Source organism: Rhopalosiphum maidis, chromosome 2 (genome assembly GCF_003676215.2).
Source record: "Rhopalosiphum maidis isolate BTI-1 chromosome 2, ASM367621v3, whole genome shotgun sequence".
NCBI classification, from domain to species: Eukaryota; Metazoa; Arthropoda; class Insecta; order Hemiptera; family Aphididae; genus Rhopalosiphum; species Rhopalosiphum maidis.
Genome location: NC_040878.1, coordinates 54,163,427 through 54,437,545, shown reverse-complemented (window position 1 = coordinate 54,437,545; position 274,119 = coordinate 54,163,427). Strand labels below are relative to the sequence as shown.

The following is a 274,119-nucleotide window of genomic DNA, read 5'->3' as shown; positions in this document are numbered from 1 at the left end:
TTAAGAACATTACTTTATCGCGGTGGTTCTCAAACTTTTTTTTTTACGTACCACTAAGGTATATTATCAATCAGTCGCGAACCACTAATCACTAAAAATAGAACGATCCAAATTCCAAATTGTACAGTTAATAATTTATTTTAAATAATAAGGCAGTAAAATACTACAACTACAGTAGGTATAATTAATTTTTATTTATTAGTTTTTTTTAAATAACATGAATTAAATAATTTAACGGGTTTATTATCCAAAAACGGCACTCCGCGTACCACTAGTGGTACGCGTAACATAGTTTGTGAACTACTGCTTTATCGTAAGATTAATCTTGTACTCGTATAATATTTTAGTATTTTATAAAAAGCATACCACAAAATTAAAATAAAATCTTATAATAATAGTATATGTAGTAAATATTTTTTATTATTTTTTTTTGCATACATATTTTTATTATTATTCTTATAGAATCATTAAAATGTAATTTTATTAAAACGTAATGTTAATCATTTTTTAATATTCTATAATATTTTTAATATTATTATAGTGATAATGTGGAATTTATCCATGTCTCATTTGCCGAAAAAGAGTATTACCGAAAAGGCTGACATTGAATGGAGTCCCGCAAATACTTTTGCGTTATCAGAGTTGATCCCGACCAATATTGTTAGGTTGTTCGAGTTGATTCCCTTCAGCCTATTATTGATATATATTGATTACTCATTACTTAACTTACTTGATTAAGTATTGTTTTTAATAATAATAATAATAATAATGTTTTTAAAGTAATAATAATTATGTGTAGGTAATATAATAATGTTAATAATTAAATAGTGGCTGGTAAAAATTTAAATGATACAGATATCAAAAAATCTCCAAATTTGCTTATTTATATATTTGTTTGTCTGCTCCCGTAAAAAATTTTTTTCTTCTAATATATCTTAACATGGTCTTATTTACTTTGCTTTTTAATTTTATATATGTATCAGACTGTATCCTCAGAAGAGTGTCCACAAGAAAAAAAATATTTGGATGTCCCGAATGGAATGAAAAAAAGCATTTAATTTTGAGTGACTTTTACTGTCTAGGTAGTTATGACATTTTATCTATTTGACTCAATTCAAAGATATTAAGATAATAAGCTGGACTCAATTCAAACAGATAAAAGTAGCATGGACTCAATTTAATATCACCGATTGAAAAAGTGCAAGGAGTAATTTTGGTGATAACTGGTATTGACGGAAAAGAGAAAACTGAAAAGTACACTTCTGTGGAATTGTGTTACTCTTCCATAAAATACTTGACTATGGTGTGTTCAAGTGTGTATTTAGGCGGGGTAATATGGGTGTTAGAACACCCCCCCCCCCATCGGCCGTATTTTGTTATATTTTACCAAACTCCAAACTTACAGTGTAATTTGCTCAATACGAGTACAAGAAATAATCATTCATAATAAATTGTAGTTATATTATTTTTCCTAACGATCCTTGTCACTACATCTGAGAGTGTACACTCCTTTTCAACACATCGTAGACTTAAAAGTTATTTAAGAAATACCGTTGGAGAAAACAGCCGAATGGCTTAGAATTAATAAATATCCATAGAGATATACCTATATCTAGGGTAGAGGTTATTGATGAACTTGCCCCCTCCCACCTACCATAAGTCTATTAAATTTTAAAACACCCCCGTAAAATGAATCCTGGATACGCTACTGGGTGTGTTTAATTCGTTTTTAGAAATAACGATTGTTAAATAATTTATGAATAAATAATAATTATACCATTTTTAAGTTATTGAATAATGCATATGTTTTAAACAGAAAACAAATTTACAGTAGTAAATATGATAATAAACTCATTAAAAATAATGATACATCCTAATAATTACTTTGTTATTATTTCTTATTAAAATAGACAGCTACTTGGTCATCACTTGATTCTCAATCTATCGCAAGGTTTCAAATAAATGCTACATTTTTATAAATGTATTTGTGTAAAACATTAAAATATTTTATTTTAGCGATAATGTGTAATTTTATTAATACATTTTACGACAATATCGACCTAGTGATTTCCACAATAATAGTGTTATCGTGTGTCTATAGCTATATAAATTCTACATATTATATGTGTAAACTAAATAATTGCAACACCTCAAAATCTACGATTATGATATCTATGTTTCCTCGAGCAATTTCTATCGTATGTATGCTATCTCAATTAACGGTTATGTACAAATATTTAAACTATATTGTTAAGTACGAAAAGAATATCAAAAGGTACGAAATGTACTATCCGATGGATGTTTATAAAGCAAATTTTCGCATTTTTGTTTTTGTAGTGGCGTCTCTATGTGTTATTTTAATACTGCCAACTAATGCGCTAAGAATTTATTTACTTTATGATCAATTTCGAGATAATGCAATGGTTCTGTTTTTTTCATTTATGTATATACAAAATGCAAGTGTGTGTATTACCGAACTACAGTTTATTACTTATTGTTTCGGATTATATCTAAAATATCAATCTATCAACGAGGACATGGCTGTTTTGAAGTCCAGAACGGTTGTCATAAACAGATACCCGTCAGCATTAAATCCTGGAAAATGTAACAGAATTCGTAGTAATTTGGATTCTAATGACAATTTTTGTCAAAAAATCAAAGAGTGCCAGTTGGTGAATAGTATCGAATCACTTAAGATGAGACATCGATTTGTCAGTGACTCTGTTAATGATCTGAACGATATATACAGCTTCCAATTGGTGCTGTCTCTATTTCTTTTGCTTGTAATGACATTGTTTGATATTTACGAAGTCGTATTAACAGATTATAACATGTTACAAACACATTGGATGCTATATATGTGGTTGTTGCAATATGCATTTAGATTTTGTATGATTGTATTGACAACACATATTACTACAAAACAGGTAATTATTGACAATTTTTTTTAATTACGAATATACTATAATATGTTATTTAATAAAAAAAAAAAATTGATCTAGATCATATAAACATCTTTAAAAACATATTTTAAGTATTTAATTTTTATAATTATTTTTTATTATATAGGTATATATGATAAGGATTGACAAACAATTATCGCGTAGGAAATATAAAAACTAAAATGTCTATGGTATATAATATTATATATCAATCAACATGTGTTTAAAAGATAATTTTTTAAAGCTATACTAAATAGTATATTATTAAGTCGGTATAAATGTTACTATTAATAACCTAAACCTATGGCAATAACCTAAATGCCTAGTCAATATCATAAATTCCTAACATTAATAGACGATATCGTCAATGGCTTAAGATTTAGCTGACAATGACCTTTTAACATATATGGCATTATAGGCAATATTTTAAAAATCTAATATTTTGTTAACACATTTGCAACTATGATTAGGAAATTACTCGGTAATTTTCGGTAGACGATATTGATAATTTTGTTCGCAAATTATTTTAAGTGGGCCATAAATATTAAAATATAAGATTATTTATTTTCACAATATTATGTATTATGACACTTTGAATTGAATAAAAATCACTTTTTTTTTAACTAATCTATTACCTTTGCATAAATCATTATGCAATACTTGGTTTAACATTTTTATTAATTATGTCTGAAAAAGCCAGGAATTATATCAGTCATTGCATGTGAAATATTTCTAAATGAATGATTGTCTGAAAATAATGGACATAAACGTTATTTCCTAATCAATGTAGTATATTGTTTAATTTGATAGAAAATATCGTTATTGACTGCAGTTCATCAATGTTAATTCCTTAATTTACTTTTTTGCCGGTAACATATGTATATGTGTGTAGTTGTGTAAAGGTATTGCACAAAATGCAATTACAATAATTAAAATAAACTAACACGTGATCTTAGACATTAAATTTACTTTTATTAATACAAGTATACAACCCTCATATTAGATTTCATTTTCATCCATTTCGTGATACGTATTTTATATTATATATCTTATTCTATTTTAGGCTATACGCTTTATAATCGTTTTTTTTTTCAAGGCAAACAAATCAAAAACGATTTTAACTGATATAAATAATCGGTATACAGACAACAATACAAAAGAAGAGGTGAGTAATGGCAGTAAACATTTTAGGGAGGTGACTTCCTAGATTGACTCTCCCTCCCTCACGGTACTTAGTTAAGAATAAAACGTAAATATACCAGACATCTAGAAATTTAATGAAATAAATATTATTTTGTTTATCTATATTTTAATATTTTATACCATGTATAAATTCATTCTACCTTCATTCTTGCAGTTTTGACAAAACTGATACTGAATAATTTAGTAGTTATCTGTACTTCTGTACCTACTTACGATTTAACGTAAACATTAACACGAATAAAACATGTAATATAAACATTAATAGTATATACTATTATACTATAATATATACACTTGTAATAAACAATTTTTAAATTCTTTTTTTAGTTACAATTGTTTTTGAAGGAATTATGTAGTCGCACCGTGGAGTTTACAACATATGATTTGTTTATACTAAACACACGAATAATTACATCTGTAAGTTTATATATAATTATATAATACATATAAAGTCGTATTTATTAAAATATATAAAATAATTTGTAATGTGTATTCTGTATACCTAATATAAAATATAAAAGTAAGTGGGTACCAAATAAGTCTTGGACATTCAACTCAGTTATTATAAAAAAAAAGACTTTTCTTATTTAATACACCGAGTTGCTGAATGTAATAGCAAAATCAAAACTATTGATAACTATTAGTATTAAGATTTGTTCTCGAAATTATCGAAATATGAAATTCATAGACTCCTTATAAAATATTATCTCAATTTCGAGACACATTCTAAATTCATAAAAGAAATTTTAAAAACTTTCTCGTGGAAGTCGAGATAGTTATTCATAATTTTCTTTTCTTTGTGTTTGTGTAGCGCTGAGTATCAAATACTATAATTATTATATGATTTGATGTCTAGGACGTTATGCATTGCTTTAAGATTAAAATATTGTGCTAATCATATAACGTTAATAAAACGCCTGAAGTTTTCAATATTATACATTATTCTCTATTTGATTTTATACTCATAATTAACAAAAATATTATTATAACGAGTATTTATAATACGCTAAAGTGTATAACTTACTTTATCATAATATTAAATTGCTAAATTAATCGAATGTAGCTATTATAACTTCTGCAGATTAAATATTATAATATATAATTGTTCGTTATAGGTTTTCTAAAATTCTGCTTTTACGTATTGTGTTTTTGTTTTAACACATTATGCTAAATAACATAAATTAATAATACTATCACTTATTAATTGTTATTACTTATTTTATTATATAAAGAATTATTTTACACTCTAATATATGTATATTATAATTATTTCAGGCCATAGTCGCGGGTACAACGTATCTTGTTATATTATTACAGTTTCGTTAGATAACAAACAAAACTAATGCAACATTACTATTTAAGACTAGAAAATATATTTAATTTTAATTAAAAATTAAACTATGGACATTATAGTAAGTCACAAATTTTTAATAATTATTATTTTATACGTATAATTTATTAATTAACTTGTATGAAGAGATAGTGTTTTAAAAATGTGATTTTAAATTGTTTAGATAAATTAATAAAAAATATAAAGTGCAATCTCTAGATATTATTTAAGAACAATCTTGGAAGGATTTTGTAGGACATTTAAACATATTTAATATGTAATATATGTACCACTGTATGATAAACATTTTAAATATAGTATACGCGTACAACTTTCTATGCGAGTTTAATAAAAATATTTTTTTATACTATAATTGTTTTTATACTATTTTTGTCTAAATAAAAATTGCACTCAAACTGACTTATTAAGTCTTAATGAATTTTAAAATTTTCAAAAATAACAAAATAAAGTTTCTAATTAATTATTAGTTTATCATTTAATACATTGTAATCAAAGAACATATTTTATTCATGCAAGTGCATTTATAATATTAAAAATTAATTTATGAATAAACAACACTATTTTTTAATAAAAAGGAAGAAAATAATGAAAATAAACTTTATTAAATATTTAGAAACATTCTGCTTAAAATTAACTTTTCCAGGTAGTAAACTTGTAATGTACATATAATATAAGTATGAATAAATAAACTTAAGTACCTACATTATAATATTTTTCTGCAACACGTACAGTTTTTAATGTTTTTGTACATACATTTCCTTGCTCGTATAATTGTTTTGTTTTATTCCATTACGGTTTTTGTTTCATTATTTAACAATGTTTAAGTTCTATTTAAATAAACTAAAATTCTATCTTGAAATAATAATTTCTATAATTTTGGGTATGACATGTGTGTATAACTATCTAAATTCGCCTTCATATATTTGTTTTATGATCACTTGCAATGACGCATTGGCAACATCTATAAAATCTGCGTTCCCTCGATTAATTGCCATCGCATGTTTAGTCTCTAAAATTACGGATATATTCAAAAATTTAACTTATTATCCCGAGTATAATAAAAAAATCGAAGAATATGAACAATATTTTCCAATAATTGCTTCCAAAAAATCATCTCGGAATATTTTCATTATATTTATTGGATTTGGATATATTAGTATTATACTGCCATTAAATATAATGAGACTTTATTTAATTTACTACAATGTGCAGTACATTAACACTTTCATTTTTTTTATGATGATGTACATACAAAATTTGAGCATTTGCCTGATTGAAATATATTTTATTGCACGTTGTTTTGGGTTGTATCAAAAATTTCAAATTATCAATGAAGAGTTAGCCTTGTTGAAGTCAGAAATTATATCTAAAAACAAATATCCAGTCGTATTGCGAAATGAAGTACAGAGTAAAATTATTAATGATTCACAACTGCATACGTTAGCCAACAGTATTGAATTACTTAGAATGAAGCATCAGTTTGTTAGAAGTGCTTTACGAGACCTTAATAAGTTGTCTGGAACTCAAATGGGTTCGTCTTTAGTTTACTTATTTATTATGGTTTTATTCGATATCTATGGAGAAGTAACCACTAAAAATTCAAAAACAAGATCTAAAATATTGATTTACGGATGGCTATTGCAATACGCATTCCGATGTCTTGCAATTATTATTACAACACATTTTACCACAAAACAAGTAAGTTAGCTTCTATATTATTATTATTATTATTTGATTTTTATTATTAATATATTGACCTTAAATCGAATACATTGATAATTTGTATATTATTTACGGTTAGAATACATTTTTTACTAATAACTTATTAGTAATAAGTATAAAACTATAAAGATATATATAAAACTAGCTGTCCCCGTGCACTTCGTTGCCCGTATAAAATGCATCCGTGTTAAGTTTGGTTGCTTAATGCTAGATGATATTTCTGAGATTTTAACTTAACATAATTGTCACCACCATTGCATTTTTCTGTACATAAAATAGTAGAGCGAATTAAATAAACACGCACCATCTCCTATAATAGGTACAATGATGTATGATACCATTTCCACATTCACATTTAAATATTCTAATATTATATTAAAAATTTTTAATGATGAATATGTCAAGTATGCACTTAAGTATGCCTGTTTATTTTTATTTTTTGATATTTTTAGTATCCTAGCAACCGCTTAGAAAAAATAACAAACAATTATTAAACAATTAAAAATATTTGAAATCTTGTACAGAGGTTTCTTAAGCAATATAGGGGTGCATTAATAATTAACTTTATCAGGCTGATTTGTAAATCTAAACCATCCAAGGTGTCACTCAAACGCATACAAAAACATTCATTCAAATCGGTCCAGCCGTTTAGGAGGAGTTTAGTGATCGTATTGCCGTTTGGGCTACGCCCGTTTTATAATAAATGATGTATTGATGTCAATTGTCATTTATAACTTTATAAGTCGAAATACTTTTAACAAACTCAAGTCCATTAAATCTTTAAGTACATATTAAAAAATAAATCTGTACCTATATTAAATAGACATTATAGATAATAAAGCACAAATAATATCAGATACGTTGAAATTTATAATACTATAATCTATTATCTATATTATATTTTTTTTCAAATAGGAATCAATCTTTTTTTTGATTAATTCTCATTTGAAAAAAAATGTATTACCATAGAATACTTCTTAAATAGTATAAAAATCTAAGTATTCACGAGTAATTAAAAGTATATATTATAATATACTGAAAAATTCTAAAATCAGAATTTAAATAAATTATTATTTATTATTAATAGGAAAATGAGTCTAATCATACTTAATGAATCATCTTGTATCGCGACGTACCGATTGGCCGACACCCGATTTTCTGACACACTATTTTATGATGAATTATACTTACTAATTAAACTATATAATTTTTTATTGTTTTAAATTATTTGTACAAATCACGAACATTGTTCAAGTCAACAATTAATACTATAACTTAACTTTATAAGCTTCTGTTTTTTAAATGAAAATGAAACATTATCGCATCCAAGTATTCCAAAATACAAATTGTATCATCTTAAAATGATTCCACATATTTCTATTAAATAGAAAAATATCTGGATCCAAGGATGTTTCGGTAAAATAATTTAATAATTTTAGCACACCAAAAATAATAATAGTAAAATAATTAAGTTTTGTTAAGTTCTAACAAATTACGTAAAAAGTTATATTTACTTTCTGACTGCAGTGGTTCTTCACTATGAATTTCTGTCCAACAATTATCAATTTGTTCGATCGGAACTAAAGTTAATGAACAAAGACGACGAATAAGTTTTTGAACGATTACTAACTGTCAACAGACAAATGCCAATAATATCATAGTATAGTTTTATCAACATTTTGATTGTAGATTGTAATATTCTAGATTTCCACATAAAAATCATTTTTACATTTTACGAAACTACGTTTTGTCGGTGAATTGGAACTTTTTTTCATTTTTACCGGAAACCAGTTTCCGCGTCGGCGAAACGAGTAGTCTGCGAATTGGGTGTCTGCTATTCGGGCATGAATCTCTTGTATATGTGTTTATTTTATTATATTATATAAACGCCAATCAATATAATATAACAAAACTATTACTTACTACTATATTATATGACTTTTTTTTTTTAATTTGAATCATCCATTACACTTTTTAATTTTGCTTTTTATTAAAATATTTCTACAAAATTTTCATTTTTAGGCTTACAGTACAAAAATGCTTATAGCTGATATAAATAATCGATATTTAGATAAAACCACAAAGGAAGAGGTAAAACAATATATTTTTTAACAACTGTAATTATTGAATCACTTAATAATTTTACAAATGTTTAATTTTTTTAGTTATACTTATTTTTTAATCAAATATATCATCATTCAGTGGAATTTACTTCATGCGATTTGTTCACAATACACCCTCATATTATAACTACAGTAAGTTATTCAATGGTTCAATTAATAAGTTTATTTTAATTAATTTGTTGTCATTTATTGTTATGAATTCACATATTAATAATATATACGACGTACATTATGTATTCAATACTATCATCATTACTAAATAAACAAATTTGATTTTAAAATAGATAACAAATATGCATTTAATATTTTAATACGAAATATGTTTCATAGGATTCCAAGACATTTTAGCATAAACAAATTTATTACCTATATTCGTATATATTAACAATTTTTGACAAATATACAGAAAATATTAAAATTTATATTTATTCATTTATTTTATATTTATATAAATTAGGTATAATAATTTCACATATAAAAAATGTATTCTGCAATCTATATATTGTATAGGTATGTACCTATGTCCCATAAGACACCAAAATTCCAATATAAAACGATTAAACATATAAAGTATGTGATATACGTCTATAAAGTGTAAATTAGTTAACTTGAAGCTTAAATAAATTAAAAAAACAGTGATAATTTCTTTACAGGTGTAACGTATCATGCATTTAATAAGTCACTAATACAATATAATAGCCAATAGTTACATAAGTAATAGTATTAATTAATTTAATTAAAACAACTATGTTTAAATGATTTATTGTAAATAGTTTTTAAAATATAATCATCATATTATTGTTTTATTTTAAGTATAAAATGTACGAATATTATAAAAATGAAAGTTGATGTTGAATTAAAATATTATATGAACTGTGTTTATTTGATTTATTTATATGCACAAGTATTGATTAGACAAAATAAAAAATAATTTTTTTTTTTTTTAGGCTTTTGCTACGGGAACAACGTATCTTGTTGTATTATTACAAATTCATTAAACAATATAGATTGAAAATAATTAACATTAGTTACTTTGTTTCTAAACAAAAATTGTGTAGCAGTACGCCGACGAAACGCAAATAACTAATTAAAATATTAAAATATTAAATTGTTTTGTATATTTATTTAACATGTGAATTATGAAGGTGAACATAAATTAATAAGTTAACGATATAGATTACCATGGAAGAGTACTTAATTTTGAGAATATATCAGGGCAAATACCGAGAATAAAATTAAACTGTTTCTTTTCCAGTGTAATCATAATTTAAAAAACATATTTTAAAAGTAATTACTAATTAACATTTAAAAACGATAAAAAATATTATTAATTTATAATTATTATTGTTGTAACATAAATAGTATCATTATCAGTAGTATTATTATTAATTATTATACATTTTTTTTATGAAAGTTTTTGTAGTAAATAATAAATTAACAAACAACGTAAGTTAAAAAACAAAATTTAGTTATTATAGTATGAACAAAACATACCTATACTGAATAAAGAGTAAACAGAATTGTTGTTTTTATTTTACCTCGGTGACTAGAAACCATTCATATTTTAGGCCATTAGTGTGGATTTTACTTTTAAATACAAAATGATATAATTTTATAAAAGTGGTTAAACATAGGCAGTCAGATAGTTTACAGACTATAATGTTTCATTTAATGAATAAATGGTCTACTTTGTTTTGGAACATTTTTAGTGTAATTTCTATCGATTTAAGTTACAATAAATGGCAAATCGTTTTTTCTACGTCATTAATAATAACATCTATTTATAACTTCTACATTACACCTAATGTTGTATGTGCGCTGGACGGGAAATGCGATGGTTCTTTATCTACTGTAATAAAAGGACTGTTTATAAGGGTGGTATCAAGTACTTGTGTGATATCAAGACTAGTTATATTTCTCAAGGGTAATAGTATTTTAATACAGTACAAGAAAAATATAGAAAAGTTTCACCTATTCACACCAATGACTCAATTTGAAACGGCAGTATTAAAAAAAGTATCATCTCGAATTGTATTATTATGTTTACTACTAACTGTACCGGTAAATTCTTTTAGATTGTGGAAGATGTTATATAGATCGGATTTTACAATATTCGTTTTTATCTCTATGTATATTCAGAACATGAGTATGTATTGTATTGAAACTCATTTTACCATCTTGTGTTTTATCCTCTACCAAAAATTCGTTGGGATCAACAAAGATTTAATGGCACTTAAGATCGATACTGTCGTACGAAACAAATACCCATTCATGCTACGGGCAAGAGAAAAATACGGGAAAAACTTTAATACCGTTGATTACAACAGAGATGTTCTACAAACGCTGGCTGCCGGTCACTCGATAGTTAATTTTGTCGAACAATTAAAAGTTAAACACAGATTGGCTCGCGAAGCAGTGAACAACTTAAACGATTTATTTGGCGTCCAATTGGGATTGTCAATGTGTTCGCTATGTCTGTTCTCCATGTTCGATCTGTATTATCATATCCGGGGGATAATGAATCCAACTAAATCTAATATACTGATATACGGTTGGATTTTACAATACTCCGTTCGATTTGGATCTGTTACAATTTTAGCACACCTAACATCAAAACAGGTAAATTAAATAATAAATACTATATTATTATGAAAGATTTATACGTGATAAAAAATTTTAGGCTTATTAAATTATTCATAATGCTATTGTAATAAATATTATATTCAAATCGAACACAATTTTCTAAAAACTCGATTTACAAACTTATAGTAATAATTTCATCATCTCATGACAATAAAAAATGAATTTTTATAACCACATCTGGACCTAAATATTGAGTGTACTAAAATTTTAGATAGCTGATTTATGTAAGTAGTATATATTATAAAATTGTGTTTATAATTATGTAGTATTTTATACGTCATAATACGTTTTATTATATTACACCAATATATGACATACGATTTTTGATTATACTCTTTCAACTTACTTAGATATCCTCAATAATATGATATTTACCTTTTTAAATTTGGTTTTAATATCGGATTAAAACCATTAAATTAATTTTTTTTGTATCACACAATAATGATTATTATTTTGAAAAAAGTATAATATTATTTTAATAGTAAAATTACGATCACGCGGCGATTTAGGTAGACAATTTAGCTACACCACTGTTATAGGTACTTTTTTCCGGTATCTCAAAGTAAAATTTTAATATTAAAAAAAAAAAATTAAAAATTTCAATAATACAATTATAATGATCACACAGCATTGTTGATGGGTAATATTACTTAGACTCAAAATTTTCATTTTTTATTATACACAAAAAACACAATATGTCTGCAGTATGGTGAAGTGTATTTCGTGAAACAATTTACCGAGTACAATCCATCCACGTTAAAATGAGTTTAGCAAAATTATTATAGGGTGTAGCAGTGGCGGCTATCCTTAAAAGTATAGGTGTAGCGGAACATAAGAAATAGCGACCCACCCGCAATAATATTCATCCATTAAAACATCCTATCTACTGAATAGTTTATTCAACATGTTAAAAAAAATAGTTGCTAATTTACTATTATACTATTAAAATATTTCAAGTATTATTCTGTATAATTTGCTTATGAAAAATTAAATAGATAACCTACCTCACCCTCCTCTAATCATTAAAGATGTAACAGGCGCTACTTCTCTATTATAGGATAGCCGCCACTGAGGTGTAGATACCATTTTGGGTGTACAGCGTAACTACTTGATAGAAAAGTTGGCTAATGTAGATGTAATAATAATACATAGATTATTTATATTTAAAAGATTTTAATATAATAAATTATATTTTGAAAATCGTCCATGAATAAAAATAATGTATAATGTATATAGTGCATAAACTAATGACGCATGCAATATGCGCATTTAGTATATTTTATAATACTAGACGATTAGATATATAAAATTATATTATTTAAATATTAATAATTAGTCTTAATGTTCATATAATATTAGTATATTAGACACGGGACGAACTATGTATAATACTTGTATGTATACATTTTAGTAAATCGCATAATTAACAGTCACTAATCAGTTTAAAAAACAACGATTTAATATTGTAAAAACATCATTAAATATAATAAGTTAGAAAAATTTAAATAATCAGTAACCTTAATACAAAAAACAATGAAACATTTTTATTCGTTATTTTATTTGTCTTTAGTCTTACGGACTATTATTAGAAGATAGAAAAATGTTATAGTGAAAAAATATTATCATTTCACATTAAATTTAACATATAAGTTTTACCATTAAAACGTTTAATATTTTTTATAGGCACTAAAATCAAAGATACTCATAACGGACATACATAATCGTTATTTAGACAAGAATTCAAAAGAAGAGGTATGCAAATATGTTTTTATTCAATATAAACTTTTAAATTTAATCGATTGATATTTAAACACTTTAAACACTATATTTTTACTCAACAGATACAATTGTTCCTGAATCAAATGTGCAGTTGTGCGATTGAATTTACTGCTTGCGATTTCTTCACTTTAAATACTCATCTAATCACATCTGTATGTTTAAATATAATATTACATATTATATTGTAAAATAAACTTATAAATACTCCAGAAAAAAATATAATATGCTATTTAATTCAATGATTGATGGAGGAGGCATATACGAAAGAAGGGTAACTTTTCATTAAAAAAAGCATTTGTGACCTTTCAAATGTTTAAGGTCATTAAATTATTAAATTATATAATATTTGGTTATTGGTAATTAACTTAAGTATAATTAATTTCAATTCACAGGCCTATTCAAATTTTACATAATCAAAATAGAGAAGTTTTTATGTGTTATTATACATTATAATAGGTTATTACTATTCTTATAACCACCATAACTAAATAGATTAAATATATCTGTACCATAGTGTTATTTAATCTATGATACTAGGTATAATGTTTTTATGTTCATTAAATTATTTTAAAAGAGTTATTAATAGCATTTATTTTATTTATATTGTTCACAGGCAATTGCTGCTGCTACAACATATCTTGTTATATTATTACAATTCAATTAGGTAAACAATTTTTAAATTAAATATAAATTGTCAAATATTACAATAATAATAATTAATGTAATAATTATACTAAAACATTCATTGTAAATTTTACAACTAAAAATATCTATGCTCGAAGTTCCTCTACTGGAGGCTGAAATACATTTTTTTCTTTCATCACATTCACTTATAGTTTTACTTATTTGAACACATTGTGTAATTAAAAATATAAAAAATTAAAATTAAAAATAAAATATCTATGAAACCTATAAATGTTTATACAATAAATAATTTTATTGATATGTATTGTACCACGTAAAACTTTAATAGAAATATTATAACATATTTTATTGTCTTCATTATATTTTATATCATATATATAATTATAAATATACAACACCTATACAATTAAATACGATTTAAGTTTCAAATTATTTTAAACGTGTTAAGGTGTTAAGTACTCCTTCGATTGGTAAACAATATTACTAGTACTTATAAAACATAAGACATAACGATACCTAACAAAAGTTAGTAATTAAAAACAAACAGCTGTCCATTAATTTATTCACAGTCCACAGTTGCGGCAATAACTGAATCATTTACGGAAAAGGTTTATGCGTTTCTGTAAAAAAATTGTTTTTTCCCCGAATAGATAATGTTCAATTTTCTTCATAATAAACTGTACTACAACATTGGATTAGTGATTTCTATATTAGTTGTGTTATCGTGTGTTTATAATTACATAGAAGCTCCAAAAATGATGTGTCTAATTAACATTTGTAAAAATTCTACGTTTATAACCATGGTGTCTATGTTTCCGCGAACTGTAGCTATCACATGCCTGATATCTAGAATTACGGTTATGTACAAAAACATAAGTGCGATTGCTAGTTACAAGAAGAAAATCAAGGAATATGAAGTTTACTATCCGATGTCAGTAGGCAAAGAAAATTTTCGCCGTTTTTTTATAATTGTCGTCGTGTTTTTGTACTCTTTATTAGTACTACCGTTTAACGCATACAGATTGTATTTGATATATTATTATTTTAAAAATATAATAATAAATATATTTATTTTATTAATGTACATACAAAATGTGAGCATGTCTGTGACGGAAATACAGTTTATGGTGCATTGTTTCGGATTGTATGTGAAATTTCAATCAATCAATGAAGATATGTTCATGATGAAGTCGAAAGCGATTTTATTAAATAGATACCCATTTGTATTAAAATCTGAAGAACGCAAAAGTATTGAATTGGATCCATCAGCTCGTAATGTTGAACTACTTAAGATGAGACATCAATTTGTCTGCGAGTCAGTTAGTGATCTGAATGAAATATACAGCATCCAACTAGGAATGTCTGTTTCTGTTTTGTTTATAATGTTATTGTTTGATGTTTACGAAGTCGTAACCACTGAATTTGCCAATACGAAAACTCCTTTACTATTTTATGGATGGCTTACACAGTATATATTCAGATTTATTATAGTTATACTGACTTCACATATAACCACGAAAGAGGTAATAATTGTTGATTTAAAATAAATATAACAAATTTTAATGTTGACGTGAGTTATACAAATAGGTTTCAATATATTAACGAACGATAGAATAACGTATCTTTAAATGTGAAACATCTTCTTATATAATACGTGGTATAATTGTGTGTAATAGGTACTTGATGTACCTAATTAAGAGTATTAAGTATATTATACTATTTTGCCAGAATTTTCATAAAATAATAAGCTTAATATAAAGCATACATTTTATTCTGGTATAAAAAGTAGGGTACGGCTTGTAGACAATGTTTTACTTACTTTTGTAGAATCAAGAGTATTCATCTTTAAATACCTTCATTTGAATAATTTTATTTAATTTTAAAAAATAAATAATAATAATAATTTTTTTTTTTTTTAAATTTTTTTTTTAATTTTAGGGACATAGAACAAAAACGCTTATTACTGATATACATAATCGTAACTTAGATAGCAGAACAAAAGAAGAGGTAACATTGTTATGTAATAAATATAATTTTTTATTTCTAAGTTTTATTATTTTTTTAGTTACGACTGTTTTTGAGTCAAGTATGTAATCATTCAATGGAGTTTACAACCTTTGATTTTTTGACTCTAAATACACACCTCATCACTTCTGTAAGTTTACTTATGTTAAACTTTTTTAATTAAAGTATTGACTTAATAATTTTCTGATTTGAAAAATATACAATTTTTTACATAACATTTTTGTTTGGTAAAGAATAATCTGATATTTAAAAATGTATATTGATTACAGTGATAGTATCTTGATTGAATACATATATACACGTATATATGTATTTAAAGTAATGCCATATAAATATTATAAATTATTTACACGTTACATTTTTAAGTATAATAATACCGTGTGATGTAATGTTACACCCGACGAATATATATATATATATATATTGACAATTTAAAGTGTCTAATTTAATTCAAATTACTAATAAATACATAACTATTTTTTCAGGCTATAGTTGCGGGTACAACTTATATTGTTATATTGTTGCAGTTCCGTTAAATAAAGAAAAATGAAAACAATACCACACTAACAATAATATATAAGATTATTTAAACATAGTTTATCATATTTTTATAATATTTTATAGCAGTATAAAAGTATAAAAAAAAAACATTTCAAAATAAATGCTAGTATGCTGTTAAATATTTAGAATAATACACCAAAAAGTTAACTTTTTATGGTAAATATTTATAATGTGTATGTATAAATTATGACACGCTACTTTTTAAAATAATTATGTGTAAACAAATGTGATAGACATTTAAAAATATGATAGATATTTTCTATATAATTGGATCAGCAATTATATTTTATAAAATACACGATTTCTTGATCACATTATTGTTTTTTATAATCTAGTTAGTCAGTAATGTTGCGATATTTATCTTAGTATAATGTTTAAGTTCTATTTCAATAAACGGAAATTCTGTCTAAAATTAGTATACTTTTTAATTTTAGCAATTACATGTGTAATGAATTGTTTAAATGCACCTGCCATCATTTGTTCATTGTCTGAATGTAAAAGTCCAGTAAAAATAGATATATTAGCTATGTTTTCTCGATCTATTGCCATCACATGCCTCTTATCTAAAATTACAAATATATTTAAAAGTAAGAATGATTTTCCAAACTACATGAAAAAAGTTGAAGAGTATGAACTTACTTTCCAGAAAGCATTCCCCCAAAAAAATATCGTTTTTTCATTTCTGTAACTATAATATTTACGTACATAATTATCATAGGATTTATTTGATTTATTCTAACTTTGGGAAAATAAATATTTTGTTTTTTTTATACGATAATGTACATACATAATTAGAGCTTTTGTTTCACAGAAATACATTTTGTAGTACGTTGTATTGGATTGTTCCAAAAATTTCAATCAATCAATAAAAAATGGTTACTAAAGATAAAAACTATATTAAAAAACAAATATCCAGTTGTATTACAAAGTGAAGGGTTCAATAATAATAACACTTTTATTGATTTGGAAACCCATAGTGGTTCACCATCTTCAATACTCATTGTAGTCCATCAACTAGCTAACTACGTCGAACTAATCAAGATGAAGCATCAATTTGTCCGAGATATCGTTGTTGAACTCAACGAATTATATGGCATACAATTATAATTACCTATATGTCTAATATTTATAATGGCGTTATTTGATATTTACGGTGCATTATCTGTTGAATCTAACGTAACCAAAACGAATTTTCTACTTTATGGATGGCTTCTACAATATTCGTTCAGATTTTACGTAATTGTATTGACATCAAATATTACTACAACACATTTAATATTTTATAATATAATTATAAGTATATTAAGGTGTAGTTTTTAGTTAAACATAAACACTATGCCTTAAACATTAATTAAAAATTTAGTATTGGAAACATTCTATCAGAGCGAGTAAACTGTATTCTATAATACGTACTAGTTTTCAAACTATACAAAAGTAATAGGTATTGAATCTATTTAAAATTGTATTATAATTAAAAACTTGACATTTATTACTGTAATGCTTTGTTTAGGAATTAAAAAGACAAAAGGTAACTAATGTTTTCAGTAAGAAATAAAAATAAAATAAAATAAAGCTACTCTATAAGACTTCACAATAATCATAGTTCATAGTATAAAAATGTAGACGTTAGTATTATATAACAATAGTGGTACATCTTGAAATTGAAATCTCCATTTTGTGTTATCTACCAAAAAATGTATAATAAGTATTTACTATTTAGATTTTATTTAACTAGTACCAATCTAGTACCTTCCACTTATACTAATACGTTTTAAATGATCGGATCTTAAAATGCATACATAATAATTATGTTTTAATTAGTTTTTATTATCTTTTAGATTAAAAAAAAAAACACTTTATTTAGCATCCATTGATGAAAAAATGTAATACAAAATTGACATTTTTTATCAAATTTAAATAATATGTATAATTATAAATAGGTACACATTTATTTTATAGTTATCAATATCTTAAATGTTTAATATAAATTTAATAATATACTATAGTTAAATTATTAAATTTAAATGAACTAATTTTTGTTTGATTTCTAGTAAATTATGTTTTTATACAATACATAGAACATTTAAATACTTATATCTAGTATAAATAAACATAAATAAATATAAATATTGATAAATTAGTTACATAATTTATACATAACATATTATTTATATTGAATAATAATTTTTTTTCATATATGTATTATATTTAATATTTTATTCAAATATTACTATTCAATGAAAGTCGATGGATAAAGTAAACAATTAGCCAAGATTGGTTGATAGAATTATTAGATATTTTAATCATATTAAATTTAAAGTTCATAGCTATTTCGTCCATCATTTTGTGTTATAAAAATTGAAGTTGACCCAACTTTGGGAATTTTCTGGTAAATAATGGTTAGTCAACAATACCATTATAATAACCACAACCAATAAAATAACGATAAAAACTACACAACACGACAGACGGAATAACCACGAATCCGATTTTTAATTATTAATATGATAAGTGATAACATAATTTTTTTTTATTACCAGAAAAATATGAAAATCCAATGCGTTCTAAGAAAGTATTTTTACTAATTCATTTAACTATTTGATTAATATTTAGGTACTATATTGTATGTAATAATTGACTAATACAAAATAAACAAAAAAAAATTTTTAATATATCTGTTATTTTATTTTCAGGCTTTTATTGCTGGTATAACTTTTCTAATTTTACTATTGCAATTACATTGAACAAATAAGAACACATAGCACGACATCATAAATATATAATATTATAAAAATATTTATTTAATAAATACATTTAAGTTAACATATTTAAAATATCTATAGTTAAATTCCTTAGATACTTAAATTAAATTTGACCAAAAAAAATCAATATAAAAATATAAAACAAAAATTAATAGTATTACTTAAGTTATAAAAGTATTTCATCTTGTCTATTACTGGTTATTTATTTGTAAGAGATAAATGTTAATATTATTTATCGGGTAAACTAATAGGTACATCATTATAATTTTATTTTATCCGATCTGTACAGTTTATATTATTATGAATTGTAACAATTGTGCATGTATTAAACTATGTGTGGTGAGTACACTTGTAAAAACCTATCTAGAATTGCTGAATCGAAATGATTGTACGCGTTTTCAATTTTTCGATGTATCTTTTTATTATTATCAGGTGTATTTTGAGATCTTATAGATGATAATCTTCTACCTTCATTTTGGATTTTATGAAATTTATGTTCATCGTCGTCATGTACATTATTTTTAATTGTATCAGTACCATTATGTTTGTACGAACATTGACCATTGTTGATTATTTGAATTATATGTATGGGTACAGAATTTTCGTTTTCTCGAATCGCTTCTAAAATCTTCGGCAGGATCGGATTAACTGGCTCTTTACTCTCATAGTCCGTTGAAGTACGCGTTGAACTCAATGTTGAATCTATTTTTGACGTAGGCTTTATAACTGAAAGACGTTCTACCCCAGGCTCATTTAATAATTTAAAATCACCAGTTAATAATTTTGTAAGGGATATAGCTGAGTGCTTGCCGTTGGGTTTTTCAATTGGTATAAAAATTTCGGATACATACTCGGAACCATTATTATCAACACTTGTTTGACTTACTAATGGTATCTTAAATACGCCATCGGCTATTTTCACTTGCGAAAGTACTCCAAATTTATTTGGATTTGAAGATTCGTCATTGGGATTACTTACATTATATTTATCATTGTCCAATGTAACGGTATTAATAGGAAAATTGTTTGATTTATTCAAATTTGGCTGATTTTTATATTTTTTGACATTAGCTACAAATTTATTTTTTTTCTGGTTATCATAATTTTCATCATATTCTAGTTGGTTGTTTGGCACTGATTGTAACAATTTTACGTCTAATTTATTACGTCTTTGGTTTTCATTTGGAAATTGTCTATTGTTTGCGGATTGTATAATAAATTGAGAATTTTTATTTGATATGTTAGCTTTTTTCGTTAATTTATCAAATAAAATTGGCTCTAGATCTTCGTTTGTGTATGGTGCATGTTCATGATCATATAGATCTTCAACTTGAATTTTTTCTGGTGATTAGATTTCAACAAAACATTCAAATTAGCATCGTCATACTTTAATTTTAAATTTTGGTTTGTATCAGTTTTTTTAATAAAAACCTGCTCTGTAGGAGATTGGTCGTTAAGAATATTTTTATTTATTAAAGGTAAAGTAAGTGTTTTGTCAAAAAAATTGTATTTGGTTTTATCTATTTTGTCTAAAAATAATGGTTCTGAATTTGATTTTGTTTTTGCGTTATTTAACGATTTATTTAATTTTAATTGTGGAATATTTTCGTTATTTTTCATTTGCTTTGTAGTGTTTGAAGAACTAAATGTTTTTGGACTTAGGTTCAATAGAACCGGTTTAGAAATTTTTGATTTTAAAATATATTTATTTTTAATAGTACTTATATCACCACTCTTAATATATGTGGGAATTTTTGTTGAATAAGTATTTAAAATTTTATTTTTTGGTGTTATTTGAATTTTAGTTTTTTCAATATTTTTAACAAAGCTCGATGGTCTTTGTAATTGAACAGGGTCTAAATGATTAGTATTTATACTATCTTTTTGAGAAATTATGTTTTTATTATTATTTTCATTGAGATTTTTAAATTTACGACTATTTGGATTAAATGAATTATATTTAACCGATTCTGTAATAAATTTTCTTGGACTATTTTTTGTTGCATTAAAGTCATAATTTGTTATTAGTTTTTCTAAATTTCTTGGTGTAGACTGGGGCGAATGCTTATTAATTTTTTGTGGTACCGGTAACAAAATTCTGGGAGAAGTAAATATTTTTTTAGATGAAGTAATATAATTAGTATTATTATCACTTTCTATATGTGTTTTCCCATTTATTAGAATATTATTTTTCACTTTTTTAATAAGTTTTCTCGGAGACTGTTTAGTAATATTTTCTATTTGTTTACTTGATATAGTTTGAAGTGGAGTAAGACTAATCTTATTAGGCATTTGAACAGAATTCTTAGTAAAAATGTTATTATTTTCTGTGATTTTACCAATATTATTGTCATCATTTTGTGGAAAACGTTTTAATTGTGCAATAAATTGCCTCGTCTTCTTCTCCGGTAAAGTTTTGGAGATTAAAAGCTTTCTATAATTATTAATTTCTTCCACGTTGTTTATATTTTCGTGGTTATTTCTTTTTATTTGACCCTTTAGTTTCAATTCTGGAATTATAGATTTAAATGAAGAATTTTTTGGATCAATTTTTATATTTTTATTCGTTCTACTATTGTATGTATCTTGAGACTGATTATTATCAATATTTAATATTGGTCCTTCTAACGAGTTTACATTTGATTCTTTAAGATTATTTTCACCTGTGGTTTCATAAATTACTTGTTTTTTTCGTAAAAAATCAGAATTTAAATCCTTTTTATTCTTCATTAAATTGTCTTCATTTTTATTATTTTTAGCCTGATTTATTTCACTATTTTTTTTGAGTAATTGATTTGAACGTTTATTACTATTCGTTTTTAAACTATTTGGTGATGTATACAGATCAGTTTTTATTTCAGTGATATTTGTCACCATCGTAGAACTTAAAATATTCTTGATTATTTTTTTATTGCAAGAACAATTCATATTATCATCCGGGGAATTATTTTCTTTTTCCTCTAAATTTGAATTTTCTACAATTGTTTCTTCGTCCGAAAAATTCGTTTTTGGATTATTATCATTAGACTCCATGATTTTATCTGAGTTTTTTATTTTAGATGCTTCATTTAAATTTGATGTTAGTTCTTCACTTGATTCAAATATTGCCACTGTCGTTGGAAAATTATTTACAGTTGGTGCATATTGATTTTTATTATTCTTTTCATGATTCGAAACATTTTCTTCCTTATTAAATTGATCTGTATAATCTTTAGTTGTAAATTTTAATTTATAATAATCGTCAGTTAGGTCAGAATTAGAATCTGGTTTATATTTTGATGTAGATGATACAACAAAAGGCATACTGGTCTCTCTAGAAAATAAAAGGTGTTTATTTTCGTTCGTAAGTGGAGATGTTGAAATGTATTTATTTTCTTCAGTTACTACTGATAAATCGTTAAGCTTATTTGAGATATTGTCATCAGTCTCAATAACTTGATTTTTAGAATCTTTTAAATTTAATTGTTTCATTCCATTATTTGAAATTGATTCATTTTTATCATTTAACTCATTCCTGCGATTATTTACTATTGGTTTACAATCATTAACTTTATTTTCTATTATTTTATTTCTTACCCAATTACCATTTACAAAAATATTTTCGGGACTAGATTCAAGTTTATGTACTATACGGTTTCCTTTTATTTTTTCTAATTTAACTATCATTTCTTCACCAGAAGAACTATTTGTATTTTGATTTTCGACTAAACTATTTTCCAATATAGTTGGTTCAGTACTTGTCTGTATTGGTAGATTTTTAAATAAATTAGATTTTACATTTTTTGGTTTATTTATTTTATCAATTAATTGGTTTAAAACTTTAATAAAGTAATCATCGTCTCTTTCTTCTAATTGTAAATCACTATCATAATTATTATTAAGTTCCTTAGAATTTATATTTGATTTTAAAAGTTCACAATCCGTACATTTAATAGTTGGTTCTATTCCATCCTCGATATTTCTTAAAAAAAGTTTTTGAGGTTGCTGATGATTTGTAGAACCTAAATTTTGTGTAATTTTCTTAGTACATCTTTTTCTTTCTCGTGATTCATTTAAATTTCTTGTTATTGGTTGAGAATTTTGTTCTATTTCCCTATGTAAAATTAATTCATCAGTTAGACCATTGATTTTTTTCCCTCGATTGTCATTATATTTTCCATCATCATAATAATCATACATATCTTCATATTTATCAGGTTTTAAATCTAATATTACTTTTATATATTGCTTATATTCTGTCTCTTCGTTATTACTTTTATTAGAATCTTGTTGCACATTTCTCGGAAAACGATTGATTTGAGAAGAAGTTACTACAGACGTAATAGGTAAATTATTGTTCAACCATGTGGAGTTAAGTATATTTAAAATCTTTGTTCGGTTAAAATTAGTAAAATTTCTGAAAAAATATAAATCATAATATGTAAAAGTAGTAAAATGATATATTTAAATCGTCATTTTTTTTTAATAAATTATAAGTCTAATAGTTAAATGCTTACTTATTATCTTAAATTATAAAAATTTAAGTAAATAACTACAACCAAATAGTTGCAATTTATAAAAATACACAATTTTTTTTTTGTGAGTCAAAAAGATTAAAAATGTTTTACAAAGTTTTTACAACAATAAAAATATATTTAATAACATACAAGTTGTTTTATGTTAACATTCATAAGCACAATTTTAAGTTCTGAGGGCACCAATATATTTATTGATTTAACAATTATGTATGTTTTATTTGCCTGATGATATTATTTCTATTTTAAATAATGCTTCGATCATCAATTTCATACAAGGGAATTTCTGATTTTAAATTGGACCTAGTTTGTACTTTGATGGGTCAAATTAGACATATCTTAGTATTTTTTTTAAATAATTGAAGAAAAAAATTACGAACATAAGTTAAAATTGAAATATTATTATTAAAATAATTGTTTTACAGGTAACTTTGATTAAAAAAAATTAGACCGTTTATGCTAGAAATCTTTTTTCACCAAATCATCGTGTACAATGATTTATCGTTGAATTTAAATTAACACATCTATTAAAGTGACTTAACCTATGATGGGGATTTAATCGACACTGTACAACAAAGTGATTACTACTTTGCCAAATTTTTTTTTATTTATAAATAATTTTTTTATAGATATTTGAAGTTTAAAAGTTAACGAAATAAAATAGCTACTTAAACAAAAAATAACGATTTATGTCAACGATTTTATTAATCGTGTGATTATAATATTATGTTGTAATTACTAAGGAAATATTGATAGTAGGGATTTTAAATTTTCTTTTAAGGTCTATATTATTTTTTATACATAGTAATATTTTCAAAATATTTTAACTAATTTTAAGCTTTATACCACGGAAGACGGAACATATTTATACCATTATACACGATATTGATTAGTTGAGTACTATTTAAGATAAATAAATTCCTGATATCAATTAGAAAATATGATTAGAATTAGAAAATAAAATGTCTTCGCTCAGAATTATTTTTTGTATATTATGCAATAATTTATTATTAAATTCAAATTTTACACATATATTACAGTGACCTACTTAATGACGTGGTAGATTAGCTATATTCGAAACTTACTATGCTGTAGAGTGAATTTCTTGGTTGCTTAACTATTAAATATATAAAAATTAAAAAAAACATATTTACCTATTAAAAAGCATTGTTTTCATCTTTATTGTTGAATGATTGTTTTCAATGTTCTTCGGATTACTTTGCAATACATTATTTAATACTGTTGTTGAATTTTCAGCCAAAATCAAAATAGAAAATAAAAAACCTAGCACTGGAAATTGCTGATTCATTGCTTCACCTATAAAAAATTTAAATAAACAATATTTTTACTTGGTTTAATTTGAAAATATTTAAAAACACTGTCTATTAGATTTGTAATTGCAGATGTTATATTTACGTATTACAAGAACATAAATATAACCATTTATTATAACATCTCAATTTATAATTTATAATATAATATTATTATACGTAATCTTATCTTTAAGTTTTCTATTTTCATTTTACATCCGTTTTTTTAAGTTTTAACATTGTGTAATGATGTAATGAAAAAAATATAAATACAAATTTTAATTGCATAAAATATTTGTTACAATAATATAATATGTTTCATACAATTTCAATTAATTTCAAATAAACAATAAAATCCACTTTTATTTTTATAAAATTATAAACGAATTTATAGCTTTTCACTAGAAAGGTTCAAAACATATTTTTATTCAGTATTATATAGGTAAGTGGAAAGATAAAATGTATGATTTATACCACGAATTTAATCAGTCACGAGTAGCATATTGTACAACGTATAGATGCCACGGATTAAATAGGTAATTTCAACATTTTTAGTGGTGACAAGTTCAGTTTTACTATTACCTACTAATGTATTAGCCAATAAATTCTAAAAAGTATAAGTAAATTAAACAATAGAAATAGGCATACCAATTTAATTTCAGTTAATATTTAATTCAATATTTTAATCTACTCGCAGTTCATATTATATAATACCAAATTATAAAATAAGTAAATAAGTAAGTAGGTAACAAATTTTGCATAAAAGTTTGATTTTAAATAGATGAACATCGTTTTTTATTAAATTTATAAAGACTGAGTAAAATAAAATTAATAAATATTATTAAATACAATATGTATACTTACTATTAATTATATTATTAATAATATATATATAGCTTTGTTTTACATAATTTAATTTGATTTTCAAGGAGAAACACAGAATGAGTATACAGGCTGTAATCAAATTAATATTGATTATATTATTATAGTTTCTGTTATGAAAACGAATAATTTTGGTAAAAATGGTAACAGATAAATCATAAATAATAAATATAAAAAAATTGCTTTATTTTTTTATTATATTATATAAGTGGGCGATAACCGTTTCCACCAAAAGTGGACCTTTCCGTTTTCCACCAAATAAGATAGTGACAATGTTTTCATCGAAACAATTGTATTCTACGTTTATATTATAATATATAACACGTTTTATTTTAACACACATAGTTGTAATGCACAATTTAAACTGTGCAACCTTTTCACTTGTTCATAAAATATATTCCCGTTATATATTATCTTGGTTAGTCGACATAAAAGGTAAATACGATACTACAATAACAGTTTAACATACAATCAAATACGAAAACGTATATAATACATTGATTATATGTGTATATTATATATATATATATACATTTTACATCAATCCGAAAAACCCACGAAAAGTATATTCTACAATATATATTATATATACATGTATATGAGTACAATACACATAACTAAAGTATACCATAATATATAATTTTTTCAACCCAGCATATGTAAAATAAAATAATCACTGCATTAAAGGTTTTAATATGAACGTAGTACCTATACAAATTGTTTTGATAAAATCGTGGTTAAGTTTAGTGGATCTCATTTGGTGGAAAAGGGAAAAATACATTTTTGGTGGAGACGGGTACCTTTGTGGAAAAGGGAAAGGTCTACTTGTGGTGGAAACGTGTTACGCCCTTATGAGTTTAAAGCGTCAAATTGCTATTAACAAACATGTATTTTAATGTCACCCACTCACCCTAATAATCTTTAATAAAGGAATTTTCTCAATGTTAAATATATATATCTTATTTTACTATTTATATACCAGCTGTATCATATCTATACCATAATAATAATAACACCATTGTTGTGTAATTTATAGATACATTCTTGAGTCATTAAACTTGTTCGTGACAACTACAAATACTGTGTAGGTAAAATAACTGAATTACAAAACAATGAACTAAGGAAGTTATTTTAGATTATAAACAACAACACTTGCTAAACAAACATTTCACTCTACATCATAATTGATAACAAGTACCCTATTACCGTTTAATTTGAGAAAAAATTGAGTTAAAACGTATAGGTAACACAAATAAGCACATTAAACGATGCTAACACATTATTGAAATTTATATAACGAACTTATCACATTGAAATATTTATTATTTAATTATTTAATTTATTAAAATAAACCCATTTAGCATTTAATTCTGTATTGAAATTCACTTAAATCTTAATACAAAAGTTTTAAAAAATGTCCAAACATTAAAAGATAAGAACATTTTGATAATGCTTAAGGTAAGTATTAGAAATTTAAATACAAATTATTATTGTACACATTGGAGTATGTATTATGTAACAAACCCCCTATCTACACACGCAGTAATTTGTTACTAATGACAGTAATAACTATTAAGCGATACTTAATATTACTAATAATAAGTAACTTATAAAATATAAATACTAGGACTATGAAAGTAAAAAAAAAACATAATTTATAATTTATAAAATCTTCATGTAATTAAATAATAATATGTAAAATATAACTTTTAATATTACTGGAATAATTATAAATCACATACAATTCAGAAATGTATAGGCAAAGCACGTAGTATCTATGATGTAGAATTTTGAACAAAAATCTCTCAACTTTGTCACATCTAGTAACTATAACATCGATTAGGTTAAATTAAAGTGTATATAAATTTTAAAACTTCAAAGTACATGTACAATGTTTTTTAATTTAAATTTTTCAGTTAACAAGGTACCAAATAATGAAAATTATACTATAAACATTTTGTGAAAATTGAAATTACCTATCTACCTACGGGTATTCGTTTTAAAATTTATACAATATCATTTGCAAAGAAATAATTACCTATATTGGCTATTATACTGGTAAATACTTAGCTAAAATATTGTTTAAATATTTCAAAAATTTGATCGTAAACAAAATAAAATAATTATGAACATTTAATAAAAATTTGAAGTATTTATTCTATGGTTATTCGTTTTAGAGTTATACCCAAAAAAGTTAATCTTTTTTGTCAAAAATCGGACTTGAGTAAAAATTTCCGTTTTTCTTTAATTGTTGGTTTTTAACCTATTATAAAAAAAAAAATACTAAATTATTTTCATTTTTACCTATTTAAAATACAAACTAAATTCAATTTTCCACCGAAAACCACACTTAATGATAAAAGTAGAATCATTTTATTGACAATTTATCATGTACTCATATAAAAATTAAAACCATCATTGTAAAATTAATACATTTGTCTTTCCATTCAAAATCTAAAATATGAACGTTTGTACAAATTTAAGTATTTTAAAATTAGGTTTTTACTTTTTATACTTTAGTTTATTTAAGAATTTCAAAGATCAAAATTTGGAATAATATTATTTATTAAAGGTTCTTAATTATGAAAGATTTAAACTACATTTTTCAATTTTTATACAGATTGATTGAAAATTTTATGAAATAGACAATTTCACCCAAATAAATAGTTGTAATACATAGTATATATGTATTTCATTAACAGAACATTTATCTAATTAATTTAATAATATGAAATAAATTAAACTTTAAAATAAAAAAAATAAAATAATTAAGCATATTAAAATACCAATAATAGTGATATGTTGATACCTAAAGTATTATTAGGTAATAATACTCATTCGTATTATGTCTTTCTTTGGTTAGATAAGCTGATAAATTAAAATTTTAATATTTTTACCTAACTCTAAATTAATGTGTATCCAAGTTTATGAACTAATACGTGTTGCATATCTTATAACTTATAAGCATAAACAATAAAATATTGTTTTACAAAATTGTATATTAATAAGATCTTACCGTGTTTTACGGATCGACGGAACAATATTCTCCACAGTTACGACGCGGTGTGAGATGGCTTCAGCGAATACCATTGACTACAAGTCATTGAAATTTCATAACTTGTACATAATAACAATTTGGCGCATAGTGTCGCGAAGAGATACGACGTAACCACGTCTAGTGAAGTTTTATTGCAAACATAACAATATACAAGACGTCTTTGCTCACATCTTAGACAATTTTTCTAGTGCTATGATTGTTTTGCAAACACTAGATATTCATATTTGTTACTAGTTAGCAGTTATAAGCAGAAAAAAATGATATTCTACATACGGATCGGAACGAGATATATATAGTATTATGGTGTATTAAGTATGTTGTATGTATATATGTAAATCTAAGAATTTGCGTAAAAATGTCTGCGTTTGATGTTTTTTTTTTTAATAGTCTATTAGTTCATGGCATTTTCTCGAAAATTATTATTGACACTTTAAATATAATTTATCAATCCAGTATTTCATTTAAAATCCGATAATCAAAATAACAATTTAATACCAATATTACCAATGTTTATTACTTATTACATTTTTTATAGTAAAGTAAAGTATACATTTCTAATTTTTTTTAAATATCCTAAAATATGCAATAAAAATAATGTAATAAAATGCACAAAAGATTTTCCAATAATTTCCAAATTATCGTATATGAAGTGAAACAGAACTACAGAAGTATGTTAATTTAAAAATAAATTGAATTAAGTTACTTTATGCGTGCGTTTCTTTTCTTACTCTTAAATGTTATACATTTACACATTTTTAATTTGTTTTCGTTAAAAACAAAAATCACTAATTTTACAAACTTGAAATTTGGAGTGATAATTGAGATAGACAGAGCCTTTTACATTACTTTCAACTAAGTGTAATATAAAACATAAGTTTTTCATGTTTACATAATTAAATTATGCATCTTATACTTAAAATATACAAAAATATGTAGAATAGAAAATAAATTATTTGTATTAATACATCTAGGGAATTTGTGTCTTGTTACATTAATTAATAAATAAGTAGGTACTAATAACATTTTTAAAAGGATATTGCAAAAAACACATACAATAACAATACATATAACTATATAAGTCCTAGCTATTTTCATTAATATAAATAGTTATATATTATGTAATAATTATAACACAACAAATATTTTAGTAACACTTTTAATTAAACGAATTTTAGAAAAAAATTAAATAATATAGATTTATATATAATGATTTTTATGAAGCTTGCTATCATCAAATACTTTCAAATATTTCACAATATTTTATCTTTTAAACTATTTTCCCACACATTTTAAAACTTCCATAATACTTAATATAGCTATAAGTATACAAGTAGTATATTATACATCATAATTGTATAAAATGTTGGTGTATATATGGACCTGTATACGTAATTAATATTCGTATAATATACGTCAATAATACGTGTATTATTGGGGTATTAGTATTTGGTCGAACTCAAATCGTTTTACGTGTAAGAATAGACGAATATATTAGGTTTAAAATACGTTAAATGTATATCTTTTGGATTTTAAATGAATATAGATAGCAAGATAGCTATAATAGTAGTATATATAAAATAATATAACATATTCATCCTCAATAATAAATAGCTACCTACTGTATTAAGTTACTAATAACTTTTTTTTTTCTTTTTTTTTTTTACAATTGTGTTTAATAAGCTACCTAATACCTATATCAATGTGTGCATTGAACACAATAACAATATGATTGATACAAATATAAAACTAATAAATATAGTTATAGGTACTAATGATTCTGTTGTAAGTTTTTAATGTATAATAAAATGTCTTTTTTTAATTTAATTAATCACAAATCCCTATAATTATAATATTTTAGTTATCCTCACTATTTTAATTTAAAATTATATTATACAAATTTTATCATATTATAATTTATATCTTGCTATTACAGGTTGACATTGATTTTCAGTGCCTCCATAAGGAAGCTTAAAATATAATGTAGAAACCAAACCATCTACCACCAATTACACCATACCAAATATTTGTTTTTCAAACAATCATTTAGGTTATTGATTAATAATGAATAATTAAATAAACTTATAACTTAAATAAGAATTTAATTTGTTATTAGTTATATTATCGATGGTTATAAATTTTAATGATTATTTATATGTTTAAAAATTCTAATTTAATATTCAATTTCTTATATTAAATACTTAAATATCTATTGTTTTCAAGCTAATTGTACTTATCCGGTATGGTCTAGTGGCTAGGATACCTGGCTTTCACCCAGGAGGCTCGGGTTCGATTCCCGGTACCGGAATGAATCTTTTTGATGTATTTTTTTATGATATACTAGCTATCCCACCTGGCGTTGTCCGCGCAAAGTCACCTCAAACGAAAAACGAGATTTTTTTTACATAATATTAATAATAGCTGACCCAGCAAACGTTGTTTTGCCATATTGATTAAAGAATCTGCCCGCAACTTCATTTGCATAGAATTCGAATCATATATTATTAATTTTTTTGGGTTAGAGCTTCTCTGTAAACTTTATCAAAAAGTTTAGCCACCACTGGACTCTATAAAGTATTTATTTACTTTTTTTTTTTTTTATCTATTTAGTAATTTACTCATTAACGCTCAGACCGAACCGCTGGGTCTATAGAGATTTGAAATTTTGTACAAAGGTTCCTTAAGCAATGTAGGACAGCACTAAGAAAAGATTTTTCAAAATTCAACCTCTAAGGGAGTAAAAGCTATAGATATATATCTATTTTTTAATTATTTAATAATGTTTGTTATTTCTTCTAAGCGGTTGCTAGGATACTAAAAATATGTCTAATTACTTCTTTTTTTTTTCAATTTTTTTTAATTATTTTGTTATAATACATACCATCCCCTATTTCAACCCCTTACCAAAGCCCTTTTTTAGTATTAAAAAGTAGCATATGTCCTTTCTCAGTGTTTAAACTATCTATGTACCAAATTTCATTTAAATCGGTTCAGACGTTCAGTAGTTTAGTTTCGGAGCCTATTCAATAAACAAACAAATCTTTCCTCTTCATAATATTATATATTATCTATATTATATTAAGCTATGATTATTTTAATTCCTTGGTAAATATAATTTTCACCCAATAATAATTATTCAATAAAAAAAAACACTCTCTAACATTTAGTATTTATTTTAAAAATAATAAATATAAACAAACCATTGAAATAATATTGATTTAAAATAATCGATATTTTTATAATAACTATTGACTATTTTTGTAAAATATAATAGTTATTATACCTAACCACTTAGGTCCTAGGTACTTATTTTTCATTACTAATTAATCATCATTTATAATAATAAGATTATGTGCCTTGGCAACGACAACCTGCACCAGTGGTGTGCTCAGTTTTTTTAAAAAAGGGGGGATATTCAGACACAGACACTAAATTTTTTTTATGTAGAATGTAGATAATATAACATTACAGAAAAATCCAAAGGGGAGGGGGGATATGACACCCTGACACCCTCCCCATGAGCACGCCACTGACCTGCACAGCTGATATTGTTGTTAATTTTTAGAACGTATTATCATTGATTATAAATATTTATAATCAATGGTATTATATAGTTTATTATAATTAGCTGTATCTCATAAATTATGATATTTATATTAACTTCGCTGTTTTGCAACGAAACGACTAAAAATTGTAAGGTTAGGTATGTGTGTAACACCCATTTAAGTCTATTAATATCTCTTAAAATTATATTGGGCTTCCGGCCCATGAATAAATTATAATAGTAGTAAATTTCCAGCTGAGACAGAATTACGTAAATAGTCATGATAAGTGAAAATAAGTGTAAGGTGTACGTTTTTATGAAAGTGTTACTCTCATAGCTTTAGTACCCTTATAACTTATAAGTTTATAACATTATACTTCATTATTCAATTCTTCAATGTTTTTCAATATAATTAAAAACCAGCTTCGGAGTTTGCTAATAATAAATAAAAATACATTTTTTGAGATATGATTATATGGGTATATGACCAATCACTTATAAGCTGTGGTTAAAATTCGAAGGTGTGAGAAGTTCGATTGCGATCATGTTATAATATATTGTATTGATGACCGATGTTTTGTGTGATTAAATGACAAGCGTTAGTTCATCAAATAAACGGACTGTTGAAATTTTTATGGACATTACTTTTTACCCAGTTTAAAAGGAAAACACTATATGATAATATAATATTGAGTCACTCCATAAGACCATAACACACTACTATGTATAAATATTCACCAGTAGATTAGGTCTGCTGCCAGTGCTGGCAGTGCTGCCCTCAATTCATATTTTAGTATCGTTAAAATTTACATAATTGCTCACAAGATAAGTAATATACTTATCATATTTAGACTTGAATAATTTTATTTGTATTGTTTACCTAATTACGTACACATATCTCTAGTTATATTATCATTTCTGTAGTTATTTATACAATATTTGATTTAAATCATTGAAGAATTGGCTTTAAATCTCATCTTTTTTACAATTTTTTTCTTTATCTTAAATAATACTAATGACGTACATTGATTTTTGTTCGTCTAAATTAGACGGTCTAATTATTTTTACTTTATACTTATCGTGCGCACAAATATTACAGCTATTTTATTTAGTAAAAAATATACTATTTGCCATTTTAAGAACTTAATTTTTTTTTTTTTTTTTTTTTTTTTATTATACAAACTATACTTAATTAATGATTTCAAAATCTGGTGCATACTACTTCCGTTAAGATCATTGTCATTAAGTGATTTGCGTCCCACCAAAATAGATTCAAACTTCAAAAAGGGCCATAGCCTATTAATCTATTTACGTCCAAGAATAACTTTTTAGATAGCCTAGTTATGTCCAGCATAATTAAATAATAATCATAACATAAATTAATTTTTACAAAACTATTATATAACAGAATATTTCAATTGCATATTATGACATTGAATTCTATTACATTTGATTATATTATACATTAAATTATCATATTACATTTAAATAAATAAAATTATACAAATTATTTACAGACTATGTAAAAAAACATACTAAAACAATTATACATAGCTAAAAATTTGAATTGTCTATGTTAATAGCAGCACAGAATATATTATTATAGTCATTCTGTGGTCGCAGACTTAACACAGACTTAATATTTATGGACGAAACTCGGTCAGGACAATTATTATGGCAATAAGGCAGGTAAAAAGAATAATAGGTAGAGTTGCATCTCCAAAATGGGGCTGTTACCTAAGATAGTACTATCGTAAATCGTGTTTGAAACGCAAGTAATACGCAGCCTCAAAATCGTATACCTACAACCTACTATATATTAATAATAAATAATAACTTTAGCCATATAATATATTTTAATGTTTATAATATTAGATTAGGTATTATTTAAAAATTATAATATGTAAATTACAGCCTTTGTAAGCGATATAAGTATAACCTATATATTATGTAATTAATTAATTCTTAATTTACAATTTTTTAATATAACTTTGTCTGATTTAATATACATTACCTACCCAAAATTGAATCAAAACATTATACAAACTAATATTGTATTGCATATAGTATAAAAGTGGCTATTTAAAATATTTACAATGAAGTATAATAATAAAAGTATTAGGTATTTTTATAAAAAAAAAATAAGTATTGTCATTTGTATGCCTACTCAATAATTCTATAAATAAATGTATAAAAAATTAAATAATTATTAATTAATACATATTTATACAAATCCAATAAAAAAAAAATTAAACAAATTAAATTATATTATATTTTTAAGTTAAGTAGTAGGTACATTAAAAATTCCTAACATTATACTTAAATTATATTATTGTTTTGACATAGGTTTAAAATTGGAAAGTTTTTTTTAAATATTTCCAAAATGTCTGCATATGGCCAATCAATTTATTAACCATATTAATAGTTGTTTTACTATAATCGTCCTCATCTATATCCTCAAAAATAGATTTACGTTTTAATTTAATGTTTATATTATCAAGCCCACTGTCTTCTGACAAAATATTCATTTCGTTTTTATTTTTCCAGTCCATCAAGCTGTCTTCTGTGACTTCATTGATTTTTGGATCTATAGTATGCTTTATTTTGTCAACATATGTATTCACTTCATTCAGCTTAACTGTAAAGTCAGCCACCGACCGGGGATACCTAATAATTTCGTGTTTCAACGCTGGCTCAATATTTATGTCAAGTTCATTGGATCTATCGGAATTCAAAATATCATTAATATCCATTATGTCATTTTCAATTATGTTGTTTTTCAATGACCGTTTAACCTTGTGAATTTTTTGGTGAATTTTTTGTTCTATTTCCATTCTACGATTTTTTAATTTTTCTTCTAACGCTTTAATTTTAACAGCTGCTGATGTTTTACTTTCAAGTTTACTATCTTCATTTTTATCTATTGGGCTGACAATATGTTCGGATTGTAATATTTTTTTTCCATCCCTAAGATTTTCGACTAATCTTTCCGTGATTTTTTCGTTAGTCACAATTTGATCCATATCGACATTTGGTGGAGTCTTTACTTTTCCTAAAGGATGTATAGCTGGTTTGATTTTCAATTTTTGTAATGGTTGTTGTGTTGTTTCACGACTTTCTCTTATTATTGATTTGCCATTTTTTATTTCTGCTATATCAATAACTCGAGGCTTAGTTAAATTTAAAGTTTTTGGTTTAAATGTAAAAGTCCTCAACTTTGTGGTCTTTTTGGTAGACATTTCTGTAGTGCTAGGTTCAAAATAAGTTATTTCGGTTATTGGAGAAGGACTTATTGGAGTAGTCTTGGCATTTTCCAAGTCTAAAAGGTTGATATATTTTTTCGATTTCAAATTGATTCGAGGTCTTCCTATTTTCAAATTTCCATCAGTAGTTGTACTATTTGTTTGACGATTATATCTTAATTTTTCAGCCAAGTTAGTTATGTTCTCGTTACTCGGCAACTCTGTATTGGTAGGTCATTGATTGTGTACTTGTCATAAGAGACGACTTTCCAGCTATTGATTTTGTACTTGCTATCATTGAATTTTCAGTGATCGACTTTGTACTTTTAACAACCGGCTTTTCGCTTATTGAGTCTTGTAGAGTAGGATCTTTGACTTCATCTTTAAATTTATCTTGCTGTCTTCTCCCTTTAATTTTTTGAGAAGTTTTTTCATTTGCTTTAGCTAAAGCTTGTTCTGCCCTGGTTTTAATTTTTTGAACATGGCTTTCGTGTTTTGCATGTTTATCTACAACTGCAGTTGACATTGAAGGAGTTGATGTAATCGTAATTTGTTGTGCTGTGTGTGAAGTAAGTTCCGATTTTTTCACATCAGGAAGTTCAGTGTTTATTACTGTGTATTCGTTTTTAATACGGTCATGTGCATTAAAACGATCTTCGTTAGATTTAAAAGATATTTCAGAAGAGGATTGATCAGTTTTTAAAAATGGGTCCAATGGCAGTATTTCTTTGTTTGTAAATTCTTTAATAATTGCATCTAATTCTCTTGAACTAAAATCTGTGTCATCTGCTGATCTTTTTATTAATTTTAACTTCTGAGAAGGTTTAAGAGACAATAAAGCAGAATCTAAATTAGAATATAAATCTGATCTGAAGTTTTTCTCTGGATATCTTTTACCAGCAACTGCTTGTGCAAGAATGTGATATTTTTCTCTTCTACTTTGAGGAGGTAGTGGACTTTTTTCTGTTTGTATTTCTACTGTGGCAGTTTCAGTTGAAGAAAATGTCAAAGGCTCCTCAGAATATTCTCGATTATTTAGTGTTTTGGGGAATTTTGAAAGCCAATTATTATTAGAAAAAGTGACATATTTTATCAATGGTTCAGATTGTTGTAAGTTTTCAATATTAGAAGAGCCTTCATTGTTTTGTTGAGAATTTTGGATATTATTGACTTCTTGCCTTTCAACCATAGAATCATCATTAGTTTTGATATATTTAGGTCGGAATGCAACATACATTTGTTTTTCGTTTGATACCGATTCGTCTTCTTGATCTAATACTGGTGTATTGTAATCGGTTTCGTCAAACTCTTCTTGATCTAAAACCTTGACACCGTTTTTATAAGACTCTTTCGATTCTTCGATCTGAACCGCCATACACGCCTTTGATTTACTGTCCGGTAATACTAAAAAAAATACGCATTGACTAGGAATAGTAATCAATTGGTTGGATATTCGAACTTTTGGTGATATAATTGGAACATCACCGTCAGGTGATAAAATCAACTTTTGTCCATTAAGCATAGTAGATCTAAATAAAAAATATGAATGCTATTAAATATTCTACGATTTACATAATTAAAAATACAAGGTATATTCAATTGTTTTATATTCCACTTACGAAGACTTAAATGCTCTTTTGGTTCGCCTGTTGTTAGCAGTCAAGAAATATTGGTGTAATGGTAAACTTTGTACTTGTCCTGTTTTTAATGATATTTTTACTGTTTCTGATCCCATATTTACACCAAAAATTACAACTGCACCCCTATTATATCGGTATTCAGGAGCTAATATTCCTTCGTTGGGATCGTACGGTGACATTTTTGTACAATGAGCAACTGTTTCTACACGTGTTTTGTTTACAGCCGAAATCTTAATGTCTAAAACTTCTGGTCCAACCAAAGCTTTGTGAAGAACTGATACCCAATAATCCTACACAAATAATAATTTGAATTAAAAAATGTAATTTCTAATTATTAAGTTTTAAATTTAATTGTAATTTATCATTTATTTTATAACGATGTATGTTTTTTTTGTGTGTCATCACGTTTTGAAGTAGAAATAATGGTTTGATTGTTTGACATCAGCCCCTCTTCGAAAAGGAAAATTCATCTAGTTGGTATTCTGGGGGGGGGGTCAAAAGTAAAAAATTTCCAGTAGTTTTCAAAAGCGTTAGAAAAAACCCTAAAAATGTGACGAATAACGGGAATTTTAAGCATATTAGCATATAAGCATAATCAGTTTTCGACAAATTCGATTTTTTTATTTTACTGTAACTCAAAAACATATCATTGTAAATACTTGAAATTTTCACCAAATGTTTATATTAACGTTATCTATTTACGATAAAATTTTCAAATATCTTGACTTTTTTTAAGCTATTTATAGACAATTTAAATTTTCGATTTTTCTACGTTTTATTTTTTGAAATGCTTATAAAAAAAATTTGGCACACCAAAAAATCTTCAAATTTTAATACAAGGTTCATTATATGTTATACTTATCGTAGTAAAAAAACATCAAAAATCTTTAGTCACAATTTTTGTTGATAAGCATTTAAAATTCAAATGTTTACGAAATATGTTAAAATCGCGAAAATTTGCAAGGAATTTTGAAAATGAAAATTACCTATAATATGTTTAAGAGAACCAAATATACCATAATCTATAGTATTAAACTACCTATGTCTATGTTTTTTACGGTTAAATTCACCGAAAACAATTGGCTGTACGTTTCCATGGAAATAATAATAAATAATATAATATATATATTATAATCATATAAGTTTTATTTGTTTTTGAAATTTAAAACACCTAAATAATCTAATTATTGCACTAAACCTAAATAATATTAAATTGCTTTATGTAGAATTTAAATTTGGTTTTAAAGTTTCTATAGATATATTTTATACAGTTTTCTTAAGGTCATTCAAATTTTGATTACCCTTACCTAACATTATCGAAACATAAATAATAATATTTAATTAAATGTATTTTATTCAAGTGTAATTACCGGAGTCGGTTCACTAAGCGATAATAACGATGGTTTTCTCATAATGGTATTTATTCCAACTCGAGCACCTGCACATAATCTTTGTGCCCAAACCAATCCATCTATGAAATCTCCTCTTCTATCTTTATTTCCTGATTCTACAATCCATAATGGTTTCTTCGTGGTTATTTTTCCTAAATATTTGTTTGTCAAATCTTTTTGCCACACTCGAGCTTCCATTTGATTTTGTATATAACTGAATATTTCGGCGGGATTTTCAACATTTTTCTCACTTGAAAAGGGTCTAAAAAAATGTATTATTAAACTTCATTATTCATTTTATTATAATACAATTTTGGTAAAAAATAACAATTAATATTAATTGATAACATTAAATAATTTTGAATTTTATATTATTAAGGTACTTTTAAACGATACTGGTAAGTAAATCTAAACATGAGTTATAATAAAAAAAAAGGTATTAAAATTGTTCTTTAATACACTGCAAACTGTCATACACTCATATTTATTCCCATAATACCTATTCAAAATTTAAAAAAAATCTTTATTTCATTTTTTTTTTTTTTTTTGTGGTGTTAAAGGCCTTCTAACTTCTATCTAATATATTATAATATATTGTGTATACAAATACAATATAATATACCTTAGTTTGTGATGGTAAATATATGATATCGTCGAAGTTTTGAGAATATATAATTTATATAATTTATAAAACAACTGATGAATTTTGTTCGAAATACCTATATTTATTTTAATTGTATGCCATAATTATATTTATTTTTCAATATGCCTATCATATTAAGTGAATATATAAGTATAATATAATAAAATATGTGATTACAGTCTTACAGATTAGGTACTTATTAGTATACAGTTATCGCCCCCTCCCCCAAATATCGTATTGTAGTAATTAATAATTAATAAAAAAAGCTATTTTAAGCATCAACTATTCTGAAAAAGGTGATTCCTCCCCCTCCCCAAAAAAAAAAAAAAAAATAAGCACATATTCACGTACCTGATAGGAAAGGGGTGGCTTATACGATTATGATACTAGTATAATTCCTCGTAACAATACTGCCAAGTACATAATTTAACAGATCTGAGATTCTTAGTCATTGTTAAAGGAACTAATGCATTATTATCGTCGAAACTTAAAAGGCATTCTTTAGATAACTTTTTTTATATTTTTAAACATTTAAATCTAAGCCTATTATCAAGGTTTGTATGTTCTAGCAATCAATTGTATATTATATACAAATTTTTACTTATTTTTGCATATTTACGATTTTAAAAATTATTTTACTTATTTAGAACTGTAAATGCTATTTTTAGACATATTTTCGTGTATTGAGATTTCAGATTTGAATATCAAACACATTTTGTTGAATTTTTTCTTATTCACTAATCGAAAATGTTTTTAATTAGAATTTGACTCAATGTAAATTTAAATTTAACAAACAAGATCGTGTATTAAAGTTCTTCTGCAGTAGCCGATGATAGGTATACCTATTGCTACTTATCAATAAATAAAAGTTAACAAAAATTAAAATTAAAAATTTTATTGTATAATATATTGTTATTTATTATATTATTTTCCAATTTGAAATGCTGTTTATAGACTTATAGCTCATATGTTGGTATTTATAAATGCGTAATAAAGGGCTAAATAGTAATTTTATGTACAATTTAATTAGTAACTCCTATTTAATAGCATATGAAGAACTTCAATATATCGATTAAATGTGAAGTCATTAATCTTAAAAATATTTTTAGACATAAGGTAGTCATTTATATTATAATTTATGATTTATGAGTTATGTATAATTCAGATTTAAAAATATTTGTATTACTTACACTTGATATGATATTGCAGAAAGCGAAGGACTAGATTCTATAATAAAATTCTTCAAATACCGAGCTTCTTCTTGAGTTTCACACGATCTAATATCAGGGCCCATAATTGGTGAATTCAAGTACCTAGGGAACGCTTCAAGTACTTTACGTAATCTGTTTGCATCCTTACCAAGTGATAAACCATCGATACGCGATCCAATTGTTTGAATATCTGAATAATATTATTTAGTTTATTATATTTTTATGATAGGTACATTGTACATTTAACATAGAATTGTTTAATTTTCGTCTCATACTTTTATTAATAAAAATATCTATAGCTACCATTGCCAATTTGAAACGCCATATCGTAACCATGTTTATCCGAATATGATATAAGATCTAAGGTATTACTAAGATCCCACGACCCGTGTTGTCTATTCATAACATTTAAACCGACAATTAAATCCAATCCAGTTTTGGCTATAAATTCATTTAACTGTGACCAGTGCCAGCCAGTAATTGTTATATTGTTTCTTTCTTGTCTTACGGGATGGATTTGTGAAACTTTCAAAATGTCTTCACCTCCTTGAAACTTAAAAAAATTGCATTCCGGACCAGATATTCTTATGTACGCTGGATTTAAGCTTTTAGCCATGTTAATGGTGGTTGGCCTATAATACATAAATTAATTTAATTTATAAGGAAAGATTACACAAAAATTATAAATACAAACCCAAGGTTTTTTTGCAATGCCGAAAATATAATTGACGGTTCAAGTGCGATACTTAAGAAATGATCGCTAACGGTATGAATACATTTTTTAGTATTGATATTTATAGATAAAACGTTAGACGAATAACCTCCAGGCTGCACTAGAATACTTGGATTTTGTTGGTTTGCTAAACAGGTGCCAAACAAGAGCAATGCTCCAAACCAAATAATGTTAAACATTATATTATCTGCAACAAAATATTTTCCATTAATTCTATTATTACGACTTACTTTATTCATACAGAAAATGATAGTATAATAAATTTGAAAAATTTTATCACTCATGTCTTAGTAACAAAAGTATAGTCCGTATTTCAATGGAATCTGACAATCAATATTATCCATATAATATAATGTGTACACTATTTATACATATATTATATTATATAAAAAAAATATAAATTCCAAATGCGAATCACTTACCAAGAACGTAGGTCGGTGTTCTAGACGAATTTGTGTTTTTTGAAAACATAAAGAAACAAATTAAAAATAGCAAGCACTGCACTAGTGACCACTTAATTTGTCTATAACATTATGTTCTGAAAACGGCGTGATTTGTGAGACATATTGCACATTTGCTTGTATATATAACGCGATGATATTTTCTGTAATGAAACATAAACAATTGAGTTTGTTGTTATTTTAATTGGAGATGTATACACTCGTATACATAGTCGTGACATTTTTTAAATAACATTAATTCGGTCGGAATCTTCAACACACAATCCCTCTTGTTTTAAAAAATACTTGTGAATTTATGTGTTTCAAAATAAAAACAATTTTAATTCGTGTTTTTTGTACTATTTTATTTTTTTGTTGTTACTCAGGTGCTGTTCACCCGTGTAGTAATTTGACATAAGAATGCGGAACAATATTATATTTTTGTTTGGAAAAATCATTCACATTTAACATGACGTAATTTTCGTTATAAATTCAATGAAAAAACATATTTAATTAACATATATATTTTTAAATTTGTATATTTAAGTATAAGTATAATACACGATATGTCAAGTTGCATAAACAATTAATTAATAGTGGTTCAATAAAATTAAATAGATCAATTACGGATCTCTATTAATTTATTAAATGTTTATATTGTTTATACCTAATAATTGTTGTGTGTAATAATTTACAAATGAATTAATGAATATAATTTATTTTGATGCACTGCACATAATGAATTCAAATGTAAGAGGTATTCGACGTTGTCATTGTATTTTCGTTCTTAATCTTGATCATAATACTATAAAAAAAAAGGTATTGAATGTAAACATTTTTGGAAAGAAAAGTATTTTATTTTATTTTTAATTGTAAATAATTATAACTTTCTATTCAGTAAAACTATATTTCCAGTAGTTAGATAATTAAATAATAGTGTAAATATTATACTTAATTCAATAATCAAATAATTATTTATTTTTAATTTATATAGAATTATAATTTTGCAATCTAAAATATGAACACAACAAATCATCTTATTAAAAGAGTGTATATTTATTTACTCTGACCCACTTGCATTATAGACAAAACGTAATCATACAAAATCAATTTTTTATGTTTTTGAATAATCTTATATGTGACAATTACCCATTACAAAAATAATAGAGAATAAAATATTTTATAGGTTTGTCATATATTTTTTAAAAACAATTTAATATCATCATTATTATCAACAATTATTTTTCATTTTTGAAGTCATATAATAGATAACAATAAAATATAAAACCAATATGTCAAATTCTCAAAAATATTATTCTTTATAACTTTTGTTCTAGATCATTATAATTTTACTGTAAGATTACTCAAAAATCATAAATAATGATTTTACGTTAATGCATTTATTGTTAATATTACACGTGGGTCTGAAAATGAAAATAAAAATTGCGTTTTCCTCTTAAAAAAAATAATAATACAATTCTCAAATATTATACTGTAAAATATTTTTTCTCGCACAAAAAAATAATGAAATTTCGAACTTAGTATAAAATATACTTACACTTAAAGAGAAGTATATATTTCCCTTTTAAACAACTTGCTTATTTTTATTTATTTACATTACACTCAATTTACAATAGGTACCTACTATATGATACTTATTACAAACAAATGGTCCAATAGTCATATTTCATACTAAGAAAAGAAAACAATTTCAGTTGATTTTATAACCATTTAGTGTTTTGAAGTTTTTGGATTTTAGCTTATTGTTTTTCAAGAAATGTCATGTGATAGTTATTATTTGAATCTGATGCGTAAAATGTTTTTAAAGGAATAATGAAAACAATTTTAAATTCATGAATAATTTATAGCAGTAAACATAATATATCTCATTACAATATTTATACATTATTAATTATTATTATATAAATTGAATACTGATATTTAAGTTTCAGTGCTCTTTGAAATCGTGTTATTAGTGTTATTACGATTATCTACAATCAAAAAAACTTTTAATCACTAGAATAATAATTTGTTTAGTAAACACAATCAAATTTATGTTATAATTACATTATTTTTATGACATAATATTATTTTATCTTCATTTTATTAACTTTGACTCATATTTATCTTATTATTTACTCAAGTGATTTTTTAATAATGTATTTTGTAGCACTTGTGACCTACATACTACATAGTAAGTAAAACGAAATTATTTCTACGTGAACGATTGTATTCCTGCAGAAACAATAGTAAAAAGAAATTATAATCATAATAAACTTAAGGCTGAATTAATATAAAAACATATTTAAACACTATGAGTAAAAAAAAACATTGTGAATTACGATCGCTTGTTATGTATCGATAAATATATAAGTTGTTAAATAAACACCCATACACTAAGGACTCGGCGGCCTAAATGTGGTGGGAAATGATGGACAAGGTAAGCACTTGCTCCTCTCTTAATTTTTCACTGAACAACTAAACAAATATTAGAACCTTCCAAAATATTCAAATAATACACAAAACATGTAAAATACAAAGTTGAAAAACAGTTATTATTAACTATTATTATTATTATTTTTATCGATTAAAATCGATATCTTGTGTCTTTATTAATAATTGTATAATATTATTAAAAAAGTTCATACAATGAGATTAATTTTAAGAATTTTTTTTTTTTTTATCGACTACTAAACAATTCATCCAACATTTTGTCACAGGAATATCAAATCGTTGATTTTAACATGAAAAGAACGTGTTTTTTTATCGTAATTTTAAACGCACGCTTGTTTGGCGCTCTCGTACCGCTTGTAGACAGTACAGTCGTCGGAACCACCGAGTAGCCGGCTCGTTGTCGCCGCCATACGGTCACACTGTTGATAATCAACGGAATGATGACAAACGCGACCGCGTTCAGGAGCTACGTTGTCGTTTGTTTTGTTTGGGGTTGTGTTTGTGAAATTCATTGATTGCTGCTTTATAAAATTAATCTTTTACCACCAAGTTTTGTTGGTACTTTATACTTGTTTCCCGGTAAATTTGTAAATTTCAATTTACGATCCCGCTGGTCTGGTCACTGGTGGCGGCGGAAGACTTGCTGGTCTGGACGGTTAATACACCGGTTCGCGCACTTGGGCGTCACAACACGTAAACGTAAGTGCGTCGAACAAAATTTATTGCTGCATTAAATACCGTCGGCGGTGAACGTAGCGTACACACGCACAACGATGTGGACCGAGACGATGCACTGACGACTTGCCGTTTCTTGTGAAGCTCGTACAGTAGTCATCGTCGCAGCCGCCGCCGCTGCCCTGCCGTCTTGTCGTTAGCCAAACCGATATCGTTGTATCTACTGTGAATCTACTTCTAACCGTTGTTTACTTGTGTGTAATAGGACGATGGGTGATTATATACACACAAACATTGCCCAGGACAATGTGGCGATGGTGCGGCTTGAGCTGGCACAGAACGATCAGATCCCACTGCGACGACCTTTCGACCCGCTCATCCACGACCTGGACCCGCATTTTAAGCTAACCAGGTTTGCCGACCTCAAAGGACGTGGTTGCAAAGTGCCCCAAGAAGTGCTCAACAAGCTCCTGGAGGGCTTCCAACAGGATGAAAATGGCCATGGTGAACAGTCGCACTTCATGCACATGACCATGACCAAAATTGGTATTGGGATGGATGCTGCCGTCGTACCCATTAGGCACGGCGGTCTGTCGCTAGTACAGACAACCGATTATTTTTATCCTCTTGTTGATGATCCATTTGTCATGGGCAAAATTGCCTGCTCCAACGTATTGAGCGACTTGTATGCAATGGGTGTTACCGAATGTGACAATATGCTCATGTTACTATCCGTATCCACTAAAATGACTGAAAAGGAACGAGATGTTGTGATACCATTAATAATGAAAGGTTTTAAAGAAACTGCTTTTGAAGCTGGTACTACAGTGACGGGTGGGCAAACTGTTGTAAATCCATGGTGTACCATTGGAGGTGTTGCTACCACTGTTTGTCAACCTAACGAATTTATCATACCAGACAATGCTGTCGTTGGTGATGTTCTTGTACTGACCAAACCTCTTGGAACACAGGTAGCTGTAAATGCTCATCAATGGGTAGACCAACAAGATAAATGGAATAGAATAAAACTAATTGTTTCAGAAGAGGATGTGAGAAAAGCTTATCAGCGTTCTATGGACTCAATGGCTCGCTTGAATAAAACAGCAGCCAAATTGATGCACAAATACAATGCTCATGGTGCAACAGATGTCACTGGTTTTGGTTTATTGGGTCATGCCCAAACATTAGCAAAGCATCAAAAAAATGAAGTATCATTTGTCATTCACAATCTTCCAGTAATTGCCAAAATGGCATCAGTAGCAAAGGCATGTGGCAATATGTTCCAATTGTTACAAGGTCATTCAGCAGAGACATCAGGTGGACTTTTAATTTGCTTACCAAGAGAGCAAGCTGCAGCGTATTGTAAGGATATTGAAAAAGTAGAAGGGTATCAAGCATGGATTATAGGTATTGTGGAAAAAGGCAATCGCACTGCACGAATAATAGATAAACCTAGAGTAATAGAAGTTCCAGCTAAAGAAAAAGATGGAGAACTGTGGTAGGACTGTAATTAAATTAGTGCCATTGACTCGAGAAGTTGTAAGGAATATACATTTTTTATTTTATTTAATATCTAGCTTTCCATTATTTCAAGATTTAATTTATACAAAATCTTATTTTTTTTTTTTTTTTTGTAGTTTTATTCTATTTTTTTGTGTATTTTTCACCACAGCTAGATTTATTAAAAAGATACATGTATATATTTCTTACAAATACTTCAAATTACATTTGACCATTCATTAAAGTCTATATTTTTGTTTTATGTAGTTTTAATCAAATAAAAATATTTGTATGTACTGGTTACGTAAATTGGTTTATAGTCTTTACAAACCTAAAAAAATTTAAACAATCTATTGTACAATATATAGAAATTATGGAATACAATTTGTAAATTTGCTATTAGTTTTTATGTTTTTGAATTAGGACCGAATATAATATGTATTTATAAATCCAATAAATGGTTTACCATTATTTTAATAGATTGATATCAATGTTAATATTAACTAATATTATGCGATTAACATAATGATTTCTGAGCAATAAGCGCCAATTAATGATATTTAAACTAAAATAAATATTGTGTTAAGTCTATTATGTATTTATGTATAAATATACATATATATAATAGAATTTAAAAAGTTCAAAAATATTTTATTTTGTACACAAAATAATATTATGTGCACAAAGTATATTATATTGTTTCTATTTTAATAATTCTTTACAATAAAGTTTATAATAAATTGTTTGTTGTTTGGAATTAATTTATTTAAACTTAAAATAATTGACATCTTTTATCAAATGTATTCTTAATAATATTTTTAAACTAAATTAAAAAATACTATAATAATTCACCGTTATATATGCCTTACACTAACTTATACATTGTTGTCTCTATTCTAAACAGATTAAAGCAAATGTTAATATTCATATAAGCAAATCTGTAAATTGTAAGCTTTTCAATTTTCATTTATGTAATTTTAAATAGTTCCACTAATTAATGTTTTATTATTCTAAATCTTGAATTTTGTTTTTATAAGATATCTCGAAAAATTAAAAAAATATCATAAATAAAATTTGTCTAATAATTTTTTAAATTATTACAATAGATGAAAATTGTATGTGTATTTAATTATTATTTCTAAATACTCCTATAAATTAAATATCAATATACAATTTGTTTAATTGAATAAGATTGACCAAAGTAGTTTATGTTCAAGTAACTATTTCAAGTTTGACTAAGATATTTTTAGAACTATGCACTAGTTCCAATATCTGTTGTTAAATAGCTCTATACAGTGAAATTCTACTAAATCAGATATAGTCAATAATGTTATGATCACATTTTAATACTTAATACCTGGGGGTTACCATTAGTTAATTTTGAGTAAAACAGACTTCCAACTATATGAACTTTCATATACTTCCAAAGTATTTCCTAATATTTGTATACCTTCATGGTTACCCCCCCCCCCAATTAATTCCTTATAGTCATTCTTTTATCTTATCTAACGTAGGTTAGATTTGTCTGTTTTTATTCAATTAAACACTTGTACCTGTTTAAGACATTTCGGATGACTACATGATAATTATGTACATTAAAATATATTTTCAAACTAAATTTATGGATACTTGTCAGTAAAAAAAGAAAAAGAAATTTAAAATGAAAATATGCAGTGATGTTGTATAAAACTAACTTTTATTGATACCTACTTCTAACAATGATGATTAATTATTTATGCCGTTCTTAACATTTTTGCTTCTTTCAGTTCTTGTAATTCTCGTCTTCGTTCTTCCAACACAATTTTTCGTTCTTCTAAGAATTTTTGATACTCCTCTGCATTTAGTTCTTTGACTACTTTGATACCCAAAGACCTAGCAGTAGAAATTAACATATTGCATATCTCTTCTAGGTCTCTAAATTCTAGGTTTTCGTCAGTCTGCTTTATCAATGCTATTTCGTACACGTGTTTAAGCGTAATCATCCCAGCTGTTTCCTTCAGAGGGTTCATGGCTCCTTTTTGTATGCCTGCAGCTTGTTTCAGATAATACATAGATGGAGGTTTTGTTATTGATATCTGATAACTTCGGTCAGGATTGACATGTACTCGAGTTGGCAGAGGTATGCCTTCTCTTATGTCTTTGGTCTTCTCGTTAAAATCCTTACAGAACGTCGTAATGTTGATACCTCTGCAGCCCAACATAGGTCCGAGAGGAGGGCCTGGTGTGGCCATGCCGGCCGGTATGTTTGTCCTCAACTTACCATGTTGAATTTTCTCAACGCCTTGTTTCATTTGTCGCAACTTACTGGCATTGTACTTCGACATGGTTTGAAACAGTTGGACTCTATGTCTTAGTTCTTGACACTACTTGGTCAGTAATTATTTTTACATCCAAAACACTGAACTAAGCTTTAAAATATGATTGATTTATTTGATTTTGAAAATATAATATATAAATATGAAACCGTGATTATAGATAATGTTATCTGTAATTTTGGTCTTTATGGTTTTGCCATGTGATCTAAGTAATAATATTGATAAGGTATAAACTATAAAACCACGAGATACTTATACTCGCGATGTGCTTATACTTATATTATATCTAATTATCAATAATCATGTATAAAACACAGACTTCTATACTATAGTATAGAAATCTGTGCTATAAAAACAACCACTATATAAGTGTGATAAAAATAACAAACAAGCCCACTTTTTGATTAGTGATTTCGGTTTTGTAAATTTGTATTGTATAATGTATATAATTAATAACTATATAAACACGGATGTGGACGTCTCTGATTACAAATATTATATGAAGCATAAACTCAATAACAATAATAACTAAGTTTATACTTTATAGCTTTAAAGCCTTAACGCAGAAGTGGTCAAACTTTTTTCGGTCACGATCTACTAAAAATATACTTCACCTTTGAGGATCGACTTCCATAGAAAATTATACAGATAAAACTTATCGACATTCGACAATTTGTTCACTATAACCTCGATTAATTTTCATGGGAGTGGCCCTAAAAATAAATTCTAACATGATCGACTTTGAAATTGTTTGACTGCCACTGCGGCAGTGCGGATTAATGGTCTACATAGTAACAACATATGTTGTAAATTCTAAGTAGTAGGTACGATGAATGTGTTAGTTTTACAATAATTTTTTTATATATATATTATGTATATGAATGTAATACGTTATATAGATAGTAGTAATAAGATGTTTAGATCTTTAATCTTGAGGGTGGTATTTACTATTTAGTAGAAAATTAGATAATGGATTTACTGGATAAAGTACTTTAAATTCATATAAAATTTAAAGTAATATTTAATTCAAAACTTTATATAGAAGTTAGAAATACATGCTGTCATAAAGCGGACAACTTGTCTACACACAACCGTTTTTTGTATAGGTAGGTAAGTACCTACAAAAATTGAAATAATAATAAAATTGTTTAAGATTGAATTCAAATTTTAATAATTCCCATTACAGTAGTCAGTAGGTTATACCACAAGATAGATTAAATTTAATTGAATCTATATCTATTCTATATGGCAATACATTCATTTAATATTAACTTAATGATGAGTATAGTAATACCTGCGTCCTATACTCATCACTAGGGCTGGAATTTGTATGTAAATACATATTTTCACTAAAACATGATAATTAAAACTATTGCAAATGATAAATTAATTTCAAGTGATATGCAATAAAATAAAACATATTTATTTTACATGTTTTTACATATTTCGTATATGTTGACAATTTTGGTAGTTTAGTAATATTCTAAATTTATACTTCGATAATAGTACTCGTAAAAATTGTAAATTAATAATACATATAGGAAATAAGTAAGTATATGAAAGTATTAGTTAAATATTAGTAACTTGATTATAGTTTATCTTATTTGTTTTTGTTCGATAACTATACATTAGACAAAATATATTTAAAAATTAAAAACAATTAATTGTATATTGTATATTATTCAAAAATGATTAAGAATTTAATTTTAATTTTATACGATAACATAATTTTACATTTTTCTTATTACATATTATGTATATATTTTTGGTTTTTTATTACATATAAATCCCAGCCCCACTCATCACCTATATCAAAGAGAACAGGCAATTGTTTAATTTCATTACTATCTAGTTTTTTATTAAAATTTTAAATATCTAAAAATTAAAACAATATATTAGTAAGATGCTGACTGTTGGATAAACTAGTTATTAGAAAACAATAAATATAAAATTAAAATTAATTTCTACCTGTATTTATACAGATACATCATTGTTTATGATACTCGTAAATGTATTAAACAACAAGAACACTTGACAGAACCGATAAAGAACTAACGAAGTATTAATAATTTAAAACTACTTTGACTAAATGTAAAATTTAATTATTATTTAGGTAGTTACCTATTTATGTTGAATACTTGCATGTATTGCAGCTTAAAAGGCTAATAATAGGTTATTAGTTATTACCTAAATAATATCATTTATATACATGATTACACAAACACTATTTAAGTAATTATTTCAAAACATTTTCAACATACAAAATATTTAAATTGCTGTTTACTAAGCTAGGACAGTAAAACATATATTTTACTATTTGACTATTTTTAATTCATTAGATACTATAATAATATATATAAAACATATTCTATCTTATGAGGCTATATGAATACGTTTAACAAACAATGCGTTAGCTTTGGTAACTCCATAATATCTTATTTATATTTTATATACTTGAGTAGGTAATTTAAAAAAATGTTAATTTAAACATTATATTTTCAAAGTCTTTTTATTTTAATAGTTAATCTATTACTTATAAAATATATATTATATATATACTATAGTAATATATACTAGTGGATGCTAGAGTTGTATTTCTATTTCTATTTCAATTAAAAATAATATGATGCATCATGAGACTTTTAACATAAACTATTAAACCGGGTTTTGGTACGTATGTTAAATTTAAAAAACAACCTCTGGGCTCTGATAAAATATGAATCATCTGTAATTAGCCATCTAACTAGAAATAAAAAAAATATTTAACAATGGACTATGACCTGCGATACAGTTATAATATTATTATAATTGTTCAATCCATACAACAGATTAGATAGATAAAAGATAGAAAACTAACATTATTTTAATTTTCAATATTCAATTATCTAAGAAATTGCTTATACAGGATCTTTTTAAGGAGGATGTCTAGTCAATAATTAATGTAATGTTATTTCAAACAAGTCACGAAAAAAATATGTCATGAGTCGATTTCCTAAAGGTACTGTCTCCCTGAAGCGTCCAGACGCGACGTCTATAGCGTCAACTACCGGTCTGGACATAGATTAGAGTTTGTAGAAAAAATTTAAGAAATGCATCATAATATATGCGACCAGAGCCATGCCGTTAAGATTTGGCGCCAAGGGCAATATTAAAAATATTCACCCCCTATTTTATTATGATTTTTTATTATTATACATTTCAATTTTTTAGGTGCCCCTTTAAACCATGCGCCCGGGGCGCAGCACCATAGGCCCCCCCACGGCACAGCTCTGTATGCGACAGACGTACACTCTTTTACAGATTTCTAATTTTTTATTCCAGTTTTTTTAAATAAATATTAAGGTACAATGAGAATGGTATAAGTTTTAAATATGAATATCTAGTTTTTGATAATCGGTTCAATTTTTTTTTTGAAAAGAGCATACATAAACAATTTATCCAAGAGGCAAGAATTTAAAAAAATCAAACAACTTTTAATACGTACATATTAGTATATAAAATATAATATATATAGATTTGTGATGTAACCGTTGCAATGCTAAATGCAGACGTAAATAATATTATTTTTAATTCTGTGATTGATGGCGCGTTGAAGGTGAAAATGTGGAATAATATGTCGATATATAGTAATACGGTACTTCGTACCTACGAATGATATACCTTATAATATAACAGTAGACAGTACTTGCCCACCCGTCTCACTCCACATTATTTTATCAAATTTGAATAATATAAAATCTAAAAAGTAAAAAAGAGTCAAAAATAAAGTTCCCGGGCAATGAAGCACATTAAGATTATTCTAGAATTTGGTTAATATCTATACAAAAAAATAACACAGTTAATCATACGTATACGTTATCCTGTACGTAACCTGTATGTTATCGAGTGTAGAATAAACTACACTTATGAGTATAATATACAATAATAAAAAATATATATTATGATTCTATTCATTTCATAATTTTAAGTCATTTAAAAACAATATTTTTCTAAAAATGTATGTTTTAACTACTTTTTATCGTCATAGTTTTTTTTGAATTGTGTTAATGACAACATTTATTTTTAATTACATATTCCGAAGTAGAAATAGTAGAATATGAAATAAAAAATGTATGTTGTCATTCTAAAAAATAAAAAAACTTAAAAATTATAATGATAAAAAAAATTGTGAAAATTGTAATTTTTTTTCAAGAAAATTATTTTGTAATGACTTAAAATTATGTAAAAAACATTCAATACAAAAACGTATAAGTGGTTTTATTAAATAATAAGTTTATTACATTAAATATATTACTCAGTATAATATATTGTAGAAATGTATAGTGGATTAAAAGTTATAATAAATATATTTATTTCATTATTTGTATTTTAACCTTATAAGGTTAATAACTTCATGGATTGTTTAACATTAACAATATCTAGATAGGAACTAATAACAACTATCTTACTAAGAACCTTATTATATTAAATTGTTAATAATTTTAATTTAAAAACGCGACAATACTTTTTCGGTTAATATTTAGATAAATCTAATGAAGTATATAGTTCAGGAAGGAGATCACTAAATGGCGGTTCGCTGGACGTATACGACCCGTGAACAAATTTTATCCAGCCCGCAGACAAAGAATAAATAACACGCACTACGACAACATTATATTTGTCATTATATGTACTTAGAATTTTGATGGCCCAAGAAAAATGTTCAGATTTCTAATGTGGCCCAGTGGCCCTTAAAAAATATTATTTGGTGACCTATGATATATATATCTATAGCCTATATAGGCTATATAGGTAATAAAATTGCATAAGACCGCATGTTCGCATAGTATAATCATAAGTTGTTACTAGTAATTATTAGTTTGAAATATGTTTGGTTTGTATTAATTTTAAATACGAATAACAAATGTAAATAATATCTACATATTTTGTGTATCTAGATATTTTTATTTTTTTAATACCTAGACTAAAGCAGACAAGCAGTTACTCTACGCTACGTAATTTTTAAATGTAAGAGATTATATTATACCTATACCTATAACATATTATTTACATTATGTTCCACATTTCTTTATTTTTCCATTCAGTGTGTATAACCTAACTTAACCTAAGCTTTAGATTGTATTATTACATTATTTAAAATCATCTAGTTTTCTTATGCAGTAGAAGTCATTATAACATTTATATTTTATTCTATATTAGGTATTTAGGTATTTAAGTATACAACCTGATGGCTAGACTGGCAGGTAAATTACTATAGGTAGATACATCTCGATATATGTTATGTATACATTTCATACTTAATCGTATTAGATACATAATTTATTCTTAAATGTTACAGGTGAATCATTACAGGTTGGTTCTTCAACACAAGTAATAATACTGTATGTAATACTCCATACGCTATATTGTATATACTATACAGTATATTTTATATACGTATATACTAATATAGGTACTATGTATATATTATGTTTATGTGTGTGTGTGTGTGTGTAAATCATGTATAAATGTATACATGGAACTGTCATTAAATATAGCGCATACTCAAATTCGTTAAATTTGCATTAGTATTGGTTAAATTATATTTTCATAAGGAGCTTATTAAAATAATATATATTAAATTATCACTACACGTGCAATGTGTTTCATGCCATTAATAAATAATATCTAATCGGTACTTCAGACCTCAGAGACGTGTGTAAACGGCATTATAGTTTAATGTTATTACGAAGTGAATCATAGATAATATAATATAGTTATATAGGTACATTACAATAGTACCTATAGCCTATAGACATTAAGCAGGTTGAATTATATTATTATTGTATAATAATTATTATTTATATTACTATATTATAGTAATTTTACGTTAATTAATGTTTAATAATTTATAATATACTTCCTTAGTAGGTATTTACATATTATTCCATTTTTAATTATTATGTTGTACATTAATTGTACTATATTATATAAAAAAAAATGAAAACTAAATAATGTATATTTATTTTGCTTAGTGTATATTAGAGCAACCAATAAAAGATTTTTTAATAATTTTAAGATATAGATAAAAAAAGGCTTCAGATATCAAATGAATTAATCGCGTGTTATGAAAAAGAACAGTACTGTTAGAGTGTCAGTACTAAAAACATCTGCAGAGAAAAGAAACGAAAACTAGTAGAGTATCACGCCTAAGGAATAAAAAAAAATGTTAGAGAGAACAAATCAACAAACAGATGTGCATGAATATTTATAGATATCGGTAGTAATGGCAGTATGATAGAAAAAAATATAAGTATTATAATACTTCGTCTTTTAAAAATTAAAATTAAAAGAAGATATTTCAACATATAATGTCATCACGGAAAATTAAATTCCCTAAACGATGCGTATTTAATAAAATTTAAAGTCACAGTATAGTGATTATGAAACTAATGAAAATTTTATGTAGACAAAATATCTGTTTATAATTTATTTTCACTTATTTTTTTTTAATGCTCATAAATCATAATACTAATATAAACTGAGTTGGTACATGTCATCCATCATAAGAATTGTTGACAAAGTCAAAGTTGAGGTTACATAGGAGTAAAGGAGTTATAGCATCGGAAAAATCAAAATGTTGTGATTAAAATCACCTTATACTTTCATGTGGAAAAAATAACATTTCAAATTTGTATTTTCCATGCCAATTAATAAGTATCAAGAAACAAAGTCCCTAAATCCCTAAAGTAATACATGGTAATATATACCTATGTTTATTGTTTATATCATTTTTGACCATTGGAAATAATTGTCTAAAATATTCACCGAATTTATAGGTCATGGTGACGCATTGCGACAAATATTACGTAAATTTGTTCAGTAGTAAAATGTATTCTGTTAATTTTAAAATTTTAAATCAAAAATCACTTGAATGTTTTATTAATAATCAGTATATATCATATTATAGGTATTACTGAATGCAATTATAGGTACTAGAGTTTTAAGACCATATTGTATTAATATTATAATACATTTTTGATGTACACTGTATACGCTTAATATATTCTATATTTTGGTATAAATAGCTGCTACGTATTATTCATGTTCAATTAAACTATTAAACTAATATTATATTTGGTGAATTCGTTTTTAAAACTGACGTAGGTATATTATATATTTATATATTCCCATTATTCGTGTAATTATTATAAAAATATATAGTGTGTCACCGACATATATACGAATATATAGAATATTTTATATTTATATAATATGTACGTATGTACCTATATATACTTTATGCAGGTATTTAGTAGAAGGTTATGGCCGTTCCAGACCACTGCGGTGAAACAGTGACCTTTCCTTATTTTTATTATATTTCGTGGTTCGTACATAATAATAATATATAAAATGAATATAGAACGCGTTTAATAAATAATATAACTCTATTAGAATTTAGAACACAATAATATTATATGTACATTGTACATACCTACCTATACCATCGCGCCGCAGCAGTTGGTTAGACTTAGAAAAGCGCAGTCATATTATACTCATATTATGTATTATATATTTTTATCCATCACGAATCTAAATTTTCTATTTAATTATCATTCTTGCAGTGAATAATAATATTAGTATAATAGCATTGTTGTTATCTTTCACTTCGTAACCTTGACATAACCGTTGAATCGAGTGACATTGTTAAAAAATTAAGGTTCATATTTATATATAAGAATACATAAAAAAACGAACGTATTATATGTTATATACTACAATAAATATAAGATATATTAAACAAACCCGTGTTTATATCGCAGTTTTTAATATATTATAGATTGTAGACACTTCGGTGGAATAAAATGTATGTTCAAATGTTCAAACTCTGTAAACGCTAAAGACGCAAACAGTGACGACTATACTATATCGTCTATATCTCAAGTATATTGATATATTCGTAGATACACATACGTTTTCAACTTTTATATCCTTGAGCACCGGATGGGTTGGAATTGAAAAAAAAATGAAAAAAGTTCGAAACACATATTACATATTATAGTAAATGGATAAAAACCACTAATGGACGCAAATATCCAAAGCCATCAAGGTAGGTGGTGAACCGTGGACACATAGGCCTAGCAAAACATTAACAAAATATATTATAGAAAATAATAAATAAAACATAATTACAACAAAGAATATTAATTGCCGTGTTGTAACTTGAAAGGTACATTTTATATATTCGACACGGAGACGAATATTTTTAGAGGACCAAGTCTTCGATGCAATAGTAACTACTCCTTCCTATTTTCACCAATTTGTTCACATATATCTAGGTAATGAAACCTGTATTATTATAATATTAATATTACATATTTATATGTATATCTTATGTAAATATCTACGTATTTATAAACATATTATTACCTATTATGGGGATGTAAGCATGATGCACGTCCGGTATGTCCCGTTCCGCTCGTGGAGTCTGGAAACCGGATATTAAAGAATTTTTGCACGACCATTTTTGGAAAAAAAACAATAACATCGTCGACTATGGTGGACCGGATGACGCTAAAAAATAATATTATATTATAATAACATCCATTAACATGTGCCACACGTAATAATAATATTGTATTGGTTATACTATACCCAATATTTTATTCAATCACCGTCTTTACGATCGTGTATATATATATATACCTGTATTCATTTTATTAATACTAATCTATTATGAAATAACCCAGAACATGTTGAGTTTTGACACACCAAGTAAATCCTTGAAGCTACCCCAATTACTTCACCCTTAAAATAATAATCATCGGTAATTGTTTAGCTACAAGAAAATTGCAAGAATACACACTGTTCAAAATTTAATAACTAGGCATATTTCAATTAAATCACTTAAATCTTCAGGTTTCTTCGTCATAAGACAATATTGTCTAATTTAAGAACAGAGAGACATTTTTATTTTTTGCTAATTTTCTTAAGTTATACCACTTTTTTTATTATGCTATTGTTTTTAAAATATTGAAAAATTATCGAATTGTATTAACCAAAGGCAAAATTCTAAAACAGTACAAATTATAACGAAATAATATAAACTTATAAACCGCATAAACCACAATGAAATTGAAAGTAAGATTTAAGAATGAAATACTATGGAATAACTCAATTATAAGTTCTTAGGACTCTTGTATCTAGAATGTTTATTTGATTTATTAACAAGAAAATCACTAAAATCTAAAATAAAACCAAGTATAATAACTATAATATGATAGGCATAAACGCGTAACTCAGGCTAATTTTTTTGGAAGAAGATGAGGGCTTTATCTTCATATTTTTTCTTTCTATGTAAAAAGTTTCACACCAGCTACTTATGTAATTTCGTCTATTTCTAATTGGTGCTTAAAAAAAGATAAATTCACATTAATATTTATAAGTACTTTAATCAATGAATTTAAATTTTTATTTAATACAATTATTTTGTCTTTTAAATAATACATATGGTAAGGTGATATTTTGTTCCGCGGGATAATTTGTTCCCTTTTGAGACATTTTGCTACCAAAAAACTGCGCTATGAAAGATTCAATGTAATCGAATTTCTTCTATAGTTCTATATACGAATCAATCGAAGTATACTACCTCAAATTTTGGTATGGATCGACCAACCAACAATAGCTTTGGTAAGATTAATTATTTATATTTTAATAAATTAAATATTGTTTGTATGTGTATTTTTATATATAAATTATTTATAGAACAAATTGCAGAACCAATATAAACTAACATAATCATTCGTGTTATTCATAGCCTAAATGCTTAACTGCCTACATCATCACTGTTAATTAATTCTTTAAAATTATCACTGGGCTGGAGAGGGTTAAGTCAAGAATATTTATACCGGTTCTCTAGCACAATTAACAATTAAGATAAATGTATAGTGGCAGGGAAACAATAAAAATTAGCAATGATAAGTATATACCTAATATATGAGTATCCAGGATCGAAAGATTATCCATTGATATAACTTGACTTTTTAAAATTATTATTAACTATTAAACTTCCTATAATCTGTACACATATATATATATATATTATAAAATTAATTTATAAATTGTTATAATATATTAATTAGGAATAAAATGATCTGTAGGGTAGTCAGTCACTATTCGGTACCTGCGTAATGCATTCACCGTTATTTCTCACGATCCTCACGGTTATCTAGCAAACACCTGTTACTATCTAGTACCTACATTGATAATCACGATTACGTCGGGAGTGGACGATACACATAATAGCACCGAACAAGTCACAAAACTATTAACTGGGTCTGTATCAAAAGCGAACGAAATATAATGCGTGAAACTGTGAAAGTCTCCCCCTCCCAATCGCCGCTATAAGCAACCGCTGTCGACCTTACGCGCTTTCGCCGTTGTAATATCGTATAGGTACGCACAACTAGTATATACCTTATACGCGGCGTAATATGCATAATATACCTAATAATACGACCTGCACATTGTCCGCACCAATAACTCTAATACGTCGGCGGTTTTCGATTTAATTAATAGTAACGAGTATCGATGAAGAACGACTAACGACAAATGAGTAAACAATTTTGAAATATAATAGGTAACGATAACATAAATATTTAAACAGTAAACACCGTCCAATATTTTCGTACCAGAATCCCATCAAATTCCAAAGTATAAAATTAAATACTAAAGTGCCGGAATGGCAATGCCGCCGCCCGCCAGTAATATAATTCAATTTGAAAGATGAAAATCACGAGTCGCGAGGGATTGAATTTTCCGTCGACTCCTCAACGGTGGCGCTACCTAGCGTCGGCGGCGACGTCCCGCGCTTCGACAACACAACAATAATAATATCACTTTTATACACCATACACTATACATATTCATTATTATTGAAGCAGTTGATATTGGTGGCAAGGAACGCGTATAATAGCAATAGTTTAATAGTGATTAGTGATTACGACGGCGACCTGCTACTCTGCTAGTGTGTTGTTATACCACAGCGTTCTGAGCACCGTCTTTTGTACGTTCTCTCTCCACCGCCGCTTAGAGTTCCACGACTTGTGCCGTACAGGTAGGCACTGACGTCGTGGCCCACCCGTTGAAACGATACAAAATCATCGACCGTCGTCAAACTCGATAGTCCGAGAAAGGGCCTACAAAAGAATTTTTCAACGGGTTCGGTCAGAACATCGTCATCACCTCCGCCCGCCGTCGTCCGTTCTTCACTACTTGTCGTCGTCACTGTCGGTGTCGTACGTCTGGTTTTTAATTGATAATAAATAATAATAATATTATATTATTATTGTTGTAACACAACTGCTGTATACGACGCCCTCTCCGCCACTGCCGCATGAACACCTTCGCGAGTGTCACGTACAGTCAGCAATTATAATTCAACGACGGCGATGTGTCGTCGATAGCCGCGTATGGTAGTTGGCAGCGGACAGGTTTTTGTTTATTGGTTTTTCGTTGTTTTCCTCTACCGAATAGTCGAACTCTGCAGGTACAACCGCGTCATTACCACAGTCGCCACAAACACAATATGTGGAAAGTTCGAGAACTCGCCGATAAAGTGTGAGTATTGAATACAAACTATAACTTTCCTTGATTTATCCTTTACCATCCACTGATTGGTTACTGCTGTTAGTAATTACTATTGAATTAAAATGGACTTTTTATATTTTTAGGACCAATGTAGTCCTCAACTATACTGAAATTGAAGCTAAAGTTAGAGAAGCCACTAATGATGAAGCTTGGGGTCCAACAGGTAAAATAGTTCTTCATTATACATTTTGTTCTTTTGTGCATTTGTTGAGATTTTTGGTGTTTTTTATTCTTCTATAGTATCTAAAATAAATAATCATAATTAAATCATTACACTCAGATAAGAATATGGATCTATTTTTTATAGATGGGAAATAATAACACACCTATAAGGTTTTATTCTACAGACAATTAATTGTTACTTTTCTGTTGTTTTTTTTTCATTATACTCATAAATTTAATACACACTCAGTTTCTCCGTTTAAATATAATGTTTAAGCTGAGTTTAATTTTAAAATTACCATTAGTATAATTTTTGTCTTACTATACTGTGTATTTGATATATTGGTCTTTATAATCTCTGTATTTTCAATTTACAGGTAACTTAATGCAAGAAGTAGCACAAGCAACATTTATGTTTGAGCATTTCCCCGAAGTTATGGGAATGTTATGGAAAAGAATGTTACACGAGAACAAGAAAAACTGGCGAAGGACTTATAAGGTGAGTGATATTATAAAATAGCCAAATAAAATATGTATGTATAAGAGAAATTAATTTTTACATATTTTTTTTATATTCATTTATCATTTTATTGAACTTTTTGATGTCTATTGCAATTAAATTAATTTATGTTATTAACTTTATAATTAGGTATAACATAATTACACATTATTATACCTCATTTTTAACTTCATTATCAAAAAAACTCATTATTAAATTCATTATACTGGTTCAATATAAATTATCTATGATTATTTTTTATAGAATATATAGTATAAAATATATTTAAAATTAAATTTATCTATTGGTAATATTTTATGGTCTTATAATAACTGTAAAACAATCTTAATATGCATTATCTTCATATCCAATTTAAGTTATTTAATATTTATTAAATAATGTAATAATTATTTATGATATATAATAATTTGTAATATTTTTTTCAGAGTTTATTATTGCTAAATTATTTAGTTAAAAACGGATCTGAAAGAGTGGTTACATCAGCACGTGAACATATTTATGATTTAAGAGGATTAGAAAACTATTCTTTTGTTGATGAATTTGGTAAAGATCAAGGAATAAATATAAGGTATAAATGTTGTATTATAATTTAGATTACCTAAACAAAATTAAATTTAAATATATTGTAATTAATTATCTATAGGCATAAAGTGAGGGAGCTGATTGATTTTGTACAAGATGATGATAAATTGCGAGAAGAAAGGAAAAAAGCTAAAAAAAATAAAGACAAATATATTGGACTATCCAGTGAAGCTATGGGTTACAAAGGATCAGGTAATGTGAAATTTGATAAGCTGTGAACTAATTTTTACAATGAATATTTTATTTATTAGGAGTTGAAAAATGGGATGATGCACCTAGGTGGAAAAAGGACAGTACTAATGAATTTAGTGACAAAAAAAGTGGTAGTACACTAGGTTTTGAAGAATCACCTAATAATAGGTAAATATATATAAATATCTACATTAAGGTAGGTATATTGTATTTTATTCACATTATGAAGGAACCTCGGCAGCATCCAGTTTATGTAGAAATAATCAGCCATCTGTCCTTAACTTTGTGTCAACTATTTGTTAGTACGCAATGTATAAAAGCTATACCCGGTATAAAATGCTTGAGGTTCCTCACTAACTTTTATAGAATGTATAGGCATTTAAGGTTATTATTAGATTAACTTTTGGTGAATGATTAATATTTTAATTACCAATATTCATTAACTTATGCATTATTGTATGATGTTTTTATAGTGATGAAAATGATATAGTGGATTCAGAACCAGAACTTGATTTGCCACATAAACCACCTGCAGAAGCTTATAAAGATCGTAGTATGTCACCTACCAAAATTCAAAGTCCAGCTAAACATAGAACACCTATTAAACGCATTGATTTGGGTGCTGCTGCACATTATGGCAAAACACAAACTGTGATCAACTCTCCAGTATCTACCAATAATCCTTTAGATATAGAAACAAGCTCTGTTGATTTGTTGAATATTGTAGGCAACAGCAATAAGCAATCAAATGATTTTGGAGATTTTAATGCTGCTCCTAATATTAACACTGCAGTAGAAAATAATAGGTAATTGGATATTTATAATTTATTAAATAAAATTGTTAAAAAAAATGTTATTACAGTGGAATCTCGATTATCCGGGGTAATTGTGGGGAGGGGGTCACACGGATAAATGAAAACCACGGTTAATCGAGACTTTTTATAATAATGTAATTTTTATTTCATTATAATTAGAAATACATACAAACATACTTACAATTTTATAACGAAGCAATTTTGAAATTTTTTATTTAATTATAATTAGATATACAATAATGTTATACGTCTACAGTCCATACTTATTTTTAAATTTGCGGAAGAGTGAGCACGAATAATCAAGGTTCTACTGCATTTTTTTCATTTTTTCTGTACCAATGGCATCTTCATTATAAAAAAATACGAATTCCTAAGTAATTTTAAAATAAATTTTATTCCAACATGTAGTTATATTGAAAACATAAGATATAAATATGCAATAAAGGTGAATAAGTTGGAAACCGATTTTACTAATTTTAAAAGAATATGTCAAAATAACAATAAAATACTTTTTTTCTTCAAAATTTACTTTTTTATTGAAATTAAATATATCATGTTCACGATACTTTATCGATGCTAATAGCTACAGTTATCAATAGTGCTGCCTCCAATACACGCGCGACAGTTTATAATTGTAAAGCAATTTTAACAGTGACAATAAACAATCATTCCCAATCAATTAACTAAGGAAATCAGGCAACATTCAATGATTATTTATGTATGCGCAAGTTGGTGTATCCTAAAGTTGATTAGAGTGTAGTTAGATATAATAATATTATATAACATTAAAAACTAGCAAAATAACATTACCATTCATTGTAAAAAAGCAAAAATAGTATTTGATTTTATGATACTAAAATTGTAGTAAGGTAGTAAGATTGTAATTTTTATGCTTAAATTATTCTAAGATAACTAAAATTAATCATGCATATACTTACTACTAAGTATTCAAAGTCTGTTATAGAACATAATATTCATAAAATATCATTTTTTCTTGTTTCAGTACCACTAATGATGAATTTGCTGATTTTAGTTCAGCATTTACTCAATCTATGTCTTTAAACAGCAATTCAACTAATTTATGTAAGATTTTTTCTCATTCAATTTCTAATTAATATCAGTTATAATATAAACTAAATTATTGTTTTTTTAGTTAACCAAAAAATTATTTCTAATTCTGATCTCCTAACATCGTTACCACAGACATCTACAAATGGAACAAGCCGTAACTTGTTAGATTTGAACTTTGACGCTTTAGATAACACAGGTAATATGCTTATCATCTATTTTTAACAGATATGATATTAGCCATTTCAATTAATTAATTATATTGGAACAGTTGAATTGCGCTTTCTAATTTTTGTAGAAGTTGGTTTCTTTAATATTTTATACAGATGAGGTTAGAAAACTGGATTTTTTTATTATAACTTTTCAGCAACTGGAATGATATTGAAGACACTTCTAGAATCCATTCACCAACGTTCAGATTCAAATATTAAAAGAATTTTGCAAGAATTTATTGAATATTTGCCAGGTCCAATGACTCCACAAAAATTTACAAAACTCGATTGTTACCCAAATTATTCTCAAGTTATCAAAGTATACAGCCAAATACTTGAAATAATTTTAGAACAAATTAATTTTGTTGATTACATTGATTTGATTTCACCAATATTTGCTCCGGATGGTGGTACTTTAGAAATGTTAGACATATCACTACATATTTTGTTGAACTATGTCACTTCAAATGTATTATCTTTTAAAACTGATAATGCCATAGAATTAATCGGCTTAATATTAACAAGTGATTTTATAAAATCTTCATTAATCACTGAAACTTTAAATTCTAACCATAATCGTTTTATGGTCGTTATTGAATTTGTTTTGTCGTTGCCACTTAGACTAGCCAATAAAGTTGGCAAGAATATACCTAAATTGTTTACACCTATAGAATTTTCTAATAGAATAATGTATCATATATTGTTTGTCATCGATCAATTGAGCCAATTTTATATTTTGGAAAACAAAAAACCTAATACAAAGCCACTTTCAATAATTTTTGGCAAAACTATTGCTTCTTATCTTCAAAATGATTTTGCTACTTCTTTGAAAATTTTAGAATGTTGGTGTTTAAATGAAAACTATGCTGTAATTATAAGGAATATTCTCTCAGAAGTTGACCGACGAGCAATCGATAGACTTGGTTATTTGTTTTGTCGTAAATTATCAACATCTAATTCATTATATAATCTTATTTCAAATGCAGTGAGTGATGTGCCTAATTGGAATTACACTTTGTGCAAAAAAATGATATTTCTTTTTTATCATGAAGACGACAATATAGTATTAAATCTAATGAATTATTTATACTTGGTTCAAAAACATTCTAATTCTAATATATTAAGTACCATAATCTTAGACCTTGTTCAAATTTGGGGGGATAAAAGTGCTTTATCTCATACACCTTTTGAACAACATTTCTACTTATCAAAACTTATTATTATTGGTTCAGTATGTCTATCAAATATAGCATTGGATGATGAGTTTAAAAGAAATCTTGAGATTAAACTCTTTGAAGGTGTTCCAATTCATCTAGAGAGTTCAGAAGAAAAAGTTCGAACCATAGGAATGATAGTGGCAGAAATTATTATTGGTATTGTAAAGCGGAATGAAAAAAAAGGGGCACCAACTTTAAATTTTGAGTACGACAAATTACAGGAAGAATCTAAATTGATAGTAAAATCATTGAATGAATTAAAAGATTTTAAAAATAGTAATGAATTAGTATTTAATGATGCTTTTAAAATGTTAAAAAACTTTTTTAAAGACTTAAAGATTATCAAAACTCAATGTTCCAATACAAAAAGTACATGTCATGAAAAAATTGTGGAAAACACAAACAATACAATCGAAAATATTTTAGATAGCGATGATGATGAATTTGAGCCTTATGATTTATCTAATGATGTTGAAATGGATGTAAAAAATAGACCTAAATATGTACGTGATCTTATTGATGGTTTTAATGAACAAAAAGATAGTAAGGTGTGGCTTGGTAGTTTAGAAGCATCTGAAAGTCTTATTAAATCACAATTGCCCAATGATGACATTTTATTTGCCATTGAGCTGTTGACATTATTAATCAGTATGGAACAACAATTTTACAAAGATAATTTTGAGAGCCTGAGATATCAATCTGCTGTTGCTGTAGTAACTACTTTTCCTTATGATTGTGCTAAACACCTTTGCCACCTTTTTTATGATTCTATCGGTAAATATGCAGTATCTCATCGCATTTTGATACTAAATGTATTGACTGGTTCTGCTAAAGAATTATCAGGCTTTCAAAAGGTTGAAGAGAAACAAGAAGAACAAATCACAGAAGTGAATACTTCAAAGTATTGGGAAGATATTATCAAAAAAAGAGTTCAGTTAAAGACCAGAATAATTTCCAATCCTAGAAAACCTATAAAATGTCAAAGTAACCGTTTTGTATCTATAGCTGATGCATTTTTCTTCCCTCTTATTCGTGGGAATTTAATTGAACCAATTGTTTCTCAACAAATTGATAATGCTAAACAGTTAAACATTCTTGGTGTACATTTATTAAATTCTTTATCAGTTATCCTATGCTGTGCAGTTAATTCTACGCATGTAACCCGTATGGGTGTAGAGCTTTTAGAATGGACATGGTCATTAAGATTTCATAAAGACGTTAAGATAAGAATTGCTGTTATGGGCTGTCTAGCTGCCGTCTTGTTGTCTGTGCCTAAATCTAGATTAGTGGATTTGGGAAGCTCATTAGTTGAATTTGTAATGTGGTTGGAAAATGTTGTCACATCTGAAGGAGTAATGAATAAAGTTGATAATGAAGTCAATCAAGAAGCAAGACAATTTGCCATTCAAGTTTTGTTACTTTATAGAAATGTTGTTGGTGATCAAAACATGTTCTCATAATATTAATATTTTAATTCCATAAAATTTGTATATTCTGATTTAAGAAAAAATATTGTTAGTTTTTAATTTAATATAAATTAAAAATAATAATTTATTTTAATTCTCATTTTGCATTATTTATTTATTTTTTTATTCCTTTATTATGTTAGTAATTGTGTGTATAAACAAGACCTTTGCAATTTACAGGGTCTTCATTGCCATTGAATCAAATGATTCAACCGGTAACATTTGCTCAGAATAGTAACACAGAAAATCAATCTTCAGGAAGCTTAAATAAATTACAGGTAATTTAGGTTATTGTTATAGTAACTAATAAAATCTAAAAATAGTCTATTAAAATCAATTTTACAAATAATGGTTCAATTGTCTGTGGAATTTTTTAAGATTAGAAAAATAATAGTAGTCTTAAATGCAATTTTGTTCATGTGATTTTTAAATATTTATTTTATTCAAATTTATTCAAATTAAACAAAATATTTTTCCTTGAATTTAAACTTTAGTTACAAAAATAATTTAATCGTGTGTTTTATGTCAATTTTTATTTTGTAGCTGGGCAGCACATGGAGTGGAGTAAAGGGCCTAAATATAGACTTGGATAATTTATTATCGCCTGGTAGTAAATCTCCGAATTCAATTTCAATGTCTATGAACCAAATGGCTAATAACAACAATAGTCTTGGTAAATACAATTGATGAAATACTATTCAGTTAAATTTATGTTAATATTAATTAGTAACTAATCATTACATAGTAAATATCTCTATTGAACATAAATAAATTATTGTTTTGAAAATCAGTATTTTCATCAGCACTATCAGTAATTTCATTAATACGATAGGAAATAGGTATCAGACATTATTCCAATTAGTATGCTATTTGTTTAATTTATTATGTATTTTAGGTGGAAAACAGAATGCCTTCTTTGATTCTAATGATGTACTAATGCCTACTCAACAAGCATTCTCTGCTAGCTTCAAGTGATATATATTATACTAACTTTAAAAGTTACAATATTATTCTTTATTATCGTGCAAGAAAAGATTTCAAAACTTGTGGGAAAGTATATCCTATTTATATATTTTTTTTTCTTAAAAGGTTGTGGGACTCTTATTAACCAAACTAAGATCATAGTATAGTGATATAATAATATCACCGAAAAATAATAACCATAATTAATGAAATCAACCAAATTATTATTATGGTTCGTTTCTATAAGTCTGGAAAATTGTTACAAAATTTTAAAATATCCTTTTACACTTCTCCTTTGTGTAAAAATATATTTTAATAAGCTCAAATATGAATATTAATATAATATTCATTCATGCTTTTCATTTAAAATTCTAAATGTTCATTTATTTTCAGTGTTTTTATTTTTATTTTTACTCACAGATATTAATCTGTTGGAGTTTAAAAAATGAGTTCTTTTAAATTTATGTGTTATTTTTCATGTTTAATAATCATTAAAGTATCGAATACTCGGTTTAAATGTATATAATAAATATTTAAAAATGAAAACTTCATCATTAACATCAGATAATATTTTAATAACATATCACATCAACATGTACGTGTCAATGGTCATATCATTTGTTTGTTTGTTATTTCTTAAGCCAAATTTGTACCTGATTTAATGATGAACATTTTAGTTTGAGTTTGGTGCTTATATTTTAGGACGTCAACCTTATAAAATATGTTTCTTGCATGGCTCAAATGAACCATATCCAACAGTATTTTTTTTTCAAACCACATTATTTGTTGCAATTTGTTAATTTTTGGGTTATTTGAATACAGTTAATTTTAAATACCTAATATTTACAATTTTATTAAGTTTATGTATCTAATCTATGTTTTATTTTAGTTATTTGTTAATTTTTAAGTCAACCTTTTTAATTTAATTCCAATATTATTTCCTTTCAAATTTTAATTAGAATATTAATATTTACCTATTGTGTTATTAATAAAAATATTTTGTTGATTAAAATGTTGTCTTAATTTGCATTGATACTACTTTATGTTACTAATTTTTATTTTGTGATTTAACTTTTTCTTGTTTTATTCAATACCCATAGGTATCAATAATTTGTTTCATTAATCTCTGAACTCTGAAGAATGAATAAAATCTATCATCTGTAGATAGTTTAAAAGAGCGCAATCCCTCTTCCTGTAGTCTGGTTTCAAATATTATGTTAGTTGACGTACTTTGATGTTATAGGTATTGATGTGTCTCCAGAGTGTTAGTATCATTTTTTTTTTTTTTTGACACCAGCTAATGATGATCAATAAATATAATATGATTTTTACTCATAAGCATAACTAAAGCATGTTATGTAGCAATATAATGTACTGGGAATTGGGGGATTGCCATCCTTATACAGCTATAATAATTTTTGTTAGTTTATATTATCCATGAGAAATTAGCTACTGTTAATATAACATTCGTCTTATGATTCACAATTGCTTAAGCATTATTATACAACGAATTATTGTCTGTACTCTGTATAATCGACCAATAATAAATGTGGCGTTATGGATTTTGACTTGACTATGAGTCATGCGATTTATTATGCGCTGAAAGTCGACTGACAAGACTCTACCTCTTGATGCCGAACATTTTAAATCGATGACGCTTGAATTCGAAATCCGATTGCGGTCGCCACAACTGTCTCAACCATAGACATTAGACGTCCCAATGGAGTTGAAAAATATGTCCAAAATAGTAGTGCTAGTCGTTGGTGTAGAATGATTAACACGAATCAAACGTATACGCCGATCATCATAGAACCGTACTAAAAATTCTTCAAACGCCATGTTGTGTTGCGGTCTGCGCCTTGCCGAACGATTGGGAAAGAGAAAAAGTCTCCGGAAAAAAAATACAAATTGGAATATTTTAAATTAACCTTATATAATCACTCTGTAAAACTTCAAATGTTTTCTAAAAAAAACCTAGTACATTTATAATAATAGCTAATAAATATATTAAACAAACATTCAAAAAAATTAGTAGCCAAAAATTATAAAAAATATATTATGTCAGGAAAACTTTATACGTTTCAAACTAACATATTATGCAGTGATTAAATATAAGTTTATATCATGAAAGATCATACAGAGGGACTATATAAGTTTTATTTAAAATATTCTAATTTGTACTTCCCCCCCAAGACTTTTTCCTACCATCGAACGATTGACTCTGCTGCATAGTTTATAATGTTTATACACAGTTAAGGTATACAATCTACAAACAATTTTTGTAGATTGAATGATTTTTAAGTTTAAATAAAATTTAAATAGGGAACCTACTGTAAATTTTATTGATTAATATATTATATACCCAATAAATATTTAATTTCCGTTTACCGAAACAAAATCTTTGCGTGAGCCCATCTATTTAAAATTACATTTTTTAAAAATCCTTTCTTAATGCACTATACTATTTGCACCCCTCTCACTATTACATTTGTACCAATGAGGTACTCCCACTTAGTTTATGCAGAATATGGACAAAATACACTCGCAAGAAATGATTTTCTGTTTTTAAATAATTGTAAAGGTAACTCCTTAATATTTTAAAACTAACTAAAAAACGTATTCAAATTTGTGTTTACTGTTTTTATGATAGCGTTAAAAAGAGAGTTAAAAATCATCTTGTTTTAGAAAAAAATATATTAAAATCTTATATGATCCTATCATAATAAATAATTGGGAGCACAATCAGTCTTTAATCTAAAATCTATAATTTAAAAATATACTTATCTATATCTTTAGTCGTGATCGGGAGACACGTAAACACAGATAATATATAATATAGATAATATAGATATTATCTATGCACGTAAGCAACTTTTTCTGTCTTAATTCGTGGTAAACACTAAACTAACATGTAACCGTCGCGATCCTAGCGGTAAATTCATCTAATGTGTTCTCGAACCTCTAACAGTACACACAAATACTATATATCTATAGTATTTGGTACACATGTCATGCACCCGTGCAAAGGACGCCACAAGTTGAGAACCATTACCTACAGTGAATGTGCGGGTAGCAACACAACGGCAATAGGATGCCAGTTTTGAGTTTTAGTGTTCGTGTCCCCGACTATAGGTATTAGGACTTATGAGTTTCATAATCAGATTAATATTATCAAAAGAGAACCTTATGGTTTTAGTAACTCGAAATATAAACATTATTTTGTCAATATTAAAAAGTTTTGTTGATACAATGATTTTATATATAAAATTAAATATTAATCATGAATAGCCACGAAGATTAATTTCTGTTAGTCTATATAACCCAGATTCCCAACCAGGGCGCGAAATTATTTGAAATATAGTTTTAGTTCATAGGCCATCCGGATTTTTAAGAAAATGACTAAGGGTGCCGTGAGTCAAAAAAGGTTGGGAACTTCTGATATAACCTAACAGAAATTATACATGAGAAGCAGCGAGAATGTATGTTCGACAAAAGCAAACATTATATTATGACATTTATAACATTAAACTAGAGTACTTGTCTACTACTCATACAGTCATCGTAATTTCCATTGATGACTAACAATTTTTTATATCACGTATTTTGCACATGCACAACACAATTTAATTTTTTTAAGTAATTTTGACAATCTTAAAATAGGTATTACTTTTTTTATGGGGACATTTGAAAAATGTTGTGTATGTCTCGCCAATTCTTAAATATGCAAAATTTGAAGAATAAAAATTATACAGATATAACCTTGAACAATTTAAATTAAAAATTTTTTCAATTATCAAAATAATAAAAAGTATATTGTTAAAAAACAAAATTAAAAAATTAGAATTATGTTTTCTGATAGCAAAAATACATGTTTTTAATCAGGTACTTAATGAGTAACAGTGGCGGCTCGTGGGTTTTTAATGAAGTAGTGCACATCCAAAAAAAATATAACCAATATAATATATATATATATATATATATTATAAATTGTATTAAATAATATTGTTTACAAATTTTAGTTATTTACAAATTACTTTTTCTTTTGCTTATACCTATTTTTACAAGTGTCAAGTACCTATAATAATAGTAAATACATAATAATAATAATAGTAATAATACATTTTCAAGTAAAAAACTATGACAAAGTAGATACAAATTATTATATTTCAGGTACATATTTATATGTTAAATCGATTCTCCTCTCTTTTTTTTCTGCAAATCTGTTTATTACTTCTTCGTTGAAGTTTGGAATGTTGTTGATCATCCGTTTTTCGATCGATAACATAGCTAGTGCTGTAAGTCGATCTTCTGTCATTGAATTTCTCAAAAATGTTTTAATACGTTTCAATGTAGAAAACGACCTTTCGGCTTCAGCTGTAGTCATTGGAATAGTTGAAATTATTTTTAAAAGTTTGTAGCTTTCAGAAAATATATGTATTAAATTATTTTCAATTATAAATTTCAATAAATGAACTAATGAATTGATATCACGGAAATCGGTTCTTTTGTAGAACAGTTGTAGTTCAGTTTTAAGTTTAGTAACATCCAAAAAAGGATATGCTTCAATTGTTTTATTAAAATGGTCACCTGGGAAGTTATTTTCGTACATAAGAAATTTGGTAGATAAAAATAGGTGCGAAGCATTTAAGTGGTTTTTATAATCAAACCGTTCTTTAACGTTGACAATAAAAATGTCACATACTTCTTTTGCAGCGATTTTTCTTGTTTCAATAGTATCATCATGTTTTCGTTTTTTCGTTGGATGATTTTGAGAAGTTTCAAAGATGTTATCAATATTCTGTCTTTCTTTTAATATATTTTCTTCGAACCGAAAAATTGCCTTTGAAAGTTCTACAGGATCCATAGTTGGTTTTTGTAGTTGATTATATAAAATATCAACATGAGGCATTAAAGAATGAAACACTCTTAACCAAAATATAAATCTATCGTCAATTAACATCCGATGCAAAGCTCCAGCTTGATTAATTGCTATGGTTTGATTGAATGTTGATTCAATTTCTTTCATACATTCAATTAACGACTCAAGATTCTCATACACAGTATTTACTATTCGACTTTTAAAATTCCATCTAGTATTAGATGATCGAGGAACTCTGTGTTTAACAATTTTATCTAAAACCGTAACCCGCTGCGGACTGTTGGAAAAAAAATTGGTTATATCAGTTAGGTTTGAAAAAAAAATTCTTATCTCACGATTTTGTGAAGTTGCTTGAATTAAAATTAAATTAAGCTGATGAGCATAACAATGTATGAAATGTGCATTTTTATAGCTATTGTTTATTATTTTTTGTACACCATTGAGACGTCCACTCATCACGTTTGCGCCGTCGTAACTCTGACAAATTAACATATCTGGTGACTCTAGGACTTTTTCCAAATTAAATATTATACATTCAGACAACGATTTCGCATCGTGTCCAGTAGGATTGAAAAATCCCCAAAATCTTTCTACTGGTGTTCCATCCGATAGTAAATATCTAAATATTATTGACAATTGAAACTGAGCAGATACGTCAGTTGTTTCGTCAGCCATTACAGAAATATATTCTGCTTGTTTTATTTCATTTTTAATTCTTTGTTGACATACAGCTAAACAACATTCTAGTAAATCATTTTGGATTGATTTGGATAAACCTTTAAATACCGAAGAGTTCTCAATATGACATTTTAGTACCGAATCTAACTCTGAACTAAAGTTTATAAGACCTCGAAATACGCCGGGATTCTCTGAATTTGATTTTTCATCGTGACCTCGGAGTGCAAGCTCAAATGCTCCACAAAATTTAATACAATTTATGATTTTATTCAATATATAACGATTATGACTTATTTTTTCATTGTATTGTTTGATATTCAACCGATATGCACTAGAAAGTTGTTGTCTTATGTCTTGTTTCCCTAATAGTTTTAAATTTAATTGAGAATTTATGTGTGTCATTGATTTTTCGTGTGTTTTGATTTTAGAAGTTAAATGAATTAAATCGTTTATTCCATTCTTTACCCAAGCGGCATCATTAGATTTTTGACCAAAAAGTAGACAGGGAAAACAATACAAACGATTTGTTTCTGAACAACCACAAATCCAGTCATTAGTTTTATATATATCATTTTTAAATTGTCTTACATAATCTCTCGTTTTACATTTAGTAATTTGTTTAATATTTAAATCTGGAGTAGGCCTACCTTTATTTTTTATTTCCATCTTTTTCTCCAACGAGATTGATGAAAAATTACATTGCAGTATTAATTGCTGTACTGAGTTCATTTTAAAAATTGAAAACAAATACACGAGTAATAATATATTAATATACGTTAATGTCGGTCGTCGATAATAAACAGAAACACGATGGTCACGATTAATAATGTTTTGAATTTCCGATAATGATCGACTAGCTAATATTATCAGCTGATAATCGAAATAATATAATAAATTAATGAGAGTAAAAATAAACTATAATAACATAATAATGCCGATGCCGACGCTCAGCGACGCGGCGACGTCGAAAATAATTCGCTGAAAATAATTTAATTGGTTATGTGCACACAAACAAATGTGCACACCAACTCCATTACAACGCGGGCTGCGTGTATCGACTTGCTTCAATTTTTACACTGTACAAATGTGCACAATGATTGTGTGCACAACTGCACTACTATAATAATACACGCCGATACCGTTCCGTCGCGGACAGCCATTTAGCAGTCGAAATAACCCAATCCAAATATTAAACATAAATACATAATATTATAATATTATTATTTTCATAATACTCTGAATTTATATTTTTATATTTTGAAAATAATTCTTATTACATTACAGGTACTTAGTTGTATTATTATGATTTGTTTTCAATTTTTCTTGAGTTTAGGTAGGTAGTGCACGTGCACTTGTGCACATACACACGAGCCGCCACTGATGAGTAATAATAATTTACAAAATTAAAATGTAATACTGGTATGATACTATGATAGTAATTTTTTAATGAAAAATGTGATTTCAGTACTAAAATTATTACTGCAATACTAGCAATGAAAAATGGCGTTTTAAAGATGGTTTTGTTGAAAAATAATAAAGTTGTCCATAAAACTTGTTAATTAAGTAATTTATAATAATTTTGATTACATCATGATGTTTAAAAAGAAAAAAAAATTATATATTTAATAATATTTTTTTTAAATTACAGTTTTCATTTATCCAATTTCGGATTTAGAATTCAAGTTGATAGATCAAAATAAATAACACGTAAGCAATAAACAAAAGTTAAAAAAAATTAATCAATCAAATCTAATATTTATGATTCAAGCCTGGTCTAATATCCCCACAAACAGAATTATGTTATATCTTATATATATATAGAGTACTGAATAATTTCAGAAAGTTAAGAATGTTTTTTAGAATGTTAAGCAATTAAATCATAAAAATTACAAAAAGTTTTGTTGGTAAAAATTTAAAAGAATGTTATTTTTTTAGGAGGGAATTTGTAACAGAATACAAAACAGTACCAAATATGTATTTATGAAATCAAAACACGTAGTTAGATTTTTTCCCCATTAAACGCTTATATAAAATAAAGGCAAGTAATAGTTTTAAATACTTGTTTTTCGAGTTAATTTTCATTTATTATTAATTATATTTGTCTAATCAAAGTTTAATAGAGTAGTCTTCTTATGTCATTTTAAACCAGATGACTACATATAAACAGATATTAAGGTTTATTCAACGATTATACATAGAATTTTGAAATAGATTAGGTATATAAAGCAAATCTTATTGAATACTCTGTATACAATGAAATATGTATTTGGCTTTAAACATTTTGTAGTTTTAAATGAATACTTACTTTTCTACATTTACACCTTAGATTAGACTGCAACCATAATTTGTACATGTCATGTATAATTTATTTGATTAAAAAAGTTACAAATAATTATATATTTTTTTAAGAGGACGCCATACCCCCATGTGTTGTACATCCTAACAAATTTTTGTTCGGTAAAATAGATTTTGTGATGTTAGCTTTAATATTAGAGTAAATTTACCTATTATCAAATTTAAAGGTAAGAATATTATCTAGATAATGACATATGCTTTTAAAGATATTATTATAACAAAGTTGTTTTAAATGGAAGCAATAATATCTAGTACAGTGTTTCTCAACCTTTGTATTATGGCGACATACTATTAAAAATGTTCATACTTTGTGACAAAAAAAAAAAAATTAAGAGTAATACCTATTAATTTTTATAAATATAGTATCAACAAGGTTTGTATATTTAATATTAGTACATCCCGTCACACGTTTGAACTTACCCGGCGACACACCGGTTGAGTAACACTAATTTAGTAAATACCATAATAAAAACTTTTTTTGATATTTTGATAAATTTGGATTTATTAATAACAGGAAACATTAAAAAAGAAAATATGGAAATAGGACTACTAGTAAAATAATAAATACATATTTATATTTTAGCGTATAAGGTTTATTTATTGTAAAGTCTAATGATCGCAAAACTTTTGTAAGTTAAATCCATGATATAATTAAATTTAAAAATTACACAATTGTATTTATTTGTTTTTATGGTTTTAATTTTTTTTTTTTTTTTTTAAGTATATTAGTAGTGTAATAATCCTGCCAAAAATTGAAACATTATAATCTAATGTTAATTCAACCTTCTTCAAATGCACAGTAATAAATATAAACTGTCCACAAAAAGTGTAAGGAAGGAAAAAACATGTGCACACCCTATTGAAAATATATGTCTATGGACTTATTTTGTATTAAAAAAAAGTACAAAATATAAATAAATAAAAAAAATTACACAAAAAAAAAAATTGAGATATACATCAAGTTGTAGGCATTCTATTATGTACATACAATACATACACATCATTATATGTTAGACCCTGATAGACGTTAAGCCCAAGTATTTATACACTTTAGCCAAAGGATCCAATTTTTATAATTTTTTTTTTTTTATTTAACTTTTTATTTATATATTATTGTACATAAGCAAAACGAAATCAACAATACTGCTCACGCAAAACAGTATGGCATACGATGACTGTGTAAATGGCTCAGCAATAGGTGTTTAAGCTGACGTCTTGACGGGTTTCCTTTGAGGAAAATCTAGTGAAATCCAATAACCATATTCTTATTATCAAATACAAACAATATCTCTAACACATGTAAAATATCTTTAAAAAATTGAACTAAAACATATCTTCACATTCTATTAAATCTATGGTCAATAGATATAATTATAAAATTTAAAAACTGAGATAACTTAGCATTTTACTCATTTCCAAGTTTAACTTCGATAGACCTTTAATTAGTACGGGATTTTATCTTGTTAGAATAATATTTATTTTTAGTAATTATGTTTTTTAATTTTTTAAAGTAATTAAGAATCAATATAGATTCCATTAGATTTAATTATTACTTCAAATAACTTATTTGAATTTTGTCATGGACCAATTTTAGTACATCAAGATGCCTAAATTATTAATTATTTATGTCTGCATAGATTTACCTCAAAATATTTAGCACAAATTTAAGAGCAATTGTGTCAACAGGATTATGATTTTTCTTTGTTCAACAGAAACATATCGCAATATAGCAAATTACCATACATTAATGACAGGTTTGTTGTAATTGAAGTGAGAGCCTATGCATACTATATTAGTTGTACAATAACTTGATATTATAGTTAAAATAATTTTCAGTCAAAATGTCATTTGTTATGTTAAACATATTATATTGAACAAAAGTAAATAATTTTTACTTCACAAATGTTATTTCATATTTTTGAAGTCATCCCAAGTAATTCCCCACTCCCTGTTAATATAAATATGTATTTATAATCTTAAAATATAATAGCTCAATTATTCAAAAAATAACTCTAATTAAATAAATAAAATAAATTGTATTTTGAATGAAATAAATACAGGGAGTGGATAATTGTAAAATAAGAATTACTAGTAATAAAAATAACAAAACAAATGTCAAAATAAAATTATTAATTCAAAAAGGAAATATAATACTTTTATTTTACACTATGTTCAATTATTTTGGAATGCAATCAAAATTTAGGGTTTACCTTTTCCTCCGCGATTTCCATGGACACCACGTGGTGCAGGTGGTTCATAGCCTCCATACTGGTAATCTAAAATAAATAATTATAAAATACATAATAATAAACAAAAATAATAATAATAATACTAACCTGCTCCAGCACCAGCGCCATAACTTGGATAACCATAACTATAACTGTAATCAGGACTGTATCCTGTATATTGATTGAAATAATCATATCCTAAAAGAATGAACATAAAATAAAAAATTTACATATGGTCGATATTTAAAATTTAAAATAACAGTAGAAAGTGGCTATAATGATTTTTAATAACTGGGAAAATTTTCTATAACCAATGGGTCATAAAAAAATATACAGTATACAATTTACTTGTTAAATTGCTATGTATATTTATATATTTAAAATAAATTAGAAGTTATATTGGTTAAGTAAATAGCGTATTGCATGCTTTGGCCTAGTGGATCGCCCCCGATAACATCATTTTAGTCATTTCTTGCTTTATTAAGACACTATAAGAAAATGAACATTGTGTTAGTTGCACAAGTTAATGTTAGAAAAATATATATGAACATTTGATCAGTAGCGATTTAATAAATAGTGTCGATATAATTGAATTTCTACTGTATACTGTTGACAGAAAATACATTTACCTCCATAGCCGTAACCAGGAGCACCGGGGGCGTATCCAGATTGAGGTAGAAAACCTGTTAAAAATATTTAATGTAATATATAACAATAAAATATTATTATATACATGTTAATAGTATAAAACATTAAATAATATATAATTACCTCCTCTACCTCCTCGACCCCTAACATTCCCTCGCATTCCTCTCATAGGTCCTGAAGCACCAGGCATCATTCCATAAGGCTCTACTTTTAATGCTGCTTTTTTAACATCAACCTAATACAAATTTATAAAGAATAAAATAGTCTTGCGTATTATATATACTAATTTATTACTTGTTTGCCATTAATCACATGTTTTGGCGTTTTTAATATTTCTGTAACTGCCTGCATGCAATCAAACGTAACAAAGCAGAAACCTTTTCGTTGGTTTTTAACTTTATCAAATGGCATCTCCGCATTCACCAGAGGTGCATAACGTTTGAAATAATCTTTGATGTCATCATCAGTTAAATCTGGAGACAATCCTCCAACAAATAATTTAACATGTCGTGCTTTAGCTTTTTTAGGGTCAATTTTCTTGTCATTGATTACATGATTAGTGCACGCCAATGCCTTTTATAAAATAAATAAAAAAAAGCACTATAAAAATTATCTTAAAAGAAACTAAAATTTAAATATTACTTATATAAAATGTTAAGTAATTTTTATTAAGAGTATTTGTAGTTTTACCTTTTCAGTATAGTAGATATAAATATTAACATTCTTATGGCATTATAAAATAATGTTTAGTATCAATTTTTAAATAATATTTATGTATCAAAGTATCTTTGACTCGTGTAGTTAACTAACTGATATTGTAAAATTGTATTGATTACTTAACCCACTTAAACATTTTGATAAAAAATAATTGTTGACTTATAACTGTATATTAAACCTGCATTAAGACCTTGTACTTAACAATATATTTAAGGAAGTTGAATTAATTTACTATCAAATAAACGTAAATTGAAAAACTATACATACTACAATAACTGATAAAAATTACCAACAATAGATAAAATTTAACAAGATTGTAATTATTTCCTATTTTTTATAATAAAAACCTATTTTTCTTATTAATTTATTTGGATAAGGAAACAGAAAAATTATTTATAAAAAAGTGAGAAAATAAAACTTATTTGAATGTGAATCATTAACATGATACATTTGATTTTTAAATCTTTATCATACTGAATTATTAATTCATCTATATGTATGCTATGTGAAAAGTAAGTAAATATTTTGATATTTTGGTCATGCACAAAAGAATAGATGAATATATGCCAACTTACACATTTTAGTGTTTTACATTCATACATGAACAATAAAATTACTTTTCACACAAGTACATACTGAACATGAAATTGCCTACAATGCCCCTTAACAAATGACATCACCTAATTTATTGCCCTTATATATTACAAGAATGTATCACAAAATGTATGTTAAAGCTTAAAATATAAGAATTAAAATGGTAAAACAGAACAGTATACTTACATTATCTAGGCCTTCCATTGTCTTGTATACTATGAAAGCGAACCCTCTCGCTCGACCAGTGGCAGCATCTACTTTAACATTAATATTTTCAATTTCACCAAATTGACCAAAATGTTCACTTAAATCTTCTAAAACATAAAAAAAACAATCAAATGATTTTTGGAACTACCAACAAGTGTTTGCTACAAACTTACTGTCGGTAGTTTCTCCTTTGAGTCCTCCAACAAATATTTTTCTGAAACATAATAACAGCATTACATTTTTATAACGTTTGAAATAATTAACGCGATAAATAACAATGTTAGTTTAACAAAAAAGCAAAGCAATTAGTTTGAAATGCAATAAAAACCAACGGGGGCATGGCAAAACGTTCAAACTCAGAAACGCATTTTAAATCCTAACCTAATATTGGTAGCTATCAAAAATACCGAGAAAGAATCGAGTCAAAGCCGATTAAAATCAGATTTAAAACAAACAGCTATCACAAAACGATGGGACGTGTACAATTATCAGACTGAAAAAACGTATCAAGATCATGGTACCCGACGGTTCCGCGTTGGCGGCCGCCCGCACACGCCGAGTGTTTTCTTTTAAGATTCAGAGACCAATTTGAACGGCGATTTCGTCTTACCTGTCATCGTCTCTGACGCATTCAAATTGTCCAGAGTCATTGTTTGTTGTGGAATTTTCGGAGGTGCCATTTAGGTGCTGTTGTTGCTGCTGCGCGTCAGCGGCGTTTTCAAACTGTTGCGAGCCGTTTTGTTGCTGGTTGTCAGCCATTCCTGATGCGTGCGATACGTTCGCTTACAAAAAATATTAATACTACACGCCAAAATATTTGTAAAACGATGAAACGACACTATATAACAATACAAAATAATTATTTAAGTAAAAATGTACGCGTCTAAAAATAGGAACGAGAACGGAGTTGAAGGATGAGAACTGAGAAGACGCTACAGACATGGGTCGAGATAGCGTCTCGTAAACAAAAAAAATGGCCGCTGGAATATCCGCAGCAGTAGCGGCGCACACCGGCGAACCACGATACCGTTTAGTCGGCAACACGTTGCTACCGCGGTAACTAGAAATACATTCTCTTTGATAAAAGTAATTGGCGGCAATTCAACCCCGTTTCAAAAATATTCGCATCTCAATATTACCCGTTTTATTTTAAGAAGACGGCATTCATTTCTGGACAGTTAAAAAACAACTGGATAATTTACAGAAATGCTGTGTATATATATATTATATACATACGATAATACACTGAATTTGTCAAAATATATAGATTTGTAGTTCTCAAAAAAGATTAATACTACAGATAGTCCATCTATAACTTGTGGTTAAATAACACAACTTTATAGTAGTATTAAACACGACAATTCTTTATCATAAAACACTCATTATTTCAAAAAGTATTCATGTTTTTGAAAACTTTTTTTACATAGTTTCAAGTTGTTAAAAATACTACGTTTTTATTAAAAAAAAATTATATTTTTTAAGTTTTTTTATTTTTTTGATACATAAGTTTTAATTTCATATTCCGTAATAAAATAATTTTCTGAGTACATTATTTTAATGCGTAAAAATCGAATTTAGGACGAGTAGTTTGAGTTATACATATTAAAGTATAGACAAGCGGAGTTGTACGGGGTTACCCCCAAAATGTTTGTCCACTACACACATCAAAACTTTAAATACGTACTCATAGATTACTCGCCCTAAATTCGATTTTTAAGCATTAAAATATTCAGAAAATTATTTTTCTGCAGAATATGGAATTAAAACTTAAGAAAATATAATTTTTTTTTTAATAAAAATGTAGTATTTTTAATAACTTGAAATTATTAGACAAAATGTCTTCAAAAACCTGAATACTTTTAGATATTGTCTCATGATAAAAGAATCATCCTGTATACTGTTGTTTCCTCTTTCCATCAGTGTAGCCAATTTTTAAAAAATAAGTTCATAATTGTTGCATTAAAACAAATTATTGCATTATAGTATTTAATAGCATGACCTTAATTGTACAAGTCACACTGTAAATCAAAAAATTCCGTCAAATTCAATATTTAGAATATTGTTTAATATATGTGATTAAACCACGTATGACGATTAAAAAACAAATGCAGCAAGTACAATTTTAGTAATTTGCATAGTTAAAATAAGATTATCCAAATCAATTTCCTATTTCTGTAATTCAATACGTATTGTTATTTCATGTGATTTATTTATTAAAGAAAATATTGTATGGATTCAAGTTTATTTGTTTCTAATTTATATAAATAAATACATATTTTTTTTTCAGTAGAACAATAATTTTTCATTTGTCCAATATATCAGATATCTATTGCAAAAGCCCTAAAATATTTTATTATATGATATATATTTAATATTATACAAAAAAAAAAAAAAAATTCAAACATATTAAATTATCATATAAAAATCACACAAGTAAACCAAATTAACTAGTATAATAATATATGCACAAGGAGTGCAAGTCTTTAAAAATGTCTAATTAATTTTTATTTAATGGAAATAAAAATACATACTAACCCTAAAAAGTAAAAAAAAGTAAATTTATATTATAATTTACCATATGGTTTGTGCTTAATTAAAATAATATTAATTTTAGATATTTTATTTGTACATTTCATTGATTATATGTTTTAGACATATACCACTAATTAGGGAAGGGAGCTCTACTATTTTCACAAGTCATTATTGTCATCAAGAAAAATGATTTGTTTATATATAAAAAAAATTATGTCATTTTAAAGTGTACACACTCGCACATACAAACACACACAAAAATAGGGAGAAATGGTATTTAAAATTTAATATGGAGCGTGTCTTGCACCAGATCCTCGAGATGCTCCTCTTGTTTTTCCAGCCCCATTGAATGCAGCTGTAAAAACATACAAATCTCATTTAAGTATAAATCCTCAGTTTTATTAATTGCATTTATCATTACCTCGACCCCTTGTAGCAGAAACAGGTGCCGGCGGTGCTTCATAACCATAACCATAATCTGAATTAATATTAATACTCAAGTGTTATAAATTATTACAATTACAAGTGTTTATTCCATAAACATTGAAATTTAGTACTAATTAATAAAAATCTTACCATATCCTGCATAGCCATAGCTACCATAATAATCAGCTTCATAACCTGGGTATGTTGCTCCTCCATAATAGTCATAGCCTTGAGGAGGATAAGCTGTGAACAATTATTTATACATGAAAAATCAATAAAATAAAAAAATTTCAAACTTTCATTCTTTATAAAATATTAAAATTTAATACTTCTATTTTAAAGTATCAATATCACGCAAATAACATTAATGTTTAAGATACTAGGTTATTAATTATGGTTCAAAAAATACTGTAAATTGACTATATGACATGTATGATGGAGACAGATGCCAACACTTCATCTGTATTTCAGAATATGATTTATTATCCTCAATACATTCAGTAGCAGAACTGACTAAATTATTATTCATCACTAATACTTTTACTAAATAACAGCAGCAATTATTATCTTATTAAATTTAATTTTTTCAGAAATTTAATCTCTTCAATTATATTCAGTAGCAGAACTGACTTAAAAAATACTCATCATCAATATGCTATCTACTTACATCTATTAAAATTTATAATTTCAGAAAACTACTATCTTCAATTATATTCATAAAAGAATTGAGTTAATAAATACTTATAATTAAAGTTACATTAAACTACGGTACCTATAACAATTTTATAAATTTGTATTTATTCAGATATTTAATCTCTTCAAATTGTATTCAGTAGCAGAACTGACTTAATAAATACTCATCACTAATACTTTTACTAAATAACAGAAGCAATTATTATCTTATTAAATTAATTTTTTTCAGAAATGTATTCTCTTCAATTATATTCAGTAGCAGAACTGACTTAAAAAATACTCATCATCAATATGCTATTAACCTACATCTATAAAAATTTATTATTTCGAAAAAAATTAGTTTCTTCAATTATATATTTATTACAGTTCTGACTTAATTCATAATTATATTAAACTATGGTACTAACAACAATTTTATTAATATGTATTTATTCAGAAATTTAATCTCTTCAAATTGTATTCAGTAGCAGAACTGACTTAAGAAATACTCATCACTAATACCTTTACTAAATAACAGAAGCAATTATTATCTTATTAAATTTAATTTTTTCAGAAATTTAATCTCTTCAATTATATTCAGTAGCAGAACTGACTTAATAAATACTCATCATCAATATGCTATCTACTTACATCTATTAAAATTTATAATTTCAGAAAACTACTTTCTTCAATTAAATTCATAAAATAATTGACTTAATAAATACTTATAATTATAGTTATATTGAACTACGGTACCTATAACAATTTTATAAATTTGTATTTATTCAGAAATTTAATCTCTTCAAATTGTATTCAGTAGCAGAACTGACTTAATAAATACTCATCACTAATACTTTTACTAAATAACAGAAGCAATTATTATCTTATTAAATTAATTTTTTTCAGAAATGTATTCTCTTCAATTATATTCAGTAGCAGAACTGACATAAAAAATACTCATCATCAACATGCCATTAACCTACATCTATAAAAATTTATTATTTCAAAAAATTACTTTCTTCAATTATATTTATTACAATTCTAACTTAATTAATAATTATATTAAACTATGGTACTAACAACAATTTTATTAATGTTTTTATTCAGAAATTTAATCTCTTCAAATTGTATTTAGCAGCAAAACTGCTTTGAAAAAAGGTTAAAAATTAAAATTTTTCTAACTTTTGACTTATATTGTACGAGCGTAGTGAAAATAATTATAAGGTCTGGATGAAATCAGTTTATTGATCAGAACGAGCAACAACTATAATTAATATTATTAGACTAATAAAAATTAGTAATTTTCTTTTCAATGGGAATGTTTAGGAGTATAGTACTAGTAGTTAAAAGAATTACAACTACTTTTTTTTTTATGATAACTCAACTAAAACTAGTAATACTAATCTTAACCAGCTTTGTAAAAATGTAATAAAATTACAAATATAAAATTAGCTATACCAGAAAACAATTTTTTGCAATTGTATTCAGTAATATAATTAACTCAATAAATACTACTAAATTGCAATATAAATAAGTTATTTAAAATAACCAATGCATTAAACATATATTTTCAGAAATGTATTCTCTTCAATTACTTTCAGTAGCAGAACTGACTTAATAAATACTCATCATTAATATATTCAAATGTAGGTGTATATTTTCAAACCATTGAAAAAATCACAAACAGATGAGTCAAGTTAATACTAACAAAAAATATTCTAGAGATGATACCCAAGCTTATGATCAATATTAAACAGATGTGTTATAGAAGAAATATGAATTTAACAGTTGTTAAATCAAATTAAACTGCATTCAATTGCAACTCTAAAAATTATATAATTTTCTTCTAATTTGTGTTTTTTGAATTGTGTTAATTTAGTTTAAAAAAAAACAATTTTAAATTTTCAAAAGAAAAACAGTCTTACCTCCATATGTCCCGTATGGTGCAGCATACGGCCCATATGCTGAAACAAAAAAGTTAAAAAAATAATTTTATTTTAAAATATTAAGTAATTAATTTTTTAAATAAAAAGTTAAAATCCCATTAATATTTCAAATCCAAAAATAAACTTTAAAAAAACTTTTTTTCCCAAACAATATTGATTCAAACCTTTTGTTTCAGCATAACTTAGTAATACCATAAATTTGAAATTAAAATTATCCCATCTTCTAAAATGTGTTTACAAAACTAAAAATGATGCATAGTAATTACTTGTTTCAGTTTTTGTTGAAGTCTTCATCAATCAATACTTAATTACAAGCTGAAGCATAAATAAAAAGACGCTGTAAAATTGCGTCTATAAGAACTTAAAAAGACTCGAAAATAATTGCAATACATAAAGTTTTGATATGAAGTATTGCGACCCAGATAATTTAAGTTCAAATTTTCAAAACTAGTGAACACAGTTTTAACACAAAACAACTTTCAAATTTAAAAAAAATATAATAAAAGAAGAAATTAAGTATGCATGGAAAAACTAATAAGCATATACCAATAATAAAGAAGCTAATACCAATAATACTGTTGACTTAATTGGGTGTATTTTTTTTTTTGAAAAGGGATCCCATCAACACTCACCTTTCACCTCTGGAATAAGGATTTCTACTGAAAATTATTTTATAAAAAACTAAAATGATTTACATCAATGCTTAACGGCATATAAATTAGAACAAATAGTAAATACATATTATGTACAAAAAAAACCTGGGACGCAATACAAATAATTATTATTGATCACAAATTCAACTAACACACAATTTATATATTCAGACATTCTGTTTTAGATTTAATTGAATACAATTTAAATAACATTTAATACCATCAAATTGTAACACAAAATCAAATATTATATTCTTGTTTTGATATAAAATAACTTATAAAATCTATATTTCACTTAGTTTTCTTATCATTACTTAATAAAAATCCATAATTATTCATTTTATATGATAATATTGATCATTAGCTCAGATATCAAACTGCCTAAAAGTTAATTATTTCCAAACATAAATAAAGAAGCAAATTGCATTGTATATCTGAAGCTGATTTAGATAAATATTTGGTTTAACTGATAAATAATTATTTTTGAAACTAATTGAAAATATAAATACAGAGGACACATCATAATTAATTTTAAGGAGAACAAAATGATAATTATTAAAGATTAGTAACAATTAAAATAAAATTTCTAAAAGAGCAATTAAATATTAATCTGAAATAGATTCACTACTAAATTAAATAAAAAGAAACACATGCTTTCTTTTATATCCAGCTCAATTCATGAAATTAATTAATGGTTTTGCTCGAACTATTAAATTTTAAATAGCTAAATATAAATTATTATATAAAAATTAAATTTACCTCCACGGGCTGCTCCTCGTCCTCTCATTGCTTTGGGATTAGCATAAGGATTAGCAGGTTTGGGTGCTGCTTTTTTAACATCCACCTATGAAAATATCAAAATAAAATATCCAAAAAATCAATAAATAATTAAATATTTGGTACATACTTCTTTGCCTTTAATAGTTTGTTTGGCAGTTTTAAAAAGATCTTGAACTTTATCACTAGATTCATAAGTGATAAAACAATAACCTTTACGTTGATTTTTCATTTTATCAAAGGGCACTTCTAAGTTTACAATAACACCCCATTTTCCAAAAAATTCTTTAATTTCATCATTTGTAACATCGGACGGTAAACCACCAACAAATACCTTTTCTTGTTTTGCTTTTGCCTTTTTAGGATCAATTTTCTTTCCATTGATAACATGGTCACCCGCTGCAAATGCCTATTCGAAGAAAATTGTTTTTTTAAAAATTTAAACAAAAATATATAATTTAAATGTAACTTTACATTATTTAATCCATCGACAGACTTAAAAATAATAAAAGCAAATCCTCTAGAACGTCCAGTTGCAGGATCAGTCTTTAGACTAATGTTAGTGATTTCTCCATATTGAACAAAATGTTCTTTTAATTCCTCTGCAAAAAAAAATATATTCATTACTAAGATGGGCATGTGGTAGTCGTAGAAATATCTGGTATGAGTTTGAATGCAGGTTTAACACTTTCAACTCTGATTACACGTATATGCGTCAATAGAGTTTATTCCATTGGGCCAGTGACACATTCATGTGTCAGTAACATGTATGTTTGTATCCGCCATAATTTTATTGATTTTACACCGACTGTAGACAATAAACTCTAAATTTAAATCTATAATTGGTTTGAGTTTTTGTTATTTTTAGATTTGCGTTATCTAATCATCGCATCATGGTATGAAAAATGTGGCATCGCGGTATAAACTATGAAATCATGAGCGGCGTTGAAAGTGTTAATTGTCAAATTAAACAATTGAAGAGGATAAGATTATTGATAAGTAAAAATACATTTTTAATTGCAAATATACCTAAATATTTTAACATTCACACAATTGTCATAGAATTATTGAGGAAAACAACATAAATATTAAAAAACATAAGCATAGAAATATCAAAATTATTTTACATTTATAGAGCTCATACTCAACCTTATTATATAAAAGAAAAATATTACTCACTTTCTGTTGTTTCCCAGCTTAAACCGCCAACAAATAATTTCCTAAAATTAAATAAATCAAATTAGATATAATATTGTTATATCGTTTTTAAATAAGTTAAAATTGGATATAATCAAGACAAGGAATTTTAGATAAAATATTTTTAAGATTTTGCTGTTCATAAAAAAAAAATAGATTAAGACCCATACAAGATAATAAATTACACGTTTATTTTCCCCAATATAAGATATTATAAATCATAGTAACTTTTTATAAGTAATAATCATAATTATAATAATAATAGTAATGTATAAATATTAGAAAAAAAAAACAAGTACTAGGTAATTTATATCAAAAAATTTATTTTCCAAGTTTCTGATTAAATATATTATATAAAACACTGCTTTTGCACCTTAAATGATTAAATTCGATTTCCCATGAAATGTATTTAATAAATTAACAATGTACATAAAATAAATTATATAAACAACCTACAACCTAGCCATAAAATATATTTGTAGTAATTATATAGTAAAAAAAAAAACAAAATTTATACTCGATGTAATATTGAAGGACTTGGATTGGAAAAAAAGATAAGGATATTTATGATAGACAAACTTTCAAATATATTTCAATTACTATCATGAATTGTATTTGAAAGTTCTGCATATTTATATTTCTCATAGCTGAATTTTTATAAAAAAAAAAAAAAAAATTGGTAACAATACAATTAATTATAAAATAGATGATTAATAAAATTTGCTTTATAAATATTTGAAATTATAAAAATAAAATACATAATTTATAATTTAAGCCTCAATAACAAAAAATTACAGCTAATCGAAATTCTAAAACTAAAAAGTAAAAAATCCATATGCAAAATTGAGTATTTATTTATTTAAAAATGTAATTAAAAAAAAAAACTTATTTCTTTCCACTATTTCATACAAATATCATATTTATTGTCATTAAATCATCATTATGTATATGTAATATATATTACACCTAACTAAAAATAATTATCAAGTTGATTAACCATTTACAGTTTTGAGTGGATTTTTTACTTAATTATACTAATATATACCACAACCACACATTTATTGTCTACTTATTTTTGAAGCAGACAATTAATGTTTTTTTTTCAATCAGGAGAATGAGGAAAATTTACCCCTACCAAAAAAAAATAAATAAATAAAAAAAGAAAGAAAAGAAATTATATATATACATATAAATATATATATATATATATATTAACTTAATCATAATATCAGAATACAAAGTATTAGAATTACATTAAAACAAAATATTTGTATTATTTTTTTTTTTTATACTACACAAGCAGGCCACAAATTGTAGTTCAAAACAGAATATCTTAGGCCAACAAATTCTGCAATGAATATCATGTGTAAATTTTAGTGACGAGAACTGTAACATAATAAATTGCATAATTGTTTTTTTCTTGAACTTCGATATAATATTTACTCTAAAACAGTTTTTACTGAAACTCGATGCATAATTAATTATTTTAATTCATACTAAGTTATTAATACAGTTCATTCTCCATTTATTTATTGTTTAATACTTAATGATTCCTACCATTTGGTAGGTGATGATACTGCCAGTTCGCCGCAATAAAATCAGTCAGCCATTGTCAAACGTATACCTGTTGTACAATGTGTCCATAATTTAAACATCCGTTCTTCAATGAATGACATGATCGTCACCTGCGCATATTTATACACCACGTTGAAAGGTAATCGATACATAGGCCTATACGGTCCTGAAGAGACGCAGATTATCATGGAAAATAATTTACATGAACTTTTCTGCTCGTTCAAATTGTGTTATAATAGTTAAAATATTTTGTATGCATCCAAGTTAAGGATCTTGAAGCCCATTGAGAAGAATTTGTAACCCTTGAGAAGTAGGCAAGCCAACTTGTAGATCTTCATTAAGTTAACACAATTATTAATATAAACATTATACGTTAACATGATTAATAATAATAAAATCAAACAAAAAATTTACAAATTAATCTAACTTAAGTTACATGATAAATAATTGATTTAGCCTAACCAATTTATTGTAAGTTACAAATTAAGTTAAGACTTAAAACTGTTATAAATCAATATTAAAGGCTTTATGCTTTAAAATTAATACCAAACAATAATTTATTTAATAGTAGTAGCGTCTCTTTATGACCAATACAGAAATACTTACTTAGGATTTGTCAGTAACAGAAGTAATATAATTATTTTTAATATAAGTGTACACAATATCATTAATATATCACTATATCGGATAACTTATAATACAGATCTAAATAAAAACTTTGGTAGGAAATTAAAATTAATACTTGCATGGAAAATTTGGAAAGAATAAATACGCTAATACCCTTTAATACCTATCTAAGTAATAGAAGTAAAACTTAGATATGTATATAAAAGGTTATGGCAGATAGAAAAATGTAATATAAGCTCATGGCGTTTGTGCATATTTAATTTAAATAATATTAAGAAAATCTAAAGGACAATTAATATGGTACTGGCCGTTTTTTATAAATAAGTTTATAACAAAATAGTTAAAAAGTTAAACAATCCTGGTAATCATAAAAACAATTAGTAATATGTATAAAATTTTATATTAAAAGGAGAAGATAAGAGAAATAACCAAAAAATCATAACAATCAATAAACATGTACATTGCATGCACAAATAAAACAAAACATAAATTTATAAATTAACTATACCTAGGGCAAATGTATAAAAATACACTGTATAATACTATATTGTGTATTGGAGAATAAGACTACAATATTATGGATGAAACAAAGTTTAAAAATTTAGTGTTATTATTTATTACTAAAGTTATAAACAATACATTTTTAATCAAATTAACTAATTGAAATGACCTGATTAAAAGTTATGATAAATATACTTAATTCTGAAAATTTATGATTATTAAAAGATTAAGTTGATTAATTAAGTGTATTAATTTCAAATGTAGCACGATTTAGAATGGCTTAAAAATGTGAATGTTTAGTATAAGAGATATGATCTAACAATTTAGTTAGTTTAAATATCTAGATATTATAATTTTCTTGCTTTATTTAATTTTTCACAATTCACTTAATTCCATAGGCATGTGATAGTTTTTGGTAAAGAAAGAGATATGCTTAGCTAAATTAATTTTTTTAAGTATTTAATGACAAGACTATTTTAATATAAACAAATTAGTAAAAAGATACAATAGTGCCAAAAAAAAAAAAAACACCTAAGTAAATCTGAAACATTAGTAAAATATTTTAAGAAATAAAAAATAAATCCACACACTACACAAATGTCATAAAATTATGAATGAGAATATAATACATATTACCTTTAGTTAATACTTAATATTATTTAACTTTTGAGTATGTAATATGATGGTTTTGAATTAGAATATGGAAATATACACATTGAAGGTACATTTAAAAAATATTGTCTTAATGTCAATAAAATAGATAGATATAAATCAGCTTAATATTATGACACTATTGGTAAGGCATCAAATACCCTAGAACTATAAAGATGTAACGTCATTGACAAAAAAATTACTAGTACTACCATTAATGAATCACTGAGAATATAAATGGAAAAAAAACCAACAAACTTTAAAAGGGTAATGCTATTAAATATCTAAGGTGAAAAACTGAGCAATATATGTACAGTTTTCAACAAAATGCTATGCGCAAATTATGGCATTTTGTATACATGATTGTGTCTAGGCCGGCAACTCAAATGTATTTAAAATCAATTATCATACGACGATTGCCATTGACCGTTATGAAAGTAGTTGAAAACATCACGCGCAAAGGAAATTGGAGTAGAAGGATGTCCACGTTTGACAATCTTGGATGAGAAACGTTTATGGTTGTTGGAATTGGTTATAATGTATTATACATTTAAATAACAACATCCGCTTAAAAACGGAAAACCATTAATAGTTACGGCCGGTGCAAAATATTACCTGTCATCCTCCTTGACTTGTTCCTCTAAGCCGGATTGATCGACGCCATTGTTGTCGTTGGTGCCGTTGGTCTGTTCTTTCGGTTGTTCGTCCGACATGTTAGCGGTGATCTGTCGTTGGATTTAGGATGGACTGTGTGTTTACTGTCACGCGTAGTCGGCGGGGACGAGCGATGTGGCGGGTGACAGCAGCGAAAGGAAAGAATTGATGGCAACGAGAGACGGATTATTGTGCTAAAAAGTTTTCTGAACGTAGGTAGGTACCGGACAGCAGGACGGACGTATGAGTAGGATAGCTATAGAAAATGGCCGCGGGCGTCGATCGGAGTGTCGTAGTCAGACGCGGTCACGGGGTAACGCCGACCGTTTACAGTGTGACCATCCCATTCCGATAAATGTTCCATGTCATTCGACCGGCGACCGTACTCCCTCCCAACCAAACCATCCAAAATGATCCAACAAAAACGACTTCTTACGGTTTTTAATTTTTACCGCCATGAAACGTCATACATCATACAATACTGTATTAAAATTTAAAAATTTGCATCTGTGCAGTGTGCATCATCGATTTTTATTGCGCATGAGCATTGAGCACCATGTTACGATACATTATGCCGTGTATTGCGTATTTGTGTATGGTGTATCTTACTATATACACATTGTTCACAGTGAATAATGATCACATACAATAGTTACAATGTATACTATATAGACATACAGTTAATCTCGTATATTAACATTATTATTTAAGGGTATATTAATATAATGTTACAAATAAAACGCCGAGCAATGAGTATAGAAAAAAGATAATATTCCAAAAATACGAAAAATGAATTGAGATACCATTTATAAGTATCGTATATTTATATATATATACATACGTATAGCCATATAAGTAAACTTATAAAAAAAAAAAAGATCTAATATTTTAGGATGTTGAAGGTTATTACTTTATTAGATACCTACTAAATAGTAAATAGTACGTCGTGTGTGTTGTATAGATAAGAATGATAAAATTAATACCTATTCAAATAAAAATTAATGGAATAAAAAGTTTTTTTTAATTTTCCGAATGTGCGGTGTTGAGGAATATATTACCTATCCTTATTCAACTAATCTGTTTTTTTTTTTACATTCTTCACTCCGTTTAGAATGTATTGATTTTACTTTGATGTATGTGTTTTTTTTTATTATTATTATTTTTTTTATCTCATCACGTTTTGGAGTAGAAATAATGCTTTGATTTTTTTACTTCAGCCCCTTTTTGAAAAAGAAAATTCATCTAGTTGTTACTTGGGGTGGGTGTGGGGGGTAAAAGTAAGTTACTAAACTAAACTAGTAGTTTTTAAAGGCGTTAATATGATATATCCTACTAATTATCCTAGACTGACAAATCATCTCCGTTCAGAATCGTTTCTCGTATACAATGACACCTGTCATTGCATTCAAATTTAACACATCCATTATAGTGACCTACTCCTCATCTCTACTATACAGCAGAGCGATACCCACTTGCCCACCTTTTTTAATTATATAAATAATAATTATTTAGATATACAATTTAATATTTAGTACCGTAATGTAATATGTATTATGTATGTATTTCATTGGTATGATTTCACATTTCTTTTGAGTAGTTCTTATAACTTATAAATAAGTTTAGTATGTAAGTTGGAAATGTTAAATACATAATAGGTAAACAGTCACACAGATTATTTAAAGTTTCATTTAATCTGTTGTAACTTGTAATCAAAGCAAGAGGATAGCTAATGGGCTTTAGCCCCCCCCCCTCAACCCAAACAAAATGGCTAGCCACAAACATTTTGATAATTTGATGAGGTGTATTGACTTTAAATTATTAAATAAAAAATTATCAACGAAATTTAAACATTAGGTATAACATAATATTATATGTTTATACCTGTCATTCCGGGCCCTCTGTTTATATTATTATAAATATTAATTATTATAAATACTATTAATATTTAAAAATGATTTGAATTTAGCCCCCCCAAAAAAATTTCTTGGGTGCGCCCTGAATCAAAGAAATGTATAGATAATACATTAATAGACAACTCAACAACTGTTTTTATTGGGTTCAATAAAAAAAAGCTATAATCGGTGTTGAATCTGGTAATCTCGGGTCCAATCATAATTTATACCAAAATACTTAAATGTTCAACTTAGTGTCAATTTCTTGTAGATAATTGGATTTAGTTGTTACTTCGAGAAATCAAAAGTAATAAATTTATTTTGCTTTTCAAAATAATTGGCAAATCCTAAAAAAACTAGAATCTTTATTTCGATACCTTTTAAAATTTTTTTTTTATAATTTAAATATTTATTACTGTAGAGACTAGGGACAATTGACTGAATTTTTTTTAGTTTAATATGTAAAAATATGGTAGAAGGTAGAATATTTATTTTTGAGTAAAAAAGCTAGAAAATTCAATACAAAGTTTTTCAGTTATTTTTATTTTCGTAATATTAATAACAAAAATATATTTGTCAAAATGTTTTTATTTCTTACAGCCTTACAAGTTACAAGTGTTTAAAGTAAAAATTTACATTTGTCAAAATCACGATCGTTTATAAATTATTTTGTTATTAAAAACACATTAAAATTTTTATCTTAAATTACCTACCTAATCCTTGAAAAACAGAAGTTTCAAAAAACAGTTTTACAAATAGATAATGATTTTGTGGGTATCTGAAGTTCAAATTTTGACAACATGGGATATTTTTCAACCTATAGCAGGTAGGTTTTAGTAGTTATATTGTATATGTATGTCCAATCCCTAATTTGTGTGTAGTAGCAAATGTTAAATGATAAACAAAAAAAGTTTATGTTTACTAGTTACAGCCCTTAAAAGATGTTAGTTTGGCTTTGACCTTTGAGAGAAGGCGGCTCTCGTATTAAATTCAGCCTTATTGTATACACTATAAAAAAAAAGCAGCAGTGGCCTTATATTTTTGATATAGATATATAGTCATACAGATATACATAAATATTCCTATTCGCCCTTCCCTTAAACAAGCTTTAGATCCGCCCCTGGTATACAGTATACACTTTAATAAAATTACAATACCTATACTTACTAAATTTAAAAATAAAATATGAGAAAATACATAGTCGGTCATATTTGGATTAAGAAACCAGATGTGCGTACCTATCTAATATTTATTTTTATTTTTTTAGCATAATAAATTGTACACTATATTAAAGGTGAATTTAACAGGTTTATTATATTATTTGTGTGTGTGTGCACTGCTCTAAATCTTAGAATTTTAACATCTATGGATATAAATAATAATAATAATAAAATACGTCTATTTTCATTGAAATAACTGAAATGTTTATAAATAAATATTTTATTATACATAATATTAGAATTAGATACATTTTTATAAGTGGCTCGTGGCTAGATACCTATAAAAGAAAGAAAATTATTTAATAATACATTTTCAAAGAGATGTATAGATTACTATTACTTCGCCTATAGGCCATTACTTATTTTTATAGTATAACAAGTATAAAATTTTGTCATTTTACACATTAGTACACTACATAATACCTATATTAGTGTTAAGACACACAGACATAAGACATAGTACTATTTAAAGTGCACTGTATTTGTTAAGCCAATAGAATACGATGAACGGATATTGTGTATATTATTAGATCTTTGGAAAATAATTGTTTCACAAAATTGCATTTAAATTTGGCCAATAATAACATTTAGCTGCGTACATTTTGCATTATGTTCATATTTATTACTTATAAACATACTATATTATAATTGCTAATAGTTATTATAGTTTGTTTATTATTTTAATTTTTATTGAATTTATTTATTAACATAATTCTAAATCACTGAACATTTACAATTACTCATTACAAAATTAAAATGAAGGTAATTTATTAATTTATTAATTTTAAAATACAACATATTATTTCTCATTTTTAGCAGTTTATAATAACCTATTTTTATTTTTATATTATAAAATATGTAATTTCTTATTAAAATATTTGAACAATGACTAAATAATATAAATCTATACCTATACAAATAAAATATTAGTGAAAGTATCTAACGATTAATATCAATGCTTCTTTTAATTATTTTGTATAGGTATACTATAATAATATAATATATTTTACTGTCATACCCTCATACCCAAATAAGCATAGGTTTATAAAGGCTATACAAAGCGATTACATCTAATATATCGGTAAAACCTAATTTAAATGTCTTTTATTTTTAGCATACTTATAAAGTTAAACGGGATTTATGGAGTATATGTAAGAAAATTCGAGAGGTAGTCAATTTCATCAAATTTAATTTTTGGGACTATTACTCAATTTATGATATAAAAAACACTGGATTTGTAACCGGTAATAATAATTAAGTATATTTTTTTTTCAATTGAATGCTTGAATATGTCTTGTAGTAATACAATTAATAAGTATTTTTTTTTATATTTTTACTTGAGTTTTCAAATTCAAAAATGCATTATCTGGACCATTAAAATCTATTATTGATTTAAATGATGAGGAAATACAATTTTTAGTCAGCTATTTTGAAAATTCCAATGGACAAGTACCGTATGGACAATTTTGCGAAATTATACATGAATCAGGCCTACCAAAAAATAAAGGTATCAATATAATATTTTGTAGATAACTATTATTATCAATTAGTGATATTGTATAAGTAGGCATATCACATTTTTTATGTTTTCAATGTAATAATTTACATGTACATTGTAAGTACAACTTTAAAGTTGCATAAATATAGTTTATTTATTGTATACCTACCTACTTATATGATGTGTGTGGTTTTGTGTAATTGTGAACTTAAGGTTATATTCTACATTTTTAAGATAATATAATTGGTTAAATAAATATGCATCAGAATATTGAAAAGGCATTTAATTTATTTTTAATGTTTGAATGAATAACACTAATGACAAATATATGTATAAAATATGTACATTCAGATAGTCAGATATAAATAACAATAATAAAATTGTCTACCTATTATAGAATTACCTTCCAATATAATAAATGACGGAAATGTCTACTATACAATACAAGACTCACCCCGTTTAAAAATAATGAAAAAAATTTCTAATTATTTAAATGCATCAAGCATTCTCTTGGAATCTCATTTTGAAGACTACGAAAAGGTATTCACTCTTACATTTTGATTGTCAATTAAATATTATTTTATTTTATTCTGTATTAGCTGACCAATAATAATGGACTGATGACTATAAAACAGTTTAAGAATATGTTCTACACTTTAAAAATAAAAATTTCTCCACCAGAAATGGATCTTATTATTGATAAATTTATTGCATATGGTTATATGATCGATAAAAAACAATTTTTAGATGAATTGAACTGGGTGAAAAATAATGACCCACAATCAATTTTTATTGATGTAAGTATTATAATCATATCTGGCAATTTCCATTGTTTTGTTACTATTTCAGTTACCTATATAGGTAAAGGTAACATAAATTAAATATACCATTGTAACTCATTATATAATATGCCAATAGCCAGCAATAACAAATATACACATTTTTAACCATAAACATTTTATAAATATAATTATAAATAACTGTTATAAAGTTTAATATACTAATATAAGAAACTCCTGAATATATTATTTTATTGACATAAGTAAAGTACTAATTAAACTCATTTCGACATCTCTGTATTTAGTAGTTGTTAATAAATAATAATACAATAAATAACATTTATGAGAATTAATAACTATTCATATTCTATTGTAATACTTTTTTTATTATTTAACTGTAATACCTTATTATAATTATTTGTATTGATAATAAATAGTTTAATAGTAGGTACCAATTAGTAGTTTATAAGTGTTTACAATCAATAGTAATAAACAATAATATACCTACATAATTACTTTTATCAAATATATTTAAATAATATATATTATATAATATGTCTATTATAATTTTTTTTTTACATTTTTAATATTAATTTATTTTGTTGTAGGCCTTTAAATTAAGGATAAACTAAATACCTATCAAAATAATATATTATAGTTAAATACATTGTTATTCTCAATTAAAATTATTCATAAAATTACAATATTTTACATAATTATCTAACATAGACATTATATAAACTAGGTATTTATTACCTAATGAATTATGGAAGACTAATTTTTGCTAAATAATTCATTGATTGAATAATATTTATCTTTAATACAAAATTATAAATAGAAGTATTAAATTGAAGTCACAATTATCTGTTTGGCCATTTCCAGTTGGTTGTTGTTTGTTCATTAGGCTTAAGTAAATGTGGAATTTCTTTTAAACAATTTTTTGCCCATTCAGGTAGTAGATGTCTATCTTTTTGATCATATACCATAACTACTCCTTGAGTTGTCTCACATTTCACTTTACCGGTAGTTGTATCAAGTTTTACAAGCGATCCATCTCCATAATTTATACAAATTTCACCAGATTTAATTAAAAATGAACTCTTTAATTTACAATTTGTTGGTATATCAGATTTACCTTTTGTTTCTTTTGCTATAGGTCTCCTTCCTAATGTCACCGGAAATACAATAACACCACTATTAGCACTTGTATCAAGAGTACATAAAGTTTTTTCAACTAAGCAACAATGTTCATAGTATTTTTTGAATTGAATGTAAATTATTTTATCTGATTCATCTAAACATTCTGGTCGACTAAAAGATTTTGATTTTCCATTTACAACTATTTTTATGTCTCCATTTCCAAGACTTGATACCATAGATCCATTGTAAAAATGTGCTTCAAATGCTTTACCATCTTCCATAAGAAGACATTTTGCCTCATCACTATAAAAAACAACTTTGGCTGTCTTAGAAGCAATAAGTTTTACAAATTGAGCAGCATATGCATATTTTTTCCAATGATGCTGAGGAAGTGACTCATAACTATATACTTCATCAGCTCCTTTAATTGGTATAGGTGGAGGTTCGTCATTCAATGTCACTCCTCTATCTTTATTTGGTCTATATATAACCATATGTTGACCATCGGAAGAAATACGTATTACTTCTACAACTCGTTCTTCTTTGGATTTTGATTTCATTTTAATAAACTCTACACAAACATCTCCATTATTTAGAATACTTAACACTTTATTTTTTGTTTTATGTCTGTGTTTTTGCAAGCGTACTGTGCTTAAGCAATCAGCCATTCTATTTGATGAACTTGTTTCAGGAAAGGTTTTAAATGACTGAAGAAATTTATCATCAAAAACAGTAAATTGTCTATTTTCTGAATGCTGTGATGGAGTTACATGGTACATATTTTGGAAATTATTGCTATGTTTATGAAAACTTCTTATTACATTTGATGTGTAGCATTCTTCTTTTTGGGCTTCTGTATTTAAATGAAAATCTCTACAACTTGATAATGCGTTTAAGTTTGAATTTCCAGTGTGATGATTAATTTCAATACTAGGATTATGAATTGAACGTACATAATTTAAGCCGGTTGAAGAACTACATTTTTCTTTATTAAATGAAATTGTATTGAAACCACTATCTTCAGTGAAATGTGATTGATGAAACCATATAGAAGGCCCATCACAAATAATTTTTTCTTGCATAAAATCATGATTTAACACACCGTGCAAATCTATACGATCTCTCGGATTTTTTCTAAGTAAACAATTTATTAAATCTTTAGCTTTGTTCGATAAATAATTTGGCAAAGAAAAATCACTCATCACAACTTTTGTAAGTGTGCTTTTAATAGCATCGGTGTCAAATGGAGGATGTCCAACTAACAAAGTATACAATAAACATCCCAAACCCCACAAATCTGTTTCTAGACCATGTGAGCTTCGAGTAGCAACTTCTGGTGATATATAATTTGGGGTTCCACACATTGTCATATGTTTTTCATCCTTAGAATTTAATTGAGTTGCAAGACCAAAATCAGCAATTTTTACACGCATGTCTTTTGTTAATAATAAATTTGTTAAAGTCATATCTCTGTGCACAATATTATGTTTATGTAAGTATAAAAGACCTTCAACTACTTGTCTTATAATATACCGTGCTTCAATTTCTGATAATTTGTTTCCATTACGTTTTAAATATTGGAGTAATTCACCATTATGACAAAGTTCTAATACTAAATAAACATGCCGACAATCTTCAAAAAATGTATACAACTCTAAAATAGATGGATGTTTAAGTTGACTATGTATTTTTACTTCTTGGCGTACACGATCTATCATATTTTGTTTTTTCATAGTCCAAATATCAATCTCCTTGATAGCAACACGACGACCAGTGCGGTGGCATTGAGCATGATACACACACGCAAAGCCACCTTTACCCAAAAGTTCCAATTTTTCATAGCCTTCTATACTATCAGATAATGGTATTGTTTTATAGGGCAACATTGAAATTTTCTAAAACAAAAAAAGTAATACCTAATATTTAATACAGATTTTAGAAATTTATTTTTATCAATTCAAATTTATGTATCATATTGCATTAACTTCATAATAAAATCTTTAAAAATTTTAAAGTTGTGAAAGATAAAAAGATATTATATTTATACACAAATATAGTTGTTAACTAACTTGTTAATTAACAGGTTGTTGTTGTTTTAACACTGACCATAATGTATGTTATCTAAATACATAGAAATAAAATTAAACTAAAACCATTTCATTGTTCTAATATTCAACATTATAAAATCATTGCATAATAATTTATAGATTTATCGTTTTACTCGGGTTAATAAACCAAATAATATAAATACATTTTTAATCATTAAATAATGTAATTTATATTGTAAAGGTAATTATAGAAGACAAAATTAAAGAAAAAGGTACGAGATTATACACTAATCAAAATGTTTATCATCCATTAATAGCAAATAAAACACATAAAAAGGATAATGTATTAACAATATTCAGAAACCTTCAAAAATCTGTTTTTGAAAATCGAATTAATGTTGGACAATTTTTTCAAGTTGGAAAACTGATGTGTAAATTAACTTGAAAATTCATATATACTAACTATTTTATATTATGTAGACATTTGATCCTGATTCAAAAGGACATGTAACTGAAACACAATTCCGCAGGTGTTTAGACATGATAGGTGTTAGTTCATTAGGTAAAATATACTATCCAGAGAAAGAATTATTTACACTGTTGCTTATGTATAAAGATAAAGAATGTCCTGAAAGAATCAACTGGAAACAATTTGAAGATGAAATAAATACTGGTATAGTAAAATATTATATATTTTAATATCCACTCAAAAAAAGTTAATTTTAGAATTAATTATTTTATGTTTACATAATACAAGGATTGCCTAGTATTATTAATAAATATTATGATCTAACTTTAAGTATTTTATATAGTATAAATAGATTAATAATATTTTAATTATAGGTACCTTTTTTTTTATTCAGAATTACAGGTAGATATATTTTGTAGCGTCTTCATTTTTAATGGAAATTTAAAAATTAAAAAATTGATTACATTTTTTAATAGTTTGAATTGTGGTCCAACACCAAATACTAAAATAAGCATTGGGTCATTTGTCATTAGGATTTAGAAATTTAGTAGAACTATAAAGTAAAAACATTTAAACTAAAACCGATTTACAAATTAATTGTTTACATTATCGTAAATTCAAATGATAACGGATTCAAGATTATCGCACTCTACTAAACTAGATTAGATAAACATTTTTTAAAGAATCATGGAAGAAATATTTTTGAATGTTAAATAAAGGTGCTCATACATCATTTTTATTTTTTAGAATTATTCAACCATTTAATATTTTAACGGTAGAGAATGATTGCCATTACCGGCATTACCTTACTAAAATGTATTTTGTGTATATCTATGACGTAGTTCGTAGACTTATTAAATAAATATTAGAGTCTTATAGGTATTATATTATATTCTAATAATTAGAACCATATAATAATACCATAATACCTTTAAATAAATTAAAATAATATTATTATGTTTACAATTAATTAGAATAATCGTATGTTTTTAATTAATAAGTTGGAATAATTATATCTATTTTCATATTTTTCAATGTGTATAATGGTTTTTAAATCTGAATCATACTTATAGCTTATAAGTATTGTTGTAAAGTATTTGAGTAAAACTATTCAATTTTCAATTATACTTTTTTCTAATTGAATACTTTTTTAAATACTTTTTATTTTGAAGTATTTGAATGGTATTTTCATTACTTTTGTTTTATCAATGAATACTTTTTTTATTCCTTTTAATTTTTAATTTGTTTCTATTTGTAATCCTTGTTAAATAAAAATACCATGCCGTCTTCGTCATGCTACAACGTTATAAAATAATTATATTATATTAGTCATTTTTCATTCATTGACAATTCGATATCGATTTTCGTTTTCGTCTATTAAAAAATAACGATCACGACAGATCATCATTTACTCAAATACATTTTAAAAGTATTTTTTACAACACAGCTTATTAGTTATTTTGTTATATTGTTATAAGATTCCCTAGTCTTTGGTGTTGGTCGTAAACGTATTAGACTTAGGTGTTAGGTACATAGGTTGTATTATTTATATTACCTATGTTACGAACTGGTCGTGTTATTTACCAATTTTATTATTCAATGATATAGAATATGGTATTATAATTAATTTATAATATAGTATTATAGTATTATTATATGGGTGTCGTATTTATTGCTATCACCAACTTAGGTTGTAGATTTATACATCGCGTTATTTAATATTCTGGGATAGTTACCACCTAGAATTTAAGTACGAATGTACGGATGTATCAATTAAACCGTATATGATGGTGTAGGTAACTACTTATGTACCATTTTTTTTTTAATTTAAAAATAATAGTCACATACCTATCTATTACATTACCTATTTAGTTTTAAATGGTTATATTTATTTGTTTTAACTATATATTCGCATTAATTCATACATTTCTAAAAATAAATTTAACAATATATAGGGTGTACCTACATAACCTACGTAGTACCAAATTTTTGAATTAATAATTACCTGCAATGTTGGAAAATTATTATACTCTAAAGTTTAGAGTCTAAACTATTAGTTTTTATACGTTTCCCTTCGTTATTTATAAGACTTAATTCTTTATAAGAGTTAGGACTTTCTGTCAAATCATATTCTGTTTTCATATTGACTGGCGAGCTTAAATAATTTAACTCTAGGTGTATTAATTTGTTTGGACGCATATGTGGATCATATTCTGCTTTAATTTTCAATGAACTACTTACAATTTCTAATTTCTATTTCTATTTCTATTTCTTTGACATCATGTCTTTTATGACATCTTGTAATTTTTTATTAATATTTAAATTTTTAAGTAGCATAAGTGTACATAATTATAACTCAATTCAAAAATTAAAATATCAAAAAAAAAAAATCTAAATGAAATGTCGTAGTTAGGCCGGCTAGATCATATTCTTTCCTTTAATAATTTTATTATAGATCAATTAACTTAAGTATGAAAACTTACAAAATAACAAAACAAAATGGGTTCTGATGAACGCAAATCTTGTATACCATAATTTTGTTCCTAAAAATGGAGACAATGCGCATGCCAGTATAGGTACATCATCTCAAGTATGAATAGTATGTTATTACAACAGTTTAAAAATGTCATTATTAACAGTAATAAAGCAAACAAGTTATAAAAATTAGAAATAACTTTTTGTAACATTTTAATAACATGGTGGTTAATAAATAATAATTGATATCACTAAAATAGTATCGGCATGACGATTTAGTTGGGGTTATTAGTTTATTACTTATTAGTTATTAACATTTAGATTATATAAATTATAAGTATACAACTAATAAAAATATCTTGTTGTAGGTACCATACTACTAGTAAACTACCTCTTTATAAAATATAATTTGCATTAGGTAGAGGTATTGTACAAAATTCAAATATATGACATGATTTATACTTCCCAAACATTATATTCTTAATAATAATATTAACAATATAATAATTAATAACCTATATAATCGTTTGATGTAAATATGTATTATCTTAGATTTTCATAATAAGCTAGGACGCTAGATTACAACTTAGTACTTTACAATGTACATACTTAACCATTTAATAGGTTAAAAAATGTTTTTTTTGTTTGCTAATATTTTGAAATTATGGGCAGCTTGGGATGATAAAATTTAACTATAGATATGTCATATAGCGCCTACTTCTGGTTTTTATGACATTCGATCAATAGCTTATATGAATATTCATTAATCAAATTCCAAAAATTCATTTAAAATTTTAGTTTTATACTACAAAAAAAAAAATTAAATTACAGTTCTATTGTTTTATTTTAGTTATGAAATAATAATAATTTTTTCTGTCTGGGAAATAGTATTTATAGAAAGAACCGTGGAAAAACCTTCAGATTTAGAAGTAAAATGTGATCGAAATGTGAGCGAAATGCTTCGTATAAAAGGACAAGATTGGGATGCAGTGGATTTACCTTTACGTGTTTTATTTAATAAGACAATAATTAATATAAACAATTATTTAAATGAACATAGAATAATGCTAGAACAGTTTTTCACGGTTTTTGATAAGTAATACAATATTTTGTATTTAATAAGGAATTTATTTTACTAATTTTACATATTAATATAAATTTAACAAACATAGAATTAAACATGGTCACATATCCAGATCGGATTTTCGTCGAGGAATGTATACAGCAGGTATTAAATGTAGAGAAGATGAACTTGGTATTCTTGAAAAAAAATTTATGAACGTAGATGGTTTTAACTATTTGGAATTTTTAAAAATGATAATTGATATTAATGAGAAGCTTAAGAAGTGTTTAGTAAGTAATACATTTATATACAAAATACATACATATGATTAACAGAGTAGGGTTTAGCCAGTTTAGGTCGTCTAAGGCAGTGCTTCTCAAACTTTTTTGTCATAGCCCCCTCCTTCCTAAATTTAATGTGAAACTGTCAAGACCCCTTTAATCAAAATCATTAATTATTTTATGGCCTATCAGGATTAGGGTTAGGTATATATTATATATTTCATGGCACATCAGTCATATAGCCACAGCCCCCTGTTTGAAAAACACTGGTCTAAGAAGAGGCATAGAGTCAAGTATTATTTATAATTTGGTATGGTTCACACATTTTTAAATTGTACAAATAATATATAAAAAATATTTATAATTGTAATAAAAATTTAAATATTTATAGTAGTGTTACATCAACTGTTAAGTAATGTATTTATTTACTCTTGATTGACGATTGTGTCTAGACTGGTTCAATTATTATTATTATGTTTTTAACAAGCATTAAAATTGCAAATTAAATAGTAGTAAAAACTAAAAAGTATTTAGGTATTCAAATTTTAAAATATTTTATAGCTAAAAATATATATATATATTACATACCTACATACCTATAATAAAGGTATCTCTATTATTTACTACTATAGCTAATATATACTATAAAATAAAATAAAATAATTAATCTTATACTAAAAAAGTTTAAATAATGTAGGTATTGAAAATGTATGTTGTATATATTTTTATTTTAGATTCTGAACGGAGTGATGAATGTATTGATTTTACAATGATGTGTTTTTTTTTTATTTTTGTGTCTGTCATAATTTTTTGGAGTAATAATAATGCTTCGATTTTCGACTTCAGCCCCTCTTTGAATAGGCAAATTCCCAGTAGTTTTCAAAAGCGTCGGGAAAAACCCTGAAAAAATTACAGAAAAACGGGAATTTTTACGCATAACCACTTTTTGACAAAATCGATATTTTGATTTTGCTATAACTCAAAAACAAATCATTGTAAATACTTGAAATTTTTACCAAATGTTTATATTATGGTTATCTATTTACGATTAAATTTAAAAATATTTTTACCTTTTTTAAGCTACTTATAGACAATTGAAATTTTCGAAGTTTTTTTTCTTAAAAATACCGATAAAAAAATTTGGCTATCCAAAAAATCTTTAAAATGTAATATAAGGTTTATTATAAGTTGTACTTATTGTAGTACAATAAAATCAAAAATCGTTAGTCACAATTTTTGTTTATAAGCATTTAAAGTTCAAAAATTTGCAAGGAATTTTAAAGTTAAAAATTCATAAAATTTTTGTGATTTATACCTAAAGTTAAAAAACCCAATACAAGGTTATCCATAAGTTTTCCTTCAAGTAACTGTAAAAAAAAATTCCAGTGTCAATATAGAAAAAATGTTATGAAGGTATGAATGAAAATTTTTTTTCGAAATCATGTAAAATAATGATATATTATAATTTAAATACAGGTAATAATATAATACATCCTACTAATTATCATTGACTGACAAATCATCTCCGTTCAGAATCGTTTTTCGTATACAATGATACCTATCATTGCATTCAAATTTAACACATCCATTATAGAGACCAGTGATGTACTCTCCATCTCTACTATACAGCAGAGCGATACCCACTTGCCCACTTTTTTTTATTATATATTTAAATATTTTAGAACAAAAACAAGAAAATTAACAATGATAACGATAATATATCTTCAAAACCAATCAAGAAAATAAGCAATATAACATTAAATAAATTAATTATCAAAATAAAAACAATGGTAATCTTAACGTAGTTTTTATTTATTTATTATTACAGTTGACTTATTTATAATCAAAAATAATTTTGTATCTAGGTGAAACGAGGAAGAGTTAATCTTAATCAGTTTTTGAATCAATTTGATCTTTTAAATCATAAAGTCATGTCAAAAGATACTTTGCAACGTGGATTAGATATGGCAGGCATTAAACTCGATTCAATTGAACTTGAAATTTTAATAAATGAGTGAGTATAAACTCTGTTTTAAAAGAAATAGAGAAACTCAGATTTCGCAAATTTCGACTAACGACCATAGCGGTGTTAAATTTTGACCGAGTCTTATTTATATAAAATCCATAGTCCTATTCGAACTCATCGGTTAGGTTGCCAAATTAAAACTTGTGGGCGGACTAGGTATAGATATATAAATATTATAGTAATATACTAATAATAAATAAATTGGAAAGTAATATTTATAATTTAATTAAAATTGATCGATACTAAACGTTCGTATTTATATGATGCAAAATTATTTCAGATTTGAATCGAAAACACACTCAGGTCAAGTGGATTATCATCGTTTTTGTAACATAGTTGAGGAAGCATTCACCACATTAGGTCTAGATCAAAATACGTTCTTGGATCCCAATGAATATTTAACTTCATATGAAGGTGTAAGTAATTATTTAAATGACGAACAAAGAAGTGCTGTCGATTCTGCTTTGAAAAAATTGCGTAGCAAACCAAATATCGGCTTAGATGACTTGTTCAAGGATCACGATAAACATCGTCAAGGAATTGTGTCGAATCAAGAATTTTTAAATGTTTTGACTGTTTGCAAATTGAACATGTTGTTGTCAATTTATGAAGTAAAATGTTTGGTAGAAGCGTTTAGCAAAGATGATCGTCCAAATTATTTTAATTATCGAGATTTTATGAAATCTATTGATATTTAAATTTATTATTTAAATATCAATTGATGCTGTATACATTTATTGTGCACATTTCTTATATATACAGGATGATTCTTTTATCATAAAACTCATTATTTCAAAAAGTATTCATGTTTTTGAAAATTTTTTTTTACATAATTTCAAGTTGTTAAAAATACTACGTTTTTATTAAAAAATTATATTTTTTATCCATATATTTTTTTAAGTTTTTTACTTTTTTGAATGACAACATAGAGTTTTAATTTCATATTCCACAGCAGAATAATTTTTTGAGTATTTTGATACATAGAATTTGAATTTAGGGCGAGTAGTTTATGAGTTATACGTATTTAAAGTTTAGATGTGTGGAGTAGTGGACAAACATTTTGCGGGGTAACCCTGTACCACTCCACTCCGCTTGTCTAAACTTTAAATATTTCTAACTTATAAACTACTCGCCCTGATTTTTTATGCATCAAAATACTCAGAAAATTATTCTACTGTGGAATATGAAATTAAAACTATGTTGTCATTCAAAAAAGTAAAAAACTTAAAAAAATATATGGATAAAAAATATAATTAATTAATAAAAACGTAGTATTTTTAACAACTTGAAATTATGTAATAACAATTTTTCAAAAACGTGAATACTTTTTGAAATAATGAGTGTCTTATGATAAAAGAATCACTCTGTATATATATTAATATAGTATATTTTACAATATACTCAATGGCCAATACGGAAATATCTAAAATAATACATATTATGCAGTTAATTTACTGAAAATAATGAAATATATGGACATTTTATTTAATAAATACAAGTTTTTATAAATAATAATTTGAATGTATAAATTATTTAGTATTTATGGTTATATTATGCCTAGGCGTCGATATAGGTACGTAGGTATATAAGGTGAAGTTAAACGGAGAGGGTTCAAAGTGTTCAAACCCTCCAAAATATCATAAGAAAATATTTTAATATATCATAACTTTTAATTTGTAATTTATTGTTATTATTTATAAACTGTTCGTTGTAAAGAATAAAAATACGATATTATTATATCAGGAAATAAGTATTATCATTGATTATAAATAGTATTTATAATCAATGGTATTATTTTTTATAACATTCAAAAGTAGTAAGGTGACCAGTCGTCAGAAAAATAAATACTTTTACTATAGCGTGTTACATGAACGATGAACATGATATTTTAACATATGGTCGAGTATAAGAATTGACAAGCAGCTAAACAACACTTATTTATGATAAGATGTCTGGAAGATGTGAATGTCTCTGTTATATAAAAAAATATTACTTAACATTTGATCATAGACTAAAATTTGTAAAATAATTTATTCGTGGGCTGATAAATTGATAATAATCAACAATAAATAGATTTTTAAAACAACTACAGTCAAGCGAATACTAACATATTTTTAACTTATTCGATTGTTGTCACTTGATTTGATTTAATATTTCAATTTAAAATCAATGAAACAAAAATAGGTATAATGTATTATTATTTTCTATTGTATTAATGTTTTATGTGTCTATATTTAATAATGTTTAATTGCTTAATTGTGATTTACTAACTTCTTACTTTTTTATAATTCTCCGATTACATTAAATCGAGAATTTTTTAATATTTAAGCCAAAATATATTCTACGCGTATAACGTACAGTGTTTTTTACGTTACAAGTAAACGTTACTTGTTATACCTATCTGATATAACTGTTCCTTACTAAAGACAAGTATTGGCGTGTTAAATATTTTATTAATCATGTTTAAACTTTCAATATTTAAATTTCGAATCCTTGGATAAAAACGTTTTAAAACGTTGATGATAAAGTGTATCGGTAATACACTAATATCACATTATCTTATTATATTATACGTAATTATAGGCAATGATAAAGGACGACAATTAGGGTTTTAAAATTTCATGAAATTTATTTTTTTGAAATATTTCACGAAATATTTCATTGCAATGAAAAATAAAATATAAATTATTATATCTTAAAGTTTATAATCACGTTAACTTGCAAGTAAACAACTTTCAAAAGTTGTTTTATCTAGTAAGATAACAAAGGGTATTAGATAGGCAACTAAGCAAGCATTTCCACTTAAGTCAATTCAAGAGCAAACAAATATCAAAAAATCGATGTTTTACTACCAGAGTGGCAAGATATAAGTGTATCGCAGTGGCATATTTATATTATGTATTTCTAACTACACATTTGTTACTAATTATTAGGATTTTATGCATTGGTTTGGTATGTTTGGTTGGTAATAATTATATTCGTAAATCACCTCATATTGATACGAATATTATATTTATTTTAGATTTGAGTGGAGTGATGAATGTATTGATTTTACAATGATGTGTGTTGTTATGTGTACAGACTGTACTTTGTTTACACAATAAATAGTTAAAAAGTGATTTAATTTTCAACTTTAAGAGGGGCTTTAAATGAAAAATTGAATCTAGCTTTTAAGAGATTAAAATTAAAAAAATCTCAGTATTTTTCAAAATAATAAGAAAAAATAATTTAAAAATTTAAAAAAAAATGTTTATGCGAAATTTGTTTTTGGCAAAATCGATTTTATTTTTTTGACGTAAGTAATACAAAAACGAATAATAGATGAATAATAGAAATGTTTACCAAATGTTTATGTTAGCATTTCCAACATAAAGTATAATTTTCTAATTTAACTTTTTTGAACTAATTATAGAAATCTTAGTTTTCTTTTTTATAAATTATGATAAAACATAAAAATTCTTTAAAATTAAATATAAAGTTTTTCATAAATTCTTCTTAAAATGATACAAACATTTTTAAAATATATAGACACAATTTTTTTTTATAAGAATTTGAAGTCAAATTTTAACAAATTTTTATAGTTAAGGCTCAACAATTGAATACAAAGTTCCTCATAAATAGTTTATATAGTTACTGAAACAAGAAAATTTAAAAGTATATATAACCATAATTTCGAAAAAGTTCAAATTTGGACGACATTTTGTTTAAACTATAATTTTGTTATAACTTAAACTTATAATTTAAAAATATTATTTTCGTGGAAAATAAAAACTTTTACGTATATTATTAATTTTTATATTATAGTATTATACATTTTATACACACTCAATGATATTTTTAAAAGCAATGATTTCGTCAAAAATTAATTTAATGTATAATGACTTTTCGATTATGAATAGAAAAAATAAAATGCTTAATATTGACTGTAAATAGTCCATCTCCGCTCAAAATTGTTTTTCTTATACAATTATATATCATTGAATTTAAATTTAACACGTATATTTCTGCAGGATCGAATGCAAACTATTACTCGTGCCAAAAAATCTGTACAATAAATTTTGTGGGCTGCAAAAAAAAATAATTCTATAAATAATTGATTTTATTATGAACAATTAAATATTTTTACATTTTTTCAATGTGGCCGAGGCCGCATACAAATAAGTTGCTGTTTGAGATGATTGCTTTTTACAGTGATCTACACTTACTATACAGCAGAGTGGTATCCATTTTCTATCTTTTTTATTTTGCTTATTTTCTGGATAATATTACTGTGTATTTTAGACTGTAAAAATAAACACGATAAATGAATGTTTTGTTGACTTGTTGTACATATCTATATTTAATGGAAGTAGCAGTATAGATGCTGCAATTCATTAAGGTTTATAGATTATACAAGTTGCCTCATTTCGCATTTTTGAAATTTTGGGAGTGGGAGAAGCCACTCCGTGACGTCACCCGAAGTATAAACTGTTTCGTTATTGCCATATAACACGGGTAAAATGAACACGATTTTTTACTTTCCCAGGCTCCTACGACTTCAATATTAATTTTTTAAATTTGAAAAAAATCTAGTATAGACTCACGGTATAAATAAATATATATTTGCACAAAAAAAAAAAAAATGAAATTTAACCATAATTTGGTAAAAAAAAATATAAAAAGTGGATGATCCAAGTCATCACATTGAGTTTCGGGTGACATAAGAACAGTAAGATTTTTTTGATGTTTTTGAGCATTTAACCTACCATACGTTTTACTTGGAACTCAAATAAGGTTTTTAAAAACATCTTAGTACATATAATAACCTAAAGAAGTCAATAGGTAACCTAAATATTAAATAAAAAAAAATAAATAAATCCCTATATCCTCGTTATTGTAACATAATTTTTTTACTTTCTCTAATAAAGTGTAAGTAGTTTAAGTTAGAAAAAAATTTTGTAACATTTTCCTTAACAATATATGAACATAAAAATTTTTATATAGCATCTTTTTTAACGACATATAAACATTATAATCATAAAAAATTATACATGTTTTTTCAAGTCACTCTTGTTTTAACACTAAAAAATAAAATTATTCTTAAAAAATCAGATTATGAATATTTTTAAATAATGTTTGGACTAATTTGTAATAAAACTTTAGTTAGAAAAATACAATTTAAATTGAATATTTGGAAACAATATAGAAAAATAACGTTTTTGAAAACCTTGATCAAAAGCGTAATAATCAAAAACGTTTAAAAACATTAAACAAAAACTGTAAAAAGACATGGATTTTTTTTTTGTATATTGAATAACGTTTTCAGTGTTACAAAAAATGCATTATTTATGTAATGCAATTAATACAATTTAAAAAAGTTAAAAAAAATAATTAAAATAGTTTTATTTTATCAGTAATAGCTATATCAAATATTCATCTAGTGTCTGTTGAGTTAAGTCACCACTATAACTTTTATATAATTTGTCTTGAATGTTTCCGTAAGTTTTTTTTATGTATAAGATTAGTCCATTTATTTAGTATAGTCTACTGACTACTAATAATATTAGGGAGATTAAAAATATGTAATATTTTTTTATTAAAAATTAAAAAGACACGTATTTTGGTATTTTCTTCACATAATTTAATTTTCAAAATATTTTGTACAATAAAATAATCGGTGACAATAATAAAGGTTTTATTTTTGTAATTGATTCATCCATGGCCGTAACTGAAAAAAAATTTCGGTGGGTCCAACATTTTTTTTAAATATAAATGCTGAAAATTTTATGTCAATAAACTATATTCACCGCTAAAATATTTCTACTTTTAAAAATTTCTAGGGGGGTCCAGACTCTTTGTACCCTCTTCAGATACGGCTTTGAATTTATCTGTAATGTACCTACTCTAAATATCAACAAAAAAATAATTACTCACATTATATATATACATTTCTACTTAATTAAATAATATTAAGTAATAACTAAAATAGTCAAACTTTTTAGTTCAGTTCAAATAGTTGAATTACAATTTTGGATCAACAAAAATATTTAAGTACAGGAGTAGCTGTTTATGATTTCATGTAACTATAACTGGATGTCTAGATACGATTTGTAAAATTTAAGAAAATAGTTAAATATATTATTATATGGGTGTTATTAAAACCTGTCCAAAAGAATAACGAAAAATAATGAATAATTGCACATAATTTAGCGTATTATTAAGTAATAAAATCCATTATTCAATAATAATACATCGATATTTAATAATAAGCAGTAAATCAGTTAAGTATAATAAAAAATAATACCATAAAAAAATAAAAATACATACGTTCACATGCATTTTTAATATGCCGCCGTAAATTTTTGACTTCGGGTGACGTCAGTAGACAAGGAATGGTGCGGGGTGATCGAAATATTTAGGAGACTATGAGGCAACCTGTATAATCTATAGACTTTGGCAATTCATATAGCTACTAATTGATTAAATTTCATAAAATCAGTGACTATAAAAACTTTAAAAATATATAAAAATACTATGATTAGTATTATTCAAATTTAAAACTAAAAAAAAAAAAATACTTTGTCTACATCATTTTAAAGTATAGCTTTGTTCGATCTGTTTTGAAATACAAAGATGCTTCTCTTTCATTACTTAATGATAATTTGATAAGTTTTGTTGTAACATATGAAATAAAAATGTAACGTATATTTTTTATAATTGTTCCACTTTACATAATATAGGTATTCTGCTATGAAGTTCAATATTAAAATGTAATTTACAACATTTTCATTAAAATGGTATTGTCGGAAATAAAAAAAAAATGTTGACAATTTAATTAGCAAATTTAATTAATACATTTTTTTTGTTTTTATTATTTAATTATTTAACTAATTAATGAAACATGACAGTATCTAAAATCAGATTACTTACAATTTTAGAAAAAAACTATATTTAACAATTCTTAGTCTAGGTATTTTTACTGCAAGCCCCTTTAGTAAGTCGTATAATTAGAAGTAAAAAATCATGTTTTATGCCAAATTTTTTTGCTTGTCTTCAAAGTACCACATTATCAGATTAGATAGAAATACACAACATACTACTTATTTATATTAAATACTTATTAAAATGTAGTTAAAATATTTTAATGTAAAAATTAATAAGCATAATATTTTGGTATACAAAATATTTATATTTCAGTCGGTTTGTGAATTGTGTGGGACGACTGGGACGTGTGGATGTATAAGCATAATAATTTTTAATTATTATATAATATATATTATTGTTATTCATTTCATTGGATATTTGAATCCCAGTCTATTCTTTCAACATTTTCGTATAACAATTGTAATTTTATAATCACTATTTTTATACGAATAGAAAATTAAAAACTATTAAACGAGTAAAATGTAAATGTAAAACATCTGCAGGCTGAAACATAGGTAGGTACAATATTCCGAGGCTGTGTATTATTTTAAATTCATCTGGTCGGTTCTTCCATGATTTGTATTTTGTTATCGTATTTTAACAATAACCTCTTACAATTTGGCGGTATTAACTTCTGTATCAGTTAACTACGAATTACCTATCAAAAGAGTAAAGATGTGTTGTTTGTAGTAAATATTATCATCTAAACATAATACATGCAAGATCATTTTATAAACATGTTAATCCTAATTTTTCGTGAAAAACCGTCAATACTCATTACTCAATACCTACGATAATATTAAGTATTTTTTATGAAAAATTACAATAGTAATACAATATATTTTGGATATCATTGAATATTCATTATTTAAGTCAATATCATTATAATATTGTTATTTTGTTGAGAAATTAAAAATTCTTAGATTAAAAATAATGTTTAAATTTAGTAATGCTTTATAGCAACACAAGTAGATACCAAGCTTTAATTATTGGTAAGTAACAATATTATTATAAACAAATTATATTATAAAATTATTAATTATTTAATATTTTATTATATAATTTTTTTCAAAAATTATTTATTTAGTTCTCAATTAGGTAGTTATAACACAAGGTTAATAAAATAAATAGGTTGTTAATTGTTCTTTCAAATTATTTACCTAACAGATACACTTATATTATTATTTTACAAGTCCTATTTTGTTCATAATACTTATTTGTATTAGTACTTAAGAGATAAAATAAAGTTTTTTAAAGTAAAATTTTACAAATTTGTTCAAAAACATATTTAAGTAATAATAATTAGTGGTTTAAGCTAAGTGTTTGGTTTCATAAATTTAAATAATTCCAGTTTTACTATATAAACTCTTAATTACATTTGGAATTGCTGATACTAAGTTTTTGCAATAGAAAACATTTTTTTAAATTATTAATAATAACATAAGATAGTTGTATCGTCTTATCTTATTTATGTATATTAATTGTTGAGTCGTATTAGTTCTATACTAATGGCTAATAAAAAATAATAATAATAATAAAAAAAAAAATGTAGTTTCATAGACAATTTAATAGCACTAATTATTTGAATAAGATATATTTTATTTAACATTGCCTATTTATGGTGAATTGTGATTTTTAGTGTTTTTCATTTAATCATTTAACATATTTAACATTTTATCCAGACCTGAGTATTATACTTAGGTCTATTTTGATGATTAATTTTGTATAGTATTAAGATATACTTTGTATTAATGAATAATAAAAAAATTATTTCATGTGGCACAGACAAAGATAGATTGGAAATTATATATTAGATACTAGTGTTTTAAATGAGGTAATTTTTTTTTAGTAGTTTTCCTGACAATGAAGAAAGATTAACAAAAGCCAATACAAGCAATATTGAAAACATATCTCGCCTTTGCCAGTTTAAATTGATTTCTGAATAGCTTACTGAATGAAATGTTTTATTATTATTTTAAAATGTGTTTATTGATAGTAGACTTTTTCCTGCACCAAAATGACACAATTTTTACCTTTTTGTTCAGTTAAATATATTATTTACCAGCTACCATCCATGTTATATATAATGTATTAATTTTATGATATTTATTACTATTTTTAGTTATTTATTTTAAAAATTATTAATGCAAAATATTTTGTATTGTGTTGTTTCTATTATTTAAATTTATTTCTATAAATTATTTTTCTTATATTGACATTTGATCTATATTAATTTATATCTAATTTTTTTATTATTATTTCTAGCTTGAAACATAATGAATGAAATGGAAGAACGAAAATGGTTAAAAAAAAAAGAAAAAGCATTGTTGGAAAATAATTTTGAAAATCTTTATTATGCTTGTAAAGAATTGGCTGACATTTATGTTAACCAAGAAGATTATCAACAAGCATTGAATCAGTATGAACAGTGTGAAGAAGCAGCTAATCGCTGTGGTGATGAAACACGTTTGGGTGTTGCAAATCGAATGATTGGTGAAATGTATTGTTATCTAAGTGATTTTAAAAATGCTATTAAACATCAGAAACTTCATCTTAAAATTTCTAATTCTAAAAATGATATAGTTGAACAGCAAAGGGCATTAGCCACATTAGGTCGTACTTATTTTTTATGCTCTGAAACATTTGATACCAATGAGCATAAAAAATCAGAAGCACTAAGTACATCTGTTAAATATTATCTAAAAAGTTTAGAAGTATGTAATAAACTAGGTAAAGAAGTTGGCACAAAAACTTTATCTGAGATGAAAGCAAGGCTTTACCTTAATTTAAGTCTTTGTGAAGAGTCATCTAATGAATTGAATAAATCAATGGACTATATAAATAAAGCAATGAAATTATGTACTGATGCAGATTTGAACGAAGAATTATGCAAGTGTTATTCTATAAAGAGTACTTTATATTCTAAGCTAGACAATTTTTCAAAAGCAATTGCTTGTGTTGATCAAGGTCTTCAAATTGCATCTAGACTTTCAAATAAAAAGTATATTGGAACAGAACTTTTATGCCTTAAAGCTGAACTTTTAATAGACATAAATGACTACCAGACTGCTAAGCGTGCAATGATAAAAGCATACAAACTAAAAGTGCCTATTAAAAATGAATTTGAAGAAGTAATAAAAAAACTAAAAATAATTGTTGTCATGTGTCAAGTTGAAAACAGTTTGCTATTGGCGTCACAAATAGATTACGAGCAACGAAGACAATTAAATGAAAAACTGGGAGATGCTTGCGTAGCACTAAAAAAATATTCTAAAGCAATTACTTACTATGAGAAAATGTTGGAAAATTCTGAACGTTGTGGTATGACTGATAAAAGTTTAATACCTTGTTATGTTTCACTAGCACAAACATACAAAGATAATAAGCAATACTACCAAGCATTAGAATATTTTTATAAAGAATTGAATCTTTATAGTGAAAATAGTATTGAAGCTTGTAAAACTTTATTAAATATTGCTGATCTTATGGAATCTCAGTATGATCCGTTTGATAAAATTTTTTCAATATATGAAAGAGCTCAACGTATTGCAAAAAAAAATAATGATGGATACTTACAGCTAACAGCAGTATGTATTTCTAATGCATGTTTTATAAAAATTAAAATATACTTTTGTTATTAAAATTTGTTTTTTTATATTTTTAGTCATTTTGTTTCAGGTTAAAGGAATGAAGTGTTTAGCTGAAGACAGAAATAAATCAGAATTAGTCAATGACTTGAAAAATGAACTAAATAATCTGCTTAAGTATGAAACTGATTCAGCAGAAGATGAGTATGATGTTCCAGATATCTGGGATGATGTATCACTAAAAGACCTTTCTGATATTGATGAAGACGAAGATGATAAAAAAAGAAAGAGGCATAAACAGACTACAATACCAGAAAAGAAAAATGAAAAAGGAGAAACTCCTATCATACCTGCATGTGCTAAGGGTAATGTTAAATTAGTTTTAAGTTTATTAAAACAAGGTCATTCAGTAAATGCAGGTGACGCTTTAGGATGGACAGCTTTACACGAAGCTAGTAATTATGGATATGTTGATATTGTTAATGTCCTTTTAGACCATGGTGCTGATATTAATAATCGTGGGGGACCTTGTTGTGAAGGTATTACACCTTTGCATGATGCTGCAGCGTGTGGTCACCTAGAAGTTATAGATTGTCTTTTAGATAGAGGTGCAAATCCTTTGGTTAGAACAAATAAAGGAGAAACACCACTTGATTCATTGATAGCTTGTCGTAACAGAGTAATTTTAGAGGAAAAAAAGGAATTAGATTCAAATAAATTAGCTCATTTTTGGTCAATTGTAGAACGTCTTAGTGAATGCTTACGAAAAGCTGGTCACACCCCACCTGTACCTTTGACTGATGTAGAAGAAATATTAAAAAATGGACAACAATCCACTGATAACTATTTAGGAATAATACCTGATAGTCATAAGAGATCAAGAAAACCGTATAAAGATATTGAGGATTTTGACAGATTAGAGAGAAAAGAGAAAAATATTGAATTTGAAGATGTCTATACGTCTGGTGCTGCAGAAGACTATAAACAAACCATTAGTCAGTTAAAAAATCACAACAAGAGACGCCGAGAAAGTGAAATACAGTATGAAGTATCAAAGCCGCCATTGGTTGAAAATTCAGCCGATGAATGGTTAGAAGAAGATATAATTATTAAGCCAAAAAAAAGATATTGTACTGATACAATTAAGAATGATTATTCACCGATGAAAGAAATCAATTTTGAAGATAAAGACAATTGGGTTAATGATGAAAAATTTCCTGATGTTTCTTCGGATGTTGAGTCAGATAAAGAAGTTCAATGTTTTACACCAGATTCTGATGAAGACTTTGATAATATTACTGTTATTTTAGATAAACAAAAAGATTTAGTTAAAAATAAGTATAAGCCTCTAATGCTATCCACAAGTAAAAAAAAATATCAAAGTAAATTAGAAAATCAAGGATTTTTAAATATAAAAAATATTTCACAGGAAATTGATGAACCAGCTCCAATATTTCAACATGTGAAGAGAGATGACACTTTGAGAAACATTAATCGTACAATTAAGGTAAGGATCGAGAATAGATTATTCCTTGTACCAATACCTGCAAGTGAGGAAAACATTAATTTAAAATGGCTATCTACTGAAGCTTCAAGGCGTTATCAAAAACTTGAAGGTGTGAATCCTATTTTAAATTTGACTACAGATGATGGAGCTTTATTGGATGAAAATGATCCTATTGATTTAGTTTATGGGTTACAAGAAGTTTTGGGAAACATTGTTGGATGGAGTACAGAGACTCTGATTGAAACTTATAAAAAATTATGTGTGGAATCAAATACTACTTTCAATGAACCCATATTTCAATTTTTAGATGTTCTACAGGCAACTGGAACTTTGGACATGTCAGATTATGTAATGATGCCTAATGTTTTAAATATAACACTGAATGTGGTATGCCATTATCATAATTTACAACTATTGTGCTTGTCAGGCGTGGCTCTTGAAGATAACGGAATGAAAATGTTATCGGAATACATATCTAATTTACAGAGGTTAATCAAACTAGATATAAGTTGCAATAATATTAGTTCTATAGGTATAGGTTATTGGACAAATTCAATAACTAATAATAAATGGCTAATTAATCTAGAATCTTTGAATATTAGTCATAATCCTATTACTAATGCAGGTCTAGCTCATCTCCGTTTAATTACTCAGCATTCTACTAGTTTACGATCTTTGTACATTCGCGACATAGATATTGACCACGATTGTTATGACTATGCATCAGAGCTTTACTTAGATAATATTGAAGACTTGGACTTGAGTTTCAATATGTTAGGACGAACTGGAGTTTCAGGATTTTTCATACGACTGGACCCTATGCGTTTAAAATATTTAAATGTACGCAATACGGGTTCATCAATGGTGCTACGAGAATGCACGCTGTTTTTGGAGCGTAGTCAAGCGGATTGCCTTCATTCCATAGATTTATCCAGTCTTGATCTTGAAGATGAAGACTTGGATTTATTGTGTAATTGTTTGGAATCTGCTGGAAATTTACGGCATATATGGCTAGCTGACAACCCAAAGGTTACTCAAATGTGCATAGACAGAATCAAACATTTAAGTGTCAAATTTGTTCATATGGCTGGCTGTAAACCAGTTGATATTTCACAATTTGATTCTATCGATCTAAAACAAATGTCTATATCTGGATATGGTGATTCAACTTTATTTAAAAATGCTCCGTACAATGTAAAAGTGTCGCTGTGATTAAACATTATTTTTTATAAATTATTTATAACTTATTTTTGTTAAAAATATAATAGAACTTACTTATACCATGTATTAGTTATTATTTTTCTGTTTAAGATTATACTTTTTGTAACATAATTAAACATATTTAAAAAAATACTAAACTTTAAACGTATCTTATATTTTAAATTTACAATTAGTTATAATTCATATTATAAATTAGTTTTAATTTACTTTGAATTTACTTTAATGCATTTATACAAATTGAGATGATAATGATGAGTTTACTTAAGTTAAGGCTACTTATATGAATTAATAGAGAGTACCATGGTATTAATTATATTTTAGAAATACAGACATTTTTAAAAATAGTCTATTTATATTCTAATTGAAAATTAAAAATTATTTTCATTATGATTGAGTTTAAGTTTTATTTTTAAATTAAACTGTTGACAAACTGACAAAGGTATGTTTTAATAGAAATCATACAATTATAGTAGTAACACTCGTGTATACAATAGATATTTAAGGATAATATTTTATGTAGATACGTTCAGTATACACTATACACTCATTAATCGTAATACATTATATTCATGCTTATAGTGGTTGATAACATGTGCAATATTATTCAATTTTAGAATATAAAATAAAAATGTACCTATCGCTCAATATGTTTAGTTGTGCAGTAGTTATACACACACACCTTTTGTATGAAAAATATCAAAATAATACTTGCAACATTTAAAATCAGTCTTTTAAAGATTTAAATGTTTAATCTTAGATTTTTGGTATATATATTGTACTCAGTGGCCACTCCGATTTCACATGGAAATAGTATTTGTATATGCAATTGTTTTCTTATCCTGCAGGATTCTATAATGGTAGTGTATGCATATAATACAATTCTTCACATTTTAAATTACTGCAAACTTGAATTTTTGTGTTTCTTATTTCTAAGTAAAATGGGGTCTGCTCATTTACTTTTGTTTTATTGTTATTATTATAATTAAAATAAATCACTTTTATGATGGTATTGGTTGTCTTTTGTTATCTAATACTAAAATAAAATGTTATTAGGTGGATACTTTCTTATTTAATTGATAAAGACTAAAACTGTGCATTATGTAATTATTTGGCCATCCATACATTTTGACATTGTGACATAAATAATCTATCTATCTAAAGATATTATTTTTTAAAACTACCTACTTAAGGTGTCTATGAATAGAAAATAAAATGGGTAATTACATTACAAAGTTACCTATGTTACCTACTTATTATATAAAAAAAAAAATATATATACATTTTGTAGTTACACAAACTATTATTATAATCAACAACAAAATAATTGCTTGAATAGTTATTTATTAAATTTATTTCACAATGGTACTAGATTACTATGCTATTATATTAATAAATAATAACTAATAACTATGCCATTCAATTATATTATAACTACTTTTGGTTCATAGCTAAATAGATTTTTATGCAGATATTTTAAATTATTTAGTTTTTTAAGAGATTTTGTAACTGCACAAAATCTAAATCAGTTATGTCTACTATTTTTTTTCATTTTGTCGTACATATTATTATTTTATTATTCGACACTTGTTAACTGTTACAGACATTACTATGGTTCGAAAGTTGTAGGAGTCGCATATTATTCTTTGTGTTCTCGGTATATAATAGACCAAACTAGAAATTTGAACTATGTAATGGCGTGAGCTTAAAAATCGAAAATTTAAATTTCATATTTTTCTTGTTTTGTCAATTTTAGGAAAAAATTTTATATTTCATTGATTTTCTATTCTCATATTATGAATAATTTAATGTTTTTTATTTTATTAAAATAATTATTTGTTTTTTCCTATGTAATACAAACACATTATTATTAAACGTTGGTATATATTGTCATTATCATAGTCAACTACTATTAACGTTAACGGCGCGATGCGCATTTAATCCCTATCACACTATTATTGTAGGTATTATCTTATATTCTTATCTTTTTACTATTTATTGTTTATTCGTTACTAAAGTTGTTCTATACGATACGATAGATATTTAACAGTATTTACTATTTTTAAATTATTTGTAGAGTTGAATAAGAGGTCAAAATATTAATCAGTTTTCCACTATATTTTAAATAAACCAAATTTATTTTTTCTTATTTTACTTTTGTATTAATAATACATTTTTTTTCCATATTTAATATTTTTCATGTATATTTTACTATTTTTTCGTGCATATTTTGCTTATTTTAGATCCTTTAACTTCCGAACTCTATATTATATTACTATATAATATAATCAATGATTTATCATTTAGTATATCCACATTTACATAATTCCCAATATCATCGAATAATTGAGTTCTACACCATCCGGACTTTGGAAGTCAATAGTTTCCAAAGTTTCTCTATGTTATTGAAATTCACTAATGATTAAAATAACGAGTAAAGTAATTATTTTAAATAATAAATCTGAACATCATATAGTTTATTTTTTATTTATATTTCGTTATAAAACTTTAGAAGTACCTATATTGTCTATGTTATTGGTAATTCATGTAACTATTTGATGTCGACAGTTGGATATATGATATATGTAATTTTATATGGTTGTTATATATTACAATATTACTTATAAAACAATTAAATCATTAACATATTTTATTATCTTATAAAATTTATTGTACCCTTCAAAGTATTAATAATACTGTGGAGATAAACAAAAATATGAATAATGTAATGATTACATATCTATAAGATATATATAGACATATAGTAGATAATGTTGTATTCCTATAGTAGGTAAATCTTTAAGATATATTTTAGAACATAAAAATGTATATTTTTAAGAAGCCATCAGACTATAAAAATATTATATATTATAAAATGTGTTATTAATAAAAAAAAAGGTAGCAATAAGTGGGTACCGCTCTGGGTCACTGGATGTGTTAAATTTGAGTTTATTATATACGAAAAATAATTCTGAGTAAAGACGGTCTGTCAGCCTATATCATTAACTATTAAGTAATAAGTATACTTCATGATATGTTTTTTTGATGTGGCTATTATAAAGTCATTTATTTTACTTTTAGCATTTCGGTATGTTCAAGGTTGGTAAAATTTTTTCTATAAATGTTGTATTTATTATATTATTAGTATTTAATTATTATAATATATATATTTATACCATATTATATCAACTTGTATGACTCGACATTTAATATCTTTCTATACATACCGTAAAAGAGAAAAAAAATAGGTTTGTAGCATAAATAGGTAATATTTAAAAAAAAATAAAAAAATGCCATTGGGTATAGTAAAATTCATAATAATGTAACAAATGTAACAGTTATAACTTTATAAGTTATTTATCGTTTAAATAAAGGTAATTTTTCGTCCAAATTTGAACTTAAAATGTCTATAAAAAAGTAATTGTCTTTATATGTTTTTTAGATTTTATGGTTACTATTTGAAATACTTATGAGAAATATTGTATTACATTTTCAAAACTTAGATATAAAAATTTTTTTTTTTGAATTTATAACCACAAAATAAATTATAATTTTTAAGATTTTGACGAATTTTGTCAAATTCTAAATTTAAATGATTATAAAAGAATATTATGATTTATAACTATATTATATTTTCGATATTTTTTAATTGGGAAATGAAAAACTTATTGAGAACCTTGTATTAAATTTTCAAGTAATTTTACCCATTTATATATTTTTTATTAATATTTATAAAAATATATCGAAAACTTTAATTGTATATAAATAGCTGAAAAAAAGTAAAAAATATTTTAAAAACTATATCATACTCGTATACATAAATTATATAAATATTTGGTGAAAATTTCAAGTTCCTGGGGTTATTCGTTTTTGAACAATTATAACAAAATAAAGAAATCAAAAATTGGTTTAGCGTAAACATTTTCGTTTTTCCTTAATCTTTTGTTTATTTTACATGATTATGAAAAAAATTACTGGGAATTTTTTATTTTAACCACTCTTCAAAGGTTCAAAGTATAAACTAAAATCTAGATCAAATTTGCTATCCAAAACTACTTCCAAAATTAAAAATCGAAGCACATTTTATCGAATATTTATTGTGTATACACACCAAAAAACACATCATTGTAAAATTAATACATTTGTTGGTTTGCTCAAAACCTTAAAATTATTTAATCAATAATCATATTTTCATTTAAGCAATATTGAATAAGTTATTATAAAACATGAAATTGTTTTTTAATACATTTTAATGACGACAATCACACGGCGTTATAGATAGGCATTATAAGTACACTTTTATTGTGAGCATTTTCCTGTAGTCTGTAGATATTTATTATTTAATAATATTTATTTATCTTTACGGTGTTGGAGTAAGTCATTTATTTAATGATAAACTTTTTTAAGTTTGTTGCGCGGAAGCTATACAATATTTTGACTAAATAAAATAAAATAAAAGCATTTCAATGATTAAAAATGATTAAACAGGGGAAAATAAACAGTTATATAGCATATGATTTACCTTGTTATAATAAAATTTTAGGTATAACAGATAATCATATTTTTATTTTTAGTGTAGTTGTTAATCTATTTAAGTTTATACGTATTTTAATTAATTTAATTTATATTATTATAAGTGTTTATTTACTCACAATTTACTCATAGGTCATGGGCGTAGGTATAACTTATCTTTGAAGTATGCAACATTTTAACTAGAATTTAAATCTCTCTCATGGATGGGAGGGGGATTAATTAGTCATCATTACATTTTTCTTATAGTTAAGAAAACAATTAATGAATATATGATCCTTACTATGTTATCGAAAATCGTTGATAGCTACAAATTTATAATAATAGTTATATTTCAGTGTTTCTATAAATATACCTTGGTATCATATCAAATTCAAATTATATTTTTACCATATAGTTTAGAATTTACTTATAATGACTAGAAATTGCTCAATTACTTCACAATTCTATAGTGGCCATTGGAAATTAAAAAATATAAATTAAAGCAGTTCTTAGGCGATTAGGGAGTGTATTGTATACATATCAGGCACGTATACAAGTGGGTGGGGGTTTGGGGTCCCCCCTTCTCTCCCGAAATAATTTCGAGTAACGATGAAAATATTGTTTTATTATGTTGCGGCACAATTTGCATTGTCCAAGTGTGCATTTGTCATATTCCATATAACATATATAATTATTATATATGGGGCCCCCAGTCAACACCAAAAAAAAAAAAAACAAAATAAAAAAAATATTCACACAAAATGGATCAACACGAAGAAATATCTCGTGTATTGAATATTATTATTATGAGGAAGTAACTATTTTTAAGTTTGTAATAAATAAAAATAAGATTTATTATTTCAATTATCTATACCTATTCTTCTTATTTGTATTTCAGTTTATCTCTCTGTATCATTTCCGAAAATCATATTTGGTACTTACTGACATATAATCATTGACGGAGTTAAAATACAATTTTAAGCCCCATTTTTGAGCTCCCCAAAGACTCCAATTTCCGTCTATGCATATAATATCTGCACTTATAAAGGGCCCCATATCTTAAATATCGTATGGCCTTATTAAGTTTAAATTCAGCCCTGCACACACTCACACAGCATATCCTGTTGATGTAATTCGAGGTAATGTTCATGTCTCCGACAAATACTTTCATTACTCACTGGATGATGATTTCCAATGTGGGTAGTCGAATAGCGTGTTTTTGATAGTATCACACACAGGTGCTAGTAGTACAAGTACGTCGTGTCAGGGGTGTGTCTTATCCGATGAAAATATATAGCTTGAAACGACCATGTCCAACAAGAGTTCGATTGATATAGAACTTGTAGTCCTTAGGATGTCTGCTCGTCTATCTCTTCAGGTCTAAAAGAATAATCTTACGCGTGTACAGGCCGCGTTGTAGCTGCGACTCCACTTGTTGATAAGCTGCGAGCAAAATGCCACGCTTCGTTTCCAGATCTAACTTAATAATAATTATACGTATACAATCAATGTTTATAATAAGAGGATAGTTTTGATTTATAATTATAGGTTGATAATAAAATATGTTTATTATTAGTATACGTTTAATCATAAGTTTATCATTCGTGTAGGATAGGTAGGACTGTATTCGTACAGTTTTACAGCTTGGTTCTTGGTCACGTTTTGTACGGTCGAGCATTAAAAGTGCAAAAAGCGGACATTTTGTACAGTTAAGTGAAAATTGAGATAGCAGAACACGGACACTTTGTACTATTATATAGCCATAGATTGATAGGTAAACATTAAGTAATAATTATATTTATATAAAATATAAATAAGTCGTTATAGTATCTGTCCAAAACGCAACTCTCCTTGAGATCTCATAAGAGACAAAAATCCAATGCTGGTGACAATAATAAACTATTAAATTTATTTAACTAGCATCAAAAAAGGAAAATAACAAATTTCCCATATTGGCTATATTATATGATATGACATATATGTAGTTTTTAACGAATTTTCCAATATTATTATTTATTTATATTTATATTGAACACATTTTTAATTTACTTTTTAACATAACTTTTGATAATATAGCAGTAAAAATTAAAAAAAAAACTTAAAAAACTGATTATTTTGACTTGATAATACACTACGTTTTTTAACGTTTGTTATATTGACTTTTTATTTAATTTTTACATTTTAATAACTGACATTATATAATATACTTACTACTTAGATATATAATTTATATTTACAATAATTATATTATGTATATAATATTACGAAGTGTTTGCGTTCTGAGATGAACATTTTTATCCGACCGTACACAGTGTCCGCGATAAGCGGTTTAAACAATAGACCGTACAAAGAGACCGTTTTCCGTACACCTTATTTTGTATACGTCTATTTAACGTAGTACGTATATTATTATAGTTGGTTGAACTTATATGTGTACGGGGTGAAGGATATCCGTGTATTTTTCGTTTACGATAGGTAGAACTATATTCATATAGTGTATTAATAATATATATCTACTTTATATATGTCATCGTCTTCTTGGGTATATGTACATTTAATGATATGACTGATCGTTGTAGGTACGGTTGTAATAATATCTAGATGCCGAACATACGTATTAAAATTGTATTCTTTTCAATTTTTTTCATTGCTTTTTGCCTAAGCTATATAATTTGTTATACAATATTATTGCAACGTCTATTTCAAATGAAAATTGAAACAAAATTTTTATATTTCAGACTGAAGTTAGCTATATAGTTTTTCGAACTTTTATTTTATGTATTATTATTTAAATATGTTCGAATATTCATCAGTTAAAAATTTAGCTCGATCTTTTTGACCAAACCCCAAATTAGTGGCATGCCAAAGGAGGAGAATTTTCTGGTCTAATGAAATTTCAATATTAAAAAATGTTTTTATTCAATAAAATTTAGTCTAATCAAAAAATTATAAACTACGTAAAATAATATAAAAATCTAAATTTTACTTTAAATTTTAAAATTTTTTTAATTTGATTTAGAATTAAAATATTAAAGCAAACCTATTTAAGGCTTTAAATAAAAATTAATTTTTTTAATTGATAGTAGGTCAATTCATTTTAATATTAAAAATAACATAGTAAAATGGATTATTCTGAAAGTAACATTTGTAATGTTGCAAAACATGCGGGTATAATATGTATTTTAATAAATTAATATAATTAATGCGTAGGTCGGATGTTCTTTAATATTATGTTATCAGACACCAGTCACCAGTGTAATGGATACTTTTAAACAATTATTATTTGAGTGAGAAAGCACTTAATATATTTTACAAAACAAAATTCAGCTAGGTATAGGATCTAGTGTTTTACTCAAATATTAACTAAATATACTACGACTACCTCCTATCTACCTACAAAATAAGTTGGCATTCATAACATTAATTAATAATTTCCTTGCTTTTATCTTAATATAAAACATGTTTATAAGTAATCAGTAAGTTATGAAGTAAGCCATGCTTGTATGAATACGTCAGTGATCAAAACTGCACAACTACATAAGGCTGCACATATAGCATATACCAATTATATCGATTTAGGTTGTTATATAATAATTGTTCAGTATACCATATATTTATATATTTCACATAATACTATGATATTTTTTAAATTATTCCAAAATTGTTTTGATGGAGGGGTAATTGCTAAATTGCCTTGTATTGATCCGGATCAACGACGGCACACTAGACAATTAATATCAAATATGTGGTTTCTAATTTTTCATTGTCTTAATACGATTTATACACCATCTGTTGCACAGAAAAAAAAAGTATATGTAGTTGTACTTGTTTACATATACTTAAAATTTTCGCGAAAACAACCATGCGTCAGAAAAAATTTCACGATTGCGTTTCAATAGCGAGTCGCAAAATGCACGTGCATATATCATATATATCGCTTACATATTACACCTGTTACATTAACGTGCCGCCTGTACCTATAATGCAGCATTATTATTGTATACTACGATGTATTATATGGTATACCCTCGCGGTGTTCCACGCGTATAATATACATAACTACCCACCAGGCTCGATGAGTTCTGCACGAGACGATGGAATATAATTGCAATGACTCCATAACGCAGTGATAATAGCGAAACGGCTTTGGGCGTCTGCGCAGCAGCTCCTATATAACACTACACACACACACACACACACACACACACACACACACATAACGGAACAGGTATATATAATATATTAATATACATAATACGCTTATATATACAGGTGTACGATTGGCTACCTATATAACCAGTTATACATATATGTATGATTAAACCTGATTATATTTTTTTTAGAAATATCGAGCCACTTGCCTTGAACCGTTTTAAAATTTAATTTGTTTCCCTTACTTTTGAACTGTTTCAGAATTGTAGCATACCTATTATAAGATATAATTCGTCAAATATTTTTTTAATTCATTATTAGTTTGCCTACGCATGCGCTGGGGTTTTTGCATAGGTACGTTTTTTATTCATTGGTTCGTACGAGATATTTTATTGTCGGCAAGTTCGGTACATCAAATTGTAATGATATATAATATACGCACATACACATATGTACAGTATACACTTCCAAAGAGATTCAGGTTTTCAATAACAAGTATTCGTAATAATAATAACCATAAATCGGGTGTATACTTGCATGATAATAAGTTTTCTATAATGTATGCATACATTTATAGGCTTATATTCCACATGTATATACATACTAATAATGTATAGGTGATGTGATTAATATTATCTATTTATGTGTTTATACAGCGAACAATTTATTCCAGTATATACCATTGCAGACGGACACATCGAACGATGTTGGGGAAGGTGCAAGCACAATAAATACATTGTAATCCGTTCCCGCCGTTCCCGGGTACATTAAAAGCGTATTGACTTCAGTCTGCTGCAGCAATATTAATGTTGTTGTGTATAGTTTCTTCAGAATACGCAGTGTTAATCATATTATAAAGCGGGTAGGCGCACACACTTCTAGGATTACAGTAGGTTTTCGGTTATACATTTTTATTAACATAAGTAAGCCTTAGAACACTGCGAATTATCCACGACATTATATCATAATATAGTCCATTATGGTATACAGTAAGTAGTGCACGGTATTTTGGTAGTTCAATCTTCAAATTTTATGAATAATCATATGTATACCGTACTATCGCAGTCTATACAAAGGTTTAGTGTTTTTTAACAATAAGATCTTTTCAGAGAGGTAAAACATTTTAATATTTTAATTGTTTTTTTTTTTATATAAAAGAGCCGCCTGACTTTTGTTATATTATTCAAGTACATCGTATGGATCGAATATTTAATATACAATAATGATACAAATTCAAATAAATGATATGGACATATGATAATTATACTGTGGTGATTAAAAAAAAAATCGAAAGCCTACTTCATTTTAATGTATACGAGAATAGATAACAGTAGACTTTATGTCTTATCTTTAATATAGCAATAGTATAACAGAAATAGAACGTTTAAATGTAATATAATATAGAAAATAAATTAAATAATACTATGGAAAATAGGCAGAAGGTGGTTATTAAATAATCCAACCACGTAATTATTGGTACGGACCTGTAGTTGCGCCTAAACTGAAATATCAGCGTATAATGTATAATATGTAATATGTATCGCCCACAATATGTACTGGTCGATAACAGACCAGTTTTACTCGAGTATTAAATATTACCTAGTATAGAGTCCTACATGTATGATGGAAACACTTTTACTAAAAAAAGTTATTAATTTACGTGCCCGTGTCAAGTGACCCCCACTTATATCGAATGTAATAAAATTTAATTTTTTTTAGTATATTTCAACTTTGTAACAATATTATAGATTTGCAATTTATTTTGCATATTTTTATGGTAGTAGTATTCAGGTAGTTTTCGATTAATGAAACGTTTATATGTAAATTTTGAGTGGAGCTATTTTATATCTGAAAGAAATTATCTATATATTCTAATTATATCGATTAAAAATTTATAAGGCTATTAAAAAATGTCATAATTTATTCATAATATGAATATAGTTCATTGAGGCTAAAATATTTAATAGAAATTTAAAAAATAAATACTAAATAATTGTTATTGAGATATATGTAGTTTTAGCTAAATGCATATAATATAAGCAATAATTCACGATTGAAACGATCTTGTTTAATGCAAATGTCTCATGGAGAGATTTCAAAAATTTAAAATACTTGCCAGTAAATAAATATTTTATAAAATCGTTGTATATAATCTACAGCACAACTGTTAAAATGGTATAGTACAAGATTAACACTTTTAAGTAAATAACGGAATAACGATGGTTTTGAATTAATATTACTTTTTTTTTTTTTAAACATAAAATTATTCATATTAGGTACCTACCTACGCTTTTGTGCATTAATCAACCTTGGATTATCTGTTATTTAGGCTCAGAGAAGATTATAAGATGTAAACCGCTTGGACTGTGAAGTTTAGATTGTACATGGTTTGAAAAATTATGTCGATGGAAAATGTTATTTGTTACTTAATTCTACACTTGTTAAATAATCACTTCTCATTTTATTTTAATTCCTATATGGCTGTAGGTATACGATTAATTTAATATTCAACAAACCCCATTTTTATATACATGATGAGTAAAACGTGTTTCTAAGTGTTTGAAAATTTTAATTTCTGGAATTCAAAACCGGTGTATATTATGTTTCAAGTTCATGTGACAGAAGATTTCACATGGCACTCGTTAAACATGTTTTTTCCTTCTTTTTTTTCATTTCAATAATTCTTTACTTATATAATATTCACTGGATTTACTGACATCACCATCCCGAAATGTGTCTATTGTAATAAAATAATAGTAGTTTTTTTAGTAATATTGATTACGTATATAGTTACATTTCATTGAACTCGCGTCTTGAATGTGTCAACGGACAACACAGAGAGCTAAGTAACCTATAATATCAAACTTGCTGCAGGTCCCATATTAACTGTTTTATTGTTATATAGGTAGCTTCAGTCTTTACGTATACGTATTAAGTTTCATTAAAATTTATATTGAATAATTATTTTCATAAATTTTTATGTTTTAAACATAGTAAATATAGTAGTACTTATATTGTTTGATACTTTTCAAACTGATGTCTACATGTGAAAAAGCAATTGTTAATTATTGCGTTAATTATTAAGTACTATAGTTACTACTAGTAACTATAGTTAAGTATTATATCTTAACAAAAAAAAGATAATTCGAAATTTGTCAATATTTCCTTAAATGCAAATTTAAATGTTTTTTACAGTTTTCGATGATAATTTATAGGTAGGCACTAGGTATTGCCAATGACTTTTATGGTCCATTTTTAAAAATTAATATACTCATTTAGAATTTAGCATAATTTTTATACTTGTTTTTGAAAATATACTTGTTGCTTCTGAGCCATAGACAACAGTTAATATTAATACATACCTATAATAGTAATAATTTTATGGTTGTTAGGTTGTTCTTGTTGAGATAATCCATTTAAAATGTACAGTAGTATATATTGTGTTTACGTTATTCTATATCTACTTACTCAATAAATTATAACTTATTAAAAATGTTAATTTTTTTACTGTCTTCTGTCGGTGAACTAAACGTTAATATAAATATGCATAAGTACGGATGGTATACAAAAACTAGCTGTTGGCTCACCTCGACCGGCACGAGGCTGCTATGTTATATATTATTTTTAATTTGAAAGCAACAATAAATCATTGTATTCGGAAAGTATTTTGTGAGCTTAGTTTACTTTAGTGTTTATAGGTAGGTAGTTTTTAAAATTTTAAGTGCTAGCTCATAAAATATACTTTCGAATAAAGATTTTCGAAATTTAATGATTATAGTATCTATAGTCATCACGAATCTTGAATAATATATGGTAGAGACGCTGCACTACATGTTTTGAAGTAATCATGGTCGATAAAACGATGGGAATTGTTTGTTATTAAGTTACTTTTAACATCTTCTATCATACATTTTGATTCATATTGAAAATTAATTACTGTAACAGGGTGAAATAATATACAAACGCATAGTGTTATGAGATGTAGGCAAATACATTTAATTACATTTTTTTATATATAACTAATAAAATTAATAAATGTTTTAGTAAATTGTCATAAAAATAATAAATAATATATTATTAAATTTATTTATGAATTTATGTGATAATATGCCTATACGGAGTTTAACCCTTTTTATAAATATATTATGTATACCTATATATATATATATAATAAAATACGAATACACAAAGGCACAGTTAATTTGTTTGACACCTCACGGTCATAATAAGCTTCGTTAAATAAATAATTTACTGTTTTATTTTGAAACATGGAATTACATCTATAACAATGCATACAATATACACAGTACACACACACAGATATTCATTATATTATGAATTGTACATAATAGAATATGTTTATTGTTTCCTTATTATTAATTATTATTATAGTTATATAATTATTGCAATTGTATCGCAATGCAAAGGTTAAATATAATTACTAAGAGTATTATATTGTAAGTATTGTTGAAGATAATAAGTCTGCATAGATGAAGTCATATCGATAGTACGAGTTCTCGTATAGTATCCTAAATAATATATAATTATAAAGCTAGTCGTGTATAATGTCGATGAGTGATTTACTTTAGTAGATGGTTGTAATATCTAGTAATAATAATGATTTATGTTACATCTATAGTACATGAGATGTGACTATAATGTATATATATTGGTAGTGATGTCCATACCATAATATTATGAGTTTTAAAGTGAAGAAATGAGCATCATGCAATAGTAGGACAAACAATGTTATATAGGTATACGTATATTATTCAAGAGTGTAAACACTGTAAACTAAAACTTTAAACTCGGTTTTTGTATATAATTTGAAATTACAACTATTATATAATATGTATTATATTTTTATTTGTGTATAGGTGGTACCTATGTTTAAGGCCTTAAGGGGACGTCGTCATACCCCCATGTTTTATATAACTAACAAATAAAGCAAAACAAAACAAATTTTAGGTTCAGAATAATCTATTTTACTTTTTTGTTCAGTGGTGTGCTCACGGGGGGAGGGATCAGGATGTTATATTCCCCCCTTTGGATTTTTTTGTAATGATTTATTATCTATATGAAAAAAAAAATTAGGGTCTATGACAAGTCAAAAATGAATAGCCCCCCTTCTTTAAAAAAAGCTGGGCACGCCACTGTTGTTGTTCTTAATATTTGAGTAATTTGATCAGTTCAAATGACTCTAATAATAAAAAAATACTAGAAAACGAGTGTGAGTACTTCTTGTATTAATACTAATGGAATCAGCAATAGTTCAATTATTGTAGAAAAATTAGGATTTTTTTTAAAAGCCTCAATATATAGAAGGCGACTGGCTTGATGAAAACCCTATTTGTATTTATAAGTATTAATTTATTATTACTATATACGTTTAATGTGCATATATTGATATTTGACATTAATTTTAGACAAAATATGTATATATATATATATATATACAAAATACAAACGTATTGTATCGTCATTTTACAAAGATTGTAATATGTTTGTTGGTTGTAGGAGGCAGTTTTAAACATGTTAGTTTGATTTTATATGACATATAAAATTATGAAATACATTTTACTACACATCGTATTAATACGAAGTAAAGATCGTATACCTATTACGAGTATCACGTTGAACTCGAGTGCCCCTTATTAAAATGAATAATATCTATTAGCTTCAGCTATACTATTATATTGTTATATTTATATCTACAATAAGTTGGGTATATTTTAACACACTGTTATAATAGCATGCAATTTTTTATTTAAACATTGTTGTGTGTTTACGATAAAAAAAAAATAATAATAATAACGTGTACGCGTAATAGGTATAGGCGGGCATATCTCGTATCTACAACACTACTACCTATAGATTATGCGCTCAATTGTATCGTATCACGATGGTTTGAGCGTTGGACGTAGACGATTCCGCCGCCGCCGTGTGTTCTCATTAAAAAAATATTAATGATTATTGTGTAATAAAACATCTCATTATTGAATTGATGTACCTGTCGAGACCGAGCGTCGAAGGACCAAGGACGCGTGCGCGTTATATCTAAATCACTTATTTGGTTCCCGTTAATGTTAATGGCACTCCATTGACTCCGATTGATAATAATTATTGGTCGTGTACGTCATGTATTATACGAGTATTATGTGTATAATACATAAGTAAAAAAAAATATATTTTGTTTTTGTTGAATACGCTGAACGTCAGTGTCCAGTGAATGTTTTAGTGGGGTCATTGCGGTGCACATTGTATCTAAATCATAATAATAATATTAACATCGTCTGTAATAACGATTGACCGCCGTGCGCGCGCGCACGGAAAAGTATGTAAATTGCGTAATACAAAATGATCTATACGACCGTCACAAATACATCCGGACAGAAATGAGTCTATTCGCATAGATATCGTGAACAACAATAACATATGTAGACGGCCGCGGCGATGACGCCCTGCGTATATATTTGACATTAATATAACTGTACGGGAAAAGCACATAATATATATATATATATATACGCATATATAAGTAGGTATAGGTGTATTTATATCGGGTGATTCGTTTAACGCTAGACATGTTATTTTAAAAATTATCAATTTTGTATAAAATAATTTTTTTTTTACATAATCTTAAGTGAGTTAACAATTTTAATATTTGTCTAAAAAAAATATGTTTTATATATATTATATAGTTTATAAAATAAAAATGTATATAAAATAATATATTATATTTATTTATTTTTTATATTTTTTATTTTTCTAACGAAAATATGCATTTTGAATTTATTATTCTTGAGCAGAACATTTTTTGGGGTATTTTTATGTACAAAAATCGATTTTTTTACGAGTGGTTTATGATTTATAAGTAGGTATTTAAAGTTTTGATGGGCGGGATGGTACCTCGAAAAATGTTAATCCACTAATTCGTTCTTCTAAACATTCTAAACTTTAAATACCAATAAGGCTATAACTAATAAAATACTTGTCAGAAATTTGATTTTCGTAGACCAAAATACTCTGAATAATATTTTTCTTCAAAATATGAAATAAGAAATAAATGCTATTAATCTGCAAAAGAGTATAACATTTAAAAATTGTAATGATAAATAATATAATGTTTTTTCCGAAAAAGTTGTTTCGTATTGACCTATAATTATACAAAAGAAATAATAAGTGTCTTACATTAAATGGATCACCCCGTATTCAAATTATATACATTATTATGTGGTTTTGTAATTTTTTTAATGAAACGACATCCGCTTTTGAACGTACAATGATAAACATTTGTATTATTATAAATAGTGTAAACTTAATGACATATGTGACGCAAAGTTATCCTTTTCATTAGGTGTATCCTATAACGGTGCAGTACTGCAGTCTATACGTAATAACATACCATAGAGTATTCGTGCTATCGTTTGCGAAAAAAAATATATGAAACTGCGCGTGTTCAAAGACCATGGCAAAAGTTACACCTCTTCGTAATAATCCAGTTATCCGGTGATGACGATCGACCGGCAAATTGGACTAAATGAAACGTCCGGTCTTTAGATTATTGCCACACGACTGTACACCCACTGTTAAACGCAGTCCCTGCATTAGACCGCAGTGAACAGCAATAACAAAATATAGACGACGCATTGAGAAATACGTACATGTATGTGTATACTGTATAATATTAAAAGATGTAAACATCGAATAAGATGGAAAATGTAGTAATATGGTAATGGTAATTGTAATTATACGTATAATCATGACACATGACACGTGTATAATATCATACCGTAACAACAACAACAGAACAAAATAATATAAATTAATACTATCATAGTCAATATAAGTTAGTCAATAAGTTAGTAATAATAAGACTTAGGAGTCATTATATGTGATCGTATACTTGAGTAATATTTATAATACTTATATTCGCTATTTGCTTTATGGAAATTATTAACATTTGCATTAAATATAATTTACAGTATTTAAAGTGGAAAAGATCCTTCTTGTCGCTCGATTAAAGTAGATATGGTTATTGTACTTATTATTATTATTTACCTACTTACTTTTTTTTAATTGGTGTAAATAAGGTTGTGAGTGGTTATCTAAAACTTAAATTATAAATTTATTTGATCATAATATTAAGGAAATAGCATGTGATTTCGTAATTAAAGTTTTAAACCTTTCTTCACGGCAAAAATTCTCATATCTTATGAATTAGTCAGATGTTGATAATATTTTTTTTTACTATTATACTATTAAATACTTTATACAGACCACATTAGACTTCAATCTTAAAAGCCCTATTTCCCAGCCATTTATCAAATTACAAAACTTTTAAGCAAATTTTAGTCAAGGCCATTAGAAAAATATAAAATTAAACTAATTCAATGATCAAAAACGACTTTACAGAAAAAATTATCACGTTTTGTGGAATAATTGGTTTAGATTCTTAGTGGATTGATGAATTTACTTATTTATTTTACAATGATAATGTGTTGCTTTTAGTTTTTTATATCTGTATACACGATAAGTATTTAAAAAACGCTTAGTATTCAACTTTGTGGATAGTCCCTGGTAAAAAAATCAGACCTTAGTTGTATTTTTGAGAGTTAAAATTCAAAAATGTCTAAGATTTTTTAAGATAATCGGGAAAAACTAAAAAAAAAAAAATTAAGAAAAGCTGGAAGTTTTACGCAAAACTAGTTTATAACAAAATTTAATTTGTTTTTATAATATAATGTGATAACATGATGAAATTTAATTCTTTTTCAATTACTGTGAATAAAAATTTTTCGCTAGGCGTAAAAACTTAAAAATTGAACTCAAGACTCCTTGTAAGTTATTATAATAGTTATTTTAAAACCTTAAAGATACATAGGCACTACTTTTTTTTTTATAAATATTTGAAGCTAACATTTTTATGAAATTACATATTCAAACAAAGAATAACGTTTTTAGTTATTTTATTGTAATTCAAAAACATTATTCGTGGGGACTTGAAACGTTGAAACATTTGTACGTGTAAATATGTAGATTAGTTTTAAGCTATTATTTATTTATACTAGGAAACTTTTATCATATTTTTACAGTTAGGTAATATTGACTAAAAATTTTAAAATAATAATATAATATTATATAAATATAAGCTATTACTTATAATTAAATATTAATAATACAATAAATGTGATGTTTTTGGAATAAATGAAATCGACCTACTATATTACTAATAGTAAAGTTAATAACTTTAAGAGTAATATCAAAAAAGATAGTAGTATACTTTTAGTGAAATAGTGATATTTAGATTGACAGACCGTCTCCGCTTTTTATGTGTACAATGATTGTTGAATTTAAATTTAAAACATCCATTATAGTAAGCCACTTGACACCTACTGTACAGCAGAGCGATATCCACGAATCCACTTGCCCATATTTCTTAATTGTTTAGTAATCAATTTTTGCAAAAATATTATTATTTTAGGTAATAAATGAATAAATGCTGAAAACAAATTTTGTCCGTAACTAGCATTGTATTGCACTATTTCAACTATGTATTTTTCCATAAATAAATAAACTTCATCATTCAAGAACAATTCATTGATATAATGATAACGTTCATTCGTAGAAATAAGTCGAAGTCGTATGAAACACGTCATTTTCACTAAATGTATCTGTTTATTTTATGTACCAGACAAAAGTGAATGATTGTATGAATAATAAATGTTAATTATAAGTTATAATTCACAAAAAAATGTTTACTACTATTACTAATTAATATTTAAATTTCATATTTCAATTTGCATTACTTATTTTTGACTGCGTGAAAAAATATAATGTAATAACTAGTTATAATATCGATTAATAATTTTCAAGTGTGCAATATTTGTAACTAAATAGACATATTATGTAATAAAATAAAACTAGACTCCATTAAATATTAATGTGTATATTTTTCTGCTTTTATTGTTTAAAAATTATTAAATTGATGTACACTGCACACGGTATCACGTAATAACGAGCAATGAGAAACGATAGTAATATTTTAGAATAGTTTTATTTTTTTGTATCATTTCGAGTTCGAGTCTTGATGATTTATCATTGTTTTATTAACTTGTTACAACTAAGTTATACTCGTATATTATTTAACCTTCCTCTATTTAAAAATACTTCTCAATCGTTTTACTTATCCACAATATAATTTCCTCTCGCCATACTGTATAAAAACGCTTTAAAATATACATATTATACATTTATAAACTGGCAGAATATTACCAGTTTTGTGGACACATGTAGGATACTGTACAAGGTAATTTGTTATTTGTTACCTGCTCTAATTAATAATTACTAATTAATTTATAAATTATAGTTTAACGGAAAACACGTTTTACTTTCGAAATGTTTAACTATTGAATCCTTATTTACCTAATGATTATTACATTTATATTTTTGTTGTTTTTTGTTTCCTTATGTAATTTTTTAAACCAATAATTTATTGATATTAAGTTTTAACTATTTTAACGGAATCAGTGAAATTTATGAATTGCATTTTCATATTTTTGCTGTGAGGTAACTAAAAATAATTTAGTCAAGTGAGTATATAATAGATAATTTCTAAATACTCACTCTAATTGTTATCTATATAATATTATGAAAATTGAATAAGTAGATACTTGAAAGATTTAAATAGAAAATACATGGAATTGTTTATATAAAATCAAACGTTAATTTTACACGTCAGTCACGCTCACCTATCACAGGCCATCTCTTCATTATTATTTTATTTATTTTATCTATACAATACATCAGTTCTTTATGTATAGGCGTATATAGCCGATTATTTCAAAGCCTTAAGCTAAAAGAATTAACATTGCTGGAATTTCTATAATTTATTCACACGAGATTTAAAATATCCATACAATATACATCATGGTAGTTGAATCTAATTCTGAAATAGTATTATAAATTACTAAATTAGTTGTAGTAAAATTGTTATTATAATAAAACAATTAATTTATAGGATTTAAAAATATTTCTTTTTCAACTTTTTGCATTCCACATAACAATGCTAATTTTTAATATAAAATAAAAATAAAAATGTTTAATTACCTTAATTATTAATTAGGAAATGTATTAAAGATTCCTTGGAATCGCTTTTTAACAATGTTTATTGTATATTTTATAAAAATCCTTGACATTCTATTCCAACTACTTTCTAATTCAGAACCCTTATGGAAAAGTGGTTCTTCTTTATTCGAAATAATTCGAACTGACATTTATTTGTCTCAGAATCTTGTACACTGTAATGTATGTGAGTCTACTATGTATCTATGTATAATATATATGTATGTTTATTCCAAAAAAGGTCATGTCAGTCAGTAGATCACAGAGAAGTATAACTCTATATGATGGCCTTGAAACCTTACTTGCTATGTATCACGCACGTTAGTTTTTTTAAGTCCAACTGAATTTGGCTCATGTTTAAAACTGTGAAACCTCAACATGATATGAAAATATTATAGGTATATTTAACATTTTTATGTAAATTTAAAATAATAACAATTTTAAAGTTTTCAAACTTATGATTAATATTTTCACTACACGCTGTAACAATATACACATTATTTTAACCTCATAAAACAAATAAATACAAATTAAAAATCGGGGTCGATATAATCAACAGGATTATAAGTGGTTAAATGACATTGTATGATCCACTTATGAATGGTACTGTACATCAATCGCGTCAACACGCAAAAAAAAAAAAATACAACCCAATCCTCAATAATGTATAATACCATATAATTAACAAACTAATATTACTACAACTTTGAGGCCTGTTTTTTGCAAGGTGTGTGTATAATAACAATGATATGCATTTATAATAATAATAGTTATATTATAACAATTAATTGCCCTTGAAATAATATTTATAATTTTAGCTTCATAATGTCTAACCGATACTCTCATATTGTAATATTATACTGTAGGTATAGACGGTGTAGTGTACCTACATAGATTTTATCTGATTCTATTAGCTGATACAATCTTACATTGAATTACCAGCAATATTATTGTGAATTGGTCCAACGGTCTAAGCTAATCAGTGGTTAATTAAAATTATATTAGGTACTTTGGGTACAAGTTCTGTTATTCAATAATTCGATAATTCAACGATTTATGCATACATATAAATATGACAATTATGTGATAGAACAGTGGCATTCTATCTATAATATTATGTGTGTATGTGTTTAGTGAGATGGGGAATTGTAAACAAATATTAAAAAAATAATTTTAAATACGACAAATTATTTAGTCGTGATACAAAAAACTATACTGTCAAATCCTAATAAATTAGAATATCGGCTTTGGAGGTTACTTATGATCGGAATCGCCCGTCAAAAATTTCGCTATTGGATTGGTAATGAAATATAATTTTTCCATACTGCACGTTATGTCATTATACAATACACGGCCATTAACTATTTTTAAAGAAGTTTTACTTTGAATTAACGAACCTATTTACAAATTTGCAAGCAACATTACTTATGTGAAAATACTTAAATAAATATTAGATTACTATTTTAAAATCACGTATAATGTATAAGAGTCTACTTTGATTAAGGCGGTTAGGTAAGGGTTTGATATATTTAAGAAAAATAATCACCAAAATAAAACATCGAAATGTAGACTATAAATTTTGAAAGCGATTATAAAAATATACAAAATATGTATTAATTGTTGGTTCAGGAAAAATCATGAAAACATTTTAATTTAAATTATTTGTGTAGTAAGGACGAAGCCGTATTATAAAAAAAAGGATTTTCCACTAAAAGGGTAGAGTACAAATTTCTAGAGCAATCGTTTAAATTCATAGAAACTACCTAATAAATGTTGATACAGGAAAAATAAAATAAATATTAATTGTAGTTAATAGGTGGGGTTGATATCACGTCACTTAAGCTCTACTCATTATTTTTTGAAAACATCAAGGAAACTAAGACTATAAATTCATAATTAGTCATATACAAATTTATTAAAATTACACACTAAATATTAAAACATTTGTATACATTAAAAAAAAAATTAATGGCCTAAGTAATATGAGGCGATTTTTTTATCGAACTATTCATTTTTTAAATATATTAAAGTTTTAAAAAATAATTTTTATACATAATTTTCAGTCAAAATAAAGCCACATATTTTAGTATTTTTTTTAGCTATATTTTTTTAAAGGTTATTCTTTTTCTTTTTTGAACGACAACATACATTTTTAATTTCATATTCTGAAGTAGAGTAGTAAATAGACATTTTTCGTGGTATCTCTGATCTTACCACTTCGTTCACCTAAACTTTAAAATATATTTATCTCATAAACTTACCATTCGAATTTCGATTTTCTGAATATGAAATTAAAAATGTATGTTGTCATTTAAAAGAGTAAAAAAAAACTTAAAAAGTATTAGAAAATATATTATTTCCTTTAAATGTTGTTTTAGTTCAACTGGAAATTATGTAAACATTTTATACATTTTACCAATTTATCAATTCAATTATTCTCCCTTACATATTTCATATAGAGGGGCATTAAAAGAATGTTGATTCTCAGGGGAGGGGGGTAGTTTTTAAAAGGTTAAGAATCACTGATCTAGTGGATAAAATAACTATAAAAATCTGTTAATTATGTTTAGAGCTATTAAACATGTACAACCAGTGGCGTATCCAGGATTTATTTTATAGGTGTGTTTTAAAATTGAATAGACTTGTGGTAGGCGGGGGGCTCTGCCACCACACCCCCCACCCGTATTACATAAACAAATACCATGTATTGGTATACATTTTTATTTTTATGAAAATGATTATATTAAGACAGTATGTGTAACTGTGTAAGATTTACAAATTGTATAAAACTTTTATACTACAGCAAAAATAATAACTTTTATATTCTAAATCAAATTAAATAAATGATACACTATATAATACTTAAACAAAACAACTACAACCTTTAGTACTAAGAAACATGACATTGAAAAGAATGAATATAATGATACACTTATTATAATTACCTCTTTGAATTTTAAGCGACAGCATTGGAGAGCAAGTTCATCAATAACCTTTGCCGTAGATATCTATATGGATATTCATTAATGCTAAGAAACTCAGCCTGTTTTCTCCAACGGTATTTCTAACTTTTAACTTTTAAGTCTACGGAGAGTTGAAAAGGAGCGTCCACTCTCAGATGTAGTGACAAGGATCGTTGTCAATATAACCAACAACCTGTGAATTGTAGGAAAAATAATAGAACTACAATTATGAATGATTATTTCTTGTACTCGTGTAGAGCAAATTACACTGTGATCAAGTTTGGAGTTTGGTCAAATATAACAAAATACCGTCGATGGAGGGGTTTTCTATACCTATGTCACCCTCCCCCTCCTTTATACGCCCTTATGTACAACACTGTATATTTGTGCACTTTAATAATTATTTTATAAATTATTTAATATCAGTTTGTATACTGAAAGCAATAATCGTTATAATCAAACAAAGATACATAATACTTCATAAATTATATAATACAATGATAATCATGTATTATATTGGCAGTCTTGGATTATTTCTGGTAACGAAGCCTGAGGAGTGAACTCAATATAATAGGTATATATTATATATAAAAAAATTATCATGAGATGGGATGAACTCGTCTCAGAGTATGACCTTTTTATATTATAATATATTAATATAGTTTCGTTTTCATGTAATGATGTATCGCTATGTTTGCAAAACTGCATGGGAATTTCATTGGTTAATAGAATGATCCAGTCAATTTTCTGTTGAGTTATACATTTATATACTATGCAATAAGTTACACTATATTTATACTTAAAAATATATATTCATTCTTATAAATTATATGATTGACATAAGAATGTATTGTTCAATAATTTTAATAATATACCTACCATAACATTTCTAAAAATTCAATCGATCAAAAAAATCTACTTATCCATAATAATTTTAAACTTAAATGAATATGACGCAAAAGTTATCTGAATTTAAACAATGGTATAAATAATCTTGATGACACTTTAAATGTCATTAGATATAGCTATGGCCTACATGACAAGAGCTATGTGATATTTTTAATTACCCACTTAATGATCGTGAGGATGTGTTCTTGTTTATATTATCTGTTGAGTGTTGACGTCTTCAAAACGCATGATTAATAATAATCTAATAGGTATATTATACGTTTAAATACACACATTTACGATATAATATAGACAAGAGACAACAGTTATGCATGACTTAACATATCAGCAGCTCTCATAGGGTTAAAAAAAATGTAAAGTATTTTCTAATGTAAATGACTGCTATAAAATGTATAATTCCTTTAAATTATGACGAATTAGTACCATAAAAACATTGACTGAAGCTAAAAGATATCAGTAATGTAAATACTGCAGATCGAGATTAACATTTCAATGACAAAAATGTTGACTATGTATTTAATAATATATAAATTTAATTAATGAAGTAGGCATTAAAATATACTGGGTTTTAAATGTCGTAATATTACACAGTTGTGGTAAATAGAATACACACTGTTTTTGTACAAGCATATATGCCATATTTAAATTACAGTCAAGAATCACTTTAAGTTTGAGTTAGGTAATTAAAAAATATTAATTTAACAATTAATTTCGATTAATATTGTCCATTAATTCCTCTCTTATCAACAATTCTAAGTACATTTCTTGCCAAATGCACTATCTCTCTTTAATTTTTTTCATTAACCATTAATCTTTAGTATATAATTAGTATTACTAAATGTTGTTCTAATTTTATAATTTATAATTTACTATCTGATTTATCGTAACCGTAATATACAAAAGGTATCTACGTATATTATGAGTATATTGTTATGCTGCAATGTTTATTGGCAAAAGCTCATTAAACTAAAAAATACATAAGTTATAGCCTAATAGGATACCTGTTTTGAATGCATTTACCAAGCGAAGAATCTTGCCAATTGCTTAAAAAATTTTTATAATTAAAAAATTAAATTATTTATTTGTAATATTAGAAGAAAATTTAGGTTTTTATTTGTTGCTTTGAAACTATTTGCGATCAAAACCATCACGAAAGCCGATAAAAAAAATTAATTTACATTTATATTTTATTCGAATAATAAGTAAAACATTAAAATAAGATGTTATTCATTGATTTGTTTCTTAATTAAACACAATGACACATTAATTGTGGGCTTCAGATTATTATTTATTTACAATAGTTTACAGTTGTAAATTATACTAGATAATGTATAGGATTGAGAAAGTAAAATTAAAATTACGTGATGAGTTTAAACTCATACATATTGATAATATATTAAAATAATTCTTGATAATATTATTCAAAACAAAACATAATGCATACTTTTAATTTAGTGTAACAAAACATAGTTTTGTGTTTTTTTTATCAAGTATTAAATAATTATATAACTACACAAACAATAAAAAAATAAAAATAAATATGTATAATTTTATATAATATCTGAATAACATTACAATAACCAATTAATTATTTGTTTGAATATTTCACAATAATTATTGAATACGTTAAGTTTTATAAGTTATTAAAAACTTCAATTTCTTTCTTTAGTACTCTACGTATTAAATTATATTAATTTCAGCTTTGAACAAACGTGTTTTAATAAAATAAAAATCTTATTGTTATTTTTATTTCCAAATTTAACTCTTAAATAATTAAAAAAAAATAAATGTGAAAGCGTGACATGCATGTATTTGCTTTTATTATTACTTTATATATAATGGATAATTTCACATAGGTTAGGCATAACATACCTTTTTATTAATGGTACAATATATCAAAAATGCAAAATACTTATAATTAACTAATAAAAACTATTTGATAACGTCATTATAAAAAAGAAAAATAACTAGTTCGAATAATGTAAAATGAGTATGGTGATATTAATATTATAAATTCCTTGGCATACATATTCAAATTTAACCTTAACGTCAATATAAAATGCTCACAGACGGAGATAGTTATCGATATTAGCAATGATAAATGAGATTTGCCATTTAGTATAAAAATGATATCGCACCCAACGAGGAAAATTAAAACGGAATACGGTTGTCCGGTCAATGATTCCTATATTTGGTACTCACCTCGCTTACCTCGGAGCTATATTTATGCGTTTTTTTTTTTCAAAAATGGTTAAAGGAAATCAAAAAAAATACCTCATGGCTTATAGTAATTAACCTGTTTTTCTAAGGGGACCAATTGTCCGTTTACCACTTGACCTATACTTGTAAGTTACACTTACAATATGTACATAATACAGGCACTGACGCGTATTGTAAATCAAAAATAAAAGCGAAAAATGTTACGAAATATTTTAAAAGTTTCATATTAATTTTTATTTTTTTAATCCAATATCTCGACGATTTACATAATACATTTTTAAGTTTTACATTTGATTCACTATAATGGATTGATTTTGTACTTACACTTAACGTATTAACGTATTTACTTGCATGACAACTTAAAAATTGGACGTATGTAGTGACCGTGTGTAAAATGTAATAAGTAATACGTTTTAAATTAAATGAATAGACAGTTTCGTATTGACTTTTCGAGTGATACTACATCACTGACCTCTTTTTTCGCTAATTGTAAATAAAAAATACTACGATAACGGTCCAATGTAGAAATTTTTGATTGTCCGTCGTATATTCTTCCGGGTATGTATTCGGTACCTACCTAGTGTACTACGAGATCTGGCAATCAGAGTGAAAGCACATGCAGACTCATAGTATACGAGTGGAAAAATAAGTGAAACAATTTTTTGCGAGCGCACTTCAAAAACGAAACTCGCGAATCCATGAATGATAAGTTCGATACGTTACTCGTTACAGTGATTAGTATTTTTTTCTACACACGAATATATATTGTATAAGTGTACACTGTAGTAATATACATACATCACATCATGCTTGTACAACTGAAATTCATTTATAAATAGTATATATATATAAAAATATAGGTAGTATATAGTTACCGCTGCTGCTATAATAGCGTCGTTCTACTCGTTTGGGGAAAACAATGGTACATATGGTAACAACTCGTAGTACTTCACTAACCAGTAACTTTATGTCTATACTGAGACATCGGCAACAATAGTCGGAGGAAGGTATATGCCACGACGTTATGTAGATTGTAGATCCAATGTTTAGATACGATATCTATAGGCACCTATTACCTATGCAATTATTAAGTCTTCAATAGTTCATTTATTGTTAACTATTATAGCGCATTCACGAAAGGTCTCTTGTAGGTTATCCGCAGGCAGACCTTCGCGCGTTTGGGAGCGTTACTGCGATATACGTTTTGATTTTCGTCCTTGATATTAAACATCATCACAATAATCAGGCGGAAAAATTGTGTTTTTCTTTCTTTTTTTGAATATCCATACTATGATATTACATTATGTTTATAGGAATATAAAACAACAATAATATTTCTAATCTTTCGATTAGAATACACTATTTATTAAACGTTAAATCATCCTAATGGTTTTTCATTTTATGTCAAGGTTTGTGAAGAAACATGGTTTATCATTGTTTTGATTTTTATGTAACGATAAAATGCAATATACCTACTATTATATACTGATACAGTGATACCTAATACCTATAGTATATTATAGGGTTTTCTAAAATATTCTGATTTATTATTGACCGAAGTAGAGAAGTTTCCTTATAGTCGCTATACGGGGATAAAAATCATAAGTAATTTTATCAAATAACTTATATTATAAAACACGAGATTCGAAATATCAGATTATTGGTGTAGTCTGGTATGGATATACGCATAATATAAGTACACAGTACACACAGCAAAAATATTACGGTAATAAAAACTTTATAATATGGTATTTATAATAATATATGTCAATTATGTAAAAACATAAAATAATTTATTCTGTATGAAATCTTTGTATAATCATAATGAAATAATCGATGATTTCTTTATTTCGTTAACAAAACGAATATATAAACGTATATATATGTTGTATTGTACTTAACGTAAAATATAATCATATTGGTATACCTATTAAGTATTAAGTGAACAATTAATGCACTCTTCTATTAAAACAAGTGTTAGATTGATAATTGACTTACTTTGTAAATTATTTTTTAAACTTATAATTGTATTAAAAAATAATATTTATTTTTAAGGTATAATCATAAATATTTAGTTCAAAAGTCACTAGAATATGATGTACTAGCTAGTTACTAGTATAATATACAAGTATAACTATAGAACTAATTGATTTGTTAATTTCATGTAATGTGTTTTACCATTTTAACATAAAAATATTGCATTTGTTTCAAGAACATCATGAATAGCATTATATATATATATATTTATACACATTCAGTATTATGTGAAAAAACTGTTTTTATATTGTTGAACATTGCAGGTCTATATTCTGATGATGTCGTTTTAGTTTTTCGGAATATCCAGGATCGAATAATGAAATACTATGATAGTCTACGTATGACTATAATATATTTATGTACCTATATATTTAGAATGGATGTTTTTAATAGTAATAATTTTACTATATTATAATATATTAATTTTAGAATTTTGACATTATTACGATTTTAGTGATTTTAATTATCACGAAATAAAAGAAATGAAATAATTGTTAAAACATGAATTCCATTGTGGGGTAAATTTACATTGTTGTTTTAATTTAGTTTTATTGTTAAATTTTTTGTAATTTGGCATTGGCATATTGTATATAAGAGTTGAAAATTATTAATGTTATAATACATTTGTTATAAATTTATAACTTAACAATTGAAAAATAAATATTTTGTTTATATGAATGATGTGTAAACAGTTTACGACAAGTGTTTTAAATGTGTTGACGTTTGTTTTTAAATTTCTGTTAACTAGCTAATAGAAGTATAATTTGTCGTTTTGGATATCAAGAAATGACATTTAATTAAAATTTACAAGGTTACGCATACCTAATTCATTAGTAATTATTAGAATTTATTACTTTATACAATAAAAATGTTTAAAATATATAATTATTAATCAATAACTTTTTTGTTAGTAAGCTTAACAAATAATAACTTAAAATATTAAAAATGGTTTATAGGTATATAAATAGGCTCAGCTCGGAATCGTTTTTGAAATGTGATGGTTTATGGTAGTATCTAATAATATATCACTACTAAATCGTTATCCATATCAAATTGGTGAGCTAACCTGATCAGTGTATTCCATATTCTATCAAGTGCCAGGCCATTGGCATACATAATTATTATTGACTATTGTGATGTAAAAGTAAAAATTATATTCTTGTACCAATATTCATAATTATAATATTATATTATTACACCTAATTCATTGTTCAAAGCGATGAATTGTAATGCCATTTCATCATAACATTCATCAACGTTATTTCTTAATAGTATGATATAGTCAGCTAAATAATTATATCATAAAAAAAAAAACAAAAAACAATAGGTACGACTTTAAATTAATACTAGCTCTTGAGACTTTATTGCACGAGTTATCTACGCAAAATAAATCAGCCTATCATTGGTCATGAATTTCAATGTCACTCGAATGCGTATGGTGTATACTTAAGCTATACTAGTAAGATTATTATTTATTATACTAGTATTAATCCGTTTTTAGTAAAAATGATACTGACATCACTAGTCATACACAATATCATGGTTCATGATTAACGACGTGAATAAGGGAGATGATGCGGTTAAGTGGTTCAGTGACTTTTAGAAATATCCCCTTCAAAATCATCAGCTTGATCGTTTAAATGCATATGGCTAAAGATAGTTATAGCTCTCACGAGTCTAGTTTGTGATCATTTTTACTGAAACCAAATTTTTTTATAACATTAAATATTTATATTTTATAATCATAATGTTGTAATGCCATACTATTTTTGGGTCCAGCGCATTATTAATTAAATAAACAGCAAATTATATAAAGTCCTCTTAAAATATTGGGAACAATTAAAAAACATGATTTAGTCTCTCCTTACCACCCACAAAAAAAAAATTGGTTAGATAATCGTAAATAAGATTACAGTGTTCAACGTATCCATTGTGCTTGTTGGCGCGCCGAGCCCAACTAATCCGTGATGGTACCTATGTTATTACGAGAATCACTCCGACTTCTATTGTCACACCTATCCATATAAATTAGTGAATTTGTCGAATGTAACTTATACCAATCGTGGGAACTGACATTTATAGTGACTGTTCTAACGCCGGTGGCAATGATTAGTGAAAACCACGGTGAACTCTCGAAGGTAGATACAATTATTGGCATTACTGCGTCGCAGACAAGTAACTTATTACTAGTTGATATCCACAGAGAGCTGAGTCGTAATATGATACTTTGAAATAAGCAATAGTGTCTAGATACAAAATAATTCATTATTTTCTCGTAGATATATGTATGTATATATACATTATACATTTATACATAATACAGTAATACACACATATTTCAAGATATAATATTTATAAGAAAACAATTGGTCTTTAGTTGAATTCCTAAGTTTAAACCATTTTAACTACCTATTGTAGATACAATAGTCAATGATCTATAATATTAATCGAGTGAAAATTGCATAATAATGTAACACGGTTATTTTAAGTTATATTTTTTAATACCTATAGTTCTAGTACCTATACTATGATATAAACTTTAATTCAAATCAGGAAATTCAAGTGAATATTGACGTTGCGTCAAATAGAAAAACCTGTATTGGTCCAATATTTTGAAATATTATAATATAATATAAAATATAAATCGCAAATTTATAATGATAAAAAATATATACTATTTTATTTCGTGTACACGAGTAATGTTATTTTGTTACGTTTATTGTATACATAATATGTTATTAAAATGTATTAAAATAATATATATAATACCTATAATAATTTATTTTGTTCGTAGCTGCTTGAATTTTTTAAAAATTATTAAAATGAATATAATTATTTTAGATCTAATATGTTGGTAATGTTGTATTATTGTATATCATTAACAAGATGCATACAAACTATCTAGATGTGTTACAACATTGTGTGTACGAGTTACAGCTACACGACTTCGATTTCCAAACCACTTATAGTATGGTGGGTGTTCTATTTAATGGCATTGTCACTTTTATATTTTACACAAAAACTGAAACAAAACTTAATTTCAATAGTGTTCTCCCCGGTGTTCTCTTAGTAGGTTTTATAATTCAAATTTTTACGCAACTGATGTTAACTAATATTACAAGCAATATTTCATAGCGACTTACACAGTTAGATTACTTAGATTAGTTGATTTTATGAAACTTAATCTTACGATACCCGATTTTTTCACGATTGATTCCCGATTATATAGATCCAGTTTGGTTAGGATTTACGCTTTAAATATATTGTTATAAACTTTGAACATAGTGTGCGTGGTTGTCGCAAGCTTATAGAACAAAATCGTATACGAGTACATCGCAGCATTATCATAATATTTTAACGGTCCGTCATAAACATCAAAGTACACAATATGGCGATGACGGAAACGATTGCACAGCAGTAGGAGCAGACCATATCAGAGCTACTTATACACCATTACGACGACGACCCAAAATGTTTTAATTTTTATTGAAGTTTCGATACTTTGTGGACTATGGTCTCGATCGAAACTTGACACACGCTGCACGTATTATAATATAGTATAATAAATATAATTAAAATATAATACGCATCACATTTGTACTTACACGACACACACATACACACATACACACACATAGATACACGCCACACTCACAATAACACACAAACACACTTGCAGCGCACCTAGGTAAATTATTGTAAGAAGTAATAACTACATATATATATATATATATACGATACAACTTGTGACACACATAATAATGTAAAGCGCGCGTAACGTGGACAAGTGCGTGTTGTCAATACAATATTATTATTATATTGTCGCGAAAACTGGGAAACGGTAGAACCGTTGACCTATACCATGGCGTTCGTTATGGAGTCTCTGCTCGTTTTTCGTTTTGTCCGGGCGTGTTCGCGGCCGCCGACACCGGACCGGTTACCCCGAAGGTGGGGCGGTTACCCCCCCCCACCCCACCCGACGACGATCGCTCGCCCGGAGGAAGGGGCCGCCTAGACAGCGGCGGCCGGTACCTCTGGCTCGTGTGTGCGCGGCGTGTGAGCGCGCCCCGCGAGTGTGTGCACGTTCGCGCGTCTACGCTGCTGTAATAGACGTACGCGACGCTCTCGCGACCACTGGTTACAATATCATTCCGCGGCTAACATTATATTATATACGTGTGCGCCGCGTCTCACGTCAGTCCGTCTGACGTAGCGTCCTCTGCTCAGCCATCGCGGTCTCAGCGAACCGTGTGTGCGGCCCGCGCGTGTGTGTTGTCTGTGCGTGTGCGCCGCGTGTGTCTGTGTGTGTGTGAGTGTGTGTGTGCGCAGTGCGCGGGCCCCGCGAGCGTGTGCGTGTGTGCGTGAGCGCGCGCCGCGTATAAAATTGCGGACACCGCGGGTCAGTGTGCGCCGGTGCGTGTCAATCATATTCGCAAATCGCGCGTATTATTTCGTTTTCGTTTTGGTTTTTTTTATTTTTTTTATTTAAATCGTTTTCATTTTTTTTTCACCGATCTCTTCGATCATTTTTCTTTTTTGTTCATTATTATTTTCGTTTCAAATATCCTTCCGGCGCATTTGACATTATTCTACATACTTATATCATCTGATCTACCCACCACACGATATCATTCTATTTGTCAAAAAGTAAAACATACAACATGCATAATTACATGATAAAATAATATTGTAATTGTTTAATAGTCATAACATCGTTATCGTGGTCGACAATGCGTCTGTTGCGACACAATATTATAATATTGTATTTTAGTTCGATGACGGACATACCTTGTGATTTGTGAATAAATCGCCACCCGCTGGACCCGAACTAAAGGTTCGTAATCTCATTTGTGGAGGGTACACGTCATTATAATAAATGTATACGTGAATAATATATTATAATATATATATATATTTATGATATATATCTAATAATATATAGCCTATAGGTATACGTATACTTGCACCGTGTGCATGCACACGCTAACAATAATAATATAATATCGATCTACACACGACACACGTTGACCTTTCAACGGTATCAGATATTAAATTTTTGTTCTGTATAAAAAAAAAAGAAAAATAAAAAAATAATAATAATAAATTAAAAATTAATTTCCCTTGACACAAAACCGTGATCAATGGTGACAAAAAGATTCGATGGTCAGACTTAGATTATTATTCATTTAAATTATCGTAATGTTCTTGAATTCACGTCCGAATGCAGAATATCTTGTAGAATATAGAATGTCTAATTAAAAAATTAAATCGTTAAGTTAAATTAAAGTACTTAGGTATCGTTCCGGTTAACTAATTTTTATACACATTTCGTTTCATCTATTTTATAGTTCTAAAGACGAAATTATCCGTTCATTTAGCTTCATTTAGCATTAAAGTTTCATTAAAAATAATAGCGTAAAATATACATTTATTTTTAATTACATTTCTGTGAAATTATTATTTTTATAAGTTTATTATAATGTATTACCTCTATTTTACACATCTTGTGTATAACGCATACCGCATAATATTATATGTCTCCTATATAGGTAGATATTTACTTAAAATTTAAAATATCAATAATTATTAATTAAACATAACGTACTTATTTAATTTTTACAAAACTTTTGAAGTATTAACTATTATATAATTATACGATAAGAATAAATTAAATATAAACTATTTACTAACTTATTTAAATGTAATTCAAAACTATTATTAATATTTTTAAAACAAAAAATGAACTCAAATGTCATGCAACAATAATTTATTTTCAAGGTGGTTTAGCACTAATATAATACAGAGTATATTAATATATATATATATATATCTTATATTGCAGTTATTAATAATCACGAACACATTTAAAGTTAAAACTATGTGATGTATATTACAGACCATAAATAAATTCGAATTAAACTTAATTTTAGTTTTTAAACATTTTTTTTATTTTATTTTAAGGCTAATTATTTTGGTATTATATTAATTTCACAAGTAATACGTCGTATGAACTATTGTTTCATAAAAATTCAAAACTCAAATAACTCGTCTTGATACGCTGTGATTAAGTACATTGAAACTTTCAAGTAAATTAAATGATGCTGATAATAAAATATATTTGTCTTTATATCACATATTATTATTACTTGTAAGTTGTAGACCATTCATTTAAAATTTCTTTCACCTTTCACATTTCTGAATAGGTACACAAACATACATCTATTCACGATTTCAAAGAAAATATCTGAATATAGACATATTATACATAATACATATATTATACATGTATATACTGAAAGAATAATCGATCAGATCAAGGTCTATACATAATAAATAATAACAACAATTATAGTAGTAGTTATAGTATCGTTGCAATAGTAGAAGCGTTGTAAACTGCGTGTAGTAGATAATATGCTACACGTATGTAGTAATAAATAGTATTAAATGGCGGGCAAAGAACGTTTGGACCAGTTGGAAAAAAATCATACCGAAAAATTACGAACTATTTAATACAAATATAATAAAAAAATAAAATATAATAAAAAAATAAAATATAAAATAATAATAAAATATTATTGTTAAACAGATCGTGTTAGTGCAGTAACTATTAATTATACTATATTTGTTCGAATTCGACTTTTATGTATTTCAATATTCTAAAAAATATTCTACTTTGGAATATGAATTAAAAATGTATTTTGATATCAAAAAAAAAAATAAAATAAAATAAAAAACAATAGCAATAACAATAAGTTGTAAAAAAACAATAACATCAAATATTATTTAAAAATAATATTATAAAAAAATAAGACTTTGAAATAATGAGATACTATTATATTATAGGTAAAAATATCACAATGTATGCACTGTTCTCTAAAGACTAAAACATGTTTTCTCTTGTTTCATTTTGTTTTTTAAAATATATTTGGGGCACTTTTCATATATCGCTCCCCTCTCCTCCAGAAATCTCACCATACCCAATTTTAGTACATCGATGTTAACTATACAGTAGCACAACAATGCTTCAAATATTTTACGATATAATATAGGTATGGTATAAAATATACTATATATTTGAAAAGTGGCGTTATTATACATATAACTATTTCATATGGTGAGGGGTAAGGTATTTAGATCTTTAAAAGTTTGAAAAAAATTAAACTAAATTCTCATCTATATGTGAAAAATAGCTAAGCTAACCTAACCTAACGGAGCGATCGGATCTCTTACAGTTATGTTGTATATGTATAATACAATAATACAGACCGATGATAATGCATAAATAATTTTTAATATTAATCATATACTGAACGATTATTTTAGAATTTTATCGAGGTTTTCTCCGATTTTTTAAATTTAAACAATATCTCAAATTAAGCGCAGTAAGTCTACATTAAATAACAATTAAATACATTTTAAATAACGGTTTAGTAAAACAAATTGTCCCCGAAAATGAACCTATGAATAGCGTATAATACTCGTAGGTGACTAAATTGTATCTTACTGGTTTGTGAGCACACACCCAGTACATAATCCTCTAATGATTGAATGGAGCATGCACAGAAATTCGTCAGCCCGGAATTGATAAGAAAACTTTTTGAAGACTCGTTCCATTAAAATGTTTTCACGCACAGTACATACCACTAAACTATATTTAACGCACTCTCGGACGGCGAAGAAGATCGAAAACCGTCGTGAATACGGGGAAACGGATACGGAGAAGACAGGCGGTTGTTGTTTTAAGATTAATTATCAACGGAAAATATCTTGGTTACCACTTACTTATTCATCTCACCAATAATCTCAACGACGAGCTTACCACGGTTGCCAATGACGTACGGACGTTATAAAATCTCGCCATGAGTAAAATTCGATAACGGATAAAAAAAAATAAACACTAGACGAATTTGTTTTTCAACTTGATGTGCTTAGATAATTTATAACTTTGCTAAACAAATTGACATATTATTATTTCAAAACGTGCGAATAGTGTTATAAACTTTTAAGTGAAGTTACATAACATATACCTACAAACTTGTTGACATTATGACAAGATCGTACCTGAACTTCTTGAACTGAATGCGAGTTTTTCTCATATGCAGTCAAGTCTAATATTTAATAATCAATCCATAGTTAAAATAATTAAGTATTCAGACGAAAATATTTGTATAAGTACTTCACGAAATGTTATTATTTATTTCAAGTATAAATCGTACTGTATTTGGACGATTAAAATTAATTTGTATATTATATTATTATAGTACTCGTTTATACCAATAGTATGGTTAAAATATTTGATTTTTTTCATATTGAAGTTAATATACGTTTAAGTAGGAAAGATATAAGTCGAACATTTTCTACGCAGTAATTTCTAACGTTGTAATAATATTATAATGTGTACCTATTATGTATTACATAAAATAAAGCCAAACCTTGATAAGTGTATCATAGTTTATGTAAAAATATGATTGATTTCTTTACGTATGTATACCTACGACCACCGATCGATCAGAGCCGATCAAAGATTCTACTGATATTATTCGATTGAGATGACCACAAACAATCCATATCGTAAAATACGCACTGGAAATATAATATATGAAATTACAACGTGTTATTCGTGATAATAATTTACATAACACAATGATTACCGTCTACACATTATAGTCATTATATATATAATATATATAATATAGATATTATATGAGTGCTGTGGTGGAATGAAAATCAACACATTTTTGTGCGCCGGAGCTTGTGGAATTTTTCTAATACTATCAGTTTTGTTTATACCACTGCAGGAAGTAAACCAATAAGGAACTTCATCAAGGTTCTTTCCTATTTAGAATTGCTACTGCGGTGTGTGTATGGGAAACGTATTATGTATACGCTGCGCACGCGAATGCATTTTCAGCGAAACAATAAGACATTATTATATACGTACGTATGGTGGCGTGTCATAAATTTGATCGTGTGCGTTACATTTTAGTGAAAGGTTCCATTAAGTATCCGTACAGATTACTGCAGAGGTCAATAAGTTCTACGATTAGGTTACACTTAACAAAACAAAAATATTAAAATATATTATATAATATTTACGCGTCCACGTAGCTGCAGATGCTGCTACACTTTTTCAAATTTTCTAATATCGTTATATTGTCATAATAATACGTATACACTATACAGTTTCCTCATAATTTGCAGTGTGACATTGCTGATTCCTGTATTGTATGAATGAGCTACGAGGTTCAAAAACCTCAGCGGCATCGACTGACTGACTGCGCCTATTATGTACATATAGGCTGTGGCACAACATTGGCAAAGCCCATGAGGACCGGTTCTCCGGTGTCGGCGGTGATCAGGTGCCTAACCCGATGTTTTGCAACAACGAAACCGATCGATAGACGACGTATAGAATAGATCGATGGCAGTGCTTAATAAAGGCTTAATAATCGGTGGCCGTGTATTAAAATTGTCGATGACGTGGCTATATCATATTATACTGCTACACTATACCGGCGGCAGCGGCTGCAGTATTACAGCTGACGGCCTCAGGCTTTCTATCTATACTGCAGACTGTAAGAAAACGCGTAACAATTCAGAAATTGTGAGAGAACGGTTTTTTAAATTTTTTTTTTGGCACACCCAAGTATCAACTTGTTGCTATATACTGTTGCAGAATTTAGTTTCCTTCCCATCAAATAGTATCGCAGTCACATGTGTGATATAACCATATTATATTGATATATATTTTTTGTCTTTTATATATAATATATTTCTTTAACTCTAGATATAATAGGGATATAATTACTAATCAAATTAATAATTATATGAATATTTAATATGTTATTTATGTTTACATATATAATATAAAAAAAAAACAGGTAAAACGTCTAAAATTAAAAAGAGTGTAAAAATAAAATAAATCTTGTACATTGGATAATGTCTCATTTAATGTTAAGTTATAAAAATGTAATACATTTTTTTTCGAATAGTGTTATTTCATAATATTATATCGTTGTTTAATCCATTTGAAAATATGAGTTTATTAATTTAGAATTTTAATTTCATTCTACTCAAAAAAAAGATAATTTATAATATCATGGATAGGACTGACATTAAATTGAGTCCCAAATATTGAATTAAGTCCCATTATACCCAAATATTTTTGAGTATAATAATAATAATGTTTTTAAAATAATAATAATTATATTGTGATATAATAATGTTTTTAAAATAATAATAACGATTATGTGTAATATAATAATTTTAATAATTAAACAGTAGCTGGTAAAAAATTAAATGATACAAATTTTAAAAAGTCAAATCTCCAAATTTGCTTATTTATATATTTGTTTGTAATCTCCCGTAAAAATGTTTCTCCTTATGGTCTTTTTGCTTTGCTTCTTAATTGTATATTTTTATCAGAGTGTATTCCCAAAAGAGTGTCCTAAAAATATTTGGATGTCCCGAATGAAAAAAAAGCATTTAATTTTGAGCGAATTTCACTGTGTAGGTAGTTATGACATTTTATTTATACGGACTCAATTCAAACACATAAAAGTAGCATATATTCAGTTTAATACCACTGCATGGATAGTATAATACTTAGGTAATGCGATAAAATATTTCACAACAAAAATTATAATTAAGTTAAATATTGACTTAACCTTTTTGAAACATGTTCAAGATTTCTAATTTCTAATCAATTTTATTATAACAGCGTACCTACAAGATATTTAACTCCGTTGTATTATGTAAGATTTCTGTATAAGTTGTATTTAATTAGATATTGCTTATGAAAATGGCCTTTACATAAAATGTGTCACAATAAAAATATATTATTAACCATTGGCTAACTGTTACAATACATTTTTAATAATTTGGAGAAAATATTTAATTAAAAAAATTATTATATTTTAATTTATTACTAGGTAATTGAATTTTTAATAATAATAGTAGGTTATAATATTTATTTATTTAGCAGAATTGAGGCTTATAGAATGGATTTCGTGTATCGTTATAGCATTGCATCGCTAATCATTAAGGATAAAGTCCTTGTTTTGATAAACGAGTTTTTAAAAGATAATAATAATAATAAAATTTATAATAAATAAAAAATATACATGTTATAATTTAAAGTATTGATAACATTTTTTTTTTACAAAATTAGTTCACTGTAATAACTTTATTAGCAACTTAAAAATTACCAATTTTTGACAATTTTTTATTTGAGGAAGATGATTTTGTATAATCTTAATCCAGTTATTAGATAAATTTTATAATATTTTTAGGTGTTTATTTAAGGAAATATTAGTTTTCAGATCTCGTATTATGGTCATGAATGGCTGACTATGTCAAGTTATTTATTGCTGAATAATATAATTTTTTTTACGTATATCAGTTTCAATTCTGAGTATAATTGTTTACTGGAAAAAAGTCTAGGTTTACGAAAGATAATCATATATTTCACTTATTGTTTTTGATTTCATAATTTATATACATGTCGAAAATTATTATTATTTTAGACAGGGGACTAATATTTATGTTTGTACTTCAAAAATTTAATTTATCAATTAGAATTAAAATACTCCTTAACGCGGATGATTTATTTATTTTTTTTTAAAACAAGTAAAACAAATATTAAATAAATTTAATTATATTTTACTAACGGAAAAATAAATATAATGCATTAAAAACTTCATAAATAAATAAAAATATCATAACCCAATTTTAGTAAAGACTAATTAGGGTTATAATAAAATATATATTCAGAGCTTTTTTATATACTACATAGTAATAGTATTTGCGTATCAACAGGATGTATTCATTTAACTTGTAATGAATAGACAACTTATATATCACAACCATAAAAGGCTACTGTAATATACTACCTGTATGTTTTTTTTTCAATAACAGTGTTGTGTTTAATATAGTGAAAATATACATATTGGTACAATATGTCTGCAAGCGTCTAATTAACTTTCGCAAGCAAATTGAAAACCCATCTGAACACTAATGGTCTAGATTACATAAATATTATTTTATACGATAGTGCAAATTATACACCGGAAGCATGATTTAGTTTATTATGTGTTTCCTTATAGCCGGTTATGTATTTGGTGTCAGTCCAAATTTTGTGAAATAATATCCATTATGAATATACCGTTGACTAATTTTAAATATTAAAATGTTTTTAAAAAGAATACAGTATAGTCTTGTAATTTAAGAAATAATATATTATACTGAGTAGTTAAATCATAGGTTATTAGTTATTTCCAAAAGTATTAATATTTATTTAATTTTTTTTTACTACAAGAATGAAATAGTCGTTTTATAGAGTGTTTTACATTTACACTATTTATTTGTAGAATTTAGATGTACATAATAATGAAAACAAAATAAAAAATATTAATTAAATATTATTTAATATTTTTAATATTCAATTATACTAGTATATGTTCATAAATAGTATATATTTTTTAAATTTAATTATTTAAAAAAACAAAATTTTTTGTTGAAATGAATACAGAAAATTAATTATATATACCTAATACAAATATGAATTGTACCTAAATAATGTTTATATTTATTTTATTAATTGATATTATTAATCAGAGAGAAATATAAATATGCGTTATCATTTTTCAGATTAATAAATCTACCAGTAAAATGTTTAAAGATTTAAAATTATTTTACGAAATATATGTATAAGAAAAATTATAAATACAATATAATATTATATAGTATATACAATACTTACACAACGTTTCAATTTATTAAAATACATTTTTAGTTATTATATTAGTGTAAATGTTATCAATTGACACTGTTTAATAATAGCTAAAAGGATTATTAATTTAAAAAAAAATATTATTGTTAATTTTAAATACCTAAATATTAGTAGCGAAAAATAAAAAATATTTACATTGATAACTTTGAAATTATAAAATCAAATAAAAGCTATAGGTATAATCCATAAAATGATTTATATCAAAACGTATAACGTTTAAGTCATAAGATAATTGAAATGAAAATCTCGAACAGGCAATGGTCGCTAGTGTATGTTAATGAAATTGGAAATTTCTATTAAGTGTTTAATAATAATATAACTATATGAAAATGATTGTGGTTGTGTATATATATATTATAATATAGTATACTATAAATTGTATAGTCTATTAGTGCCATATAGTAAAATATACCTATATTCAAGAACCGGAAACTCTGAATATCATTTGAAGAGTTTTTAAGCAAAGCGTATTGAACGACTGCGATGTAATTCATCAATAAACAACAGTATAATAGGTCACGCCATCTTATAATAATACATATTATATCAATACGACAATACGTTTTACACTCTGAATAGGTAACAGTGTAAAATTATTCCGAAATAATTTACGATAAACTTTATAATATGTATTAGGTATATAAAATAATTATTACAATTTTATTATTACTGCGAAGCAGTTGAATAAGAAATTGTTATTTTTGCAATATCGATAATTTTGTTTTACGACAAACCGAATCGCACAAATCTGTGTCCCCCACAATTATTGTATTTTCTGTGTCAATTAAAATACATCGACGATCGTGTAGCATACAATATACATCATATTAAATCGAACCGTTACAACGTTATGGCTCTAATGAGGTCTGCACAGTCATTGTGATCAATCCGTGGGATCCTATAGCGCGCATAGTAATTATCGTTTTATTTTCGCAATGTTCTTTCGTAGGTGGAAACTTGAGTTCGGTAAACAAGAAAAAAGAAAGTACCTACTACGTCCCCCCCTCTCGCGCCCGAAAATGATGATTTTCAATTTTCAATTGGACCCGTAACTGATTATTATACGCGCTGCACAATTTTATAGTCGTATATTTGTGCATAGGTGCAATTATTATCGGCTATTTATTTGTGCATACACACGCACACTTTGCCGTCAACAGGTATAGGTACTCAATACTCATAGACGTTTTGAACATTCACTAATAAATTGTCTCTAATATATCATATGTACAATAATAATTTGAGTGAAATATGATACTATATTATAATAACGATAAACGCACAATCGACAATAACAGCTAATTAACCCTCGAACACTTAATTTTTGTCACATAAACACCGATAAGAATGTGTGTATATGTGTGTGTACAGTGTATAGGCTGAGCTGTGTATCATACTATTAATTGAAAACGAAGTGTTATTAGAAACATGTCTATACCATGTGGAAATTTGTGTATTTAATACTATAGTAAACGTCTATGATAAAATAAACGACATTATTATCACATTAGAGTGTGTTTATCGAGTAAAGTAAAACTGTGTACAAATAATCACACTTTTTTTTCTTGAGATTAGGGATTAGGATTTACAATATTATTATTCCTTTAGTCATGTGCGTGTATTCATCCGCTAACCACGTGTGTTTTTATGTGTTCTAGATTACATAGATGATTTCGTGGATTATTAAATATTCGAGACTTTCGCATGGAGAACGGGCAACTGAAATTTTTAATATCCTGTGGATTTGAGGACGTCATAGTCGTAGATTACGCATTATATAAATCATACAATTAGGGAGAGAACGTCATGCTTAACTGCACCGATGCCGAGTGCACGTTGCACCACCACCATATTCACGTGGATCCTATACAGCATCATCTACAAGATGACCGGCAACACCATGAACATTCTTCAGGTAAAAATTTTGATTAATCAATCGATAATAAATAATAAATATAATATTAGCAACACAATAGTGTTAGTTTCAAGATTTTGGCGCGTATAAAAGGAACATTAATTTTTAGCTTTAATTAAATTAGAAAAATTGCAAGCGTATTACCGTCAAAAAAACTCGTAGCTATAGATATAATGGAAACCATAATGAAATTATTATTTTTTAATTACCAATGCGTTAAGTCATCGAGTTGATTTTAATTAATGGTTATATTTTGAATTACTTTTGGACTTCTCAGCTTTTAATTTAATATGCATCATCAGTTATTACTATTACTGTATATACTTGAGTATGATGGATAGCCCACACGCTCTAATAGGTAGGTATTCAAATTGTAGAATTTAATTGTTGTGCACGATCTTATATTATCATTTTAAGTATCGTAGGATGCATAAACTGTTATTCATTGATGTATTGCAGCACTATCAAGATTGCTGTTTATAGCATTCATTCAATTAAGTCTATTAAATAAAGTAATTTAATCTATTAAGTTAAAAATTAATTTTTTTAATAGTAATTTTTTTTTCTCATTCATTTTATTTTATTATATAATAATTACTGGTACTTAAAGATAACCTATTTAATATAATCATTTATAAGTTTATAACATCAATAATAACGAAGGAATTTACTTTGTTTATTAATTAACTTAATTTCTTGGGTTTTATTTAGTTATTTAACAAATTCAATATATAGAAATATTATGATATATTTTATTAACTATATAAAGTATATATTGTAAAATTTAAAATAAAGCATTATATATGTAATTTAATGCAGTAACTATTGGATAATTCAAAATAGAGTTTATTAAATAAATAAAAGGAACTATTTATTTTACAAATCCATATTAAATTAAATCTTTATCATTTTGTATCAATAAAATATAATAAATCGTATTAGTATGCAGCTTTTTTAAATAGTCAATGGACTAGGTTAAAATTTATAATGAATTTGATATTTTGTTACAATTTATTAAACTTATGTATAATATAGTAATAAACTAATAAATAACAATATAATTTTAAATACATATCTAGTATCTACTAAATATTTTTTTAATAAAAAAAAAATGAATTACAATGTACTAGAAAACACACATCAAATCATACTTTGCTTATATACGTTATTACTTATTAGTTATTACAAACGAATCATAAATATTATAAATACGTCAGCAAAAAAAATTTCTCAAACAATATGATTGTTGTTAGGAGAATGTCAACCACAAATTGTAATGCGTATTATATAATAAATAATATCGAAGGTGATTTCAAACAATTTATTTAACTCATAATGTCAGTAAGAAAAATAAATAGTTTAAAAATGTTAGTATCATCAACTATATATTAATTAATTTACAGTATAGTACAGCAATAAATTATTATATTTTAAATTTTAAATTATTTAATGCAAAATATTGATATGATGATAAATTTAAGTAATTATATGTTTTATTTGTTTTTAAATTAATTGTTATTTTTACTGTCCACAAGATCTAGATGTACTAATGTAGCAATGTAATTTAGGACTCATTTTTTATACATATATTGAAAATATTTTGTTTGGTATTAGTAATCACATGATCTAGTAAAATAATTTCGTTACTTTGCTATACTTGGCGTAGTAATGTTAGTAGGTTGAAGTATTTCCTCCATTTCTGAGGATCATTAAACAGCGCAAGAAAATTATAAATGAAAAGTTACGACTGATTTTTCATGTAAAATGTTGCACGCATTAGTTAGCGATCAGATTTATTCTTGGTACAGGCTAAGGCATTATAAATACATATTATATTATACTTACATATGTAGTACCTAATAAAAAACAATTACATATTATAAGGTGCGTTACGGGTCAGATTAACGCAGGGCACAAACGAAAAAAATAAAGTTGTGGTAATGCTTAAATGAGTGTAGGATAGTACCCCAGGCGCCGTGGGTAAATGGCCTCAGCAACAGTGATCTGGTATGGAAGCGCCTGCGGGCGCCAGCGCGTCTCCGAAAGGCACTTTCACTGTTCCCCACGACTCCCCGTCCTTGAATGCCACTTCTTGGTCTGCAAAGTTTACTCCTTCCACCGTGTTTTCGGCCCCTCTGTTTAAGTATCGTTAAGATGACCATGAACGACATACTGTGTAGGTAATTCATATATTACTGCCATTATATTTCTCAACAGCTGAAAAAGCTCTTCAGTATAAATATTTCAAACGCACGCTGTGCTCGAAAATGTCAGATTATGAAATTATTAATTCAAACTGTATGCTAACAATGTGTACAGACATTGATTGTTGTACCATGTATATATAATGTTATGTGCGTAGACGTCGTTGGTTGAACATATACAATTTTCGTGTTTACGGATAGGTACACAACTAAACATAAAACACGCTCCGAAGTGTTCAGTCGTTTTCAAATGTTGTATAGAGAACACGGAAATTCCATCATTCTATAAGGGATGACCATATCATAAAAAAAATTAAAACGTTATTGAATATATAGGTGGATGTGAGCTTATAGCAGTACCTATATACGCTGATGTTTCAAAAAATTTTAAAAACCTTGACCGTTAAGGTGTTGATGTGGTTTATGAAATACTTAAAACAAATTTCGTCTAATCAAAAAACTCATAACTAAAACTAGAATTACATTTCATTCCTCAAATTTAGAAACTATAGAAATACTACAAACTAGAATTGATATAATTTATTAACACTGTATAGAAATTTCACTATCATTTTAAAACCCCGTGTATGATAATGATTTCTTTTATAATTTTTAAAATAAATTGTGTGATTTAATATTTATATATACCTTATTATCTATTATCTTCAAAATCCTAATTTGGAACGTTTTATAATAAATTCTTCTTACAATTAAATCTAAAATACTAATTTTATGTAAATGTATGTAATTGTATTTTGTAAATTTCTATCTATTACGCTGAGTAAATAATATTATAAGTACCTCAGACATACATATAATGAAAATCATTTATCAACTTATGACATAGGTTATAGGTATGATGATAGGATATATTATATGTATTTGGTTTGGCTACCTTCCCGAAATCGCCTACACCGGATATTCTTATCACCTTGTCCGTCTACTCAATAATGCAACGATCATAAATAAATATCATTAAATTGATTGTTCTTGTTCAGTTTTGCCAAAATATATCTACATTTCAAATGATTGATGGATATTTACATTTATTTTCAATAAACGTGTTATTTTCAAGACATCACTTCCTTCTGCTTATATAACTGTGTGGTCAATATTTATTACTAATATTATCATATTAATAAATATCCACTTCTATAATTTAAAATGACTTTAACTACAGTTCGCATAATGTAGTTAACAGACCGACCATAAACTACCTACTGTTATTATTATTATTATACAATAATAATAAACATATACGATACTACTCATAATACTAAACTGTTACACATTACACATGCCATATATATGTATATAACTGATTAAATATAATACGCTTGTACATTATTTACATTAATTGTACCAGTTTCATTGAAGAGTTTTTAATTTACCACAATACTAATTTCAAATTGAAAATAATAAACTCCAAGGCTACATTAGCGTCAAAAGTAATTTTTAATACGGTGTCATTAAAAAAAAAAGCATGTTACAGAATTGGGTGGGCCAGGGCGTGTGTTTTTATTTTTAAAACCAATGATAATTATAATCGAAAAACATTCAAAGTAGAGCTCGGTTTTACCATTAAAAATGTTCGTCTTTGTTAAGATCGAATGCTTAATTATATTCCTTTTCTTCGCCTTTATATTTTATTGTTAATGGATTGGGATATTATTCACTGTGAATTTTAAAATAATATGATTAATTTTCTAATTTAAAGTTTCTGATCTTTTTTTCTTGACAACATAATAAAAGTTAACCGAAATATTGTGTACAAAAACGACGTATCGTTATTCATCCTAAAATAAATTGCTTGTCCCTTTTGCAATAATGATATTAATACGTTTTGAACTAGATTAAAAATAAATATTTTGTTGTTAATATGTCAGAGAAGGTAAGAAACTCGTTTGGATTTTCTAAACAGAGTTGTTCCTGCCCCACATTATGGTATCTTGTTAAAGTATAAAATGTAATGATATAATATTGTATTTTTTTATTTTATTTTGTATGAAACATTTACATTTAATGTTTATATTGTTTAATTTGTTGATCATAATATTTGTAAAAGTGTATGGATCCATAAAATAAGTTTGTCTAGCAACGTAGCAGTATATAAAGACGATGAATGGAAACCTGCCAATATCATCGGTAGACAATTATTGTTTTCTTCTCAATTCACAATTCGCATATAATATTAAACAATTACGTAGTTTTACGTAACTATTATTAATACGGTCACGTTTAATTATAAAAACTGTGTTTAGCAGACGATTTTTCTTTTTCTTTATTTTGTTTTATGTCATCGATTCGTTTGTTGAATGATTCAAAATGTAGTCCAGAGTTTTTTACTTTAAACAATTATCACCCCCCCCCCCCCCCCAAAAAAAATTGCAATTAAGTCTGAAATGCAAGGGATTACATTACACTTATCTTACACCAATTTTAAAATTGAATATGTCTCATTTTCTCATTATTATACATATAATCTATAAGTTGTAAGTAAGACACTGTTTGGACACATGCTATTATTTTAAGTGTTCAATAGCATTATAATTTTTTTTGTAAATATTTAGTGCCTATATATATTTAAATGAATTTATTAATAAAAGTAATTAATTGTTTTATACGTGCACTTGAAATAAGACGTAGATATATTAAAAAATAAAAACTACAATATAACTTAAATTTGGTATAACCAAGTTTTATTTAAGGAAGAAACTTAAAAATAATTAGTTAATGCTCATTATCATTTTTATTTATTGGTAAATAATTTATATTATTTTTTATGTTTACTATAATTAATATAAATAAAAAAATATAAGACTTTTAAATGAGGTAGGTATACCTACTTGTTAAAATTAATTCTATAATTTTATCATTGTTTTAAGTTGCATGTATTTGTTTGTGAATTTTTAACTTCTTGATTTGTTCAATAGTCATGACATGAGTGTATTATGTATTGTTGTGATATTTGTAAATATGTTTTGCCAATGTCACATTACCAATTCTTGTCAAGTTTCCATTTTATATTATTATTTATATATCAATATCATTTTAATCATCATCAGTGATGAACCACAGTCGATGATCTAAATTTATGTCAATGTTATTTTTATAATATAAATATATATATTTTTTTGATCTACCTTTTCCTAGTATTTAAAATTAATTATTACTATATCAACTTCTCTAAGTAATGTGTATTTTGTAATACATTTTTTAAATTGGTTATTATTTAATAGATAGTATAAATTAGTGAATGCTATCTATTAATTTTAACTCTTAATTCCTCTTGTTAAGAAAATATGAACATTTTTTACTCAGTAAAATATTTTTGTAATAGTATTTTAAATTAGTACCTATCTATGATATAATACATGATAATATAATAAGTTTCAACATGCTTGGAAGAATACAATTTTCTTAAATATAGTTTGTTAACATAACGAGTAAATATTAACTTGTGTAATGTAATAGTATACACTATACTTTAAATCATTATATTACCATTGGTAAGATTACCTGTTATACTTATTTCAATATTTTGTTTAACGCATGAGAGTATTTTTGTAAGTATTTACTAAGTGTGTATTACATTTGTAAACATTATACTTATAACGAATATGAAATAACAGATTCACTATTAAAGATGACATACATAGTAAACTAATTTAAAAACTATTTGTTTTTATACACACGACCTTTATTTAATTATATTGATTCGATCTAATAAATAAATAAATATACAGGTTAATTATATTTTTGCACTGCCTAGGGTCATACAAATTAAACTAATTTACATTGAAAAGTCTTGTACGGAAAAAAATATAAACATAATTATGATATACGTCATGACACATGTCAGGTTAATCGAGGTTAATACAAGTATTTGATATTTACACTAAAACACATTATTTTATTTTTTGAAGTCAGTATAATCAAAAATACGATGATCTGTTGATTTCACAGAATATTTTCTAGCGTAAATAACTATGAACCATCATTTATTAAATGTATGCAACTTGCAGTCTTATGAATTTGCCTAAAGCAAATAATACAAGAATAATGATATAATTCTGGATTATAACGATAATATAATTGTATAAATTATATTCATTTTTTTATTTATTTTAAATACACATAAATAATACAAATTATTGAATATGCATTGATTTTATTGATAAATATGAGTTTATTAAAATAATACGTTTGTGAATAATAAAATAAATTGTATTTAATTTTTTACACATTATTTTCTAAAAAATACAAATTTCAAAGTTATTTATTATTATCATTTATTAAAAAATATACAGCATCGGTTATAGATTAGAATACAAATTTAACATTTCGTTATATTATTATCATACATATATTTTAAATATTTAAGTATATAATTATCAAAGCGTATTTGATGAATCTACTTAAAACGTATAGTAGTAATAATTGTTTATAAGTTTTTGGAAAGTTGAGTATAATTTATAATTATTGATTATTCGACTATACTAAGTCTATGTTATGAGTATAAAAAATTTGTTAATTTAAAATTAATTAACAGAAACACAGATGAATATAAAAATATAGAAACTAAAAACTTTTAAGGACTTATTTACTTTAATCTATTTGTTAGTTTTTGAAAATTTTTTATAGTAAAAAACTTGAAATGTGAATTAAAACTAAAATTATAATTTATTTCTTTTATATAATCAAATAGTTCATGTTATTGTTATTTGTTATTATAATTTCCTTTTGCGGATTTTAATATTAAATAAGTAAATATTTAAAAAAAAACATAAAACATTTTAAGCACTTATCTACTAACAATATGTAATAATATATAAAACTAAAATCAAAATAATATATAGTTTAAAAACCGATAGATTCATAGTGTCCTTATTTAGTACCTATCTGAAATAATAGACTTGTAGTTTTAATCCATTTTTATACTAAAATAGTAATAAAAAGTTAATATTGACTTTTTGATATTACTTTAAATTGCTTATATTTTGTTAACAAAGTCAAGTATTACCTAATTAGAAATAACGCCTATAATGTTATTTAAATTGCTAAGTATTAACCAATATATGGTGGACAGACTTTTTTTTAGCGTGTAATAAAAAAAATGGATTTTAATTTTAATTTTAAATTTTTTTATAAGTGTAAAATATTAATAAAAATACAAAACTATAAAGTACTTTTGTGGTCGCACAAATGATTGTACAATTTTAACGAATATTATGATTTATGACAAAAAGAAATATGTGTTAAAAAGAGTTATAAACTTAAAACAATAAAATATATTTCACCTTTTACAGGTACAATTCTTATTAGATACAATAAAAAATATCCTCTTTTGTTCATAATATAACAATAAAAATCATGAATACTAATATTTTTGACTATAAGTAGTTGAATTATATTAATGGTATATATAACTTATTTATAATGCAATTTTATTGTTATGTATAGTGTATACTTGATCAAATTTATAATCATACCGGATGAAATACACAATAATTCTTTTATCAAACAGTACTCATACAATTTAAAATTTTTGAAAATATTTTGTCATATGATTTTCAATTAAAATGAAACAACATTCTTTTTAAGTTTTAAATTAAAGGTATGGGGATAGATACTCCATAAAATGTTGGTCTACTACTCTGCTCGCATAAGCTTTAAATATTTATAAAGTTTACTCATAAAATACTCGTTTGAGGTTCAGAAATTTTTATATCGAAATACTGAAAAAATATTCTGATACAGAATATGAAATTAAAAATGTTCATTGTCAATAAAAATTGAAAAATTCTAATGAAAAAAAAAAATATTAAAAAAATATATATTTTATTTTTATTGGAAATAACGTAAACAAAAATATTTTCAAAAACGTTAATAGTTTTAAGATAATAAGTATTAAAAGAATCACCCAGTATACTAGTTAATAAAGCGTAGTACAATTATAGTAGTAAATATATTAAAATAGTTTTAGAACTTGTTAACCTAACTTTTAACAATGTAATTACCTACCATTACTCAATAAATAAAATATATATATACAATTTAATAATTCATAGCATAGAACTACGTTTAAATTTTAACTAGATAAATATTCAAGAAACTTACAGAAATTAAAATAATTTAAAATTTAAATTAATTTTTCCTTAATTAATATAAAATATAACAATAATTATAATTGTCATTTGAACATTTTAGACCGCAATAAAATAATATCTTTAAATAAAACGAATGATGAATTATGCGACCTAAATTTAACAAATTTGTAATTAATAATCATATATTTTTTAAAGTGTAAAAAATATTTGTATTTTATACATTTTTGAAAAGTAATAATGATTAAAAATTATTATTAAATATATATTAAATATTATAATATGATGTATCTCTTAAAATAATAGTAAGTTCATAATATTATAACGTTGTACTTTTGAATAGCGTGTAATTAATTGTTTTAAATTATATTTGAGTACAGTATCAATGAATATCGACAAATAAATTTAATAAAAGTGTAATATAAACATACAATTAATTGAGTATTTATAAAATATATAACATTTTAATAACTTACATGGATAGTTTTAATTTTTATGATTTTGATGTTTGTATCAGAAAAACATAAAAAAAAATTGTTCTTAGTACTTTTTTTTATTAAGGAAGTTGGATTTTAAAAATATATATTATTTATGTTTAAATTTAAAAAGCGTGTAAGGTCAAATTTATCCGTACAAAAAGAGTTCACATAGAAACTTATTTTTCTGTTTTTTTCTTTATATATATATATATAATATATTCTTACTTTCTTACAAGGCTAAATTTTCTTTTTCTTTTTAAATAAATACGTAATATTGAAAATATAATATTATACATTAATTATAATAAAAATAAATCTCACTCTGTTTAATTGATAATCTACAATAATTTTACATTCTCAATAATACTTAAATAATTATATAGTTAATGTGTATTAAACTTAGACATGATAATTAATACACAAAATTAATTTAAGAAGTTTATTTTTATAATTCCATACAGTAAGTACAAATATACGATTGAAAATTAGTAAAATCTTATATCACAATACCATAACAATAAAAACGAGGTCGTTAATATAAATAACAAAAATATAAGATAATATGGCATAAGTACTAAGTGATAATAAAGTATGCATATTTTTATTATTTAATGATTAGTAGGAAAATATTCATATATAGGTACAACTATTAAAGTTACTTGAACGTTAATTTTTCTGCATTTTTATTTAGACTTATTGTTAATGCTGTATGTCCTGTAATGTGTTATTATTTATTAACCAAATGTAAATATTTACATGGAAAAAACACAATACATACATAATAATATAATATCTATATATTTATTCCTTTTTTAATTTTTCATATATTTAATAGTACTTACATACAATATTCATATCAACATTTTAAAATATAAATTGTCTCTAGTATTAATATATCATGACTAAATTTTAAATTTATTTATAGTTTTATAACTACTTGGTTCAATATTTACTATATTATATATCTTTTTTTATTGCTCTAATTTTATTTTTATTTAAAATATTTAAGGATATTTAAATAATATTATAAACATATTGTCATATAAAAAATGTAAGTTTCTAAACATAGTATTAGCTTAAATGATTCCAAAATGATAAGAAGTGCACACAAAAAGTATACAATATTAAATTATTAGAATTTTTAGAATTTATAATCATTTTATACACCTTAGGTCAACAATAAACTTATTATTATTATTATTATTATTATTATTATTGTAATTACACATTTGAAAGTTATGTTTTATTATACAGTAGAAAAACAATAAAAAAAATTAATATTATTAATGTTAAATTTTCAGATTTTTGAAAACTATCGATAATTTTCCTATTTTTACAAATGTAAACATAAATTTATTCAATTGACTATACATACCCTATTATTAACTTTAACTGCTAAAAAACTGTCGAAAAAATTTTTAATCAAAATATTTAAAAATAAAAATTGAAATTACGAAATCTGACATTTACCTTGAATAACAGCCGATGCGCAATGTCTGGAACGATTATTTGCATCGTTTCCTGAGTCTCGCAAAACATATATTATTTTATTTGCCTATTATTTGTTTTTTTAGCAAAAAATTAAAAAAAAAGGAAACAATGGTTTATTTGTTGGTGAAAAAGACGGCTCAAGGCTAAAAGTAGATACACGCTATGTGGACAAATTATGTTCGGACTGCTAATGATTTTAATTGTTAATTATATCGACATTTATTACTGACTAATTTTACATGTATTTGGTATGACTGTATGAGTGTTAACACTATTTAGGCTCAAAAACTGAACTACAGTTATTTTTATTACGAGTTTCTAAAGTTGTTTATATTAAAATGTTCACTATTATAGTTACATTTTTAATAATTTTTTAATCAATACTTGATATTATACAAATTTTAACTTTGAAGCTTTGGAAATAAACATACTATATTATGTATTATAATATTTGTACCTATAACATTTAATTTATAAATTTAAATAATAAAATAATAATAATAATACAATAGGTAACAAATTAATTTTATAAAATATAAAAGATATGATATAAGATTTTAATTTGGGAATCCAAATGAGGAAGTTCCTTTAGAATTGTATTATATTTTATTTAGAACACCCAACATTTTTAGGATATTATTTTCGAAAAACCATTAAATCGTTCATATTAAAATATGTATTAAGAATTATGATAAAATTACCTATAAGTCTTTATAGTTATTTTAATTGAAGCAAATACGTGTATATTAGATCAAAAACTTTAAATTTAGACAGAAATATTTAAACTTTTCAGAATTATCTTATAAAATATTCAGTAATATGTATTTTATTTTTTTTGTTAATGACTTCGACTCTTCTAACAATAAATAATGTTTATTATTATCTTGTTTGTATATACATTTCATTAACATCTGAGCAATGATTTAAAAAAAATGAAAAAGACAATTTTAAATATATACCTAAGCAACATAATAATTAACAACTAATTAAATGTTTTACATTGTCGTTGTATTGTAATTATACATAGACATCAGGGTCGTATATGGGATGTAATAGTTTTCAAAACGAAAGAGTTAGTGATAATATAATTAAAAAAAAATTCTTAATTTTAACTTTTAAATGCAGTGTACAGTGTACACGTTATTTAAGTAAATCAATTCATAAGATCATTAAGATCTATACACACGTAAAAAATATAATTATTTTAGACATTAACTAATTATTTTATCTATATTTGAATTTACTATAATAAACAATATAATTTGTTTGATGAGTTAATAAAAACACTCATACAAAACACAAATTCATATATAGTTTTTTTTGTATTACATATAATATATAATATAAAAAAAAATAATAATACAATTTTTAGATTGTCCTGGTTGATTCCTAACTTTAATAATCCTTTAACTTTAACAGCTATTCTGATTTAAACTAGTTGAATTTCGAATCATACTTTAAGTATATCTATATTTATAATAAAAATTTAGACAGTTCTAAATCTATGTCATTTACTTTATTGTAGTTAACATAAATGAGAAAGAAAATGCTGTTTTTATTTGAACCATTATAGTCAAAATATGTAACACCTATAAAGGAGAGGGGGGCTTAATAATTATAATTAATTTTTTCTACAATTAATATATTTTTAGTTGCCATTTCATATGCAGCCCTTATTGGTAGAACATTTTTTCGCAAAATTAATTTGATTTAATAGTAAGTCTGACTAATTTTGCAAAAAAATGCTTTATTAATAAAAATGATATCCAAGACATTTGGATAATAACAAATTATAATTTTACGCACCTAGGCTTAATATAATCTATCCTCTAATAATTTAAATGTATGTTTAATATAATATATGTTATAGGTATCAACAACTGTAAATATTTTGTTATTAAAAAGCCAATTGGTATTTAATAGATATTCATTTTATAATAGGTATACATATAAGATATTTACATTACACTAATTTCATGCCATTTTTTAATTATTGAATTAAAATTAAGACCTAAGTCATTTAAAATACTCATTTTTTACTAATTAAACACTCGCTGTAACAGTTTCGTAATTTCATACTTTTAGATAAGTAGGTACCAATACGAGTAAATATATACCTAAATGGCTAAGTGTTAAAAAAAATTAATGCTAAAACAATTGCAATTTAAAACACTATTTACACTTCAATATTTCATGTAAAACATATGCATACATTGTAACCAGTAACCACTGTGCTAAAGCATATTATTAAGTACACATCTAAGCAAATATTGGTCCATCGACGCATTCAACACTTGAGAAATAGGTCAAATTCTACATTTATTTATCCCAAATGACATCGACTAAATTATTCCACACACATTTTTTACACTCTTGACGGACTTGACATTTCACAAATAATAATAATAATAGGTACCTATAGTAATAAAATAGAAAAACATCTTTTTGTAAACAAAGGCGGTTGGTGGATAAAAAAAAAAAAAATGCTAATTGCGGCTATCACTTTAACCTAACCGTTCGTATATTTTAATGCATACAACGAAGCTTTACAAGAAATGTGTTGTAAAACAGAAAATGAGCTGACCGCCTACAGCTACGGTAGTTACTTGGATATACTACGTCTTAAAAAAAAATTGTAATGCAGGCTGTTTATATACGGCGGCGGCGGTGGGTTGGGGACCGGGAATCGCGTGGCGAAAAAAAGCAATACATGTACAGTTAGCCGGCGGCACGGGGTCCGGTCGCTTTCTGCGAACCAGCCCGAAGCAGCGCTCCCCCACGCCCCGGATGCCGTCGCCGCGGCCACCGGTTTGATTCGCGCGCTCTGCAAGAAAGCATAAAATGCATTTCGCACACACGCGTTGTCCGTGTTCATCGGCGGCGGCGGCACCCGATCTACATTGGCCAGCACCACACGGTCAGACGTTCTGACCGCCACGGCCAACCCCGCTCGTCGAGCGTGGCCGGCCCGACGACGGCTTGTCGTGACGGTGGGAAGGAGGCTTTGACGTCACAACGAGTCATGCGGGCATGCGACCCGCGGGGCGTTACGTTCGCTGCGCAATTTATATCGCGTGATAACGATGACGGCGATGATGTACGACTAGTACATTAATATTGTTATTACAATAATAATAGTATCATAATAATATTATTTTGGGCACGACGATGACTTGGTGATATTCGCAGAAACATCAGTGGCGCGGCGGCGGAGACGCACCGGTGGGTGCTCCGGCATCACCGGCAGTGTCCGCGCGCACAGGGGCTCGCCATTTATACCGCCGCGCTCCGCCGTCGCCTCCATGCGAAAATCGTTCGTCGACAGCGAGCTCGAACAATGTCTCTGGGTGTGTGTGTGTGTGTGTGTTTGCACGCGCGCCCTTGAACTCTCGGACGCGACGGGTACGGCCGCAATATCGCGCGTTCAACGCATCATTGTCCCATATAGGTGTAAAAAAAATATAAACATATACCTACCTATTATTACATCCGACCGTATGTAATAATACCATTTTTTATTATTATTATCATATATTTATTACGTATTTTATATTTTGTACCTACACCTAACGGAGTCGTATACTTTTGTAATATTCTTTCGTCGATTAATCGCCGTATTAAAGATTTCATTGTAGTGTATCGATGGCTCGCGAACGGCCGCGTCTTATATAATAATATCATTAGAATTAATATATATATTAGTATTATATTATTGTTGACCGTTCGTCAGTGAAGTAAATAATATAATAATAATAATATGTATGTCATGTGCATATGGGATCACGATGACGTCCCGAGTGTGTTCAAGAAATTCGGCAACATATTATTAAGTTTGACTTGAAAATAGACGGACAAAAAGGCCACGAAAGATCTGATAGCGCGTCGCTATTTAAGTTATAATTTAGATCGAAAAAATAATTAATAATTAATATGTAGATTCAAAAACAAAAAAATTTCAATAGATATTGTTTTTTGTAACACGAAATGATCTAAACATTAAATACACTTTTGTTATTGTTTATTTCGTTCTTGTCAATTTTTTTTTAAATAGATATTTCATCATGAACTTACCATTGAAAGTAATTAAAATACCCGCAGGACACTGTGAACATTTCCTTCGAATACTTAAATCACAGTTTTGTGCGGGATTCTGCGTCCTTGTAACAATTTTTAGGCGATGGCGAATAAAATAAAATATAGGTAGGTATATAAATGTGTAGGCAATATGATATTTATAATTAATTTATAAGTAGAAATTCATAATAGCGTCGTAGGAAACATGACGTGAATGGCAACATATAATATAATACATATATTTTAATATAATATATAGACCTGGACAATTGATGTACGTTTAGTGGTGCAGTGCATTGCGACAATATTCCGGCGGCGAATTTCGAATTCTGCAATAACCACTAAGCGTGTTTTCGAGTAGCCATCTGCTGAGTAGCTATATACCTAATAAAATATAACTCGTCGCTGATAATATAATGATATATATATAATAGTAGTGTGATATGACTTTCGCGAACAAAATGTACCATGCGGTAACCTCTGGCAACCGTACCACATATATATATACGCCATACGATATTCACGAATGGGTAATCGTGATAATTTCCACAGATCAGTCTCAATAAAATGGTCGTAATAAAGCTATTCGTCTTCATATTAGTCGTTCGTCGTAAGGTCCGATTTTCTATATCAAACTGTATTCGCGTCATGGCCATATGGGCTCGAGCATATAATTATTATATACTTGCGTTTTGCAGTGCAGTGCGACAATATCCTGGTTTATATAAAATAACGGGGATCTACTTTTCCGCCAAAATCAACATTTCCGTTTATTGTCAGTATGGTAATATATATATTTCCATTTTTCGCCTTCGCCTTCGCAAATTTCAGTGTTTAGATTTTGATAATCCCTTATTATGAGTTATTGGAAATTGTAATGATTTTCAAAATAACTTTAAATTAAAAAAAAAAAAATTGGTTAATCGATTATTAATATATTTTTAAAATAATACTCTCAAGTAAAAAAGTCAATATTATGTCTGTAAGTTATGTAAAATCGAATCAAAAATTAAAACTCTGGATTTTAAAAAATTATTTAAAATTATACTTTATTATAAACAGTTATTTTAATATTTTTTATAATTCGCTACGTATTTGTTAAACGTACCTACGTATATCATAGTAATATTTATCTATTTTTAAATTGCTTAATTAAACACTTTTGTTTTATGGACCTATGTATAAAATAACTCATGATGGGTATATGCTGTGTATGTAAGTTCTGAAGATGCAAGTTCTCAAAGTTTTGTAGGATAGAACATGTATTTATGATGTATTACTTATTTTTTCTATGTTTGGCTGAAATATTTATCATGATTATGCTGTAGCGTGTTTGTATTAATATAAATTGTATTATTTTAATTTGTGTAAATTTTTGCTAAGTAGCTTTTAGTTACTACAACATATATACGTACTTTATTACACGAACCAATACAAAATTTAAAATTATTTTAAATGATTGTTTTCATACCATGATTACTTTTAACAATTATATTTTCTATTGTGCAGAATTAATCTATTTCTCACATACTAAAATGGAATAGGTATCGTATAAAATCGATAAAAGATGAAATCATAACAACACTTTATCTTAATAGACAATAATTATCAGTTTTCGTCGAATATATTACAAACGTATAATCATTCCTCTCTTTTATTAATAAAAAAAGGCATAATTTTAAACATATTATTTATGTGATGGTCTATATCATTCAATTATTTTAATAAGGGATCACTAAAATCTAAAAATTGAAATTTGTGGTGGCAGAAAACGAAAATATACATTACATGGCGATATACGGAAAGGTCAATTTTGGCGGAAAATGGTAACGTCCAAAAATAACCTTATGTAGGTTTCGGGGTAAAAGCAAAATTCCACAAAATTTTGATTTAACCGTCATCTTCAATATACAAAACTACATTTGAAATAAAAGAATCACCTAATAAAATAGTTTTATATATTTTGTTTATTTTTATTTGAGAAATATCAAAACATTTAATTTAATATTAAGAAATAATACAGAATATGTAATAGTTGATACATATTCCTTATAAACAATGCTTGTGATAAGAGAAGTCTAATACACATTTTACAAGTTGACTTGTTTAATTAATACTAGGTATATTATTATCTTTTAATTTTGCTTGTTTAATCTAATTTGCAATAAGTTTTAAATTATAAATAAATATAATATTAATTAAACGATAAATGAATAGGTAAGTATAGTATAAAATACGATGGTAATGGCATAATGACCAAATTTTGGAGTTGGTGGCGTAAAATTAAGCATTAATACTCAAGTTTGGCACCAAAATATCATCTTTGTAGGTACATAGATGAATACATTATGACCGGAGTCTTCACGCAGAGCCTATAATTATATAATATATTGTGTAATATAGTCAAATAATGAATGTTTTGAATTAATTTAACTAATTTTTTGCAGCATCTGATATTCTAATATTGAAAAATCATATGAACAATTCTAAATAATATTGTATTATTTTTATACTATTATTATACGATTATTGTAAATTATAATATAATATAACCATTTATGTTTAAAAATAAATCTAAACAATTATTTAACAAATTTTAAAAGCCATTATATATAATGTATTTAAATAATTTAGTATTATCCATCATTTAAAGAATGCTTTTTTGTCCTTGCCTGTCTGCAAGTTTGTCGGTCGTTAATCTAATAGTTTACCGGTGTGCCCGCGAATAAGCCCGCTACTACCTATATATAAACAGTCACCGTAGTTGGCGGAAAAAACTTTTCTCTGTATAATATAATATAATTATTTAGGTATAGTAAGTAGTTTAATGCACGCGGCCAAAGATTGTCACTACGTCCTATATATGTATACCAGGCGTAATGAGGACAAAACTGGAGACTGGCGCATGAATTATAATACATAGCTTTTGGGAATTGGAGAGGTGTCGTGGGGGGTCGTTTCTCCGTTTTAAAGCCTTTAACCTTTTGGATTTTGACAGGTGTATAGATATATAATACACGATATTATACATATATAAATATATATATATATATATATATTGTGGGTATGTGTGTGTGCGCGTCTACAATGTACGCTCTTTACTCTTTTTACTTTTTTTTTTTTTACATTAGACGCTTATCGACCGTGTGGTTTGTAAAAGGCTAACGACGGGCGTCATTGTGGGCGTATCGTGAAAGCACTTTTACCCGATAATACACGGTAACCCACTTTGCGAAAAATGTTTACCTTTATACATTACATCCGCCAAATTATTTCACGCGCGCGGGTGGTGTCGAGAAAAGAGTTTTTGAATCGAACGTCGTACGATGTTATCGCGGTGGTTACAAAACATGTGACTTTCGGCCGCCGCCGTCACGTACTTTTCTCAATAATTAATGTGCGATGATTTAATAAATAATAATATTATGAAATATAATATATGTTACATACGATTATCGTGTCGGTGACAATGATATCATAACATACCTACATGCACTGCCACCATTTTAAAATATTATTACTTGTATTTGTATATAATATTTATATAATATGATGTGTATTATAAGTAACGACAAGCGTTGATCTTACGCGTCATTCGCACTTTTTGTTAAAAAAAAACAAAACTGTACGTGTACCTTTGATCTTTAAATTGTTTGTGCTGTATCGTATTTTATTTATTTTTACATGTTCGTTATCTGCAGTTATCATTTAAAATCTTTCCGTGACTTGTATACGTAATAATTTTAGTAACAACATAATATTTTTGCTAAAATCTTTTTAATCAATTATTATACACTATTATTTATGGAACTCCTATTGTTTAAAAATAAAATTTATTTTGTGGTTCTGTGAGTATATAGTTGTCATTAATATTTTATACGATAATTAGGTAATTTAAAATAAGAATGGATGTCCCAAACTCTCAACTTTATTTTAATTTCGACATATTTTACTACTCTACTGAATTTGATACCTAACTATAAAAAAATTAATTTAGAAAATACTCTGATATAGGTGTAAAAAAACATTGTGTATTTGTATTACATCAAAATATATACATATTATATGCCTATATAAGCCTTTATACTCGTTAATCTTATTTAACTAAAATTATTTTTGTAATTAATTCATTAAAATCGTTTGGTTTCAAAATAAAATAATTTTATATGATACGTCATTAATCATTACATTTATAATTTATCATAAATAAAATGATCACAGGAAATCATAGTTACAAGTTAATTGATGGAAAAAATATAAATTCTTTGACGTCATATCATCATCGTTACGAAACAATATATAAAGACAGAATAATTTAAAATTGTACAACGGTTTATGTATAAATAGGAAGTATTTTATAATAATTATTTTTTTGTTTTTGTCAATAATCTATACAAATAAATCTACATTTTAAGTAATATCGGATTATGACATCTGGTCCGTGTATAATAGATTCATCGAAATGCCTAAATGTATAATATACATAATGTAACATTACAATATTATTGTGAATGTTCTTTTTAATCATTTTTGTAGTACCTATACTAATATGAAAGCATGACAATTTTTAGTCACAATATCTGTGTTTGACTGCAGTTATGTGTTAACGTAACATATTAGTGTTTATAGTAACACTCCAAATAAGAGCCTATAAGACTATACATAGACTAACAATAAAATAATAAAAATATCATACATTTTATTATTAAAGTACCAACAAGCGTATTGTCAAAATTTGTTCATTGTCTAAATAGATTGAAAATTTAAATTTAAAAAATATTGTCCTGTCTGAATAATGATGTTTAGTCAATCATAGTTGTTGGTCTAGCTCCACACTTGTCTCCATAATACAGGATAGCGTTGCATAATAATTTTTATATGAACGTAACGGTTATACAGTCGATAAAAACGATTTTAGGTAAAAATCTGAAACCTAATTTTAGAAATATACATAGATCTATCATCTATGAATTATTCAACTGTTATTATTAAGCTATAAAATCCATTCAAAATGTTTAAAAAAATCTGAAAATTTTAACATATTTGCCAAAATTCTATAATAACGTCTGTATATTAATAATTCGATTGACTGAATATCCCAACACAAGACTTTTATAGTTTTTTACCAACAAAAAAAATGTTTCTGAAATATATTAATAAATTATTATTGTAAAGCCAATAGCTCCCTTGTTCCTCTTTGAATCTAAAACAATACATTTACCTCAAATTTCGAAGGTTATCTCATTATACAGCGTACATATTTCAACAACAAAGTTACATGTAAATACCTAATGGGTCTTTTGGGGATATGTATATTATGTATATATTATACATTTATACATATTACATATTATGTATTTATGATTATAAACGTAATGCATTTTTTCCACTATAATAATATGAGGGTTACCTATATTTTTTTGTTCAGAATTTTGTAGTACATAACACCATAATCATGATTAAATGTTTAGTGTTTTAAATTGTATAGTTTTTATTGTAATAATATTGAACATTAGTTTATAAGCTTGGGTTATTGTAATTTTAAAACAGTTTCCACGAAATTTTTTCCGTAAACTCCACGAAAAATTATTGTTTTAAAATCTCTTTGGTCTTAATAAAATTATGTTTATAATACCATAGACTTTTTTTACATTTAAAATTGTTTAAACATTATATTATATCTAACTTGGTAAATATTAAATTTCAGTTATTTTATTTTAAGTATTGCAAGTACCTATATAACCATTATTAATTAAAACGTAATTGAATAGCTTATACTATTGTAAACATATTATGTTTTATTCTTATGAATAATAAACATCATTAAAAATAGCATATATTATATATATATACTATGGGATTAAATAAATATATAATAAATATCTTTTACAATTGACAAGGAAAAACAAATAAATATTATTTAATGCGCGTAGACAAGTCTTGTTTATAACCTTGTTGACTATTTAAATAGTAAATGTAAATTTAGGGTTTGCAGCTTAATAAAACCATGGGAGTGTGTTACGAGTAAATTACTCGCAAATATGTGTATATTGTGTATATCTATTAAATGATTAACGTACAATATACTTACCTTTATTATAATATAATAACATTATTATCACAGAAAACCATTCGTGATTATTTTATTACACAGAATATGGCCGTTTGAGAAACTACAACAAGTATTAAAAGCCTGCTCATGTAATTTTTTTAATTTTACATATATAATTTTACTTTTTTGTTTAATACCTATAATAAATTAATTTTACCTGTTTGATAAAAACCTATTAATAAGTACAGATTTTCCCGTGCAATCAAAATAAATTTGAATTTTCATCGTAATTATTTATATTAAATTTCATTCAGCGTAAAAAAAAATAACAACTATTGTATAAATATAACAGTTATATCATTTTTGTATATGTAAGTATACGTTTATTATTATTATTATTTTAAACAATATTAAACTTGACTGTTATTTATAATTACTAATTCTTTTTAAAATTTAAAAATTGTATATAACTTTATAAATAATAATAAAATTTAAAGTTTAAACAATATATAAGTTATAATTATAAGTATTCATTTATATCATATCAGGGGTCAACAATTAATATTTTTTAAGGACCACATTAGGAATCTGAAAATTTTTCGTGGGCCATAAAAATTCTTAGTGAATAAAACTAATTTAAACTTATTACTATTTAACTTTTATTAAAAATATTATTCTCTAATATATAAATAATAAATCCTTGATGTTAAAATAGTGTAGGTTTTATGACACATAGATTCTGAATCGATGACTGAACAAAAAAAAAAAACACAGGAACTATAATAGACATACGATTTGTTCAAGTTTAAAGGTTTTCAAGAATAAATGTACAAATTCAATCAGTTTTTACTATTTTTATTATAACCAATATAGGAAGAAGGAACTTACCTATCTACATTCTACAATATTCGTACGGTTGCAACTATTTTTATATGAGCCAATGTGTTTACAAAATATAAATGTATTTTTTTTATATTTCTAGTGAAATTAAGTACGTGTTCTTATTTTCTGAGATTAATATAAAATCTGATATTACCAGAAACATAAATAATCTTGACAATAATTTACTGTATTGTATTGTATCTCGGATACATAATTCGTATAAGTCATACTTCTATTAATTGTATTATTACTATATACCTATTGAAAACAATTTTCATACGATTATATTATATATACATTTATATTTAGACGATAGGTGCGGATAAACGCAACAATTGTGGCAACGGTTTAATATCAACATCAAGTATACCTATGATACATTTCAACACAAAACAAATAGTTTTTTGTTTAGCAAATCTCTTATCTACTCGTATTATAGTTAGATATAACTTTTAAATTCGTTTAGTCGTATTATTCGACCACATAGTAAATAGCACGAAATAATCTGGATTTTATAAATTAAAAAATACGTATACTCGTAATGCTACACATACGAAGTAATTTTGACGTACCTACCTATATACCGCGAAATTGTGTACCTATTCGGAGGTATACACACAAACATAAACACACATACGCGCGCGCGCGAGTATATACAACATAAATCGAATGCAGAACAAAAGGCAACATGCGGAAACACGGTTTATAGGTACAACGTACTTAAACTATATATACATGCGTTTACAAATTACAATATAATTTAGGAGTAGATATACATATACGATATACCATACAGATTTTATATATTATGCGAATATGCGATTCGAATAATCCGCGCTCGTTGGCACACTGCTTGTACACTTGTTGATTGCCTACTATATCGTACTCAATCGTATGTAATATTATATACAAGTAGGTACGCGATTTCCATTATACTAGGCGACGGTTAGCAGAGTAGAGTGTACGGATATGACGTGTTAGAGACGTTAAAATATAGTTACTTTTTAAACGGTATTTTGGTTTAGTTACACATAAAGTCGTTACAAAATAAGAAAAGTAATGACGTTACTTTTTCGTTATTTCATACACAATTAGTTGTTTACAAAAACTAATGATATAAATAACGTGGTAAGTTTAATTGTAGTACACCTATATAGCTGGAATGTGGTAACTGGTAGTATTTAAAGTGATTATATACGTATCTATGTAACAATGTCACAATGACATAGCTGTCGAGGAGGCTGAAACGTTTATATGCTGCGCATTAATTAACAATTCAATACGAGCTATTTTCGAAAACATATTTTATTTGGAATATTGGCTACTATAAGTATATCTATCGAAATAACTATTTTTTATTTTCAAGGACAATTAATTTAAAATCAAAATAATGTGATGAGCATATTCCAATCTATATATTTGTATACCTAACATTAAAATTACAATACCTGCAATTATTTTATGAAATTACCTATACTGCGTTATTTAATACAATAATATTATTCGTTTTAAATAGGTATAGGTACTTTGTAACTGTAGTTATATATTGTACAAATAATTGCACGATCACGTTACTCAAAACGTAACGGATAACAAACGTTGCGCGTTACCAGTATCAGCGTAGTTACCACCCAACACTAATAAGTAGTGCGTGGTTCCACAGTATAGGTACTAACCTATGTACACTACTCGTGTACTTCAATACATCAGCCACATATTATTGGTATAATAGGTAACATATAATACATAGGTATAGTATGTTATGATATTAAAATAATGTGTACTGTGCCTACGTAGGGACTCGGACATTATACGTACAAGAACGAAAAACGCGTGTTGTGCAAAAAAAAAACAACACGGAAGTGGGAAAATCCTAATCGCGTACAAAACTTTCAGGTGGGGAACGTCAGATCACGGCCGTCGGAGGGGACCGTCCGTGCGTGCACCGTTCCGTCCTACACACGGACGCGAATACGCGATTATCTGTCCGACGACGGGGTTTCAGACAGTCGGATATCACGTGTTCGAATTACATAACGTTGCATATTATCGCGCTAGCCGCAGCACGTTATCGCGTAGGATTAATATTATAATATTATTATAATATTATCGTCGGACAGGGACTGCGCCGCGCGGTATTGCAGTTGTACGACGTACGACGAACCCGCGACGCAATGCACGACATGTAATGCATATATTAGAATACAGCGAAAATTGTGTCCACTCCTAAAGACGAATTTCTCTGCAGAATAAAAACGGGCACGTTTTAATCTCCCCTACGGTGTCCGTTATAGAGAGGTTTCACTGTATAAACGTCGCAATCGTTATCTCGCTGACCGTCACTTTGGACCGTGTGCTGACGTGCTGTAGTTATATAGACAGAAAACAACGAGTTATCACAATATTATAGCCGTATTGCATAGTATGATAGTCTAAGGTGGTGGCGTTGTAGAGAAGGGGGAAGGGGAGGAGTTTAGGAGCTTTAAGGTTAATAATCGCCGTCACCGCCGCATAGTCGCCGTCGTAACCGTTGTTCGAGTGCCTCCGTCAGGTGTCGCACGCGCGATAAATTCGAAGCCGGTATTATTGGTAAGATATATATATATATATATATACCGTCGCACGAACGCCGCCGCGCGCCGTGTCCGCGATAACCGAAAGATTAAAAAAAAAAAATTACAAGAACAGGACAAGTCGAAGAAGAAACCAAAAAGAAAACACGCCACACGCGCAATAATACTCATGCCTAATCCAATATTATAAATACAATAAAATATACACCAAATACATAATATTATTATGTGCCGTACACACCACCGCCGCCGCCGCCGCCGCCGCCGCCGCCTCCTCCGCCACCCGCTAATAATGTAACAACATAATCGTCGGCCGCCTCCGCCGCTGCCGCCGACGCCGTCGTCGCTACCGCGCCGCGAAGAAGAGCACACGCGTTACCGCCGTGGTCGAGGAGTGTTGTCTGTGGTCTCGCGCGCATATTACAATATTATTATTGTACACACGAGAGACGTAGTCGTACTCCTGAAACACTACAACAGCAACTACAGCACACGTCCCGCTAAATACGCGCGCGTTATCATCACAATAATAAATTACTATGTACATACCTGTCGTGCGCGCGTACAACAACAATTTTTTTTCTTTTTCGTTACGGTATTCCGCGGCGACGACGACGACATTTTGAGCGGGAGTCGCTCGGGACTGTACGTTTGAACACGTTATTGTTGTTGTTGTTATTGTTATTATTATTATTATAATTAATTGTTATACCATATATTCGGGTTACGGTTAATTTTTCCTTTCGGGTTTTCGTTTTTGTCGTCAACTCCGTTTCCGAATGCTAATGTTATACTGCGCGTTTGTCTCTCTATTCGCCGTGCGTGTGTGAATGCGCGAGTTCTCCAACGTCCATAAGCCAAACGATGCTGATTAGATATCAACCATCGTTCCATTCGCACGTCAAAAATCGATCTCATTTCAAACGGTAAGGATATATTATAAATACCGTTTACGTGATGTATACACGCACACGGCGTTTTGATATATTGTACGTTGCGTTATGCGTTTAGGCATTTGGGTATTATAGGCATACAATATACATCCTTGCCAACTGAAAAATATTGTATAACTACCCACTGCACGCACAATATATTATCATGTAGGTACAGTGGCGCGATGAAAAATGTTTTTCTCTGAGGCATTCGCCTAACACGGGTGAGGTGCGATACATTTTAAAAATATACAAAAAATAAATAATAAAATTTAACTATTGTTAAATTATATTTAGTTTTTTTGCTGTAAAAAAAATTATTAATAGGATATAGAAACCATATTTTTAGGTAGGTGGGAATCCTTGATTTGTTTGTCTTGTTTCAAGTTTAAAAATTGTTCAGCGCGCCATTGCCGTATATTAACGTATATATCTACTATATAGTCATGTAGGTTGTGTACGTATATATAAGACATTCAACTGTATATTGATAAAATAAGTACATTTATACATTGTACGAGAAAAATCGATACTGACAATCGGTATAATATGCCTTAGCCGTTTTTATGGAGATGTGTGCACGTAATTTTATTACGTCGAATTGTTTAACTTTACCGTCAAAGTTCAACCAGTTCCATTATTTATATTCTGGACACGGTTGACTTTTATGCTTTTTTTTATTAGTTGGGAATGACTATCGACGTATACCTATAGCACGTGCTTGGAAAAGATTATAGACACCCATTTTAACGCTGCACAGTTTTTCTTATATCAATATTTACATTTATCACGCATAGGCACTAATATTGTTTTACTTCTTGGTGCAGATTTGTATTTTATTTGTTGAGTTCAACTTTCATTATTGTTGAAATAATGGTTATTAAAGTTTTGATAAGAAGTTTCTCAAACAACGATTTGATATAATACGCAAAGGCACATGTTGGCAATAAATAAAACAAATACGATATTATTTATAGAACACATTATATTTTACTAATTTATTATGTGAAAAATAATACATTTTAATTATAAAATTCGTTCTATGATTTGATGTTGATTATAATGACTTGTTTTTTAAAATTAATTTGTCAACAACGTGCTAGTATAAAATATTATTAGGAAATATTAATTTCATAAATATTTTGTCTTAAGGGTTAAATGCTTAAAACTAACTTAACCTTTTGATAATGTTTAAAGCCTCTAGGTAACTAATAACTACAGTTAATATAATTATTGAAAAAAATAATACGAACAAAAATAAGATTACAAGTAGCTTGTCAGAATTTTCTATAATTGAAAATATGTTAGAAATATATTGCCTTACTATAGATATAGGCTTCTCTAGATAAAATCAGTTGGTTTTTCTAAGTCGCACTAAACAAGTACATGTATAATACACATATATTATTATGAAAGATATTTTTCTAATAAAAATTAAAATTAAGAACGTATTTGTGTTTACAAATTAAGTTTATGAAAAACAATTTTTATTGAAAGTATTGATTTAATATATTATGTTAGTAGCCTATGATTATTTTATTTAATGTTTATTTTGTGTCATTGAATATCATAGTCGTTTTAATAATAACTTTTTTGACTATCATTTTATATTTATTATTTTATTATGTTTTTCTATGAACAATTTAAAATATAGACATATATTATAATGCCTATTGTATTTAAAAAATACAACAATGTATAAGTTAGTGTATACTGTCTTTGTATAAATAAAAAAGCTCTTGAATTATTATTTTATTGATTGTTAACAAAAAGAATTAATTGGAATGTAATACTTAAAAATATGTTGAAGTTAAAAAAAATGTTACCGATACATTAATGTAAGGTACTACAAAATATCAATATTTTTGGTAATGTATTATCATGGGACACCCATTATCGAAATTGAATACGTGGTTCAGATAATTGTGGGTTATCTCTTAATCAGTAGTATCTATGCAATAATTAAATGCTTATGACTAAAACAAAATATAGAAATTGTAGGTTCTGTTAAATATTAAAATTAAGTAACAAATCCCATTTCAATATTTGATGTATCATAAATCTTCGAGTGTATTTTCTTCTCACGATGTTATACAATATACATACCTAGTATTTATTCGAGTATGTACATATTATTATCGTTTGTTGCACGCACGGTCAAGGCCAAGAGTAGGTCTGTTGTCGGTACTTTGAAGAAAATGTGGGCACATCGAAGCCATTGCAAACCTTATTCTAATTGGGTCACTAGTAATCGACTATTTTTGCAATTTATATCTGGTTTAGTCTCAAAAAATTCTACCATTCAAAATAGTTCATACATTTGTTTATACGTATAACGATTTTTAATTTATTGTACTATTTTCACACAATATTTAATATATAATGTGTATGTAATATAACTACATAAAATCATATTGTGATTTCAAATAATTTTATGGCGAATATTGAAATATGTAAATCTGTTTATGTAAATATTACGTATTTCATATTTTTTTAATATATTATTACATAGCTATGTATATTATTGGAAATAAAAATCTCCCCAAGAATATGAAAAAACACAGATCTTAAAAATTTATTAGATTTAAAATTTGTCTTTATAGTATTTATTTTTTATTTAATCTATTATAGATTTAATTTTTTTTTTTTTAATAAAAACCGATGTTTTGAATTAGTATATTAAATAAAATAAATATAGGTATTGCACGTACCTATTTTGTCATTTAAGTTGATATTTTTTTTCATAAAACAAATTGTTTTAATGCAACGACCTTGTTGTAACATATTAATATTTTGTACTAACGATATGATGCATTAATACATGCAGTAACTCGAAACGAAATAAGTAAACACAATTTTTTGATATATTTACACGAACTAATCACACAAAGTAAAAACTTAACAAAAAAGAATAGTTTATTTATATTTTAATCGGTATGCGAATTTCTGTTAAATCTTTTTCTTACTATATATATATATATATTATACATATATATAAATGTATATACTGATATATATAATTACAGTATAAAAATTATTTCATACTTATAGTTATCGAAATATATAAAGGCGATGGATATAACTCGTATACCTAATGCCATGTATGCAACATAATGAACATTTAAATAGTTTTTTTTCACATATTTTAATTTAACTACAAAATTATTGATGTATTACCATTCACCAAGGTCTATGGCAGGTACTTAAAATATTTTATGGATTTTTGGTTTCCATTAAATAGGTATTGATGTAACGGACTATTACTGAATAATGATGACTAATCATCATCGAAGATCGTGGCACGTAACGCCTACAACATCGCCGTTATCAATTACAAAATAAACTCTTGCTGTTATAGGAAACCCGAGTATCTAATGCATATTCAATTCCCCAGGTGAGCTCAGGGAGTTCGTCACGCACGATATGTGCCTCGTTCAATGGTATTAGTGCTATCCGATGATGTAAAATTATATATGTAGCCATGTTGGTACGTCATTAACGTCCGATGATGGGAATGATAAAGAAAAAAAGTGAACTTGGACAAAGAACGATAGACCGGAACTACGACCTTGAACTTGGCATTTATATGAATAATAAGTTATAAGTGTTGATAATTTGTATGAAGATATTTCTCATATGCTCAAATTCTATTGTTACTATTTTTACTTGTAGAAATTTAATGCGGGTAGAATTTTGGCGACTAATAAGCATAAGGAAATAACAAATAAGATGCTAACAAGTAACAACTGACTGCAAGGTCAATAAGTGTTGACAACGAAGATGGAGACAGTGAAGAATTTTTTATATGAAAACTCTCCACTACGGTTCCTCTCTAGAGCTGTGACAATGATAATAAATACCAATTTGTTATAGTCGCGTACTTATATCGACCTCGTCGATATGATAAAATGAACCACAGAGGACATTCGTATTCCGTTTCCTGAGAAAGATGTATAAGTATCAATTCCATTTGTAAACGTAATGATATTTTTTATTCTATGTTGAATTGAACACTTTTAAACTAAAATAATAGTTTATAAAAGTGAAATCATAGTTCGAATGATTGCGTTTAAAGCGATTTAAATGCAATCAGCTGAAATGCACGTGTTTTAAATGTACCAATATATTAAAATACAAGACAAATGGTTGTTTAGAATTACATAATAATGAAATACTTATGGTATATATCTCACCGAGAAGAACTTGACCCTGAACGCCAGTCAACATTCATGTAAATATATCCTAATATTCATTTTGATTTAAAATCATGTGCATTTTATAGTTACATAAAGAGGCTTGGCGATTATGAATAATGACGTTGCACATGTTTTCTTATTTTCTTAGTTTCGTAGTGATTTCTTAGAACAATATTAGTTTTATTCCTGTGTGTTGTAGTAAAAACGTGTTTTTTAAGGTTTATTAACTTACAATTTTAATGACGTATTATAAAATATTTAAGAAAATAATTTTGACCATAGAATTAAAGAATGACGCATGTACATGTATACTTTTCATATGTTTCGTAATACACAATATTATAGGTTTATTGTAATTTGTTCTATTATGCATATTAACCTATTTATTAGTTATTATTGAACAAAACTAGATAAAGTCATCACTTATTATTAATGATAGCAGAAACTGTTAAACTTTTAGAATTTGAATATTTAAAATTTATTTTACTATGTTAATTATATACTTCTGTAAACAATTATTTTTCTAAATGGTTGATTATAAGAATTATTGTTTAATAATTTAAATACAAACAATATTTATTAACACTGACAGAAACAAGATTCTAGAATACAATATATAATAACTTGCTTTAAGTATCTGAAGAACATACTGTAATTAAATTTAACAAACTCAATTATATATATATATATCAATAATAATATATAATATATTATTTTATATTTTAATATACTTGTAATATATTTTATATTATTATTAATTATTTACTGACACAGTTTACCTGAATTCATAAGTATTAGGATAGACAGTATCACAGTGATCAATGGCCATTGTTGCCACAATTGACGTACAAAGTACGAAAAACAGTTTCGCCAAAATATTCAACAAGCGTACGCACAAGCCAGTGTAACAAGTATTATTTAGTATTCACATAGATATTTTTTTTTAATGTCCGTCACGAATCACAATGGAATTGCAGTGAACAAAAATAATAGTATTTAATACGTTTCCATTCGCGCTTCTCTTCGCAGCGAAACCGTGCTGTATTTGCCTACATCTGATTTTTGATGACGTGTAAATCAAATAACATTAAAATAAATAATATTATTATCTGCGTTTTATTCCGAAGCGTTGTAATATTGTAATACACGCGTATGCCGGTCCAAGAAGCATAATAATGTGTGTCTTTTAGGTATATTATATACGATTATAATATTTAGTTACAATACCTGCTCCAACTCCAAATAACGAAAACAAAACGTTTGCATATTATATCAGCGTAATGTGTTCTGAAACGGTTATTATCGGTCAGCCGCGGGCCGAGATATACGCGAATGAATTGAGAAACTATAACGTACAATCAAAATTTAAGAACCATTCAGCCGATAATTGAATAACTCGATGGAGCAATATATTCGATAAATACATATATATGAATAAACTACATAAATGTGTCCGAATTAGAGTAACGCAGTGTTTTTAAGACCAAGGACGTCCGATTTTGTCATACTTAAAAATTCTAGATCATTTGTTGAAAATTAAAAATAACTAAATAATACTACATACAGAGAGCTATTTAAACAAAATAAAAAACCGTGTCAAGTCCAGTAACCCGTAAAAGTGTTTATTTAATGTCTTGGTTAATGTATAGGTACCTACAAGTTACAACCTACCAGTACATATATGTTTCATAAAAATATATACATGCAATTAGAAAAGCTATGTAATGATTTCCATTGCTTTAACGTACTTAAATATGAAATTATAGTCTTTATACTGCAGAATAGTGAAGGTTTATTTTTTTCTCATTTACTCCAGAAAAAGAAAATAATTTTAAATTTTAGAATGCATTTTTTTTATTGATTTAATAACAGATAATTAAACATATCACTTAGGAGTGATTATGGTTATATAGTTACAATTATTAGTATCTTCACAAAATTATACAACATTTTCATAAGCTACTTGTTCTTATTTAATCTATTTTATATATTCTATAATGCATGTTTTATTATGCAATATTACTTAAAAAATAAATTATTTTTTTTTTTAAAGGAATACTTATTTTTTACTAAGATTTAAATAATTGATAAAATAAAGAATTTTCACTTCGATTTATTATAAAAAAAAACTAGTTTTAAGTATATTAAAAATAATAAAATATAATCCATTAATAGTTTAATACTTATTTATTTATTATATTAAACTATACGTTTTTTTTATATATATAAATGTTATTAATTTATAAAACTGTCAACTGAAAGTTAATCAACATGACAGTAATACGTACCTATATGTATGCATTATATTGGCTAGATCGTTACAAATCATATTTTTGTTTCTGAGTAATGCAACGAATGTATAAGTCTTATTGCGATGTTAAAATAATTTTGGAAAATCTTGTGTAGGCGTTTCTTAGAAAAGGAGATTTTTCTTAGTAAATTTCTTAACTTTATCAAATAAACAAATAATTCAGAGAAGTATTAAAAAATATATAAATTTTAATGTGGATTTTTACTCGACTCCGAATAGTTAATTGAATCTGACGATTTCTCACATATTTTATATCATTGCAACTTCAATGTATCACACCTATCCCAGTGGCCCGCACCTAATTCCTGTATCAGCTCTTTTGTTTGCTAAAATTTAATTAATTTAAAAGTTTTACGTCAATTTTACACTATGTTCTACCAACAAAACAACCTATAAATTTTTTTTATAAATTATACGGTTATTATACAGTATAGTCATCCTGTATCATCAATAGTCATTATAATATACTTTAAAGTATGAAGTTCTTTTAAGATCTATGACATTTATTTAGTATATTACAAATTACTATTATTAGTTAAGTCTACGTGAGTCGTATAAGTTATTTTTTAATTTTTAAGATATATTCTTATATTTATGTTATAATTTATAGAGCATAACTGTTTTGATTTAAGTACTTATTTTTAACTAAAAAATAAAAATAATAGCGTTCTGTGTATTTTTCAAAGAAAACATTTTGTATTATCTTCATAGCAATTTTTTTAATTTAAGGTTAGATTTATTTAATTTTTAATTTTGGTAGACCTCGTAAATTCAGTAGTTCACCCGTAATGTCAGTGCCAAAATGTTGGTACATGATGTAAATGTAAAACCTTCATGACTAGTATATTTTTAGCACTCAGTAATATAAAATAAACTTTTCTATTCATATTATGTAACATTTTTTACCTATTATTACCCATTTATATACGCTTTTAATAAAATATATAAGTACAGCAATTAACTAAATTTATTTTTAAAATTTAAAAAAAAATACTTCGAAAATTACATTTGAAATTAATCCACAAGCACATTAAGCACGTTATATACATACATCATACACCTCCGTATATTACACGTTGTATAATTATGTGTATTATTATTATACTAGTAAATTATTAATAATCTCATAGGTAGTATTGCAATATTGTGTCCAACATTAAAATTAATATTTAATATTCAACATCAATTATAACTTATAAATTACAAATAGGCATCAACACATAATATTATTTTGAATTAAATTCCCCTTTTCTTACGTTTTTCATTTCTATGATACTTCGAATTTGACCGGTTGACCTTTTCGGTGCAACAGCGCTCAATGTTGGTTTGACGTCACAGCTAATGCTGCAGCGGAACTAATGACGTCACATCGATCGATATAGTATATATTATATATATTAAATAATATAAATAGTAGTTTAGTTATAAAGTATTTTTAACATATTATCGTCAAATATATTTATTAATATAATTATATAACTTTCTTAAAAGTATAAAGTTTATTGAAGGACGCTTTAATTTGAAAAACCAGTTCGATTTATCAGTACTTCAGTAGGTAAATGCTCAATAAATAAAATAAAATTTGTAATTTCTTATATAGCCTATACATTTTTTGGTGACATTTCTGTATAATTTATAATAACTGTAATAACTCGTAAATTCAATATATAAAGAATATTCTATTAATGAAATTCAAATGCACAATTTGTATCCACTGGGTTGGAACTACATACATATATATACATATATAAAAGATATTATAAATTATATGTGATCAATTTTTTTTTAGTTTTGTTTTTATTTTTTAGTCAAGTGTTGTAATTTTATTATATTTAATCCAATTTATTGTTTGAAAATTGAACACAAATAGTAGTATGACAAGTAATTTTTAAACTTTGTAGTGTTTTTCAATTTAAATTTTGAGCAAGTCAAAAAATGATGTTTTAAAATGCGTTTTACAATGTTTTTATTTTTATCTATTATTTTTCTAGTACTTACAGTAAAAAAATACAAAAGGTTCTTATAGCTATGGGTTATAAATCTTGTTTAGATGGTACCTTTAAAAGTTTGTTTTTTATGGTTAATTTTACTATACTATTATCTAAATAATAACTTAAAAATATATTGTTTGTACATGAACGTCTAAACTTTGATTAATGACAGTTTTTAATTTCACAAATGTTTTTTTGTTTAAAAAAAAATGTCTAAACTTTAATATATATTATAAAGATAATTTTTTATTATTTATTCTTCATTACTTTATTAGATTTAATTTTATAACACATGTTTTAAAGACATACCATAAATAGTTTAAAAGTATATTATCAGTTATTTAGGTTTTGTTATTAGGATTGGAATAATACAAGGTATGACTATGGCTCTAATAATCTAGACATAATTTTATAGACTTATGAAGATTGTTGTGTTGTTCAAACCTCATTTCCCTATTTAGATCATTTTTCTTTTAATATGAAGAAATTATGATTGCTTCCAAATATAAAATAATTATATACCACTTTCTGTATTACGTATTAATACGTAATCAAATCGACTATCGAGATGAGTCTCCTCACCCGGTACCTATCAGTATCCTATCGGATTTTTAAAAATTTTTTCCATCTGTCTAATATTTTTATTATAAATAAACATTTTTGTTAAAATAATTATTCAATGTCATATTATTATTTTATGTTTAATCAAGGTTAAAATACGAAAATATAAATTGTAATCGTATTTATCTGATTATGAATATTTGAATATTCAAATAAAAATTAATAATATATACCTATTACTTAAATCTATATCTCATATAATCACATAGGAAAAACTTAAATAATATGTTCATATAGTTCATAGACTATAGGTAAACCAGTTTTTAATTTATACGCCTATTAAATATTGTATTTACCAAGAAATGAGTTAATTTTTCTAGTCAGTATTCAACGGAATACTGACTATTAGGGTGTTATGTTTAAAGTTTAAGCAAGATTGAAATTTATGTTAAAAATTATAAAAGTTATTTTTATTTTGTTAATATATTTGCAGTTTAAAAGCGTGTCTTATATATATTTTAAATAGCATTTTTTTTTTTTTAATATTTAAAAGTAAAGTGATTTTTTAAATAATGAAATTGAGTGTTGTAAGTCAATGTGTTTAATTTGTTATTTAAAAGTACACGCGAAAAAAGTGTTATTCGACTTCGTTTCTATCAACAGTACCGTGTTAGTCAAGACTCAAGAACAGTTGATTTTTTATAATTTATAATACTACAAAAAATCATATTAATAGTGAGTTGTATCAGTAATTATTTTCCATCTAATTTATTAGTCAACTCCTTCGGGGTTTTGTCTATCTTTAAACCATTTTTTAGGATTATGTAGTAATGTATACTGTACCATTTGTACCTACTAACAAACTATAGGTGAACAGTAATATTATACTTTTAATTAAAAAGGAAGTGTTTTACTAATGTAAATATATAGTTTATACATTTAAAATATGTAATATAGCTGAAGATCCTCTAATTGATTTTTCTCGAGTTTTGCTAGATAGTGTCGATTAAACTATTAAAAGTTTAACTTTCAGTTATTATAACAGTGAATCATAAATCGATTTGAATTAAAGTACTGCCGATAAAATGTATAAATCACATTGCGGTAGAAACTTGAACATATACAAAGTCCAATTGACCCAGTACCTATAATAAAGTCAATGAATAATGGATATTTTATCGAATGAAGTTCATGAGCACGCATTAAGGCCGTCACGTTATGCCCAGAGTTGGAAATTGGTGATTGTAAATAGCGTCAGCGCCAACTTGGCCAATCGTAACAACATAACAATTCAACTCATAAGTACGAAAATACGAAATTCTACTCCGCCGCCCAAGGGCGCACCCAAGGGGGTGGCTAACGGGTTTTAATCCCCCCCCCCCAAAAAAAATATCCTGGGTGCGCCCCTGCCGCCGTCACCAAAGCTGTCTAAGAGAACATTTATTTTATTTATAATTACTGTTGTATATATATATATAAAAAAAAAATTAATTAGTTTTATAACTTCTGTTAGGAAAAATATACAAATTACACAATTATGTGTGCCACAGCGTAATACTAATATAAATAATGTATAATCTTACATATTTTGAATTTAATACATAATATCAAGATATAAATTAGTGAAACAGAGTAACAAACAAATTGTCTGATTATCGCATGAACTACACATACTATAATTATACGCTACAAGTTAATGATACATCGGTTCATTATCATGATATAACGCTGTACAAAAAAAAATACACTGGCACCTACTTCCGATACATTTCTGGGCTAAATATATTTAAATATTTATTATATAGCTATTTTCAACAAAAAAAAAACGTTCTACAGGTAGAAACCGCGTTACGCATTCATTTCCGTTAAAACCGAGCAGCTATAATAATTTATTAAAATGTGAATTGAAAAATATACTAACAGTAGTATAACGAATTAACGCTTTTGTTATAATTTGACTTGCGGTAGAATGATATATTATGCGTTTAACAAATAAACGATTGTCGTTGAAAGTTTTACTGATGTCGGGAAAAATTAAAAATAGCTAAATTGAACACGTAAACATTTTATGAAATTTGTATACTTAAATGCATCGATAATACATAGGCACATACGCTCAAGTTTCGAGTAATCAAATGCCATGTACACATTATTGCATCTGAATTAAAAATACTTATTCAATCAAAAAGGTCCTTTTAAAAACGTTGAACGAGCAAAAAGTATGACACAAATTGATAAATAATAACAATATTATATTGGTATTAATTCTCAGCATTGCGGGCTGGGCGGCGCACAGTGCTTTTCACTAAACGGCAGTCGGTCGTTATACGTCCCGTATGGAACAATATCAAAATTCGTTTTTAGCAACAGGATGTAGTTTGTTTAAATCAGCAGATGATGTACATATGATGTTTCCTGAAGCGTGTGAATCCATTTAAAATCGATTTTTATGTAGACGATGGTTTTGGCATCGCAAATATTATTAATGAAAATGATTTAAAATTATGCAATTCATTCAGAGATGTTAAAACGTACGGTTGGGCTTTACGCTGGTGAATGGCAACCGCCAATAGCGTTCACTGTAATAGATAATAGATTTATATTTTTAAATTTCGTTTAATACTTATTTATCTATTACTCGTCAGTAAAATAAATATAAAACGAAATTTAAAACTAAAATAAAATACCTACCATTTTTTCTTTACAGACAATGCAGTCACATATCATAAGCTTAGACAATAAAAATATTTTTTGAAATCATAAAAACATTTTGATGTGCATTAAATTTTATTGATTAAAATTCGATATAATAATATACATCTGTACAAATGTGCAATATATAGGCATTTTAAATTGATAAAAATTAAATACGTAAAATGTTCATCGTGTGTCATAGATTAAAACTATTGTATGAAATATGTATTATTATTACTGTTATTATTGTTAACTGCAGTAGTATACTGCTAGTACCTACACTAATACTCGTACTAATTAACGAACTCCATTCAAACATTATAATCTAATCACGTGTGTACAAAAAGAAAAATCAGATTGCGAACATAATAAATTACGTAATGTAAAATGGGTAAATACGTGTTTATAACTATGTATTATTATATGCCATCTGCAGTATTAATATAAACATAAATTAATGATTAAAAGAAAACTTTTATGTCCCAAACACGGTTACTCGTTATGTCATTTCTCATTTTGGTTTTATATTTAAATTACTATTCATCCCTATATTAAAATCCCCGGTGGTATCTAAAACAATATGGCAAATCGATAAATTGGATTCGTAAAAAATACGTTTATACGTTTATATACACAGTGTTTGAGTATTTCCAAACAACGACGATTATATAGTCAATTGAAATATCCACATTATCTCACAGTTAAAATCAGTTCTGATACACATTGTAAAACACTCTGTATAGAATGTATATTGTATAACAACAATACATCACATGTATTATTATTTATTAAACCGAAAATATCTGTTATGTAAAATACTAAAATGTAAATACAAAATTATTCATTCCCATATTCAATTTATATCATTTGTTTATCAATTATCTACTATATGTAGTAGATGCGTCTGTATACCTAATGCAATGAAACGAACTAAATTTTTGATTAATTCCCACGAATACATAAATTAAAAACAATTACAATTTATTTAAAAATTATTTTAGTAATAAAATATAAACTGTCATTTAATTTCAAATTTTGACCGATGAAAGAAAGTTACATTTTTCACTATAAGTACCTACTCGATATGAAAGTTAAAATATTATTTCAAAGGCTTAAATTTGGAATTACGAGCACGCTGTTATAAGCCATGATTACGAGCGTTTATGATTTTAATTATGTCATATATTAGTCAGTACGAGTCGATTGATTGAAATATAATTTTATTTGATTCCCAAACACTAAAAGTTGATGTATAAAAGAAATGAAATTGAATTTGTAAAAATCGCACGTCTCGTTTTAATTTCATAATATCATACTGTTCAATATAATACATGAAACCATGCAACACAATAACACATCGAATACATTATGCACACCAGTAATATATTACTACGGCAATCGAATGCTCGGTATCGCTAATGTTTTAATATAAGGGCGGATAAGCGACATTTCTGTGTAGAGGAGACATGTAAACATGTATCATAATGTATCACCGGTACATCGGTGTGATCGATTTATAATGAGTTATCGAATTCACCGTTATAATGTGCGAATTCTAAAACACAGGTACAACCGACACTTTTTTGCTCTCCTGAAAACTTTGATATACGTCGCTTGTCCCCTTTTGTCGTGCAACCGTCGATATAATAATAAATTATGTAGGATACATTTATGTCTATGCGACTACGCACAAAATTATATGATGCGAATATTTAATCGGTTTTTTTTTTTTTTTTTTTTTACCTGTAGACCAGAAGCATACCTCACCATAATTAAACACTGACTACATAATTACTACACATAACAGAATTATCCTTTTATAATTCATAGAAATATAATGTTCATGGTTACACTACTGAGGGTAATGAACACGACAAATAAAAACGAAATGGTTATTTACGCATAAAAAAAAACTATTTTATTATTCTTATTTAATTACAATAAATCACTTAAATTAGTCACAATGTAGACAGGTAAAATGGATTTTGACCTATAATAATATCATCTATATATCGATACAGCATAAGAATATATTATATAATAATGGTGTACTAAATAATAATAATAATAATATAATAGTAATAATTGATAGTAAACGAGAAAATAATATGTACAAAATGTCACAGTCATTGTGGATGACAATAATAATAATGTGAATATTATATGATGACAACGCGACGAACACGACGATCTATCGCAGTACGGGTTCTTCGCCGTACTCGGCCTCGTAAAGCATGTGCAAGATCCTCATGCGCATTTCGGCGTTTTTCCGTATGGGCAGACGGCGCAGCGATGCGACGCAACTGAGCGCGAAGTGTTCGTCGGAGTCGGTGACCGAGTCCGAAGAGTCGTCTGACCCCTTGCGCTTGACGCCGCCGCCGACCGGTTCCATCATCAACATGTTCGATGGTTCCTGTTGCACGTGGAGACCGATGCCGTTGAAGCACTGGCACCCGGCGCTGCCGATTGGCGGCGTCGTCAGCTCGGCCTCACACATGTCGGACGCGATGGACACCATGTCGGCGGGATGGGTATCCGCGGCCGTCCGGCTGTTGTTGTCCATGTCCGCGTTGCAGTCGTCGTTGAACTCGGCGCCGTCGAAGGCTCCCGACATCTTGTAGCTGAAACGAAAAGTGTCAATACGATAGTAACATACAAAATAACGTCATCGACGAAGCTATTTGGGGCATATATATATATATCATTACTCTCTGGGCTCGATGTGCGGTATCAAAAACGCCATTTCGTTGTAGTAAATCCACATCTTCTTCTTGCCCTTGGGCCCGAACGTCCGCTGCAGCCGGTGGAACCGCATGAACGAATCCCGGAGCGTTCTCCACCGTTTTTTCACTTCGGCCTCTGTAAACGAAAAACAACGTTATTATTATAAATGCATTGCGATTGTATTTTATTTGGCGGGTAGCACGTGTATTATATATCATGTGCCGGGGCCGTACCGGATTGCTTCATTATTTCGGCCACTTCGCGCCACGCTTCGTCCCGGGCCGACATCTTTTTGCACGCCTGCACGCTCCTGTCGTACAGCACGGGCCGCCGCTCGATCTCTGCGATCAACTGTTCCTCCATGTTATCGTCGTCGCCGGGCCGCCGCCGCCGTCGCCGTTTCTGTCGTCGCGCTATGGTTGTTGTTGTGTGGGGATGTCTTTGGTCCGTCGCCGTCGCTACCGCCGCCGCCGCCGCCGCCGCCGCCGATTAATATTGCTGCCGGCGGGTGTGCGATCGTCGTTTATGGTTCAGCCGTGAAAATGTTTTGCAACCCAACCGTCGCTGTGCGGCCAAACGACGCGCGGGCCACCTGTGCCGGGGTACACGACTGCGGCAGTGCCGCGGCAGTGGCGGCGTCGGTGGCGGTGGCGGCGGCGACGACGACGGCGACGACGACGACGACGACGACAACGACGACAACCACGGGCGACGGAGGAAGCGGCGGCGGTGGCGGTGGTTTGCGTCCGCTGCCGTCCGGCTGCGCGTGCACTGCGTCGTGCCGCGGCGGCGGTTGTTGCGTGCGCGCCGGGGTGCTGCGCAGCCGACGGCGCGCCCCCCCTACTTGGCTACCACGTGCGGCGGCGGCGGAACGCGAGTCGCGAGTACGCTGCAGCCGTTACGGCGACGGACCAGACGCTGCCCGTGCAACGACCGCCGCCGCCGCCGCCGCCGCCGCCACCGCCGCCGACAAAATCGATTGCAGCGGCGGCCGGCGACAACGTCGACGGTGAAGCGGCGGCGGCGGTTGAACGCACATCGCGGCGTACGGTTTTTCGGTTTTTCCCTCTCTACGCGGCCAAAACGTACAACGATAATATTGTTATTACTATTATAATAACGTAGTGGTGTTTTGTACAACACGCGCGTCCGACGGCCCAGTGGCCGTCCATACGACGCGATGGCGATGACGACGTTACGACGTGCCGTGTTTATCGATCGCCACGTGTTTTTTGAACAGGCGAGAAAAAAAATTCGTACACGTTCATCCCTCAGCCGCGCCAGTCGGTCGATTGTATTATAATATTATGACACCCGCCGCTGCCGTATTTTTATCGCGACACCGTGTCATCGCCGGATGCGGTCATCGAGTATAACCGATGGCGGTGACAAAAATGATAAAAGCGATCGCATTGTACCGGTAGATATATACAACTCGGTGGCATAGATCATAGTGTGTTTTGGCCGATGAAGAACTGATGAAACACACTCCCCCCACCACCTTCACCACCACAATCTGCCGTATTTATGCATGGCCTGATTATATCTATCAACATCGATATTATGATAAATTATGATACATAATATACCCACTACAATATGATTTGTTTTCTGAAAAATACGTTTTCGATTGGTTCTTTTTCATATTTTATATTAATACATAAAACAATAATAATAATAATTTATTATGAAGGTTGATGACTACGGTGGAAAGTGTATAACCCATCCGTCCCATCATCCCACGTGTCATAATTAAATATATAAAATTAAAACATCCCTTGAAAATCGTTCTGGGTACACGCCTATATATACTGTACATATATCTACGACTGTCACACGTCGATCGCTCGATTTTCTTTTCGGCGCAGGGTATAGACGTAACGTTGTTTGTAGTGGTTTCGGTGGTGGAGAGGATTTTTCTTCGTTATTAGGTACAGGTTTATGACCGATAATAATATTGTATACGTGTTTGTGCATATCGACTGGTAAATATCCGGGTGAGGAGGGATGGATGAACCCGGAAAACTACTACCCCCCTCGAATTTGGCACTGGTTTCCGGCAACGACATAGCGAATAGTATTATTGTAATAAATTGCATTCGACCGTCACTGCCGTCACCGCCTGCAGTATCGCCTTCGCTAAACCAGAATTTTTCGATCTCGCAGCGATATATTCTTCTTTGATTTACTTCTGAGATTTGGTATTGAATATTATAATATTAAGTCTTAATGTCGCGAGTCCTTGAAAATGATTAATCAAATAAATTCATCCTATGTATCCGTATCGCACCGCATCAGTTGGCACAAACGAGTCACTGTTATTGTTAGTTATATATTTACTATTCTCCTTCGTCCTCTATCCCGTGACTATAGTGCAATCGAGTGTATGATGAGCAAATAAGTAATACGTTTAATAGAATCGAAAAAATACAAAGTCATAGATCCTTTAGTATTTACAAATAAGGTTTATAGTATTAAATATATAAGTATATATGTATGATATAATATCATCATTCCATATATTCGTCATTATATGTTTTTACTTTTCTGTATATATTTTTGTAACTAAAATTGTTTATTTTTTAAGTATTTGAGTTAGATATATTATTATATTTATGAAAAATGTATACACATATAGATGTTTACACAACAAATCGCTATATTATTTCAATCTAAATTGGGCTTATAGATGTATTAATGCATGGGAAAACAACAAATTTTGCAAAGTAAAAGCCTTCATAAGCCATTTATATTTTATATTATTTGTGTTAATAAAATAAAAACCAATGTAATTGTTAGTTATAGGTGAACAGATTTTTTTTTTTTTTTTAATAACCAAGCTGTTCATTAATTTATTATGTAAATCAATACTTTGTGAGATTATCAAGATACCTATTGAACATGTCTTGTACATTGATGTATATTTTATTATATTTCTGACATATTATGCAAAGTTGTAAAATACACAGGTTAAAAAACATGTGGGTTTGAATGGGTAAATGTGAAACGCATAATACACGATAAGACGTCTACTTAAGTATAGGTATATTTACTTAGTAGGTTTCAATAACCTTGAATTTTGAAGAAAATATATTTAAAATTAATAACTATATTTCAATGAATTTGTTCAGTATACGCCGCATATTATTCAAATTTTCAAAAGCCTAATTTACTTTTCAGACATATTGAAATTAAATTTCTACCAATTCGTTAGTGATTATAGCTTAGGAGGGTTCATACGCAATCATTGGACTCTATTATCGTCTATTGAGGTATTAATTTGTTCCACTTAGAGGCATATTGTCATTGAAAACTAATCACATTGGTTAGGGCAATGGATATATTTCCTAGAAATCGAAACCTAAAATTGATCCAAGTCATTTGTTATTCATTGTATATATTATTCAATTTCAAAGAGTTCAAAGAATTTCTCTATCACATGTTTTTTAAGCTTCTTTAATAATCTATACCACCGACCGTCATTTCCGTATTATACATATTATATATACGTATTATATATTTTGTATGTAATAATTTTTAAATAAAACAAATATAATAAAAAATGTGTCGTGATTTAATCTGAACTAATGCAGTATAATTTATGATATAAAATAATATCTTATTAAGATTTCATATTAAATACCTAAAACATAATATTTTATTTTAGAAACGCCCAATAAGCACATTCCTTATAAACGAATAATACCATCGATTGACATCAAATACGAGAAAAACATTTTTTTTTTTTTTTTTTAAACAATTGCTAGAATAGATACTCTTAAATATAACTCTGTTTTAAATATCTTCCACAACTTACCATTGAATTTTAACTATAACAAATATTATAAATATATTTTTAATTATTTTATAAAATATTTAAAATATTGAATAATCTAGAAAATGTTTTGGGATATATATTAGAACATCATGCTAGAAATGTATCTAGACGACTTATTACTTCCGAAGGTTTCTAGTCGCGTTTTTATTAAGGATAAACAAAGGACGGTCAACCCCCGAGGCTGACACTATATTCAACGGACTCATTGTTTTCGATCTTATATTATTTTTTTTTCCGGAGTCACTGATGATTTTAATCATACGGTAAAAAACACACTGCGTGTACGGGCAATATTATTCATGATCATTTTTAACGTCGCGTTCAATCAAGAGTCGCCTACGCGACTACGCAACAAACTCGCGAATATACGCATCAGACACAATTATATTATATCAGTAGTGAATCGAAAGTCCGAAACCATGGATCCAATAACCAGGTTCGAGAGGGAAGGTAAGCTTATATAATATTCTGAGTGTTTAAATATCGTTTATGGTTTTTTTTAAATATTTTATTTTTTGATGTGTGTGACGCGATCAGTAAAATGTCATAATAATAGTTAATAATACTTGATTACATTATGTTATATTAAAATTTTAATTAAAATTATTTAAAAAAAAAACCATACTATATTTATAGCATATCTTAACATCATGATGTGTATTACTGCATGTACATATAGATATATATATAGATAGCATACTTAATAAACATTTTAAGAAGAACAACTTTTTTTTTGCAACGTGTTGTCAATATATATTTCTATAGGTGCATAACATATTGATACTTAATTTATTACTAATTATCGATATGATATAGACGGAAAGATGCTCATTACGGTTCTTAAACTATTACTCTGATTATTATAAAAAAAAGTAGGAAATATAACGGTTCAAAATACTCATTATTATCATACGTGTATATTTATATATTAAATTGAATATTCCGTCATATTTTTAATTTAACGTTACTAGAATTAATTATTATGATCAAAGTAAAATAATGTATTTTTCTCGTATTCTAAAAAATTACATTAATATACCACATAGTAATAATTATGATAACAGAATAAGATTACTCTATTTTTCGATCAGAATCTTAATAGATCGCGTTTTTTGACCGTAAGCTAGTTGAAGAATGACGACATTAAGCAATAAAAAGGTATATCTATTCTTAAAGGTATACCCACTTGTTTACTCGTGGCAGCTTTTAGTCGTCTAATATTTAGGACGAACAATAGAAACATTTATTTTTAAAGCCACGATAAAGATCGGTGATACTAAAGTTATTATATTCGTATATTAGTATTAAGTATCTTGAATTCTTGAACAATAATACGCAAGTAGTTTGTGCCGCAATGGCACGTAAACAACGTTGTTTTTTTCATATTAAAGCTGTTAAATAAAATACACCAACCAATTAAATCGTCACGTATTTCTTCATGACTGTAATCGAGATTTGTATAATATTGATTTTATATAAATTTGATTTAAAAATAGGACGTAATATGTTCACACATGAAACCTATTGTTAAGTACTTTACATTTTGCTTTAAGGTGTGGGTTTTAAATATTTGACTTGTGTCACAATGGATGACATCTGCTCTTTGCAATTGAAATGATGGCGAGTCATTTTTCAATAATGTTAAACGTACGAGTACATGTGATGATTTAACAGTATTTATTTGTATTTTCTATCTAAAATGTTCAGTGTTTATCTTACGGTAGTATATGTATTGACCTACGAGAGAAAATGTTGTGTTTCTGTTTATATGGTCTGTGCATTTAAGCATGAACAAATCTAGATTGTCTCCAGACAGATTTATTTGCCAGAATTATTGAAAACTTATAAAAAATATCAACTGATCACCTGAATTCACATTTATATTCAAGTGAATCGTATCATATGATATAATTTGTAAAGTAAGATACTGAGATAGATTATTGACTGAGTACTATGGAATATGGATAGACTAAAATCTAAAATATCCAGCATGTTCTTGTTGTGGCATCAAGATTAATTAATAAAATCGTGTGTGTTGTGTTTTTAAAGATATCTTATAAGATACTCCTTAAAATTTTTTTTTAATAATTTCAGTTAAATATATAATATTAAAATGTAATCAATATATTAAGTTGAATTAAAAAAAAATCTTAAATAGTTATTACAAAGAAATACAATTATACTAATAGAATATGAAAGCAGAATAAATACTATTATAAGTTTTAATCTAAATTTTTATATCATTATATCAAGTAATTTATTATACTTATATTACATTTTAAACATGTTTTTATAATCCAGTTATAGCAAGATATAAGCATATCATAATCTATTGTAGAATTGTTAATATTAGCTCCCTGAGTACCGTCAACACGAGAAATACGTTGAATAAGTAAATAGAAAAAAAATATTATTAAACATATTTCTTATTTTTATTTCTTTGATTTAATATAATAATTGTAAAAATAAAAATCATAAAAAATAACTATACAGGAAATTCCTTCATTGGTAGTTATTACTTAATTTTCTAACTTAATTATTTATATAATCGTTTACTTATCCGCTTAAATCGCTTGTATTAAAACTCAAATACCTTGAGCTTCATAGATTTAAAACAATTATTATGTTGAACTTGCTCAACTTTCGAAGAATTCTTATTTGTATCCTTAAATAATCAACTTATCCTTATTCACATTATAGGTAGTGGTACACTGTGTGGTAAATTTATCTGCAATTTGCAAAAATTGTATGTTACCACAGTTCGAAACTTGTTTTTATGAGGGTCGTTCATTCAAGATTCAATAATATAATGATTATTGGTTTACTTTGAATCACGCATTTCTTGATGGTTATTAATTATTATTATTATTATTATTATTTGTTAATTTATAGCTGTAAATTTAACTTAATATATTGCGTTTTTTTTTTTTACTTATAATTACTAATTTTAACACACAATTAGCAATTGCTTGTTGGTAATACACAAATATAGAAGTTATCATAGTAATTAAAATCGTGGTGCAATTGTTTTTTTTCTGTCCGTGTAAACAGTGTTTAACTTAAACATCACATATAAATATATTATACGTAAATGAACGTATTATCATCGATTTCAGTGAGTATATTTACTTGTATTACGTTTGATAGTTGATTTCGAAATGTTTCGTCAGTAGTTCATCGACGATCGACTACACTATAGTAATATTATAATTTATGGTCAGACGTTTTATGAATATTTTCGTTATTTATTTTAATGAATACGCCGCCGATCTATAAAGCTGACACGGGTGAAATCAAATTGACGAGGTAGTATACCCGTCAATCCGGGAGAGTGCATAATGACATTTTACGTTTATAATATTAATATATACTGTAATTTTGTGTAAATTATACGTCGTCGAACGAAATTTGTCCTTAATGACTTCGCTTCACCTTCGTCAATACGTCATTGTCGTCACTATATGAATTAGGAAAACGTCGATTTCCATCAGCGCGTCTGACTGACAGACAGTCGCGTGCGCGTCGTCTCGCGTCTCTTAAATCGCGACGTATTGTAATAATATCGTTGACGGGACTCGGGCCGTTTGTGGAATGCGGATCGTCGATCCGTACAACAATATAATATGATGATGATGTGCCGCGCATAATATATTATTATAATAGCGCTGGGTGCCTAGGTATATTATAATAATATAATATAGACGACGGAGTAATGAAAAAATAATAATAATCATCGCCGTCGTCGTCGTCATTAAGTATGTTGTGCGACAATAACAATAACAACAACAACAACCATAATATAATAATAATAACTATCGTTTATCGCGAGCACACGTGTTAAAGCTCATCGGCCGTCCGCATAGGTATCTATAGCCCGATGGGTGTACGGTACAATACGTATACGATATTATTATTATTATATAAAGTCTTATGCAACACACAAACATGCGCACACACTCGCAGATAACGCGCATGTTCGACATGTTATTGTTCGTCCTGCGGCCGTCGTCTCCGCGGTTTTTCATCTCGTCTTCGCCATCATAATAGTATAATATTATTTTTTATATTATTTTTTTTTTGGGGGGGTACCCATTATTGTTATCCTCCGGCTCTCGTGTACCTACGTCTCTTTGTGAAACGCCGCCGCGTCCTTGACGACGACGACGACGACGACTACGGTTCCTCGGCCGTTTGTGCGAAAAACGTCAATGTTTTTCCTGCAGTATATCATCACCGTCATATCATAATATTCTATACCTAACGCGTATATTATGTATATATATATATATATATAATAACTCTTGAGCAACGTCGTGCTCCGAGATCGTCCTCCGATTTTACGCTCGTAACACACACACACACACACACATATTATAATAATATATACACATATACGTGGTATATATTATACTCACACGTGCACAGCTATATATACGCGCGTCTGACGTCTTGCGGAGACGTTTCGCGAAAACATTCGTCTCCGTCTTTAGAATAATTATGTATATAATAATTACACAACTACGCCGGCTAACCGCGACCGCGATGTTGACACACGACAATAATTAGATTTGTATATGCGAAGAAGAATGGTTGGTATATGTGTATAATTAAAATATGTACATAAGCCGATGCAGAGTATGCGAACACCACTCGGTTCTATACTCGATATACACGGCGAGTAGGTACACCTATATGCACGCGAACATATATATACCTAACTGCGATGATAACGATGACATTTTCTGCAGCAATGATCGTATGTACCTATACCTATATGCGTATATATATTCGGGACGTGCAGTAGTATCAGCTGCAGTGCGCGCTTTATTAATAAAAAAAAATAAATAAACAAACAATTGCGCTGTTATCTGTGACAGCGACTTGACGGATTTACCGCTTGGAGTCGTTATTTTCGCGGTAAAAAAAAAAATCGTGGTTTTAAAATATTTACTCATTTTTCTTTTTTTTTATTACGGTCGTATTTTTTGTTCTTCAAACGCGACGAGATATATTATAAGTCATCTCGAGTGAATATACATAATACATTATACATACATACTCTTAGTTCTTACAATATTTACTTGTACACACTACACCGTATATAGCATATAGTGTATTATCATATATGTCATGCATAATAAAGTATAATATTATAGTCGATTTCATAACGCGAATGACACGAAACAGTCGTCGCGATGTATGTTTTACAAATCCTTATAGTCGCGGCGTACAATGGCGTACCTTTGAGTATTTTATTCCCCGCGGGAGGGAGGGGAAGGCAAATAAAATGATTATTTTTTGCCTACTCTACACATGTCTAAAATTGTAATTTGAAAAAAAATCTATTTATATGCCACTAGCACCTATATAAATATTTTAATGACTATAATTAGTAATTATTCAAACGTACACAGAACATTAATAATCTAGCACATAATGCTTTTTAGAAAAAAAATTATGCGTGTTGTAACATACAATAAATTATAATTTAAAACAGAGGGAAGTCAACATTTGTGCATTGTGCTCACTTTATAAAATGTAATATGGACAACTGAAAATATAGTAGCACATCATATATGTTATAATATGCAGAAGTCGGTTTTCGTCAGGGTTGATTACTCGATAAAGATCATTTGATAAATTTAAAAACAAGCGAACTTTTATTATTTTCCACAAGAGTATCATTATTTTTAATGATAAAGTAATAAATAATATATCCAACTGGTACAAAAATAAAATGAACATAACAGTCAATACGAGTATATAAGATATAATCATCATATATTAATAAACTTTAAATTTCCAGTGATTTAAATTTACCGATATTCTCTTTTATAGATTATGTGATACAACTTATGTCGTATAATATACATGTTCTGGATAATAATGTAGAATTTTGAAGAAAAATGATAAAATCGTATGTTAATTTATCAAGAAGCCTTCACGAGAATATTTTACTTTTTTAGTCTATTCATTTTTTTATTGACACAGTTTATCAGTTGTATAATATAGTCATTGAAATATTTCATCTTATAAATACATTTATAATTAATTAAATTTTAATTTTTTTTGCGCTAAAATTTCAGGGACAATTATTTCTGTAAATGCTCAACCATTTAAACATTAAACGATTATTGCTTTTTAGATCATAATACAAGATTTAATTTTAATGTTAAAAATGCCTTGAACAAAGTTCCAAACTCGAAATCACTGACCCACTTAATTATTTGTTATTATTAATTAATTTAAAACATAATACTTTTGTTGTAAATTGTCATCATTAAAATGTAAAGTGAAAAAAATAATTTAATTCAACCTTATACGCATCCACTTGATGTTTTATTTCTGTTATCAAATTTTCAATTGACAATCTTGTAAACCTATTATAGAGGTGTTTAAAAAAAATATGATTTTTATTAGGTATAGTTAGTTCAAGGAAATTTAATGCTTATATTTAATATATAAGACAATAAGTCTATAATAGCATCATATGTAGGCTGAAAGTACTCTGATAGCATTATAATATATAGACAGGAAAAAAACTATAGTAAATATTTTATGAATATTTGTAATTTGTATACCCATTTAAAAAATACAATTTTTTATAAAATATAAAAAACAAGGAATAAAAAATGTATACATGTGTTTAATTATTAATTCATCATATTGATATACTGTACTCGTATATAACATAGTAAAAACTAAAACATTTAATTAGTTAATTTTTTTTTCATTATAATTAATCTTTATAAATTATACTAATATTACATTTATAATTACTAGTTTTAAAGTCAAACATTTGTTTTAATATATTTATTTTATTTTACTCTAAATATAACCATCAGCATATTTTCTAAATACTATATCGCATAGGGTTGGATTGCGAAACACTGGTACATCGTTAAACCGCTATTAAACTATTACAAGGACATAGCATAACTGCGTGACTTCTGTCTGATAATTAATCAAATTGAAATTAATTAAACAGTTCTCATGTCTATCCCTATCTTTCTTGGCTTTCTGATGACAGTTAAAATCACTTCCTTCGCACAATCTTAATAGATCAATTTTGAATTATTGTAGTATTTATTTTATTTATGTTTTACTATACTTCACTCATTTGTTATAAATTAAAAAAATCAAAACAATAGATTTGAATGCATGCCTTCTAATTTAATTAAAAATACTATTATCCGAATAGCACTATAGGTCACTACAGTCACCCTGTTGTTTTAAAACAAAAATACCTTCTTTATATTATGTTTGTATGTCCTTGCAGAATTATTCACCCACAATTCTAAAATTAAGACAAATAGTAAAATAATAAAAATTCGATAACCTTATCAATTATTTTCAACAGAGATTTAATATTATTTACAAGATTCAAGATAATAAACACTAAATATGTTTTCAAATTTCAAAGCAACGAATATATTTGTTCAAATATTTAATATTTATTTTAAAGTGCTTCTAGTAATAATCATATAAGCCAATTTGAAACAAAACTAATAATCAACATTAAAATAATAAATTATTTTCAAATAAAAATACAAATTATAATTATACTTATACACGTGTGAAAAAATTAATGTTTATTATTAATATTTTACTAGATTAGTAAGATATTTAGATTATCTTTCAGACTCGTTATAAGTGAACTTGAAACTTTCAAAAATATAGTAGGCATTATTATTTTTTACATGTTTTGTACTAGAAAAAAATACTATGTGCGTTTTATTACATAATATCTAATTATGATTTTCAATAACTGCCATTTTTTGGTTTTCTCTTAGTATTAAACATCAATTTCAAACAAATAAACAAGTAAAACATGGTTAATTAACTAATATGAAAATATATTTGTAACACTACAGATAGGTAAAAAAGATAGAAAAAAAATAATGAACTATATACCTATAAAATTCATTATTTTTTTTTTTTTTTTGAAAAGTACTTATTATTCTTATTTTTACCTTTATGCAATCAAATTATTACATGGTATAACAACTAAAAAAAATTTTATTAGCTTTTTTTAAGAGTCAATATTTTACAAAACAAGGTTATTATAATTTATAATATATTCTAGTTTTAGCCATCTTTAATGTCGCGGAAGATATTTACCACTGTAAGTTAATACCGTAAAAATTGATATTTGTTGAAAATAAAAGAAGCTAATAAAATCGTTCGATTGTCAAAACCCCAAACTATAAATTTCAATTGTTACGAACATTTAAGACTCTAGTTTTATAATACAGCGAGAGCAATTAAACCACGTAAGTTGTAGGTATGTCATTAATTGTTCGCGTCCTTGAAAAAAATATTAATATTTTATAAGACGATGTACACATTATTGTATTCGTAAAACTGTGTTATACACGCTAAATCAAAACTTCCTGAACAATAAAAGTCGTTATCAAAAATCGTCTTCCTTATTATTATAAAAATATGTCTATTATAATATAATATTACGTATACATTCATATGACAAGTAATTTATGACATTTCCGAATTGCAGAACTACTGTAAGAAATAAATCCTTATAATGAGAGTTGAAAATCATGTTCTGTTGATTTTGAAATGTATAAATAGTTGGGATATATCTTTGTTTACTCTTAATATTTTTAATTTCACCACAAATCATGGGCATTTTAATAAATCCTTAACCTAGAGAACTCAATTAATCAATATGACGTCAGTTTTTACAAATTGAAATGATTTGCATTTTTTATTTCTCCGGCGCAGAATAAAACATATTCACTGCACACAAAAGGAGATCCACCTCGATACACGAGCTTTATTGTAATCTACAAATATAACAATACGAAAAAAAACTAATTATATGACATAGCAATGGTGTTCGTTGTTGAAAAAAACTACATTAAAAAAAAAAATGTATTTTCATATCAAACGCATTTCAGAACTATTATAATAAATTAACGTTTGTTGTTGAGAAAAAATTCAGATTAATATCACATCAATGTTAATGTAAAAATTGCATCGACAGCGCATTGTTTAATACATACATATATAATAAATTTACAATACACATATATGTGCCGTATGTGTTTAACGTGAATATGAGTTATTTTAATTTATTTATAACGCGTGTAATACTCGTAAACATTATATAAGAATTATTATTATTATTACTTTTTTTTAAACGATTATTACGAATATTGAAGGTCATATCGTAGGCGCAATTAAAGGAAACTTATTCGTTTTAATATAAGGTGTATACTATTGTATTGATACAACACCAACAACTTATACCAATAATAAAACACCATCATAGATTCAATAAAATATCATTTAGGTGCGTATAATTGATATATAGGACACTTCGAATTATATTTATCCAACGAGAAATATGTAAATTAATTGTTAATTAATTAACTGTTTGTATATTTTACGGCTGTACTTATGTGTATAATGAACGTAAAAACATAATACTACTAGTATTCCTATTTAACAATAATTAAAGTTGAAAAAATATGTAAAAAAAAGAATATTAATTTAAAAAAATAATAAAGATGCAAATATAATTTCTTGGATAATCTCGTATCATATATGAAATTCAGAAATTAATTAGCAATAAATGATTCATATTTCAACGTCTTACAATCATACTTATCTTTAACAAATTTATTGTTTTACAATAACGAATAAATTAATGTCAAAATAATTATATTTCGATTATAATACCAAGACCAACTACTTTAAATAATATTATTTGAACTTTAATCTTTTTATTCACACAATCTATAAAATAATATTATATATCAATAAGTGTAAGTGTATGTAAAGATATTGATTTGATTGTGGGTGAATGAAGTAGGCATAGAGGCCTTCTATTGAAAACACTTCGGTATTAAATCATATATCAAAACAAAATAAAAACTGTATTAGGCAAAGCCTAAATAATACAATAATTTACTCAGCGCGGAATCTAAATAAGAATAATTAAAAGTTCCTTTTATAGTAATGGAGTATAAAATTAATTTACTTTTAAGTATATTAATGCCTAGTGGTTAATGTAGTATGGAATTTAAAAAATGTAAACTTATGAGTGCTGACTAGTGATGTATAGATGCGTGTGTTATTTTTCATTCATTTTCTAGTGTTATATCTTCTTTCTTTAGTTTTTTTTATTCATTAAATCAGAAAATTTAGTGATGTTTGTAGAGTTTATAATATATAATTGTTTAATAGCTTAGCAATCTTAAACTAAACAGCTTATAAAACCAACGGTCATTTAACTCTTATAGACCTCTTTTATAATTGGTGGTTATACAGTGCACAATTATAAAAAAGATAAATTTTATAAATGTAGAAAATAATGTTATTCATTAAATAATTTTAAATAATTGCTGTACTAATCTTTGTTGATAATTTAAACATTTTATGTTATATTGTTCGTGTAGCTTTCTTTCAGCGTAAGTTTATTATAATAAATAATTACTAATTAGTAACTAACTACTAAATACTAATCACTATAAAAAATATACAATATATTAGTTCGACGGATGTTACCTCCATAGTTCATTTAATATTCAAATAACTATCCATGTAATAATAATTCGTATTAAGTGTTACCTTTGTTATCTTTTGTTGATAATATGAAATATACCTTTAGGTTATAAATACTAAAAGATATGTTAATTATTATTTATTTTATAAATACCAAGATTAATTATCAATTATCATCATCTTAGTATGGATGGATACCGTAATATAGTTATCGTAAAGATATATAATAACACAATATTGAGTGAAACATTATTATTTACGCCATTACACTGTACTGCATAATATTATAATATATATTAATATATTATGCATCGGGAACTGCGAGGTCGTGCGAAAGGTTACTCTAATGCAGTATGTTATACGAATGAACCTTTTTTAACGATACATTATCCAAGTGTGCCATTATGTAAAATGGTCTTAACAAAATGCTTGTTACAAGACACTTGGACAGTTGGACGTCTAATTATAAATGCTAAATTAGCGTTTAATAAACAAATTAGTATAGCACATCAAAAACATTAATTGATTGGTATAATTTACGAAATTAAATATACTTAAGAAATCAATGCCAAAAAAACAAAACAATTAACATGCATGACATAATATTATAATAATAGGTGCCTACATAATATCGTTATTAAATTATCGTTATATACTATATTAATAAGGATGAATGAATTTTCGTAGCAGTCGACCGCGCGTAAGTTTAGTAAATACTATAATATGTCTACAACAGGAGATAGATATAAAGTGCGTAGCTTATACAAATGAAAACGATATTATTGTATTCTATATTGTCATACATTCGTCAACGTCCGAACGTCCACAGTAAACCTATACAACGAGGTATAAAAAATTAGAATACAAAATGCTAAACGTTTAAACGTCGAACTATACATTCGTTGATATTAGGTTTTTGCACAATTCACCGAACGATCGAACTTTAACGTAGTTATTACTTATTAGTTATAAGTGTCTGTCCAATGTTCGGCGCGTTATCAACTTCATATACGTCAAAGTCATCATAAAAAATTAAAATTAAATGTTGTGGTTTTTATGTTTCAGTTATGTCCAGTGATGCGGCGAACAGTTTAAACGACATATATCCTGGGTTCATTAACAGCAGCGCAAGTGAGTTCATCTTTATAATATATCAAATACCTATTATTATTTATCATCGTTTTTGGATATTATATAACCATCATCTATATGCAATTTAAATGCATAATAAATATACAAGTAGCCTATAATAATATTAAATACGTTTATAAATATTATCAAAATGAGCCACCCGCGGGTTATATAATACCACGGGTCCAGCGTTTACCTTATAATTATTTGTGTATGGCTAACGTTCAATTATTCGTCTGTGTGTAAGTATTATTCCCTACTATTTATTGGTAATTGTATACATTGAATACTAATACTAGATTTGAGATTCGGTGTACATATTGTAATATTGTTGGTACACACTACACATAATAAAATATTATACATGTCAGGACTTCAGAACGGTGCGGTATGATTGCAGTAATAATATAATATGGATACTATTATAGACATTTAAAATTTCGATCGAAAAAATTATAAATTGCAAATTCAAACGGTGTCAGTAAAATAATGTTAGTACAACGATTTCCAATTCTCGCGACAAAACCGTTCGTGATTCGTGTTCGTACCACGCATGCCTATTATATTATTTTATACCTAATAATAATTATTATTACTGGTCGCAATTATGAGTTGCGAAAATATGACCGCTAATAATAATAACAATAATTGATACCTACACGCAGAACCACTCGTACTCGGGCTTTTCATTTCGTAATGGATGGTACGGGTACGTTGTTTGTAATAACATACTATAACTGGCTTCTCGTCGGTGGCGTGTATACAGGTATTATAATATAATATTATGTACTGAAATATTGTAGACCGTTATTAGAAAAATATTACTGCTCACGTTATAATATTATAATATATTGTGTATCGTTACAGCGAACATATACGTTTACAAAATTAATGTAATTTCTAACAAAGTTTTGCGCGCAAATCCAATTTTATCGTATATTATTGGCATAGGTAGTGTATATTATTAAGAACGTATCTGCAACACGTCAAAACGAAAAACTAGTTTAAGAGGCCCCTCGCTATGGTTTGTATTTGAGGGGCAACAGTTAGGCAATTTTAATCTCTCGTCAACATTGTCTCGGGATCTATGTGTTAGTAGCTAGTAGGTACTTAAGTAGTAAACTATTTGTGTGAGTGGAATTCAATGCGGGTACCAGAAAACTACACTGTTTTACTAAAATACTCCTTTAGTTGAAAAAACCTACATTTTCAGCAAAATTAAAGTTAATTTACGTTGTCCGATTTTAACTTTGATAAAAAAAAAATGGAATTGAACAGAAAAATGTCTAAAGATCTTCCGAAACACTTTACATTTTTAATTTTTAGTTTAATTACAATTATGATTTGATAAAATCCATATTTTCAAGTTTGTTTAAATTACAGTTCAAAAATAAATAAAATCACATTTTTTCAGTGTTTCATTGATCCATATTATGATCTAAAGACATTTTATTGTCGAACTCAAATTTTTTTCACGATTAAAATTAGAAATTGTAAGTTAAGTTAAATTTTATCAATACTACTCTAAGTCTTTTGATCTAAAATTAATGGTAGTAGCTTAGCTACTCTTGAATATATTTTTTAAATACTCAATCACTGTTGGTTCTTTAATTTTAATTCTTGGGCAAAGTCTCTTAGTTTTCTGTTCTTTCTATTCTTCATTATTCGTATTTACCATAATGACACAACCGTTACGCATCTCGTCTACAATATCTGATAACAATAATATTATAGGTTATTGAAATAATATTTTTTGTAGCACGCGTCAACTGTATTATGTGAACCATACGGGTAGGCAACACAAACGACATCTACACATATATCCACGAGACTGACGAACACGGTGTAATATACTACTTGAAATATTACAGCTTATTATATTTTATATGTAAGTACGTGTGCGATATTCAAAATAAACCATCACAACACTATTTTGTTGAGGGTTTTTTTGGGTCGAATTGTCATTTTTACCATAACCATTTTGGTATTTTGAATTTCACTCATTCTAAACAATTTTAAATATTAATTTTCATTGACAATTGCGTAAGTATTGTGTATGTCGACTGCTTTAATATCACAAGTTATAACGACATTATTGATAAGAATGCTTGTAGCCCCCCCACTTTAACCTAACTTGGGGGACACGGGGTCAGGTTCTTGGCCGGCGACTTAAATACGTCTCTCATTATAATATGATTCTATAGAGGTATAGTAAACGGGTAGTTGTATATAATGGGTATCCGCTAATGTTCGGATCATTTGTTTAATACACACTAATTACCCATACGGCACATATTATAGGTGTGTGACAAATAACGACATTGCATAATAAGATTTCATAAACGAGTTAAACGACTGCGTGTATACACTAAGGTAATAGGTACCCATTATATATACATAAACAATATTTATTGTATTATTATAATAGACAAGCGGAAGATTCGCCGAAAACACTGCAATGATTACGTAATGTCACACGCCACGGTCACGAAAGATAAAGATGGGTAAATGTAAATCATTAGTGGCTCGCGGGTTGTTTGTCAATATATACATTACGACGTCCGACGTATAGTGTATATAAATGCATTAAAAAGCAATAATATAAAATTTTTATCTTTCGTTTGCACGAAGACACACACGTGATTTTTTAACACCTAGGTATTTGTTCTATGTTTACAACCAAGAGGGATTTAGCCACTAAAGATAGTATACGCCGTCGCCGTGCGGACGTTATATAGTCGCTATCGTTAAATAATATATACTACACCGAAGAGTAGTAGTATAAAACATTGCGCCTTGATTATTGAAAACCTCCCAACGAGTAACGGTCTTCTACGCCAAATATAATATAAGGTTATAATGCGTATACGTCATGCGGTAAGGATGTGACGTTATCCTGTTAGTGACAATTTATTATTATCATTTATCAGACCGATAAATCGCAGCCGAGAATATAAATCTACGATTAAAAATCACAGGTGGCTGATGATGGATGAGAAACTTGACTGTCAAATTGCAAAGTAAAACTAACTATATCTCTGAACATTATTAAATGACAGGTTTTTTACCATACTTTACTTGTAACTCATTAAAAAAAATGCTTTTACTTATGAAATTGCAACACTTAAAAAATAGTATCTTTCTCCTATCAAAGACCTAAATATTAATTTTGAATTGGAATCGACTTTTATTCTTAAGCGCAGCATTTGTCAACCTATTTTAAAAAAATTAAAACTTTTAATACAAATTAAAAAAAAAAATAACATTTGTTTCTAATTTATCTATACATAGAAAGAGATATTTTCCAGAGCAATAAAGGACTAGACCGCTCACCAGAAAGCATTAGGCAGAAATTTTTTTTATTTTTCATTTATATAGCCACGTTATTGATTATTCTCAAACACTAAACAACCTAATCGGGTTTTCATTACACCGTAATAACTATAATAACTATAGATCGATCTGACGCGTGATGTTACAGGAACACATTATTTTAAACGCGCTCAGCACTTTTATGATAACCAGACGAGTGTACACATTTAATGGTAGAATAATAGACGAACACGTACATAATAGTCATAATGTACGTACATACATAAAGTTCATTACACCGAACTAACGGTCGTCGTAAAACAACACAATATTTATAAAGCAATATATTATTAACTCCATCAGCTCGATGTTTCAGTAAAAAAATTCGCTCTCGTTCGAATCAATTATGGATTATTCCCAGTAGAAAGCAAAAATGTATGTACCTACCTATACTCAAAAATAGCCAATCTCTATACCAGCACATCATTATACTTTTATGATATGTACGTGTTTCTCCATGAGATAACCACATTACAAATCACATATATAAAAGCCAATTTCGCTTTGCTATGTGATCGAGTTTCAGTCGTTTCTCGCAGAATACTGCATAAATCAATTCAATCCTTTGACTCTTATATGAAAATACACAAGCTAATATATTTTTTCAGCTATAGTCAAAAATAACATACGGTACATGTATATGTATACTTTTCAGTTTTCATAATACCATTATATTACTCGTATATCGTATACCACTTATTAATGAAAACAAAATTAAAATATGATATTTTGGCGTTATCTCTTTTATCCGCAAATATCTGATACAATTTGATTCTTTGAATTTGGTAGTTTGACCAGATGATTATGATTTGTATGCATAATGGATATTTTATCGACTTTTTCATTTAACATATTATATAATATATTATAAATAATGACTGTACAACACAAAACGTGTAGGTACTGAATGGAAAAATTTATACTTTGTAAAACTAAACGCTTTTTAATTTTTATAACAGTTATCAATTATCACACATGAATGTATTATTATTTATTACAAAACAGTTAAATATTTGTAAATCATAACGTCATAATATTAATTAATGATAAATGTATAACACCATGGATTGTGGAAATTAGATAATGTCTTTAATAGTTTAATATTCATGAATGACACTATATTTTCCTGTATAAGGTAGCTATAGACCTACATTTAAGAATCAATCAAGGCAATTTGTTTGTTTTATTAATCAAAAATCTTAAATCACATATTTTCAATTATAGGTATTAACAATTTAATCATTCATATATGTATATGGTATACCTGTGTAACGCCTATTCGTGAACATAATATATAAGTAATATATGTAATTCAATGCGTAACATACCTAGTCTACAATGACAAACAATGATATAGATAATAGAAAATATTAATAATCAGCTTCAGCTAACAAATATTTATCGATATTTGTATCGATTTTCAAAAAAGGGTGGTTTCTTACTTTCTAGGAAATTTGATCTAGTCAATTTTTCGGAGGCTCAAAAGTAAAAAATTTCTTAAAGTAAATTAAACATTTTCGAGAAAATTGATTTTGTTTTTTTGATGGAACTCAAAAATTTTTTAAAAAATTTAACAAAACTCATCAAAATTTATTAATTTTGTAATTAAAATATAACGAAAATCTAGTCAAAAATATTATTTATAAACGTTTATAATTAGAATGTTGTTAAAATTAAAATAATCACGAAAATTATAAAAAAAAAAATTTATTGAATTAATATTATAAATTAACTTTATTCTAATAATAAATTATGAAAACTAAAATATTATAATTAAATCAAAGAAAAATCCAATTTTCGTGGGAGATTCTCAAAAATTCATTTAATATATTGATTGGCACGTACTAACAATAGATTTCGGGGAGAGCAATCCTTCCCCCTTCTCAATATACTCACTGGGATGACAGACCTCCACATAGAATTGTTTTTCGTATTTAATCATATATCATTGAATTAAAATTTAACATACTCATGATAATGACCCACTCGACACCTAATGTACAGCAGAGCGGTACCCACTTGTCTAGCTTTTTAAATTATGTTTTTAATTTTAATTTTAACCTATCCCATTTAACATCTTTTAAAATAGTACGAATATAATAAAGTTAATTTATGTCAACAATTTGACAACAGTTAATAAATAAACCAAGATTAATATTATAGTTTCAATGTACTATTGCAAGGTTCTCTCTATACTTATGTAAATGTAGATAGCCTATATGGAAGCCTCATATTTTATCTACAAAATAGTTATATTGTAATAAAAGAAAATTGAGAAGTTTAAGACATTTAAATCTCTAACCGTATTTATTTACAATAATAAAATTCAAATCCAATAATTTAAACAAAAAATTATTGTGTAGTTGTTAAGACGCCTTGCTGCATTATATGTAATATACTATTTCGGCATACAGAGACGTTGTTTCGTTGAATCTGCTCCGATTGAAACACAAGAAATAAGATTACTATTATTAGAACTATTTTTTTTTTATTTTTCCATAACGTCTGGCGCTCAGAACAGATATGTTAATTACCAGTATAACACCCATGACATTTATTAGTTAAAACTTCCGTAACCGAAAAGTGTCACACGCACTGAACATTTGGACGACTCGCCACATAATTTGCGTAGTCGTATTTAGATATATAGAACGTTTCTAAACCGAAAATTTCCAATTTTAATAAAACATAATAACAATTTATACGCCATACAATCGTCGAAACGCAGAATAATGGGTAATTTAACTTAATACGAATATGGAATTGGTCACGCACAACTGTGATACGCTCGCGCGTGTTAAACAAAGAAAATGATTGTGTCTAATGAATGCTACTTTTTTTTTAGTGTACCTATGACGTGTAATTTAAAGTATTTATACTAAACTTAACATATAGTAATAACTAAATCAATACAGTTTACAATAGCCCCTAAATTAACAACTATCATATATTACTTATTTTAAGTTAATTTAATAAATTATTGATTATTTTATAAATTATTAATATAATATATTTGGCCGTGTACAAATAAAATTTAAAAAAATATATTCGATAATACTCACGTATACGCCTCACAAGATACTCAAATGTCTGTTACGGCACTACGTGAGCACTAGTATAATATTATTACCTATGTTATATGTATTTCAAAGTGCAAGAGTGTATAATATATATATATATATATATGATATGTTAGTGTGTATTGTATATAATATAGATAGTACAAAAACCAATTGTGGAGGGGTGTAACTAGGGCGGGCTTAGCTCCTCCCCTTGAGTAAAAGCATTCCTAAATCCCACGGAGAACTGTTTTACGGCCTCAAAAAGTCATTTAAAAATTTGAAAGCGTATACCTTTTCCGCACTCAATCACGATGTAAGTACACAATACATTTTTTAACGTTTTCAACATGGCAAGGACCAGTGAAACAAAACAGTCTAATACCTTGTGTATGTATGATGCATTACATAATAGGTATATTTAATTTTTCTATTTAAAAACGCTAATAAAGCAGTCCGCCCAAATCTCGTTTCGTATCTGTTCAGTACTGAACAGTTTATAAGTTTACTTAACTGTCTTAACTTCACAATTTTTTGCCCATAATATTTTCATCGACGACTGCATCCGTTCCAAGAGTTGCAGGAGTCGTTTTTAATAATTTTTCGATCAGATATAGCACACGTCATGGCCGAAATTAGGAAAAGCACTGAACTGCAACTCAGGTGTCCCCAAGGTTTAATAATTAATATGGTACAATTTAAGGTTTTCCATTTTTATTAATTATTATTTGTACTATTAATTTAAGCACATTAATGATTATAATTTATTGGCAATTTATATTTTTATAACGCTACTATCAATGTCGAATTATGACATTTAGTACCTACATAGTATCCATTATCTCTGACATCCCTAAAAACTATAATACATAAAAAAAAGTGAAGGGTCTTAAATAGTAAATGGTATGCACTTTTTTCTTTATAAATGTAATAATATCTATTATAAATAGGTACTAGTATTTATAATCAATGGTTAATAATTATAAAAATAGAACAATAGCCGATAGATAAATGATAACACGTAATTTTTAAGACTTCGTTGTCAAATTTATAAACTCGTGCCAAAAAAACAAAAATAAGTACACTTTTTTCAAGTAAAATATTTTTTTATTTTTTTTTTTTTTAGTTCCTCCGAAGGAATGACACTTGCGTCTGGTAAGTGATTGCGTATGTCAGGTCCTATAGGGTCGAATGATTAAATCTCGATATTGGCAACTGCATAAAATAAATAGAAATTACTTACCCGATTTGATAGTTTTTTCCAATTTATATTTCAATAATCAAAATCTGTCCTATTTATTTATTTGACATCCCTCCCTCAACAAAATATTCCGCCCTTTAGAGGCGTATAATATAACTTTTTCGTACACGAAGAGTATCTACCACAATAATACACCCATTACACCCATCTAGGTAGTGACCTCTACCTGCGTGTTCATTTTTCGAGAAAATTGAAAATAAATTAGCGGCATGCGATAAGAGACGGGCAACTAATCGACAATATTGGATATATTGCATGCCCGATAAAATCGTTTGGATGAGGCTATAATAATAATGTAGTGATCGATGAAGGAGTAGTAAATAAATATTGGTAATAGGTAAGCGTTCTGCCATCTAGTGTAGTAGATGGTGAACGAAAACCGAGCGTAGAGCGTTCAAACCGCCGACAGATGGCGTTGTCAGTATGTCCGGACGCCAAATAAAAAAAACCTGATGCGTTTGAAACAACAACATTACGTATAAAAATAATATAATATTATTATAAATTTAATTACAATGCGCCACCGACGACTACACGTGCCGCGAAATAAAAGCGTTATAAATATTCGCGGCCCAGTGCGACTCCTAATTATTATGAAAATTCGGCCTTCGACCGATGGCGGAGCCGTCGTCAACGACTCTAAATTATTATTATTATTACCATTGCTATTAGTTATTAGTGCTTATTATTATTGTGATGATTTGGTATTGAAAAATATAAATGCGCCGCTCTTCGATCGAATTTCGGTAATTGTGTGCGTTAACCGCGTTTGAGGTTTTACAATATTATTATAGAGTTGTTACCTTGTTGGTCGTGATGTGTATTAAGTATCCGTTTTCCTTCTCATATTTGTGTACATACAATATTAATATATGTATATTATTATAGTACACTAATTACGCACGACTATTGCACGCGTTTTTCCGCGTGAATTCAAGAATTCGACACGGGCGAATTAACAAAACAATAATAGAAGGCGACGACGAGAAAAAATAGACATCATAGTTTTTATGCTATGCGGAGAGACATCCAATCATAAACTGTGTGCAATATGTCAATGTGTTTTCGGTTTCCGTTGTTCTAATGAAACTAATGAAAACAAAAAAAAAAAAAGGAAAGAAAGAAAAAATCTTATCGTGTCAGGTGGCACTACTGAGGGTCTCCCTATCCAAATATTCAAATGTTATTTTCACTAATTTTGTTATCATACTTACCTATTATTGTAGAAATAGACTGTAAACATATTATTTTAATAAAAAAAAAATAATCCAATACATCAAAAACTACGATGAATTTATCGAGCAACAAAAATTCGGTTAACAAATTACCATTTGTTTGTTTGTAAACATTGTTTGATTGCCATTGCGAATGTCGTCGCGAAAATTCGGTTAACGATTAATCGATTTTATTATAGTTATTGTTTAGTTGTTATAACACCTGTAATGATCGGACAAATTTGGCCAAAAAAATATGTTGTATCTAGTACAAAAAACGTATATACATGTTGAACAAAAAGGTTAGAAAATGATTGAGTCCAACAGACTACACAATAACGATAGTCGCAATAATATATAAAATAAAGTGGCCAATTTACCTGGAAACTATTAAAATTCATATCATGATGAAATTTTTCGAATAGAATCAAATAAATTTGGTTATGGACTTATGATTCTCAAAAATATTTTGTTAAACAGAAAATTTGTTTGATGGAAGTTTGTTATATCGAAATTTTACTGTATAGTTAATATACAAAAGTGAGCATTTAACTAGTTAAAATGTTAAACTAAATTATTTTTTAAGTTTTTAATTTAACTAGTAAGTTAATTTTCTAATAAATGTTATAACTTAACTAATTAAATTTAAAAATCGGTTAAAATAAAATCATGTTTATCTAGTATATCTAAATCAGGTAGTTAAAATTGATTAATTTTTTTTTAATTTCGTGTAGTTAATTTGAAATACAAATGTACAAATAAATATTCCACCTTCTCAGATATTTTGTTGACACAAACACAAACGTGTAATTTAATAAAACATTACAGCTAGACGCTAGTAAGTATATGCAAGAAGAAGGTATGATATGGAATTTATTTTTAAAATAATGTTTAGTTATCATTTAAAAAAATTGAAACTTGTACAATTACTATACCTATTATGTGTGGCCCAATTTATGATTGCAAAAAATTAATATGCTGAACTGAGTTACCAAGTTAATATTATTATGGAGACAATGAGACAAATATTAACTTAAAACTTTTAAGTCAAATATATTGTGTGTTAAATATTAATTTATTTTAATTTGACCTCCTTAACATCGTCTTAACTAACTCGAGTTCATTTTTTTCAATAACTTGCCAATCTCTACATGTACATAAATATACATAATATTATATGTATGTAATAATAAATGGCAGTCAGTCGCGAGGCTTGCATCACGCATAATAGTTATAATATTAAATACTGCAAATGCCAAATACCACTTATGTCCTTTAATATAATGATTATAATATACCTAGTAGTATAATACATATATGATATATGTATTATATCACAGTATGTCTATAGTCCAAAATCGTAACTATTGCTTTGTTCATTTGTTGTGTAGGTATGGTTTAAGACTTAGGACGGTTAGGTGTAATATAGGTTATTAGGGATTAGGCAGTGATATAGGTACTCAGGTACTCATGTAGGTGTACTTTTTTTTGGTTCCTAGTTAGTATTTAAATTATAAAGCTCCAACAACCAAATATATAATACTTTTTTATTATAGTGTACCTAGTATAGTATATTTACATATACTTTTAATAATATATAATAAAATAATAAAATAATATACCCATCATTGTTTCTGATTAATTATTAAATTATTTTATTATATCATATAACATTATTATGCATCTAATTCATTATACTAGGTACTAGATTTATTTAAATTTATTAATGAGGTAACTATAAAAAAAATGTATCTAGTATATAACATTAAATAATAACTACTTATATCACAGTTAAAATAATATAATATTATACTTATGGTCATAACTATGTTAAAAAAAATATTACATAATTATTAAAATATAAGTTTATTTCTTAAAAATTTAAAATTGTAAAATGTACCATATAATAAAAAAAGTATTATGTATTAAGTTAGTACGAGGCTTTTTTACTGGATTTTTATATCAGGATTTTTTTTTCGGGGCTTTTTTTCTGATTACCTAATTTAGCTTCTTCTAAATGTATATGCCATTCATGGTTAATTATAGTTCATAATTGATAAATATTAGTGTGTATACAGTACAAAGTCATTATTATATTTTATATATGATTATATTGATTGATGGTGGTGCGAGTTGGGTACTCATTATGTAATCCGTGTACAAAAAACTAACTAAAAAAGGATGCTTCCATACCCCCCAGTGTTTTTATTATTGAAATTTCACTCCTGGGTTATAGGTACATCAGTAACTGTATCAAGTGTATCGTATATTTTAGGTACCTATCTACTACAAGTATGACGGTCGAGTGGACTGACTAAGTATACAGGGTGATTCTTATTTGCCGAAATAATAAATAAATAAATTAATTAAATATTGTTTGGGAAATAGCAAACGATTTTAAATGTTGGCCAATACGTAATGTGTCGAACAATACTACATAAAATATTGTTTTGAAATTTCTAAATAATCACCAAGACCATACAATAGTATACAACAACAACTGTTAATATTAAAATATCTGCAATAAGCGAACGTTTTATTTAAATTATTATGTGATTTTTTTTTTAAAAAAAAACTATGATTTAATCGTTCATTTATTTAACTCTAGTTTAATTTTATCATGCAATTTTAAAAAATCTAAAAACTTTTAAGGTTAATATATTAACTTTGATAAAATACATTTTTTTATTAATCCAATTATTATTTAACAATAAAATACCTTTTTATTAATTATAATATAATACCTATCTAATAATGTTTATGTAAGTACCTATCATACTTATACAATTTTTATTGTTATTTGGTTTTCTATACAATGTACACACATAATATTGATATCTTTGTACGGCATTACATGGTTCTCAAGCACTATTTAACCAAAACTTTTTTTTTTTAATAATTACAATTTGTCATGAACCTTTTTTCATTTTTGGGAACGGGGTATTTTTCAAAAAATAAAAGTCCCTGAGTTGTGACTAATATCGGCAATATCAATGGTGGACACCATTTCCTGTTTTCTTTAGAAGTACCTAACACGTTTTAATTATATTTTACTAGGTACCTAATACTTTTTTTAGGTTTCTTATTATATTTTATTTCACCAAAAAACCATATTTTTTTTAACTTGTTATATTCTAATATAAAATTTATTTTATCGTAATATCGATGTACGATTACGAATATTTCATTTACAACGTATTTTATTTATATTACTTAATAATACTCAAAGTTTATGTTTTGAAAAGATGTGTGAAATGATAGGGTATAAAATCGGTACAGTTGCACGCGTCTAATTTTTATCGTTTATTAATAAAAATCTATTAGTTTGATATTCGTTAAAACATGTGCACTTAATGTTAAGTATCGACAATACCAAAATATTTACAATAATATTCGGCTTTCGTTCAAAAATGAGTCAACACCACTTTAAAAAAAAAAAAATGATATTGGAGAATTAGCATTTGATGATAAACTTGAAATAAACATAAGTCTTTTAAAACAACTGTTATTAAATTATTAGAAATGAACGAATATCGACCGAAATAATGATAAGACGTGTTCTACGCAAAAGGAACGCGCTGTATACCTACTTATTATATAATTATACATAATAATATGGCACGTGCCATTTTCGCCGATGTGGTTGTTCAAAAACTAACAACTGAGAATAAAAAAGAAACGATAAACCGCCAACTGTACATTTTAATAATATTTATATATGGCTACAGCGCTTGTTGCTGCTGCTGCTGCTATTGTTGACGGAGAAATAAAAACTAAAACTTATAAGAAAAAAATTCGGTTAATAAAATATTTAGCAGAACCGACGATACACGATGATGTTATAATATATTACTATTATTATTACGCATCACATACATTTTTTTTTGCAAACTCAAACCATAGTGTTGCGCAACGACGACCGGTCTAAGTTCGCACGGGCGTCGATTTCCCCTCTGCATAATAATACATAGAAAATGCGCAAAATCGCGCTGGCGAGAAGACGAAATCCGGTCTTTGGCGATTATATTCTGAATGAATGGACTTTGGTTGTAGGAACCATGTGTCGTAGTAGACACTCGGTGTGTATGTATATTATAATACCGCGTAGGCATCTCTTTCTACACACACACACACACATATATATATATATATGCACACTGCATATATATGGGTGGGCGTAGTATTATAATAAACTTTATATACGTACAGTATATAATATACTATGTATAGGACATAGGTTCTGCTATTTATTATTATTATTATTACTTATACATAGGTAGTACACCGTCTAAGAAATCCGTATTATAATATACCTTATGGCTTATGTCATACGTAATATATATTATTATATGAAAGTGTAGTATATTGTCAGTGTTCCAAGTGGCTTAGAACAAGTTGTAGATAGGGGGGGGGATGTATCACAATTCACAATGTTTTAATATATAGTAGGTGACTATACTTACATATACTTTAATAATATTCGATAAACTATCAACAATCCATACCTATTTTATAAAATCTATAATATTATACTGTTATATTAATATTATATATTAATTACCTATACAATATAATAGTACAACATAATGGCTATCGTCAAACAAAGAGTGAATAATATGATATTTTTATTATATCATTTATAGTGAGTCTAGGTATCACCGGTAAATAAATATGCTGATGAAGCTTTTCTGTTGTTCTTTGGAATAAGAATAAAGTAATTTCCATATTTTTGAAGCCAAAAGTGAAAGAAAAATGTATTTAATTTGAATTTATAAACTGTACCCTTTTTTAGCTCTAAACCACAATGTACAAAACCATCAAACAAACAATTCCTTTGTATTGGAGTTTAAATTTATACAGAACATTTTGAGTAAAAACGAAATTCCACTAAGCAACGATCTATATAGGTGATAGGTGATCGATGGCTCTTTGCGTCCCCTCCTCTTTGGATTCTAATCCAGATATCTGCTATTTGGTCTCATAAATATTACATCAAACTATATGGTTTTGGGCAGGACTAAATTTTATTATTCGATCGCCATGTTTTGAAAGCACTAACCATTACGCGTCGTTTGTGTTCGTCATCGTCGTCATACTCAATACTCGTATACATATATATACTATTATGTACTTTTTTATACAATATTATTATTGTCTGCCACCCAAGACTCTGTGCTCAGAATACAATTTACAGACGACGGAAACCGTTGATTAGAATTATGCAGTATTTATAAATTTATAATCATGTATACGCTAACTTATGTACGCGCGATCGGAATCATAACGACGATGGTAAATGGATAAAACGTCTAAATGTAAACGTATATATTATGTGCTATGAAGGGTTAGTCATCGGTTCTCGCGAAGACTAGCGCATAAGCACATTGCCTATTGTTGGTGGACACGTCTGATCCGCGGATATATAATAATAATAATAATAAAAATAATAATAATCGTCCGGGAGGACCACGACACTACGGCAGAATTCGTAATTTTTATTGACGGGTGTACTTTCATAACGTAATTTCACACGGCCAAACCCAAAAAACGCGTTCAGGACACAGGAACACATTTGACCGATCCTCCGTTTATCGTTTCCAATTCGTATACAATATGACTATAATGCTTAACGACATTGTTCAGCATACACAAGTCAAGGACATTTTTATCGAGTAAAATGTTTTGAAAATACGTACTTACATTATGTATTGTATTATACAATTTAATATCCACTGGATCATTATCGGTGCTTTAAATATAGTATACTCAATATATTTTAAAACTCTTTTATCGATACATCTATATTCTTTTATGATATTTTTTTATTACTTACATATTTTCCATGTAGACGAACTACTATTTTATTCCACTTATTATTATCAAAAACCCATTTTATGAATGGAATGGTTCTCGCTTACTATATAGATACCTTGTGCAAAGAAAGTAATATTATTACTGAAAAAAAAGTCTATATGCAAAATATAACAAATATCGTTTTTAAACTAAATATAGGTACAATATATATATTTACCTATATTTAAATTAAATACGTACCTTGTAAGTACCTACTTATATGTAATATAATAATGTAGGTACCTACGTTAGTCACTTAATAGGGAGCCCGAAGCTATATTATTTCATGATACGTCTATATGTATATATTTTACTTTTAATCAGTTTTTCCTTTACATTAACCTATTATAAGTAAGTTTTTTTATTCAATGCGTCTTGCCGCATTTATACTTGCGAATCATTTTTTTTTTATTCGTTATTATTAAATAAATTACTTCTTTGTATAGGATGGTCATGTGTATAATATGTATTTTTTTTTGCATTTAACTAGTTATTTTGTTTTTGTTTTGCCTGTTTAAAATGTTGACGTATCCGGCAATTCGTTGATCTGAAAATTATATGTTCAATTATTTCCCTGAATGAATTCATAGAGTTTTTTATACATCTTTTCGAATTTCAAACAAAATTATACAGTATACTCATGATTAAAACGTATAACTTTTAACAAAATTAACTATATAAATCCATATCTATAATAACTAATTTAACTTTTAATTTTTTTGGAAAATATTTACTTTTATATTGAAATTATTTTAAATCACGCAAATACCAAGTATTATATTTTATTTTTTGAAAATAACAAGACAATGGATACCCTGTATATATATATGTATTATATGGAGATAATAATTATTATAAAATAGTTTAATTATGTATTTTATAATATGCACTTCTAATAACGCGTGCGTAATTACTATTTTTCTTCGTCGCTGAGTTGAAGCGATGAAAAATTATAACACCACGCACTTTGATAATAAATTATAACGTACGCGTGATTAATATTAATAATTGTTTAATGATCTCCATAAATTTTATACAAGAACCGAGAAACGTGCAATTACGACGAAACAGAAATAAGATAGAACGTATCATATTATAATGTATATAATGTATATAGGATATAAATGTATATTATAGTATATACATAACATATATCTTATATACCGTTTGTATTATATTCAACAGTGCCGTAAAAATTTGCAGGAAAGGACACTTGAGGCACGTGCCTTATTCCCTCCCACTGCGTAACTATAATAATTACAGTTATTTTTTTTTCTTTCTTTGGCACACAACTACACAACTATAATGATATATAGTATTCTACAATATACTTACACATTGATGAGAATAAATTATATGCATGCATATTTACATTTGTTCAGTATGCTAGCATACACATGCAATTTAACTAGTCAGTTATATACTTGTATATATAGTTGTATATTATGAACACTATACATACTGCATAGTATAATTGTCTACTGCAGGGATAGCCAAAATACTTTTAAAATTGTATTACAATAATGAATGAAAAATTCATCAATTTTTATCGAATAAATACAAAATATTATATTAATGTAATAAAAATTATACGATTTTAAGTTGACAATTGTCGTTCAAAAGACAAGTTTTTCAAAATATTATTCTGAAACTCTATAAATACACTAAAAACATTCATTCAAATTAAGGGATTCAGATTTCAGGAACACTTCAAACTTGTATTAAAACAAATTAAAACCTGCTTTATTAATAGTTAGGTTGTATGAAAAATGAAAAGTAAAATTCAATAAGTATAAACTATTTATTATATTACATAATAGATTATGTCGTTATTAATAATACTGAATACATTATTGAACAGAAATAGTATTTAATTATAAAATACGATTATATTTAAAATACTTACGCAATAAGCGTTATAGTACTTAGTAGTTAGTATGTATATTATATTATTACTGGTAAAAATGTAAATAGCTCAAGAAGAAAAAATGATTTTTAACTAGTAGTTTTTTCGTCATATTCATTACAACTACTATTGTATCTGTATTGCGGGATATTGAAAACTCCATTATCACACTACAAAATAACGAGTCCCGTTTAGTTGAGCACCTGCTCTTATCTGTAACATATACGAATAGGTAATATTACTTATGTACAATTAATATCGCATTGTTATTGTTAGATTATTTATTTCACCAGTATTTATGTATATATTCATATGTAATAGATACCTATGGCATTTCAATTACATTGTTCGCTTATGTAATTTGAATAAAAATATTGAAAAGATTTACAAAAGTTTCTACTATTCTGTTTTTAATCACATCCGGCACAATGCTGCGGATCATTATAAAATATATTTAGTAATATAATAATCGAATGATGTGTTAACCAGCATAAACTCCTGGCAATGCGATACCTGCAGCAGATACCTAGGTAATAGGTACGCCTACGTTTTAAAATGTGTCCCAAGACAATTACCGCGCAGATTACCAACCATATCGAAATCGAAAAGGAAGGATTATACATTACGACATTACCATTATTATTATGTTTTGTATAACACGTCAACGTATTAGAAATTAGAATGCATATATATTATGCAGTCGGTAATAATATTACATGCATAATAGGTAACAGGTAGGGTCGTCCTAAATTCGTATTTACAAGTGCTTTTAAAATACTTATCTTTTTACTATTCATGTATTAATTTATTCAAAATTAACGAATTTCAGAAGAATTAACCATATCTTTAGGCAATAGTAATACAAGACATATTGTAGTCTTTGCATTACACTAAATAAGTCATAGCAGCTAAAGATATCAATAGTGCCTGGAATAAAACAAGCTCAATAGGACTTTCTTAAAGTTTACTGTACCCTCGCCGTTTCGTACTTTAACCTGGCTGCGTTTACTCCATTATAAATATTTCTAAGAAATATTTTTGTTATTATTTTTAATGTTATAAGATTCTCCAATTTTTTTATTTTTTTGACCACGAGGGTCATGGCCTAACCCTTGCTCCTCCAAAGTGTGTATATTTATAATGCAACCACCAATAACTGAATCGACGCAAATTGTTTAAATAACATATAATATACATGTTATATTATTATCCCTGGATTCGAAACCGGAAATTTCTTTTGAATAAATTCCTCGCAATGCCTTACTCAGGGTCGATAGCGTTTGTATATATGGTTGTTACGTATATATACATAGCACACTGGCGACTATATTACATTCGATCGTTTGGTACGATGACGTTATGTAAAATTTCGTCGACTGTTCGCGTATATCGCAATTCTCTCTCCCCCGCGCGTTTGCGGTGTTCTTGAAAGCCTTATAACGTTCACATAATGTATTAAATACGCGTGCACCTACCTAGTTTGAATATTGCGTAATCGCGATATAAAACGGCGTCTCTATTTGCCAGCGAATCGCGTATAGGTACGCGGCTACGCCACAACACGCTAATAATAACATATTATTATATATATATATATATATATATTGCAGCTTATTATATATTATATACTCCGAGACGGCATCCGAGTTCGCATATTATTATTATAATATTATAATATTGTACGAGCGCCGGTGAGTCGGTTTCACAACGCCAGGCTTTCTTCAATCTCTCCGAGATTAAAATTTAATCGGGTTACCGATTATTTCTTGCCCTTGGCATCAATATAATATACATATATGTACACGGGTAACGGTGACATTCGAGTGTACTACAGTGTGCGATGTATTTTCGTCGAACGTACCCGAGTCGTATGATAATATTATATGTATTATATTATATTATTGTAATAATATACGCATAGACGTCATTTGTGCGGTGTACACGACGCCGCGCGGTTCTCCGGCCGACAATATTGGAAACCGAACGTTGAAAATATTGTTGTGATACATACCTACTGTGTAGGCTGTTACGATGCGAGATAGTAAAAATATTTACTGAAACATAAAACCACCAGTGTACAGGCGTATTTTGCACGTATATGATATCCCGATGAATTATAGCTAAGCCACATTATTTAGGTATATTCGTCTATATAATTATATCCGTACATGATGATGATGTATCTGCAGCTGTACGTTTATTTCACGCATGCGTTGTACTTTTCATCACGACTAATATTATTTTATTTCTCTCGAGGTTATTTTCATACACAAATAATATAAGTAATATACCTAATATATATATATACAATTATCCTATAGAACTTGATACATATTATTATATTATTTGTGTGTAATGAAATACATTTTTATTAAATGCAATAACATAATAATATAGTGATACATTATATATTTATAAGGACTGTGCGTTGACTCGTAATAGCAGCATATATCATAAATAGCACCTATACACTTATAATAACATTATATTATATTATATTTTCTGCATATTGTAGTTTTTCAGTAGATATAATACACATATAGCTTATAAACTTGTTTAGTAAAACACGAAATTAAACTATCCGTCTATCCTCCTATACTCATTATATAAATAATCATTTAATAAAGAACTAGAATAAAATCTCTCTATTATAGTGGACATTATCGGGAATTAAAATGTATTCGTTATTAATCAGTGTTCGTAAACAAAGGTTCAACTACATATAGTATGTTTAACGCATTGTTTAATAAAATCAAACTTTGTATCAGTTTTTTTTTATTCCTTCCTATAGCAGGTACTTCACTCAATAGTAATCCTTATTATACAAGGAAATAAGTATTTATAAATTATGATGACATTCTGACGTGTACCCGCCACTTGTCACTTGAGTCTTGAGTCTTTTCGGTTAATCTCTTCGGTTTTAGTCGTTTTAGATAATAAAACATTAAATGCATCTCGAAAAAAATTGTCACGTACTTAACGAATTGTTTTTAAAATTATAAATGCATTATAAATTTAATTATTTTAATATTAATAGTAACATTAAATCTAATGTACTAAGACTAAGCTAATATTATTATTATAATATATATTGTAATAATTTTAAATATATTAAGTACACGTTTTATAGAACTATAGAAGTACTTGCCTACTTGCCACCTCCGTGTATAATGTGTATATAATAGTACAGTTAATATTAACAACTCATGTCTGACTACTTATTAGTTATAAATTAAAATTTTCTGTATCAATTCAACATCTTGTAAAACGTTAACAGTATTAAAGTATAAGAGCATGTAAGTTATGTGCTAACTATAGCTTAACTATAATATAACATTTCACAATTGCCATCAATCAAAGTATTTCATTAAGTAATGGCCTGTATGGTAATATCTTACCGAAGTCGTAGGTGGGGGAATAAAGAAATCGTTCTCAAAAACTTATATCTAATTTGAGAGAAAAAGAACTTGAAGGACTATCACTATCTAGGTGTTGTTTTGTTACCAAAAAGGGAAATATGTCAAAAAAGATTGATAAGAATCATTTATATAGGTACCTACTGATTACATTATATCAAAATCAAATATATATCCCACATAGCTTCATAGCTAGATGAGTCTCTCCATACAAAAAATGTATATTCCCCTCTCGTGAAGATTAAATCTATTTATTATTTTTATTTATAACCTATTGGCGTACGCCCTTAAAATTAAAATAAACTTATATTTTATGTACTTATATAAATATAAAATACGATCTATTAAGAATTTTTATAGTACTTACCAATTATTTTTATTTATTTTTTTATCAATGAATTGATGGAATTATATTGTAAAATATCATACTTGATATACCTATACATCTGAGGGGTGCATGGAAAGACTCAATTTCCCTCCCTCCTAATCATACAGCCGGTACTTTGTTTATAATTTTTTTTAGAAATAAGGCGAATAATTATTATTAAAATATAAAAAAATATTTAAAATGTTGTTTGCGTGGTATACTGTATTCCTGATAAATTAAATTACATTATAAATACGAATCATTGATTAATACAATTAATACTCTAAATGACACGGAGTCACGGACTATGTTAAATTACAATAATCTATGAATAATTAATGTTTTTTATACAAAAAAATGTGATACGGACATACTTACACTTAAATACAAATATGTTTTAATTTTGATGAATATGATGGTGGTGTAGCCGACTGCGTATTTTATTTTCACAAAATTATGTGAGATTTTAATCCCACAAAAAAAAATCTGATTTTTGCGCTTATATTATTATTGCATCTATAGGTATTAGATTTATATTATAAGTACAAAAAATGTACAAACAACTTACGTTTAGTCGTAATTTGTATTGGTATTTTACTGGTCGATCGATCGCATTTTAAAAATAAAATTTATAAAATTGTAAACTTTAATATAAATTTAATTTAAAAACACATTTCCTTGCTTTACTTTGAATTAAAAGACGTCTAGTACTTGAAATATATAAATAAGAATATTAAATATGAATACATGTGCAACACATTACATAGTACTACCACCAACTTCCGTAATACCTATCCATTATAGTTACACACTAATTATCGTTATTTATTACTTATAGCATAACGATAATTTATTTTAGTCTGCAAAATATATAAAACATTAAATAATATATTTTTTTACAGTTAATAATGTTTAGCGAAATATCCGTTTTATAGAAAAATAGGGATTATATTAATAATTATAACATAAATAAATATTGTTAAAATTCTTTTATTCATAAAAGATAATATTTTTCTATTTTATTTATTTATATTTTTTATTTTCAGATCCAGAATACTCTTCCGAACATGTCGGTAAGTCACAAACATTATAATATTTGTTAAATAATTAATATTATATTAAAATAAATTGGATATTATTATGATAAGGTATAACAAATCTTATTATAGGTATTAAAAATTATTATTTCTATTTCTATTTAAAGATAATTAGATGTATCATGTATGTGATCTGAGTCAGTTTTAATGCAAGCATTTTTTTTTAAATATAACATAAAATGAATATTTTTAAAAAAAGCGCGTAGGCATTAAATATAGAAATATTACATAAGTAAATCAACATGTGCATTTGTAGATATAAACAAGTTATTACCTAACTTGGTTAATTAGTTTCTTATTATTTAGACAAACGTTAAATATGTTTAATGTTGTGAAACATAAAAATGTAAAAATATCATTATGTTTAATGGTCATTCTATCAATAATTAATTGTTTATACCTATTACCTGTAATCAATTGCGCAACTATCGAGAAGGTTCGGACTGTCGATCAATGTAGGGCTCTCAATATTAACTGACATAAGAGGCCCTACAAGCCAAACCAATAGCTTACCAACAATAGCTTAGGTATTTCTGTATTTTATTACAAATTTCGCATCAAATATAAAAATCACCGGTGCTGCACGTTTGGGCATTTTTACCTGTTTAGTATTCAAAATCCACACTAACGTTTGGGCACTAAAATGTAAAATGTATATACCTTTTTTTTAAAAGTATATAAAATATGTATATACATGCATAATATATATATACAAATATACATATATATCAAAATCATATAGGTAACATATATAGGTAAGTATATACTCTATATCTATATATATCTTTAATCCAGCGCGACGGAAGTGGCGCGAAACTAAGTAAAAAAAAAAAAGCGGAACGGTCACAGTACATTACACGAGCAATAATAACCACATTCGGGACTTCCTATTTATTATATTAATAAAGAGTCTCAATTTCCACCAAATATTTGGGCAGAACTCCCATAATATACTAGGACAACCAACGGACCCGGAGCTTTCCATAAACATTTCAATGCACAATTTTACCATTCGCATCCAAATATATTGGAATGCTTATGACAAAGGAGACATAACACTAATTGAATACTTAAAAATTATGGGAATTTGTTATCAAGGAAATAAAATAAAATATAAATATTATATTTACATAATATATTATTATTTTTTTTTTTATATAAAACTTGATACCTTCATTATTTTGATTAATATAATATTACTATTTTTATTTAACACGAGTATAAATAACTTACGTATTTTATAACACTTTGTAGCTACATTATTGTATATTTTTATTACTTATAGTACTTTATTATTTACATTAAATTATATTACTTATATTATTTTGACTATATGTATATTTGTATATATATATATATATAGTATGCATGTATGTACATATTTTATATACTTTTTATACAAAGGTACATATATTTTACATTTTAGTGCCCAAACGTGTTGTAGCCAAAATCACAATGTTTCCATACATAAAAGAATTTCACGAATTACGATCCAATAGAGTAAATAATAACTATAATAAAGTAAAATTATCAAACACGATATAAAAAAATATGATATTAGCATACATGGAAGATATTTTTGAAATGGATATAAATTAATAATTAGTAATTATCGTGGTTGTGAATTTTCTTAACATGGTTGCCCTATAAGTAAAATGTAAAAAGATAAAATTACAATTTTCTCTAAATATTATTATCAATTTTTTGGTTTAAGTTTCTAGTTCTTGGAACTACTGTTGACCAGTTATACATTATACTCTTGGTATTTAAATACCTATAACAAATAGAAGATTTGGAATTGAATACGCTACTTTCTTACGTAGGATACCAATCAAAAAACTCTTTCAACAAAAAAATAGTCTTTAAGACTTAAATAATATGTTTAAACACTAAGTACTAAATCATAGTTAATAATAGTACATAAAGTATGTATATGTTTTATATATATATATATAAAAATTAGTTTAATTTTTTTAATTAATAATGTATATTAATTTATTATCGCGAAATATGTTAGTATCTTATTAATCAACAACTTGACGACTCTAAATTTTTTAATTTTGTTTATAAATATAAATGTAAAAATTAAAAAAAAAAAGTATTAATCGGGGCCCCTTTATTAAAAGTGATACCCAGACTCCAGTTTGACTAGTCTATAAATTATACTTTGTAAAGTTTTTGGTTGTATCTAACTTGTTTACTAACATGTTTCTATTAAGCAGTTTATTAAGTGAATTACAGTGTATACATAACGCGAATATATTTATGTATCTTATAATGTTCTAATGAATTACAAATCCGTTAAATCTGAACACTTAAACTTTCAATTGGGGATTTCTATGACGCAGGTTGCAGGTTAAAAACAATTATCTTTGATTTAGTACGTAATAATTAAAGCCAATTCCTATAATGTTTGCATTTAATATTAACTATTATTTACTTATTTACTATTTAGGTTTATATACTACACAATACAACTTGACGTTGTTTAAAATTACGTTTAGATTTTTTTTCAGATTATGTATAAAATACGTCAAGTAACACAAATCTCATACTTTAAACTAATTTACCTTACTGTATAATTTAATAAGTAATGATAAATAAATTAATGATTTTTATGTTGAAATTGTGTAAATTTATAATTTTGCATATTGGAAAAATCTTTGATTATAATACAATAAATATCAGTATATCACAACAAAATAAATACTGTTTGTCTATTTTTAGAAATGTGTATTTAAAAAAAATGCACACCAGAAATTATTACATTTTATGAGCCAATCATTATTTAATAAAATTGTAATTTAATTTTGTTTTCATCAGGTGATTATCATAAAACTTAGTCCCTTTAAGATTTATTACGTACCTACATACACATTTAAAATTGAAACATTTGAAACGTATGTTGAGACTTTTCCACAAAGTACTTCAACTGATGACTTAACATGAAATTTAATATATAAAATTAAATAATAACATTTATTCTTTACATCATTTCCTATAGTAACACTGGATAATTTACAAAAAAAAGTAATCATAATCCATATCAGCTTACAAAAAATATATTTATTTCAATCTATAATAAGATAATCCAATAAATAAAAAACAACAGGTCAAACTAAAAAATCATAATTTTATTTTAAAATGTCTTCTTTCTAATGATTGGAATCTTATTATGTAAGTACTAGGTAGGAATTGATGTATTTTTAAAACCATGACATGTACACACATAAATATTTGTTATTTTGACTATCCTAATATCATATTCAGCTTCATTTTTTTAGTGATTGTTCAAGTTTAGTCATTATACTCAATTTTATTTTAACTTATTAAAACAACAAAAAGAATAATGATTAATTGAATATTCCAGACAATCCATATTATATTATTATCTATAATTGAACAATGACAATAGATAACTGTATATGTATATAATTATAGTTCCTAGTATTATGACTATTATGGTTATCATTACGCTGACCCATAGGTTGTAAAACTCTTCATTAGGTGACAAAATGTTTTATAACAAAACTCAAAAGTAATCATAATAATTATATATTAAAATCATAGTAATCAAATGGCCTGTGTCATACCATTGAATACATATTTTTTATAATATAAAATAATACCTATATATATATAAAGTTATTGAATGACAGTCTTATGTAATTGTGTTTTTATAATAGACTTACGAAGCTAGGTTTATTTTATTAGAGATTGATAGTTTAATATTGCATACAATTATAGTTATAAAGCTCTAAGTTCTTATTTATAATTAATTTATATTATATATAAAGTACCTAAATTATATTGGATTTATTAATTTAATATGGATTTAAATAATTTTATTTGTACTTTTTCTCTTTTATGAAAACTATACAATATAAAAAAAATTATAATTACCTAACCTCAGTTATAATTGCATCCTCACCCCCACCATTATAAATGATACTGTAACGAAATTAACCCCTCTTATTCATGAATGATCATCGCAGTGGGATACCAACAGCGATCGCTTTATCCTGCAGTAAAATATTAGACTCTAAAAAATTATATCAAATCTCAGTTTATGCAAACGTCACTATAAACATTTTTAAAAATCTTCTCCATACAAACGTCCTAATCCAATGATTCCAAAGCCAATTTACAATAATTTCACTAAAAATACTTCATATCACTTCAAGAAGAAATTACGTAGAAATCTCATAGTTAAACTAATCACTGGAATTCCGTTAAAGAATAATAATTTTCACACACACAAAGCACTATTAATAATCTTCGTTTTTATAACTTATGGTTATTGTAGGTACTATATCATATATTCATATTTATAATATATTTAGATCTTACGCAGCAATTAAATGTAATCATTATTTCTTATTAACTACAATTAATTGTTAATTCATTTTTGTGAAGGCATTTAATTGCTTATTATTCTAAAATAATAAAACTACGTATTTGTTATTTATTGCAGTTCGAGGGTAAATTTATTTATTTGTAAGCTTTTAACACACTCATTGATAATTAATGGTTAAACTAGCTATCTACTATTTGTAATGGTACAGATGAATAAATCATGTTACTAATTATTACATTGTTACTGCACACACGTAGGTACCTAATACAACGATTACATTATACTAATCACTACTTATACTTCAATAATCTCAATAATTAACACGTGTAATCAACATCAATAATATAAAATATTACTAGTTTTCCAATTAATCCACTATATGTAATATTTAAATTTTAAATAAATTTTTTAATATCGTCGAAAATAACATAGGTATATAATAGAATATCTATATTTTTTGACATAATGACATCAATATAATTTGCACTGTTTTAATCTAAACCAAATGTATGTACAGATATGTGTAAATTATTGTAAGTTATTCCCTACATTCTTTAAATTAGAAATAACTTAGGTTTTAAACATAATGTCTAATTTAGTTAGAAATTAAAAACTAATCAGTTTTTTATTCAAAATAATATTTCTAAATTTTAGACAAAAATAAATTTATAACGACATATGATCAATGATAATTTTTATACATAATAAATCATTATGTACTTATAGTACAGTTTAAGTTATTAACTAAACCTAAGTGTCGTGTATATATATATATATCGAATTACTATTCGATTATACTATTGAATTTAATGGTTTTGTATTTTCACAATGATTATTAAAAAAAATAATAATAATAATGAAAGTATTTAAACTATTAGAATTACCTACAAGTTATTTAGTTGTTAGTACACGCGTAAATCAAATAGTACTCATAAAATTACTATCGATATAATATAATAGTTTTTCTCGTATCTCATATGTACAAATATATTATAATACTATTATAATTCTATTATAGTACTATATTTATGTTAATCTCAAAATATAGTAAAAAGATACTCTCGCGACCACTACCCCATAGAATTACGCCAATGCAGAGTATGCAGATAAGTATTATTGCTCTTAAAAACACAATAAAAACTCTTATTATGACTTTTGGACTGCATCTCTCGATAACAAAACGTTTAAAATAGTGAGAAATGTTATTTTTTTTTTATTCTAACTACATTTGTTATAATATCATAGTCACTATAATATATACATTAGTAAGTAGTAGGTACTATACATTTATACTTCCTGTACGGGCTGTCTGATATTATAATATTGAGTATTATTAAAATTTAAAAAATACCATTAAATACCATTATATAGATTAACATAAAATAATCAATTTTAATAACATGCGTATTATTACTGTAGATTGTTTAAAATGAAACTGTAGTACCTATATAGCACATACGACCTACCACTTGATAGATAACTGTTATATACCAGTTACAGACTACTCTACCTAATCACGATCAATAGGTGGTGATCCTCGAACTCGTAACCTCAAAATAATTAATGTCACTGAAATATCGTTGAATAATAATAGATATAAAAATATATCTTATCATTAAATACTTAACGTATAATATTCAGTGTTCGTACACAATTGTTCATATTCTAAGTTTTAATAAAAACGATATTGGAATGTTTTAAATTACAAACCCTTCAGCCCACTACCCTCAACGAGATTTTATTAGCTATCTGCACATTTGATTTTTTTAAATACATAACACCTAATTGTATAATATGAAAAAACACCGAAGGCGTATAACAGACACGTACATAGCACGTGGGTTTAATAAAGTGCTGAACATAGTATTATTTTATTTTTCTTATACAAAACACAAAACTACCGAGGCAAGCAATGAAAAAACACAAATCAAGGTTTCTAACAATTGATATACTTAGTCAACTGTTTATATATATATATATTATATATAAATATAATTTTAAATACTTTTTGTATTTATTTAATTTTAATAATAATTCCAGTGACAGACGAGTATAATTAACTTCGAGAATAAAAAACCGATTATAATATAACGTAGATGTAAAGATATGATTTCAAATAAAGACATAGGGATGAGAAGCCCTGAATAATGTGCGTCTGGCAGTACACGCGGACAAAGCGCGTGAGAGGAGGGAGTCAGAAGAGAGGAAGTTAGTGACCTGCGGAGAAGAGTCGATGATCCCGTCTGCGCCATTATATACTAACGAAGGAAAAAATGCATAAAGAACTTATTTTAGCCCCAAGAAACGTACATAATATAAATATTTTACTAACGTAAATATATTTTTCCCGAGGCAAACCACTATCTACAAGTATTTATATTATCAAATCCTGTCGACTAAACATCTACTGAAGCGGTTAACAATGTTTTTTGTTGAATTAAAATATTATAATGTTTTCGATTAATCGCAAATATCATCAGGAAGAATTTTCATAAGATAATAAAATTAGCATTAACTAGGTATTGGGTTTCAATATATATATATATATAATTCACGCTAAAAAATATTATGTACACATAATTTAAAAGTGTTTTAATATAATATGCGTATAGTATAGGTACACTCAAAATACATACTATATGCCGTAATATAAACTCCAAACTTCATCCAAATATTATAAATTCACGTATTTTTGGATGAAACTCGTGAATTATATAATATTAATAATTAATATTTGTATTAATATTTAATAACCATTAAGGATTTGTTTTCTTTTTTAGATGTTCCAAACGAAGGAGTATACATGGTGTGCGGTGTCCTCATCGCCATGGTGCTTGTCGCTGTGATAATAGTAATATTAGCAGTTACTATAAGGTGAGTTGAAAATGTTACATGAACATGTTATTTGTATTTTCGAAAAGTGCTTTGGTCTGTCGATATAGCGAATATTTACAAAGAACAAGGGTTTATATAGTACTTTGAGGAAACATGGTTGCGGCGCCGGACGAGACCCGTACTGGAGATCCTTGAACCTTAAGAAATCACACACACACGCACGCGCATTCTTACAGAACATTAACACACTCACACGCATGCACACATTTACAGACATATACACGCACACACATAAACTTTGTTCTTTGTTCAATAGATGATTTATATATATGTATAAGTTTACTGCGTTTAACCCAATGCGCACCTCAATGAGTGCATACGAATCCATTTACTATAATATGCCAGCCTACAATATAATACATATATATATATATGTATTCGATTTAAATGCAAAATTAACGTTAATATTTAAAATCTCGAGGTCCGGGAGAAATCGGGTCAAATTATTCATTTCTGTGCACACCATCAATGCCAGGGTCGGACCAGGTTATCCGCAGATGGTGCATCATAATCGTAAAAACTCATCCAATTTATATATTGTATATATAAATAATACCTATAATTGGCAAAAAAAACTTTAAATCAGTTGATTTGTACGCTTATAAAATAAATATAGGTACACGTTGTCGGATATGGAAGATCGTCAGTCGTGTATCACGTGATGTACTAGTCACATTACAAAGAATTCTTATGATTTACCGTCGTAAAAAAATAACATTTATATTATTATCATATCGAATTTTCCTCAGAATTTTCTAAAGAAAATTGTTTTTATTAAATTACAGTAATTTGTGATAACTTTTGTAAATTAAATTGATTTAATCTCTGACACGTAATTCATACGCATATTATATATGTATTATAAATTAGGAAAGTACTTATATTTATTTCGGTACTTATTTGACGCTTTATAATATAACTATAATATATTTATTCAGGTAAAGTAACTATCTGGCATTATATATTTTATACTTAGGTAGATAGTCTAAAAAATATATTGTATTATGTTCTATCTTCTTTTATAATTTCTTGTAGATGATGCAAACGTGGTTAATATTGCACACGATTGTCTCAGAATTAAAATTAATCAATTCTCTATAATTTATTTAATAAATGCGTTGCACAAACATTTAAATAATTTGCTTAATGATAAAATTATACTAGAAAACATTTGATTGTTTTATTCAAATAATAAAGGCTTTTCTATTAACACTCAACATCTTAATACGATATATGGCCCTGGTCATATGACAACAAACCTTATTTTCTAATCAATGCCAGTCCGTATAGACCTTGAAAATGTAATTTCGGAAATGAATTTTGATCTGATTCTATATAATTTATAAATGATCAGGATATTTTGATTTCTAGAGGTCTACCTCTCTAATGTTCATTTATTCAATGTTTTCCATTACATTATAAATGTCACCGTGATTGACATTTTGGCTATAGTATTTCATTCACCTTGAAAACTTATAATTTTTTTCGATATGCAAACACGACCACGAACAAAACCTGCAGCATAAGCTTTATCTGTAGCTGTTACAATATAATAATAATATACCTATATACTGTATAGGTATCTCATAAGTAATAGGTATACTCTTATGTGAGATCATAATATTGTTGTTGTACCTAATTAAGGAAATTTAATTTCAATCTTTATACATTAATGTTTTCCTTGCGTTGCATACATCGGTTTTACCATAGTTATCTAATTATAAATAAAAACACCACATATATATAATATCATTAATCACTTGTTCGATTCAAAGTTTACAAAAAAAATTAATTCCTGCACTACATGTACAGTGCCAATGTGGAAAATACTAAATAGTAACATCGGTTCCCAAGAATTAAAATGATGTAATGTATGTCGAGCTACTGCTCAATAAATGCATTTCAATTATACGAGTATACTATATAATAATATATAATATTAATGTCTAATTCACATGCTGTGGAGAAATTTTATTCTTGTAAGATTCCGGATAGATTTCTAGCCACTGATGGACGATTTCACTTAGCTAACTGAGTATGATATTCAGTCCTTGATGATCTGTTTATGGTTTAAATACAAAATAAAATATATAATATTCAGGAAGTTCTATTTGATTTTGACATAAATGTAGTTATTAATAATTAAATTTGTATTTAATTCTCTGTACATGATTCACTTTCTAAATGTTATATATACCTATATTATTTTGAATCAAAACAGAATATTATATACAACATATTGCTTGTCGGGTAATCATGTATTATAATTTTTGTAATTTAATCAAATAAACTGTTGTACATTTAGCAACCTATCTTTAACCAACATTCGATGACTTGGCAAGAATAACGAAAAGTATAGAAATATATTTTATCTCGAAAATGCGTTTCAAAAAGTACGTCAGTATGCACGTGTGCAGGCGGCCGATTCAAGCAAACGGGGGTTGCCTAGGTGAACCATGACGTCATTACTTACTGGGTGGATCGATTGCTCGGCATGGTTCCCGTATTTGGCCAAAACTTTTAGTCATTCAAATTCAAAAAGAGGGTCTATTTTTAAAAGGAAATTCCGTGCTCCAATAAATATAGCTTTGAAGTAGATATATTATGTACAACATATTTCCAGAAAATATATTGGATGTTATTATATATCAATATTTTTTTAGTAGATTAATAAAAATAATAAATCAATAAAATACTTCTACTAAAATAACATTTATACTAAGTAATAATAACTTAACAATTATTTCTGAAAGTTTATTAAAATAATACTAAATAAGTACTCATAAAATGTTTTGTTTCGATTACCGAAATGAGTACTTCTTCTTTTGCAATAATTTTTATAGATCTTTTTTTTTTTTGAACTATACCCGTGTGATAAGCCATACAAATTATAGATATAAAACGCTGTTATACAAAAATTGTAATATAAATATTACCAAAGCTGTATGATGCATGCCGGATCTTCTCACAATTAATTTATCTTGCATTTAATTATTAAATCGTGATTTATAATAGAATTTTGTGATTTAAATATATAGTTACTAATAATATAATATACAATGCGTGGGTGTATTATAATATACGTTTATTTAGCTAACAAATTTCCATAAAGTGACATTCAAAAGTGAATATCACGTCAATGTCAAAAATGATCGCTAAACACTTAATAATATACCTAAATTAATACGCGGTATGTCTAGTATTATGTTATTTAGTTATTATATAATTAAACAGTTTTGATTATAATTCATAATACACACAAGTAGGTGTAAATATTGTAGATATGAGTGTATGATTCAAATAAAAATTTGATCATAGGGATTAGAGCCTACCTGATCACACGATATGATGTTCATACTTAGACATTATTGTGGGCGAGACAGCTTACCTCCAAACAATTGACACCGTTTTCCTTTAAAATATTAAAAAATTTAATTTAATTTACCATTGAAAAAAAATTTGTGCTGGTTATTATATTCTTGATATAATTTTGTTTTATATAAGTCATAGGTATATTGTAAGCACATTATATAAAAATGAATACTTGTATAATATATTTAAAATCACAATCATAAAGGTTTGGAAATTTCATTCCAAATGTCAATAGTTGGTAACTGACCTTTTATTTAAATATCAAATATCAAGCCTATTACAACTATCTAATATTATAAGTTTAATTTAAAAATAATTTTAACGAATAATGACAATAATGCAATTAAATAATTGAAACGATTTACTGTCATAATATTCAGACCTTAAATTCCAATATAAAACATTTTTTTTTTTTTTTAATTATCACGGTTATATTTATAGTATAAATTAAACGGATATAGACTAAAATATTGTACTGCATTTCTAGGCCTTATAGTGATATATTAAATACATACATATTGTAAATGTTCATAATTTTGTTATATCTATAAATCCATAATATCTTATTTTTATTTTCAGTATACGATTCATACCTAAGGGGCACAAATAGTGTATATGTGTTAAGGTTAGGGTATATAAACGTTTTAATATTAATTCAACTATACCTAAATGAACTACATGTTAATGGACTAAAATTGATAAGAAATACATATTATTATTATCGTAGTAAGTTTTACATATGAGCAATCATCCATTAACGGCATTCATAGTTGACTTTTTTTTGCCGATAATGAACGTAAACTGATTTCAATTGGGTGGGAGTGCAAGAAGGTCACAATACCAATAATACCAGACACCAGTATCTACTTAAATACATGATTTGCAAAAATTTAAATTATCGCATTGTAATTTCATCATTTCAAAACATAACAAAAAAATCAAACAAATTAAACAGTTTATTCATTTATTGTATGATAGTTTAATAATTTTTTCGCAATTTATCAATCATTTTTCCTTAAAAAGATTAAAAAGATAGGGGGTCGAGACACTGCTTTCTACAGTTCTGCCTACATGGTAATTCCTACTATTAAAGAAAAAATGATAATAAACAAAATCGAAGAAAAAAACACATCGTAAAACCAATAATACACATTCTTTGCTCTGCTCAGAATCTAAAAAATGTGGTACGATTTGTTTTGATATATATTGACTGGTTTTTTATTTTTATTTTAATACGTCAACTTTTTATTATACACACACATACTGATCCGCCATACTTAATATCGTTATTATATCATATATGATATTCGTGAGTAGATATAATATATAAAATACTATAGAAATGATAATAATAATATATAGATTTACATAATATACCGAGTAATAATAATAAAAACACACACAAATCCTTAAATATACATTATACCTACATACCTATTATTACCTATACAATATTATACACAATGTGCGCTCATACTGCGTTTTGGAGGAAACCCATCATGTGGCCTTACATGTTATGTTATATTCGCGTGTATTACACATAGTACACGGTATTGTAAATAAATATCAAATATTATGTAGCAGTCTACACAATATCCTGCTGAACACGTGAATGTGTGTCCGGAATGGTATAATTCTAAACGCGTCTCGAGGAGAGGCTGTATAGTTCACGCCGCATTTCTAAGGGTCCTCGTATCACGTGCAACGCACACACTGCGATACGCCTTTTTTATATTATTATTATAATCATCGTTATTACTTAACTCTGTAGTGTGAGAGTGACATGAACCGTTGGCGCCGACGGAATGAACGTTGGCAGACTCGAATTAATTTGCATTCGAAGGGACGCGACACGGCCGCGCGCCTGAAGAACAAACGGGTCATGGCGGGCGTCGTCGGGCCGCCGCGTGTATTCGATTATTATTACTATTGCTATTACTATTATTATTACTATTACTACTATTATTATTACTATTAAACTGTCGTACATATTGTACGTCGCCAAGCTATGTACACGCTACACCACCCCCTCCACGATCCACCGCACACCCCGTCAACACTATATAACTCCACCACCCGCTGCTCTTATAACGCATTACATTGTCTTATTTATTTTTTATCCTTCCGCGTGTGCCCTTGTTTTGTCCTCGGACTGCATACGGTAGCGAGCCTATACACCATATATACATTTTATATATTTTATATACTACATCGACGTTCTAACCGTTCGGTGCAGTACGCATCGTAAAATTATAAAATTTAGTTTTGTTGAAAATCGATCGTTCTATCCGTATCCGTACACACTCAGTTGTCACGATCATTTTTTGACGCATTTCAATGATTCTTTCCATACACCCTCATTCGTCAGAACTATCTCAAATGTTAAATGCGGGTAGGGGGAATTACTTATACGTGTTCTAGCAATCCTTCAATTTTTTTCGTTTCCACTTTTCATTCGATAAAATAATAAATAAAAAAAAAAATTGTTATAACATCCCCTCCCCACTCCCACATATCAACAACAATGCGGCCAAACACGCACAGCAACAATATTATATTTAATCCTTATAAAGGTACACATAATAAACCATACTAATCGATTACATTTTCATTCTTTATATACGACGTACATAAAACATTGTAAAAACGCTTCGAACAAAAAACATACCGGGTTTAAAATAATTATTCTTTTTTTCGACTTTTTTGTTTTAAAAAAAAAAACCAAAAATTAACTCGACACTAAGTGAATTTTTAAGTATTTGAATGATTATTAAAGCATAATTGGTAATATAATAGCAATAATTATACTCAGAACTCAGCAGTGTAGCACAATGTGTAGCGACGATATTTCCCCAGGTATAGAAAAACAATAATCTTGGCATGCGTTACGCAACTTTAATCAACTGATATCCAACGCCAATAATGGCGCCGCAACATGCTGGGAACAAGGAATAGTATACATACCCGTGGACATGTCGCATTAAGGAATAGTAGAAAAAACGTATTATTAATTATATAATGTGTGTTTATTTTACGATGTCAACCACAGATGATGTATTATATGGTGTACCGGCGATGATAGACAATACTTATAATAATATATACATATAATTGATACACATTTCAGTCATTTGCCTAAGTAAAATAATTTTCTCCGCGATTTTCTCTGCAACCCTCGTGTTGATAGGTTTTGCCAAACTTTTCGTCTAATCACATGTTTTACGCACACACGTCGATATAAAAATATTGCGTCATTAAGCTTTTTATTTCCTCGTCGACAGTTAGGCTGCAGTTTAAATCCTAAACCAGTGTTTACGCCAAAAAAGACTTTTAGTTATAGTTTTTTTTAATGCGTTAAGCGTTTGTTATTCGTTTGCCACACGGTTTGGCCGTCTTTGTCAGTGCCGACTATGGCTGCACCCGTTGTAATAGCGCTTAGTCGACTTAAATGAAAATATTTATTTTTAAACAGCTCGACATTAAGCACTCACAATAAAAGTTTTGTAAGAAAAAAATTGTAAAAATATCGGTTGTCCACTTTAAGCAATTTGCAGGAAAAAACACAATTTCGTTGGCACTGATTAATCACGTACACAAACCAACACTCATTGTTTATCTTAAATTCTAAAAAATTAATTCTAAAATTAAAAATTCTAAAACACAACTCCTTATCATTATTAACTATGGTCTTAACTTTGTATTATACAAATTGTGTACACTATACATAATAAGTCTATCGTTAAAATCCATTACAACATAGTTTTAATTTTTATATAGTAAATACAAAATGAATACATTTTGATATGTTTGCAACAATATTTCCATGTTATAGTATCTATAGTATCGTTTAAACGTTAAAACAAAAATTAAAATAAGTGTTATACGTTTGGAAAACCAAGTTTAAAGTTAGAACATACAAACAAATATCTATAAACTTAGTAAGTTTGAACTCTTCGGTTATATTATATGTATATATAGGTACCTATATATACAACAAATAACAATATATATTTATAATAGTGGTATAATTCATTCAAATCATTCAATGTTTAGGTATATAAAATATATTCCTTGAACTACATTTAAAAAGTATACTATTGTCAGTACATAGTTGTTTATATTAACTTTAATATAGCATAAAATTCTTAACGATTTTTCATACGCATATAAGCTTAATTGATATGTTTGATGAATTATATAATGTATAATAAAACATACAAAATATTATAATTTTAATGAACAAAATATTTATACTAAACGCGTATTTAGTTCTCGTTAATTATTCCATTTTAATTGTGTATTACATAGTGACGTGAAGTGTTTGTGTTTATATAGCAGTATGTATGTATATATATATATATATATATATATATCAATATCAGGTGATTACAAATGTTTTTGCAATACAAGATAACCATAGCTATGGTCGGATATACTATTGACAATTTCGTTGTTACGACCACATGTATAATATATTGTGTATTTAGATGTTGATAATGTACCTATATGATTCAGTTTGCATCAGATCGACCGCTGTTATAGTTTTTTTTATTCGTTCTGTAGATTTTATATAAATTAAATTTTACAATTCTTGACAAATTAGTGAAAATTCGAAAGTTGTTTTTCTTGTAGAAATAATAATATAAAATCTTCACCTTCACCAATCGCGTGTCTCCAAGAAAATGTTATTATGGTAGTTTTTGACCGATTTCTGTCAATCATGGAACATTTAATCAGGTATATTTTGTACAGTAATTAGTAATATTTATTGATTAAGAAGTTGTGGTATCGGTATTTTAAAATTGCTTTTTAGTTTTTACGTTCCTTAAAGCAACCTAAATAATGTGTAATAAGTAAGACAAATAAATATTATGTTGGTGCCGAATGCCGATAATAAGACCAATTATTTATCATTTACGTATTATCCATTGAACAAATTTAAAAAACCGTCTTAACCCTTCTATACTTTAATAATAAATTAACTCAGCGGCCAGTTCAAAACATTCAAAAATAAATCTTAAATTTATGAATTCGTAGCTAGATTAATGTACAAACTATTGACTAAATATTTTTTTCGTTAAACCATTATACTAGAAAGATTAGTCGATTACTCGTATTTTTATCACAACATATCATTATCATTAGTGAAGTATTTATTTCATTATTGTTGCTGACATACTTCTGATTTATTACAATATTTCAGAGATGATAATATTTTTAACTATTATTAACTTGTGTACTTACATACTTACAGCTATGTAATTTTAAATAAATATTTCATATTTCCGAATTTTTCCAAAACTCAATAAAGTAGATGACCTTTAATATTTTTAAAAATGAATCATAGTCACTCGCGATTCTGGATAAACCGTTATTTCGACATTCGTGCTTCCTGCTGTACTATGTATAGGTATTGAATATATATTCTACTGGCGACCTCTAAGTTATTAGTAATTACGAATTATGCATGTTGTAACACTTGAAACTCGAATGGTTTATTATTAATTCGCGAAATATAATATGGCTAATATTATTTTTTTCTTAATTATTTTCTGACAAACGAAGGACTTGTAAGTTTCGATTATTACCGGAAAGATTTCACTTTTAAAACGTCTGTACACACTACACAGTGAAAGCAACTCAATTGCCCACCTAAACAACCATCGTTGAACTTGTAGACTCCGCGCTCTATAGTCATTAGTTAATAGTAATTAATTAAGAAAGTTCACACGTAATAAACACAATCGTCTTTTGTTTAAGCTATCTTATCAATTTTTCATACTCATCTTCTTAAATACAGATTATCATATTATAAAGAATGTATTATTTTGCTTATTATATATGATTTCCTAAATATAATATAATTACGCTATGGTTATAGGTTAGATGGTATCGTACTTCTTTGTGTAATCGAAATTCAACAAAATGAGAACCAATCTATAAAGCAAAATATGTAAATCTTACACGTGACTTTTTGCGCAACTTCTTCACGTGACTCACTTATACATGCCTTCTCCGCGTTTCTCACCCAGATATTTAACTAACTGGGTATACCCGAGTACTAAGTACATTCACATTTATCATCCTATAAACCATATTTTACGATTTTTGCATGTCGATAATTTATTAATTATTTGTTTTAAAAAAAAATACAAATATAAATCTAGTTCAGAATAGTTATATGAGTAATACCCGTATTACGTTGTACTAGTCATTTATAAGTGGTATCAATTATAATCAATTAAAAAACAAACAAACCGTCATTGGATACAATACACGACCGAGTTATTAAAATTAAAATAAAAACAAACTTTAGAAAAAACATTGCGAGTAGACAACAAAATTATAGTAGTGTATAATAATTATAATTATATATTAAAACTTAGAACTACATGCCAAGTCTGTGTGAACGACTCGTCTGGTAAAATGCCATTAAGTTCAAACATTTAATTGTTTGATTTTATTTTGTGTCAATTTTATATATAATATCAGATTTAAAAATTTAAACATAGAACTGTTAATTTAAAGTTTAAAAATATTCTGTATTTTTCTGGTTTATATAGTACCTGTATATTTTATTAATAATTACTAAAAAAAAAACTAATTTGAATAAAATATACTTTATTCGTTTTTAAGTTTTAACCAAATGTTTTTTTTAATATCAGGTAATTTGATCCGCCGTCCATTTTACCATAATTTTTATTTTTACGTAACTTGCGGCATTTTTATAAGCTATTAGTAATTAAAGAGTTTTACAGTAAGTTGTGCTTATAATAATGAAATTAATAATTAATTACTATTAATTATTTGACAAAAAAAAAATAAAAAAAAATAAATAAAAGTTAGATGTTATAGTTGTAAGTCAGTCTCATGATTTGTTTAAGAATTTTGTAAGAATAATGAAATTGTTTAATGTTTATATTGAATCAGTGTAAGAGTTGAGAACTGAAGATATTTGGTCCAAAAAGCTACATTTTATTTTAAGTTTTTCATAATTTTTTTATGATTATATTTTTATTGTAATGTGCAGAACTGCGCATAAAAATCTCGTAGTAGATTATTTATTTTATCGATGAGGATACTGCATTGTATGAAATGACTATGGCTAATACGTAAAATTCTAGTTATTACTAGTTCCAGTTTCTTCGTAATTTCCCACAGGAAATATTATATACATTGTATGACGTCTTATTTTATTTCATTTATAGTTTTGTGTACTCGGTGAGTTTTAATGACAATTCTCAGTTGGTTTCAGTTTTTTTTTAATAAAATATAGGTAGCTTTTGGCTAGTATTGACATTTGAGTTATTAAATATGATTCTATTGAGCTTTTTACTTTACCAGAAGTATTTAAATGTATCTTCATATTTTTATATTTCATTACAGAAATTAAAATTTCATAATTTTTAATTTTTGACAAATTACCCAGCGTCTGTTTTACAGTACAATTTTTTTCCTCGTCACTCGAGGCCAACATATAGTGAATGTATCTACCTGTTCTTGTCAATAATAAAAAAAAAACTATACAAGAAAATTGTTTAATACTTATAGACATGAAGTCTTTGTGTACGGAGTTCTTGTTATTGTACACAGCAAAAAAATCTAATGTTCTAGTTATACGTACGGAAGACGGAAGTAATCAAAAAGTCTTAGTCTTGACTCTTATATTAAAAATGCATGGTACTATGGGTATTTTATACCAGTACTCTTTATACGGTAATCGAACAAAAAATCTGGAATAAAATAATACACGGTTAGGTTAAATAAATAATAATATGAAGTCATAAATTTTAAACATTAAATATACAAAATTTCAATGAATATATTATTAAAATGAAAATGAAAAATATTAATTAGTAATCATATAATATTACGAAATAAAGTCATAAAGATATCTAAGACTTTCTAAAAGCTATTGATTATTGATAATATATTAAGACGAGGTTAAATAAATTAAGATGTGTAATAAAAAATAATTGTTATTATATTTTTTTAACTTTTTATCATCATCTATAGATTATTCTACTTCGTATAATTTATAGGTTTATTTTAAAAACGTAATTTTTTGTTATTGATTATTATGTTTTATCATACATATTATATACAGATTCACTGTCAGTTGTATATAGCACGTAAAGCTATATTAAACATCTTGTCTATCTATAGTTGTCTTCAGTATGAGTTGAGATATTAATATATTATATTATCATGTATATTGTATACTATCGTTCGTTCTACAAAATACGGAACTTCATTAAATATATCCTACCTATCTTTAAATAAAAATAATTAACAACGTTTTCAGTTTACAATCGTTCTCGTGTCAAACGACAAGCAAAATAGCATACCTTTTATCCGATGTTTAAAAATACATATGCGATTGGTTTGTGACAAAATATACATACAGTTGGAACAACACTACAAATTAAAATATTATTAAGTATAATAATCATACACTTTTAAACTTAAAATACGCTCCCATATTTATTTTCTCGTTATTCTCAAATTCTATAAAAATTGATTTTTTTTAAACAAATTATACTCTTAATGTTTCTATTTTGAAGTATTCCTACTCACAAAACAATATAATTTTATTTTTTTCCTAAACTAAAATTTTGTTAAATGATGCTAAGAAGATAATTATGTAAATTAAATTTAAAAATAATATAAAATAAAATTAGTTAGTTGAAAACTCGTTAACTCGTAGTGTGTAGGTACTGAAATTTTTATAATAATATTCTGCTTCGCAGTTAAAGCATCATAAAAGAAAAATGGAAAATCTAAAAGAATCATCCATCATAAAAAATTGTAAATGTAAAATAGGTATAACCTGTATCTACCAACCCGATCGCTATGACGTATCGCCAACCGACGTATACTATGATTCAACTTCACGCAAAACACTTCTGCAGTAGTCCTGCAGTGAGAGTTACAAGACATTCTCTTTTATTTTCATTTTGTATTTCTTTGTGGATGGTAACTTTAATAATCAAGAACATTTTGGTGGCCATTAATATTTTTCATATCACATGTTTGTCTAAACTAAGTAAATCAAAAAAATCAAATGAAAATAGATGAAAACCTCAGTTGATTCACCATGAAAAAAATAATTATTTTTTTACTTGTGAGCCTAATAAAGTTTGTCCACAGATCACCATTTGGTAACCTCTAATATAAGTACTATAAACTATAATGGATGCATTTCTTGAATTTGGAAATAAAAACGTAGTATACCTATTCACGAGACAAAGAAATATACCATCAACCGTTGTAGGTTGATGTTCTTGTAGCCTGTAGCAGCTAATAAATAGACTCGAATTTTAATGATGGGAAAAATTCAAAATTTTAATATTTTTGAAAGAGAAGAAGTAATTCATATCCAACCCCTCTTCCTTTCATCGTTAAGTAGTAACCCAATACAACGGAAATATTCAAGTACTATGCCACCTACAGTAAACTGCAGTGCGTACATTATCTGCATTTTAACATCATACCTAATATATCTTCAATCAAGTTATGATAACTCTAAAACTTTCATTTTTTCTGACCCCCTAAAGTTACTATAACTATTTGTATTTTATGTTCATAATTCAAAGCATTTTTTAGTCGAATTTATTTTTATTTCCCCGGAGATTCGAATTGCCGAGACACAGTTGTACTACATATTATCATATGTGAGCATACGTGTGTGTGTGTGTAAGCACGTACATAAACGGTTCGGATAACCGATAAAAATTGCTTAAAATCGTCAAAGTGGACAAAGGAAATGGACAAAAAACACAAAACACAACATTATATACATATATTATTATATTACGTTTTATAACATATTATTTGTCACGCAACCGCTGCGGGACGGCGGCCGGCCTGACGAGGCGTTGGCCGCGAATTCACGACAATTATTATTATTATTATTATTATTGCCGTCGTACTATATATTATTATGTACGAGTACGAAAATATCGGTGACGCCGAGGCGATATTTTCGGGGTGGTCACCCACGATGGGCTCGCGGGCACGCAGCTGCAGACAAACCGTCGTCGTCGCGGCGCCCGCGACAGCGTCGCATATATAATATTATAATGTGGTCGGCAAGCGTTTCGTAAAATAATAACCAACCTAATAATAAAAATAATCGTGGCGGACCTTCGGAAATAAAAGCCCCTCTGACGTCAACGGTGACCCGGAAAGTTGGACTTGCGCCACAGTCTCCGTTTTGGACGCGTTCCCACGATCCCCTCGGCCAGCTACACACCCTCCCGCCGTACCCGAAAGTCCCCGGCACACAGCGGTCGAAACGGTTTCGACGAAACCCCGACGGATTCTCGAGCTCGGCACTTCTTCCCTACACATACACGCGCACGCTGAAACGGTTTTTCTGTGAAGTCCTCTTTCGCGGTGCAGTCGCTGACGTATTATGCGCTTGTTGTTTTCTACGATGTGTGTTACACACATACGCGCGTGATCGGTCGAACTTAACGCGCCACACCAACGTTGTTCAGGTGTCGGCGGTGCTTATCGCATTTATTATATTTTATTGTTCGTGCGACGACGATGAACAACAACAACGACAACAAAAATATAACACACGAACACAGAGTAGTGTATTATTGTAGTGTTGTTTCCGACACGATAATCGTGTGAGAGTATAATAATAACATTGCACACGATGGCGTAAACAAAACCGTAAAAAAAAATAATAGCGAACGCCGAACGATACAGACCGCTCTGTATCGTATTATAAGTATAATATTTTGTATATTATATGGTATAATAATAATAATAATATGAGGTAGGTGCATGCAACTGCAGTGCATAGCAGGTACCTACACCGGTGTCGTGTCGACTAGTATATTATCATAATAGGCGTATGTCATGATATATCGCAGTCGATCGAAAAATGTTTAATAAAAAAAGAACCGTACTCGTTGTCACGGTTTGCGGATATTATTGATGTAATTTGCAGTAGGTGATTCCTAAACGAGTTCTCGCGCTTGTCAAGAAAATCTGATATTTTTAAGTTTTGTTAACGTTTGATATAATATCATGTTTGTTCATTGTTCATAATATATTGTACGCGAGCGCGCTCGAGACGGGGCCCCATTTGAGTCCACCCAAAGTTCCATTTCAACATTAAAAAATTCGGTATCGATACATTTAAAATATCGTTATCAATAATCTCCTCCTCGGATGTACAAAAAATAGAGTATAGATTGCCGCATTAAAAAAGTTATAAACGGATTCAAAATTTAAAAACCACTACGTGCTCAGTGTTCATAAACTGTCGAATTAAACTTATACATATTTTTGGGCCACATTTTTGGTGTGCATATTCTGCCTGCAGTCTGCGTTCATGGCGTTATACGTCATACCTATGAATGTAAGCACTCTGTATACGGGTTACCTTCAGGGAAATCCGACATTCGGACGTCGGCGCCGGTTTCGCTCAGTCAATATCACGGTTATCTAGTTAGATTACTGTGGTCAATATACATATTCGATAACTAAATTATTATTTAATCGCACGTCCTTTATTATTTTTTAGTTGCGCATCGCAATCACCGTTGACTCACGGTCCTTTTAACTCGACGGCAAGTACAGTACAAGTTGTTTTTCATCACAACAATATATTATCGAATCATCAATCATTATTATATTAGGTAATGGGTGCTTAATAGCTATTAGCTGCAGTGCATATATTATGTACTTTATTTTTATAATAATAACTATATTGTTATTATTCGATTTCGTTGTTTATCTCACGCGTATACGTAATCCAACACAATATTTTGGCAAGTCCGATACGATTTCCGTTCAACTCGTATGACGGTCGGTACCTACGCATAACATATTATTATTTACTTAGGTGCTATTTATGCGAAACATTACTATAAACTGAATAAGCGGACGTCAAGTTCGCGGAAAACCGTCGGCTCTATATACGTAAAACGCCTATTTCCTAGATTTCCGATAGAAAACTCTCGTGTGTTACATTGTTGTGACTTTCCGAGACTAAACAACTAACAAATCACGTTTTTTTTGTTTTTTTTTTAACATGTTATTATATTATCGGTTTTATTTATCGAGTATAATATTATTACAATATACCTCAACCTCGGGTTCTATTATTACGCGCGTACACCGCGTCGTACATTGTGATGAGATTTTTAATTAGTCGTTGTTATAATGAGATGTATATTACATACATTATGTATGTACGTTGATTTTTTTGCAACAGATTTCGGTCATTTGACGTGCGTAAATGTGAAAATTTTTTATCTCCAATGTACATGTATGTATATAGTTTTTTAACATACAATATTAATTTAGTCGCGTGTATGGTGTATTGGCATGTCAATACGGGCGGCACCGCGTAAATAGTATAACGAGCGTGTAATATATATTATATTGTTATGTGTGTCGTCACTGTGCAAGTTGTGCAGTTGAATTCTAGGCCTAATAATAAACTGCAATTTGATGAACAGGGCGGCGAGGCTACGGAATTGGGTCAGCCCATTTTATATTATTTAAACGATGACAAAATAATTGTGCTCGCAAAAACATTTAGCAAGACAATAAATAATAAAAAGAAAAATTGTTTTCTGGTCATACGACATACATTATACTTAATATCGTTCAATCGGTTTAATATAACATATATGTATATATAATACACGAGTTAGCTAGTTTCCCTGGCACAGTGACACCACAATGTTCAAAATTCAAGATTTTTTTTTGCTATTCATTGTACCATTTTGAATCACGGATTTCAACTATAGTAATTACATTATTTATTTATTTGTTTAGTATAATTATATAAGTACGTCATGCTGTTATATTACATTATAATATTTATACACTTTGAAATATGACATATTGTACAGCAACTGCGTTGGGAAACTGCCGACCGCGAAAAATACGAGTATTATGCGCGTTCAACATAATACCGGCCATATTTTGTCGAGTCTCGAAAGTCGGTTAACTCGACGTTAGCCGATTTCACCGTAATGTATGGGAAAACGAGTGGAAAATTTCTGACCATGTTATAGAAATCGTAGCGATCAGAAAAAAACCCAACCGAGGTCTTATACACACGGCTGCAACAGTCGTCGACATTATCGCGGTGTCCAGCCGATTATATATATGATGACCTCGCTATAGACGCGAACACTTCCTCCTCCTCCTCGTTCGATATAAGTACAACGTATATTATATATATTTGAATGCATATTATCATATATATTATGCATGTATTAGTACATCGGCTATTATAACCATTAACCTCCATCATACCGCAGCTCACAGTTGAAGTTGAGACAAAAAAAAAATTAAACAAAAACCGCGGTTTGTTATATATATATTTTTTTTATTTTCCGCTCTCAGTTTTGGTGTAAATTTTGTCGACTCCGCAACCTTAACCCATTATCGCGATATATACACGAAGTATATACGGTGCCAAGGCGCGCGGCAGACCCTCAGCCAATGTTTTTCTAAAAAAAATAATGTTTTTACGTCGTCCCCGCGTGTAAGTTTAAACAAACCGTGCCAAATAATCGTTAAAAAACAAACCTCTTCGGAGCGTCCCAATTAGCGTAATTACCTATTCAGCTACGTTCTACGACTGCGGCCGCAGCAGTGAATTGAAAATCTTCGTGGTTTTTGGGGTTTTGTCGCCGCGATCGTCGTCGTAGCGACGAGGTTTTCCCGGAGGACTTTTCGATCGGTTGGCACAACAGAGCTATGCTGGAGGAGGGAGACAAAATGTCACACAGGCCTTGGCTGATTACCTCTTCCATCATGTATAATATAATTATATAATATAATGTTATTCACAAAGGGGAAACACACACGCGCGTGCGCATATATATATATATATATTCATATATAGATTCGAGAATGTGATTTTAAAAGGTCTTCTCTATAACAGCAATGCTCCTACATAGGTATTATGTGAAGTACTCGTGTGTATGTGTGAGTGTGCTGCAGGTAAATTTGCACGCCGTAGCCTTGTGCAACGCGGCGGCAAACGGCCGTCGGATTTGCATTTATATACGTTTCGCGCAAACACGTTATGATGACAACGTGGGACTGGCGGCGGCAAATGGCAATTGCCGAGTACCTATGTATTACTCTATTATATTGTACGCGACGGCTGCCACAGCTGTCGAAAATCAACGACTTGTTAATAATAATAATGTTATCCACGGAGTATTGCGGACACTTAAATTATATATTATATTATTATATAGATGCGTAAGTACAAGAATATATTGTTGCAACGGGACACACCCTTACGTAACGACGAAGAGCATAGTTATTATCATTATTATGTCTTACGCCCTCCGCCGCCGCATATATACTGCTGTAAAACCTGTTGTGCCGTGCGGAAGGGTTCGGCGACGTTTTCGAGGGGGCTGCAAGCGGCAGCGGCGACGACAGTGATGGTTATTACACAACGGCGTAGATCGTATATTGTATATACTTATTAGTTACTTACATACACCATACACGCTTATAAAAACGGATACATATTATATTGCTAATATAACTATTACTTTAAAACTTTACAAACGCGGTCACGCGTCCGTGACACGTGTGCCGCGAATAGAGACTGCTGCTGCTGATGATGGCCTCGCGCGACGTATTCTCCTGCGCGCAGCATGATTATCACGATTTACTATGATTTAAAATATTAGGTACAATATATAAAATTGTAGATGAAAGATGGTAAAGTGGTAACACACCATACAATCTAGTGTATGTGTACACGGGGTTCGATGTAGTTCGAACAATGTACACATATTGTATAATATAATGCGATGGGGTTAAAGATAAATAACCGTACACCGCGAAACAGAACGAAAACCGAATTTTAGTTAGTTTGATTTTCGCTCCACTTGTGGAGCACTTGTAAACATTGGTAGAACACCGGAAAACGATGAAAAATATATAATTGCGTATATGTCATACACTATATAATATACATTTTCTCGGTTGTACGAACAAAATAGTTGAGGGTTGAGTGTTGGGACATATTCCGGTCGAACAAATAAAACCACTGCAGTGTGTGACCAGTTGAAACGATCGCTATAATACACCACACATGTCGTACACATGATATATAAGTTAAATTAGCCCACAACTTTGTTCAGTTTATACCGGTTAAAATTTTAAATTGAAACATTATACAAGTAAATTTAAGTCGATTTTCAGAATTTATAAATTTGTCGGAATAAAGTTATGATAGAAATTAACGTCGGCGCAAATGCGCAATTCAGCCAACACTCGGTGTCCCATCCACTTTAATCCCCACTTAAGGAAAATAAAATCAAAAACTCATCTCGAACTCGAATACGCGGTATCCGACATAATACAGTCTTATATTAAATTAATTATAATATAGTAATAGATGTGATGAATCAATGCGAAATATCTTTTTGCCGCTGGTTTTTTCTATTTCGCAAATTTCGTGTTTTTAGGACGTTACCGCGTACGGTCCGGACCGGATTTCGCGCTCCGACAACTTGATACGAATAATTTGCCAACGACCGAACCGGTCGCCCGTTTTCGGAACACCGAACACGTATTAGATATATGCGCACGGTATATACTATGAATGTATATGCTGTGTGTAAATTAAATACAACGTGTACATGTGCCCCGAAAGCGAATAACGGTGAGCGGTGACCGCACTTTCCCGGTGCCAATATGGCGCGGTTGTTTTCTCATTTTTTCCCGTTTGTATGCAGTTATATCTCGTTCGACTTCGCAGCAGCGTGGACAAATCGCCCTGGGTGAGAACGTAATAGGTACACAAGGGAGCTTTGAAATGATGAATATGTCTTTGTCCGTGACATTTATATCAGCAAAAAATCATTTACATAGGTATTTTATAATGGGTAATTATTATTATATTAAATATAAATTACATAATTCCTAACTCAACACTGATGATTCACCAAGCATGCTAATTCCCAATTTTTTCTGTATAATCATGCATTTCTTCAAACTCTGACTTTTAGAACTTTTAAGCACACGCCCTCACATCAGCGTTCGCTGCTATGTCGGATTTCCAGTTTCTATTTCATCATGTGTCAAGTTGTTTCGTGTTTACCGTAAACGCGTATCTGTACGTATAGATAATAAATTGTCGATAACGTTTTATACTTCAAGTCAAATACATTCAGTTGTAGAAACACGACGTGGTATATAATGGAAATACCCCACTTTTTTTAATGCGTAAGATAGCAAATTTACTTTTAGCAGTTCACCTTTATACTTATCTTGCATTTTTTTTTCTTATAATTTATTTTATTTTATTTACAATCTATACTGAACAATACAATAAGTAAATTTTATCATAGCATTTTTGGTATGAGTTTAACATGATAAGAGAAAATATCCCTTGATATTACTCTAGTTACATAAAACAAAAAATAATATATATAATTAATTTAGTTTATTAGTCAGAGTTCAAGTGTATGAACCGTTTTTTATCTTACATTTAATATAACATAGTGTATTGACCAATTATCAAACTTAACAGTAACAACATTTGTTGTGGTTTGTCGGGGGTAATTTTTTTGATATTTTAATTTTTAACGATGAATTATAAGTATAGAAAATATTACAATTTAAGAACGCTCACAATAACTCGCTTCGAAATTAATATAACTAAAAAAACATTTCCGACAAAACAAATATTTCGTTATCCCTTCAAGTTAAATAAAGCGTTAAATACAACGAAAACTAACTAAAACTACGAATCAAACATAAACTGCTAAGCGTATATTCCCTACACCAATTTAGTTAACCACTCGTAAGTTGGCAACAACAAATGAAGACGACATCTTTTTAATAAAGGCCAATGATCATAATATTTCCATATAGGTACCCGAGGGATAATTTATTAAATCTATTGAATGATGAAAGCCTAAGAGAGTACCATCCTGGTGAACGTGCTCGGAAAATCATTCTGCAGTATAGCATATTATAACTCGCTAAGGTATCGAGTTTCCGACTGAGAGAAAAATAAAAACAAAATACGCGTAATAACAGTATAATATTATACCTAATATATACCTAGAGGAATCGATTACCTCGATCGATAATCAATAACAAACACACGTCCAGCAACAGGTAAATCACAACATGTGTATAATATAACACAGGTATATATATATATATATATATGTCGCGCTGTAGCATACTTTGTCGCATTACAATAATAATAATAATAATAATATATATAATATATACCTATGTATAATATTATGTGACCCACAAATGCAAAACGCAATTTGTTTTCGACATTGCGCGCAATATTCCAATGTTTCATCTGTGCGTAAAAGACACTTAAGGTGACTATTATGTACATATTATACCTACCGCAGCAAGTTTACAATATACAATGTGTATATTAATATATTATATAGTTATTATGACTACTGCTGCTGCGCGATTGTTAATGTTGTCAAGCAGACGCGCATTATGTCATATACATACATATATATATTTAAAGTTTTAATTATCATCTGCACGCAAACAAATGGTGTTTTTTTCACCGTTAACTATAATAGGTGCAGCTTAATACGTTGTACAGCTATAATATCCACGATCCACCTACCTATACGGTAATAATATATGTATACATATTATAAACGATTATTATCTGTAACGTTTTTGCCACCTGCAGCTGTTTTAATGACTTCAATTAATTTCTATACCTATACTATGTATATACATCAGCGAATTATATATTATAATTATTTATTTCAATCGATACCGTTTTTCAAACCATTTCCGTCGTGCTAAAATTTGCTAATTTTAAATATTAATTCGTTTTTAATACATACAATATAAATAATGTATTATCTATTTTACTATTTATACTAGTAGTACCGTACATGGCCCACATTTTACGATTATATAGGGCACCTATATTACGATACATAGTTCGATCTATTCAGAATTTAATATATTAAGCATATTGTGCAACGCGTATCATATTTGATTATGTTTTTATCATTGTTTGTATATATTATACACACTGAGGGTATACAATATCATTGACGTAACCGTTTATTAAATAAGTCGGTAGGTGCTCATATTTAGACTATATAGTATATAGTATTGCAATAGTATAATGACTATATATACTATATATTACTTTATATCTATATAAGTAATATAGTATGACTGGATTTCCTTTAATCTGAAAATAATTGATAATTCATATATTATTTCATTCATTGTGTTATCATTAAAACGGCTTAAACGATTATTTCTGAAGTCATTTCAATATTTAAATCATGTTCAATTACGTTTGTATTGATATATAAAATATCTACAATTATAGATTATTATTGTATTGTATAATATACTTGACGAAGTAAATTATTTTGTAATTCATTTTTAAATTACACGTCATACTACGAGGCCTTATCACCAGAGACTATACCTAAGAAACGTCATAAATTAATAAACTTTATAAAAATCAAATGTTATGAAAGTAAATGAAAACATTCACTTGAAAACAAGTTGAATATAGTGTATAAGAAATGCTTCGACCCAGTAAAATAATGGATTCTCAAACTGGTTTTAAATTTTAAAATGTAAACGTTGATCAGGATTTAAAATGGCAGCTTGAGAAAAATGAGAATCGACTTGAATTTTTTTCAACCAATAATTTTATATATCTCTATCCTCTATGTAATTAATAATTATTATTGTATAATAAAATAATAATATATAAAATCTTTAATCTATTTTTTTTTAACTGTCTATATTAAAAAGACCTATTAAAGCATATTATTGTATTACGCATAGAAATAATATTCCTATCGAATGATTTAAAATGTTGATTTAACAAATTAAAAAAGGGGTTTAAAATTTTATTATTATCATTACGATATAGTAGCATTGTTATAACATCTATATATTACAATACTATATCTACAATGAAATCGATGCGTATACGTCTATATATCTTCACTTGAATATTTAACATTTCAACAATTTGATACCGCATATACTTCTATACGAATTATAATTATAATTATTATACATGAATATACATGGTATACACGTCGTTATGTCTTGTATATTTGTATTTCGTTACATCATTGCGTATATATTATATATACTTACAGTCAGCGGGGTCGGGATGGCCGGTTCACGAATTACAATTATTTAAAATACATATATCTACCTGCTATAATATGATGACGAGGGGAACCCAAAAATACGTTTCCGGATTATCGAATATTTTATATGTTTCGACTACGAATCCGAATAGTAACCGGCGCATAGGTATATTTAGAGACGCGCAGAGGTTTGTTTAGGCATTTGACGCACGCACGGCGGTATATGTGCGCACATGCGAGGGGTACCCATACCTTCGTGATAGAAAACAAACGCCAAAAAAATATGGCTGATAATAAAATATCATATTCGTGCAGACAGATATATAGTAGGTATATACGACAGCTGATATACATCGGTATTCGGTGCACTATATGGGTATTATACGCGTACATGACAACTCAAACAGTCAGACAACTAGACGATGAATTTATATTGTATTATTATGTAAAAACTTTTTTTTTATTTTTATTAAATGAGGTTTAAGACTCACGTGTGATGAATTTAGTTGTCGTTTTCACATTTTATGATTTCAAATGTTTGACATAATATAGGGAGGTATAATAAATAAATTTTATTGTAATATTCAAGGTATTTTTTAACAGACTAATGTATTTATGTACCTATTCATAATACAGTATTCCTTTTAAACTCATAGGTTAGGCACCCGATGGACTAAAAAAAAAATATAGGAGGGGGTATACTATACTGATGAACAAGACATAGGCGCTTAGCACCCTTAAATAATTTGATTATTTGTGTAAGCTATAAAAATAATAGTATTATACTGGTGTATTAATAACTATGAACTAACATAACATAAAAATGATATTCAAACTTATCACTGATAAATAATATTGAAAAAGATAAAACAAATCAATTATTAAAAACTGAAAGTATTATTAATAGATATGCAACTGCAGAACACGGGAGAATATTGCAGTGTTGTTTATTAGTTATTATTAATCTTATATTCGAATAATTGATTATCATCGTTATTACCCGATAAACACCGCGAATAAAATAATTTTTATATAATTTTAGCACACCCTAAATAATTTAAGGTCTAGAGTATTCAATACGCCTATTAAAACCAACATGGTATATAATGCGTAGCAATGACAGTGGTATAGCGAACACCACTCGCACAAAATATATAAAATATGAACGCAATAGGGTTGATTGTCGATAGTCCGTACCGAGGTAGATCCCGTCCACAATATGCACCCATAATACACATACACACATAATAATATATTGTAATATAATATAACATTGTTGCAACGAGTACCCGACGCGTCGTGATTCAAGTCCCGTCTAGCCACCCCGCCGGCGCGGGGACACCACCATTGAGGACGGGCGATGTGGCAACGTGGCGGCTGGTCGTCGGTGTGCGGCGCGGACGGTAGCGGTGGGGTGTCGGCACAGGCGGTGGCGGTGGCGGTGGCGGTGGCGGTGGCGGCGCTCCCACCGGTCGTCGGCCACAACGCCGCGTAGGTTCGCCGTCATGCGGCATCGTATATTCGTATCGCATTTACCGTCTCGCTCGCACGGCACTACGGTGTCTCACGTCTACGGCCAGTCGCTCATGCGGAGTCGCCCGCGCCACAGCTCGCTCGCAGCCGGTCGCAGTGTCGTTGCACTTTGCGCGTGACTGCAGTGTGTGTGAGCGGTCTGTCCGTGCCTGTTCCATTCGGCGCACTCTAGTTCTGCTGCTCGTGCGGTCACACAGTCCCGTCCAGTCCGTCGCGACGCAGCGTTATTGTTTCTGTCTTGCACAAGCATAAACGTTTCGAATGTGCGTCGGTTGTCGCAAAGTACCGTCGTCGTTGTCGTCCACGGCAGGCGACCACCACCATCACCACTTACAAAGGCCACCGCTTTGGACACGCTCCCGGAAAATGATCAGGCCCACTCACCAGCCGTTCAGTTAATAACTCCGTTCGTCAACCCTACGTCTTTTTCGGACGTGGCCGCGACCACCGACTCGTCGTCGTCGTCGTCGTCTACCACCTAACCCGAGACGCGACTCGCGCGCGTGTGTATTTATTATAATATATTATTTTTAATTTTTATTTGTTCTCTCCAACCGACGTTTTCTCCTCCTCGGCGGTCGGTTATGATATCGTGTTGAAAAATAAAAAAACTTTTTCCTCTTTTCGAAGAACCGCACCGTCGGACGTCCGGTATAATATTATAATTTATTATATAATATTCGTCGAAACATACACGAGGCTGTGATAGTGAAACTAGTCGTTAACGTAATATAATTTTAAAGTAGCCTATTGTATATCATACGATTATATATTATATTTAAGTGTGTGTATGTGTGTTTTTGTGCGTGTCCGATTGTGTTTCGTACCGTTATAAACACACGGAACCGTTTTTCTCTCTACACAAGTGACACCAAATATCGGCACATACCGTCGTTATTTTCGTTACTCTCCCGAGCGGTGACGCTATGTGCTCCGCCAAAACAGTCACGTTTGGCGGAGTGGTGGCTTACCCGAAAGCCCCGGCCACCGGCACCATCGAACAGACCAAAGCGCGTTTCAATTGCATAGGCACGCTTAGGGACAGCTTGAAAATGGTGGGTAGCAACGGTTCAAAATTTCTAACCGTCCGTTTGGTTCGCAGCAAACTTAGGAAGCGCGAGGAAACCGCCGTAGCTGCCGCGGCCACGGCAGCGGCCACAGCCGTCGCCACCGCCAACACTGCGATCAACAACAACAACAACAACAACAACAATGTTGACTGTCAGCTGCCCCATGCCCAGCCCGTCGACGTCGCCGTTGTCACAAACGTATCAGGTGACGTGGGCGATGCGCCCGTACCTTTACCGTTCCTCTGGCAGTATTCTGCCAAAAACGCTGCAGCCAAAAACACCAATGGGTATAACTCACCGTACAGGCTGTACAGCTCTGATCAGGTAATTTTAACACTTTTATTATTTGTTAGGTTTGGATTATTAATTATTAGTTTAGACTGTTTTAATTCAAAAGATAAAGTCTGTAGGTACCCTCATATAATAATAATTGATTAAATACAAAGTACATTTCTAAATTTTTAATTTATTTTTAACGAGTACCTAACCTTTTCTCATAATTAATGAGTTCAATGAAAACATGAGATCATTAAATTGTGTTCATCTTATCTGCGTTCAAGTGGGAGAAATGCATTATCAAGACAAGGATAGTGTGTACGGAATACCTACACACCGTAGAAGGTTAAACATAGTTTGGTGCATACTACTGGTTTTGTATGAACATAATGCATAACATAAATAATGTTATGGTAACCCACAATATTGCCTTGGAAATTATTTCAATGCGTTTCACTGTTTGTAAAAATAGATATATTTCCAAAGCTCCTCCATATGCTTAAGTCACTCTTGACCGTTTCGTTTCCATGTAATTGACTGGATTTTAAATGAATTTCAGGACACATTGGTGTGCAGTGTACCCATCGAAGAAACCGCAGAGCACCGCAAGGGACTACGGAAAAACTTGCGAGGCAAGTGGCGAAGACTGGTGCACAAAAAGCAACAGCAACAGGACGCGTACAAAATACCTGCAGAACTGCGGGACCAGCTCAAACAGATATATGTGTACTGATTCTAAAAGTTTGTTTTTCCAAGACAATCCACAAAACCTATCAAATTTGCAATCTATTATTACTATATTATTATTTTTATTATATTTTTTTTTCTATGAAAGGACAAAACAATCTTGTATGTTTTTATGAATAACGTACCTATGTATAATAAATTTTCATTCCTCTTAGAGAATTAAGCTTAATTTGTATTTGATTTCACATACTAAACAAAGGAAATTGTTGACCCATTGAATGTCCCACTTTTTGATAAATTAATGATTAAAAAAATACCGTACAACACTATTTTGGATTTGTTAAAAAATGTAGACTGTTAAATGAAAAACTGGCAGTCTTAATGTAGGAAGAAAAATCTGGTGCCATTGTTTTTAACATCATTTTATTATTACTTATTATTTTTGTTTTAAATTTGTGATATAGGTATTAATTAATATAATTTAATTTATACACAACTATTATATTAAACATGATAATATAATACTTGTGGTAGGTAGGTGATGTACATATTAAATAGTTAAGGCCATACCTAATATAGTTTTAGTAATTTTAGTAAAATACTATTAATGAAATATTACTTATGTAGAACTTCACAATATAATTTAGTAGTATTTTAAATTGAAAACTGTGAGCTTCTTTTATGGTGATAACATAAAATAAAAATAAATTAAAAAGACTTAAAATTGTATCCCTTATTGATCTTTTTGCCAGCATTGTATATTTATTATCCAAGAAATAAAATGTTTTTTGACCAATTTTTATATGAACTGTGTATAATCATAAAAGAATAAAATACAACTGGTAAAATTATTTTATAATTTTGAGAATTGAATCTGCTCAGAAACATCAAACACATTTTACTGGAACATAAATATATTTTTTAAAAAAAAAAATCTTTCCTATCTAGCGGAAAAAAAATAATATTGTGATTTTTGTCTATGTAATTAGTATGTAATATGTATGGTATTAACTGATCTTTGTGTATTTTATTCTATTTGTACCTAGTTAGTCTTATATTTTCAATCTGAAATATATAAAGCAAAAAATGTCTAGAAT

General features: G+C 27.2%; 15 protein-coding genes, 1 long non-coding RNA gene, 9 other non-coding genes and 1 pseudogene across 33 annotated transcripts; 9 read left to right on the top strand and 17 right to left on the bottom strand.

Moving 5' to 3' along the window:
• The first annotated feature begins 2,537 nt into the window (after positions 1 to 2,537).
• LOC113552516 lies at positions 2,538 to 14,427 on the top strand. The gene is made up of 7 exons (XM_026955383.1): positions 2,538 to 2,927; positions 9,241 to 9,309; positions 10,289 to 10,308; positions 11,051 to 11,960; positions 13,668 to 13,736; positions 13,826 to 13,915; positions 14,377 to 14,427. Exons 1-7 carry the CDS (start codon positions 2,538 to 2,540, stop codon positions 14,425 to 14,427), a joined length of 1,599 nt encoding a protein of 532 aa, XP_026811184.1.
• Positions 14,428 to 15,508: 1,081 nt separating this feature from the next.
• Positions 15,509 to 16,969, top strand: LOC113552515 (putative gustatory receptor 28b). Its single transcript, XM_026955381.1, has 4 exons — positions 15,509 to 15,931; positions 16,347 to 16,415; positions 16,474 to 16,563; positions 16,919 to 16,969. The coding sequence occupies exons 1-4, from the start codon at positions 15,509 to 15,511 to the stop codon at positions 16,967 to 16,969; spliced, it is 633 nt and encodes a 210-aa protein (XP_026811182.1).
• A 395-nt stretch (positions 16,970 to 17,364) lies between these two features.
• Positions 17,365 to 18,314, top strand: LOC113552514 (annotated as a pseudogene).
• A 1,767-nt stretch (positions 18,315 to 20,081) lies between these two features.
• On the bottom strand, positions 20,082 to 25,579 carry LOC113554757 (putative uncharacterized protein DDB_G0282133). The gene is given in 3 exon segments (XM_026958729.1): positions 20,082 to 21,106; positions 21,109 to 24,152; positions 25,425 to 25,579. Coding segments are annotated over 3 exon segments (4,224 nt in total).
• Positions 25,580 to 31,753: 6,174 nt separating this feature from the next.
• Trnae-uuc lies at positions 31,754 to 31,825 on the top strand. Its single transcript has one exon. It is a non-coding gene; the product is annotated as a tRNA-Glu (tRNA).
• Positions 31,826 to 35,401: 3,576 nt separating this feature from the next.
• LOC113552053 lies at positions 35,402 to 43,085 on the bottom strand. The gene is given in 9 exon segments (XM_026954720.1): positions 35,402 to 36,534; positions 36,536 to 37,832; positions 37,923 to 38,233; positions 39,314 to 39,596; positions 41,168 to 41,378; positions 41,492 to 41,820; positions 41,883 to 42,108; positions 42,344 to 42,525; positions 43,029 to 43,085. Coding segments are annotated over 8 exon segments (3,831 nt in total). The 5' UTR covers positions 42,393 to 42,525; positions 43,029 to 43,085; the 3' UTR covers positions 35,402 to 35,409.
• Positions 43,086 to 45,263: 2,178 nt separating this feature from the next.
• On the top strand, positions 45,264 to 47,422 carry LOC113551487 (selenide, water dikinase). Its single transcript, XM_026953754.1, has 2 exons — positions 45,264 to 45,514; positions 45,756 to 47,422. Exon 2 carries the CDS (start codon positions 45,760 to 45,762, stop codon positions 46,990 to 46,992), a length of 1,233 nt encoding a protein of 410 aa, XP_026809555.1. The 5' UTR covers positions 45,264 to 45,514; positions 45,756 to 45,759; the 3' UTR covers positions 46,993 to 47,422.
• Positions 47,423 to 48,667: 1,245 nt separating this feature from the next.
• On the bottom strand, positions 48,668 to 49,461 carry LOC113553346 (39S ribosomal protein L11, mitochondrial). Its single transcript, XM_026956643.1, has one exon. The coding sequence runs from the start codon at positions 49,312 to 49,314 to the stop codon at positions 48,724 to 48,726; it is 591 nt and encodes a 196-aa protein (XP_026812444.1). The 5' UTR covers positions 49,315 to 49,461; the 3' UTR covers positions 48,668 to 48,723.
• Positions 49,462 to 57,427: 7,966 nt separating this feature from the next.
• Positions 57,428 to 60,159, bottom strand: LOC113551364. 2 transcript variants are annotated; one of them, XR_003405116.1, is made up of 3 exons: positions 59,274 to 60,159; positions 57,715 to 57,858; positions 57,428 to 57,633 (listed from the first exon to the last, which is right to left on the bottom strand). It is a non-coding gene; the product is annotated as an uncharacterized LOC113551364 (long non-coding RNA). The 2 variants fall into 2 exon arrangements; XR_003405117.1 differs by having other exon boundaries at positions 57,428 to 57,619.
• A 55-nt stretch (positions 60,160 to 60,214) lies between these two features.
• LOC113551363 (telomere length regulation protein TEL2 homolog) lies at positions 60,215 to 67,267 on the top strand. The gene is made up of 10 exons (XM_026953566.1): positions 60,215 to 60,903; positions 61,017 to 61,096; positions 61,473 to 61,594; positions 62,041 to 62,183; positions 62,259 to 62,389; positions 62,449 to 62,557; positions 62,863 to 63,195; positions 64,208 to 64,287; positions 64,358 to 64,471; positions 64,640 to 67,267. Exons 1-10 carry the CDS (start codon positions 60,872 to 60,874, stop codon positions 67,159 to 67,161), a joined length of 3,666 nt encoding a protein of 1,221 aa, XP_026809367.1. The 5' UTR covers positions 60,215 to 60,871; the 3' UTR covers positions 67,162 to 67,267.
• A 5,022-nt stretch (positions 67,268 to 72,289) lies between these two features.
• Positions 72,290 to 74,353, bottom strand: LOC113552513. Its single transcript, XM_026955380.1, has 4 exons — positions 74,293 to 74,353; positions 73,500 to 73,923; positions 72,622 to 73,286; positions 72,290 to 72,504 (listed from the first exon to the last, which is right to left on the bottom strand). Exons 1-4 carry the CDS (start codon positions 74,351 to 74,353, stop codon positions 72,290 to 72,292), a joined length of 1,365 nt encoding a protein of 454 aa, XP_026811181.1.
• Positions 74,354 to 76,624: 2,271 nt separating this feature from the next.
• LOC113554461 (RNA-binding protein squid-like) lies at positions 76,625 to 81,404 on the bottom strand. 3 transcript variants are annotated; one of them, XM_026958331.1, is made up of 9 exons: positions 81,047 to 81,404; positions 80,610 to 80,650; positions 80,416 to 80,543; positions 79,213 to 79,491; positions 79,042 to 79,153; positions 78,900 to 78,953; positions 78,379 to 78,468; positions 78,253 to 78,318; positions 77,119 to 77,282 (listed from the first exon to the last, which is right to left on the bottom strand). In XM_026958331.1, exons 1-9 carry the CDS (start codon positions 81,193 to 81,195, stop codon positions 77,245 to 77,247), a joined length of 957 nt encoding a protein of 318 aa, XP_026814132.1. In that variant the 5' UTR covers positions 81,196 to 81,404; the 3' UTR covers positions 77,119 to 77,244. The 3 variants fall into 3 exon arrangements, with proteins under 3 accessions (XP_026814133.1, XP_026814132.1, XP_026814135.1); XM_026958332.1 differs by lacking the exon at positions 78,900 to 78,953 and having other exon boundaries at positions 76,625 to 77,282; XM_026958334.1 differs by lacking the exons at positions 77,119 to 77,282; positions 78,900 to 78,953 and having other exon boundaries at positions 78,242 to 78,318.
• Positions 81,405 to 82,973: 1,569 nt separating this feature from the next.
• On the bottom strand, positions 82,974 to 92,940 carry LOC113554462 (RNA-binding protein squid-like). Of its 2 annotated transcripts, XM_026958335.1 has the most exons (9): positions 92,609 to 92,940; positions 88,622 to 88,662; positions 87,917 to 88,044; positions 87,573 to 87,851; positions 87,425 to 87,509; positions 85,992 to 86,030; positions 83,545 to 83,637; positions 83,390 to 83,446; positions 82,974 to 83,323 (listed from the first exon to the last, which is right to left on the bottom strand). In XM_026958335.1, the coding sequence occupies exons 1-9, from the start codon at positions 92,704 to 92,706 to the stop codon at positions 83,253 to 83,255; spliced, it is 891 nt and encodes a 296-aa protein (XP_026814136.1). In that variant the 5' UTR covers positions 92,707 to 92,940; the 3' UTR covers positions 82,974 to 83,252. The 2 variants fall into 2 exon arrangements, with proteins under 2 accessions (XP_026814136.1, XP_026814137.1); XM_026958336.1 differs by lacking the exon at positions 85,992 to 86,030 and having other exon boundaries at positions 92,609 to 92,939.
• On the bottom strand, positions 83,859 to 83,931 carry LOC113555360. Its single transcript, XR_003405383.1, has one exon. It is a non-coding gene; the product is annotated as a small nucleolar RNA snR61/Z1/Z11 (small nucleolar RNA).
• Positions 83,978 to 84,047, bottom strand: LOC113555364. The gene has a single exon (XR_003405387.1). It is a non-coding gene; the product is annotated as a small nucleolar RNA snR61/Z1/Z11 (small nucleolar RNA).
• On the bottom strand, positions 84,193 to 84,263 carry LOC113555314. Its single transcript, XR_003405340.1, has one exon. It is a non-coding gene; the product is annotated as a small nucleolar RNA snR61/Z1/Z11 (small nucleolar RNA).
• On the bottom strand, positions 84,310 to 84,379 carry LOC113555362. Its single transcript, XR_003405385.1, has one exon. It is a non-coding gene; the product is annotated as a small nucleolar RNA snR61/Z1/Z11 (small nucleolar RNA).
• LOC113555365 lies at positions 84,634 to 84,703 on the bottom strand. The gene has a single exon (XR_003405388.1). It is a non-coding gene; the product is annotated as a small nucleolar RNA snR61/Z1/Z11 (small nucleolar RNA).
• On the bottom strand, positions 84,849 to 84,919 carry LOC113555366. Its single transcript, XR_003405389.1, has one exon. It is a non-coding gene; the product is annotated as a small nucleolar RNA snR61/Z1/Z11 (small nucleolar RNA).
• On the bottom strand, positions 84,966 to 85,035 carry LOC113555359. The gene has a single exon (XR_003405382.1). It is a non-coding gene; the product is annotated as a small nucleolar RNA snR61/Z1/Z11 (small nucleolar RNA).
• Positions 85,634 to 85,703, bottom strand: LOC113555363. The gene has a single exon (XR_003405386.1). It is a non-coding gene; the product is annotated as a small nucleolar RNA snR61/Z1/Z11 (small nucleolar RNA).
• A 3,575-nt stretch (positions 92,941 to 96,515) lies between the features above and the next one.
• On the top strand, positions 96,516 to 111,593 carry LOC113552511. The gene is made up of 9 exons (XM_026955379.1): positions 96,516 to 96,521; positions 96,874 to 97,003; positions 97,102 to 97,266; positions 98,005 to 98,054; positions 101,466 to 101,639; positions 101,705 to 101,902; positions 107,378 to 107,526; positions 107,819 to 108,149; positions 111,549 to 111,593. Exons 1-9 carry the CDS (start codon positions 96,516 to 96,518, stop codon positions 111,591 to 111,593), a joined length of 1,248 nt encoding a protein of 415 aa, XP_026811180.1.
• Positions 98,647 to 102,263, bottom strand: LOC113551612 (serine/threonine-protein kinase PLK4). Of its 3 annotated transcripts, XM_026953958.1 has the most exons (3): positions 102,072 to 102,263; positions 101,246 to 101,297; positions 98,647 to 101,071 (listed from the first exon to the last, which is right to left on the bottom strand). In XM_026953958.1, exon 3 carries the CDS (start codon positions 101,060 to 101,062, stop codon positions 98,897 to 98,899), a length of 2,166 nt encoding a protein of 721 aa, XP_026809759.1. In that variant the 5' UTR covers positions 101,063 to 101,071; positions 101,246 to 101,297; positions 102,072 to 102,263; the 3' UTR covers positions 98,647 to 98,896. The 3 variants fall into 3 exon arrangements, with proteins under 3 accessions (XP_026809759.1, XP_026809760.1, XP_026809761.1); XM_026953959.1 differs by lacking the exon at positions 101,246 to 101,297; XM_026953960.1 differs by lacking the exons at positions 101,246 to 101,297; positions 102,072 to 102,263 and adding an exon at positions 101,688 to 101,708.
• A 3,559-nt stretch (positions 111,594 to 115,152) lies between the features above and the next one.
• On the top strand, positions 115,153 to 120,811 carry LOC113554638 (tonsoku-like protein). The gene is made up of 3 exons (XM_026958564.1): positions 115,153 to 115,433; positions 116,707 to 118,028; positions 118,120 to 120,811. The coding sequence occupies exons 2-3, from the start codon at positions 116,718 to 116,720 to the stop codon at positions 120,745 to 120,747; spliced, it is 3,939 nt and encodes a 1,312-aa protein (XP_026814365.1). The 5' UTR covers positions 115,153 to 115,433; positions 116,707 to 116,717; the 3' UTR covers positions 120,748 to 120,811.
• Positions 120,812 to 152,801: 31,990 nt separating this feature from the next.
• On the top strand, positions 152,802 to 273,351 carry LOC113554639. Of its 3 annotated transcripts, XM_026958565.1 has the most exons (8): positions 152,803 to 153,317; positions 153,375 to 153,504; positions 163,119 to 163,375; positions 218,077 to 218,142; positions 239,637 to 239,663; positions 246,825 to 246,918; positions 272,092 to 272,383; positions 272,895 to 273,351. In XM_026958565.1, the coding sequence occupies exons 3-8, from the start codon at positions 163,267 to 163,269 to the stop codon at positions 273,066 to 273,068; spliced, it is 762 nt and encodes a 253-aa protein (XP_026814366.1). In that variant the 5' UTR covers positions 152,803 to 153,317; positions 153,375 to 153,504; positions 163,119 to 163,266; the 3' UTR covers positions 273,069 to 273,351. The 3 variants fall into 3 exon arrangements, with proteins under 3 accessions (XP_026814367.1, XP_026814366.1, XP_026814368.1); XM_026958566.1 differs by lacking the exon at positions 153,375 to 153,504 and having other exon boundaries at positions 152,802 to 153,317; XM_026958567.1 differs by lacking the exons at positions 152,803 to 153,317; positions 153,375 to 153,504; positions 163,119 to 163,375 and adding an exon at positions 187,601 to 188,163.
• Positions 201,875 to 203,277, bottom strand: LOC113554640 (transcription factor Adf-1-like). Its single transcript, XM_026958569.1, has 3 exons — positions 202,880 to 203,277; positions 202,631 to 202,781; positions 201,875 to 202,543 (listed from the first exon to the last, which is right to left on the bottom strand). Exons 1-3 carry the CDS (start codon positions 203,007 to 203,009, stop codon positions 202,114 to 202,116), a joined length of 711 nt encoding a protein of 236 aa, XP_026814370.1. The 5' UTR covers positions 203,010 to 203,277; the 3' UTR covers positions 201,875 to 202,113.
• Positions 273,352 to 274,119: the final 768 nt, after the last annotated feature.

Excerpts from the sequence above, each read along its gene's own strand:
- LOC113552515 (XM_026955381.1), top strand. The coding sequence starts at position 15,509 with ATGTCTGTGACGGAAATACAGTTTATGGTGCATTGTTTCGGATTGTAT. Across the intron at positions 16,416-16,473 it reads ATAGCAGAACAAAAGAAGAG|TTACGACTGTTTTTGAGTCA; the intron begins GTAACATTGTTA and ends TTATTTTTTTAG. Across the intron at positions 16,564-16,918 it reads ATACACACCTCATCACTTCT|GCTATAGTTGCGGGTACAAC; the intron begins GTAAGTTTACTT and ends CTATTTTTTCAG.
- LOC113554638 (XM_026958564.1), top strand. The coding sequence starts at position 116,718 with ATGAATGAAATGGAAGAACGAAAATGGTTAAAAAAAAAAGAAAAAGCA. Across the intron at positions 118,029-118,119 it reads GATACTTACAGCTAACAGCA|GTTAAAGGAATGAAGTGTTT; the intron begins GTATGTATTTCT and ends ATTTTGTTTCAG.
- LOC113554462 (XM_026958335.1), bottom strand. The coding sequence starts at position 92,706 with ATGTCGGACGAACAACCGAAAGAACAGACCAACGGCACCAACGACAAC. Across the intron at positions 88,663-92,608 it reads CAAGTCAAGGAGGATGACAG|GAAATTATTTGTTGGCGGTT; the intron begins GTAATATTTTGC and ends ATTTAATTTTAG. Across the intron at positions 83,447-83,544 it reads CTATGGCTATGCAGGATATG|ATTATGGTTATGGTTATGAA; the intron begins GTAAGATTTTTA and ends ATATTAATTCAG.
- LOC113552516 (XM_026955383.1), top strand. The coding sequence starts at position 2,538 with ATGGCTGTTTTGAAGTCCAGAACGGTTGTCATAAACAGATACCCGTCA. Across the intron at positions 2,928-9,240 it reads CACATATTACTACAAAACAG|GCTTACAGTACAAAAATGCT; the intron begins GTAATTATTGAC and ends TTTCATTTTTAG. Across the intron at positions 10,309-11,050 it reads GCTTTTGCTACGGGAACAAC|TGTAATTTCTATCGATTTAA; the intron begins GTATCTTGTTGT and ends GAACATTTTTAG.
- LOC113554639 (XM_026958566.1), top strand. The coding sequence starts at position 163,267 with ATGCTTAACTGCACCGATGCCGAGTGCACGTTGCACCACCACCATATT. Across the intron at positions 218,143-239,636 it reads GTTCATTAACAGCAGCGCAA|ATCCAGAATACTCTTCCGAA; the intron begins GTGAGTTCATCT and ends TTTTATTTTCAG. Across the intron at positions 246,919-272,091 it reads ATATTAGCAGTTACTATAAG|CAAACTTAGGAAGCGCGAGG; the intron begins GTGAGTTGAAAA and ends TTTGGTTCGCAG.
- LOC113553346 (XM_026956643.1), bottom strand. The coding sequence starts at position 49,314 with ATGTCGAAGTACAATGCCAGTAAGTTGCGACAAATGAAACAAGGCGTT.
- LOC113552513 (XM_026955380.1), bottom strand. The coding sequence starts at position 74,353 with ATGGAAATAAAAAATAAAGGTAGGCCTACTCCAGATTTAAATATTAAA. Across the intron at positions 73,924-74,292 it reads TATTAAACAAATTACTAAAT|CATTTGAGCTTGCACTCCGA; the intron begins GTAAAACGAGAG and ends AATTTTGTGGAG. Across the intron at positions 72,505-72,621 it reads CTACAAAAGAACCGATTTCC|CTGAAGCCGAAAGGTCGTTT; the intron begins GTGATATCAATT and ends CAATGACTACAG.
- LOC113551487 (XM_026953754.1), top strand. The coding sequence starts at position 45,760 with ATGGGTGATTATATACACACAAACATTGCCCAGGACAATGTGGCGATG.
- LOC113552511 (XM_026955379.1), top strand. Across the intron at positions 98,055-101,465 it reads CACAATCAATTTTTATTGAT|GTAATTATAGAAGACAAAAT; the intron begins GTAAGTATTATA and ends TATATTGTAAAG. Across the intron at positions 107,527-107,818 it reads CTTGAAATTTTAATAAATGA|ATTTGAATCGAAAACACACT; the intron begins GTGAGTATAAAC and ends AAATTATTTCAG.
- LOC113551612 (XM_026953958.1), bottom strand. The coding sequence starts at position 101,062 with ATGTTGCCCTATAAAACAATACCATTATCTGATAGTATAGAAGGCTAT.
- LOC113554461 (XM_026958331.1), bottom strand. The coding sequence starts at position 81,195 with ATGGCTGACAACCAGCAACAAAACGGCTCGCAACAGTTTGAAAACGCC. Across the intron at positions 79,492-80,415 it reads CAATGGAAGGCCTAGATAAT|GCATTGGCGTGCACTAATCA; the intron begins GTAAGTATACTG and ends ATTTTATAAAAG. Across the intron at positions 78,319-78,378 it reads TGGCGCTGGTGCTGGAGCAG|ATTACCAGTATGGAGGCTAT; the intron begins GTTAGTATTATT and ends TATTTATTTTAG.
- LOC113554640 (XM_026958569.1), bottom strand. The coding sequence starts at position 203,009 with ATGGAGGAACAGTTGATCGCAGAGATCGAGCGGCGGCCCGTGCTGTAC. Across the intron at positions 202,782-202,879 it reads CGAAATAATGAAGCAATCCG|AGGCCGAAGTGAAAAAACGG; the intron begins GTACGGCCCCGG and ends TTTCGTTTACAG. Across the intron at positions 202,544-202,630 it reads CCGCACATCGAGCCCAGAGA|CTACAAGATGTCGGGAGCCT; the intron begins GTAATGATATAT and ends TTTTCGTTTCAG.
- LOC113551363 (XM_026953566.1), top strand. The coding sequence starts at position 60,872 with ATGTGGAAAGTTCGAGAACTCGCCGATAAAGT. Across the intron at positions 61,097-61,472 it reads TGAAGCTTGGGGTCCAACAG|GTAACTTAATGCAAGAAGTA; the intron begins GTAAAATAGTTC and ends TTCAATTTACAG. Across the intron at positions 63,196-64,207 it reads ACTGCAGTAGAAAATAATAG|TACCACTAATGATGAATTTG; the intron begins GTAATTGGATAT and ends TTCTTGTTTCAG.